Below are 222,932 nucleotides of genomic sequence, written 5' to 3'. Positions count from 1 at the left end.
TGCAACCCCAAACGATCACAATACAATTTTCAGCAATAATAAAAGATATATATATATATATATATATATATATAAATATGTAGCTAATATAGTTTTATGCCAATGATATAATTTACACAAACTGAAATTGACTTCTCTTGGAGCCTTACTAATAAAATCAATGAGTTTCACAATAAACATACAATGCACGTCAAAATCACATGTTACCGACAAAGTCAAAACATTCTTGTATTGATGACTAGGTTGAATAGAACACATGATTGAGCTGTGGTAATTTTCAATTTTCATTGCCACCCACCCAATAAATGAGTATAAAAATGGATGATAAAAAGAGAGAAAAAAAAATATAAGAATTATTTTCTAAAACATAACATGTAGCAACGTTGTCCTTTTTTTGTCTCGCACTGCAATTTACGCCTAGCCGGTTTGGCCGGTGGTGATGGGGCCCTTTCTGTTTGCTCCAAAAATAATTTCCGATTCTCGACTACAAATGCAAATAAAATCACCATCTCACAAATTAGGAAGATCGATGCAAAATAATGATTACTTTATCAAAAAGATCCAGAGGTGACATGAAAAAGAGTGCCATAAACCCTACGATTGAGTCCCAAAAATTATTCTCACATAAATCTTTAAACCTAGAAAATTCAAAATTGTTGTTTTTGCAGCTGATTTTGTTCCATGTTTGAAACTAAATTTGTCAAATTCTAGGCTTGACCACATTAAGCGTTGTGTTAATGGAAGGTTGGGATTTTCCCTTCACTCACATATGTAGAAAGTTAAATATGTGTTCGGAACATATAGTAAACATAAGTCTTAAGCCTTAGTTTAGGATGAAGATTTGGCTTAACCATTCTTACATGAGCACAGCATCTATAATAAAACAAATAAAAAATAATAATATTAAAACAAATTGAGTACAAATTTGTGATTTAACACATATTAAGCTTTTGATTAATTAAACTTATAGGCACTCTCCTAGCTTGCATAATAAAAGTTGTAAAGTAGGTTAACTTTGTCATGCCCTAACAAAATATATGACCCTATATAACCTGCCAATCTAATTAAATAATAATTAATAAAATAATATAACAAATATGATTTACAAAATGAAAAATGAATGAGATGAGAGGTTAAAATGCAAGTGAAAGTAAAAATTAAAACAATTTACCTGCTCTGCCATAACTTGAAGGTTAATTACATGAAACAACTTATTATGGAAGTTGGGGGATCAAGTATTATTTAATCTACCAAAAATAAGTTAAATAATTAATTTAACATAATAAATTAAAAGCTTTTTATCATCTCTAAATTTATATTAATCTTACAAAACAAAATTGTCTTGTGGATTTGTTTAAAGTTGCATCACTGAAAAATATTAAAAGTATTAAATTTAAAAAACAATATATTAAGATTAAAAATTTATAAAAATATAACGATTAAACATATATTTACATTTAAAAATTATAACAAGATTTGTTTTTTTTTCCAAAAGTAGAAATTCAACAATTTCAAAATAAAATGTCTCTGTTATAAACTATTTTTCTTAGAGGTTTAAATTGGCACATATCAGTCCGCCACGTGGTCTTTTTGTGTGTGTGACATGAGATGATGAAAGGTCCAACTTTCCTGCATAGTTAACTGTTAACTTTCTTTTAGAAAATAAAATGTACCTAAAAATATTGCCAACTTACAGAAACTAGCTTCTCTTTTTCTCACTACTTTTCCCTTTCTGCTTTTGCTCCCTCGCACATGCAATGCAAATGATTGCCCCTCCTTTGTTTGTCATTCAACTCAATACGATTTATGTTAGCAATCTGTTTTCACGATGAAAATGTAAAAAATGTCAAAATTAAATACCACAATGAAACAATAAGTAGAGACCGTAGAGTGTGTACTGCTATTTCAACTAGCAGAAAAAGACTATTTTGTTTTTCTGAGCATTTAATATAGTATATTCTTTGTGACGAAAAGATTAGTTTAATTAATTAAGGGACATTCTAGTGGTGAAAAAGTATTTATTTAAAGTGTAATAGTAATCTGAGCTATTAGTTGAAGTGCTGTTTGTGGTCATATATTAAGGGACATGTCCAGCTAAGGAATGTTGTGATAACAGTATAATATAACTATTTTAGCCTTATGCATATGCCTTGAAGGAAATAGTTTTTGGTTGTCAGTGAGAAATACCTTTGGTACTCACACATGCACAAAAACAAAGTTCATTTTTTAAATGAGGCATAATTTTTACAAGAATATTTTGTTTATATATAACACATAGCACTTCAATATATTTTTTGTTTTTATATATGCCAGGAAATTCTATTTTAGCTCTCCTCTCACCATTTTAGCACCCAAATGGCCACATTTTTAACCCCTAGTGCAAATTCATCCTTTAATACATCATTAATGCACCACCAGTCTTAATTCACCACAGGCTGAGTGAGAAAGGTAGATTAACCTTTGTGTAATCTCTCAAGGGGATTAGGACAAGTTTATTCTCTTTCCCTTAATGTTTCACTGTGGCCACTTGATACATCAAGAGCAAATATATGGATTCACTGATCAATAATTTTTTTAAAGTTCTATAAATAACATAAATTTTTATTTTATAAAACAAGAACCATTTTACTATATTCTTATATAGTTTACTTGTATAATTGATTGATTTTAAAAAGCATAATTAAAAAACGATAATAATTTAATTTTTCATAAATTTGATGATTATAACAATAACCCTTGTTAGTACTATCACCTCCGTGAAGTGAATCCAATCTGTCACATACGACTATCACGACTAAGAACGTGGCATGTATGACCCACTTTTGTCAATTTCGGTCTGTTTGTCCATTCAAGCTAATCTACTATTGTTGGATCAAACGTGACTCATAGCTGGTCACGTTTTGTTTATGCTGTGACAAATGATACTACACATTGGTGTTCTGCGACGTAGTGTAACATGAACTTTACATCACCAAAGAGTTTGTTATATAAACTTAGATAATATAAGAAACAAGAATTTAGTGTAATAGAAGATATTAAATGCTAAAGAGTTTGCACTAGGGATTTTCCAATATATGGGGGGAAAAGTTAATAAAATAAAATAATCAAGTGTAATATGAGCTAGTTTTATTTGATATGATCATGTGATTATAAATTATAGCATAGCGCCCCAATTGATGAATCCAAATCCCTATTCTCCACGTGATGGCCTACTCAGTACAGCTGTAATTGCTGCTTCTCCAGTATTGTGTTGACCAATCACAGTGTCAGCCTGTAAACTAGCATGCTGCTGCCCCATCCACCCAATGCCACGTTCTATTCCTCTTTCTTATATTTCACATTTTCACCCAATTTTTACATTTCTCAAATAATTCTTTTAAAATATACCAATCATAATTATTTAATCTTAGCAACTAATGAATGACTTGGGCAATAATATAGAATAATACTACATTATGTGGCAGTGGAATTCATAGCAGCCGCAGTGTTAGGTATTCAGAGTATTTTCTATTGTCACTCTTTCTTTTCATATAAATCATTTTTATTTTAAATATTTTTTAAAAAATTAAAATAATAATATACACTGATTTGAGTTTAAAATGAGAAAAAGTTTGGTGAGTGATATGAATGGTTTTATGGTGCTTTTTGGACGGTTTTACTATGACCCGAGACAAAGACAATGCTACACTACCTCTCCGTTCAACGCACAGCAAAGGTGTCACGTTGTGGTGGTCCTTTCCACATTCCCACTAAGTTCCTTCTTTAATTTCATGTGATGCCCGGAGCCTCATTCTTAATTCATATTTAGTCACTGTCGTTGTATATCATTTTCTGTTTTATTATGCTAATTGCGAGTATTAGTTTATTGACTCATATATATTATACACAAATTGCTGCTTTTGTAAGCGATAAATCAATCTCAGCCTCACATTTTCTCTTGCACACACCTAATCATTGATAAACTACGCTATGCGCCTCTGACAAAATCAGAGAATATGATGTTGGTTTTGTTTCAGCTATAATAGGACCTAAGTAAAATCTAAAACTTGCTCTTTTGTTTTTGTCTACACCATGCACGATCATGAATTATTATATATGTGAAGTTGGCACTTTGGAGCCCATGGGTGGGCCATTTTCTCAATTTGCTTTCGTCCTATGGACACACACACTTCGCAACAAAAATGAACAGAGAATTGAAGGTGGCATATGCTATAGGATATCCTTAATTTTGTATCGTCAAACTCAGTTTGATCTCACCCCCTTGAAAGCTCTAATCCATCCAAGTTTTCATTCAATAAGATTTTTTTCGTGTTTTATGTATTGTTTCATGATAAGGATCGTCTCAAGTAAAAAAGAAAAAAAACACAATTATTGTTTTGAATGTGTGATATATAAATACTTTTACCACCGAAAGATATTGATATTAGAACATTTTTTTTTCTTTTATTACTTGCGTCACGCAAATCATGCAACCAAAAAGTCTCAAAGTTAGGAAGAAAAGAACAGTATTTTGTAGCTAGCAAATTATGATGTACTAATGGGGCTATAGACAATAAAGATCGAGTTTGAACTATCAAATTAATATACCCTTCTCCAGGCCTAATCAACTATGAAGAGCTTGAACAGGTCCAACGGATTCATTAGCAAATCATAATGCATAACCTCACTAGCAATGCTTTGTTCGAAATTGACCACCCATGTCTGGGTTTTGGATATTCCACTAATTGTTTATAATTTCGAGTTTCAACCACTAAAAATGACTGCATGATTAGGTGGAGATATAATTAAAAATTTGAAAAACGGTGCCGGCCCTTAGTATAAATATGAATATAATCAATATAAAAGCACTATTCATATGGATTTTTTTTCTAATAAGTGAGAGACTAATCTTTAAATGTATAGCTGGATTCTAAAAATGAGAATTGTTTTCAAAGATATCTTTTCGTGATATATATAAATTTTGAAATTGAACATAAAATTATTGTACGTGCTTACGGAATCAAAACATTTATATATTTTTTAACTTATTCATGATTTACCTAGTTTTTCACATCCACTAATCAATAATTAATATATTTATGCGTATATATGTGTGTGCATTTTATTTAATGAAGAAAACTAATGTTAAATTTTAAGAATGAGCTCAATTCAAATCTATGCCGCCGAAAGGGTGATTGATTCTTTTAATATAAAATTTGAATTTTAGGTTGTAACTTTATCCAAAATGTCCAAGACATTTGGATTACTTGAAATTATATTTTAAATTTGAATTTCAAAGGTTACGAGTTTTATCTTTAAATTATTAAATAGTCGTGAATTTTTTTTTTCTAATAAATCACGAGGTTGTATTATGAGCTCTAATATTATGTTCAACTTTATAAACGAGCCTTATACAAGTACGTAATATAAGGAGAGAGTCACTCCATTTTAAAGAAAATTGTTTAAAATAATTAAGATAATTATACTTGTATATTCATATATATATATATATATATATATATATATATATATTACTTTCAACCAATATACAACCTTTTAATTTTACTTAGTGACTAAAAACTCATGGACATTATTAATGAGTTGGAAAACATCATGTGTGTATCATGTTCAATATTTATTGAGGTATGTGTATAAAGTATGATTTAAAAACCAGTGAAGTAAATTAGAAGATATTTTGTATAATTTATCTAAACCTGCTATTTATCATTTTCAGCTCTTTCCTTTCTGCTGTTCAGCTTTGAATTCATTTTTTACGGTATAACTTATAACGTTTATGTTTCTAATATTAAAACCTAATCCCTGACCACCTCTCCGTAGGCTTTAAAGCTTTATTCATGATAAATAAATAAATAATTGAAATGGGTGGAGTATAGTGAAATTTTATTTCTCGATTTTTTAGTCTAACATGATCTTTAAAGATTTGTTTAGACTACAAATATAAACAATAAAATTATTTTTTAAATATTTAATGAAATTATATATATATATATATATTAAATTCAAAACTACTATTTCAATTAAAATAATCATGTATTAATCGATCCATACGCTTAATAGTGGCGTCAAAGATTTTAATATACTAATTCAATGAACTTATTTATGAATAATGTTGTATTCTCTGGTTTTTTTTTATTAATCTTCTTAATATTGTATAAAAATATTAAATACAAATAAAATATTTAATATTTTATTCATTTAAAACTTATAATAAAGATCTTATTTATTTTTGTCTAATAAATTGGATGCCAAAAGAGAATTGACTTAATTTTAAACTTTTTAACAATTAGCGGTTGATTTAATTTATTTCAAAATATAATTATTTAATTTATTTTATAAAATTTTAATTTTTTTAAAAAAAATATCTCCGAACTACACACCAAGACTAAGATCATAAATGAGAAAATAAAAAAGAGTAACGTTTGGATTGGTATATAAAATATTTCGATGATAAGGCACCCAGTGATGATGACTAAGTTGGCAAATCATGTACATAATAGATAATCCAAAGTCGTCTGTACATTTTCTTTCCAAACGGGAAAGTCATTAATTGTTTTTAACAAGATTTGAGCCCCAATTAAACTCACACGTAGCTCTTAATTTACCTCTCTAATATATATGTATATATACTTTGTGATGGTTTAATTCATTTATTAACGATAAAAGATATATTACTTTAACGTAAATAAAGAATTAAAAATTAAAAAAGAAGAAGAAAGAAATAGTATATTTGGAAAGACTTTATACAGGATTGGGTGGAGACAGAATATAGTATACCTGTTTGCTTATAATTGAGGGGACCAGCTAAGCTAATCGAAACGAGGATGATGGAGCGAAATCAATTTTAATTCTCTTAATTAAGATCCTTTTCTTATAAAGGTAAACTTTATGCAAAATCTTATATTTTTCTCTTTGAAAAATGAACTTGGTGTGACATTCATGTTAATAGTAAACAAATCCAGTTAACCAACGTGTCAGTCAAAGTCTGCTAATAATACCTGCTTTTTCCGGTGGGTCACTGACAGAGTCATCACAGTGCTTATCCTCTTATCCCATTCATTAAAGTATGATTAGAAATACAGATTAAGTACTACTTTGCTGCATTTTGCGCTTATAATAATTCATAATTCTTTCCATTAATTTTTGCGCACAGGATATGATTTACAAATCTACAGCCATCGTCATTCCCATATTGAAGCTAAATAAAATATCAAGCTGCAATTTCTCTGGAACAATCCAGACACATAAAAAACCAGACAATTTCGACTTATCAGCAGCGTACGTGGGCCTTATCCATCTCGGACACGTGTCAGTCCTCGGACGGATAACTAAGAAATGCTTCGCTGTATAAGGGGAACGACTAGTGGTGGGGATATACACTCAAAAAATAAAATAATTTGAAATGAAGAACATGTCACACAGGCTGTCACAATTGGGATTCTTTCCATTCGGGCTTGGTATTTTTCAAAAACTCGATTACTATCATTGTTGGAAGTATAGTAAATTTAAATCCAAATTTGCAAAAATAAATACCGGTAACTGGGTGTAGCCGGTGGAATCCGAGGCAGGTTGTTCTTCACTCTGCATATAAGAACAAACCAAGCGAAAAGCAGTAGCAACGAAACAGAGAGTGGTTTCAGAGAGTGATCGGTCTTTGCACCATCCTTCAACAGTTGCTATCATCGAAACTCGAACATGCCGATCAGAAACATCGCCGTGGGAAGGCCCGAAGAGGCCACTCACCCAGACACCTTGAAGGCTGCGTTGGCTGAGTTCATCTCAACCCTCATCTTCGTCTTCGCCGGCTCCGGGTCCAGCATCGCCTACAATAAGCTCACCAACGACGGCCCCTCCTCCCCCGCCGGCCTCATCGCCGCCTCCATCGCCCACGCATTCGCCCTCTTCGTCGCCGTCTCGGTCGGCGCCAACATCTCCGGCGGCCACGTCAACCCCGCCGTCACCTTCGGCATCTTCGTCGGCGGCAACATCACCTTCCTCCGCGGCATCGTTTACATCATCGCTCAGCTCCTCGGCTCCATCGTGGCTTCCTTGCTCCTCCTCTTCGTTACCGGACTCGTAAGACCGTTAAAACCATTAGCTTGTTAGTTTAGCGTTACGTGTGTTTGTTTGAATTGTGTTAATGAGGTTTTGTTACGGTGCTTGGCAGCCTGTTCCAGCATTCGGGCTCTCCGCTGGAGTTGGAGTGGGGAACGCGTTGGTGTTGGAGATCGTGATGACTTTCGGGTTAGTGTACACGGTGTACGCTACCGCCGTGGATCCGAAGAAGGGTAATTTGGGAATTATTGCACCCATCGCCATTGGTTTCATTGTTGGCGCGAACATTTTGTTGGGCGGGGCTTTCGATGGAGCATCCATGAACCCGGCCGTGTCATTCGGACCTTCTGTTGTGAGCTGGAGCTGGGACAACCACTGGATCTACTGGGTTGGGCCTCTCATCGGTGGTGGGCTTGCTGGGCTCATCTATGAGGTTGTTTTCATTAGCCACACCCACGAGCAGCTTCCCACCACTGAGTACTAGAGGGAGAGTGAAAATAATTCTGTATTATTGAATTTCTCTGTGTATGTTTTTCCTTTGTGTTTTCTTTATTTTTCACTTTCGAGGGTTGTTCCTTTCGTGTTGAATCGGTGGCCGTTGATCTTTGGTTGGATGGTTCATGATCATCAAGTTCTCTTTTCGTTAAATTATTATCATTGCTTGCTCTGCCACGCACCTCGTCCACAATTCAATGTATGATTGATTATCCTTCCACTTTCTTTTCTTTCTTCCTCTCTGAATTAAATCAAAATTGTTATCTTTCTTTTCCTGTTTTTATGGAGTATTTTAATCCTGAATGGTTGGATCATAATGGAAATGAACTCTCCAGAGAAGAGAAGAAAAGAAAAGAAAAGAAAAAACAAACAGTTAATCATGGTACGAGACAAAGTGTTTAATGAGAGAGTCGCAGGAGCACATGCCACGTGTGGGTCCACCAGGGTGGATCGTAATTAACTTTCCAAATTAAAGAGGTAAAAGCCCGAGCGAGTGTCCTCGAAAAATAAATGCGAAGAAGAATGAATGTAGAACGTTGATAGAGAAGGGACTAGAACCACGTTGAAGCACAATCATTTATCTATAAATGCACCTCTTATTGGTTCTATTTCTCTGCTAATTAATTACAAACAACTGCTTGTGACAAACTAGTATGCGTGTACTCAAGTTACGGGATGCATTTTAACGAGTTTCGGTGTGAAAATTTGATAAAGTCAGAACTATCCTGTTTTATATTCCATTATACTGTTACCGAACGAACATGTAGTAATAACTTTGCTACCTTTTTATTAAAACTACCATCCACAAGGTGACTTGATATGATAGGATGAGGGATGTGAAAACTAGTAGCTCGATAATACTAGATGATATTTTAGATATTTATTTTCTATGGATGCTCGGGATCAAATAGAATTGAAGGAAATGGCAGCAAGTTGTGATAGAAATGGTTTTGGTGGGTGTCATAACTATAGGTATGGATAAATAGATATTGATGGAGGTCATTCATGGCATGGGCTGTTATGCATATACCACACCAATGATGAGATGGCCAGGGCAGCAAGCACGTGAAAGAAAGCGTTGTGGACTAGTATCCAAATTCACTTTATGTATTGGACAGTGCCAAATTGTCCTGTGCCAGCCACTCTTTTTCGTTAGTGAAATGGAGCAGTGGTCCACACCTTACACTGTTAATCAACCAATTTAGAAACCTCAATCCCTTATTTATTAGGTCTTATGGTAACAAGAAATAACATTAACACTGCCAAGTCATCCTCTGTTTCTTTTCATCATGTCTATTTTTTGTATTTATTTCAGCACATGATTTGCAAACTCTCTGAATTGTGAACAAGGACTCAACTAGTTTTGCCAAAATGAAAATGATTGTCAGGGTGAATATCTGTATTAGAATAAATTGGCATTTACATTCATCAGTGATTCTCATTACTTTAAATATTTGTTTAACATTTTCTAGGATTTGTGACTTAAATACAGAAAATATGCATGTATAGAAACATATGCAATATAAAATGTGGACAAAGCGCTAGTAGTGAGTACATTAGCAATACGAAACGTACGTGAACTATTGCAAGTTATACGCAGCGCACCCATCTCAATTGTTGAGATATTCTTCCTCTTCTTTTCCCATTAGATTGATGTTTCGTTACATATGAAGTCGTTTTTAATGTAATTATTTGTTAACGCAATGCTCACACCCCAACACAATCGACTAACAGCGGCACCCCCTGTTTTACAATCACAAAGTACAAATCATCACAAATCAATATCATGTGTGAAGGGTTGTTCAAGAATAAGATTTTGCATGTGCCTCACCACATTAATTAATAATAATCATGCGGCGATTTTGTGTAATTCTGTCTTTTGCTCTGTTACAGTGAGTAAGACAGAGGCCGTAGATCACTAGATTGTAGGGCCCCTTATTCTTGGTTTCACATGCATGGTTAATTGACAAGTACAAAAAGTAAATACACATACCAATGCCAATAATTGATGGTGTTCGTGATTTCCGGTTGCTTTATTATATATGTTATGTTATGAAGCCTCTTCTCTATTCTGTGTCTTTCTTCCATGCCCCCAAGTCCCTAACTTTGAAAAGTTGAATTCTAACAACAAAATGTTTATAATATTTTCGTAAGCCTAATCTCAAATTTTATGTATACCTTTTGTTTTACACTTTCTGTTATGATTTATTTTTTTTTTAAGTAATTTGGCGTCACAAAAGATAAAACTTGACCAATTAAATATTTTTAGAGTAGAATTTCATTGTTTGTTTACAAAAATAGATGTAATCGTATTAGCACTAATACACTGCATCCCATTAAAAATTGAATTTAACTACGTAGATGATGATGTGCTTAGCGAAGTGGCGATAATGACTTGAGTTTAATTTGCAGAATGGCTTTTGAATGGGCTCAATCTAGTTGTAGGGGTCTTCTGATGAGAAATATTTAAAACTAAGTGGGGCTTGCAATGATTAGGGTGCGTTCTGAATGAGCTAATAATAAAATTATATTTGTCAGAAACGTGTTCTTCAGCTTCATCTAATCATCTCGTACTTTATTTATTTCCATTTCTTTGCACATCTCTCTTTCCAAAATTTAATATGATATGTACTCAGCTACTCCTTATATGAATACTTCCTTCTGTCATAGATTCCTCGAGAGTTGGTAATATATTACATGAGTAAATTGCACCAAATATATATATTTTTTTAAAAAGGTGTACTCTTGCTATGTTTATTATGATTAGGGTGCTAGTATTTTATAATACCTTTTTTTTTTCCTACTTGATTATATTTTTATTTACAGTGATCAAATTCTTCTATCAGTTGGCTTAAAAAAACGTTGTCAGTTTTTTTTATTAAAAACTTTAAATTCTTATTATTTAAAAAATGATTTGGGATTTTTAGAGATACTTGAGAAATGATTTTAGAGGTTTTAAATGTAGAAATTTAGTAAAATTAATAATTTTGAAATTTTTATAAAAAGAGATTTTTTCAGAATAGATAGAAAGTGAAATTAAGATTTTGAAGAAGGAAAAATTTTGAGAATTTATATTTATGAATGAACTTCAGTTGTTTGAAAATACTATTTTTAATTTTTTTTATATTTTCTCTCAGATTATTAGTAAATAACTATTTATTTTTGTAAAATAACTTTTTCGTTTAAACCCTAACTTAGGTTGAAATAATCGTATCTTAGGTAATTTACGTGTTTAGTGTCTAAAATAAATTAAAATAAATACATACTTCATAAATTATGAGTAAAATGAATTTTAAATGACTTTATGCATGTATATATTTGAGAATTATTTTAAGTGAAATAATAATTTTTTTCTTTTAAATATATTTTTTAAAATTTTTTTTTAAACATCAACATTTTACTAAAAACAAATTTAAAGTATAAAGATATTTCAACTCGTTACAACTCTAAAAGAAATCAATAATACATGTTAAAAAAATATTAATTTGATTCACAATTACAATTAGACTCTTGATTTTTTTAAAAAGTTAACAAAAATAAATAATTATTTTTGAAAATAAACTAAATTTCATACACATCTAGTTGGATTAGTTGGAGTTCTAAGTAAAAATAAGATATATTTGATGTTTTAGATAAGAAAATTGATTAAAAAAATAATTAAAAGCATGCTTGTTTCTTTTTTTAAAATAAATAACTGTTTTTAAAAAGAAAAACAAATATCTTCTAAATATTTATATTTTTTTAAAAATATATTACTCACATGACAGTGGCTAAAAATAGAATTAACCCTACAAAATTTAATGGATAAAATTTGAAAAAAATTATTTAAAGTCTTTTACATTAAATGCATTATATTTAAAATTCTATTTGTAAAAAAGATAACAATTTAAAAGTTAAATATTATTTTACCTATATTTAAATAATTTTAAATTATCACAAATAGACCTATACAAATCGTATTTATTTAAGTTGTGTAAACTAAACCGGTCAATAGTTAACACATTATCATTTCAAAGGTACGATATAATAGATAAAAGAAACATGTAATATATGTTAATTTTTAGCAATTCAAATAATAAAATTGATAAAAAAAATTTTTTTCCTTATCGGTTTAATTACAGAATGTGTGTCGACAGAATTCATCAAAAGAAAATTTGTCGTTATGTAAAGGAGAAAGAATATTTTAGTGAAATATTATTGTGAATTGAAAAAAAAGGAACATGACAAAAGGTCATATTTTTTATTCTGTCAAAAGGAGAGTTAATTGGAATTGATGGTCCCAACGACCTTCAATCGGCTTTGGTGGAGAGGTAGAATAAACTCATTTGGAACCAATTCACAATGCATGAGTTCCAATTATGCTTAAAATAATGCATGTAAAACACCACAATAACTTCCATTCAAGACACTGAACAAACTTAGAAACTGCAATTTTTAGTCACAATAATCTGGACCCTGCCACCGATGATGATTATAAAGGGCCAAAAAGAAAGAAGGGATTTAAATGAAAAACAATAACCCAGAAACTTTTATTGCCTGTTAACATGCTTTGTATCTCTAATTGCTATAAGAACAGACTCTTTGGAAAACTGAGAGAATGCTTTTCCTACTAATCGCAAAGAAATCACATCAAGTATGATCAAGACCAAACTGTTATAATACACCCATTTTATTGCCACATTTAAGACTAGGCATTTTTATCCTTAATAATGCTCTCATAGTGCCAAAACCATAATGAGTATCAAGCCGCAACTTTCTTTGATGTGACTGAATTCACAATGGTAGCAAACTCAGGACCCTGCACGTCATCAAGATCAACTTGTACTTATAAATAATAATCTGAGTTCTTTAATCAACTCATGCTAGGCTCACTTTGTTCAAAGTAATTTTGAAGAAACTGTACCTTTAATGAAGCACCTCCAACAAGAAATCCATCAATATCTTCTTGCTTTGCAAGCTCAGCACTGTTGCCCCCATTTACAGATCCTAAAAACATTAATTTAATGTTAGTATCCACATGGTGCTGTGCTGGAAAAATTTAAATTCAAATGAGAACTATTTTCTCAAGTCATCCAATAAACCGAATGTAAACTAAATAACATTTTGAAAACGGTAAGGTCAGGAGCAATCCTATTGTCAATGAGACAAATGTGCATGCAAAAGTTTATAGCTGTCAAGTATATCAGCTACGACAAATGGCAAGCATTTCATTGATTGTAAGAATACATTTTCCTTTGTTTAATCTATAAGGCTCTAAAATTCTATTAAATTAATCTATCATGAATGAGCAAAATATCCCCCTTTATACCAGTATGAAAAATGAATTCCCTTGGTAGTTGGTACTTATAGAATGCATCTTAAGAAAAGTCACACGTATAAAATAATGAGGGAATTGGCAAAGGTTGTTGACTTGGCTCAAGAATACATGACATTGAATAAAACATGCAATCTTATTCAATGGGATCCTAAATTTCCATAACATTCAAGTTCACGATGCAACGAAAGGTGCAATAAACAATTTACCTCCATAAATAATTCGCGTTTTAGATGCAACTTCAGCTGAGACATTCTTTTCTAGCCAACCCCGAACAGCTATATGTACTTCCTGAGCTTGCTGGGGTGTGGCCACTTTGCCAGTTCCAATGGCCCAGACAGGTTCATATGCAATAACAATATAATCCCAACTAGGAACTGCATCTGCAAATAATGGACATAATGGATATTATGCAAGCATTCAGCATAACTAACTCCCCACTCTCCCCTGCGCTTATGTTTTAACCAAATAAAAAGGATTTTAGGTGATTATATAAGAAACATAGCTTTCACCTGCAAAAGCCTTCAATTGCTGAAAACAAACATCAAAAGTTTTCCCAGCCTCCCTTTCTTCTAACAATTCTCCAATGCATGCAATCACTCCAAGACCCTGGCTCAAAGCATAGGCAGCTTTCTTTCCTATAAACTGGAGTTGACAATATTAGGTTAATATATTATTTTGCATCACTTACAAAAGGTACTGATCATGCTCTCTAGCAAAGCTATAGTAGGAATAATCTCTGAATATGTTATACCTCATCATTTTCTCCAATAATATGTCTTCGCTCAGAATGTCCAAGAATAACCCACTTGCATCCAAGGTCTTTCAGTTGTTCCACACTACAAGAGTCAGATTTTAATAACTGACCGAGTTAACTAATTAAGTTGCAGCATAGTTGAGGACCACCACGAAATAAACTGACTGGGTTAACTTGATAAATAGAAGCAAAGTTGGGGATGACCAGAAAATAATAATACAATTGGTTTAAACATCAGAATCACATCAAGAACAGCAAAAAGTAGAATGTGAACATATAAAAAAAGGTATCTACAATCATCCAACAGGCCTAACAGTATGCATTAAAAAGAACTGCCTAGATCAATTAACACTTGACAGGGAAGAGCAAGCTAACCTGATTTCTCCAGTGAAGGCACCACCTTTTCCCACCCAAGAATTCTGGGCAGAGATTTCAATCCGATCAGTAATTGAGTTTTTTACCTGATCGATGTACAAAAAGGGAGGTGCAACAACAACATCTGTACTTCTCACAAAATGGAAAAGTTTATGATGATCAAATATTTAAAACATATCAACAAGGTTATTAAGAAATAGTCTCAGACATTCACAACATTCTCAATGACTTTTTTCTTTTCCCTTTTTTTTTTGGGGGGGGGGGGGTGTTTGGGGGAGACAAAAAGAAGGAACCAACTTAGAATCATGTCCTAAAAAACCTCTTTTCCTTTGGAAATCACCAACAAAACTTCAGTTAAACAAACAATGAATAATAGCTCATATTGACCGTAACATACATGTGCAGAAAAACCCCTATAAGGAGTCATTCTGTACAGTCAGTAAGTCCAATAGTTGTGTTAATGAGTTTCAAAGCACAAGGGAGTTCTACGCAAATGACCCATAGTTGGAGTGAGATTCCTTGCATTTTGCCCAAATTTTGGTAATGAGAATGGCCATAGAAACCTATGTCCAATTCCTTTTGACACATGATTTGAGCATTTATAACCACCTACGAGGTATTAGACCATTTGGAATAGGAATGCATTGTATGATTTCATCAGCATTTTTGCTAACCCAAACATATCACTATATCAACATACGGGAAAAAAATCACTTTCAATCTCAGCAACTTATTTTAAGTTTTAGGAATTGGGAAGAAGCATAAGCAGCATTACGTAAATTTTGTAGTCTTATGCTTTCTACTGGAAACAAATAAATGAAAGGTTAAACATGTCTCACCAACATCAGGCTCCAATGTGGCACTGTTCAAGTCAGAGACAAGCTTACTGATGGAGTCTTTTGTTCCATTCTAGAGATAACAGCAGAGGTAATAAAAATCAAACAGAGTTTTGAAAAATACAAATATAGCACGATGATATTCCCAACTGAACTAGTAATTGATAGAACCATGAGAATCAAATGCTTCATCTAACTAATAAGTGGTTGAGCACATAAAACAAAAGAACAAAAACTACTGAACTAAGCATTACAAAAAGGAAGTGCCTGTTTCAACTAAAACCTGGTAAGAAAGAGACAAAAAAAAATTGTTATTCAACACAAACAAACTGATAGGCAGACAGGACAATCAAAGAACTGTGAAGGAAATTTATCTTACAGCCAGATATATTGTGATACAAAGCTTTGTTTCTAAAAAATATTTAGACAGTGAAAAAGAATGATGTTTATCATCCAAATTTTCTCTGCTCTACATAGTGACCGCGGGGGGGGGGGGGGGGGAAGAGTTCCTTTTATTCTTTAGTGTGAGAAGTTTCTCAATATAAACAAGACATGGCAGACGGAAAAAAGGTGTGTAATTTACATTCCCATACCGTGAAATGAAAACAAATAGAAGTCTTAGACAAAACATTGAAGCAAGCTCTATGCTGCTATTGCTATAGAATGTTCGAGAATGAGGCAAGTTACAGGCAATAAAGTGAGGTGGATTTAACAACATGAAAAAAAAAAAAAACTTACTTATTAGTAAACGTGATTAGAAATGCCATTTGTTCTAAACTAAGTGTAAGATTCTTAATGCTTGGTGTGTAATTTACATTCCCATAGCGTGGTGCTACAAGTGTAACATTCTCAAGTTTCCAAAAAAAAAAAAAAAAAAACTCAGGGACTCAATCATCTAAAGGAAACATTGCATTTTAATAATTAATAAAAATCTGGCAAATAGTGAAATTTTTTTTTGAGAGAAAGATACTTACACACTTCCAGTTGCCACCAACGAAAAACTGGAACCACAAAGAAAGGAAGAAAAGATCAATATAGCAAATGGCAAAACGGATAACCAATAAAAGATGAAGAAGAAATATATAACCAAAAGATTAAAAAAAAACCTAGTTCATTGGGTGGAAAACATGTTGATGTCACAATTAAGCAATAAATCGTTGCAGAGAAAATTAAGTTGCACACAACGGAAGAAAACTTTGGTGTAATTAGACAAAGGCAAAACAACCCGTTAAGAAAAATTACATTCCCCGCTGAAATCACATTGACCCATTTCATTTAACGATCAAAGGTACAAACTTTGTAATGGGAATAACAATAAAGTTTAAATTTTTTTCCAAAATAAAAAAGTAGAAGGAAGAGAACCTTGCCAGAACCAGCCATGGCGACGACGGCACGGGAGGGTTTGGCATGAGAAAGGGATATACGAAGATTGGAATGAAGGGTGTGGAAGAAAGATTGATTGGCAGAGAGTGGTTGAGAATTGAAAGAAGGACGGCGAAGGCCAATGGAGAGTTGAGAAGCGAGTGATGTTGAGGTTACTGCCATGGAAGAAGAAAACTAAGACAGTGATGATTCGATGAATGATGGTGGAGGCGTGTAGGTACCAAGTAAATTTTTATGGTTTGGAAATTGGATTGGCTTTGGTTTTGATGTTTGGTGCTTCGTGTTGTTGGTGAGAGTGTGACTTTTTACTGTTTTGTTATTATATATTACCAATTACCAACTCTTTTTTCTGCTTCTCAATTGCTGCACATCATCACCAATCATCAACCATATCCACTAACTTATTCCACTTTGCTTTCAATTCACGTATTTTTACAATAAATTTTATATTATGTCACCACCATAAATTAAAAATTTAAAAATAGTTATCACGTTAAAATATATAAATTATTTAGTATTTATACTTTAAGTGATTATAAATATTTAATATAATGAATTAATATGTATATGTATATATATATATATATATATATTATTTTACCTTTTTACTTTAAAAAGAATATTTCATTTTATTTATCTGTTTATTTTATATATTTAATATTTTAATTAATTTTTTTACTTAATTTTTAAAGCTTTTATATGCTTATAATAAATAATAATAATAAAGGTTGTATAAGGAAGTTAATAATAACTTTAATGTAAATAAAAATATTAATTATACTTTTTAATCCGAATGGTATTATTTAAAGAAATATTAAAGTTTTTCATAAATATTAACTTTAACTTAGAGCCTTTTTTTTATTTTAGAGTGGAACATCATTTTCTCCTAAAATATTTTTATACAAAAATTAAATTACATCTTTAATTTATCCAAATATATATGATTTTTTATTAATCTATTAATTTTTTAAATTAAATTTAGTATTTATATTTTTTTAAAATTTCTTATTTTTCCCTTCTATTAATTTTTCATTAATTTTGACCATTATATGTTTATTTCTCATATATTTTTGTCTCTCTAAATATCATATATTATTTATTCATTCTGTCATTTTTTGGCATTATTAAACACTCAATAAACAACCAAACGTAAGTCTGACAGTGAGAATAACGAATACAATTATTATAAACCAAATAATGACTTTTTAAAATCAGAAATTAAATTAAAAAAAATGATATGCTGAGAGATTAAAATAAATATAACCAAAAAGATTATATAAACTTATCTAATCTAAGAAAGTGAAATTATATTATGGGTATTGCAACATTGACCAATGGATATTGAATATGTAGATTTGTTGGTGACACGTACTACAAAAGCTCAAGAATCTAAATGAACGATCCAAGTTGACTCAAACTCAGTGAGTGGCTTCTGCGTTTATAGGTGGTCGTCGACTTCGCTTCTGTTAGCAACTGCCGTTTACTTGTTCTCTTGGTCGTTTCCATCACGAGTTCCTAAAGTTTATTACTTTATTATCTATATTTATATACCTGTCCATCTCTTTGATGCCAAGTGGCTTAATTTAAATGTAGCACTATCTATATTCAAGATAAATGTTCGCATGGAATAAACTCGGATTATCAATTTATAAATTGTATTTTTATCATCTAGTTTTATTAACCTAAAGCTAATTCAACCCAACTTAGATTTTCATCATAAAATTCAAATTCAATTAAACTTAATTTTTTAAAGCAAATACGCAATACTTACCATAAATATTTAAACAAATAATGAAAACAGAGAAAAAGGGACAAAACCGGTGGCGTGTCGCCGCGTGATAGGGGGTGGACAAGAACACTGCTGGCAGAATTGGTATTTGATCAGCCTTCTGATATTTCGCAGTCATCTTAGAAGTTCTTCTTCGACTGCGATGTTAGTTGACACTCCACACAACAAGGTAAGCTTCCGCTAACTCCTTCTACTGCTATCACATTTCACATTTAAAATTGAGTTTGCTTTGTGAATCTCAGACTAGTTTTCAAGTATTCACTTTAATGGAACCCCAGATGTCAACTAATGAACTTTCTCGTCAACACCACCTCGTCGATCAGTCTCCATCCCAATTCGGATATGGGAATTATGGGTATATTTACTCACTTTCTTCTCTCATCTTAATGATTTTTTTATTATATATATATAAATATATTGATGATAATGAAAATTATAATAGTAAGAGTAGAAAAAAAAAAACTGATTCGAGAAATTATATGTTGTAAATTTTAGGTGCTCACACTAAGGAGGAGATGCAAGATCATAGCGTCCTGTTGCGGTGACATCTTCGATTGCAGACATTGCCATAACGAATCTAAGGTTGCTACTTGGGAATTGGGATTGTTTTGTATCCTTTCTTATTATTCTTTGCTCTTATGTTATATGACCATTTGTTATTTAGTTGGATTTGAAAAATATGTACAATTAATTTCAACGGTTTTGTAACAGAATTCGATTGAAGTCGATCCTGTTGACCGCCATGACATTCCTCGCCATGATGTGAAGAGGGTACGTAGCAACTATTAACTTACTGCATTTCTAAATTTTTTCTGTAATCATTTAGTGCGTGCATTAATATTTGCAGTTGGGCTTCCGAAAATATATGCTTCTATTTTTAATTTGTTTTGGGTTCACGTTGAATACATAATTTTCTTTCCATTTCTGCATTATCTCTATTTTGTGGTATTTAAGAATTTTTGCTTATTGAAGTATCTTGGTATAGGCAAAATGGACAAGGTATTCATTTTGGATCAATTCCATTGTTTGATTCTCTTCAATTGGCATAATTAAAACTAGGGAATGTAATTTGTTAAGAAAAAAGGTGAATAATGTATATAAACAGCTATGTCAGCTTGATTTTGCTTTTCCTTTTGTTTTCTTTCAGCTGCTATGTTGAATGGAAAATCCTGCATCCATTCATCATGCAACCAGAAACAAGAAGCAGTACTGATGTATTGTTTCTGCTGTGTTATTTTCAGGTAATCTGTTCCTTGTGTAGCACAGAGCAAGATGTAAGAGTCATACATTACTGCCTGGTTAAAAATTACAGTAGAGGCAGGGAATAAATATGGGTTAATCCCCTTTTCCCCTTACATTTTAATTTGCAGGTTCACCAGATGTGCATTCACTGTGGTGTTTGCATGGGTAGATACTTCTGTTCCAAATGCAAGTTTTTCGATTATGATGTTAGCCTTTTGTCTCATTTTATTCCTAAAATCTTAATCCTTCTCTTTAAGTTTTACATAAAAGTTACTTGTATCTCCAGGTATCAAAAAATCAATACCATTGTAATGAATGTGGTATCTGCAGGTCCAAACTTTTGTCATTCTTTTAATTCATTTCATTAACTGTTTAATTTCTGGTGATCATATCTACAATGTGTTTAATAATTACAGAATTGGAGGTGAAGAGAACTTTTTTCACTGTAACAAATGCGGTAAGCTTGTGATTCAACTCAACATTGCTTCCGTTGAGAAATTAACCCTTTTATGGGTGCCAATTCAGTGTTCAAACTGAGTGTTCCTTTGATTAAATGCCCTGTCATGTTCTCTTTCTGTCCTCAGGATGTTGTTATTCATCGTTATTGAAGGATTCACACCGCTGCATTGAAAAAGCAATGCATCACAATTGCCCAGTTTGCTTTGAGGTACTGTTGATAGGGCAGGAGCCATGATACATTTAGGTTGATTTTCCTAAGACTGTACAAGTCAATTGATCCACTCTTTTAATCTGTGCAGTTTCTTTTTGATACAACGAAAGACATTACCGTGTTGCCATGTGGTCACACCATACATTTGGGATGTGTGAGACAAATGGAACAGCATTTGCAGTTAGTTAAACAACTAAATGCTACTATATGTTCTTCAGTTACTGTGCACATGTTGATGAATTGCTTCTTGATCTCGATTTAAATATTTACACTTTGCAGGTATTCATGCCCTGTTTGCTCAAAATCTTTTTGTGATATGTCGCGTGTGTGGGAGAATCTGGATGAGGAGGTAAACGTGTGTCAAAATCTTGTCTCATGATTTAAAATTATTTTATTCCTAGTAATTATTTAATTTTCTATCAGAAGAGCATAATCCGCAGTAACTTCTCTCTATTTGCTCAACAAATTTTCAGGTTGCATCAACGCCTATGCCTGAAATGTATCAAAATAAAATGGTAAATAAATGTTTGCTAATAATCTTTTGTCTATAGCTGCAACATTGTTAGCTTCCAAATCCTCAATCTGTCTGTTATATGTGACAAGGTTTGGATTCTTTGCAACGACTGTGGGGAAATTTCTGAAGTAAGTTTTCATATTGTGGCGCACAAGTGCCTTAAATGCAAGTCCTATAACACGAGAAAGACAGCATCTGCTTCTTGCTCATCCAGGATGGAAGAGATGATTAGATAATTGACTCTTTAACATCAAGTTGAAACGCTTCTTGAACATCAATTTTATTATCTTCACGTGGGATTAATTAAAGCCATGGCGCCTAATTACTTCGTTATTATCTCTTTTCCCTCAAAAATTCTCCTAATTTATTAAAAAAGCACTTCTACCAAATAACATTATTGTTTCTATATCGGTTTAGTTTATATATACTTGTACAAATATAATGCAGATAAATGAATGCGATTATTTGTTTACTACACAACGTACATTAACGGGTTTTTAATAAATTGTCATCATAGTTTCATAGTTTGCAAGCAAATCATATTACCAGCAAAACTGCTAAAAAAGCATAAGCCAACACGGAGGAGATTTGGCCTCGTAAGCGATATTTTGTAAAGATACGACCAAGCGACTGATAGATTTCATTATATGCGAACATGAACTTGTACACATAAATTAACCATATGATTATGGATAAGAGAAATCAACTTTGATTAAACTAACTTTGATTAGTGGACAACTGAACCTGATATTTAATAGGAGTTATGATAAGTAAATATTTTAGTAAGGTTCAAAATATTTTCGTCAATTAACTTTTTTTCTTCTCATATTCATCCTTAAATTTAATTTTTTTCCTCACGTTATTTGCCTCGAGCCTTCTTCAATTTATGATACTTCCCATGTGGGTCATATGGCAATAACATACTCTTTTGGTTTTTTTTTGTTACGTACTCTATTTTCAATACAATTTCATACATCTTAGTATCAGATGACATAGTAACCAGAAAACAAAACAGTGTATAAAGTTGGAGCCCCCTTATTCAAACGCATGGGTCGCCCACTCGATTCGCCCTCTTTGTCGTAAAATGTTAACAAAGGAAAAATCGATTTCAAAACAACCTTATCATATGGCGAGTATCAGACACCCAATCATTCTTCACAGGCGGGGCCCATGCAAGACATTATCATAAACTCAAGTAATATAATTTTTTAATAACAATTAAATTATTAGTTAAGATTTTAAAGGTCTATTGATAATATATTAATGTTTGTATATTGATAATATATAGTAATACTACATACGAATAAAATTATTTGTTAATATGCGATATTATATTGTTTAGTATAAATTTAAAGTGTTTAAATTAATAATTTAATTTTTGTTTTAAAAAATTATATTAATGAAAGTTAATTTACTGTTAATCAGAAGTAAATAGCAATTTTTTATAGGGCTATTATTTGTCTTGTGGGCATTCACTTAATATTATATAATTATATTTAACAAGTCAATAATGAGAACGAGCTCTTCTCCAAATTTAAGCACGACTTATAAACACAAGAAGAAGAAAAAGTGGTGTAACATGCAGATATAATATTGATATGCATATATCTCGATCGCCGGCTATACATTAATTGCTCGATCGACAGTAATAAGAATGTAATCTCTACAATTAATCAAGCCAAAATCTCTCAAACTAGTGTCCAATGGCACTATGGAATTATAGATTTCCTTTCATGTGGTTTATTAGACGCATGAGAATTTTTCTCATTACTAACTAAGGTTAAGGAAGGTGGATAATTTCCACCCAAGTTGGTGATGTTACAACAAATGTTTGATTAGAAGAGTCGTGAATGCTTGTCGTTCTATTTTGTCCTATTCTAATTGCAAATAGCATATGTAAGCTCGTTTCCATATATATAATGTTGACAAAGGTTATTTTACATCTCTTCGCCATACTAATTAAAATAAGTTTACCCGTTAAACAATCTGACACCTTCAATATATGAGTGTGTGTTGAATCACCTGGCAACAATATGTTCAATAAATTAATATATGTAGGCTCGTTCTAAAGTTGTCAAATGGACAAGTCTACAACCACACTAATTTAAAATATATTTACCTGTTAAAAATCCGATACCTTCAAACATCTTTGTATATAGTCACCTACTGCAGCTATTTGTTCATTCATTTTATCCTTTCATTACATACCGCTTTTTAGTTGTTTTGTAGTGCTCATTTTGTATGCAATGATAATCGAAGTCAAAATTTCTAGCCTGCACTATTGAGATATTTGATTATGACCATGTCCTTTCCTATAGAAAGATCAAAACGTTCCCATTTTGTATTTTTTATTATATTTTTAACAGTTCTTCTCTGTCAATATTTCCACAAGTTTAAACATTAAACTAGGTCCAAACAGCAAATGGAACTGGGTCAACTCTTTTTTATCTTGTAACATAAAATAGTCAATATATTATTTCTGCCTAACAAAAAAATTCATTTTGTTTCTATTCAAAACGTGCAATTTACAAGCATGGAAAGAGTGAGAAGAAAATTTGAAAAAGGAAAAAACATTAATTAAAGAAAAAAATGTTGGTGGCCTTCTTAGAAAGAGAAGTTCAAAGAATGTTTCCCCGTTAATTAGTTTCCTCCTGACCAAATCCACAAACATTTCTGTCCTTGGAAATCATGTATAAAAACCTTAGCACATGCACGAAATCGTATTCAGGAATTAATCTGTGGCACCTAACATTCTATACTTACAAGGACCAATCTTTTGATCTGAAACATGAAGCGTCAAAGCCATATTTCGACAATTTTGCTAATATCCATCCTATTTTGTTCCACATTAACCAGAGCTCTTGATGAACCTGGTATGGCAACAGTCCTATCTCTGGCTCCATTTTTCGATATTTTTGGTTGCATAAATGTACTTTCGTTCAACAATTTTATTTAGAAGTAAATTCTTATGGTAACTCTTGATAGTGTATGTGTTGATATTTTAATCTCGACCACAATTTTTATTTTAGTCTCTAATAATAGAAAACTTCATTAACATTAATGGAAGTTTTCAAAATTAAAATAAATTTTCAATAAAATTAATGATTAAATGATCGCTTCTTATACGCTATTGGAACTTTTAATCTTAGACTATAAGCTCAGAAAGTACCTTTTAAAAGATAATATTAAACTCTGATAAAATTTTGCATATGAATTTTTCTTGGCAAGTTATATGTAAATGCCATATATACAATGTGCATGCTCGTAATTGGTAATATTTGAGTTTTATAAAAATAGAATAACGGTTAATTTATATGGGAAATGTAATAGGCCAAAAGTGAATCCATTATTTTTGGCTTATTATAGCTTGATAAACTGCTAAATGAATTGTTTTGGTAAGTTTTATCATAAGAGGGTTTGCCATGCATGGTTAGATATCTCTGTATACTTGTTTAGTTTTCTCTATTCTTATTTTTTTTTTTTAAATTACATCACGACTAATTCAATATTAGAAAGACATATAGTGCTCCATATATATATTAGGATTTTCTTACAATAGTATAAGTCTAAAAAAATAATTTTACTATTTTCTTAAACACAGCATGAGGAAAAAATGTTGCACGATTAGGTGTTAAAAAAATACAAAGGCATACACTGATCTGAGTATATATGTGCAGAATATGGGTACAATGAAAAGAGTAGAGATGGACCCGAACACTGGGGCGATCTCAAAGAAGAATGGGAGGTGTGTAAAAAAGGGGAAATGCAATCTCCAATTGATTTGAGCAATCACAGAGTAAAAGTGATCCCCAAGTTAGGGGAGATAAGGAGGAGCTATAAGCCCCAACATGCTAATGTATTGAATAGGGGTCATGATGTTGCGGTAGGTACAGATTAATGTTAACACACACACACACTTAATTCTAGAAATTCGTGCACAATTGTCAAAGCATGGTTATTGCCTTTGATGAATCCCAGTGTGTGTATAATATATAAATGTAATGGTTACAGGTGAACTGGGAAGGGGATGCTGGCTCAATAGACATCAATGGAACACATTTCTTGCTCCAACAATGCCACTGGCACTGGCCTTCCGAACACACCATTAACGGCCGCAGGTTAATTTGCTTTCATTAGAACCATATTTTTCTTTCTTATTCTCAATCATAAGCAGTCAAAAACTTCATCTTTTATTGATCTTTTAGAAACAATTATATGACGGAGAAATCGACTTTTATGATGAAGGAATGATCATATTTTAGCCAAAAGTATAATTAACTACCTCAAATAATAATTAACAACAAACTAGAGTGTTGTAGTTGATATATGTTGTTTCACGGTCTGCATGCAAGTTCTAAAATTTGGACTTTGATATATATAATTAGGTATGACTTGGAATTGCATATGGTTCATGTTAGTCCACAGCCTGATGGAACAAACAAGACTGCTGTTGTTGGTCTTCTGTACAAATATGGTTCGCCCGATCCATTTCTCTCTAAGGTACGTACAATAATGTATATTCACGAATAATGTTGAACAATATAGAAGAAATTGATATAGCCACGTAACCTTATAACAATATTTGAACATTTCAGTTGGGAAAATACATAATGGATATTCCTGAAGATGAAGAAGAGAAAAGCATTGGGGTGATTGATCCCAGAGAAATCAAAATGGGCGGCAAGATGTACTACAGGTACATGGGATCGCTCACTGCACCTCCTTGCACCGAAGGCGTTCTTTGGACCATTAACAAAAAGGTATATAGTATGTAATATTCTTTTATATATATAATCCTTCTCATTAATCATGATTACCTTCGAATAATATGTGCTTTTAACTTATTTTTTGTCAGATAAAAACTGTTTCAAGGAGACAAGTAAAGTTACTCAAAGATTCTGTACTTAAATATGTAAGTATAGTGATCTTGTTTCTTTTATCCAAAGGATTCGTTAAGTGAACTTTTGAAGTTGCAAAAAATGGTGTTGAGATGTTATGTGGAAAAGTATATTTATTAACTACTTTACTTTTAACATTTACTGTTTATAAATATATAATTAAAGTAAACTAGTTGATAACATTCTACTTAGTTGATTCAAATAATAAAATAACAATGGAGTAAAATTAACAATATTTTTATACTTGTTAGCTTAATCTAAAACTTTCATTCAAATTTTAATTTAGAATTTAATCTTTAATTTAAAGTAAAAATATTATTTTTTACTAACTTGTTTATAATTTTATTATATCTTAAAATATATAAATACAAATAATTTTTAATTTTGGAAAATTATTAATGAAAATTAGAGATACTACGATAAAAAATTTACAAATATATAAGAATGAAGAACATATTTAAATTTATAATTTATTTTAGATATACATTTATTTAATTATAATCTTATTTTTTAAAAATTTATAATCATAACCTTTCGTTTAATTCTTTAAAATAAAATTTTTGCTTTATTAAATCAAATCCATTTTCTTTTGGGAAAAACTTAACTTAGCGGATAAAAAGAAAGAAAGCATTTATTTCTTGAACATTGTTTTGAAACTTGATCTTCAATTAATCTTTTGTTGTTGTATACTTTTGGCACAGTATGCAAAAAGGAATGCAAGGCCACTGCAGCCCCTAAATGAGCGTGAGATAGAAGTCTACGACCCCAAGGCAAAGAATAAACCTCATTATTAATTTGCACACAACTTATTTTTAACGTTGAATGTATTCAATTCGTTTCATATTTGTTTTCAGTCCATTCATTTGTTGTGTAATAAGTGTTTTCTGGTGGAAGCACATAAAAGACAAATAAATATATATAATCTTTCTTCCACCCTTTGTTATTGATTACCTCTAGAGGAGTCTGAATTGTTGTATATCTCGTAATTATACTTAAACACAATCGAAGGCGGAAAAAGGAAAAAACAAAATCAAGTTTTGCTCTTTTAGAGTTCTCTTCTAGAAGCTGGTCGTACTTGTAAGAATTTGAAATAAGAAATGAGTTTTGGATTTGATACCAAAAAGCTGACACAAGTGACGTTTGGACTTTATGTTATATGTTCTCCGAAAAATGTGTATTATATGAAGTTAATTAAATTAGGTTGTTAAATGCATATAATTAGAGATTAGGTTGTTAAATGTTCTAAAATTCCTAAAACAAGATACAACGTTATTTGATATTCAGACAGCGTCAGAACTTTTAACAGGTAACATAGTATTATTCTAAAAAGAAAAGGAAAACTTTGTACATCTTTAGTGAAAACAAAAAGAAATACAGATTAATATGATAATGTATTAAACCATATATTAGCAAATTAATTTGTTGTCTCACTCTTTTTATTTGAACTTATTTACTTTTTTTAATATTATTATTTTTTATCTTTAACTCTTAACATGCTAATTCTTCTTAAATTATTTTTGTTTTGTTTTGTTTTAATTTTATCCATACTGCCCTTTTAAATCAGCAAACTATGTTGTATTTAATACTTGTATATTTGAATTATTATTATTTTTATTTGGTTCGCTAGCTATACTTTACAAAAACAAACAAGTTAAAGTCAGGTTACTTGACCATTCTTTAGTTACCAAAATAAAATTATAATTTATGAAAATATGATGTATTGTCACATTATGAAACCGCTATATAATCAAAATTATTTATCCAAAATCTACATAAATTATTTAATGGTAAATGGTTTTTATAACCCCGTTATATGAAAGGGAAGAGCTTTCAACCAGTATTACGTGAATGACCTTATAAACATCACAAGCCACTCCAAACAAAAATTTACTTATAATTCTAGCAAATAATTGAGTGTTAAAATTAAGTTAATATCTATAATTATTGTAGTTATTATATTCCATATAATTATTTAATACCAGTTCATAAACAAAAGTCAAGCATTTGCTGAATCATCTCTCAACGTAAAGACGAGATCATGGTAAATTTAGGAATCACTTAAGATCAGGAACACCTCCAACCCACTTTGAAAGAATGCAAAAACACCTTTAGAAGGCCAAAGCTTTTAGACCTAATTAATGTCTGCCAAACAGCCGCGGCCAGAAGAAAAACACATACGATAATTATTATTATTTCTCATTAACTGCTCGTAAAGGGTATATATATTATATACACACAAATACAATACTATATTACTATATAGACACACGCAAATATTTATAGGACTACTTACTGTGAAGTGTTATCATTCAGGGAATTCTTCAGATTGATAAATGCGTACACCTTACACTTAATTCCTCTATATTGTAAAATTAGGCATGAAGACCACTTAATGGCTACCTGTGAAGTAATAGCAAAACAACCATCTCCTACATTTAGTCTCTTCCTTTACATATTATATTTGATAATTAATATTTTCATCCAACAATTGCTGCCTGCATGTCACCAACTTATTGTCTAGGTGGTTATTCACTTAATATAATTATACTTATTAAGCCAATAATGAGGTTTTCCATAAACAAAAGTGAAAAATGAGAACGAGCTCTTCTCCAAATTTAAGCAGCCTTATAAACTAACGAGAAAAGAAAAAAACACAGCTGCAATATGATGCAGATATGATATAAATATATTAATTTCAATGCATATCTCGCCGGCCATATTTCTCGACTTAGGTATATAATTTGACCTTTTCATTATCATTACAAAAAGAAAAAAGTGTAGAACTAAAAGGTGACGTAATTTCAGCAATAAATCAAGCTAAGCTCTCAAATAGTTTGATGGAGATGTAATCATAGATTTCCCTTTCATGCTTGCTCATTACCGTCATGAGAATTTTTCTTATTACTATAAGTGGTTGAATTTCCAGAAGGTGGATAGCTTCTACCCCAGTTGGTGATGTCCCAGCAAACGCTTTTGTCTAGTAGAACCAGCAATTTGTTCATATAATTAGTTTACATAAAATATCAACATCAGTTCTTAAAATTGATTTTAAATATTTAAAAGTAGTATAATTTTATTAAAAATATATTTATTACATTAAAAATATACAAATATATAAAATAATTTTTTGTAAAAAATTATTATTTTAAGGTATTTATAATTAGTTTTAGAGATTAATGTTAGCAAAACCATTAATATATATTGACTTGTTCTAAAGTTATCTAATATATGGACAATAGCATCTCTTCACCAATACCAATTTAATATAATTTTGCCCGTATTAAACTATTTGATGATACCTTCATCTTGTATATCACCTTCCGCAGTTATTTGTTCATTAACTTAATTAATTTTATCCATACATTACATCACCTGTGTTTCCTAATTTTATTTTTTCTTACTCATTTTGTATGCAATGAATCGAATTCAAAATTGCTAACCTGCCTCTTGAGACAGTAATGACCATGTCCACGCAGGGAACTAATAAAGACACGCATAATAAAATCCTTTGAAAGACCAAAACATTCCCAATTTCTATTTTAATTTTTTCACACTTCCTCTCTGTCAATCTTTCCACAAGTTTAAACATTAAACTGGGCAAACTAAAAAGAAAATAGAACTGTATGAACACTTTTTTATCCGTCTGGGAACATAATCAATATATTATATCTGCCAATAAAAAGATTAAAAAAAATCATTTTGTTTCTATTCAAAACGTGCAATTTACAACCACAGAAAGACAGAGAAGATAATTTGAAAAAGGAAAGGAAAAATACTATTTGAAGATAGAAAAATGTTATGAATCCTTAAGACCAATTTTAAGCAATTAATTAAAATAAGAAATTTTATTAAAAATATTATTATATAAAAAGAACAAAAATATAGTAAATAACTTTTTAATATTTTTTTTAAATTTTTATATACCTACACTTAACCTTAAAAATTGATATTAATAAAACCATTCAGAGATAAAATGGTGGTGACGTGACAATCATAGAAAGAACAGTTCAAAGAAAGTTTCCCCTTAATTAAATTCCTCCTGACCAAATCCACGAGCACTTACATAATTGGAAATGATGTATAAAAACCTTAGAACTTGCAAGGAATCTCTCCACCATCGTATTCAAGGACTAATAATCTCTGCGGCTCCTGACATTCTGCCTACAAAGACCAATCTTTTGATCTGAAACATGCAGAGTCAGAGCCATGTTTCAACAATTTTGCTAATATTCATCCTATTTTTTTCCACATTAACCAGAGCTCTTGATGATCTCGGTATTGTAGTCTTCTCTCTGCCTCAATTTTTCTCATGTTAGTTTTAGACTTTTAGTCCGCATAAATGTACGTTCGTTCAAAAATTTTAAAGACTAAACTCTTTCATTAACTCCTGTTATGGCTTGTGTTTATAATTTTGATTCTGACTTTACTGAAATTTTGTTTACTTTAATTCTTAACATTAATATTAAAAAAACGAAAATGAACTACTGTAAATGAAACTATCGCTCTTAAAAAATATTATTCAAAACATGCTAATGGTCCCTTACTTAAGGAAATCACTGATATATGTGAAATCTTTTTCTTTTTTTTTCCATACTAATATTATTATAATATCGTTTTGACTTTAATATATTATCATATTGAATCGGAACAGCTTCTTCTGCCAGTAAAATTTTTTTTTTCCTAATAAAATGAAATATCAATGATAAAACTAATAATGCCTTGTGACATTCTTTTAACACAGTAAAAAACAAAGTATATTAACAATGAGAATCAAAGTACCAAAAATGCTCTTAAATACAATTTAAGGAATACCTAAAATTTTATTACTAAAAAATATGGGAAAGATACTAGTTAAAAAGTTAAACAAAAACACTATTTGTTACGAAAATAATTCGTGTATTTGATACGAAAGAGCAGTTTCTTATTAATGTATTGTTTTTTCTAATCTTTTTATGTCAACCATAATTTCTGTTTTTATCCTATTTAATGTTGTCATGTTTATTTCGTGCGATTTTCGGGATAGAGTTTCGTACTGAACAGAATATCTCATAATTAAATATTTTTTATTTCTTAAAACAGATATTGAATGAGTTCAATCTTGTTATATGATAAATATTTTTCATTTCAATTAGTACGTTTTACTTCTTTCCTAATCACAGCATTTTCCAAAAGACTATTTTGCGTGTTAAGATGTTCAAAGAAACACAAAGGCGTACATTGATCTAAGTATATTTGTGCAGGGTATGGGTACAATGAAAAGAGTAAATATGGACCCGAACACTGGGGTGATCTCAAAGAGGAATGGGAAGTATGTGAAAAAGGGGAAATGCAATCTCCAATTGATTTGTGCAATCACAGAGTAAAAGTGATCCCCAAGTTAGGGGAGCTAAAGAGAAGCTATAAGCCCCAACATGTTAATGTATTGAATAGGGGTCGTGATATTGCGGTAGGTACAAATTAATGTGCTCTATCACACTCCCATTTAATTCTTGTAATTCATGCACAATTGTCAAGCATGGTTATTGCCTTTGATGAATCCCAGTGTGTGTGTATAATATATAAATGTAATGGTTACAGGTGAACTGGGAAGGGGATGCTGGCTCAATAGACATCAATGGAACACATTTCTCCCTCCAACAATGCCACTGGCACTGGCCTTCCGAACACACCATTAACGGCCGCAGGTTAATTTGCTTTCATTAGAACCATATTTTTCTTTCTTATTCTCAATCATAAGCAGTCAAAAACTTCATCTTTTATTGATCTTTTAGAAACAATTATATGACGGAGAAATCGACTTTTATGATGAAGGAATGATCATATTTTAGCCAAAAGTATAATTAACTACCTCAAATAATAATGTAACAACAAACTAGAGTGTTGTAGTTGATATATGTTGTTTCACGGTCTGCATGCAAGTTCTAAAATTTGGACTTTGATATATATAATTAGGTATGACTTGGAATTGCATATGGTTCATGTTAGTCCACAGCCTGATGGAACAAACGAGACTACTGTTGTTGGTCTTCTGTACAAATATGGTTCGGCTGATCCATTTCTCTCTAAGGTACGTACAATAATGTATATTTACGAGTAAGTAATAAAGAAGAATAAAGAAGAATAAAGAAGAAATATAGCTACTAATCTGATAAGAATATTTAAACATTTCAGTTGGGAAAATACATAATGGACATTCCTGAAGAGAATGAAGAGAAAAACATTGGGGTGATTGATCCCTCAGAAATTAAGATGGGGGGCAAGATGTACTACAGGTACATGGGATCACTCACTACACCTCCTTGCACTGAAGGTGTCGTTTGGACCATTAATAAGAAGGTATATGTATATATAATATGTTATGTACTTTTTCAGTTTTTATATACATATAGGGAGGGAGGGGGAGAGAGAGAGAGAGAGAGGGAATCCTTAACTGATTTTTCATTAGATTATGATTACCTCTGAATTAATATGTATCTTTCATTGATTTTTCATTAGATAAGCACTGTTTCAAGGAAACAAGTGAAGTTGCTTAAGGAATCCGTACTTAAATATGTAAGCACTGTTTCATTAGATAATTCTTGTATAGTCTATAAAATCCAGAGAATAAAACGAGGAATTATATTTAGAAAAAAATTAATTGTTAATATTTAAACAATTACATATTTTATTATAACTGAATATTATTTAATTATAATTTTTAATTTTTATTAATAATTATAAATTTTATTAATTAAAATAAATTTCTCGCTTTATAAAATTTAAATCAATTTTCTTTTGGAAGAAAAACTTAACCTAGCATTTTAAAAAGATAAAAGCCAAATATTTATCGAAATTTTTGTTGAACTTTATCTTCAATTAATTGACTTGTATTATGTACTTTGGCACAGTATGCAAAAAGGAATGCAAGGCCACTGCAGCCCCTAAATCAGCGCGAGATACAACTCTACAATCCAAAGGCAAAGATTAAACCTTTGTATTAATTTGCATCCTATCTATCTTTAATGTATATTTGTTAGTTTTAACTTCTAAAAATAAAATAATTTTTTATATTTTGTGTAAGTCATAATATTATTTTTAAATAAAATATATGTTTTTTAACTTATATTTATGAATGTAACTTATGTAAAATTATTAATTTTTACATTCTATTCTGTATGGTGATGTATTTAAAAATGATGAAATTGCTCAATTTAAATTTTGATAATAAAAATATTAAAGTATACCTTATATGCTTGTATGTAATTAACATATTAATAAATTTAGAACATAAATAAAAAAAATCATATAATCTAGTTAAAATAATGAAATATTATATAATACATATGTAAAGTTAACTGAAGTGAACTTCTTTAATTGAGAATTATTAATATTTAATTACATCACATAATTTTTTTAATATTTTTTAATTCAATCTAAATTTACTCTTTAATTTTAATTTTTATATTGTCATTCATGACTAAAAAATCTTTATAATTTCTTTATATTTAATATATCAAATATTAATTATTATAATATTTTTAAAAATATTAAAATTAAAAAATTTATTCAATATAATTTTATTTTTATTTAAAAAATATATTTTAGTTTAATGATATATGGATAAAATACAAAAAAAAAAACGTTAATATAAAGTCTAGGTAGGTTATAAATTATGAATTCTAAAAATTGTAAGAAAAATAGATTTTATATGAATTCTTTATACATAAATATTCTTCATATTATATCATCAATTAAAAATGATTTTATTTATATTTATAATCTTTGACGATATAACATCAATTACTTATATATCACACGGATAAATATTATTAGTTTTTAACACAACGAATCAAAATTAAGCAAAACCTGACAGATATAATTGACTTGTTTAGCATTTCAAGGATAAACTGTTTTTCTTTTTTGGTTGAAAAATATACTACAAAAACAAAAGGGCGAAGCCACCAACACCAAATTAAAGGACATGTGGATTTGTCACCATGCATGTCATTATAATAGGATTGAATGAACGTACATTTCATTTTTAAGTATAGAAGGTAAAAAAAAAAAAAAGAAAGATGAAAATATAGAAATGAGATAAAAAAATTTAGGTCAATTTTAAAGTTGAATTTAAATAATTAAAAATAATGTTTACTAAAAAATATTATATTAAGAATATATAATATAATAAATTTTTTCAAAAAAATAAGATGTAAGAGATACGATAATCATTATTCATTAGGTTGTTTGTGGATGACAATGTTGGGTGACCCTACCTGGCTGAAATTAGGGATACAGTCCATGGAGTCCACTTCATAAGAACAGTCCAAAAGGTGCACATAATAGTGGCAGTGTAGCAGTGCTTTGCATGTTCATCTCACCTCATTTGCAATTATGTTATTTACAGCCAAATTTTGTATACCATTTTTACATCATGGATTAGCGTATTAAGAACCAAGGTCCTGCATCCCCTCACTGTGTATGCAATGAATCAAAAGATGATTGAGAACTGGTTTAAGAAGAAAAAAAATGAACAAAAGTGATAACTATTTAAAGCCTGTTTGAAAATGTATGCAAAATTACGTTTATGTGCTTCCAATGCACGTTCTACGCTAATATTTTTCAATTGAGTACAAATAGACTCTTACTATTTCTCTTGTATTGGATTATATAATTTTATATCCCAATTTTTTAATGTAGGCAGAAGGAAGATAGAAATAAATAATATAAATTATTTATTAACTTTGTTGTCTAAAAGGTAATTTTAATTTATAAATTTTCAATTAATTTTAATTACTATTTCTACGTTTACTGTTTACCCTAACGTACGTTCAAAAAAGGATTTACAATTCCAGCGGAGCCATGCTCAATTATATAACAATCAGACACCATCCTTAAATATTGAAATGACATACATGCACTAAATCATTGAGCGAGCGTTACATGTTTATTATCTACGCATCACGACAATATAAATTGGAATACAAAAGCCTTTGTTATATAATAATTAGACAAATCTTTTATAACCAAAAGGGTAGATAGGCATATCCAAAATGAAATAAGAGTACCGCTTTAAATAAAAAGGAGTTAAGTGTAGAGTGCTTGATTAAGAAGTTCACTCTTATCCGATTCTATGATTCTATACATGTAGCGACCAAATTGTCAACACCATGACACATCAATTTTTGGTCATGGAAGAAAATGGTTCCACTTTGAAATTTAGTAAGTGGGGTAGGCCCACATTTCAGGTAAGGCAAAGACTAAAGAGGGTAGCATATATGTTGGTGTTTTTCTACTTTACATGTTAGAGACGAAAAGAATATATATATATATATATGAACGGAATATGCAGCAGATATTGATGATTTTACTCAACTTTGTATCTTAGGGGGTCCTTTCCTAACATGCAAACTACCGAAACCCACACAAATGCGGGGTTCAAGTGATGATCATCTAATAGACGATGAATAAATATTATCTACAAGGACAATGCCTTAAAAGCAACTGTATCGTTACTGTTTAGTTCATTTATAGATTTTTATATCATAGTTACTACTTACAATTTCCTTTTCTGATCCCTTGTGACCTTTTTCTTTTAGTGTTGGGGCCACAATGTTCATGAAAAGAAAATATTGAATAGATAGTGTGTGCTATCAAACGTTTGACGTAGGACATGAATTAATGTGCCTCCGTGTTATCCTCGATTGATTTGGGGGTTCCATTTTCTGTACCATTATTTTAAACACATAATATTGTACTTTTATATTCTATCATACGTATTTATACATATTTTTCCTATATACATAACGTTTACGTTATATATATAAAACAGAGCCATGGGACCGGGTTTCGAAAGGAACCACGCTCCAAGCCTGAGTTTCCTTTTCTAAAAAATTTCATTTTTTTTTGTGATTTTTAAAGAAACTTGATAAAAATTGATGTTAAAATATCCCACATTATTAATCGATCTGTCACTTTTCTTCTAATTATTTTAATCGATTTTTGGGTAAAAATCAGTGTTTGAAACATGTCAAACGGTGGTTTCGTTCCATTTCTCACAGACATGGTATAGTATTAGCAATTCTTGCTTAATTACTTTAGAACGTTTTCGTATGTTGTAAATTGAAAAAACAAAATAAAAATGGCCGAGGGCGAAAATTTTCAGAAACGAAATATTCTAAACGTGTGTCAGAATAATGGAAACAATGTTTTTCAAGGTATTTTTAAGACTTTTGTTCAATCGATTTAAGCTATTGGCATTTTTAAATGAAAAAGGATAAACAAAAGGACGTTGATATTTGGTGCGCCAATCATAACAACGGGTTGATTCGGAAAGCTTAACGTGAAAATTAAAGGGCCAAAGTTTTCTCTTAGTTTCATGCGTCTTGGCTTAATTATGATATCATGTAGTATAAAACTCCGTAAATTACGTTATCGATATGCTTCAAGTTAAACAATGACAGAGTATTTCACAAGGTTAATTACATCTAGACCATAGCCTATATATAGCAACATGCTAATGGCAAAAAAATTGCAAAAACAACAATTTTTTAATTTGCATGAAGCTGCTGTCTATAGCATAGAAAGGGGAGAGAATATTTGGGAGCAGCTTTTATTTAAGAAATTTTTTTTTCTCTTCTAAAATTCTTTTACAAAGCTGAAAAAAGTTGTTTCTCTAAAATAGCCAAAACTAAACATTAAAAACTAGGTGACAAGAGATCCTTGCACCTTAAATTTCGTAGTTACAAGAGACTTAATTAGTTGAATACGAACTAGATAATACATACTATACCATTAATTTATTATGATTAGGACTCAAGATACCAAGTGCTTTTCAATACTACATGGAGAACCACCACAATCGATCAAATTTTTGCCATTTTGCCAGTGCTGCTCTCAATATTACTACTAATCCATGAAAGTTAACACACTGAACTAGCTCCCCACCATGCATTAAATTTCATCACGTTTGACAAATTCTATTATCACACCATGAATTAACTTCTGGCTCTTCAGTAGTGTTTATTATTTTTTCAACTGCATGACATCTTATGACCATATATTTCGGTAGCTAATAATTTGATTGTACATTTATATGACCTTCCTTCAGCTCATGCTAGTGATAGAATGAGTTCCATCCTCTCACCCTTAGACTATAGTGGCCACGAATAAGCAGCATGAACTGCTGAGAAATTAATCATTAGATTAGATGGCATGTGTGATATATGCGTGTGCAAGTATCTGTAGTATTATAGCATCGATTTTAATACTCAAATATATAATCAAAATAACTCGTTTTAAAAAAATTTCTTGACATTATAGCGTCATTATAATTAAAATATTTCAAGACATAACATTCTATTATTCAATCGATTAAAATAGTTTATTTAAGACAAAACACTAACGTTTGATAATTAATTTTCAGCTTTGTTGTCTGCATTCGGAATCGGCGCATTGTTACAGGCTTTAGATTTTAAGGAACGATGAGAAAATGTCGTGATTGGTGCTGATATGTATGCTTAGGTCCAAAAGTCAAAAGCCTACTTCATCCTCTGCAAGAACGTTCCTTACCCTACCTACCCTTTTGCCTTTTCCTTCTTCTCTGCATTCATTATTTCACGCTTCACTAATTTTTTTCACAGATTATAATTTCAAAATAAGTTACAAGTGATCCCTTTTCATGCAAATTATATTTTGAGGCCTCGAAAATGTAAAATCAAACTCACAATAGTGTGCTTTTACTAATAACATATCTACTTCTTAAAAAATTCCACTATAATTGGTTATCAATACTAATAAGCACAGTCTCTAAAATAAACTAATTTAGTGCATGTTGGATCGAGAATAATTTTATTTTAATACAAATTTAATTAATTCAATGCAAAAGTGATCTTTATATTATTTCACTATAAGATTAAGAAAAATATTTAAAAAATACATTTTTTTATTTTTACAAACACATTCTTAATAATTAGTTAAAAAATAATGAGTTCTACTCTTTCTCACTCTTAAATTAATGTTTCTCTCTTGTATATTTGTAATTTTTAATAAAATTTAATAAATAATTAAAATTATAATAAAAGGATTATATTATTAACATTCCTCTAAAATTAGACATACACTTAATTTCTAATCATATATTATATAGGAAAAAAAATTAAACACACTAACAATTCTTCGGCTTAGGAAGATTAATTATGAACTGAGTAATATCTCAAAAATTATTTCATATATGTAGATCTTGTAGTTTAGAAAGAGAGATAGAAATTGAGTTATACTTTTTTGGGTATTAAATATAAACAAAAATAACTAAATTATTTCATATAATGTTCTTAATAATTTTATAAAAATAAACTTGATTTCTTAATATGCTCTTCATGATATTTATTGTAAAAAAAATCACTTAAAGATAATTGAATTTTTTATGAATATTTAATGACATTAGTTAATGATTTAAGTTCATATGGTAAATCTCTAAAACATAATTTATAGAAAGAAACTTGAATTTTGAAAATTCGTTAAATTTTCTCTTTTTTATTTTAGAAGTTATATAACGTTGTTAATATTATATCTCAAAAATAACAAAATTTATTGAAAAATAAATAAAATAAAATAATTTTTTTGAAAATAATTATATTAAATAGTATAAAATTAATTAAAATTTTAAATTTCGACAGAGAGTATGATGGTAAATATTGAATGATAGGGCCTGCGTAACCTTATTTGCAACAGTGACAGTGTCTGTCTGTCCCGCAAACAAAATTAAGAGACCATTTCCTCGAGAGCAGGAGGATTCCTTGACAATCTCCTTCTCTCCCTTTTTTTTTTTTTTGTTTTTCCTTTTTCAATCATTAAATTATTCAAAAGAATTTCTCAACAATCATTATTATTCAGCACCCCCCAACATGGTAGTAAAATACCAGTGACCCTGTATAATATATGTACACAGGGATTGTTCTCTGTTTCTTCTGTTCACACCCAACCTCGTTCGTTATCATTGTAAGCTTTCACTTTCTATGCTTATTAATTCACCTAACCCCACACTAGCTAACACTTCTGCACAACCTGCCATGCCATGCCACAGTAATTAAGTGAGTGAAACTGTGAGCATTCAGCAACCAAAAAAGTACCGCTAACTCAGCACTCACCGTTCTTCACTTCATCAACCATGCTCCAAGCAACCTGCATTTTGCTAATCTCAGTTCTCAGTTCATTTTCACCACTTGCAACAGCAATGCTCAACCTAACTCTTCCAGGAACACACCCAGACCCCGAAGCAGTTGCCCATGAAGTTCACAGGTACGTGATATACTCTACTCTCTTCATTCTCTCATACATACTTCTCAATGTAGTTTAGTTAAGGACAAAACTTAAGTGAAGTTTCTAGGTTGCTGTTGGTACTCTTTCTCAATCAAAATTTGAGTTTTATGTGGAGAACCTACAGATAAGTTTTGTTGATTAGCTAAATTACCTACATTACATGAATTTAGAGGGAAAAGGGTAGATCTATGTTGGATCCGGTACTAGTTTTAAGTTGGAATTGGAATGACCCGTTCTGTTGTGTAGGAAGGTTAATGCTTCAATTGCAAGAAGGGAAATGCTAGGAGTGTCAGAGGAAGATGAATCTTCGTGCCTAACGGGGAACCCAATTGATGATTGTTGGAAATGTGACCCAGATTGGCCTAATAACAGACAGAGATTAGCTGATTGTGCCATTGGGTTTGGTCAATATGCGAAGGGAGGGAAAGGTGGTGAATTTTACGTTGTTACAGATTCTTCGGATGATGATGTAGTTAACCCCAAACCTGGGACGCTAAGATATGCTGTGATACAGGACGAGCCACTGTGGATCGTGTTTCCCAGTAACATGATGATTAAGCTGTCTCAGGAGTTGATTTTTAACAGCTATAAGACCATTGATGGGCGTGGTGCCGATGTGCACATTGTGGGTGGAGGTTGCATTACTTTGCAGTATATAAGCAATGTCATCATACATAATATTCACATCCACCATTGTCATCCCTCAGGTTAGTTCTTTTCTATGTTGTCAATGAGGATAGTGACTGACAGCCACATTGCAAGGTTGCCACTGTTTTTGTTTTCCTGTGAATAGTGAAAAAGTAGTGCTTGTTTTGTGGAGTTTTTGTAGAGTTTAAACAGTGTTTTTGAGATTGATTTTTCTAATCTTTAAAATAACTTTTAAAAAAGTAAATTATCTTAAATAATTAAATCAAAACCCTTTTTTTTTTTCAGAGGTAGGATACTGATTTGTGATAAAAAAAAAATATGCTATTCTCGCTTAAAATTTTCGAGATAATGAAATGGAACGAGATAAAGAGGAAAAAAGACGTAAGGTAAAACTTTTAAGTAAAAATTAGTATATTTTTTCAAAAATATGTTACACACTCCTTTAAACATACTCTTCAAACGTAATTGGTCTAGTTTTATTTTTTTAATCTAAATAGTTGCCATGTAAATTAATCAATTTGTTAAAGTTGCTTTAACTTTTTAAAAGACTATGCAATTGAAAAATTTGTTTTAAAAACAAGTAAAGTGTGTCTATTACTCCACCTGTATATATATTATCACTTTTTTAGTTAATTTTTGTTTAAAATAAATTTTTTTCTCTTATAACTATATAATAATAAAAAATTTACATAAATTTGTGTAACAATAAATGAGTGTAGAAATAGAAAAAGTATTGTTATAATTGCTTATCTTTCTTACAATAATACTATTGACTATTGAGTGCCAAAACAGGGTAACTTCCTAGCCTATTTTTTACCTCAAGTTCGTGGGTTTTGCTATTAAATTTAAATTTAAAGGCTACGCCTTTTAAGTTAAAAGTTTATGAAAGGATGTTTTCGAAAAAAAGAAAAAAATTGTATAAAATTAAATTAATATAAAATGATAGTGAGTCGTTTTGGAAATGAGAATATGGTGGTTGCACGTACAGGGAACACAAACGTTCGATCGAGCCCAGAGCACTACGGGTACAGAACAGAGTCAGACGGTGACGGAATATCCATATTCGGATCCAAAGACTTATGGATCGACCACTGCACCCTATCACGCTGCAAAGACGGACTCATAGACGCCGTAATGGGGTCCACCGGAATAACCATATCAAACAACTTCTTCTCCCACCACAACGAAGTCATGCTCCTCGGCCACAGCGACGACTACCTCCCTGACTCCGGCATGCAAGTCACCATCGCCTTCAACCACTTCGGCCAAAAACTCGTCCAGAGAATGCCCCGCTGCCGGAGAGGTTACATCCACGTCGTCAACAACGACTTCACGCAGTGGGAAATGTACGCCATCGGCGGCAGCGGCGAACCCACCATCAACAGCCAGGGAAACCGCTACACCGCACCCACCAATCCCTTCGCCAAAGAGGTAACGAAGAGAGTGGAGACGGAACAGTCGAAGTGGAAGGGATGGAACTGGAGGTCAGAGGGTGACGTCATGGTCAACGGTGCTTTCTTCGTGGCTTCGGGAGAGGGTCTTGAAGTTAAGTACGAGAAGGCATATAGCGTGGAACCCAAATCCGCCGATCGCATCGCTCTTCTCACCATGTCCGCCGGCGTTCTGGGTGTTGCCCGAGACAACAACTTGGGAATGTGGAGTAGAGGACCCGGTGATGACGTGGCAGAATCCGGACCGGAATACACCGACGACATGTCCGACAGTGAGAGACTCGATGTGTCTTCTTCTTTTCTTCTGTTGTTGTGCTTCTTCTTCTCTTGTTATGCGATACCCTTGACGGTTATTCTATAACCATGCGTCTGCAATGTAACGTTAGACGCTGTTTCGTTTCTTCCCTTAATTGGAATCAAAAGTCTATTCAAGGATCTGCCACCCTTAAGACTGTATATATTTTTCTTCTTATTAACTGTCGTGATTTTATTTGACTTCCTTAGTAGTCTTTTTAAAGTAATGCAATCTGCGCCATAGCATTTGGGACAAGAAATAAAAAAGGGATTTTCGATGATAATATAGTTTTCTTTATTTGGTATAAATGGAAGGAAAGGGAGGAGAGGAAGAAAATTGTGAATATACAAAACGAAGCTATCTCATATTCATACATCGCATTGTATTCTCTAGATACAAAATGAACTAATGTTACAGAGGCTCGGCTTGGCTTCTCATCCTCCCTTCAAAATTCAGCTTTTCGCAATGGCTATGATATCAACGCTCTATGAATGATTTGTTCATAAGTTCAACTGCGTCATCCATGAACTGCATGCAGAAAAACAACTGCTTTATTAATTATGACAGCTCATTGCATATTTAGAATTGCATGTTTCACGTCAACATATCACCTTTAATATTCATACATACGTGTAAATATCCAGGGCAAATTTTAATTATTAAATACGAGTATCCAGAAAGATAAATGAATCTGAGCATAAGCAACTGAGACGGTCAAGGTAACTTGTATGTATCTTCGGTTCGACTGGTTCATTAGAAGCACTAACAAAGTGCTTAAACCAATTCTAAGCATTTCCAGGAAAAAAGACAAAAATTGCAACGTAAGTATGGGTTTATGAGCAAAACATTAGGCAATGTTCTCACAATACAACAGTTAACAGACATGTGAAACTGACTTTTCACATTATCATGCTTATACTATATAGCAACATTGTAATTTAGAATTCAACCCACTGCAACAATATTGATCTTTCTGACATGAAGGCAGTATTTATAAAACACACTGCAGTTATGTTCGAGCAGATATTTAAAAATGATTAATGTAGTTATCACATGGTGCAATTAATACAAATCACTCATCTCAATTTTCAGAAGGGTACATATATATGGCTATTAATAACATTTTCCGGATTCTCCTTGCAAATTAATGCACATATATATTGGATTAAATGTAGTACATCATAACAAATATGCAAGTAACTCAGTATCAAACGCAAAGAACTCATCAAGATCAACTTCAAAATGTGCCAATTTTTTCACTTGCATAAATGAAAATTATAAAATGGCCGTTACCTTTCCAAGCAACTTAAGTTCTCGCCCAACGGGTTCCAAAAACTTCAGGTCAACACTGATGGGCCAGACCTGTCCAAACAAGAAGATGAGAAGAAAATTGTAAAATGATATTTCTTGGCCATAACATAATCTTTCTAAATAGTATTATAGCAAAAGAGAAAGCATACATATTAGAGAATTTGTAAACACAATTTAATAGAAGGAAAGCTCGGCATTGATGAACCCAGCACATTTAAATTATAAAATGGGGCAAAGATCCTTCCTTTGCCTCTCTCCCATTTAGTGCGTAAGAAAATGTTTGATAAATGCACATTACACAAGACTTAATCGCATGAATGTGAGCCTGCACACACTATCTAAAGCCAATAACAGTTAAATCAAAAAATATTAAATTCAGTCCAAATTCAGGTCACAATAATATTTTGAATAATATAAAATGCAGGAAATAGAATTTTGGCATGCACATACAAAGACGGATTAATAATTTTAGACTAGGTTACTACTCCATAACACATTATGTCTTTCACTGATGTTTGTTAAAATCGGTTACTTTGGAAAGAAATGGAAGAGAAGCATTCTGGTTTCATAGAAAGATTTCAAGCAAGAGCCTACTTTTCCTGTTCTTCATGTTATTACTGGGAGAGCTTTTGATAAACAAGTTAAAATGGAGAGCAGTGGGAATTAGTATATTAAAGAGATGAATTGTCATGCAAGGATATGTTTTCAAAGACAAAGGTAGTTGTAAATTAGGATTTGGAAAAATATTCAAACATTCTAACCCTAAATAACAGATAAATATGTTCATTTCAAAATACTGAAATTGGTATCAATATCATAAAAAAATTGAAGACGTGAAAAAAAAACAAAAAACTAAGATTGATACAAACAGATGTAGAAGAATATGCCACAAGTGGAGCAAACGCCATACAGCATTTGAGAGGATATATGGCAAGAATTTGTGCAGGGAGTTCCAAATTTCTGAGGTGTATGCGTTGATGTTATTAATATTGTGATTGTAGCTCATGAGGTGAGGGCCATCGCCCATTCTTGTTGCTCAGTTGTTTGGGGGAACTCAGTTTAAAACAGAGCGTCAAAAGAACAACATGTACGCAAAAATAAACACCCAACAGTTAAACTCTCTCCTACTCCTATTAACCAAATCAGTAATGACTTCAAGAACTCATAGAAGAGCATTAAGCGCGTGGCTATTTTGAGTAAAAAAATATTTCCAATGGATTGCATTTTGGAGCTTAAAACTTCTTAGACGTGTCTCCAAATGTTAATACATTGTTAGTAAAAATCAGTCGAGTTTTGAGGCAAGGTTCAATCATGTGAGTGTGCATCATTCAGTCTTTCTCATTGGTTTTCAGAGGTCTGTTTCATAAACTACTGAAACTGACTTTTGCCTGCAGCGATGTTTTTCACTATCATTGACATCATCACAAAGGGATTCACATCTCATTTACTATTAATAATTGATATTGCTTTGGAAATTATGCACGTTCGTTCAACATTAATAGAGACATGCTAAAATCAGTTTTAAATGTAAAAAGCCAGAACTTCCAATTCACAATCAAGATATTCTCACTTGGCAGCCGTGAAGCTTGCTCAATCGTTTTCTAGCATTACCCATCAATCAATCAGAGCTTCCATTCAATAAGCACCCTCGAAAACAAAAAAAAAAAACACAATGCACAGTTTCACTGAAACATTGTTATTTGAATTTGTTTTGAAGTCCTTTTTAAAAGGATTGATGCAAAATCCTCCTAAAAGGTTAGAATGTGGTTCCTAAAGACTCTAACAGTTAGTGATAAAATAAAAAGGGAAGAATGAATGCGATAAGAGGCCAAAAAGCAGTTAATTGATTAAAAATGAAGAGAGAAAGAAGAGAACCTGAAGGCCAAGTAGTTTGAGGGGCATAATTTGGCCAGGTACGATGCAGTCAGGACCAGCTGCTTCCACTATGGCCTCATCACCCAATCCACTCCCTATAGGGTCCGGATGCTGAGAAACCCCAATCAATAATTCCACCCCAAAAATAAAATAAAAAGGTTAATGAAACACTGCAGAATGAAACGATGAAAAGCGAAAAGCAAACAGCAAGAGAGAGAGAGAGAGAGAGAGAGACCCTCATGACGGAGATGGCGTAATCGGAAAAGGGTGTGTGGGAAATGCGGAGGAGAGGAGAGTGATGAATTTTGGGGACTGGCTTTGCTGAAGAAGACGATGCTCTCCATGGCACATCCTTTGGAAACGAAGCGCCTCCTCCTTTTTTCGACATCTTCGTATCTATGCTATGCGTATTGTTACTCTGCTGCTGCTGCTGCTGCTGCTGCTGCTGCTGCACTCTTAGCAATAACAGACACGATACGATAAATGAAGCTCTCACGAACACAGATATTGGATTTTTGTCCTTACTTATTATTTTTCATTTTGGTCAAGTCCTTAAATTCTTTTTCATTTTATCTGTTTATGAAAACAAAAACAAAAGCTTGCCTCAACCCAATAAACGGCTTGTCGTTTCACCAACCAAAGAGTTACCACCACAATTTTCTACTCGTGCCATAACTGAATCTGAAAGGGATCACAATTACCAAATAAAATTTATAATAGTAATGATATGTACGTAAATAAAATCCATCGCATATCTTTATGCAACATCTATTACAACTATTTACTTTTTTATTTTTACCTTTTCCCTTTCCATCAATTTTTTTTTTTTTAATTCCCGTAACATTTCTTTAAATCTAGAAACGATGATTGATCAAAAGTAGTAACGATGGTTTATGGTATGACCACGCTCCTAAAAGTAAAAAACGTGTCATCTTGGTCTTTCATATTTTAATAAAAGAAAGACAAAGCCAAGTAAACAGGACACCGAATAACTAAATCACCAGCCCTTTTACACCATAAAATTGTCTATAATTCAAGCAAAACATGTATATTGAAAAAAGAGAACGAACCATAAGAAAATAATTTGAGGCACAATAGCAATCATAGAAGATAATAAACATTCCACGACAATGGAGATTTCCCCTGTGGACAAACTTTTTTTGTTTTTATTAACTAGTATCTTAAAAAGACTGGTTCATAGTATTACTTACACTCAACTAAATCATAAAGTATAAGCACAACTAATTCACATTTATGTGGTGCAATTTGGAAAAGAAAAGGAAAGGAAAAACAAGACTACATTTTCCGTATTTCTTGCACCACAAACACAAGGTACTAGAGTGTGTTTCCAAGAGGAAAAGAAATTTTCCGTATTTCTCTCTGTAGGGGGCAAAAAATACAAGAAAGTGTTTCACAAAACATTCTTAATCTGCAGACATTGCTAACAACGTCCAATACATTTTTAAGTTACATTAATCGCTGATTATCCAAATGAGAAAATAGAGAGGAAAAAGAAATTAAGCGGGAAAGAAAGAAACCAATAAACAATGGCACCAAAATGGCGAGGAGCACGTACAATCCTTCACCTATCCAATTCACATTCCCAGTTAGGGCAGTAAAGTAATTTGGCTAAGCCGTCACCATATCTGCCCCATTCTGTGCAGCCGCATCTGCCAGTCTCTTCCAATTCAATTCCCGCTGCTCTTCTATTTCTTTTGCTTTAGCCTCTCTTTCTGCATACTGCCTCTGGCACTCTTCAAACAATTCAGCGTCCATTTCTATAAACATTTTCCGAACGTTCACAGTTAGCCCATGAACAGCCTGGTTCCAATGACTCTGGATATTCTTCTCCATTGCTTCAAATATTATCGGCAATACTACAGTCCTGTTTTGGGCGATTAAGCTGACAATGTGCTCATTATTCCATAAAAAGAGTGCTCGTTCTGCAACCTGCACGCAAAGTGTGCCTAAGCATAGACTTCTGAAGGATGATTTAAAACTAATTACATCAATATAACAAGAACTATAATGCAATATATTTAAAACATAAATAAAAGACCATTCCAAGCGATCAGGATTCTCAGTCCACAGTATTTTGATTATGAAATGTGAAAGATAAGATTTGCAAAGGATAATCACAGAATCAGTTCAAAGTAAAAAACTGTAGAAGATCTTGAATCCAGTAATAACTTAGAACTACAATGACAGCAGACCATAAAAAATAAATAGAAAACACCTTAATGAAAGAATTATATGAGAATCAACTTAAATATCCTTAAGCAGAGAAACACCTATCACGACACATATACACTATTTTCATTTCCACAACCACTAGATGTTCGTGGGGTCAAGACCATGTAAACCTTCAAGTTTTCCCCATCTGACAAGCTTAAGCTCAAATAATCATTAATGACCAAGACCACATTTGGTAAAGCTGGAAATAGGAAGGAATCGAGTAATACTGAGCTTTGGAATCTTTAAAGGGGAAAATCAATTCAACTCCTCCCTCCCGGTCTTCATTTTTACAAAGAACCACCTAACTCTTGTGTCCAAAAATGAAATAAGAGCATTGAAGGGAACTAAAAAGAAGTTTCTAATAGTTAACACATCATGGTTTTCTGCTAACTTGCTTGTATTTTGATTATTGCCAAGCAGTAGTACCAATAAATGCTATCCAATAAATTCTTCCCCATTGAGCATCATGTGGACATCAAACAATCTAACAAAAAGTACCAATTCACTTTAATGAAAAATGAAATTTGACACGTGCAATGAAAATGTTTCGTCTATGCAGAATTTGACACAAAGACTACTCCTTGGTAAAGTACATGTAATTTCCATTTCCACACAAATTTCCAAACAAGTACATATATCATCATTACACTTTATTTCTTGTTTTCAAAGATTTTGTATAGAAAACAACAAAAAGAATTTTACTACCCCCTATATAAATCTTTGAAAAAACCAAAATCAAAACAGATGGCATTTTGGTAATTAAAAATGAAACAAAAAACGAAAACAGAACATTTTTTCAAAGTAAAGAGGCTCATAGGTTTCTCCCTTCATTTAATTTTCTAATATATTCTGTATTTTATAAAATAAGAACAATTTAATGTCTTAAACGAACAAATGTTCAGCCCTGATGCAAACTTAAATTGCACAAACCTTATTACTAACCATGTCAGTAAAAAAATTATACACAAACTTCTAGAATCTAATTTATTTTTAAAGAGACAATTCTACATCAATTACTATTGAACTGCAAGAAAGGATGCAACGATATAAAAATACTTATCTGCGCATAAGCACATATAAGCTGATACTGAAGCCTAATGAACTCAATGAAAAAGAGAAGAGCGCCAAGAGGTTAAATTGAAATACAATGTAAGAGTTTTGAACAGACACACACTAAAGTTTTAAATTCAAAAGCATAATAATATAAATCAGGGGCAGTAATTTTTGCAATTAACCAACTTAAACTTCCATTCACTAAAAAATTGAAGGAAATAAAGAAAGGAAAGAAGGTCAATTGAGGTAGGGTATGAAGGAGTTTAATTAAGTGTACCCCTAGGTAAAAATTTTCTCAATTTTGTGATTCAAAGGTTTGGATAATTGAATTCAAGTTACGATTTGAAACTAAGTGGAATTATTGGGAGTTACCAAAATTCAAGGATGTTTTCAAAATGTTGAGAATTTTAAGTTGGCTGTGAAGGGCAAAGTTAAAGTAGAAGTTGTTTTCATTTAAGCAAAAAATAATACTGCCAACCAAGAGTTTATAAGAAACCAAGAGATAATAGTTTTAAAATTCAGTACAAGTTATTAGAATGAAAACCATGGTTGATAAATAAAAGATTACAACTATCAGTACCTTGTTGAGAACAAATGGAGGAAAAGATGAATTGAAAGGGTTAACTTGACTGGAGATACGGAGTCATGAATGAGCTTCCAAATAACTCTACTTTTGTTTAACCAGGCATAAATGATAAAAACGACACATTGAAATTGTTATCAAGGGGTACGTAATTATTCTGTTTAAGCAATATTCAACAACACACATAATTAATTATAGATTAAAACCATCTCTTAGACAAACTCTTTGTCAACCCCAGCAAAGATACGCAAAGAAAACCACACATAGCACATGGTAATGAAGAAAATGAGTGCTCATAACCACCTAGTAATAAAAAACAAACTGGGTGAAGTGATAGCATATTAACTTCCAATGATTTGTGCCAAACCGGCAACCATTATATCCAGATATATTGAAAGCTCAGCCACATCATATATCAGACTTTCTAAAATCGAAAGGTATATATAGGTATTTTATGGGTGAGCTTGTAGAGACTAGAAAGGAAGATGTTAGGTGATGCTAGCAGCTTATTCATACAGATTATGCTCTATTGAAATATTTTCCATTTCTTCCTGGAGGAAGAAATAGAGGTCGTAGACAACAATGCAATGGAGAAGCCAATGATAACTTCCCAGAAAACAAGTTCATTAAGAGTTTTTCCCCCATCCGATTGGTCATATGACTTGTATGTGAGTCCCACTTCATCAATGTTAACCCCTGATTTGGACATTAGCTATCACACTGCAAATGATCATGTTCAATTATAGGGGAATGTGTTCAATTTCAAAGATCACAACAGACATTGCATGTGACCCAATAAATTGGGTGGGAAAATGTGAACCCTAAAAATATGAACAGTTCTGCTGAACGTAAAATTCAATTTCGCTGCCATTTTTGAAAATATCATAGCATGCACCTCAACAGAGAAAAAAAAAAAAAAAAAAACAATGCTGGTAAGGTTAAGAAAGAAACAAATCTATAACTAAAGATTTCTTAAATATGGCACAACTCAAACCACAAACTTCACTATTACAGTTATTGAACAGAAATTTTACTGGAATTGCAACGTAAGCCATTAACCACTACTATGAGATTTTTTCAATGTTTAAAAGATATAACATACACTTACAAATTTCATAAAGTAAGAAGTTAATTAATGGTCATCAATTGAACTTCAATTCAGTTAACCTTTCCAGTTCAACACTAAGCTTTCAAGAAGAACAAAAATCCATTTATAACCCCTGTATGAGAGAAAAATATATGCATGTGAATCGTTATTTTGCATTTCTGCATGTTAGAGTAGAAGCCAATTAAGTCAGATAGATAGCTTTATAGATTTTTTTATTTTTTATTTTACTTTTCCCCATCAACAAACACATCACTAAGATGAAAATTGCAAAACTACAACTGAACTATCCACAATACTAGAGGAAAACATAGATTCAATACAATCACAGTAGAGTTTGGGACCTAAAGGATGAACCAGTTAAACTTTACTAACTAGTAACTACTAACTAGGCAGCTGAACCTTATATTACCCGTAGTTTATTATATCATATCCGGGCCTAGTTTAGATGTATCTTCATAAAGAACGAAACAATTCAACAAGAAGAATTGCAAAACTATAAACTAATTACCCAAAGGAGAGGATATATGAGGGAAAAAAAAAAAACTTGCATAAACTCTACAAAACATCATGTAAAACATTTTTCCACGAACCTGGAAGTGAGAACTATTGAGGCAGCGGGCAACCTGTCTAAAAAGAGGGACCATACAGCGTTGGAATTCTGCAGCTTGCGTGGCCTCGAGCACCTCCTCCAATTCTCCAAGGAAGAGAACCTCCTTCTGGCAATTGGTGACAGGCCAATACTTCAACAAACCCCTAATAACAGTATCCGCAAGCTTGTAATCCTTCTCAACAAACTGAGCAATACAATATGATAACTGCTGATGGTAGACAGCAATGGACTTCGGTTTATGCAGAGGCAAAAGCGCCCTCACAAGAAACAACTTATGCTCCTCCTTCATTGGCAATGCAAACCCATTAATAATGCTGCCAAGAATCTCCAGAAGCTCCCCAATACCACTATGCCTCTCCGTCTCATATATAAACCGATAAAAGATATTGTTAATGGCTTTCCTAATAAACGGGCGATGAACCATGAATTTTCCATACACACGATGCAATATGGTTTTCAAATACTCACGCTCTCGGGGGTCCTCAGAATCAAACAAATCAAGCAATTTCAGCACAAAAGAGTGATCGATATACCGTTTAGCAACCTTGGTATCAGTATCTGAAGAAACCACGTATCTGAGAAGAAGCTCATACACGAGCTGCAAGTGTGGCCACGAGGGGTCCAAGCATGTTTCTTCCTCCTCCGGATCGGTGGGTTCTTGGCCGGTGTTCTCGTGCGACGCCGGCGGCAAGCACCGGAAAATGTTCACCGACACCATTTTGATCATCTCTTCCTGGCAAGTCTCCGTTATCTTCCCCGAACCCGATTGAATGAAATCCACCAACTCCATCAGCGTTTGCCTCTTGATTTCCTTCTCCCGAACCGATTTCAGCGTGTCGGAGAAATCCAACACGTGGCAGCATACCTGAAGCTTCCGGAGGAAGAGGTTCTGGCGCTCGGAAACGGCCACGTCGCGGAAGAGAGGGAGCAGTTCTATGGTCCCCGAAGGCGGAGGCACAGTCACCGCCGTAGTGACGGGGGCGTTGTTGGCCGGTGGACCGTAGCCGAAGGCGGAGGCATCTGTTTCGGACTTGGAGGGCTTCTTTTGCCCTCCCTTCATGATTCTCTTAAACATGTTTGGAGAACGATTTTGCAAACCCTAACCCTAAGCTAACGAATTCGGAAGTAGGATCTTCCTATTCCATGGACGCTTCTCCTCCTCCCCCGATTTTCGCATCACAACTAGAACGAAGACGGATCTGAGAATACAAAGGCGTAGTATCGAGTTCCGTAAGGATCAGAGTGGTGAATCACCGGAATGGCGACGGTTAATTGGTCGGAGATGCGTTCCAGCGATCAAGGGAATGGCAGAGAGAGAGAGTGTGTGTTTGTGTTTGCGAGAGAGAGAGTGTGTATGTGTGTGGGTGTGTAGTTAGTTGTTTGCGGAGATTAGAGAGGTGCAAATGGGAGTAATGGCAATGAAAGAAAATGATTATTCATCATAGACTACAACAATCCGTTTTAGAAACAGTGATTCTTTTCTTTGAGTTTGAGGAGCATTTCCTCCTTTTCTTTATCTGCTTAATTGCCAATTGAAATATTGAATTCAAGTTCAGCTTTTTCCCTTCTTTTTTTATGCATCAAACACACACAAACCGCTTTTTAGTTTTACCTTGTTTTCTTTGTTTTTAACTTTCTTTTTTTGGTAAACCTTTGTTTTTAAACTTTATTTTGTGAGACACTGCCTATGCTTTGTAATTTATACATTGGATTAAGTTTAAAAATACGTTATGTTAGCTTAGTTTGTGTTAATGAAAGCCTGAGTATAATGTCGCGTTGGCCTCTCTGGCTTGTGAGGGAAGAACGAGGAGTTTGAAGTAGCCACGTATCATCATCATCAAGTATCAAAATTTTTATATTCAAGTTGTTTCTGTTCTATTCATTTTACTTTAAAAACTCAGTGACGTTTTAATTAAAAAAATTTACCGTTACCAGCAAAAATATTTGTTTACTAAATAAAGTATTTTTTTATTATAAAAATTTAAATATCAATTAGTTTGAAATAGAAAGAATAATAATAAACGCAAAAGATAAACTACTAAACACTAAAATTTTATAAATATTTGCATTTATTATAAAACATTCTTATTTAGATACAGTGAAATAATAAACGTGAACATTAAATACTACCTCTAGAAGAAAATAAATATTTAACTTCTTAAAATTAGTGAAAAATAACTATTATATACCTTGAATTATATTTTGTCCAAAAATATTCATAATATTAAATTAGTTTCTTATATATTAAATATATATATATAATTAATTCTATAATGAATTATAATTATAATATAAAAAATATTTCTTTAATAGCTCACGTAACACATAATATTTCATTTAAAATAAATAATTATTTACTAATTAAAGAATAAAATTTTATAAATATAAAATATCTGAATCTATTACCAAAAATTAAAATATATAAATCTATGATATATATCTTGAAAAAAAGTATAATTTATATCATATTATATTATATGAGAAGAATCACAAATATTTTAATATTAAAAAATTATTATAATTAAATAAAAAATTTGATAGAGATTATATGATAAACAATGTATATTTTGAGAACAATGTAATTTTTAATGAAGAAAGTATTTTATTTTATTTTTTTCATAAAACTAAAAAATATAATTATTGAAATTTTGATTGAAAGTATTGTAAATTATACATTAAATATTACAAATTTTATAAATATAAATAATTTTTAAAAAATTAAATTTATATAAAATAATAAGAAAATTTTCATAAATGTAAACATTAATATTTAAAAGAAATTTTAAATTTTATGACAGGTATAAAATGTTTATAAATGTAAAAAAAATTATTTATGAAAATTTTAAAAGTTTATATAAAGTAATAAAGATCATTTTTATCTCCAATATTTAAAATGATATTAATAAAAATGTTGGTAAAAAATAAAACAATCGTAATAATAAAAAGTATAATTCAGTATTATTTTCAATAGATTTTATTCCTAAGATGTATACACAATAAATTATGAAAGAAAATTAGATTTTCTAAACTGTAAACTCTCGTTTACAATATAGAAATTAATTTAAAAATAAGTCATTATTTTATATAATTGGAAAAAATAATGATTATTTTTTAAAATTATACCAAAAGTAGTATATTAGTAATTTTTAATAATAAAAAAGTCTTTAAATTATATTGTTATCATGTATATTAAATTTTTGCTTTTACATTACAAATCTGAATTTTGATTATTAAATAATTTATTTTCATAATTATTTTTATTATCATTAAAAGTGCTAGGTGGTAACTTTTATGTTGATTTTAATGTTAGAAATAAAAAATTAAAAGATAAATGTTGAATTAAAAAATATGATAAATATTTATACAATTTTATTAACATCAATCTTTACATTTAAAATTTTAAACATTCAAAAGTAATTATTTATTATAAAAATATATGTATCATATGAAAAATATAAATATATAATAAACATTTTTTAATAAAATATTCTTATTATTTGCTTAAATTTAATTTTAAAAACATGACATTTTTAAAAAAAAATATTAGTAGTGTAATCTTTCACAGGAAATCATTATCATCAAGACTCAATTAAACAGTAAACGTAAACACGAAATGCATGTTTGGTTCAGCACCTTTATGCTTTGAATGTGCATCTTTATTTTCGAAGCAACTATGTGTAGCCAAAACATATGTATATATAATTTTGACTCATATCCAAACCCACCCTAAATATATAACACGGACTCCAAATCATATCACCATCACATACATTTATTTAAGTAACAAGTAATATTTTTTTACCACGCAAAAAATAACCATTCGTTTCTGTATATGTATGCAAAAACGACTTTCGATACTTTTGATTTTACAAAAATATTTTTATTTAAACACAAGTTAAAGTAAAGTATGTTATATTTCAAATTTTATTTTAAAAATAAACTTACAATAAATTTTAAATTTAAATACAATTTTAATCTTGTAAATATAACACATTTTTAAATAAGTTTTTATAAAGTTTTTTTTACGACTTAGTCTCTAAAATATTAAAATTTAGTAGTTGTTATCAGTTTTTTTATTAAGTGCTCTATAATTAACTTTGTATTTTCATATTAATACTATGTTATTTAATTTTTAAAATATATTAAACTTAATAATATCTTTAGCCTCTATAAATATAACAATGATTTATAATAAATTTTTATAAAATTTTTGTTTAAATTTAGTTATGAATATAGTATTTAGTGTTGCTAATTGTTGAATTGGCTTACATAAAGTTAATTCATCACAGTCATATATTGTTATATTATTTAATTTTTATTATTTAAAATTAATATTTATAAATAAGTTTTTGAATATATTTTAAATATTTATATATATAAATTCTTTAAAATTATTTATTTCTAATATCTTCTTTTTTGTTTTTTAGATTTAAAAAATTCAATGAGCATCTTGGCAGCAAGTCAAAAAACTTACATTTTATTGAGAATTTAGATATAAATATATACAAGTTTGAAAGCAGAACGCATTGTGAATAAAAACTAAATTTTAACAAAAAAAAATTAAAAATTTATCATAAAATATGTTATATTTATAGAAACAAAATTTATATTTAAACTTAAATTTTATTATAAAATTATTAACTTAATACAAATTTTATAATATTTTGTTAATTGTCTAACATGCTTTTTAAGAGTAAAAGTAAATTTAGTTGAAAATAATATTTTATTTTTTTCAAATCACACTTGATATCACTAAACTTAAGTTATGAGATGTTGATATTACTAAATGAATATCAGCATAAAAATTTATTTATTTAATTAAAAATATATATTTATATACTTTATCATTTTTATTTAATTTATATTAGTTCAAAACTTTTAATCATTAAGCGGATTAATTAGCCAACGCACCTAAAAGTATTGACTTCAGCTTATTTAAGATTTAAACAAGTTAAAGTTATTGGGGAAGCGGGATTGGTCAAAATGAAACAACTTGTTTCGTCGTTTATCTACAAATATATATATCCAACGAAAAATATAATCAATTCATGAAATAAGAAATATTCAATTATTGACAATTCATGAACAATTTTAATATTAAATCCTATTAGAATTTAAGGGAAGTTTTATTATTAAAGAATGTTATAAATGAATTGAGAACAATTTATTAAAAAAAACAACTTTAATTAATGTGAGATATTTAAATTTTGTTAGTAGTAGAAAATATAAAAAAAGAAAAGAATATAAGTAGGATTTTGAATCGCATACTCAAGTTACAAAAAGATGTCCTAATGAGAGACGATAGGCTTAGTATGGATAGTGGCATGCATTTTAATTCTTAATATATTTGTATTTGACACAACTTAAACTCCTAATTCATATCACTATCTGTGGCTCATGAGTTACAGTGATGACCTGAATTCTTATCTCCATCACCACCAAAATCGTTGTGCTTTTCAAGATGTCCAAAGACACATGACACTTGTCGCAACATTTCTATATTATTTAATATTTCTGTGCTAAAAATAAATAGAATAATAAATTTCATACATATTTTTATAATTTATTTTTTAACATGCACTCAAAAACACATGTTCAAAAATATTAAACATAGTACCTATCAAATATTTAAAATTATTATAAAAAGTAAGCATTGAATATATTTTTATAATTTTTAGATAATAAATTAATTTTTGTCTATACCACAAGTATAATGTTTGTTATCAAATATATGTTTATTATCAAATATTAAACATAGTACCTATCAACTATTAAAGTTTAATGTTTCACAATTGTCTCTATCATGACAAGATTTCAGCACATTTATGCTCTATTCGAATAAGAAAAAAAATTGTATACACACATATTTTTTAACAAAACAAAACCTGCAAATTCTTTTCAGCATTAAGTTTCACCATGAGTTCCTTGTTATCAATCTTCACCCGACCCTCTCCTCCTATCTAGATTTAAGCAACAACCCTACAAGTGTAAGACATTTTGCAATCTCAATGGTTGCTTCAATCCAATTAGAACTTGTCAAATTCCATATTTTATGTTCATCCCAAAGAACTTTATTATTAGTTAATCTAGAATAAAATTATTTATTTCATGAACTAACTTAAACAAACCATATTTTAATTGGTTGTATTAACACTTGTTGCAAATACCTCAACATATGCTATTGACATGTCATTTTCTCAAGTGCTTCCTTGAAGATCAAGAGGTTGAAGAAGACATTAGTAGAGGAGTAAAAGAGTGTGATCGATGTGTTTCGCAAAATCTCACCCTCATCTTAATTGACCTCATTACCCAATTTATTTCCTTGTTAAATATTATCCACAAAATCATCAATTTTTTCTCTACACCATGGGCACAGTGTCTTCCAAATACGACCACATCTTCTCAATTTTTGAATATGGTTTGTTGACACGGTCTTCACCTTGCCATGGGCATGGTCTTGGTCGTTGATTCAATTTAAAAAATAATAGGTTTAATAAAACATTAAGAGGATACGAAAATTCAAACACCCAATTAGTAGTTGCAACACATAATGGATATTAATAATGTCACATTTTCAATTATCATTCTATCCAAACCCACTTGTATCTAACTGTGAAATGTTGAAAAGTATTCAGACTCACATCCTTTAATCTTATTTGCTATGTGCTTAAAAGTAATTTCGTCAACACCTTCAGTCTCACCTTTACTTATTATTTCAGTAGCTTTCTAAATATTAAGCTCCTACTTTAGTTTTTATTCAATTATTTGTATCATTCAATGATCAAATGTAATTACACTTTTCTGACATAGTTTAGCCACAGATCTTTAAATCGATCGTCACCAATTGATTCATTCTCCATATTCGTAGCTAAAACGTATAACGTGTTTAATGAGAAATAAATTATAAGTTTTATTGGTGGACATAATTGTGAAAATTTTAGTAACCAAGAGTAAAAACAAAGTGTTGCATAAAATTTTTTATCTCAATTTTCTATACAAACAAAAACAAGTGAAGTAACGGATTAACAAGTAATCGTTCTGTAAATACAAACAGGCCTAACATTTTTTTCATTATTATTTTAACAATTGAAAGTAGTAAAAAAGAATAAAAGAGCGGTTTTACATAAAAATAACTTTGTGCCTGTTTATATGTCTGAAAATAAAATAGAGTTCTTAAATTTTAATCAATGGATATCATGTTATTAGTAGCAGTTACGAGCACTACCAATGATTTTGATTCTTTTTTCGATTCTCAAATAATCGATCATGAAAACTACAAATGTTTATCCAATTATACCGGTAATTTATGAGGACGAAATTAAAAATTAATAAATGTTAATAAAAACAAATAAATTATATTAATATAAAAAGCACCAATTATTACACTATAAATAATTTATATAAAATATAAAATTTAATCTAATAGTTAAATTATAATTATATATTATAGTAATTATCATGTAACATTTTATTACAATTGAATAATAATAAAAATATAGTAAATTTTTTATATATTTTTAAAAATATATAAATTATATTAATTTTATCATATAGAAATAAATTTTATAAAAATAATTTAATTATTTATTAAAAATATTAAATAATATAAAAATTAATACAATTTATACTGATATAATTTAATCTCTTTTGATGTGTATAAATTAACTGCTGCTTTATAGTCAAGTTGATTTGACAGAAAGATGAATAAATTACTCGCCGTGATAATAAATAAGTGGTGTGGGTTGGTTCAAATGGAAAATATTTTTTTAATTAAAGTAAAATAATAGTTATTATCTTTTAATTTCAAGTTTAATATTTTAAAATATAATATAATGCCACTTATTTAATATATAAATAAACGATCTCGTTAATTTAAATTATTTCTTATAAATAATATTAAATTATTATTTTTATTATTAAGCACGTAAATTAATCATAAAGTTGTTGAAATTTAACTTATAGTGTTAAGTTTACGCTTGTAATTCAAATAAAAAAATATTAAATTATTCTTAATGGAGTTCAATAAAGATTTATTTTACTTAGATTTTTTTTTAAAATTTATCATATGTGGTACGTACATATATACATAATTGTTTTATTTTTTATTACATTTTATTATACTTCGAAAGCAACCGCAATTTCATTTACGGCGTTAGAGTTGAAAAATAAATCAAACTTATAATAAAATAAATTAATTTTGATATACTGATACGCATTTTTAATACCATTCTTTACTTTATTCATTTATTCTTCTTTTCATCCCTTTCTATTTCTTTATTAATCAACAAAGTGTGAACAACTTAATAAATGTAAAAAAATTATTTTCAAAATAAATTATAAAACATAAAATACTATAGTAATAGTAATAATTTGAAAACCGATCGGTTATATAATTTAACATCTAAAATATCGTTATGTTTGTGAAAGATTAATATTTAATTGACAACAATTTTTATTTATACTTCTGTATGCTGTCAAATTACTCGAAAAAAGAGAGAGAAAATAATACTATTTTTGAACGAGTGTAACAAAAAATAACTTGAAAAAAAGGAACAGTATTCTCTAAACTTTCAATTACTCTTATGTGTGTTAAAGAATAATACTTAGTTGAATTAATTCGTCTTATTTTACTTTACTCTTATAAAATACCAGACCAATGATAACATTAAAAATTGATGCTTTTTAATGCTTGTAAAACAAAGTATAATGAAAAACAGCCTAAAAACAGCACTCTCTCAAATACTGAAATTCCAAAATTGAATCAAACACCTAAACGCATGCAGCATTTTCATTTCAAAAAAGAAATATTTTCGCCGAGTGACACAAGCAACTACTATCTATATATATATCAATAATTCTACAGTATCGAACTTAATTAATGTCCAAGAAAAATCCAGGCATTAATTAATTGTAGCTAAACCTTAATTAAACAAACTTCACTTTGCAGTGTTTCTAGCATGATCCTCTGAGCCGCTCGTGGTAGCGTGTCCTTCAGTTTCAAACAGAACATTACCACTTTTGGTAATCACCGTCTCATTCTCTGCTGTTTCAAGTTCAGCCCTGAACTTGCTATAGATATCACTTTGGTAAAATTTTCTTGTCCTTAGCACCAAAATGAACGAAACAAAACAACCAATCAGCGTTGAAGCCGTGATTATGATAAAAGCCATTCTATAACATTGCACTCCCACACAAGTCAAGTCCTTCCCAGCTTGTCTTGTGAGCCCTTTGACCTTCAATTGTTTCAAAGCCTCTTTATCATACAAAGAACCAGTTACTTTCACGTTTAGAATGTAAGACCCAACGGGACTTGCCGCCGCTCCCAAATTGTACAACGTGGAGTAGTATTTGAGCCCAAAGATTTCTGATATGATTGCAAATACTAATGGCCATTGAGCTCCAAAACAAAACCCAATAATCACTGAAGCGAAATAGAGAGAGTTTGGAACACCAAGGGCAATTAGAATATGGCCAACGCAAGAGAGAAGCATGACTAGAGTGAGCATGTAGGGACGAGGGAATTTGTATTTGGTTAAGAAAATTTCGGAGACATAGCCAGACACTACTCGTCCCAAGTAGTTCCATATGCTCACTAAGGAAACAAAGGTTGTAGTGCTCTTACTTGGGTATCCCAAGGAGTGTCCAATTTGTCCTAGGTTGTCTATGGCCGTTAATGTTCCACCAACACCAAAAGTTGTTGCAATGAAAAGAATTAGCATGTCAATACTAAACAAGGCTTGCAAAATGGTGTAGTCTTCTCCTCTATTTGGGGGTTTGAGTATGCTCCCCAAACAAGAATTTTTCTCGTGTGAGCTTGTGGTAGAGGTTGATGCCACGTTTGGAGGTGGAACTTGAGTGACTACTTTCAATTGGGGTACTGAATCGGTCACTTTTCCTTGCTTCCAACGGTTGAATTCCTCTCTAAAAACCACAACAAGTGGGAGAAGAAGAAAGAAAAGAACCACAAGGCCATCGGCTATGTACTCAATCCTTGAAAAACTGAGCTTGTTTTGAATAACAATCAAAACCATGAGAAACCCAGCAAGGCCAAGTGAAATATATAGAAGGTTGTAGAAAACTTTGTTCTCCTTAGGTTGTTGTAAAGTGTTCAATATCCGAATTGTTGGAAGGAAAAGGAAGGAAACCGCTGCGGGGAGCCAAGCAATGAGCAAAATAAGAGCTTGGGGATTTTGATCACCATAGAAGGCATGGTAGAGTTGTGTGATGATGGCACCACTTAGACCAACATAACCTTTTAATAGGCCTAGAATACTACCCCGGCTTCCTGGGAAGTTCTTGACACACGTGACTAAAGCACCTGTGTTGGCAAAAGTTTGAGAATTTGCACCTATGCAAATGTAGAGACACATTTGCCAAACTTGGGGTTTGGCAATGCGGCCAGTGACAGCAAGATATATCATGAAGTAGCCAAAGAAGTTCATGATGACCCCAATTGAGAGAACCACCCAAGGTGGAGTTATTTCGTTGATCAACCCCGATATGACACCAACGTTGGCACCGAGGTCTTTGAAGAAGCTTAGCAAGTTGAGTGTGGACTGGTCATAGCCCAAAGAGGTTTTCACCTCGTTGGAGTATATGCCAAACATGTAGGTTGCTCCAGCAACGGCCATGACTAGTAAGGATGCAAATAGCATGAACCAACGACCGGTGAGAACATGGTAGCTGAAGGATGTCTTCATTGCTCTCAAACCAACACTAGTGAACTCGCCCACCACCATTTCCCCTGTTGTTGTTGTGGATAACGGTGCTGAGGTAATGAGGTAATTGAGGGAAGGGAGGAGCAAGTATATATTATGGGGTGGGTCTATATGGATAAAGCATGAAGATTATTTCCCTACATGTGAGGATAAAAAAAAGTTGCACACGGAATAAATGATTATGGTCTGACTCAGGGTTGAGGAAATTAAGGTACCACAGGGAAAGAATTTTCTAAAAAATGAGAGATGATAATTTTTATAAAAAAAATACAGTAATTATTCTTTTTTTAAAAATGATTTTGTAACAATTCTTACAAAAGCACAAAGAATAAACAATTTACTTTATTAATTTAAAAAATACATTAAAAGTTATGAATTATTTTGTTCATTTTTACACTTTAGTATATATATTGTAAAAATATTTTGTGAGAATGTAAAAAATAAGTGTCATAATATATAATAGTGTGCCAAGTACAATTATATGAACTGAGAAAGTGACAAGCACTTCACGCGGTGCTGGGTTTTCAACCAGCCACTAGTGGAGAAGAGACGGGATACAGTGGGAAACTGGGGATGGCCATAACTTTAACTTATCAGAGAAATGATCAGAAATCCAATGACTCAGATTTGGCCAACAATGAGCGTCAGTGAGAGTTACAACGAAAATGAAGGAACTCCAATTTCATCATCTTTAGCTTCAATCCCTCGTGTGTTTCTTTTTCAATCCCATTTCTTTATGCTCATCTTTTTTCTTTTTCTCTTTCTATCATTTTTAAATCACATCGTATACAGGTTGCTTTTTGTGATTAATGATCATTATCTATATTTTCCTTTCTTTTCTATGCATTAATTCCATCATATACGTGAAATAAGTGATTAGCTATGGGTTCTACATGGGATCCACTTATTTCATATGTCATGTGCTTTTTCTCATTACATAGACGGACAGCTAGTGGAAGAGAATCCAAGTTCAAAGAGAAATGCGTTTTTAACATTTGGAGGAGATGAACTTTATAGGTGTGTCTTTTTGTATGTTTTTAGTGTATTTTTAAAATGTGTGTATGTAAAAAAATTAGAGATAAAGTAAATATTTATATATAAATTTATTAAAAATTGTATAATAATATTACATATGTTAATTTTTAATTGTTTAAATAACATAATTAAATTCCAAATTTTTACCCCCAGATGTGATTTCCTACTAGATTCAAAGGAGTCTAGTTGACCAAAACAAAAGGGTCTAAAATCACACTTTTAAACACTGTTTCAACAATGGAAAGCAAAGCGATATATAAGAGGAAAATAAAGAGGAAAAAATGACTAGACATTATTTTTCGATCTTGACGAGAAATAGACGTTTGCTTTCTATCGTGATTTTAATCCACTTCAAGCAAGGTTAACGATTGTGAAAATTTTCTTTTATTGCTAATTATAATAAATGCAAGTTTAGTAATTACGTAAAATAATACTTTAATGCAATTTATATCTCTTATAGCTTTAAAATAAATGTTTACACCCGTTAATAATAAATGATAAATAAAAATTAAAATGTTATTACATCATTCAATCATAAAAATATCATTTAAGTATGAATTAAAAAATGAAAAGGGAAGAGCATGATAAAGAAAAAGCTCACTTGGAAAGAAAGGCCTCTTTAAAAATGGAAAATTTTACTATTTGGAAAACTTGCACAAGACATAATAGAATATATCCTAACAATTTGGTAGTAAAATATAGCTGAGTTACTCATAGCAAAATGCATCATATATAGTAACAAGCCATAATAATTTGTCCATTGCACGCTAGTTGATATTAAGGTAATGTGGAAAATGTACAAATGTTGCAGATGAGTACAAGCATCTGAGGAGTAGAGAGAAGCATATCTAATCTTTCTTTGCTCTATTACAAAAGTAATCATTATGAAAGCCAAAAGGCTTGGGACATTATCGTGCGAATATATTGCATCACCACCATTGTTCAAACACAGGTAGGCATGTTTTTTTACTAGACAGTAGCTTCTAAGTTGCAGGACATTTTATTATTAATTTTATATTCATAATTAATAATTTATTTTAAAAAATATAAATATTCTTTAATTTTTAAAATATTAAAAAAATCACAATTATCAATTTAAATATAAGATACGATGTTTTAGCAATTTCGAACTAAGGTACCCCGAACAAAACATGCCTTCAGAAATAGTCTTCTCTGCAATTCTTCTTCCATGCTTACAGCTGTTATTGGGTCAACACATTTCATTGGACATCTGCGAATAGGAAAACATTAAAACTACATAGAAGTTACCTTATAAGAAAATAATTGTTCAAATATCACGTATGTTGAACAATTTAACACACATCCTAAAAAGTTAGCAAAACCTTTTCTTTTTTCTTTTACTATTCTTTCTTTCTTTCTTTCTACCATTTTTTTTACTTCAACTATTTACTGGAATACTTTAAAAATCTTGCATATGAATGACTAACAAAAACCAAGAAATGTCGTCAGATGCTACGTCAGTTAAAAGGAAGGTCGTTTTAGGTATGATGGTGAGAAAGATGCTTTTGTTGGGTGTGGAAGAAGTGAGAAAGACATCTGACAGGTCAATTAGATTAAATCTTTTAATAAACTAATAACTATATAATATTAAAATATCATTATATTATAGTTATTTTTATCATCTTTGATAGAGATTTAAATAAGCTTGACCGTGTGATAGGATTTACGGCCTAATTTATTTAAATTTTAGTCTAATCTAATTTATTTAATTAATAATTTTAATTTAGTCTTTTTTTAAAAATTAATTAATTAAATAGATTAAATTTGAGTTTAAAAAAAGTCAATTACACTTATTAAAATGATGTATTTAAATTTTATAATAATATATTAAATAATTTTATATAAAAATTATAATATAATAATATATTAAATTAATTAAATTTTAGAATAATAAAATCTCAAAATAAAAACTCTAATTTTTTTTGTTAGAGTTAAAAAATATCTCTGTTACATATTTTCTAAGAAAAAAAACTTTAATTATTGGAGTTTTTTATTGCATATCTTATGCGCATAATATTAATTTACATTATGTTATCTCAATTATATTTATCACTAGTTCGTCTCATTTCATTCATATCTTTTTATAATCTTTCGCACTTGTTTATATTATATCTTTTTTTACTAGTTTATTTATATATAAGTCTTATCACTTTTAAAAAATATACTTATTTAGATAGTTTAATAATATATTTATTTTTAAGCTTAATAACATATTAAATATCTAAATATAAGCTATTAAAAAGGTTAATAAACTAAATTAGGACAAAAGTCAGACTTTGTTCGATTATATGATTTATTTCTATTTCTTATTTTTTTATTATTTATTTAAATATTACTTTTTTATATTTAAAATATTCGAATAAAAATAGTGAAAAGTATTTGAAGTTTTTTGTCATTTAATTTACAATTTTTAAAAATCAAGAGATAAAATATAAGTAGTTGTTTATATTAATTGAAAAAAAAAATCAAACTAAATAAAAAGCTATTGAACGATATTGAAACGAGCTTTTAGTGGATTTATGGTTGGGACAGAATCTTTTAGGCTGTTGAATGTGTAATTTGCTTTCAATTTTATTTTTTCCAACTCTCAGTTGCTTACATTCTTAAATTATAGTTAAATTTTTTTTCAAGCCTAGTTAAATTTTATATATATTTAGAGATATGGGTTTTTTTTAGTGGAAATTTGAATTCTTATAAATTAGTCATACACATCTGTATAACACTTTTAGATTTTTTTTTTCATTTTAATATATTTTTTTAATTCTACATAAATTAATGGTGTATATATTTTTCTCAAAACTTTAAATGATTTTTTATTTACATTTTTATCATTACCATTTTTAATTTAAAAGTACCTACCACTATAAAAGTTGGTAGTTACAATAAAGTTCATTCCTTCTGAGGTTCCTTTTCAAGTCCCACTCTCTGCCTTAGTCTCAGGCCTTCCCTATATTGCAGGCCCACGTCAACTTTCACTTTAAAATGTAGGACCTAACAGCAATTGGGCTTGCCACACCACCCAATTTGTACAAACAAAGAAATATCAATTGTGAACAACTAAACATGAATAATTAAAGTTAGAGACACTAAAATTATAAGAGAACTAAAATCAGATATCAAGAAAATCACTAAGAGCATGTAATGGTAATTGGCTAATTTCTTGTGAAACAAAATATTGTGTTGTAAATATTTGCAGTAAGACATTATTATTTTTGCTGAAAAAGGTAACTAAACGAACTGTTACAACCTTGTTCATTTTTTGTTTCAAGTTTGTAGCTTTATTTATTTATGTGGTTCTTAGTGAAATAAATATTGTGAAGCACTAAGCTATTGATCGTCCTCACCACTTGTTGCCACACTTCATTTTGTTCCTTTGATCACTGATCACATGTTGAAGAGAAGGGAACGCCTTTTGTTTTGGTATTCCATCACTGCCACCAACGTTTCTGGAAAATGAGTTGGTTTCAACATTTTCATCTTCCCTTGAATAAAATAGCAACGCATGTGAGAATCGCATACAATTTGGGTGCTCCACCTTTTCCAACCTACGTTCAATTCCAGTTTTCAAATTTAAAATTATGATATATGGGAATTGGAGACCAATCCATGTTCTTCACACTCCACACAATTCATAGCAAAAGTTATTATATTTGAATTTTGGGTACCCACTACTATTTCTAGAATCGTTCCCTTACGAAACTTTTGTAGAAGGTTAGGGAACAATGGAATGAGAAAGTCTATTGTAGACGCAAGTTTTCTGTAATACAGAAAAAGGGTGGAGGGGGCATTTGGTCTATTCAAAATTATGAAAATTTAGTCAAAGCAATAAGATGAAGAGGAATCTTTGGCATACAGACAGACAAAACAGTTCTACGTAGTCAAAGTTCATAGCAATGAGGGACCAAGCAGAAGAAACAAAATTGGGCTGGACTAATCAGCACGCACCAGCTTGTGTTAATACTAATTTAACAAATGATAATGAGAAATACAAACAACATATTCTTTATAATATATCTCTTATTATTAATTATAATTTAACAAATGCTAACAATTTTCAACGATAATTTAAACCTCTAAAGTCCTTCATCTGTCTTTTACATATGTAGCGTAGCAACTATATGTTACTAGTATTATTTATATATATAATATGAGTACTACATAATATATTTCCCACTCTACATTGACTTGATGACAAGGCCAACACAGCCGGCCTAATACTGCATTTTGGAACTCTCTGTCCATTCTTTAATTCCATCTCTAACATACTCTTATTTTTATACCACCCAATAGAAAGAGAGAAGGAAAGGTTTGAACTTTGTTGAATATTCAGCACTCAGCGATGGATGAAGAGTCCAAGAGAATGGAAGAAGGGCTCAATCCAGCGTTGAAAGGTGAAGGTAAGGGAGAAATGATTAAGAGCAATAACAATAACAATAACGGAGGTTGTATCATTGGGGATGAGAAAGACACAATGGCTAAGGGTGTGGATGAAATAGCAGAACAGGAGCAACCAGCGGTTAAGCAAAAGAGGAAGAGGGTTGCAACTCTTGATGCATTTAGGGGTCTCACAATAGTGGTTTGTGTACTCCAAACCCTTTTTCTTTTCTCAAACATTATTTTGTGCATAGTTAATCCAGCGACATGCAGGGGAGAGGAATAGGATTTGGTTAATTATATACTCACAAACAAGTAGCTATCCAAGGTCTAATTTACGCATACTCACAGTTAATCTCTTTTAAAAGTTTTTTTTTTTTTTTTTATGGTGTGTTTAACTGCACATGATAATGATTTTTTTGGTTAAAGATAATAATATATTATATAATTCAATATATTAATAATATTGAATGTTATCACTTTTAGTAAAATAAGAAATTATTTCTTAATACATACGCTTGAGCACACGATAAAAAAGATAAAATTTAGGTGCAAGTGTTGTTCTCCGATTAAAGTTAAAGTTTTTTATTAAAATAAAATTCTAATTATGATTAAAGATGACTAAAAGAATTGTTCTTTTGATTTTATTATTTGAACTATTAAAAATATATATTTTATGTAATATCATATATTACTATTTTTTTTATCTTTTTCTTACTTTTTATCTTTCTTGTATACATCTATCTTTAAATCTACACCTAAAACAAAGAGGATGTCTAAAGGTGTCTATCCCAAAATGTACAATTTTTTTCAAAAATAGAGTGTTAAGAATATAACACTCTTTTTAACGCACTTTGTCATTAAATAAATTTTTTTGACTTTATAAAAATAAAATTTATAAAAAATTACAAAAGTATAGATAGATATTATTGGATAAATTAGTAAGAAAAATATAGAATTTTTAATAAATTTTAACTAATTATAAAAAATGTATTGATAAAAAAATTTAATAGGTTAAAATTTACCAAGTTTGATAGGTTTATCAAATTTAACATTTTTTAAGGTATGATCTAAATTTTTTAAAAATTTAACTAGACTTAAAATTTTATTGTATAATAAGTTCTTTTACAAAGACTGCTAAACTTAATAAGTTAAAAGGCCTGACCCTTTAAATAAATTAGGCATGTAATCTTAAAATACCAAAGTAAAATTTTAATACTATAAAAATAACAATAATAATTATAATATCATCATTCGTATCTATGTAAATAAGCCAACTTATAAGGTTAGATTTAAATATTTTTAAATAATCTATTTTTCTTAATAAAATATGTCTTTGAAAAATCTTTAATCTTATTTATTTAGTTAATAAATATGATTTAAATTTAAATTTAATGTGAGTTAGGATATAGGTCTCGATGATTTGTTGATATTTCCTTTTTGTAACTTGTGTGTGTAGTTGATGATATTGGTGGACGATGGTGGTGAAGCTTATCCCCGCATTGATCACTCCCCATGGAATGGATGTACTCTTGCCGATTTCGTTATGCCTTTCTTTCTTTTCATTGTTGGGGTTGCCATAGCTCTTGCTCTAAAGGTATGCATGCATAATACTACACAGTCACAATCTTCTCTAAAACTGTTAATTATCACTGCCTTATTTTATCATAAATCAACTATTTCTTGATATAAGACAAGTATATCTTAATTTGCTTTAGTTTATACTGCGAGTAGAAGCGACGAATCCCAACATTCCAATTTTCTTAAGGATAAAATTAAAACGCTGATTCAGTTGTCAAATTCAATAATGTTATTCATATTTCTGTGAATAAAGTAGAGATTACTATGACTGGAAATAACAAATCATGATCATTGAATTTTGAAATAAAATAAAATAAACAATACTCAAATAACTTAGTAATTTAATTGTGATCATTTATGCAAGATTCAATTGTCAAGATGCTCTTCTTTATCTTCTAATGAACCAGTTTTCCCAATGTCGTTCATTCGTATACGTATTGATTAAAACTCATGGATTATCCGAATTATTTAATACGCAAGTTATGCTTCTTCCTTTTTTGTTGTAGACTTATTCAGCATCATCATGTGATGATGTAAATTTTAGTTCATGGATGAAACTTGATTGTAATAATGCAGAGAGTCCCCAAGAAAAAGGATGCCGTAAAGAAGATAATCCTTAGGACATTAAAGCTTCTCTTCTGGGGTATACTTTTACAAGGTAAACGAAGCTCAAACTCGAGATTGGCAACGTTTGTCCTATTCTAGAATAGAAGATTAAATTCGAAATTGGCAACGTGGACTGTTTGCTTGCAGTATACTGCAATATTCTCGATAATTGAAACTTCGAAGCATTTCTGTTTGCGAGATGTTTTTCATATAAATTAATTTACATGGTGAATATACATATTAAACCCACATTGCTGCTTAAATACACAGGTAAATAAATCTTGATGTACTAATAAATTTGATTACATAATATACTACAGGTGGTTACTCTCATGCCCCTGATGATCTTGACTATGGAGTTGACATGAAACATATCCGATGGTGTGGCATTCTCCAGGTGTTGCTCGAATTAAATTAAATTAAATTTATGCTGGCCCATTACAAAATAATCTCATTGCAAAGCAATTCTTGAGTAACCACGTTTATGAATTTGTGTGTGCAGAGAATAGCCCTTGTATATTGTGTCGTAGCTCTAATAGAAACATTTACAACCAAGCTTAGACCCACTACCTTGGGTCCTGGACACCTATCCATTTTCACTGCCTATAAATGGCAATGGTGAGAAAATGCAACACAATTTAACCTGAAACTTCAAATATTATATGCTGATTACAAGAGGGATGGAAAAAAATTGAAGGGAAAAAAGTAAATTCAGCTGAAATTGATTAATGGAAAATGTGAACTTGCTTTGATTATTAGTATGTATGTTACATATATGTGGCTTAGGTTTGGGGGCTTCGTGGCATTTCTCATTTATATGATCACAACCTTCACCCTCTACGTTCCAGATTGGAGTTTTGTAGATCATCTAGAGGGTGACGAACTAAAGAGATACACGGTACATACTCCCTCTGTAATCACTATGTCGTGTATACCTTGGTCTATTCTCAGAATATTGTAACTTGGCAATTGACAATATATATAAGTATTATATATAAGTTTTTTTTTTTTTTTTTTTGGTGTTTTGGTTTTTCTCTCCATTTATTAGGTGATATGTGGGATGAGAGGACACCTAGGGCCTGCATGTAACGCTGTTGGGCATGTGGATAGACAAGTTTGGGGTGTTAACCATCTTTATTCTCAACCTGTTTGGAGACGCTTGAAGGTGATCATTAGCAAGTTAGAAAGTCTATAATTTGTGTCACGCGATTGGCTACCTAATTTGTTCAAATACTTCTTCATTTTTAATTTTGAACTAATATTTCGTATTATATTCTAGACATATTGATTCTGCTATTTTTTTGCTATAACGTTTATAGGCGTGTACATTCAGTTCTCCAGGCGAAGGTCCTTTTCGTGAAGATGCTCCAAGTTGGTGTCGTGCTCCTTTCGAACCCGAAGGCTTGTTGAGGTTTAGCCCCTATTTTTCATCATATTTTCTTCTATCTATATAAACTTAGGTTACTTTATAAATAAAAAAATCCTTATTTATCTCTCCATGTATCTATGAATATCAATATTTAACGAATAATATTTTTTAAAAACTATAGTTCTATATCAGCTATCATCTCCGGCACTGTCGGCATCCATTATGGGCACGTCTTGATTCACTTCAAGGTTACAAAACTTCACCCTTTTTATATACAAACTAAACATGTATTATACAAATGCAAATTAATTATAAATGTACAAACTTTGACAGGATCATTCGGAGAGGCTAAAACAATGGGTCTCAATGGGGTTTGTGTTACTCATACTAGCCATCATTCTTCACTTTACAGATGGTAATTAAGCTAGTGAGATAAGCACGTCTCAAGTTCAATCTAGGAAATATAGATACCATTTACATGCAAGCTAAATCTTAACGAAATTTTCGTGCAATCATACAGCTATCCCACTTAACAAGCAACTCTACAGCTTCAGCTATGTTTGTTTCACAGCTGGGGCAGCTGGAATAGTGTTCTCTGCGTTCTACATACTGGTAGGTAAAATGTTTTATTCCAGTAGAAAAATTCCTTTGGAATTGCTAATTCTAATTTGTTTTTTGTTAACAAATTTTGTTAAACTCAATCTATAGAGTTATGTTTAAGCGTGTAGTAATAATTTTTTATCATAAAATAACTTGTTTATTATATTAAAGTTTATAATAAAGTACTTTATTGATAAAATTTCATTATTATTAGTTGCTTAAACTTGAGATTAATATTTTTTTATTAATAAGTATTTTCCTGTGATTTGGTTTAATCTCACTTTCTGATACTCTTGATAATTAAACAGATCGATGTTTGGGGGCTTCGTACTCCATTCTTGTTCTTGGAGTGGATAGGAATGAACGCTATGCTAGTGTTTGTGATGGCAGCCGAGGGGATCTTCGCAGCATTTGTAAATGGATGGTATTATGAAAATCCACACAACTCACTAGTAAGAACCAATCCCTTGGATTTCTATTCTACATGATTTGTTTCTTACTTAAAGTGCTTTTTTTTTATACTTATTTTTAATTAAAATTAAATTTTTTTCATCGATTAGCAATTAATATTCAATATCATCACAAGTTATTAAAATCAAATTTAAAATTTAATAAAAAATAATATAAAAAACACATTTAAATTTTGCCTTATTTTTACCTGCTGTCCTATGTTAGATGGCGTTCCTTAATTATCATAATTTTACCAAAAATAAAATAAAATCTCCCCTCTCCAAATCCCCTTAATATATACTTTTTCTTACATTCTGTTTACAATTAATTTTTTATCTTAGGTCTATCTCACAATGAAGGATTATAATAATATGGTTGCTATTATTGAACTTAAGTAGGAGTGGGAGCTAACCATTTTTGCACGTGAAACAAAAAAACAGGTACATTGGATCAAGAAGCATATATTTGTGAACGTTTGGCACTCAGAGAGGGTGGGAACCCTCTTATATGTCATCTTCGCAGAAATCACGTTCTGGGGAGTGGTTGCTGGCGTTTTGCACAAATTAGGAATATATTGGAAATTGTAATGTAATCAGCCGCAAAATTATCAAACTGCAATTGTTATTCCTCTGTTTTTTGCTTTTTGCCATTTGGTTCATTGCACTATTCATTCTATTTGTCCTAATCACTTTCTATTCCTTTTTTTGGGTCAAAAGTAATCACTTTCCATTCGACTAGCTAAAATGATTAGCACTCCAAAATTTCCGCATGGTGGTCTAAAGGGGAATTAAAACGAAAGGACATGACGATACTCAGTGCAATGCCACTCAGTAACCCCACGAGGGCAGACAAATTATATGATTGACATTACCAAAGAGTATGTGCCAAATTCTCATTGGCAATGGAATTTTACCCAAAACATATTCTTCTTAGAGAAATTATTATAATATAATATCTTATATAAAACTATTTTCACCTCTCAACCATTCCTTAGCTGTCGTACGTGACCAAGTGATTAATTAGTCAGTGATTAAACAGCAATTATCACTGATGATAAATGGCAAAACATTGCTTTGTTTAATTTAGGTGATTGCAGATGAAACCAGATTCGTAAATTGTTATCTGTTTGAGCAAAGTAAAATATACTCACTCTAATTTTCGCAGTAATGTTTGAAAAATTGAATAATGATACATACATTAAGAACTATAATTAATATTTTATTTACATTGTTTTTTAGTTTAATATATCCCTTTCAGTCAAATGTCTTTTTATTTATCAATTATAATTGTGAAAAAATAAATTTATTTTTTCTTATATATTTTTTAAAAAACAGGCAATTAAAAAAATAACTTAAATTCGACGGCAAAAGAAGTCTAATCAATAAAAAAATAGACCCATTTGTCATTGACAGAACAGTTGAACTGCTCCACTAAAATCATTTAAAAGAAAGAGTAAACAATGACCCAGAAAAGAAAATGTGAACCCAAAAATATCTGAGACGCGCTACTTCTTGTGCAGTGCATTACTGTTTTTATGCCCTCACCATTTCACAACGATAACGAGAAGGACAATTGAGAGGTAACAACATTCTATTAGAAGAGAAAAAAAAAGCATACCAAATGTATCATCTACTGGAAGTAGCAATAGATAAAAATATCATAAAGCACACCGTGAATCTTGTTTCTCACGGATCCTATTTACGATGCTGACAAGATTGGAATAACAACAAAAAAAACCTTAAAATATCAGTTTGTGACACATGGAAAGAACTTTTACGGCATATCAACAAATGGGGTCTTTTCTTGATGTTAACATGTTTGGAAAATAATTTAAAAAATTATAGATATTCTATCTAGCAACATAAAGCTCCCAAAAGAAGAGACAACCAATAACACTTGTGCTAGCATTTCTTTATCTACAATGTTCATGGAATCCCCACAATTTTACAAATTTCCGATGCCAATGAATTATCAAGCTATGACTAGCCAACGACTCAAACGTGTTATCAGATAAATGCATCGCCAAACATTGACCAAAGACCGTTGAACATGTGGCTACACACTAGTGAATCATAGACAGAAACAAGGTCTGTCATCTGTGGATGTGACACGGTTCTCCGATCGGAAATCCATGTAGAATATTACCTGTTTAAGTCTAAATCAAACTAACCTATTGATTAGAATTAGAATATAAGATAAAACATCACATTGGAGGCAACTTGCTCGTTTAAGTTATCTTAGGTAAATGATATAATACAAAATGAGCAATAAAAGTACAACAATGAGGAAACCCAATTAACCATTTCATTGTAGCAGACAATTCTTGTTCGCTTAATTTAAAGTTGAACAGAATTAATTTTAAGTCATTAAATATGATTAAAACGCATGCATTAATTAATATGAACCACACACTTTTATTGGAACATATTTTTTCTTTAAAAAAGAATATAAATTAATTTTATAAATTTAAAACAAACAAGACCGAAATTTATATGCTAAAGACGGAAGCAAAGTATAACTTGGGCATAGAGCCTACCAAAAAAGATCCATATACATATACACATTATAAAATAACTAAATATAACTTTATAACATTTCATTTTCATTTATAAAATACTCTAAACAATACGCCTTCCTTTCTCTGTTTTTTAAATACTTGCTAGTTGCTACTGCCCTTCTTTCTACACACTAAGTTAAAATTACAAAAAGCTCTAAAAAAGATATAGCGTGACATAGATCACTATTTGCACAATATACATTTCATAATTACAACAAGTTACATTTATACGATAGCCATGTTATCTATCTGTACACAGTTTCATACAGAAGGAACAGTGCCACCAAGGCACCAACCATGGATCACTCCCAACCCATCAACACTTTCCAAACTCCTTTCTCAATCTTGTTCCTTGGGACACATGAACCCTCCCCTTCATCAAGCAAGATTCTATAAACTTCCCATTCGCGATCTCCAATCACATGCCTTCCAACTTCGGCCTGTTGAAACAATCAGTCAGAAAATTGACATGATGTAAACCATCATTCTCAGTCTACTTTTATGCTTCCTTCTGTTCCATTTAATTTTGTTAACATACTTCTATAAATCGGTAAGTGGGAACAGTAGTGAAAATTCATATTGAGCTAGTTTCCTAGGCGAGGGAATATTATTGGGTGTTCGAGGACCACGTGGTTCTAGCCACTCATATTGCATCATGTGTATAAATTTTATAATTTAGAAAAAAAAACTGAATATGTATCGCAGTTTGTGTGGCTGTGACCACATGGTCCGGACCACAGAAAAAGGGAGACTATGACTTCGCTAAGAAATTAGAGTGTGCAGTGAAAATTTTAAACTATGCAGTAGGAAATAGCAGAGAGCAATCAGATCAGTAAGTACCGAAAAGATGCAAGGGCCAAGAATTTTGAGAGCAAGAGTAATATCATGAAAAACAAGAGGCCGTCCTTTGCCAGATAACTCCACAGGGTTAGCAACTAGCAGCTCTGTATCAGGACCCCTGCTTACAACAGCTACTCTGAGAGGACGAAGTAGTTCCATCCTAAGGCGTGACGACAAAGACTTTTGCTTGCTTGGGTCAACTATCTTTTTCCCATCTGCTTGCATGATGAACAAGTCAATCTCACATTTTCCTCTAGGTTTTGCTGAGAATCGTCCATAAGAAATCTGTTTAAATGACAAATTAGGTTATGTTTTAGGCTACTAGATAAGATGAATGAGAAAGTAAAGGCATTCCATTATTTCAAGTTACTTGGAACAACAAAGAGAAACACCGCATTTGGACGAAACTTCATGATGCAGTATTCACATACAAAACCCATCACATTTAATACTTAGAAGTGTATAGGCTTATCAATTCTTTCTGCCGTCTACCTTCCACACACTATTCAATTCATAGCAGCCTAAAACCATGATTCAAATATAGTGTTATTCAGATCATAAATTGCTGCTGTACCTGGATATTGTACTCCTTCAGAGTTCTCATGATGTCATAAAGAAGACCTTTGTGATCTTGGCATATAATTTGGACAAGCGTGTGAGCAGGACTCAGCAAGTTGTCCATCACAATAGAAACAGAATCTGATAAGAAAGTCCCACCTGGAACTGAATCAGGCAATTCCATATCAAAGACATCTTCTGTAATTTCACTTGGAAGGAATGAAGATGCTTGAGAACAAGCAGCGATGTCTGGTTCAACCATTTCAATTTCAATGGTAATTAAGTGATCCCCCAAAACAGCTGTTAAATGTTTGATTGTGTCATCCCTTCCCTTCTTCGTATGTAGAAGTTCCCTGATTACAAATACAAAATTTAGCAGCAGATTATTTAGCTGGTAAAAATGAGAAGGAATTGTCATCAAATGCAGATGAGGTAAATCAGCACATTAATCTTCATTCTCAGAAAGTGCATTTCAACTTTTATGAAAGACTCGCTACAGAAAAACCTTGGGGACATTAGTAGCTCATTAAAATGCATATGGATCCATGTTTATTTCAACGCTACTACTTATAGTTTCTGCATTTGATCCACTTTAATAGCTCCTTATTAGTCCCATTCAAGTGCCGTTAGTAATTATCATTAGAGTACAGCAATCCAAACACCAAATTCACAGCCTTATAAATAATTGAAATGAACTAGCAATTAGAGAGTATTAAATAACAACACAAGCTTGTTCTAAAAATTATATGTATAGAAATGAATAACCTGGTATCCGTGATGAAAAACAGATTCAACACTTTGCCATCAGGTGTAGTAGATACCTTCACTTTGTTTATGGTGAGCTCTAGCTCACAAAGAACCTCTGTAACATCTGTTCCAATAATAAAGACATTCAAATCAATATATCTAGAAAACAAGGCAAAATTCAAGCAGGAAGAGACTCCAGGGTAATAAACAATGACCTTTTAAAAAATTGGAAGTTGTTTTAGATTGCCAATTCAAAAACTAAAATAAAATAATCATTTAAAGTGGTAACACAAGAAAACTAGGACTAAAAAAATACCATGTAAAAGGCCTTTACGATCATGGCAACAAAATTTCAAAAGGAAAACATCGGGAGGCTTAGGAGGGAGCAAGTCAGAGCGGTAATAAGAAATTCCAGAAGCTGAGGAACAAGAAGGGCATGCCCCAATTAACCTATTCTTTAACAAACTCCACCTCGTATTGTGCTTCCCAACCACCCAGAAAACTATGTAGCACCATTTCCCGTCGGTGGACACATCTTCATTGCAAGAAAACAATGAAACAAACGAATCAGGCTGAACCACCCACATCTCAAGTTCACAGAAATAACAAAAATTAAAAAAAAAAAAAAAGATAAAAATTAGAATCAAAATTCCAAGGTAACCCCTTAACTCAACCCAAGTCGGGTGTCAGTGTGTGAGGAAAGAGAAAAGAGTTGGGTTATGGTCACCTCCTCGGAGAATGCTAAGACCAAAGAAGAGTATGATGCGACACAAATCAGAACCAAGACCGGTCTTGTCAGGGCAATTAACAGTTATGACGGTTGTTTCAGTTTCTTTCTCTGCCTCTCTGATAATCACTACGTCGTCCTGTAGTATGCCCATAATCTTCTTCTTCTTCTTCTTCTTGTTGAGGGGCAGTGCAACTTTCTTCAGTGTCGGTTTTAGCGAGAAGATGGGTATTTGCTAGAGCTGAGAGGTAGTGAGGAAGTGAATTATGACCAATCAAAGTTACACTCATCACCTTCCCACAGCGTTTATATTACACTCGCTAGCTAACAGCTATTTCCCTCCCCCAAGTCTCGCACTCAACTCCATTCGTTAATAAATTACACCAAATCTAGATAGTATCTAAACAATTTGTCGTTTTATCTTTCATTCAAATTATCCAAGTAAACAAACATGTTATTGATTCTTCAGACACTCATTTTAATCTACTTCTGTTTATTAAATATAAATCTTTATTTTTAAATAAAAATATTTTCAGAAATTATATTTTATTTCGTCATATCTTAAATTTATTTTATATTAAAATATTCATTTTAAAAATTATAGAATATTTTTTAACTTTTATTTTAATTTAATGATATATGTATACATATGATGATAATGTTTTAATTTAAAAATAATGGGCTTGTTATTTAACTATTTTTCTAAAAAAAATAATTTAATCAATATATAAAACAGGTAATTTATGTTTTAAAAACTTGAGCTTAATTTTAATTTATTGTTAATATTAAAAATATATTATCAAATAATTAAAATATCTAATAAATATAATTTTTAAATAATTGATAATTTTTGTTGATATTATAATTATAAAAGTATTTTTTGAATGCATATTCAAAAGTACACAGTAAAAAATATTTAAAAAAATATTAAAAATTATAATATTCAATATTATCAAGGTATTATAGTACGTTGTTGAATAAATGTTAAAAAATATTTCAAACATAATTATATTTTAAGTTTTTTGTTGATTAAAAATAATTCACAAATTAACCATAACTTTTTTACTTTAATTGTTTCCAGAAATTTGAAACATTTTATAAACGTAGCATTGAAAAAAAGGATTGGAAAGTAACATTGACAGAGACTTGATGGCTAATATATAGTATGACGTTGAATATAAACTAAGAATAGTAACTTGGTAACAGTAAACGCCGACTAACCAATAACAAACCACGTTTTTGCACGCAACCATTCCATTAACCAATTAATTTGAATTTTAATATAATATTCAAAATTTAATCTGAATCTAATTTATAAAGAAAAATTTATTTTATATATCACAATATTAAGTATGTATATTCATATATATAAATTCAAGTAAAATGTGGCTTCCTCGAAGTTTCTTAAGTTGAAAGGAGCCATCTCGTACACGCGCTGAGAGCATGCTAATATAAAATTATTAAAAAAAAGTTTAAACAATATTTAAGAGAATAATAATATTAATTAAATATTTGTAAATTAAAGGATTCTTCGAAGTGGATGAGTGAGGGAACGAAGACGACAAAGCATGATGTTTCGTACGAGTTTCCTCCCCAAACTGAAAGTGGATCCATGCTATGCTTATTTATATATAATCTTATCCACAATACATACAATGGAATCTACCTTTTCTTTTTCATATAAGCAAATGGAATCTACTCTTAATAATTACTTAATTAATTGCATACTTTTTCCCCTTACGATAATATATATTTTATTGTTTCTATTAAGATATTGGCTGTTTACAAACACACATGTGAAGAATAGCTCTAGATAAGTGGACTTCGATTGAACACTCACAAGACATAATAATTTTGACCCATAATTTAAAGACAGGTGTTAATAATTGTAGAAAGGGTGTTAATTAATAATTTTTAATATATTTTTTATTATAATGTTTAACACATTTTGAACATGATTTTTAATGAAAAAAAATCATATTTGCTGTTGTGTCTCTGTTGCCCTTTTACTTTTAATCAAATATGTTATATATTTTTAAACCTTCATGTTTTCGCTTAATAATTAAATTTTATTGAGATATATTTTAAGTAGGAAATGTTGCAAATTGAATTAAAAAAAACATGTTATATTTCTATCACTAGCTATATAAAAAACTTACATGTGGTGATATTTAAATACATAATTAACTAAATCAATTTCACGCATATAAAAGTAAATGAGCGTTATATTATTGCACCAACTATTTAAATTGTTTGCATTTGAATGTAAAGAAAATCTAAAAGCAAAAATTTAAGGAAAAAGAATCGTCTTCATCATTTGTCGTAGTCACAAAGGTGTTGTAATCAAATTTACAGTAAACCCATTTCCTTATAAAGATAATTTTTATATTATTATAAAAACATTTTTTTATATAATTTACTTTTTTATTTTATTTTATCTCCTCCCTTGTTTTGTTTCTATTCACTTCTTACTTAAAATAGTTGCTTTAGCTTGTTGTTATCTGAAACGTTATCCTTTGTCCACCCTAATTTGTTCAAAACAATATATTCTTATTTCAATTATTTTTTCATCATCTTAACAAAACTTAAATTATATGAACTTTTTTTAAAGTGAAAGAATATATAAAGTAAAATCTTATTTACTTTTAATTCAAAAAAAATATTTTATAAATATAACTAACTTGATATTAATAATAAATAAAATGTGGCTATGAACAAAACCATCCAAGTCATATATTGAATCTAACTGTTCACTCCTATTCTTGATCATATTCATGCCAATGTACTCTCCCAAATCCAGTCCCTTTCTTTAAGTAACTTATTGGTTATGGTGTTACAAAGTAGTGGCTACTTGCCAACACCAAGTCCATATTCAGTGTAATCAATCTCAAACCTTCCTTACCGATACACTGTTCTTATCTCTTACATACATTTTTTCCAAATCCCAAAGTTCAAATTTATTTTTCAATATTCTTTTTATCACGTATCTTATTTTCTCTCTTGTATCTCCCCTTTCTTTCACCCATGTCACACCCAAAAGTGAATATTAAAATATATTTTCCAAGATATTTTATTATAATATTCACTGTATAGCAATAAATTATGCATAGGTATAATATAAGGTAGATAAGGTCTTGTTTAAAAGTTTGAAATGTTTTTTTATTCAAAATATGCTAAAATATATATTTTTCAAATATGCATTAATTAGATTTTTAACAAAACAATTATTCTTTATTTAATAACTCAAGCACATGTAGTGTGCATGATTATTTCAATTGTTTTGATTTGACTTTCAATGCCAAATTCAATCTATAAATCTTGAAGTGGAGGAGTAATGCATAATTTAAATAAATAATTAAATATGTTTTTAAGAAAATAAGAGCTGGTGGAGATGGAGATAGGATGTCCAATGCAGAATGAATAATTATACATATTATTGTACAAATATTGAAGTATGCCTTGGCAGCCAAGTAAAGCAACCATGCCTAAAGATATAAATTAATCTAAACTAATTAGTCATGGACTCATAGTAGTTGGGTTGAGCATTGTAATAAGATATTAGAAAACTCAATCCAATGGAATTTGGAACTATGTTTCAGTCAAAGAAAAGTAGTAGTAGTATTTGAATCTAACATGTCAACAGAGTGGTGAAGAAGCTGGACTTGTTTCACTTTGTCTAAAGTTCATAAAAAATAAAGTGAAATTTAGTTTATTTCATTTTAAAATGTGGATAAACATACTAGTCCAAGCTATTCAACCCAACCATTGCAATTCTAACCACTCAAAATTCGTATTATATGAATTACTGTTTATTATTATTATTATATCTTTTTTTAACGAACAATTCTATATGGTATGAAAAAAATAATACCAATTTTAACGAAAGAAAGGATAATTACCAATCATATAAGCATAGTTGAATTTAATTATCAGAAAGAGAAATATTTTGACCAATTAAAATACTACGTTTTTATTCGTTATATTTCCTGTTCAAGTTTTTCGTACTAAAAAGTATTTTCCTTTTTGTATACAAAAATTCTAAAAGTATTTTTTTACCTATATAAAATTGTACATAATACAAAATTAATAAATAACAATTTTTTTATTAAAAATTAGAGTACTTAATACTATCAATTTTAGATATCCTACTTTGGGTTTGAAAAATATTTTCCAATCTTAAAATTCAAACTGAGATTTTCGAAATACAAGTGTATTTTACATAATAGTGTATACAAAAGTATAAAAGTAAATTCTTATAAAATAATAAGATATAAACACAAAGCATGGCTATTGACTTAATTGGCTCGTCATAAATTGCACCTATTATATTTATTTCACAAAAAGAGTTGTTTATGTTTTAGGAAGTATAGATTGTACCAAAGCGCTGATTCGAACCTGCGACTCTTTACACGAGAGAATTAAAAGAATAAGAAAAAATATAAAATATTTTGGCCCATGCAGGTCTCGAACCTGCGACCTTCGCGTTATTAGCACGACGCTCTAACCAACTGAGCTAATAGGCCAATTTATGATATTACTACAAAATATAATATATTATAAAATAATAATATTTGGTGATTTTGTATACTCTGATAGACTATCACTATCTTTCACTTTTGAATTTATTTACTTAAAATAATTTCCCCCTCAATATTATTCAATCAATATTCTAAGAATTGACACATTTATACCACTAAATTACCAATTTGAAAACATAATTGGCTTTCTGTTGTATTTAAGATGAATTTATGGTTTTTTATTTTTTGCAGTAACCTCACCTAATTTAATGTCCCAAAAAATTTTTAAACCTGAATATTCTACAACCGGTAATAAACAATATAACTTGTTGACTTTTTAATTTTACACAGTATGACAATATATTTATATTCATATGATTTGTTCCATAATATGTTATGTTGCCATTTGGTTGACATAATTTTAATCAAACTAGTTTAACAGTCCTTGCAAAGTACATTATTATATTTTAGAATAAATATATATGATTTAATAATTAAAGAACAACAATTTATATTTTTAAATAATTATATACCTAATAAAATTATTCTAAACAAAAATTTTAAAAAAATATTTTTGATTACACAACGGTAGATATAAGTTTTGATATATGATAATAGGATTGAGTCTTGGAATCTATTACGTAGCTGCTTTTTTTTTTTTTTTGTGTTGTCATTATATAGCTTGTTTAGGTAGCCTGAGTTTTCATTGTGTATTAGCATTAGAAACCCAAAGGAACACAAGCATCTGAGAAGCGCCCCCAAAATAGCACGAGATAAAGGAACATTAAGGGTTCTGAAGGCCGAAGACAAAGTAGTTAGGTATTATATGTACTTATGTAGCTTTGAAGATGTCCCTTTCAAGAAGCATGTCAAAGAGTAACAATGTTACACCTTGACGCCACAACCTTGAGATTCGTTGATATGGCTGTTGAGCGCATCCGTTTTCATTTTAGCAACCTCGTGAGAGACATAATTTTATCAGTTTCACAGAAATGCAAGCCTGCAAAATGCTTGTCTTCCCTAGAACTAGCTTGGGATACTTGTCAAAGCAGAACCCCTCAATCATACTGATCAAATTATGTTATGTAATACAGTAGGGAAGTTGAGAAAGAAAAAGAGTATCTTTGTTATTCTTGGCACTCTCCATTGAAGGATTTCTTACATAGTTAAGTGATGGACAAAACAGAAACAATGGTATTCATTATTCAGTTTACCCGTGATATATGTGGGGCTTTACATATGATATAATGATGTAATCATAGCCAACACTCTACTGTTTTTGTTTATAAATGAGTGCAAATATCACAAGACAATGCGCTCCACGCTCTCACTCTCCTTTGCAAGGAACATTAGTGCAGCGGCAAACAGGTCTACCAGAAGCTTCCCACCCGTTGAAGCCACGTTCCAAGACCATAATGTTCTTTATCCCGGTATCTTCCTTACGCTCCTCGAGATAATTGAAAAACTTCCTAGCACACGTTGGGCCACGAACCTACAAAATAGTTTATTCCACTTTCAGTTTAGAGAGATATGTTCTGGTTCATACAAAATGGGTGGTATAGGAAGACCTACGTTTCCCATTACAAAGAATTTCCCACGTCAAGTTGATTTTTATTAAGATACAACTACAAAGTTATAGATAAATGAGTTATGTCAAGCATATCCATTATATCTTGGAACCAACTCAAATGCAGAATATGAATGTAACATAAATTGAATTACAACCGTGTCAGGCATAGACATCACCAAGCACATTCTGAAAGGACACTAGCAACTGGAAGAAAAAAATAATCCAAGTAAATAAACATATGCACATAAGAAGCTGGTCAATCAATCATGTAGAACTTGATCTTCTACAACGACAAGATCATCCTAGGAACATGAATCAGACACAGATTATTAAATGTTGTACTTTGCCTAAGCAATGGAAGACAGTGAAAATGATTTTAAAAAAACAATATCAGCAAATTTGATTCGTTATTTTTCTTTCTTAAGTAAGTTCTTATCCTCACAAACAGCTGCAGGCAAAGCCTCAGGATTCCCTTTTAGTTTTCTTTTGGCCAACTTCCTCTCCTATTTTAAAACTCTTCTTTTGCATCAAGTTACTTTCTTTAGTTATGATTGCAAAGCCAACTAAAATAAAAGTTAACCTTTAAGGACAGACAGCTAAGACCTGCTAAAGAAAATTCCAAAGTGAAGAACAGGACCTTTTACCAAAAGGAGATGATCACGTATTCCTGACCAGAGAACTAGTGAAAATTTGGGTAAAACAGTGTCATATGATAAGGAGAGCTATATTTTGCCCCCTCCTATTTTCCATGGACAAAAAGTTTTTGCTCATATCACGACTGTCCAAGCATCTTGGTTTATAGGATAACTTGGGCCTATTTGAAAGAACTTATAAACAGCTTATGTCTCTCAGAAACTGCTTTTTTCAACTTATTTCAATAAATTTCTTAGCATAGCCTATCAAAATAAGTTGTTGTCAACTTATCTCAAAAAGGTTCATCATTAAATCTAAGTTACTGTCTTAAAAACAGCTTGTAAATAAGCAGCTATGCAAATGCAGCTCTAGTAGATTTGTGATTAATCTATGTCAAAAGTAAACTTTTAGCCTATGATACATGCAATAAAATGTGACAGAAGTTAAAGCTGTTAGAGAGAGGGACACGAATTTTCTTACATTTCTACCACACCCCTCTCTAAGGAACGAACCCTTTGGGCATGAAACATTGAAAATGCAAAGCCCTACTCTTCCCACGCTAAAATCGAATCTTACTAAGAATAATTGGCGTGGCAAGTACCAAATTGTTATCTAAGAAACAATATCGGGAATGAGTGGCTTAGAACTGGAAGAAGGGGAAGAACCTGACTTAGAGCGCAGTGGAAGACAAGGGTGTCTTTGCCTTGAACTGCCTGAAGAAGATTTGAGATGTTATCGGAGAAAGTGCCGCTCGCGTAATGAAGAGACCCCGAAATGTGTCCGTCGTAACTCCTCTCCTCGTCTCTTCAATAACAAAGTCAATTGTTGAAAGAAAAAATAGAAAATTGGCTGAATAGAAAAGCACTGTTACCTGACATCAACGATTGCGATGCTTGGATGGCGTCTCAGAGAGAGAAGCTGCGACCCTGTAATGTACGATATACTGCGAGCCATCTCTTTTCTACTCTTCTCTGCCCTTTCCCTTTTAGCGACAATTGGGGGAAGGCAGGAACAAGACAAGTGTGTCACTGACTCAAAAACATTTGGGGATGTTTATTTAGAGTTTAATTAATTTAAACTTTTTAAAAATATTTTTTAAAATTTAATCGTAGACATTTTTTTATTTTAAAAATGTATATTTATAAAAAAAATTAAAAAAACTATTGGTCAAATAAAATTATTTTTAACTTTTTAATCGATATATTTTTAACTTTTTTTATTAAATATTAATATTTTATTAAAGATAAACTATAAGTACATTTGATCATTTAATTAGTTACATATCTAAAGAAATTAACAATTCAAACAAGGGTTTAGGGTTTAGGAAAAGATATTATTAATCTAATTCACATTGAGCCTTCAAAGATCATGCTGTAAGCTACTTTAAAAAATAATACTTAATATAATTAAATATTTAATTAACATTTAATACATTATTATGGAGATAATATTATTCATCTAAAGTCAAATTATCATGCAAACCAAATCATTATAGCTCCCTTCCATTTTTTAAAAGTTGAATTTCACGCATACTCAATAACGTTTCATATAAATTTTTAGGTAAACATATACTAACACCAAAGTATTCAAATACCGTGCACCACATTCTTATAGAAGTATCACAATGTAAAAAAAAATGCAGCAACTCCTCATCTTTGTATCACAAAACTCACAAGTTTATGAAGAAATTGTCAATTCACTTTGGTTAAATTCCTTTTGTACTGTAATTACATTAAGTAATAGATGCCACACGAATACTTATTGCTTTTGGTTCATTGACCTTCCAAATTTTACATAATACTTGTCCTAGACACAACTCCAAACTACTACATGCAATAAATTAATTATGAATATAGCGATAAACAGATTGAACATTGTAATATTTGTTACCATCATACTTTCACATCAACATATTATTCAAAATTTCTCTCGTTCTCGTATTTTTCATAGTCTTACACAACAATTACTGTTATAAATATTTTTTCCATATAAATAATTAACTTCTCTAAAGAATTTTTAATATTCATTAATAAAAAAATATTAAATCTTGATGATATTTTAAAATTTGTTTAATAAAATTAACTGAAATTTTATAATTCATGAGTTATAACTAATAAAATAGTTATAACTGAAAAGTTATAGTTTTAAAAGTAGTTTCATAAATTAAAATTATTTGATAAAATTAACTTTATATTAAAGAGTTAAGAATGACATGTAATGCTGTATTATAAAATATTAAAATTAAATAACTTATGATAATAAAATTAAAATTAAAATTATATAATATTCACCATAGAAACAGTTGTATATTAAAATATTAATGGTAATAATTTGTATAAATACACATTTGTCATTTTTAAAGTAAGAAACTTTAATATTGAATTAATTCACGTATTTTTAAAAATATTTAATTTGTTGTTATTTCTATTTTAACGTCATTTTACAAAATCAATTAAATTTTAATATTATTTGAACTTTAAATCTGAATACATTATATCAAAACTTTTAATAAAATAATATACTATGATCTAATTTGGATAAACATTTTAAAAAATTATTAAAAAAAATAATTTAAAAAATAAATATTTTTTTTATAAATTGAAAATAACATATTTAATTTTCATTTAATTTTTAAAAAGTTTAAATAAATAAATTATTTTCCAATTATGCACTCTTCTTTCAAGCTACTATTGTCCTCTCAGCTTCTCTTTTCTCCACACCGCTCACTCTGTGTGGCTCCTTCTGATTTTTTCATTGACGGTTATATATATCTAATAATTGCCTTCTGATCGAGTGATTTCGATTTGCAATTGACCAGTGCTCAATTCTATACAAAACACGCATAAAGTTATTGAAATATTTTTAAGTAACATTTAGTTTGGGTCAAATGCATATTACCATTCTAAAACATTTATTAATATTATTATTTATTAATCTAATCAACTAATAAAAAGGAACATTTTATATAAATCATTCAAACAAGTATAATAAATATATTAAAATATGAATAAATTCTTCCATAATCTTTCCGCATAATTTCTAAAAATCACTCTTTGTTAATTAATTTTAGTTTATTCAGTTTGTGTGTATACCATACATTACTACGCAACAAAGTTGGGAAATTTGTATGTTGTTACATAAAGTTTGAGAATGTGACTTTTCAATATATTCAAAAGAAGTAAATACTAGCTAGTGTTTTTAATAAAATAATTAAAAATATTATTTAATAGATTATAAATATATATTTTTAACATAATTTTAATATTAAAGTATAATATTTTATTTATTTATTGATTACTTAACCAAAAGGAAAAGAATTAATAAGACAATCTAAAAAAGGCTTTTATAGAAAATCATTTTCTTCAAAACTGATTTCCTTACACAACGTTAAAAAAGTGCATTAAATAGTTGTTTTTTCAAAAAATAACATTTCAATGTGTTCACATTTGAGCGTATTTAAAGAAATAATATTAAAAAGTGTCAAATTGAGAAATAAAACAATCTAACAAAAAAAACTCGAAAGAGTTTTGTTTTCAAATGAAAAAACCCCAACTAATATTTTAAGAAACTAATTGAAAAATCTTTCAAAATAATTAACATAATTTTATCATAATTTTTAATTTTTCAACTTGAAATTCTAACATCACTCAACCAGAAAACACCAATTAAATCACTGGAAAATCCAATAAGAAAAAGCACCCGGTCGGCGCGCCTTTGTCTTTCGTTTCCCTGGCGACCCTTAAACGGTCGCTCTTTGCGTGTCGTTTAAGACCAATGAACTCACTTGGCCTCTTTCCTCCATTTACTCGCTGTGATGGAGAATCCGTCTGAATTGCACCACCACGACGAAAACGATATTGCAGCTGCAGAATATGGAGTCGCCGATGAGGAAGAAAATGACGATGAAGAAGACGAGGATGAAGACGATGAAGAATACGTCCCCGCTGCGTGGTCTTCTAGGGTTTCTCACTACGCTTCTCATAGCCCTATCACAAACGAAGTAATTGTCATCGCCGATGAATCGCAGAATAGCGTGGAAGAGGAGAGAAACAAACGGCGCAGAACCGAAGGAGGCGAGGCTTCTTGTTCTTTCGCAAGTGGTAGCAGCGACGGTAGCCAAGGGAATGAGTGGAACCGCACCGACATTGATGGCCTCATTTGCCCTATTTGCATGGACGTTTGGACCAATGACGGCGAACATCACATCTGGTTCTACTTCAAACCCCTTACCCTAAATTACAGTGTGTATGTTTGATTGGATATGCTTATAATGAAATTGTTGTTGTTGAGTGTATGTGAACAATGTGGTGATTAAATTTATTTGGATTTTTTGGGATGAATGAGTTCAGTTGTCTTCCTTGTGGACACATATATGGCATGTCATGTATCAACAAATGGCTTCAACAGAGAAGAAACTCGGGGAAGGTAAATTCTACACTGTGGCTGGTTGAAAGATACTTTCAGGAATTGGTGTGCAGAGAAATGGCCTTTGACATTCTTCATTCCTTTTTTTTCTTTTCCCGTTCTAGTGTCCTCAATGTAATAGGAAATGTTCGTTGAACGATGTGAGGAAACTCTATGCTTCCCGAGTAGTTGCCGTTGATGAAGAATCTCAGAAGGTTGGGTCCAGTTTATGTGCATTTGCAATGTCAGAAGAAACTTTTAAGGAAGAGTTTTGCTTGATTGCTATGTTTCTGTTTGCAGAGAATTCGTGGCCTCGAGGCCAAATGTGTTGCCCTTGAAAGTGAGGTAGGAAGGATGCTATTGAAGAATTTTTTTTGCTTGATGCATATATTTTTACTTTGGTTCAATTTTCCTGGAAAATGAGGCTATATTTCTATTATTCTTGGTTAAGAACATTTTCTCAATTATTTTCTCAGGGCAGTGATTGGCACAAGAAAGAAGCCAGATGGCAGAAAACAGAAGCTGCATTGCGTGCCCAAGTTCAAAAGCTTACAGAGGTATCCCGTATGCATTAATGTTTACAAAGTTACAAACCATTTAACATTTTCAATTGTGTGTTACTCAGTAACCATGTTGCCTAAATAATTGAGATATTTGCTTGAGGAGCATAGTGGACAGAAGTTTAAGCAGTACAAATCTGTACAAAGATTTGGCAAATCATATAAATCATATAAGCCTTTTTGATGTATGGTTTTAAATTTGTAATAAATTGGTCTTGTAGAGAAACACTTATTTGGAGCAGCTGCTACTAGATATGCAGAGCAGGCAATCTGATTTGATAAATGGCAATGGAAACTCTCAATGGAGATGTGAATCTGGTAATCATCCTTTCAGCTCTCAAATGAGATGACAGATCTCTGCCTCGTAATATTTATCTCCTGCACCTCCAATTCCCAGCCCACCTTCTTTCTACAGCAATGACAAAGCATTTTTCAACAATACAAAAATTGAAGTTAATTTCATTGTTTGTTTATTTATTTTTTCCTTTTCTTACTAATTTGTATGTTTGAGCACATTTTCTTTTGCTGAATGTAACTTGTAGAACACAACTTTGGCCCAAATCACCATGGAGGGGGATCCTTTCGCAATTTTGAATTGCAGGTATGTCATTCTCTCACTCTCCCTCCTCTTCTTTTACAGCTCCATGTATTGTATCAACAGAAGGATAGTGTTTTTGAGTTACACTTTGATCTCTTGGTAGTTTCGTACTTTCCCAGTTTACCTCCTAAATCTTTTTTGTATCACTAAACCTATAAAGTTTCTGTTAATGTGAAAAATGCTATTACCATGGTTAAAACTGCGGCTAATAAGCCTAAAACCATTGCTAAATTCGGCAAAGTTTACAGTTTTCACTTTAAACCAAATTTCAGGTTCTAAAAATGTTTATGAGAGTAAGTTGGGAATATGTGAAACTATTAGAGGGTAACATGTGATATGCTGTAATTTTTTTTCCTTTTTATCCTATGACCTCTCTTATTTTGATAACTTGAATTTTATTTACTTAGTTGTTTATCCTTTTTAGAAAGTGTTTCATCTGGACGGTGCACGTGTATTTGATATGGACATTTCTAATCAAATTTTGTTAGTTGCACAAAAGCCAAAGGCGATCGGTGGAATACATTTGCTAACTAAAGTAAGATTCATCAATTTGAAATATTTGTGTATACATATGTGGATTTAGTTTCTCTTTATACAAAGAAGGATTTCCAATTAACCTTAATGTAAACCTGGCTTTTTAGATGAGCTTGATATCTCCGTTTGAGATGCAAGATATCTTACTGCCCTCCGGTACAAATGGTGTTAAAGACCTACATATTTCTCCTTCTAATAGTGGCTTGGCCCTCTATGCTTCATTTGGGAAGAAATTATCAGTGGTCAGGTATAGTTGCATTAGAAATACTACTTGTTTTGTCTGAAATTGTAAAACCTGGTCATTAATGTATTTCCTTGTGTTGCAGCTTGGACAGTAGCAACCCTGTTATCAATTATGATCTACAGGTAGAAGTTTGATTAATTATTTTGATTTAGGAAATTAGTATTAATAAAGCTGTGGCCAATAGTTTATAGTCTCTGTTTTGTGATTTTCTAGAGTAGTATTGCTCGTATATTTAACTTTTGTTATTGTTAAAGAAAGGAAGAAAGGAGAGAAATCACGTACAAAAAAAAAATGCTCCAAACTTGTTATAGAAATAGATACTCAGTAATTTTTCCCATGTCTTTTTTCCTCTGTTGCACTAATTTTATTGCTTAAAGCTTGCATTCTGTCACAAGATAGAGTATACCAGTCCCTGTTTGGTATTTGTAACCTTGCTAGAATTGTATTCCAGGATCCAGCATGGTCTTGTTCGTGGGATCTCAACAGTTCACATTACATATATGCTGGACTACAGGTCAGCAACTTGGCTTTGTATTTATTGGATGTCAGAACTTCAAATGCTAATCTTCACATAACATTCTTGCAGAATGGTTCTGTCTTGGTGTTTGATATGCGCCAAACTGCAGGGCCCATGAAATGTTTAGTTGGGTTGACTAACAACCCTGTTCATACTGTACAATCTCTTGCACAAACTTCGGGTTTTCCTTCTGGTGTTAAAACCATCCTTTCTGCATCTGCCATTGGCATTTGTCAGTGGAATGTTGATTCTGAAGAACGGTAGGTTGTTTACAATTTATGAATCTAGACACACACATGCATAATTTCACTGTCATTGCCTTGTAAATATTATATAAAACTTTTACTGGCCGACACTATCCAGTTAAAATTGTAATCGTTGAATTTTGATGGACAATTATATTTTTTATTCCCATTTTCCTTCTACAGTTTGTCTGGGGCTACATTTGTGTATAATTAGAACCGTTTTCCAAAATATGCTGACATGGAATAAATAATTGCACATTTTTTGACATTTGGTCATCTTTGTACCTTTCCTCTGTTTTACTTTGTTCCTGCTATTTTTTCAGTTTGTACGATAATGTAGAATGTATCCTGATTTTGTAACTTATATTCTCAAAATCTTTTGATTGTTTCGTGGGTTAATGTCTCATTTCTTTTGCCTTTTGGAAAGTCACTATTACATAATGATAAATTAAATTATTTGTTAAATTTGGACGAACTGCTGAATATTTCACCGCATTTTATACGATAGTATAGGATGGATTGTTCCTATTTTCTTCTGCATAATTTAAATTTGATTAGGAGCGATTCTCAAAACAATCATGTGGAAAATGTTTAATTTGCTCCCCTAATGCTTTATTTTCTTAAACATGAAGGCCACTTATGGTTCCTGAAACTGATAATCAAGGAGTTTGTATATCCCTTGCCTATTGTCCCAGCAGCGATGACATTGTTGGTTCTTACCGTCCAAAATTTGACATGTCCATGGATGTGCCTCTATCTCAACCATCGCCCACTCCATATACTACTGGACAAGTGGTGCAGGGCTCTCATGTCTTGTTCAATGGAATGGGAAGTCATCGTTTCCAAAAGGTGGGTTCCTCATATGCCAATGTAAATAAAATTCGACTACCAAAATGTGTAATTATAGACATAGAGAATCAGAGTAGATTTTTTGCATCTGGGGATGAAGTTACATGTGATTTGGTCTTGCATGAGTTGCCTTCTTTTAGAGTTCTTCAGCAATTCAAGATGCCAGCTCAGGCCCGTGATCTTAGGTACTCACCTAGCCGTGGAATACTTGGTTGTTTAAGTGAGAATACATTGCAGCTCTTCAAAGCCAAACTCTCGTGAGGAAGGTAATTCTATATTTACTTATTGCATCACTGTAACATATCTTTCAAGAAAAAAGGGGGTTCATTGAAGTTGAGTTTTTTTGTTCTAAATTATTTTACTTAGAATTTCATCTGTTCCTACATCAGTTGAGATATTATTTCTCTGCCCCAAAGCCTATGAATGCTTTGTTTTTCTTTAATTATTTTGCGGGGGAATTTCATTTCGTAATTTGTTATATTTTCCTAGAGCAGTGATATTGATATGGATATTCTGTGACAATAGTGAGACATACATTCTCATTCTCATTAAGGACAAAGTATGAATACATGAATGTTACTCAAGTTAGATGCAATAAAAAACTACTAATTCATTTAAGATTTGATTTTGATTTAAAAGTAAAAATGTGTATGGTCATCTAATTATATTAACATGCTTTTAGAAGTCAGTGTAATAATTTTTAAAAAGGATAGGATCTATTGATTATTTGAGAAGTGGAAATTGAAAATAAACTTGTACAAAATTTTCGTGTTAAAACAAATTTTCTTATAGCAGTGGCTAAGGAAATAAAAACAGAAAATATTTATTATTTTGAAAGAACTATTTAATGCTGTTATTAAAATCATTTGTTTATATATTAAATATTTATAAGGATACTAGTTAAAGAAACAAAATAAATAATTTTTTTAAAATGAAAGTATTTATTTAAAACGTTACTTGATGTTTTTGAATGTAATTAAAAGTAACGGAGTTTCTTTTGTTTATTCTAAATCATACGTATTGTCTAGAGAAGACAGTTCCGCACGAGGTTAGGTTGTACCGTAAGCGATAAAGTTTTTTCTATGCTCTTCCTTTGCTATTTAGTATTTTCTTTTTATTTTTTATCCAATGCTTTTAGAGAACTGATTAGCATATTGCTAAATACAAAGTAGCCCCAGGAAATCGTAATTAATAATGTATTTCATGTGGGTAGTTTTTTGCATTGAAGAAATAATCAAGTCTTTGTTAATATCTCGGTTTTTCATCAAATTTCGCTTAAATACGATCTAAGTGTTGGTAAAACAAATTTCTTAAGAAAGAAAAATGACAATTGCAATTATTTTCCTCAAATGGGGAATAACAGCTTTATTTGTTGTATTCAATTAGCCAAAGGCGGATATGATGCAGTTGCGTTCCCGAAGACGCCTAGAAAAAAGTGGTTTGTGTTGTCCTTTATAATCCTTATCTAATTATATGTTCTACTTAACCGTTGATTTACATGGGATAAAGGATTCTTTAGGAAAATGCTGTCCTTGGTGCATTATGATACGTTGGGACCAATATTATATTCGTAACTATTCAATTAAAACATCTCACACCGAGCAACTAATCCTTAAAAACAAATGCCAAATGCAGAAAAAGGAGTAGAGGTTTATGATTCAACAATGCCTAAAAGTCTCGTTTGGAAAAACATTCCATCATTGTCAGTCTCTTGAGGGTTTAAAAGCTCTACACCAACGACCTCCTTTGTTTGATCTCGGCATTATGGCCCTCCACTTTATGCATCGTTATTGTCTTTTCGTGCATCTTCAACAAGCAATCATACTTGATTATTTGGAGGAAGAGTAATATTTTCCAAATTTTTAGAATGCCAGTAGATTCTAAATTTTTTTTCTCGACAGTAGATTGCGATTTCAACGTTTGCTTTGTTTCAATCTTGATGCCTTCGTTTATGACCTGGACTGCTTGGACACAACACCCACGTATGATTGGAATAATTTCAGTACTCGCTTTACTAGTTTACAAGAAGTTAAGAAAAGTACATATTTTATTCAATACAATAGAGAAAAATTACATTTGTACAGAATACCTTTTAAATACTTTCTTTAATATATTTATGAATTCTATTGTCTTGCAACTTCAAATGAAAATATTTAAGATTATAAATATTTTAACAAAGAAAACTTGTAAAAAGTAATTTTTATGGAAAAAAAATCCTTGAAAAAAGGAGCTTTTAAAATCATAAAAGCATTAAATAATTTTAAATTTAATTTTCTTACTTTAATTTTAAATTTGAAGCAATTTTTATATGCTATAAAAATTTGGATAGAAATTGCTTAAAGATATATTCGGATGTATGGAAATTAAGGGGTAAGGGAGAAAGTGCAAGAAATTTAATAATTTTCTTAGTTTGGATGAGAGCAAGGAGGGAGATTTTTTTTTTTTTTCTTATATGTCCCACCACAAAAAAATACCCCCAAATCCTAAATAAACGCGACTTGAGGGAGGGGAGGACCAAAGGACAGAGATTTTTTTATTTTTATTAAAAAATTAAAAAAATATAAAATGGTTATATTAACTTAACAATGGTAATGATATTATTTATACATAAAATGTTTTTTTTATATGATTTACATAGTCTCATTATTTTTCTCTTCTTTTTAAGTTTCTTTCCGCCCACAATGGTCCACAACTTTTACATAATTATTATGAGATCTATTTACATGCAACCAACTTATCCCTGGTGGTAATAAACAAGTAAGTCTTGGAGCATAACACATTTACCCCTCTCCCCAAAACACACACAGGTTCTCGTTTTCATCATTAAAATGACAACAACAATATTAAATGAAGAGTATGATTAAAATATTCGCACTCAATGGTGCCACATTCACCGACCCATACAAATTGGCCACTTTGCTTTTCATAGGACATTGATATTATTCCCTTCTCTCGCTCCTCCATTATCTTTGTTTTTCTTTGTCTACACCAAAAGGAATATAAATAACCCAAAAAAGAAAAAGAAAAAGAAAAAAACCACACAATCTTCCAAATTTTCTCGTGTCTTGAGAGCCTTGGATGGCAACCCCGTACACTTTGCATAATGTAACTGCCAACGGAGGGGCCCAATCTCAAGTGACCCCCATAATGTAAATGAAACTTTGTGAAAGGAAAAAACAAAACAAATCACAAGAGAACAGTGTTTTTTAGACCAAAAAGCTATTTCCCCAATTGGCCAATTTTTTTAACCCCAACACTCAGGTGTTACTCTGTGATCTCTTTTTGGGTCTTGACAATAGTTATAAACCATGTGGTATCTTTGCACCCATCTCATGGCCCTATGTTGTTGTCTAGTCAACCCACCAGACTTGTATGGTGAGGCTGAGACTGGGTGGCACCAACGAGGGGCATAGGCTGAACAACCACTGGCTTTGAATTTGCTATACTTTGCTACAAAAGGTTGATACTTGTAATCAGCTTTGTACTTTCCATCTTCAGTAGCCCATGATGATGCATCCCATATTGAACCATATACCCACATTGGCCTCTGAGGAAATGTTGCACCACTCTTCCTCGGGTACCTCCTTATGGGCACATCATCTACGAGGAATCTGGCACATTATTCAATGTCAGTATTAAAAAAACAATTTTTTAAAATTATAATATTTAATATTGTTAATACATATAATTCTGTAATATTACATAATATTTAGTAACTTTTTTATTATGTGTTTTTAGACCCGCGTTAAAAAATAATAATTTTATAATTACAGGTATCCAAGTGGCCATGAAAATAACTAGTCGGTCAATAAACTAATGTTACTTTTAACTTTTCATTAGTGTTGGGTGCTATGAGATTTTGTTTACCCCACACTTCAATGCTTATGTTTTTTGTGCCATTCATGTGACCTTGATTCTATATTTCTACATGATTTATTAATCCTGACAAATCCCTATCTGCTTTCTTCATTAATTTCAGGGAAAACAAATTTCTTTTCCTTTCTTCTTCTAAAATCTCAATCTATAGTTATATTATTTTTACACATATTTTCATTTATATTTCTTATCACATCAGTCGTCTTATCTTACACTGTTTGTCACTTCTTATCTCTTTTCTACTTATTGAAATAATTATAGAAAAAGTTATAAGAATAAAATTTCTTTATCAATCAGTGTGCCTAAACTGTGATTGCAGTTAATTAGAACCAATCAAAACAGTGCCACATACACCGAATCCAAGCTTACACTGTAGATTCTCTATTTCTCTTTATCTCTCCTACTACTTCAGCAGAAAAGGAAGTAGTGCCTACCTTGTCTACCATTCTCTTTTGGACTAGTACTGAAAATCTAAGCATTCAATTTCACACACAAACTCAAAAATACATTTATAATGTTTAGTGACTTACATTATTTCCTTAGGACTCCACAGTATAGCATAGTGATGAAAATCTTTGGTAGGATCAAACCATAGATGGAACTTCATCTCTCTACCTATAATTTTGCCATCTCCACTCCCTCTTATATAAATATTAGTCTGCAAAGTATAAGGCTTTCCAAATGTAGTCCCAAGAAACTCAATATCCACTTCATCATGGAAACCAGGATGTGCTTCATTGTTTGAAAGCTGCCATTAATCAAATCATTATAATTACTAATATAAATTCATAAGCTTAATACTATGTGTAAGCTTCTAACCAACCAAACTCATTCTTTTATCATATGATTGTGTGGCCATATCTTACATAGAAAGCAGTTATAACTCCAGCAGTATAGCCCGGTTGGACCTTAATGGAAGCACCAAAGTACCCGGATCGAAATGGTCGTAGTGACTTGAAGCCACTTCCTGTTTTACCATAAACAAAGCAGTGGAAAGTGCATTGAACTTCTATGATATGCACCAGAAAGAGAGATAATTCAAAATGTAGTGAAAGTGATTAGATTCATACCTGAGGTTCTATCAAGCCATATTGTTAATGCATTTTGATCTAGTCTTTGGTGCTGAGGTCCCCAAAGGTTTCTAAATCCCTTGTAAAAACTCATGGACTTGAATTTGGAACTAGGCCAGTAGCCAGGTGAAGGTGGCCAGTAGGCATTGCTTGAAGGGGCCATCAAGATTAAAATAGCAAAGAGAAAGAGAGCCATGAAGAAAAGTGAGTTAAAGTTTTAGCAGAAAGGAGAATGATTCTGTTGTGTATAAATGCAAAGTGTGAGAGAGAGAAACTGTGGGAAAGTGTTCAGTGTAAGGGCATATGGAAGAAGAGTATGGTAGTCAGTCTGATATAAATAAGAAAATTAGCGGGTCCCCAATATAGAATTAATGGTGGAATTATGAAGGGATTGGATTAATTAAACTATAGTTGAAAACTTATGTAATGTTGTTTAGGTTTGATTATTAATTAAAATTAAAATTTTATTTTAATAAAATATTTGTATTTCAAATATTCTAGTTATAAATAAAATTTTAATTTTGATTTATAAACAGTATATCAGTACTTGAAAAATTACACATAAGTTTTGTTTTAATTATTTACAAATGATTACAGGCGAATGGGAGATATTTAATTGTTGGATACATTCAATTACCCAATGCATGCATTTGAATAGGCACTAAGGTTATTGTCATTTTCTTTTTTCCCATTATTACAACCACTTACTTTTTTCCCTTCACCTCTTTATGACTACACAGAACATGTTAGCTTGGTTGGAAAGCTTAAAACATATGATGGGATGCAGAAGGGGGGGGGGGGGGGGTAGATGGATGAGCCTTAAATGTGCCTCTTTATGTTGTGTCGCATGGCTTTCTGATTCCAACTAGAACCTAGGCTTGTGTCTGTAAGTTTTTCATCTTCATTGAAGGCTACAGGTATTTTGGTCTGAGCACTGAAAGCAATAGCTGTATTAACCACATTGTTTGGTGCTTTTCACCATACCATTTTCCCTTTCCATTGTGTCAGTTACCACTCAGTCAAGCATAACATGCTGGTAAAGGCCAAAATAAGCCAATGAATGAAATGATAAAACAAATAAAAAGTTAAAACAAAAGGAAATGTGGGACAGATTCTAATATGGTCAATTCTCATGAATCAAAGTGAGTACGGTGTGTTTGAGCCTGTGAACTTCATCAATGGAGTGGTGGGTCAAGAACTATCCATTAATGGAGCCCAAAGCTTGATTTGATTAGTAGAGGGGGCACACGCATGATTGATTGACACGTAGATTAATCCTTCCTAGTGATGGAAGAATGAATGGCTTGTAATCTTGATACGTTTGATCAATCAAGAAAATGAGTGCACAAAGATTGCAACCCAACCACATTTTTGGTATAAAAAACCTTTCAGAATAAAACGTTTAATGTTCATCGTTTGGAGATGCTACGAGATTAATTGCTCTTTTTCTTTTTACTAAAAAACAAAACGTAACGCAGGTATATATACTCACTATTTTGCTAGTAATAACCTGTGAAACTTGTTCAACTATAAATGCGTAACCCCAAAAATGCAAATAACTAGATTAAGAGGAAGATTATGATTTATGAGCCAATTTGAATATTCAAAATAAAATGATCATATTAAAACAAGCTCACGAAGTTAAGGCATATTATATTAAAAAATATTACAAAATTTCATCATTCTATCTAAGATGAAATTAATTATTTTATAGGATAACTTAGACAATATTTTTGTTGAGCTGCGTTTTTTTCATTTTTTGTCTGCTTATGGAAGTAGAAGGTTCGAACCCTCTTTCCAAATTGATCTTATGGATCAGTGCCCCATGAATATAACAATACGTAGAGTATTTAAGTCTGAGGTGTCAAAGTACATGAAGTTAAGGCATGGTTCCCCGGAAGCAAACCACAAAATCACTAGACACGGGAAGCATTATTATTGAGCTCTAGCCACATACATACACACACCGCTTGAGCAACTCGTAGAAATAATACCCCACTAATAGAGTCGCAAGTAACATAATGTTCAGCATCAAATGAAGCAAATAATTAATGTGCTAAGAAAAATATGCTTAATAGGAACTTGTGCACCCTGAATTTTCAATTACAACTTGCAAGAGCTTCTTTTCTTGACCTATATGTGTAGACAAATTTAGACGATTGGGGTATGCACTATTGTGTCGGTCACACACATATGGAGGAGGGTTGGGAGCATGGTGGGGATATTGGTAGGACCACCTTAGCCGACAAATTAAAAAACTCACAAAAGGGTTGAATTGAATTGGTTGTTCTTCTGCTATGGACTTTTGATGCATTGTTTCGCTGACAATTGAGGCCTTGTGCATAGTATCACCACTCATAAGTTACTTGTGCATGATCTTGTATTAGACATGTTATAGGGGATGAATCATTTGTGTTACAATCAATGATCAGAAGTTTTCTTATGAAATTGGTAGTCCCAGTGTGGATGCTTTCGCCTTTGTTTCCACTTCGCGTACATAGGCTTTCTTATAGTCACACAACCCTATTACCACTGGGTTTCTAAATTAAATATGTACAAAGGTGCAGCCATTTGCTTTTGCCCTGAATATATATAAACTTTATGTTCGTATGTATGCTCGCATGAATAGCATAATCAATTGAGTTTTTAGTTAATACTATAAATAAAAAAAATATAACGCTATTTACGTTACATTAGTCTCCATATAAAGTTTTTGTCCAGTTTAAATATATACTTTCTTTCTGGGAAATTTAACGTATCATCTTTAGGATTTTACATTTTATATCGTTAATTAGAAAAAATATATAAACTAAAAATTTAAAAGATTAAAATACAAAGTATTTCCCGATGCTATATTCTCTATACTTTAGGATATAACGTCTTTCATTGTAATTTTTCAATAATTTATGCACGTAGCACACAGTTCTTACAGTACAGTATATTTTATAAGATTAATTTAACTTTGAAATGGTAAATTCTAGTTGATCTAGGTGAGAAAATGATCGCTTGCAGCACTACCGAATCTTCAAATAAAGATATGGAACATGTCTTTTTCAGTTTTTTTTATGCTTGTCTTTTTCAAATTTATTGAAGTAATTTATATTATTTTAAATTGTTGCACTAACGTACAGGTAACAGCTACTAGAAAACATCCAATTTTACAAGCTTACACAGACGATTATAGACATATATTCATAATCTTTATGTACAAGTATGTTTAAGTAAAGAGGAGTTGAATTAAATCACAACTAAGCTTTATTACTCATAAAAAAATAGTAAATTACTTTCGCATTTCTACATATTGTGTTTATCACATAAACTTCCGTATATACAGCAAAAAAACTTCCCCTTTATTATGAAATTTTATACAAATGTGATTTGATGCATTCACTTTAATTATTATTTTTAATGCTTAACCATTTATAGGTTAAAACTTTTTCATACTTATATTTTTGTGAGATTTATGAATTTTACTAAGCGGTACAATCCTTAACACATGCTAAGAAATCAACATTTATTGTCTTCAAGTAAATAATTATCTAACTTAAAAAATAAAGTATCAAATATTTCCCATTTTTAAAATAATAAAGTTTTTATTTTTACTTTTTCAGGTTAATAATTTATTTTAATTCCCTTAATTAACAAAATATTCTTTCTATTTCTAGGTGAACTGGACTGGAGTAAAAGTCTAAAACCTTTAAAAGTCAACTGCAGTTGCGTAACTTATTGAAGATAATAGTGGCCAATTTCCTAGACAGGGTCACAGGAGGTGATAAGAATAGTGCAATCTTGTTGCACTGATTTAGCACTTATGAATACGTAGCGTTTCAAACGATTGCAAAACTCAAATTTGGTCTTATTCTAATTACCACTTACCACACACATTAACAGATATAGAATGGACACGGTAGATTCGTAGTCACCTTGGCTTGGAGAACCATGACAGCATGCTTCGCCTATAGTGTTTTCAAATCGTATTTATAAAAAATATTTTATTAAAAAAGATCAATTTTATGTTAATAATCTTTCAATTATCAATTAAAAGATATTCTTAATATATTTAAAATATGAAGAAGTAATTAGTATTAACATCCATCGAGTATCTAAACTCTAAAGAAGATGTTGTCTAATAGAAAAAAAAAATGTTGTCTACGATTCAAAATCATTCGTATTAATAAATAAAAAAATATTAAAAATTCATACCAATAATTAGTAATAATATATATATATAAACTTGTATAGCACGAAATTTGTTTGTTGCCGTCTGAAAAAGTAGAATTTCACTCCAATTAACGTAGTCCACAATTCCAAGGTCCTCTACTAACTTAAATCTTCAAAAAATTGATAAAAGTTAACATATTATAAATTAGTATTAAAATAATTTTAAATATAAAAAAAATATGTATACTATAACATTTAGGCTTTTTACTGTAATATTGTAATTACTTTTAATTTTACCCACTTGCAATTTTAATTTTCAAAATGTTCTATACTAATAAATCGGTTTATTTTTAAAAAATAGGAATGAGTATTAGTAATTTTCAAACCAACATCCCATGTACTTAATTGATTTTCAACCATTTTCAATACCGACTTTAGTTTATTATTTTGTTTTATTATTAGTTTAAAACTAAATATATAATATTTAATTTAATAATATTATATATTAAATGAATAAACATATAATTATATGAATTATTTATAGTAACATATTAATGATAAATAATATTTATGTATTGTTAAAATATTTTACAAATATTCAAATTGTGTAAATTAATTTATTTCAACATGTTTATGTAATTTGTTAATTTTTTTGTAATGTTAATGGATATTAATATTCTTTATATATTATTAAAATACTTTAATTAATCTACTTGTTAAAATATCAATGATAAAAAAATAAAATTAAAGTAATAAAGTTTAAAATATCACATTGCCTAAAAATAAAGTTGTTTTTTAAATAATAATATTTATTCATGAAGCTCCATAACATATATACATAGCAGTTTTAAATTGTATGTAAATATTTGTTATTATAATTGATTCACTAATTTATCGTTAAGTTTTTTTAGTGAGTCCTCATTGTCATAAAACCAATATATAAAAATGGATTAATACAAAAAAATTAAAATAATAGATACTTTTAAGTAGTCTGTGCGTGGACTAATACATTTCTATATTTTGTTTTATTTTATTTTAGAAAATACTGAACACACAAAATAATTTATATATTTTATTTTATTTTATCTTAATTCATTTATCAAATGATATCCAATAATTTGCTAAATACCGACAATAGACTAATAGTGATGTATTAGAAAAAAAAAAAAACAATTTCATCACAATTCTATGGTGAAGTATTTATTCTTTTAAAAAAATTGTGCAAGTGACTTTTTCATTATCAAATCTGCTTTATTAAAATTAATTAATACTAAAATTTGGTCACATTTACATTTATTATTATTTTGCCTTCGACATGTCACCTAACTATTATAACACCCACATGTTGTGGTGGTACTTAGTCATGTAACAAACGTAGAAGACAAAAACCAGATCTTTTATCTTACTATAAATGGGTCTTGCGTACAATAATTGGTTAGTGTCAAATGATGCTTATACACTTGTGACCAAACTCATTTATAAATTAGCCAGACACAAAAGAGGGGCACACAATGTTTGAGTTTTGTGCCACTTTAAATATCATGTGTTTCTGAAATGCATGTTTTTTTTTATGAGTACTGTTGTTGCCCTCATGCATATCTATCTTCCTCTAACAGGAAAGCTAATCGGATGCAAATTTATTAAGTTTTTATAAAAAAGTTATCTATCAAATATGTTTAAGTATGATTAACTAATTAACTACATTATTATTAAGTTATAATTTTATTTATAATATCTTATAAGTATGAATTCAATATCTTTGAACAATTATTAATTAAGCTATATACTATATTTTTAACCAGTACTCTTTTTTTTTTGTTAAATTTCATATATAATTAATGGTAGTATAAAAATAATAATAATTCAAATGAACATAAGATCGTCTGTTTTCTGCACTTGTAATGCATAGTTATATCAAGAGTTTCATATATTTGAAGGGTTTTTCGAGGGCCAAGGCTAAGATAATTGATACAATGCTATTGCTATATCACTGTAAAGGTGTTTTCAATACTCCTAAAGGATGAGTAAAATTCTAAATTTAGTCCTTTAAAAAATTTATTAATATGTGCCGTAGTAGACTTATATCTATTTTTAATATAAAATAATAATAAAAACGAGTGATTTTTGTAAAATTAAAAATTATTAAAAAATATTTATTAACCTTAACTTTTAGAGATGGAGATAAACAACTAATAATAATAAAATTTTATTAAAAAAAGTATTTATTATATTTTTATAAATTTAATATAATAATTGTGTATTTTTTTTATAAAAAAATTTATTTTTAAATATTTAAACTCAATTTTAAAGACTGAAATTAACAAAAATCTTAAAAAAATATATGTTTTACTTTTATAATATGAAAATTTATTTAGGTTAAAATTCAACATATCAAACAACTCTGGCTATTAAGACAAAAATATTAATTATGTTCAAAAAAATTTTATATTAAATAAAATAAAAATATTTAAATTAATAGCTTATTAAAATTAAACTCAAAACAATATGCCAAGGTCCAGTATTCGCCGAGCCTGCCCTAAAATTTAAAACTCAGTAAGTCAAATACCGTGACTAAGGAACAACAGTGGCTGTACCATGGTGAAATGGGCCTTGGACTTTGTCTTTAAATTTTTTTGGTTTGTTATCAACTGAAATAATGGCCCATAAAGGATTTTTACTTTCTCTACCTCAATTTTTTAAAAAAGCTACCATATATATATATATATATATATATATATATAATATTATATATATATATATATAATATTAAAAATAAAATTATGAAAAGTAATGATCACTTGCGGAAAGTATTGATTTTTGTATGGGTAGGGCAACTCAATTGAGAGATAAGTTGCTTAGATGGCAAAATATTTTCATTATTTCCCAGTATTAATTGTATATTATTTATCTATTCATGCTGATTTATTGAATTTCCATGAAATGCGAGAGATATCAAAAGATATTATCATCAAATTAAATGAAAAAAGAAAATGCAATCTCTAATTTTTCAAATAATTATTATTATTACTAAATAAATTCACTGTGTAACTAATTATTCTTATTAAATCAAAATGAAAGATGTTATAAATTATATTTTAATTAATATTTTATATGCAAATAAAAATGAATTCAAAATATTTAAATTATATTTTTATTAGTTTTTAAATGTAATATTTAATAATTATAAATTAAACCTTTAAACTTATTTTAAATCTTAAATACTGATAAATTATAACAAATTAAAAATATTGTTTTAAACAAACCCAATTTTGATTTTTTTAATGTCCGAATTAGAATATTAAGATTAGTGCGATTAGTCAAAATCATTTTAATTAAATTTTAATACACTAAATCAATTGATTCAAATAATTTTTTTACAGTTTTTTTTTTTAATCAAGAGTTATGACTTTTAGCTTTCAAGAAGACACAAAAACGACTCTTTAAAGATGTTTGTTTCTTACCATTGGTATAATTATTATAATTTTTAGAAATATTTTTAATTGAAAAACTTTCCATTCAAGCAAAGAAATCCTATAATATTTTTATTTATCAAAGTATACCATAATATAAAAACAGCAATATTTTTAACATTGATATTAATAAACTTCGTACAACTAATAACATAAAACAAAATACTGTAAATTTATAAGTCTGTACGTTTACGAATTCTAGTTGAAAAACTAGTCCCTCAATAGAGTAAATACTTAAGAAAAATGCTACCAAGTGTTTTACCTATTTTAAAAAAAATAAAAGTATATATTTCTATCAAAAAACTAAAACACCACATTCAATTTTGTAATTTTAAATAAAATTTTCATTTATTATTATTATTTTTATTCAATTTCCTAAAAATACTATTCAGCAAGATTTAATATTTAAATATATCTCTAAAATTGTTCTTGGAAGACATTAACTTTTAAAAATATAAACATCTTATTTTAACTAATTAAAAATCATAAATCGGTTTTATTACTTTTTTAGCAATTAAAGTACCGTATATTTAAATATTAATATGATTGATATTTATAATTTTAAAAAGAAATGAACATTTTTATATTATTAAAAACCAACGAGTCTTATGTTAAATTTTCAAGTATCAATTTAATTTTCAATTTAGTGATTCTTTTAACACACGTCTATATATATAACAAGGACTTGAATATACCTTAAGCTTTTACCAAAAATAAATAATATAAAATATTTTAATTTTTATAGAAAATAATATTTTATGATTTTTTAAACACGTGTTAAAAAATTCCTTTAATTTTTTAAAAAATTAGCTTTGATTGTTAAAGCTGTGTATAAACAAATATGAATAATAAAACTTTATATAAAAACATATTTATTATTTTTATATTTTTGACGTAATAAATATTTTGTTTTTTAATAATTTTTTCTATTTTAGACAAATTCCTTAGTTCTGAAGAATATATTTTTCTTGGAGCTTTAAATACTGTGACAGCGAAATTTAAAAGAATCTTTCTTTCTTTGTAAGCTAAACCCCAAACGAGACGGTGCTTTTTCTCCTTCGCTTCTGCGCAGTGCACTTCACTTCACTGGTCACTGCACTCTCCTTATTCCAAAGGTTTTTCCTCTTATTTACATTTTACCTTCGATTTTCTTTTTCTTTTTATCTTTCAGTAAACAGCACTATCATTTTCTTGTGCACTGTAAATCTTTAATTCCTTTGGTAATCAGTTCTTTTCGTGATGCTTTTTTTGCAGATTAATTTGGTTGGTAATTTGTAGTTAAACTTTTTTTTTTTTGGCTTTATTATAATATATATTACTCACTGTTACTGTTTTATTGGAATGTTGGTGGCTGCGTAGAAACTTAATTCGATCCGCTTGTAGTAAAGAATTAAAGATTCTTTGACCAGCGAAGCCTAAGTGTTTTTGTGTGTGTGTGTGTGTGATTAATCAATGTTGCTATGTGGTTTGATTTTGTTGGCTAGGTTTTGTGGTGTATGTGAGTTGGTGCCGTTGACTGTTATATAAGAGTCAAATGAAGGATGGAAAGCATGGGGTAAAATAAGCGAAGGGAAAGAGTTTATTGACGTGTTTATTACATCATTCTGTTTTAGTGTGTTTGGTTTGAGGTGTTGTTGCGTCGTGCTTGTGAATTGGTGAAGTTTACACGTGGTAAGTGGTAACTGAAAAGGAGCTGCTTCATCGGCACTGTGTGGCTTCCAAAAATTTGAATTTCATAATGGCATATAAACTGGAGGAAAAAATTTCAGCCTCAATTTTTTTTAGTTTTGATTTGATTCATGCCCATCATTTTGTCCTGAAAGGGGAGGGGTGCTTTTCATGAAGCCTGAACAGTTGGTAAATGTACTAAAGTTACCTAGTTTGTGGACTGATCCAATGTTTCTAATGTAAGTAAACAAGAGAAATACTAGTAACACATTCTTTTAAAAACAATTCCGGTGATTGGTTTGTTTTTATAAAAAGTCAAAATATTTGCTTCATAAATTGATCATTTTTTAAAATAACTTTGACTTTTTAAAAAACTAACTAATCACAAGAGGTGTGTTGCTAGCATTCTTCATGTAAGTAATTGATGCTTTCTCATTGATTATGGTGATATATATATATATATATATACTAGAATTATCTATTTTTAATAAGTTTGGTACAGAAAAATAGATTTCAAATGTGAAAAAGTTTTATTTCATTTGGCCTCCAATTAGGACATATTTTAGTTCATTAAGGTCTAAATCTACATGTTTAATTGCTTAACTAGAAGCTCTTGTGCATGGTTATGGTACCAAACCTCATTAAAGCTCAAGCTATTAGGTGGTGGCCTAGGAATGGTTTTATATTCCAAATTTCCTTCATGGATGAAAAGGCTTTTCTTTTAATAGAGTCTTCTGTCCATATCTGTATGCAGATTATAGTTTAGAAGGCAATGCTATACGGCACTGATCCAAAGAAGATGGAACTAATCGGTAGTAGTTCAAATGCCCATCAGAATCACTCTTCAGAGAGCTCACACGATGCCAGCAAAGAGAATTTGACAGAGAAAGAAGTCTATGCAAACCATGGTATGTCCTTTTCTGACATCTTTAGTTATTCTTTAGGGAAAAAAAAATAGCTTGCATTTGTTAACAAATAAAAGCTTTTTCACAGTTTGAAAATTTCAAGTATCTTATATGCAAATGGCAATGTGGGTGGGCCGAGTAATACTCGTGTAGAGTCTGTGACTGTAGTATTTGGATTTAACTTCATATTAATAGGTTTGGTTCAGTGGCAAGACTGATGCATTCATGTTTAAATTTATAAATAATATTGCTTTCCTCCTCATGTAGAATGCATTGAATTTCTTAGCAGATATGTTAGAATCCTTTATTTTTTGTTTCTTTGTTTCCTAGGTCAGTTTTGAGGCAACTTGATTATAGTGAATACCCTGTGGTTTCCAAGAAGGAAAAAGTAGAAAATATGAAAATTTATTGGGGTACAAAGTTTGTCATATGATTGTTTTAGTCATTATGACACAAACACAATTGCAAACTTACAAATATATGCATGTAAGTATTTATTACATTAATTTAGCCAGATGTAAACGAAGATTTTACAGAAATATCTTACGCTAATTTTCAATTCCCTGAACACCATCAGAAAATATAAAATATCTTAATATAATTTTTATCCTTTAATATTGACTGCTGTGAGACTCTTTTCAGTGATTAACTTCTGCACTATCAAATGCTGTCCACTTATATGCCGTTTTTTAGAATAATCTAAAGTGTATTCATGTTCTCATGCAGCTGAGTTAGCCTGGTGTCAAATGAGGACAGAATGGGTTGGTGATCAATCAAAAAAATTACAGAGACCACCTAAAGATTCAACTATAAGGTATATGCATACTTCTGATTTTCACCCATTCTCACTATGAACAAAAAAAAGTAGGGGGCCTGCTGTCCTGTTCAGGCAATGGTGTAATAATACTGTTACATTTAGTAAAGAAGAGATCCAATCAGGTTAGACTACAAATTTCCTAGTGTATATAGCTTCATTACAAAGAATGATTGAATCGTGTAAGCTGTTTATGTAACTAACAGAAATATAGCCACCAAATAAATATAACAGCAATCAGATTTCTGTGGACAAATTTATCGACTACTTTGTGAATTTATTCCACATTTTAGATAAGGAAAGGCAAATCTTTTACCTTGTCTCCAACCAAGCATCATACATGTATGATGTATATTTTGCTTTTAACATACTGGCTTGCCAATGCTAGAGTGGAAATTTTTATTTCAGTAAACCTATAAATGTAGCCTAACTCATCGGTCTTGTGTGCTAGTGGCTCCAACTCTTGCTTAATATAAATGGAAGGTCCAAGTCCAAGATCACCTCTATAGTTTTTTGCTTGTAATCCATCCTCTAGGTTTTTTGAGACCCGTTTCTATATCACGTTGCCAAAAGTAACTTGGACATCTCTTGCAGCCAGACAACTTCTTATGAGGATGTACTTTTATCTAAAGACCCTTTTCAACAACTAATACCATTAGCTGTAAGTTCTTTAAGAACACTCCTTTCCTTTCAAATTTGGGAATACATTATGTAAAAACAATGATGGTATGCTGGATACTGCAGGAGATGGTAAATTTTTTAGTTAAAACTTGGCTTGAGGAAGGTCTCTATGATTAGATTACAGGTAATTCTACTGTAAATTTCAGCAAGAATCTTGCACAGTTTTATTTGTCCTCGGATGCCGTGGAAGCATATTGCTGATATAAACTCTTTTAGCATGAGATTGATTGAAATCATTGAACGATAGTGTAATTGGTTCTCTTTGCTGCCCAAGAAGCTTCACAGAAGTTTATGTCTGTGGCGCCTTGGATTTTCTAGTCATAATGTGGCTGCTGCAGTTCATTGGTCCAAATCTAAGTATATTTTTGAATATATAATGCATTATCCATAATGATAAATAGGCAATCTCACTCAATATTTTAATGAAATTTGAAACACGAGTTGAATTTGCCTTTACATTGTTAAGTATTTTTCTATTGCAATTATATTCGAATTTGACAAATCATAATTTTAATGACACAATGACACACTTAAGTCACTTAAAATTGGTGTGGCCTAAGGCTTTTGGAGGAGAATCCTATTTGTGTAGTACATTTAATAGCTCATACTTCTTTTGTTATTCAATTTTGTACAGTATCGTGTTCTAGTTGAATTGGTATATATGGCCACAAGTAGCGAATTCCATAGTTCTACGGTCCTCAGCAATTGTCTGATCAATTGTTGGTTTGGACTTTGGGTCGACCAAAATTTTTCTAATCTAAAAGCTGTTTTTTCGGGCATGGTTTAAGCATTTTTCTTTGGCGTTATGCAATATCAACCAAACTATTACCTTTGTTTTCCCTCGACGAGCGTGGGAGAAGCTACAAAAAATTATGTAATTTTGTTCACTCAACGCATTAGATACAGCCGTGCCCATTGCCAAGAACATTAAAAAGTCAGAAAATTAGTTGAATTTTGTGCAGTTCTTTGATATTTTGGTTGAGGTTGAGGCCTCGAGGCTATCTTTAGATGAACGAAAAGGGATCAAATAAAATGAAATGGAATAATTAACGATATTACGTTTTGTCATTTAGATTTGTTTAAAATAAAGGTTTAATATCACTTCATCGAATGTTTTTCTATTCATTCCTCTTTAATTTAGGAGTATGACATGAATTCAGTTTTTTTCCTCCTTTCCCATCTATCACACAATATTAAATAATATTTTGTTTCATTTACCATTATTCACAAATATTCTAGTTTGGACCTTGGAAATTTCGTGGGAGCTTTCGCAATTTAAAGTAGCAATGTAATTCGTCAAACCATAATCTCAAGTATCTTGTTGCTTTCCGTAGAATCGAAGTCTGCTTCTCCCGTTTCCTTGTGCACTTTAGGACTTTGGATGACATTGAAATGTGATTCCTTATAATCTTCTTCTGTTTACTAAGTTGAAATTTTGTGCTTGAGAAAATTATCGTTTGTGGAAGAGACTGAAGTTATTGGTAAAAAAACATGGGAGTATGTTGCACGCAAATCTTGGTTATCTCGTAACCTTAGGGAGGGTGTGATAAATAATTAATAGGTGATGACCAGTTTAAACTTTCAAATGCTCGCGTTGCAATCCGTAAACACTAAACCTTGAACTAAATCCTCAAGCTCTTTTTGTTAAATGCTTAATCAAAATTATTTATTTTATTAAAAAATAATTTAACTTTTATTTTAGGTTCGTTATACAACTAGAATTAAACTTTATAAACAAAAATATCGAAACTTTATGAGTAAATAGTCAGTGCGTGAAGATTCTTTTGCTCATTATTGTTCTTATTTTTATTTAATATATTTGTCTAAAAATATTTATTAAATATTCAACTAATAAACTACACACAAACGAATTAAGATCAATTGCTCAATAAAATCGTACTTTTAATGCTTTTTTTTTTAAAAACAAATTTTATTAATTGAACCGTTCAATTTAAATTTTTTATAAACTATATTATTTTTATAAAATTTTGTATAATTTAAATAATAATCAATACTTCATTGTCCTGTCATATTTTTATCGATAATATATTATTTAAGATATAACTAAATACTTATTATTATATTATATAATTATTAATATTTAAATTGTGTAATACACATATTTTTAACAACATTATTGTATGAATTAATGATTGAATTAATAACTTTTTTTTAAAATTATTAGAAGTATTATTTTATTAAAATTATATCCATACAGTATATATATACGTGCTAAAAAAGGAAATATAATATATTATAAGGGAAATATAGATTTCCATTTTTTTCTCGATCTGAAAAGATTTCTTTATTTCAAAATATCTTTTTACTCCAGAGGAAAGAAAGATTTTTGTAAGCCCTCGCAAGATGGTTTCCGTTATCTGAATTTTCATTTTTTTCTTCTTCTAAATAAATAAAACTTTTTGTTTTCTCACATGTATTTTTCTTTTCTTTTTTTTTACAGAAAACAATTATATTTGAAATATTATGGGGGCACTTAACGTGCATACAACTATATGTTAAAAATTGTACCGTTATTTGTCTTTAACGTAATACAAAAAATTAACCTCTTCTATACACTTTCGTGGAAAATTATTGTAAATAGGAAACGATGTTTCTATAACATTAAAAAAAGTATTTATAATTTTTACTATATATCAACTAAATTTCTAAGGAAAAAGTCATTTTAATTTCTTATCCAGTCTGGTAGATCAGTGCCTTAAAGAGTAAATAATAAAATAAAGCATTTAGGTGAGTGTGAAAATAAGAAGAAAATAACATTTATTTTCTTTGAAATTTGAATAACCGAAAATGAAACCATTCCAAAGCAAAACACTTGAGTGGGGGCATAATTCTCGAATATCTTTGCCATTAAATTGGAAATGAGTGTGACCCAGTGGCTGGATCGGGTGTTGGAGCAGCCACTTCATCTTCGTCTACTGAATCAACAAAACGTACATAAAATAGATAGATAGATTATAGATAGGACCAACCTCGTTTGTTCTGTTTCTTGAGTTATTTCATTCTCACATATCCAACCATATTTTGCATGTCCAATTCTTGTTCCAAAATATCTATCTCATCTCTTACTCCAATCCCTTTTCACAACGCCACAATCATTCATTCACTCCACACCCTCCTATTCCTCAACTCCCTTCACTCACCCCTTTTCTAATTCGCCCAAAGGTATCTTTTTGACGATAACCCAAGTTCGCTTTTCCCTAAACAACGTTAAATTTGCAATCTTTATATACCCCTTTGCGCTGATTCTGTGTTTTTTGTTGTTTTGTTTTGCTCAGATTTTGTGCTCTACGGTCAACATGGAGATCGATAAAGCAATTAGAGAGTGTGATGATCGAAGACTTCAGACCAAGTACAACAACGCCACCTATGTTATTCAGAGAGCTTTAGCTTTGTATTCGTAAGTTGTTCTTAATCTCCTATGACTATGACTGTGAGCTGGAACATGTAATTGTGGGGTTGTTATCTTAACCTTTTTCATGTGTTGTGTTTGAATTTTACGTATGGGGAATTGGATTCATTTGCCCCTTTTCTGTTGGTTTGTATAAATCAGAAGAGAAAAATTTTATGTTCTGTTGACTTGATTGTTGTGGTTGTTTCTGCCGGAAAGATAAATAGGTGCTCAATGAGGATGGATGCTTGATTTATGTTGGATCCATTTGAAGAGATTAACGGGTGATGTCAAATTTCTTCCCTTGATTGTTGTTGTCTCAGGGGCAAGCATTTTAAAAAATGTTTCAGTCTGTTGACTTGAAAAAGTCAATGGAAATTTTGTTGTGACAGAGATGTAATGAATGAGGTCTGCTTCCCGCTTTGTCAAAGTTACCGCAAAATACTTACAATGGTGTTATCTGAAAAATGGAAATTTCCCTGTGTTGGTTCTGTTATTTCAATACAATCTCAGTTCCTATCAACTTTTATTTTGATATTTGTATGTTAGATTACGAAGAAAGGACGATATGTGCTCCATTTGCCAATTTTTAACAGGATATCTATTCTAAACTTAATAACTCTTACAGCTTCATAGGAACATTATTTGTATTGGGTGCCGGCCAAATGGAGGATTTAAAATTTGATTGTTTTAGGGATAGGTGCATAGATCCTAGAGTGATGCCCCTTACTTTTGGTGTCTTTTTCCTACAAGTAATACCTGTTTTAAATCATGAATGGAAAAAAAAAATTATGATCTTTGATGGCTGTCTCTTCTCAATGCTGATTTCCCTTGTTGATGTAAGTTGTCTGATGTCTGCATGTATTTACGTATTTCTTCCTGCAGTATTGAAGAGGTTGCCTTCAGCTTCAATGGAGGAAAGGATTCAACAGTAAGTTTTAATCTGTGTAATCTTTTATCACCCATCAGAATCTTAGAGCTCATTGATGACAACATTGAGCTTTGCCATGTAGGTTTTGTTGCACCTACTCAGGGCTGGCTATTTCTTGCATAAAAGAGGGAAAAATAGTGCCAATGGGGATTTAAAAAATTTTCCAATTCGGACAATATATTTTGAGACTCCTAGTGCTTTCCCAGAAATCAACTCATTTACCTATGATACAGCTTCTACGTGAGTGAAATTTCTTCCTTTTCACTTTTGGAATTTATTTTTATTTGTCATTGCAGTGTAGATAATATGGAAAAGTGATATATTTCTCCTTTTATTGTTGTTATACTTTTCAAACTTGGAGGCTTGTCCTCCTCTAAAAGTGGGAGTAAACTAATGATTTTAGCTTGGGCAGCTATGGTTTGCAAATTGACACCATTCGCTTAGATTTCAAGTCTGGTTTGGAGGCTTTGTTAAAGGATAAACCTATTCGAGCTATTTTCCTTGGAGTTCGAATTGGAGACCCTACTGCGGTATTCTTATTTCTTAACCATGGGATATTATTTTTGTTATATTCTCTGACCTGCCATTTGTCCAAAACTGAATATTGTTTTATACAAGCTCATTGAAAACAAATTTTACTTGGAAGTGCTCAAGGATCAAAATTTTAAAGCAAGATGCATTAGTGAAGATCTCATGTGCTATATATGAAAATTTTTCCAAAAACTGTACATACATATAACTATTCATAGATATATTCTATAAGGAGAAAGCTAAGCTACATACTCATTTCTCAATAAGTTGCAATCTAGTAAAGTGGTACATGTCAATATAAATTCTAAATGTTCCTAGAATATGCCAGCATTGTCATTAATCTCATATATAATTATGAATAAGTTATTATGTGCTAATACTGCAATTACATTACAATTTTAGTATGCATTAAATATGTCAATTCTCGAATCTCAACTGTCAAATTATCAACTATATTTTCAATTTTTGTAAAACCTTGCTATTAGTTTGAAGATCACCAGAATAATAGTTAATATTAATCAGAACATAGGTGAAATGATTACTCTATGCTGTTGAGGAGAGGATAATAATTAGGGCTCATGAGCAGAATCATCTCTCGGAATAGCATCAAATACTTGTGAAATTTGAAATTGATCAAGAAATTCAACAGTATACATTGTTTTAAAAGTTTCCTTTATTATTAATTTTTTAAATATATCTTTTGACATGTTGGGCCAAACCTGAAGATGTTTTCAAAAGCCTAACACTGGCAAACACCTGAAAAAATTTTAGCTCAAATTTCAACTCAATTCAATATGAAAATATGCATCAAATTATTGATCAGAATCTTTATTTTACAACTTTTATTTCCTTAAGGCTAGTTTTTATATTCAAAAGCAATTTTGAGAAATATATCAAGCATATGGCCCAAGTAAAAGCTTAAAATTGTATGCTTTTATGCTTCAAACAAAGGTTTGATTACCATGGTTTTTTGAAAGCTGGAATATTGCCAACTCTCCTATTCATACAAGTGTGCTCCAACCTTGCAGGTTGGTCAAGAGCAATTCTCCCCTAGCTCACCCGGGTGGCCACCTTTCATGAGAGTGAATCCCATTTTAGATTGGTCATACAGGTTTGGTCCTTTGTTCTATGAAGTTTCTTAAATGTTTTTTATTTAATAAAATTAGTACCAGTGCTTATATTTGGTGCTGCTGTTTCTTTTAAACTCTTGATCTCTTATCTGGATGAGTCAACAAAATAAAGATCTGAAAAAAATAGAATTCTCTCTGAACCTCATTTGTGGTTGGTGCTTACACAAATCCTATCATTTGATTTACAAGGTATTTCATCAGTTATTTGTTGCTGTTGGATCCACCTCATATGTAGTTCCAAATTTATTTATTGTTTAGCACCTTTATTTTACCCACTTCTTCTATATTTGAAATATCCTTTTTGAAGACTGCCATACAATTATTTATGGTTAATTCTTAATTCTTGTCCTTGGTATAAGTTGTCTAATATTTATAACCTTTTGGCATTACACTGACTTTCATATTTGGGTCACCTTGTAAATGAGTAGTTAGAGAAAATTAGAAAGCCTCAGGTAAAAGCTGAAGGGTAGCTTGTCAAAATGAACAAAAAAAAAAAAAAACAGATCTTACACCAATGGATTTATTGAAAACTGATTTTTCTTTTTCTTTTTGGATTTAGCCCAATGGCATTGTTTGATCCCTAAAGTCAATCCCATCAAATATGACAAGGATTGGTTGGTATATATTTTTAACTTCAATTTTTGTTCTGCTAATGATATGACAACTATTCATCGCTCATCTTAGAAAGTAGCTGAATAAATCAGGGAAAGTATTAGGTTTCCTTTTCTTAATTTACATGTTAGTTTAATTTTGAAAGCACTATTATTTGGAAGATATATTCTTTTCTGTGATTATTTATGCTGATGCTTTTTGAAGGTGATAATGTTGATTGTTTAATCTAGTTATGGTGGTTATGTTTTTATGCAGAGATGTATGGGCCTTCCTTTTAACATGCAAGGTGAACTATTGCAGCCTTTACGATCAAGGGTAATACTCAATAAATTATAAATATATTGGACCTTATAATTGTATTTTAATATATCTGCGTGCCATATCTTTCCTTTTTGTTTAACTTTTTTTCTCAGAATAGGGGAATGTGGGAGGATAATTAGATGAAGGGCTTGTAGATTTCTTTTTCATCTTTTTTGAACTATTTAAAACGAATTGACTAAATAACCTAACTGGAACCTTCTATATTGTATAATAATTGGTCCATCGTTGTTGATATTAAGTTCTAATTGTTAGTTTTTATTCAGGGAATTTTGGTGTATGATTATTTCTTTATTATTTATGCAGTTATACATCAATTGGGAGCATATATGACACAGTTCCCAACTCTTTATTAAGCATTAGCAACGCTTCCAATAAATTCAAACCAGCATATCTACTTGCTGATGGAAGATTAGAGAGGGCAGGGAGGGCTAAAAGATCATCTACTGGTGGACAACTACGTGCTGACAGCAATGGCTTGACTACCCCAGATTTGCATAAAAACAGCATGCTCACAGCATCAATCATTGCAGTAGGAGATGAGATTCTGTAAGTACCTTGATGCCACTTGGATAGCTGGATTTTGTGGAATATATTGGAAACACTATCTTGTATGAACTTGTATCAGCTGCTTTAAAATATTCGAAGATTTCACTATTTTATCAGAATATTTACCTTGTTTCAAGTTTCGGGTATCAATATGCGCTAAACAATCTATTGTTGAATCTCTTGACTGTATAGTGGATGACTTTGCTGTTTTGACAAACTTTCTATTATATCTTGACATAGCAGGTCTGCTATTAATCTTGAATAAACAATATCCTTCTTTTTAATGTGAAGTAAGTAAGCAACATGGATATTAATTTCAAATTTTCAATAATCATTTGATGAAAGTAAATATTAATGGAAAATGTAAATTTTTAATATCCATCGAGTGCAGTGAACTGATTATTTTTTATGAACCTTTAACTGTTTTAATGATGTTCTCTTTTTCTTTACTCTGTTCCATAGCTCAGGTTTGGCATTGTTGAGGATCAATTGGGACCTTATTTGTGTGGGAAGCTGAATTCCGTTGGTTGGTCTGTGTTTCAACTTTCTGTTGTACACAACAGTGTGAGTTCATTTCTGCAGAAATCCTACGTGTTTATATGAACTCTTGTAGCAACACTTAAAGGTGTTACTATGAGTCTGTGGATAATGAACTATGTGCAAACTCTAATATAGCCAAATATAGGCATTGTTCACCTATTATTTTAATTTCATGGTTTATGACATGTGTATTTGTACCAGATAGATTCTGTGGCCGAAGAAGTTGAGAGACAAAAATCTACAAGTGATATGGTAAGATACAAATGTTTAGAAAGCTAGATGCATGAAATTTCTTGATTATTGAATGATGGTTCAGGTTATTTATCTGGCCTGCTTCTTGTAGGTATTTATATATGGAGGTGTAGGTCCACTGCATTCAGATGTTACCTTATCAGGCATTGCAAAAGCTTTTGGTGTTCGTTTGGTGCGTTGCTTCCTTGAATTTCTGTTTTTTTAAATTTGGGGCTACTATAATCATTCCCCAAATCTAGTAGAGTAGTTAGTCTCCCACATGTGTTGTCAATACTTCAGTTGTTGGAACTTGGAAGTGGTTGAACTTGAAACTGTCCAACAGAATGCTGCTGACAGCATTCAGTAATGGGTTCTGCTGGTTCTGTTGCCGAGGGAGAGCTCTAACACTAAATATATTGTAACTTTCCTCAGTTCATTATATCAGAAAATATGAACACAATATCAGTTCAGATTGTAGATCAAACATTCTGTCATTTCAGCCCTCTTTCACTTGCTCTCATTTTTCCACAAATCTTCATCTCTATCATTATTAATTGGTATTTTCTTTTAATGTAGGCTCCTGATGAAGAATTTGAGGAGTATCTCAGGCATATTATTGGTGATCAGTGTACTGGTGACCGCAATGAGGTAATTTACTTGGAAAATATTGTTTATTTTTGTGTTCTTTGATGTTTCCCCGACAGCTTTTTGGTTTGACACTAATCCTCATTTGGGATACCGAAGCTGTCCCTCCCCACAAGTGATTTTCTAGTGACTCAAATGCAACATTGCACAGGTCCCTCAACCATTAGTTATTCATTACTTAGTAATACTTACCTAAAAAACAGCTAGTTATCTTCCTTCCTTATGTTTATATTTTTAATCATAAATTTAATCATGGTATTGTGATTGAAGAAAACACCTGTTTGATTTCAGTTGTCAAGCAAGTGGCAGGAGAGGGTGAGAAATATAACATTTTATTTTTAATATGGTCATAGGACGACTTAGGAATGTACTAAAAATTTGTTTCATTGGTAGGAACATTTGAGAATGTGACCTATGGTTCATACTCATGCTCACAAGTGGCAAGATCATATAACTTATTAAGCAATAAGGTCCAATTCTTAACAACACGGCCTAGAGCAAGTGTATCAAGGCTGTTTATTGTTGCTTTATACGGTTTATATTAAGATGTATGATCATACATCTTTGTGAGAAGCTTGACCTGTTGTTTATTAGAACAGTCATATAAACTGATAATATCTCAAAGTATCTTCGTAATTTGACTCCAATATTTCTTCCTTTTGTGTCAGCAACAAGGCATCAATCTGCACGCACAGATTTTACTTGCATTACACAATGTGCTGTGCGATGACATTTTGTAGTATGACATTGATTAATATTGATCCTCTCTTTCACTTTTCAGATGGCTCAATTGCCTGAGGGCATAACTGAATTATTGCATCATGAGGAGTTGTCTGTGCCCTTGGTATGTCTTCAAAAGTTCATTAATGAAAATTGTTTCCTTAAATGTCATTCTCCAGAAATTCAATTTCACATCAAGGAGAACCTGGAAAAAATTATTTATTTGTTGTGACCAACTCCTATATTGTACGTGATGAAAATAATGAAAGAATACTGGTTTTTACTGTTTTAGATCAATTGTGTTTTTTTGCAGATCAAGTGCCAAAATGTAATAATTCTAAGTGCAACAAATGTTTTGGAGCTGGAAAGGCAGTGGGACTGTTTGATTGAATTAACAAAATCAAGTGACCTACTAGCGTTGCTGGAACCATATGTATCAAAGCATGTGACAACTAATCTCTCAGATGTATGTGTTAACTTCCATATATCATGATACATCTGTGGCTTCAAGATTATTTGAAATTTTGTTTGCGTTTAATATTTGTGGACACAATTCCTGCCTTTATCTGTAATGTGTGTTCTTTTTGAGTTTTATCCACGGGAAACTTTGACTTGGTGAGACTACCCATTATGCCTATCCCCCACACCCCCAAGGTTTACTTTTCCTCTGTATTTTGCCTTTTCTGTAGACAATTTTTTTGGATGAAAATATTTGATAGTAGCAGTTGGATACACTTTATTCTTGTGAGAGTATGCAACATCTATATGCTGTGTTTGCCTTGTTTCTCTTCAATTTTCTTCTTCCTGGGCTCTTCTGATCTCATATTTGCACATCTAAACTGCAGGTTGAAATTGCTCAACCTTTGTCAAAGCTTTGCCTTGAATTTCCGGACCTTTATATTGGTATGAAGTTCATGAATTGTTGTGATATTTACCAGTATACGCCTCATTATCTATCTATATTCTTAGTTGTGTTTCTTCTTTGTAACATCAAGGGTGTTATCGCAAAGCCAGATATGGATCCCTTATAGTAAGCTTCAAAGGAAAGGTACGACGAAACTACCCTATTCTAGTCTTTGTTTTAAGGAAAATAAGTTTGTCTGTAATAACAGTTCTAATTTTCTAACAGGACCAAACACGCCTTGAATCAGCTATAAAAGCATTGCACAAGAAGTTTCAACCTGGTGCTTTCGTTGAGATGAACTAGCGTGATATTCTCAATGATATGGTCCATTTCTATTGGATGCGAACAGAATGGAAATCTTTTATACACAGGGAACATGCCAATCTCATATTATCTACAAATATAAGATGCATGGGATAAAGATGGACTGAGGAATAAATCAAGGATGCTACTCTGTCGGAAGAAGAAAGAACAATGGTACAACAGAGGTTGCTGAAGCTTCAATTCAATTGCGATACACGGCATTTTAACTGCTTCATGGGGCTCGGACAACAAATTGACTATTATTGAATTATTATGAAATTATCTCAACTTACAGAACCAGTTTACAAATACAGGTTTTTGCATTGAAAATCCACCAATTAAATCTTTAAATTAGCAGTGCAAATTGCACCATCAGCTTTGGTTGCTATTTACCTGATTTTTATGTTGATTTAAGTATACTTGCTATACAGTTGGCAAGCAGGTCATCTGGTGTATGAACCATTTAGCCCATTTTTTTAACCATTCTATGCTGAGGCATAGTTTGCCCAGTGGAATAACGTATTTATTGGTAAAGTCACCGTACAGGAAAAGATTTCCCCCCTCAATAAGTAATGATTAGGGCACGACCCTTTTTTCTTTACTTCTATGTTCGTGGGATACCCCTCACATTAACTTTCTATGTTCAGGGGAATCAATTCTTCTTGTGCTGATCAAAGGTTAAATTCCAAACTATTGACGCACTTCCTAAACCGATTGACCTCTTGTCTGAATTTGATAAAGATCAGCAAAATATGTTGATTATGGCAATGCTGTTTAATTGCACAACATAGATAGGTCAATTAACCAATGATACAATAGTCAATTTCTTAGGGTGTGAGAACTGAGAAAACAATTGTGTAAATTAAGTTATACCAGCCAGAGATAAAAAAATAAAATAAAATGTGAATTGTTATTCTGAAATCTGAATGCAACCACATAATAACTATTACATCCTTGCGATCATATCACCATGCATGCAGAGGATGGTGTGTATCATCTGTGGCTGTCTCTGTTTGCTGTGATGTTTCTTGACTTGCTCGTGCATGAATACATTATTTTTATGTATATAGACAGTCAATTTTGCTACTTTCAATTCCAAATATGTAAAAAAGGTCGGTGGAATTTTTATTTTATTTTTTTGTCTTTTCGGAAACAAAGAGGGGCAATAAATTGAGAAAGAAAGTCAACAATGTCCTGCACCAGAAACCACAATCAAAGAAACATTTAACATAAACTTAGAAGTGTGAGAAAGCAGGTTAATGGAATGAAGAAGCTGGAAACTAGGAGAGTTTAGAGGTAATCATTACAAATTAAGTACATTGCTACATCAAAATCACTCTCAAGTCTCAATCCTTAGCTTTGACAATTCTTTATCCCAAGCTACATGTAGCACAAATCTTCCTTGCAAAATTTAACATAAACATATATTACGTTTGATATCTTTATTTTCTTCTACAGTGGGAATTAGGACAGTCTGATCACAACTTAGTCGAGGCAAATCCTTAGTGGCCCAAAACACTTCGTTTTATTACAGACTAAAGTTCTTTGACTTTTTATATGCATAATTAATAATAAATTTATTAAAATTATAGTATTTAATTACAGATTTTTATTATATATCTTTAATAATGTTAAAAATCGTTTTAAAAAAAAATAACTATCTACTAATTAATTTACTTTTTTTTATCTCTTTAAAAACTGGGTTTGGTTAATTTTATTATTTGAGTATGAGAACCGAGATTATAATATAAATATAATATTGAGATTAAGAATAAATGGAATATGACATACACTGATTCACGAATAAACTTTTGATTAAAATTATAATAAATTATTTAAATAACATTTTTATAATTCTTATTATTTTAAAATCTTTAATAAGTGACTCAATAGTCTTTTTTTTTTTTAATCCAACGTTCTTCTTAAAAGTAATTTAAATAAAAATGGTCGATTTATTGTATTCCCCAAAACTCTGAATGGCTCTCACAGAATAGTATTTGTGTGTGGGTGTTTTTCCTCTTACCCCAACCCTTAACATCGATCCCCATTGCAGCTCTGGGTCTTGGAAGAGCAAGGAAGCATAGCCATGGGGGTGAGTGGCAACGAACAAGAGAAAGGGTTTGAAGGGACTGCCTTAGATTTACCCTTCAATCGCCGTTCCAACTTGAAAAGCGCTACCAACGATGACCACTTCACCAACCTTCTCGCCCACATCAAATCCTCCAAAACCCCTGTAAGCCTGAGAATCCATAATTTCTTATATCAATTTTTTATATATTTTGTTGTCTAATTTGTCACGAAATTGTTTGCAGGCCGTTATCAATTATGGTGCTTCCTGGTACGTTACTCTTCCAATTATGTTTCCATGAACCATGCTTGAAAATTCGTTTTGTTTGGATTTGGATGCATGAAATTCCATTTAAAGGTGTTGAAACGTGTCAATTATAGGGTTGTAACGTGTGAATTACAGCAATCCATTCAAGTCCTTTAATTTTTCATTCTTTCAGGTGTCGCGTTTGTAGCCAAATTCTGCCTGCATTCTGTAAACTGAGCAATAATTTCCCGAAGCTTACCTTTATATACGCAGATATTGATGAATGCCCTGAAACAACTCAACACATTCGATACACCCCAACCTTCCAATTTTACCGAGATGGTGAAAGGGTAGATGAGATGTATGGTACTGGTGAAGAGAGATTGCACGATCGCCTTTGGTTGCACTCTTAACCTCGTGTAAGAGATAAACATAATCGTGTTTACTATTTCTCCATCTATGTTACATTGTCAATCATTATCTATGAAACATCAGTACTCCATTTTCATCTTGTATCGGTATTGGATGCGTATCCGATACTATACGTTTTGATACTCTTTCTATACGTATCCTATTAGTATTGAAACCGTTTATAAAAAAAGAGAAAAAGAAGTAAATTTTGATAACTTTTTTGACACTCTTTGATAATTGACCGTTGAAGTTCTAATAATTGGTCCATTATTGTTGATATTTAGTTCTAGTTGTTAGTGTTTATTCAGGGAATTTTGGTGTGTGATTATTTCTTTACTATTTGTGCAGTTATACATCAATTGGGAGCATATATGACACTGTTCCCAACTTATTATTAAGCATTAGCAATTCTTCGAATAGAATCAAACCATCATATTTACTTGCTGATGGAAGATAGAGAAGGATGGGAGGGCTAAAAGGTCATCTTCTACTGGTGGACAACTTCGTGCTGATAGCAATGGCTTGACTAGCCTGGATTTGCATAAAAACAGCATGCTCACAGCATTAATCATTGCAGTAGGAGATGAGATTCTCTAAGTACCTTGATGTCACATGGATAACTGGATTTTGTGGAATAAATTGGAAACACTATCTTGTATGAACTCGTATGCCCTGCTTTAAAATATTCCATTGGAAGATTTCACTATTTTATCCGAGTATTTACCAAGTTTCAAGTTTCGGGTATCAATATGCTATAAACAATCTATTGTTGAATCTCGTAGATTGTATAGTGGATGGCTTCACTGTTTAGGCGAACTTCCTATTTTATCTTGACATAGCAGGTCTTCTGTTAATCTTGAATAAACAATATCCTTTTTTTTTTTTAACGTGAAGTAAGTAAGCACCATGGAAATTAATTTCAAATTTTCAATAATCATTTGATGAGAACAACTGTTTGATTTCAGTTGTCTAGCAAGAGGCAGGAGAGGGTGAGAAATATAGCATTTTATTTTTAAAATGGTCGTAGTACAACATAGGAGTGTACTGAAAAATTGTTTCATTGGTAGGAACATTTGAGAAAGCGACCTATGGTTCATGCTCACACGTGGCAAGATAATATAACTTATTAAGAAATAAGAAGGTCCAGTTCTTAACACCACGGCCTAGAGCAAGTGTATTAGGGCTGTTTATATTGGCAGGAAATTTTCTTAGAAGTACTGCCTTATTGTTGCTTTATACTATATTAAGATGTATGAAAATCATACATCTTTGTTAGAAGCTTGACCTGTAGTTTTTCAGAACAGTCATATAAACTGATAAGATCTAAAGGTATCTTCATATTTTGATTGCAATATTTCTTCCTTTTGTGTCTGTAATAAGGCATCAATCTGCATACTCAGACTTTGCTTGCTTTACACAATGTACTGTGTGATGACATTTTGTAGTATGAGATTGATTGATATTGATCCTGGCTTTCACTTTTCAGATGGCTCAATTGCCTGAGGGCATAACTGAATTATTGCATCATGAGTAGTTGTAGCTCTATATACACCCCTAAAACAGAGGAGATCGCAACACTTTGGCTGCTCCCACCCAATGACCAACACTGCCCAGCCATTAGCCACGTTGTATCTCTGAGTTCACTTCAACAAGATACTAGTGTTTTAAGAAATAAGTTCTTAATATATATTTTATGATTTTTTTTTATGTATATTTATATACATATCTTAAACGCATCGCATCATATCGTTTTTAAGAAAAGACGTATTATCGTATCGGGTATGAATCGAACATGATACACGCATCGTATCTACGTATAATAGATCATTATAGATTCTGTGAATGAATTCTAGAATAAATTACATCTATTCATAAGAATTTGTCTTTTACGATGTAAACAATTTCATAATTGTCCCCCGGAAAACATGAAATCAATAATCATCCTAAGTTTACATCAACCGCTCAAGATTAGTTGCAAAACTATCCGGAGAAGATAACTGGTAACAGCAAATAAATTTAAGTGGTAAAAGCAAAAACAGAAAAAGGTAGCTAATTCTGCATGCTCTCCTATTGAGCTAACGCATCCACTAGAGAGACATATATCTGTGCTTGCTTTTCTGATCCAAACTGTGAAACGTATCTTTAATAAGAGATGTACGCACTGAAGCTTCTTTATTTTTCCTTTTGCCCAAAATCTGAAAGATGGCTACGATGATAACCACCCGTGGCAATGCCATGGTTGGCTAACTCAAGCCTTAGGCTTGAGACTCTTCACGGTTTCCCAAGTAAAATCAGGATCATCACGTCCAAAATGTCCATAAGCAGCAGTTTTCTGGTACCTGAAGTTGCCTCCTCTCATGAGGTCAAGGTTGATGGCAATCATTCCTGGCCTGAAGTCAAAATTCTCCTTAATGAGAGCCAAGATGTCCTTGTCAGGAATCTTTCCTGTTTGGTATGTGTCTACAAACACTGACAATGGCTCTGGGACTCCAATTGCATAAGACACCTGCACAATGCAACGCCGTGCGAGCCCTGAAGCTACCACACTCTTGGCTGCTTGCCTAACAATGTATGCACCACTCCTGTCCACCTTGGTTGGGTCCTTGCCAGAGAAGGCACCTCCACCATGAGCACCCCAACCACCATAGGTATCAATAATGATCTTCCTCCCAGTGAGTCCTGCATCTCCATGGGGTCCCCCAATGACAAACCTTCCAGAGGGGTTGAGGTGGAAAATAGTTTTGTCATCAAGGTATTTAGCTGGGATCACAGGTTTGACCACATGCTCTTTCAATTGTTCTGCAATCTGTTCATTTGTGACGGATTCGTCGTGCTGAGTTGAGATGAGAACCGTGTGCACACGGATAGGGACCATGGCTCCATTATCGTTCTTGTACTCAACGGTCACTTGGGTTTTACCATCTGGCCTCAGCCATGGGCATGTTTTGTTCTTTCTCACTTCAGTGAGCCTGGCACCAAGTTTGGTTGCAAGCACATGAGTTAGTGGCATTAGCTCAGGTGTTTCATCTGTGGCATAGCCAAACATGTGGCCTTGGTCACCTGCCCCAATTTCCTCGGGTTTTTTGGTCATGTGACCATGAACTCCTTGAGCAATATCAGGGCTCTGTTGCTCAATGTTGACTAGAACTTTGCAGTTGTCAGCATCAAGACCAACATCCGCTGACACGAACCCAATGCCTCTGCAAGTGTCTCGAACTATTTTTTCGTAGTTCACATTGGCCTTGGTTGTGATCTCACCAAAGACCATAACCATGTTAGTTTTTGTACAGGTCTCACAGGCAACCTTGCTCTCTGGGTCTTGCTCCAAACATGCATCGAGGATGGCATCTGAAACCTGGTCACACAGCTTGTCGGGGTGGCCTTCGTTTACTGATTCCGAGGTGAAGAGGAAACTATCCATCACTGGTCTTAAAAAATAAACAAAATGGAAGGGGGGAAATATGTTAAATTGTGTTGTGTAAAGAAGCTATGCAAGCAATTAACATGGGAGGAGTAAGGTACTTATTCTATTGCATGAACCTGACAATCTTTATTTTATCAAACCACACAGATTTAATTTTCGTTGCACCTATCATATAAGACGTGTTTATTTTATATTTCTCTTATGAGAGAAAAAAAATAATCTATTTTATTCTTTTCGGACAAATTTTAAGGGTAAAAAAAATGGAATACAAGAGTTACATGTAGATCTGTGGGAACAATTGATCTAATTGTTCAGAGTCCATAGTTAAATCTTTTAGAAGGTGAATCTAATGATGAAAAAAGGAAGCGTTAGTGGTAACGTCTTAACAAAAGGTGTGGAAGCATTTGCTAAAACTACATACACTGCATCTCATAACCAACGTTTCACTTTCAATGATCTTTCCAATAGTATTGACATTTTCTTTCTTTTATTACTTAACCGTCCAAACGTAAACAAAAAAGGAAGCACAAACTCAACAAACCGAAAACAAATAAGCCAATATAGATTTGTGAGTGGTGCACAAGACGCAGAACAGATCCAAGTCGACGGTGGTAATAATTTTGCATACATTGAATATAAATATTTTTGAGAAAACTAACAAAAATACAAGAATAAGAATAACACATTAAATTATCAAAACAGTTAATATTAAGAGCTAGATCTAAACAAGGATGCTAAAGAAACAATTCTATGAAGCAAGCATTGATCCAGGATCTAACAACTACAAATGCTGCAAACTGAATTTTGATGAGGTATACGTATTGAATTGGAAGACGTGAGACAAGATACATACCAATGGTGCTGCTTTGAGCTTAGAGGAAGAAGAACAAGAGAAATGACAAACCGGAAATGTGAAGAAAACAAAGAGGAAGGCAAAAGAAAGCTAGTGTGACCTATATATATAGCCATACACACGCTTATTATACATTCAAGAAAATAGACGAATGACTCGCTCCCATTTTTCTCATGCTTTTTGTGGTTCTGCAATTTTAACTTTGATAAGAGTTTTTTCTCAAATCATTTATGAAATTATTCTCTTGTTCGTCACGTTATATGTATAATTTAGATTTAAAATTAATTAAAAATAAAATGTAAATTACACTCTCTTTGATTATAATAATTTTACTTTTCTATATCGTTCTAAATTTTAAAAATTAAATTTTTTATTTCATATAAATTTTAAATTTTTTTTATGAATACCGATTTTACATTTACAAAAATTATTTTTATTTTTAATATATAGAATTTACTTTGAAGAGACTTTTTTAAATTTATGTTTATTATTATCTATTAATTATTGACATATAATTAAAATATTCATTTAATTATATGATAAAAGTGTTACTTTAAAATAAATATATTTTAAAATTATTTAATTTAATTAAATATTTATATTTTAATACATGATATTCGTAGTTATAGAATTAAATCTGAATAATTTTTAACAACTAGATTAATAAAATGCATCATTTATAGAAGTTAATAAAGACAACTTTTGAGATTATTTCACTTAAATCCAAGATTTCTCTCGTTCTATATTGGCTACATCGGTAACAATTAACTAGTAATTGGTTACTAAAGCAAAGTGGAAACTCTTACCGCCAATTTTGTCGTAACAAATATGTGTAGCAAAGGACACATTAGAACAATAATGAATAGGGATGATGGCGCATGTGATATGCCTCACAATTTGTATCATAAATACATAAAACTACAACACGCGGTGAGCTGGCCACAATTAGCTTTGCTCATTATTATGTTTGGCTACATAACAAGTTGCATCAAATAATAATTAGATAATGCTATTAGAATCTTAATAACCACTAATCGTCTAACCCTACAAATATTGTACTTGATTGATACCCATGTCCTGAGATAAAAAAAAGTGAAATAATGTGTATATTAACATTTAGAAGAATTAAGCAATCCTCTAATCCAACTTTTAGAATTGAGTAATGTTTTAAATTGCAGTTTACTAGTTTGCCACCACAGCTGCGATCGTATTAGTCTCAATTATTCAAATTTTTCCACAATATCAAGGATTATGTTATAATCACAACTTGATTCATTTATAAAATTCAACCCAAGAAGGCATGCACGTAACAGCATGAGGATTGCAAGGAAAAGTGTAAAATTCAGCAATCTGAGTTGAGATGGCATAAGCTGAGTTGAACTTTCTTTTCTCTTTTTGGGTCGGAGTGAAAATCAGCACCAGACAACAGAAAATGGATGCAAAGCCTAACTGTTAAATAAAATAAGGCTTAGCCCATTAATTGATAAGATTGGAACCAAAGACTTGGGCTCCCACCAATCATCGGCATCTAACTAGACATTGTGATCCCAATTCCGCAAAACCTCATCATGGAATTGCCGAATTGGGAATTCCAGTTTGAGTTGGATGGGCCTCTTCATTAGCTTATCATTTGCAGAACCTATTTACCAAATACACTATTTGTTTCAGTCGCGACCAAAACAATAAAAGTCTATTTGTTTAAGGTAAACAATATTGCCTGGATAAAGTACAATTTGATTTAATGAAAAAATGTTGGCTAGATCCTACCGTGCTTTCTAGATCCCTTATGCGTTTATGCTCTTTCCCTTGGATCCTGTTATCTTTTTTTTAAGATCCCTTATGCCTCCAAGAAGTGTACTTATAAAAACACTCATATTTAAGTGAAAAAAACAACCTCACATATTAAGAACAATTAGTAATCTTACTTGGGACTTATTTTCCCCTTTATACGATTATTACATATGTTTTAAAAAGGAAGGTAATATCGTAATTAAATTAAGCAACTATCAAAAAAGTGGGAATATTACTTAACCGTGCCAGTGATAGATTCAGGACCCAGTATTCTCATGAATCTCAATTCAGTTAGACTGCTTTAAATAATAGTCTAGAATAAAATAATATTTTAAAAATGAATTTAAAACACTTGATTTATCAACCTAATAAAATGGAATTATATATAAACTATAAACATAATTCATTTTTTAAAATTTAATATGTTAGATATCAAAAATAAATTCTATGTACTGTAAAATTAAGCCTTTTTCCAAATAAAATAATGAACAATATATAATATTAATTGTACAGCAAAACATGGAAGCCCCGTTCATTGTTACTCGTGCATCGTGCTGATCTTCATCCATCACAAGTTTCCCTATCGTTGTCCCTGCTATTTTTAAGGTACCTTTATCCTTATTCTATTTCTAGCTTGTTGCTATTGTCTTCTTTTCCGCCTTTGGAATACGATGATGATGATTGTGGATTGTAAGATCATATGAATAAATGGCGTTAAAATTGCGCACAAGTATTACACACGTAATAATGTTTTGAAACAAATTATTATCTTCCGTTCATAATCAACATTTTTCCTAATTTTTATACGTTATTCATAAATATGTGACTTTTGTGGAATAACAAACTTAGTTGTATTATTAAATATCAAATAAGTAATATCATTCATAACTATTGTTTATTTACATTTTATACATATTATGAATAATGATTACTTTTGTTCCATGTCAATTATTCAAAATAACATTTCTTACAAGTTTACGTGGACATTTATAAATTTTAATTTACTTTTTTATCGATGTTAAATGTATGTATTCTTATTTGTGTGGCAAAAATATTATATATTATGTATTTTTTTTTATTTTAGTCCTTAAAATTATTAGCGTAAGAAAATTCTTAATTCCTAAAATTTTAGCCATGTATGTTTAAAAATTTTCATTCATTCATCCTTCTTTTTTATTCATTATTAACATTATCACTAAAAATTATTATAACACTCTTCCTTTCTTTTTCAAATATTCTCAAATTTCTTCACCTTTATCACTAGATTTATCTTCACAATTTGCTTTGGGTAATTACACTGGCTTTAGCTTTACAAGAACATGAGAATAATTCAGAACTCCCAATGTTATTGTATTTTTGGCAATGCCAACAAAGTAGAGCCTTTCAACGACATTGGGGTTCAACACTGAAGAACAAGGAAAGATAGTATCTTATTGGTGAGGGAGTTAAGGTTGAGAGAGATAAGACTCAAATAGAAGTCATGGAGGAGAATATCTTCAGTGAAAAGATCATAGGAGGAGAGAAAAAATTTGTATATCAATAAACCCAAAATGTGGAAAGATGGAAAAAAAAATAAAAGAAAATTTGTATATTAACAAATGTAGACGATGGAAAGACAAAAAAAAAAAGAAAAAAAAAAGAAAAAAAAAAGAGAAAAGATATGTATATTATTTGTATATGCAAATGGTAGAAAAGTAAGAGAAAAAAGAAATATTTAAATATTAATAATAAAGATGGTAGTTTTCAGTGATAGTGATTTTTGGTAATGATATTACATTAAAGAAGAAAAAAATTTAAAAATATGTAACACTAATCATTTTACAGACTAAATTAAGGATTTATTTAATAAAAAATAGATATAATAATGAGTAAAGTCTTAATAAGATATTACAATACTTATTCCTATACTTCATGGATAATAACTTTGATTTTCATATTCATACATGCAGGTATCCAGATCATCTTACCTATACTTCTTATCTGTACTTTGTTAATTAAAATATATTTTTAAAATATTTTAAATAAAATATAAATAACAAATAAAATTGTTAATCTAAAGTCAAATAAAATATTAAATTATGATATAATATATGTAAAAATTATAACAACATTATTTATCTAAAATTTTTATTTAGTTTTTGAGTTTTATAGTGCTGGTATGTACCATATTTTATGAATAATTACTTTTATTTAAACTCAAATTCATTAAGAGAATATTTATTCTATCCATTTCTTTTTCTAGTACTTGATATAAGATTCATTGTTATTTTTAGTAAAAATGTCTCTAATATACAAATGTGAACACATCATCTAGCGAATTATTCTTAAACAGAGTTGGTGAATAGAATATATTGATCGAACTATTGACATTTATGTTTCAGCTTAAAAAGTAAACTCGTGACTAAATACGAAAAGATGATTAGTTTAATATCGACCTCAATTATATCACACTTTGTTTACATATCGATAAGATGATAAAGGTTAATTAGATTCTTTGTAAGTGAGCGATATCAAATCTTGTATATCTTCATTATACACAGGTTTCCGAGCTTTTGCACTTTGTCTGCAAGTTAGTGATACAGATGCTCTATACATAAAAAGTGTTCTAGTGATGCAAATAAACTCTGTGTGATAGATGTTTAGAAGTGTTAAATTATATAAGTAATGGGTGAAATAAATAACAAACTATCATTAAAATTAAGTTTTTTTTTTATATACTTCAACAAAATGATTGAAGAAATTAAGATATGTTTAAAAATATAACTTAATTGAATATTTATTTAATAACTGTTTTATATGAGAGTCTATTATAAAAATTTGATTATAAAATTTATTAAAATAAGTTAAAAAACTACTTAAATAAGGTGTATTGATAAATTTATTGAAATAAGATTAAAAAATTTAAAATTATTTTCATAAACTCTTCACAGATTATTTCGAACGCCTATTAAATAATACAAACAAATTTAGACAAAAGTTAATTAAAAGAAAATGAAATACATGAAATGTAATTATGTATAATTTATAAGAAAAAACCTAGAGTAAAATATAATAGAAGAACTAATCCCAACTAACGTCCCTTGATGGTATTATTAGATACAACCAATATTTGAACCTCATTTTTTTTATTCCAATATAGAGGCACAAGACTTTTTAATACTTGCTTTGAAGATTACAATTAAGAACATGGATTGGTAGGAAATAGGATGAACAACTATAACGGTAATCAAATTGGTAATGAATTTCAACGTAGTTCCATCACATCATTCACTACCAGAAAGCAGAAAGCGCTTCTTAATTATTATATTTGCTACGAAGACTTCATTTGGTTGCCTAACATACCTACCACTGCTTGCAAAGACATCAAACCCCCAAGACAAGGGTCAAGTCAAGGCAATGGACAGGGGGAAAGGGATGCAATGCCTGTTTAGTTTTTCTTCTTAAATTTTAGTTAGTGTGTTTTTATTATATTATATATAAACGAGGCTTTACACTTATTGTTAAGGAATTTTGTTATGTGTGATTGGTTTAAAATATGATTAATTAAAAAAGACAGTTAATTGTATCATTTTTGAATGCTTAAATCTGTCTATTGAATAAAAACTTAACATAAAAGAAGTTATTCTATGTGGCGTTTAAGATTTTAAAAAATAATAATCGTGTATGTAAGAAATGCCAAATAGAATAAAATAAATTAAGAAGGGATAGTCACTATGCTGTTGAGTGCTTCAAAGTCTCATGACATTTATTATAGTCTAAGAAGTAACATCCACAAATGCAGAATGTAGAGATTTTAATCTGAACTCACCTTAGATAATTGATGAGCGAAACAATCAAAAGCTAAGAAATAGCAAATTATTTTATACCAATACCTCACTGGTTTTATGTTATAGCGTGGCTTTTTCTTCCCCTCTGTGCATAAGCGCAGGACCCCAGCAATAATATTTCTAGAACATAGAACATTACAAATAACTTTTGATTTTGTCGCTTCTTGGTGGATTATTTTAAATTACGAATCAATCAAAAATGAGAAAAACACCCAGACTTTGTTCCATGATTGAACCTAACTCGTCTACCTTTCATCACAGACTTGTGAACCAACTTTTTGTTTGCCGTCAAGTGATTTGTTGTTCTCGATTACTATATAGTATTTATACCCCTCCCTCCAAATACAATATGCTTTTTCAGTGGTTCTATCACCTAGGTATATCTGTAATGCATTATTAGTTCTTTATAGATATTTATATACACATATATTCAAAGAACTGTTTAATTATCCTCTATAACAATACGACCAATCACCTTTCCAATTAATATAGCTCTAGTCTTCTCCTCCCCCTTTGAAATTCAGGACCTTTTCAGTCACAGAGGCTTTGCTCCAAAAGTTGAAATTCAGAGGAAAAAGCCAAGTTTAAGTTTGAAATTATAACGTCGCCTGCGTTTATTTGGTGACGCATGAATTTAAGTATTATTGTTACCAAATAAATTTAGCTATGCTTGTTATTGAATATTCTTACATACCAATGATAATTAGTTAGATTATTTTTATATATTCTCATATTAGTTGGATCGTCCTAACTTTATCTAAAAAAACATCAAGCCATACCTCAATACATTTTCTTTTGTATACACAATTATGGTGTGCTTCAATTACACCAAGGATCACACATACACACAACCATTAATTATTAGAAACTTGTAATTTAAGAGTCGCATGTTGGTAGCTTATATCATGAAATGTATATTGCCATAAAATATATGTAATGCTTTCAATACATTAATTTTATTATTTAATAATAAATATGTCTAAATAGTCATTTAAATTTAAGTATTGACATAAAATAATGTGTTTGAAGGATATATTAATTTGACGTTGAAATTAGTCTAAATGTATTAATTTTGAATAAATAAAATATCTTATGAGACTCTTCAGCTAACAAGATCACCAAGAATCTTTCACTGAACTCGTTTTTGGCTTTTATCTCAACCTTTTCATTTTCTTAGTTGGTTAACTTTACAGCTTGACTAACTACGAGGGAAAAAAATTTGAAGACAATTTATAACAATAATTTATAATTATTATAAGTTTTTTAATTTATTTTAATATATTTTTAGTATAGTTTATTAAAATAAAGATTATTAAATGAGCACTTAATAAAATTGTGTATCCAAATCCTATATTCATGTTATATAAATATTTATGATTTCTTCAGGAATGTATATTAACTGTATAATCACTATCTTTCCTTTACCAACACTTTTTATATTCATGGGAAAAAAAAGTTTGAAAATTTTGTATCTGAATTGAACTAGAAGAATTGAAAAGGAACCTTGAAAAAAGAGTAGAAATAAATTTTGGACTATTGGGACAGTGAAAAGTAGCCTCCTATAGCTACTGCAAGTGTAGTGGGGTTGCATAAAGCCACAGCACATTACAGTCGCGACATAGGTTGGATTAAGTTGGATTGATAAATTTTAAATTTGATTAATTTTATATTACTGAATGTAAGCATATGTTGATTCTAACTTAATTAGTAATTTTTAATTTAAGTTAATTTTAAAGAATAATTACCCTAAAATTGATGAGTTTTTTCTTTATCGCCTTTTGCAAGTAATCTTGTCTAACACAGGTCGGAATAGAGTCTTAGTTAAAACCGAAATAAAAAAATTGGCTTGTTAAACTTAATTACTTTTTATTTACCTAATATATATGACATAACTAAATAATAAAATAAGCAAGTTTAGTCTAATCTAAGCCTAGGAAGCTCGATGAACTATTGAACTTATATTCACTCTATACTCACTATGTGTAGATATTGAAAAGAATTGGTGGGTCAATTTAGTTAATTTTTTCATAAGCTCCGGCAGAGAGACGATAATTTTGTTGCTATGTGTGGGACCTTTACGAAAGTTAATTATAACATTATAATTGTAAAGCCTATCTCCTTTTTTCTTGCTTTTCTCAATCAGAAAGCTAAGTCGTGTGTATAGGTTGACAATGGTGCAATGTACCATCCCTCCATTATTTCTTCAAGCGATAATCTACTTTAAGTTCGCTTTGAACAAGCCTAAAGTATCCTATTATAATCATTTTTCTTGAGCTAGCTTTATTTTTTTATTGTTTTTTCAAAGTTAAGTCTAATTCGTTTTTAATTTTAATAAATACGATAAGCGTATAGCAATTCTGAAAATTATATTACTTATAAATATTCAGTTGTGATTTTTATTTTTAAAATGTTCAATTTCAAGTCTAAGTATATTGTTAGAGCACACCAAAAAGGAGTAATCTATGTTCTTTATTTCTGAGAGTACAATCACATAAAAATAAAATTATATATATATATATATATATATATATAACTTCAAGGCAAATTTATTATAATATTATAAATTAAAAAATAATTTATTATTTTATAGCAAATCTGAAACAATTTCTTAATCTGGGGTTTTTTTGCCACGTGGATCAATTTTTCGCCATAACGGCTGACGAAAGTAATTAATTTTTGAATTTTTTAATATCTATTTCGCCACAAAAAGTACGAAATATGACTTCTTAGAGCGGTTATTTTAAAACCGCTCTCATAACTTTATTTTAGAGAGCGGTATATGAACCGCTCTCAGAAGTACATATTAGAGAGCGGTCCTGCTGAAACCGCTCTTAGATTTAAAATGGACGCCTGGGAAGATTTTGATACACGTGACAACATCTGAGATGATTCGCGCTGCTACTAGCGAAAGTTTATTTCGTCCTGCAGTTAGCGAAACTGTTTAGGCATTGACACGTGGCCAAATGTTCAGTAACTTTGACCGACGTCCTTCTTCCTCCTCCGTGACGGTCCTCCTCCATTTTGCTTTTCTCCGTCTCTGCTCCTCCATCATCGTCCTCCAGGCAGAAGTTTCAAAATTTGTTTTGATTTGCTGTGAAGGATCAAATATTGTTACGAATTTAAGAGGTATGGAACTATAATATGCATTTATATATTATTTTTATTTTGATTTTGTTAATTGAAAAATCTGATAATAATATTGTAATTTTTTTAAACTCTACATATGCAGGTGATTTGGTAATTAAGTGAGAGTGAGTGAAGAATTTGCTGAAACTACTACTGAGACCGGTTCATAAGGAATCGCTCTCTAAAATAGAGTTATGAGAGCGGTTTTAAAGTAACCGCTCTAAGAAGTCATATTTCGTACTTTTTGTGGCGAAATAGATATTAAAAAATTCAAAAATTAATTACTTTCGCCGGCCGTTATAACGAAAAATTGATCCACGTGGCAAAAAAATCTCAGATTGAGAAATTGTTTCAGATTTGCTATAAAATAATAAATTATTTTTTAATTTACAATATTATAATAAATTTGCCTAACTTCAACGTGATTCGATATCTATTATTTAGGTTTACAAACTATACATAACTTCAACGTGATTCAATATTTATTATTTTATACTATTTGACCAAAAAAAATTATAAACTATCTTATTAATAATTTTAAATTAATAAAATTGTCTTTACAATTTTAAAATATCATATTTATAATATCTTTTATTTAATTTTTATTTTTATATGTGAGTAATTTACTTTATCCTAACATATATAGAAACAAAGTTTGCATAATATATTTGAAATATTTGTGTCCCGCTAAGTTGGCCTTTTTAATTTCTTTCGGTAGAATAAATTATGCTTAATTCTTTTGAAAGATGTTAAAGTCATATTATCTTTTTTTTTATTTTTAAAATTACATTTTTTCTTAAAAACTAATGTTATAATTCAGTATAAATTTAATTAATGTAAATTAATATCTCATAATTAATCATTTTAATATTTCTACGATTTTTAGTATTATTGAAAATTAATGTTACATTTTTACAATGAATTATTAGTCTTAGAAGATTAATTGAATATTTTAAGTAACCTTTCAAAGTCAATAATTTAAGTGTTTTATCTAATATAGTATGAAAATCGATATACAATATTCCAATTTAGTTATTGGTGAAGAGTAAAAAAAAGTTCATGTATAGTTAGTTATTCATCACTATTAATAGATTTTTTTATATTAAAATGGATGAAAAGTGCTGCTTAGTATATGAATAATTTGTACACAAAACGTATATGAAGGTGTGGCCATAACCTCGCTCCCTCTTTAGTATTTCAATTTATTATTTTCATCCATTGAAAGTGTAAATATCATCTTTTATCGTACCCAACAGTGTTACTCAAAATAAGTGAAAATAAAATTTGAGATAAATACATCATCCACTTTGTTATATCACACCATTCTTATACTCCAACTTTCTCTCCCTTAAAATTCATTGTGCATATGTGTGTTGTGCTTACTTATTCCAGCTATTAATATATAAAGCTAAAGGTAAAAATTATTATTATTACGTATCCAATTAAAAAAGGCATGTAAATTATATATGTAAGTTCACAAGTTTTTATTGCCTATAAAATATGAGATAAAATAAACGCATGATACAGTTTCTAAGTTCTATAGTAACCCAGTCAAAGTGAAGTTAATGCGTAGGTTGAAAATGCAGAAAATTTTGCTTTTTCAAAATTAAAAACTTCAAGTTGTGAAAGAGACTTCTGCAACAGCCCAAGCTCAGGCATTAATAGCACGATGTCGACGGTGAGTATTGACAAGCTAATCGTTTTTGATTGGTCCACACTGAAATTTCTCCGTCATGGCAATGCCATGGTCAAGAGACTTAATCGCTAACTAAGATATTGAAAGGATCAACTTTTGCAACATTCTGAGTTATTAAATATTGATATTTAGTTTATAAAAAAAATGTTAATTTTAACTTTTAAAGTTGTACTTAAAATTTTATTTTAAAAAATATATTTATTGTATTTTATAATTTTAATGTAAATAAATGTTTTTTTAATATTTATTTTAAATGTTTAAACACCGAATAGTCCTAAGAATTGAAATTAACAATTTTTTTTAAATTTTTTTCAACTAAATGTAGGGATCAATTATACTTGCATACTAACGTTTGAGTCACCGTTCCTTAGATAAAAATAAAAAAAATTCAATGTGGTTAAATATAATATTTATGTTTTTTATATTTGTTTAATAGTTCTATGCTATTTATCAAAATCATTTTCCTTCACCAAATTGATTTAAGTGATTAGTTTTATTGAAATATCGTGTTAAAAATCTTATAAATAAAAGTAGTAAGTTTTAGAGGAGTCTTGGTACTGTAAATTTACCTAATTTAATTCGACTTAAAGCGTATTTAAAATGATTTTCGATTAGCAAAGGTTGAAGACAAAAAAATAAATAAATTCTCTTCTTTAACTTATAAATCTGACAGTTCATATTGGGAAAAGAAAAAAAAAGAAGAAGAAGCATACGTTTAAATTAAAAGTACATATAACTAATTATTTCATTTCATTTTTCCAACACAAAACTAGATAAGTATATATCAATGACAATTAACCTCGAAATGGATATAAAATAACAATTTAATTAACAAATAAAACATGTTCAATTTTTAAAAAACAAAAATTACGTTATAGAATTTTTCAGATTATGTGGATCTTATGAAATATTAAGATAAGTTAGTCCCCTCTTAATTTGAAGAACAAAAACACGACAAGGAGTAGGATGTTTTCATATGAAAAATAAAATAAAAATAAAAATATAGTATTTTAGAAAAAAAATTACAAAAATATGATATTTTTAAAAAAAATTTCAGTGACAAAAAATCTTATTTTTATTAATTTTTTAAAAATTGTGATTGGCAAATTTTTAGTTCAAAAATTTTATTATTATTTTTTAAATTGCCACCAATAATTTTTAAATTTTTATAATTTTTTTTAATATTTAAAAAATTCATCAGTGTCGATTTTTAAAATTTTATAAAATTTTATTGTTTCATCACTTACACCAAAAATTGCTATTTACAATTTGAATCTTATATTTCTATACTTTTTTTTAAAAATATCTTAAATATGTATAATTTTTAAATTTCATATACAAAGCAATAATCTAAGAAGAATAACCATGTTTATTTAGTATTTGGATTAATAGAGAAAAGTTTCTTGTAGTTTTGATAGTGTTTAAATAAATTTTGAGTAGTTTAGAAATTTTAACTTCACGTAATTTTGATTAATTGTAAATTAAATAAAGTGTTTAAATTTATATATTAAAGGAAAAGACAAAATTATCTTTATTATGTTTGAAGGCTTTTATATTTATTTATTCTTACACTTAAACGGTTACTTTTTTGAAATAAAGAGAGGATAATAAAGAAAAACACCCGGATAAGACCCTAAGTTGTAAAAGAAAATAAAATTTTATAAATTTCCATCAAGTAAAAGAGAGAAAAGAAAATATTGCTTACTAAAAAAAATAAAATCTTTAAAATTGAGAATTCATTATTAGTTTTTAAAATACAATTTATGATGGTCTGATCAAGTCCTTGATAATATGAAATTAAGCAATTTATGTATTATATTGAGGGATAGGATTTTTGCAGTGATATCATTTATCTTATAAATATAATATATTTTTATTTTAAAAATGAGATTTAAAATAATAAAGGGTAAAATTTTGTGATTGAACCATTTTCACTTTCTTTTTCCCAATAGAGAGACTGTTCCCATTATATTAAACATCATGGTTTTAATAGTTATATAGTTTTTAACATGACCATACGTTTTTTAATCACATACACGGTCTTAATTTAACTATAAGGGTAAGATAATCCAACAACATAAGGCTGTTTGATTTTTTGACTTGAAAACGTTGATCTTAACAAATTGCTTGAGTTGCAATTTAGTCAAAATCACATAAAAATTTAAAAGTTTACTTCCTTTTGAAAAGGTTAAAGATCTTGTCTAGTCATTTCTTCTTATCACCCCTTTTTTATTTTTTTTAATTGTTAAAAAATAATATATAAAAAAAACCTTTAAAGTTAACAATAAGAGTGGTTCTTCCTTTTATTTGAAATTATTTTTAAAATATTTTTTATTTTATTTACAATCTAGTCAAAATACATAAAAGATTAATTTGAACACAGGGTAAATCACAGTTTTTTAAAGACATTTAACCCTTAATATTTTATAACGCGGTGATGGTCGCTTTGCCTTGTATATAAGATTATATTTTATTACAATTCAGCTTTCATCCGTAATATTTGGATACAGCGATACAATTATTTTTCTAAAGCTACTTTTAGAAAAATGTTTATTTATCAATCGTAAACATGAATACAATATAATTCTTAGACGGGAAATGATATTTTTTTCATTGTAATTTTAAATTTATAGGTCGCATTAGATGATCATATAATAAGTATTAAATTTCCAAAAGAAATTGAAAGTATAGCGATAGTAGTAATATCATACTATAATTCCCATATTTAAGAGTTTATATAATTTATTCCACCTTGTAATTAATAAATAGATAAATGACCCCAAATTACATTAATGAAGAAGCATTATAAAATAAGATTAAATCCAAAGAACAATGAGCAGTGCAAGAAGCAGCATATAATTGAACCTCCAAGTTGATAATAGTTTATTCATGACTTGGCCCATTGCTTGAAAATGTGTATCACTAGACCATCGTTTTCAAGGAAAAAAATTATACACGTTATAACTTAGAGCAGACTTTGGACACTTTAAATTGTGACCAAGTTAAACTCCTTCTTGCTCAAGGGCCCCTAATATATATGGTGATGGAAACTTCTATAAGCTAATCAATGGTATGGTTTTGGAAACTGATATGACAATTGAAGTTACAGAGGCTGTTCCCTTTGACTTGTGCTATATCTTCCCTGAATAAAGTTCAAGTGATGCCCCCCTAGTCTCCACGTTCCATTCTTCAATACCCTTTGTACCTTTCCTAAGACTCTCACTGCAGAAACCAAGGAGTGTGTGTGAGTTAGAGACTAAGACCGAAGAGATGGGTAGAGCTCCTTGCTGTGACAAGGCCAATGTAAAGAAAGGACCATGGTCACCTGAAGAAGATGCAAAGCTGAAGGATTACATAGAGCAACATGGCACTGGCGGGAACTGGATTGCTCTACCACAAAAAGTTGGTGAGTACATACATACATAGAGATATATATTATGAGTCATATTAAACTTTTCATAGTAATGATATGATACCAATATGCAAGGATCTTAATTCTTACCACTTTTTCCTTTGTCTTTGTTCCTGATTGAATTTGTTTTCATCAGGTTTGAAAAGATGTGGCAAGAGCTGTAGACTAAGATGGCTTAATTATCTAAGACCGAACATTAAGCATGGCCAGTTTTCTGATGCTGAAGATAAAATAATCTGCAACCTCTTTGCTAGCATTGGAAGCAGGTAACAGAGTTCATTTCACTTGATTTCCCATATCATTTTTCTTTTTTTATCGCTCATGAACATGGATGTAACTTGTCAGAAGGTTCCATAAATGATGAAAATAATGTAAATAATTTCCAATTTTAGAAACAATCAAAGGGATACATTAGTGGCTATTTAAGGTTTCTTTCTTTTTTCACTTTTAGGAAATGGAATATGTAAGGTAAGTACAGATATGGCATGTACTTTGTTTTTACGTCCTCTGCATCACTTCATGCTTTTAAAATTTAGATCTACTATGAATGTTAGCGTTACATTATTAGTAAGTTTCTTATAGTGAACTCATTTTCACCGAGTGCAGGTGGTCCATAATAGCATCACAGTTACCAGGCAGAACTGACAATGATATCAAGAACTATTGGAATACCAAGCTTAAGAAGAAAATGATGGCAATGAATCCTTCACCACAGAGGAAACCTGAACAAGTTAGCCTTTTATCTATCCTTCAAAGTTCGACATCGTCTTTACCATTATCGTTCAGAGATAGCAACAACTCATACTACAACCCTCATGGATCTTTCACAGGATCAGGGTCCTTTTCCTATTCATCAAGTCTTTTGAGTGGAAATTCTTATGCTTCTGCTGGTTCCATTTTTCAAGCACAAGAAAGTTTCATGGACACCACTCAAAAGTGCCGATATAAAGATAGCAATAGCATATATGTGTTTGGGGGTGAGGCTACCAGTTGTAGCTCTTCAGATGGTAGCTGCAACAACCAGATAAGTCATGTCATGGAACCAGAGTTTGGATATGGAGAAGGGAGTGGTGATGCAACTTTTGTTGGGGTTAATAATAGCTTCTATAGTGGGGTGGAAGATATTCAGAAGTTGATGTTCTCCAATGTTGGTAGTGTTAGTGGGTACACAGAAAAACAAAATGGATTGTGGGGTGAGAATCAATTGGATTATGGTCTTGAGGAAATTAAACAGTTAATTAGTACTAATAACAGTGGCAGCAACTTTTTGTTTGATGAGAAGAAGACAGAGGAAAGGGTAATGTACTACTGATGCTGACTGTGGTTAAGATTAAAGGGTGAAGGGTAAAAAAGGGATAGGTAGAAGATTTCAGAGTTGGACTTGGTTGGTGTTTTGTGGGATGGGCTTTTAGTCTTTGTATAGAGCCACTTTCTTTGTTTGAAAGTACATTGTAAAAGTTTCCTTTTGCATTTACTTGGCCAAAGAACCTTACCCATTCAAACCATTCACATGTTCTAAACAAATGAAGAAAAATGAAAATGAGGAAATAGGGGGTCTTCATACTAAACTAGAGTACCCTCCCTATCTGTAACCCCTTTTTCTTCCAAACATCGTAGATCCTTGCAGCAGCAGTCCACTTATATTTATTTTCCGTGTATCCCATGCATCATCTAATAATATATTTAACTATTAATTTTTTTTATAAAGTCAATCATGGACCTTAAAGCATAAAGATCAAAGTGTATAATCTTATCATTTGCGTACTATACCAACATTAATTATTCTCTTCTAATAAATTAAAAAAAAAAAAACCACCTTGTTCTAATAATTAAATCTTAAATTAAAATATACACCGCTCAATTATTGAAGTATTTTTTCAATTATTAGTAAATTTAAATCTGTTATAGTTATCCTGTATTTGATTAGATTAAAGAACGTCGTTCTAAAGGAATTATGTTTAATTTAGGTAAATTTTTAGAAAAACCTTTTAAAAAAATATAAAAAGCAAATAAAATATCTTTTAAAAGTTAAAATAACTTATTTTTTCAAATTTTATAAAGTTTAAACAAGAAAACACTTTTAAAAATAAAAAAATATAAGTAATTTGTTATACTACTAATTTTTTCTTTGTAAATATTTTTCTAGAAATTTATCTAAATTGAATTTATAAATATACCAATGAAATATGAAAAGTACTTAAAATGATTATCTCCGAGTTTAATTGTGACACGTATTGTACATTGAGGAACAATAATTGTGCTAGGCTGGACACATCACTAATCAAGCCAAACTATATGATCAGGGGAAAATCGATTCACTGGGGTTATTATAAGCATGTGATACTTGCTTCTACAGCAAATAAAGGGCCATGGCCAATCATGAGGGGGCAATTGTATTACCATTGTTTTTTGGTACAGCAATTATGCCATCATTGCCATGACTATGAGAAGAAAGGGTTATATACTCGTGGAAACTATAAAGTTGGGGTATGTTGGATTTCTATTTTAAGAACAGTTTTTCGTTTTTAAAAATATAATATAATATAAATTTATATTTATTTTATTTTTAAAAATAAAAAAATTATTTTTAAAAAGTGAAACAAACACTCTCTTAGTCTGCGAGTATCCACCATGTTATCTTGCAAGTTTCTTTATTTTTTTCAATGGTTTAATCATCAATATAAGAAAACACAACACATCACCTCCATCGTATAATTTTTTAAAGCATAGGACTAGGACTTGCAACCTATACGGGCTACCAATTTTGGTCTGAAAGTGAGTTATCCATAAACAAATCCAACTAGGGAAACAGAGATTTTAAACATGGTATTTAATTAAATCAAGCATACATGATTCAAATAATTAAAAAATGCCAATGGGAGATGAGTCCATAGAGCTCTAAAAATGAATGATATTAAGATAACGATGCCTTGAATATGGCATTGTTTGGTAAATTGTTTAAAAGAGAAAATAGAGTAATTTAACATTCCAATGGAAATAACAGATATAAAACTAGAAGATGAATACGAATTGACCTCTTCCACCATTTTGTTTGCTTCCCTATGTGAGATTAGTATAGATTAAAATATCAGATAATTGTCTTAAAGCAATGTGAGGACTAGGTTTTTCCAGGATTGCATTTTCTAGTGGTGTGTGTAAATGTCAAACAAGCCACTCTTTGCATTATAAAATTTCCACTATGACTGGTATATTCTTGCCTTCATGTGAATTTGTTTTTCCAAATGCTTTAAAGTTTTCGTGTTTCCCTATACACAAGGAGAAAGAAGTTTTCAACGAGTTGGACTTTCAGATGTTTGTCTTTAAAAGAGAGATAGCCAATCAACAAAAGGTGAAATTTCTTTCACACCCGCCAAAAAATGTGTAAATGTCAGCTATTGGTAGCTCATAATTATGAAGAATGCATTATCTCAGGTCAACTATTGCATTCTTCATTATTAATTTACTAATGAATTTTTCGCATAAGCATGGAAGAAAATTAAATTTATTTGAAGATAAATTATATTGACCTTCAGCAGGTGTATCGCATAAGTATCTGTACAAGCAAAAGTCAAGAGATAATGCAAAAACACTTTAATTTTTGTAACTAAAGCAAACCATTTCCTGTTCTGTTGAAACACAAAACTAAAGTGAATCAGGAATAATAAAAGAAAGAAAGAAAAAACAGTATCAGGATGGGATGCTTGTGAACATGAGATATGACATGGTGATGTTGTCACGGCTAGCTCACAACTATGTAATCCAATCTTATTTAAGTGGTTGGCATTTAAGACTTTACTATATATATATATATATACTACTGAAACCAACTCTTATTAATAAAGAATAAGTTTATATACCATAAATTAAGAATCAATAAAATTGACGCGATTCAAATTTATGCTAAATACTCTTAAAATAAACATTTTTGGAGTGGTCTAAAATATTATAATGTTAGTTTGCAAGTATTTATTTTTGAGTAATATTACTTATATAACATATATTTTATAATATCTTTTACACCAAAAAGAATAAAAAATTAAATTAGATAAAATAAATAAAGTGATCAAGAAACTATTTATCTATCTATCTATTTAAACTCTTTTTTGTTGAGTGAAAAAAGAAAGAAAAGTAATTACATAACAGGAAAAAATTATGACTTCTATAAAAAAATTTTAAAATTTTATTACATTATATTTTATGATTGTCATGAAATAATATTTATTCTTGTTTTCTTATTTATCCATGATAAATAGATTTTGTAAGAATTTAAATTAAACTTAATAAAGATAAATATTGTTAGTAAAATTAGATTTAATAATATTAAATGACCAAAAATTATCATGTTCAAATGTTTTCAAAAAATTAAAAAATTTAACTCAAGTCTTGAATATCCTTAATGTGTAGCTAAGAAAGTTGCAAAGACCAATTCATTTTTTAGTATTAACTATGGTGATAGTGATGTGGCCCTAAAAGGTAAAAACTAACCTCAGCAAAGCATATTCACATTCACACCACTCCCTCTTACAAAAAGTAATGAAATCTGACTTTACAAGAATGATCAATTAATGAACAGTTTAAAGGTTGATTCTTATACATTTTCATTCATTTGTTCTTCAAATCCAAAGGACATTTTGCTTAAAGAAGTGTATAATATGTGACTCATTCTTTGATATCGCAAACCGTTTTTGTGGCATTAAGTAATAGTATTCAATAACTAATATTTTTTGCACATTTTTTGTTACTATATTATGAATATAAAAATATAATAGATATTTTTTAATGAAAATTTCTACTTTTAGTTTCTTTTAAGAATTAAAATTCATATTTTTAAATTAAAAATTAAAATAAAATGATAAATTTAAAGTTAAGAACTACTAATTCTTCACATATAAATGCTGATAACTTATATATACTAAAATAAATAATAAATTAGTACTGAATTTATACATGTTTTGATTTAAAAGCTCTTACATTTAATTTTAATTTTTTATTTAACTTATATTTAACAGTCAGTAAAATAGTAATATATATATATATATATATATATATATATATATATATATATATATATATATATATATATTCTTACTTACCAAATAGAATGATACATAGAGCAAAACTAAAATTAATCTAACCAATCTACCCTAACAATTGTAGCCCTTTTAAGTTTATATGATTAACCAGCTCAATCGTGCACTCATCTTTTTAGGTTTTATTTGATGAAGTTCTGCTTTTGAAATTGCCATACCATGATTTTATTAAATAATTAGGTGCCTATATAGCACAGCTTGATACATCTTTTTTTTTTTTTTTTCCAATTCTGAAAATTGAAATTGCGTGTAATATCTTATATTTTTATTTTGTTATTTATATATATACTTATCTTTCAAATATATTTAAAATATAAAGTAAATATGTTTAGGTGTCATAAAACAGTTCACATTTATTCGTCATGTGACTATGTGTACTAAAGATTGTTTAATTTTGTCCTTTCGAGAATATGGTCTTCTATGCAGGTGATAGATTCTGATGAAAATACAAAGAAAGGATTTGCATTTCAGGTCCAACTGTTATGGTAGCCCAGGAAGATATAAAGGAGAGTGACAAAGGTTAAGGTTCTGCCTATGCAGTGAGGAAAATATTGTGCAAGGTTCCTGTGAAATGCAAATGTTAAACGTTGTTTTTCAAATCTTGATTCCATTTCATGTTCTCAAGCTTGTTCCAAGTCAAAAGTTGACAACTAGCTAAAACAACACGCCTCTGTTTTGAGTTAACCTTTTTTATTACATGTTAATTTTTAATTAGGAAGACATGCTTGGAGACAGAAAATGAAGACAAAGGACTTGAACTTATTAAACAAACTATAGTTTAATACTTGCGTAACATGGAACAGCACCAAACAACGATGGGTTTTTGGATTGGGCCGATATAGAAGTTTGGTATTAACTGAAAGCAGACATTTGGTGACAAAAAGAGAGGAATCGGATCCATTTTGTCTTTCTGAACTCTTTGTATCCACTTTCTTTTTGGTCCAACTTTGTTTCAGGATCTTATTTAGAAACCCGACCCCTTTTTTTGTTTTCTCTTGTTTGTCGAACCATGAATATTTGAGGAAGGGCATTTAAGCGATACATATTTTCAACATCTTTTGAACATGAAAATTTGAAAATGATTTATATATAATATTAGAAATAAAAAGATCTATAGACCGCAAAGCATTATGTATAAAAATTAAAATATTTTTTCTTTTGATCTGAAAAAAATTAATTAATATAATTCTGATAAGGTTTTTGCTAATATTGTTTGAAGATTTAAAAGAAGAGCGTTGACGTTGACATCGACATCGACCTTAGTCCTTGGGGCATCCGACAAAAGGTAAAAGAGCAGAAATTATTTGGATTATATTGGGAGTGCTAAGCGTAGTGTCTTCATGGCTGGTTTCATGATCTTTAAGGAAATAATATTCCTTCACACAACAAAGATTTATAGGCTAAAAAGAAGAAGGGTGCAGTGAAGAGAATAATTTCCACCAAAGCAAAAAGGCTTTTGTAATGTGGGGAGAATCACATTGTCATATAAGAGTGATAGAGAAGGCACTTTCCCGAATTTCAAATATGCCTTCTTTAGCATCCACGCCATCATACTCTGACAACTTGGGATAACCTTATTCAGAGACTCGCCATTATGAAACATTTTCCCTGTCGTGTCCACGCGTACATGGAAGAATAAGAACATCGCAGACAATAAATAGATAATGATATTTTGTCTTCCAACATTTTTTAGCTGTGTATTTTTACTTCTTTTCTTTTTTCTCTCCAGTGCCTGAGACATGTTCAGAAGCTGATTCTAAAGAATGGAAAACGAATAATGCCTATTTACTTACAATATTTGTCTGATTTTGTGTTTTTATGTACACCCATTTTAAATCCATATCATTGGACTAGAAACTTTATTCATAAAACAATACTTTTTTCTCGCTAATCTTGATTCAAATTTTGGGTTGTCAGAAAATGGGCCTAAACAGAACTACGCATCTTTGTTCCAGCCCAGATACTAAAGGTGGGCTGCCATAGTTGTTAGTGAGGCAGTGACATAAATTCAAAACAAGGGGAAAAAACTTGCTTTGGGTGGGGATCATTTAAATACCTTACATTAGACCCAAAAAACATCTTAAATATATGATTGTTGCAATTTAAATTGATACCTACGTTGACTACAAACAAGTATTTTCATTATCCCACCAAGCCCTCTTTTTTTCCCCCCAAAGTTAAAAGTTGATTTCTAAGGGTAGCTCAGTGGCATTTTGCCTGTAACTTATACGGTTCAATAATTCAGTTTAGCACATGGCAGATGGCACCTTCTATTTCTTTTCTTTTCTTTCAGTGAGTTGATTGAAAAACTTAGTCCACGCCATGACCCCAAACTTTTCAGCTTTTCAAATGCTGGCCCCGCCAAATTCATTGTCAATCCCATCCAACTTTATAACTAACTTGTTCTGTGTTCCGTCCAATTCGACTTCTGATTGATTTGTTTGCCTCCCAATCCACTGTTTTCTTTCCAAAAACACCAAAATTTATAAACCCCATCACAGTTTTCGTTGATAAATACGTTTTATGTTTTTCTGTTTTTATTAACAATTTTAAATATATCTTATTATTTTCATTTTTCCCGTTTTAGAGAGTTTATAGAGAAAATAGTAAAAAGATCAAAATTTTTTTTTTACCATTTCCTTTACAAATATTTGATTGAAAGCAACAAAGACTAAAATGTATTACTTATGTAATTATTGATGAACAAAGAAATAAAAGCAAAAGTCACTTTCATCTTTCTCCATCCAAATGAGATAATTTTATGCTGCAGTAACTCTTTAACTACTTCAGCTGAAAAATGCCTAACTTCTTTTCGTCTCTGACTAACCAAACATGATATATTTTATAATAAAAAGAATAGTAAAGAAAAGAAAAGCTACTAAGGATTGGCCCAATCTGAGAAACCTAACATGAATTTTACCAGTCTTGTACGTAAGCAATGCATTTGGTAAGGAAGCCCTTTTCAGTCAAAGCTAGCTTTGGTGTAACACCGTTTTCAATTTTAACCAATACGAAAATCCAAACTACACCCTTAACATAACTTTTCCTCCATGGTGAATTGATATGGTTATTCGTGTGGTTAATTTTAGTTGCTATCAGAAAGTGACAGAGAAAACCCAAATGTGTAGATAAGCCTTTCTCCATTATAAGGATCATGCTAGGCTGCAACCTTATCAAAATTTTCTGGTGCTAATAAACACAAAGTACTAGACTTGTCCATTTCTGCCGTCAATTATGTTTTTGTGTTCTTCAACATCATTTTCATATCAACACCTTGTTCCCATAGGCCATAATCAAATATCTCCCACATCTACTCATCAGTGCCCAATTTCTTCTTTATCCTTGCTGTGTGATATGAATCTTAACCAAATCATGGGTTGTTGTTGTAGGTCGCACATGTCTTCCCTATTGAAGGGCCACCCTTGTTTTTCTTATTGAATGATTTTGATGGCTAGGTAGTAATGTTACATCTTCCTACCTTTATGTGACCAAGTAGACTCTTGCTTAATAGCAAGAAAGGTGATGGCAAAAGGAAATGAAATTATCAATGTGATCGTCATTTTCAAGCTACTGGCATTCTTTATTATGATGTAAAGTTATTGAAGTATGATGGTGATATGACTTACAAAAAAATATGGGCTATAAATTATATAGATAACTCGTTCAAAAGGAAAGAAAATATGAAAGAAATGGCTCCCCTTTCAGAGTGAGATAATCTCAAGGGACATTTTTCCTGCCTTTATTTGATGTATCCCTTTTAAAATTTATTAGCTTAACACATGCATCTCAAGTTTATGGCGCCTGTGGGACGCAATCTCTAGATTTTAAAAAAATAGTAAATATCCCATAATTGGCATCTGTTAATATTAGAATGTATAAAAAACTATAGTATCTTGATTATATTTAAAAATGTCATTTTTTTTACATAAATTTATCCAATTTATTCACTGGCCACTGTTACTCGTGGAAGTTTAACATTGTTTTTAAAGAAGAGAATAGAGTAAGTTTAAAGTAGTAATGCCACAAATGAAGTAATAAGCGTAAAATGTATGAATTTTTGGTCTTGCTCTCCTCGTCGATACATTTTAATGAATTTAGAGTAAATATATTGTAATGTTCAAATGACATAGTATACTTAAATGTATAGAACGATGAAAATTATTATATTTGATACTTTATTGTCACTCAAGTAGAGAGAAAAATCTTTTCAAGAGTAAACATAAACGATTAATGGATAATAAATTCATGATATTTATAAGAAAATATGGTCAATATTAAGTTAACCTTTTGAAATTAATTATGTATTACAATAACTGTACTCTTTTAGGGAATGCTAGGTAGAAATTCCTTTATTCTATTCATTACGTCCTTCTAAACCATTGTCCATATCCATACAAATTTTGCATCACATTATCATAAATAAAAAAATTAAGAAAAAAGAGTAAATTTTTGAAAAATCATGATCATAAACCCAACCTAGTTTTTCTTGAGTGCGTAAACTTTCTTCATTTTGCAAATTTTGGATTACCTATTATTATGACACTATGACAAGATGAAGCCAAGACACAGCTTTCCACCAGTCACTGCCAAGTAAGTGAGAGGGCTTCAAATTAGCTTCTTTTCACATGAATTATGAAGACTTGAACCTCACACAGAGTTCAGTAGAACAATAAGTCACGTTAGAGAATCAAATATGTTAGTACCTGTTTGATTTTGCATTGAATCCGGAAGTTAGACTAAACTTATTTTTACTTGGTAATTAATATTGTGGTTCCAAACACGCGGTTAGAGAAAGAGCTTGAAAAGTGAAATATAAGGATCTTGCTAATCATTATTATTTGGATATTAGTTTTAAAAAAATAATATAAAATATTTTAATTAAAAATTATTTAAATTGCATAAAAATTGTGAAGATGGATGTTTTTTTTTTAATGTTTTTATTAAAAAATTTAACGAGTGTCAACATATTTATTTAAGTAATTACATTATTAGAAAGGGTTAAAGAAAGATTTTTCAAAAAAATAGAGTTGAGAAAAGTTGAAAAGACAACAAAGTAACAATTTAAAAATTTGAGATTAAGGAGCTGATAAACAATTTGGTAATTGTGTTTCTACTTTTTCATATTTATATACATAGATAAATAAAAATCAATAGATCATTTGATTTAGAAATGTAGTATGCTTAAAACCATGGTAACAAGTAACAACTAGACTAGTATTCCCTTTTCTCGTGGGTAACAACTAAATTCGATAATTAGTTAGCTTATTTATTAGGTTAAAAAGATATAAATATAAAAAATATACGTAATATATATATTGTAATAGATAAAGAAAAATAAAAGATACTTTAACATCAAAAAAATTATTACAATTAACTTAAAAATGTGAGAGAGTAATTGAAAACAATACAAATTTTAAGAAAAAATAAACAAAAATAACTCTGTAATTTTAAAAAATATATATATTTTTTCTACATGAAATTAAATATATGTAATTATTGATAATTTTAACTAAAAATACTGTAAATAATATATTAAATGTTATAAATTTATAAACATTATCACGAATATTTATGAGAAATTTAAAGTTTATTTAAGGTAAGAAATATAATTTTATAAATGCAAATATAAATATTTATAAAAATTTTGAAAATTTCTATATGCATTTAAAAATAAGTATTCATGCAAAATCTAAAAGTTTATATAAAGTAATAAAGAAAATTTAAGTAAAAACTTCAATTTTTAAATTTAGAATAAAATTAATAACAAAGTAAATAAGAATAAAATCATTACAACAAAAGAGAATCATTATCAAATAATTTTAATATTAAAATATACACACAATAAATTGTAAAGACAAAAAAGATAACCCCACTTAATATTTAACTTTTCAAACAAAATCATAGAAAGTGTGCATAATAAATGATCTAAATTCTGTTTAGTTGCATGTATAAACAGGTCTAATATCATATCGCGAAGAGATTCTCTTGGTCTACTTGATCTTGTTGACACGAAAACTTTTAATATGGTGAATATATGGAATAAGTAAAATGTAAAATGATGTATTTTTAATAGTTGAAGAAAAGAGGATTTTGGCAAAGATCAGCAGAAGATTTGTAGCAAAAGTAAATATTTTTATTTATGAATGGAGAGCAAATAAGCAAAAGGGGGCTAAAATAAAAGCATGTGGGTTGATCAGAAGCACACAAATGTGTTTCTTTGTGATTCCCAGCAGAGCAACATGGCCCACTCCTACACACTAAGAGGGCTCCACCTTGTTGCCGTACAATCAAAATTATATTCCAGCTTCATGCTTGAGCATGAACAAATGCTAGTATGTATAGCACAAAATCACATTAAACTAAATTTAAACTTATATAAAGAAATATAACAACTAGTGAAAGAGAAAGGGAAATTGAGAGGAATAGTGAAAGGGACGAAAGGGGATGGGCCCTAAAGCATGGGATGGAAGATGGAAAGTGATGATAGAGGGTTCACACATGCATAGGATGACTACTACTACCCCTACCACATGGAAACCAAAACAAGTTCCACTATGAAACAAATAATAATTAATGATTAAAATGCACACAACACTAGCAAGTAGCACCCACCCTTTTTGTCATTCAAGTTACTACAGGTCAACTTGCATCACTACCCATTTTCCATGGGTTTTCCTTACCTTTTCTCATGTTCAAATTATTTTGTCCCTCTCCTCTCACCTCACCCACCAATGCCACTCTTTTTATAAAACCTTTTTTTCACCCTAGCTAGGTTTTACCCCTATCTTGTTCACTTTTCCTCTGTAATTTACTTTTTCAAACCTTCACCTCAAGAAAATAGCAACTAAAGGTCCCTCGCTTTAGTTTGAACTCATTTTATACTGTAAAAAAATGTTTTTTTTTAACAATTTTGAGAAACAATTTGAGAAATAATTTTGTATTTATTTTGATTATATATAATCAAAATAAAAGTATGTATAATATCTTGAACAATATTAATTTTCAATTATTTAAATAACTGAATTGTTTTATACTGCATTCAAAAGGCATCGAGGAATACCAAAATCTAATCATATGTAGATCATCATTATACGTATTGATCCCACTCCCGTGAACATCTTAATTTATGGGGTACATACTAGAATTAGAATATGTTTCAATTAGTGGGATTAAACATCAACTCAATTTGGATACAATTTTTTTTAGTGGTCCTTCTTTGATTGAAAGCTTTAAAATGAGAGAAGATTTTCTTCACTAAATTTTTTTCATATTAGAAATAAAGTAAGGAATTTGAAACTAACTTTTTAAAATTTCAATGCTTACAATCAATCACTTAATCTAAGTTTTATTAGAGTCGAAATCTTAAACATGAAAAAACCTTTTATTCTGAGTTTCAGCTATTAAAGTTAATCAATCGGCAAAATAGAACTTGTAATTTAATCATCGCTATTAAGAAAAGAAAATGAAGATAAATGTCCATATTAATCATCATAACTGAGCTTTCTATCATAGCGGAATAACTACTGACGTGACTTTATATTAGAACAGACATGTGCAACAACAAAGCAATTTAAATTTTAAACATTAGCGTAAAATGAAACAACTGTACTTACAACGATTAAATAAGAAACCTGATGAGCCATGTGGCTTCAACAATTTTTTATGTCCCAAATGGCCAAACCCACCTTACGCAAAAACACACATAAATTAATGGGAAGAAAATTGTGGAGACGCCACTTTAGGCGAGTAAAAATCTTATCTAGGATTTTTCTAAAAAGAAACTCAGTTTCGTTAATCGTTATGTAGTTTTCAGCTGTTCCAGATACCTGGTACAGAATAAAGGAGACATTTCTTTAGTTCATCACAATTGGAATCCCTTAAAGCTTTCTTGGAGTATTTGGAAAGCAAATTAAAAGCCTAATGACAAGGGAGTGTGCATTTTTTTTTTCTTTTTCTTGGAAGCAAATGATAGAGTACACACTACAAAACAACGTTGTGTACGATTTTCATTTGTATATGAACCTATCATAATAACCAAGCTGGAAAAATATGTTGTCACACCCACTAAAGGGAAGAGCTGAGCTACTTTAACACGAAGCATTTGCATGTCCTGACAAATGGAGGGAATGAGTTGGTAATAATGTGTTATCTTTTTTGTAAATGAAATTTCTTTAATCATTATATCTGCTTTAACGTGTTTGGCAGCTATAACGAATACAGAGCATGGAAGCTTCAATATCTTGGTGTGATCAAGATCTTTGTATCCTTGTTTAAACTTTAAAGCACTCCTCACCCATGATTAGCGCATTGATTGATGGGTTACCTCCTCATTGATAGGGATGTTTATTGAATTAGATAAACTCGATAAACTCAATAAATGGTTAAATTAGTTCAGATTTGTTTTTTCACAAAAAGTTAAAAAAATTTTATAAATAAATTATATATTATTAGAGAGAGTTTAAGAGAAATTTAAAACTCATATACATAAAAAAAAATTAACACTTATACAGAAAAATAAAAAAAATAAAAAAATATTTATGCTAAGTTAAGACAAATGTAATTATGTGAGTTCAGATATAAATTAGCTAACAAAAATAACTTTTTATTACTAACATGACATAGCACTTCGAAGACTTTAGGATTTAAGATTTTTTTCTCTTTAAAACATTATAAGAAAATATCGTATTATTTTTATATAATCATAAATATTACATTATATTTATCTAAATAATTAATAAACATATTTATTTTTTTTATTATAATAAAAAATTGAATTTAACCCCAACCAAACTAAATAAACCTGGTATATATCGTTGAAAAGAGTGCTCAAATCCTAATCCAACGATTTTGATTATTTATATTTTTTTCTCCTCTAAAATAAATCTGAATTGTCCCGTGTACATCGTTATGCATCAATAGTTAAGCTAGCTACTATTATAAAAAAAAAAAATTTAATAGCATAATTGATTTAACTTAAATTTAGAAAAAATCATTTATTTTAGAAATAAAATAAATACTTTTAAAATAAACTGAAAAAAATATACACTAAGTTATTCAATTGGATTTTTTTTTTAATTCTCACAATCTACTCTTAGGAAGCATTTGATGTATGGAATTTTATCAGTTCTCAAAAATTATATTTTGTGACAATGTCAAAAATATTTTTGGTATATATTAAATATTTTTAGAAATATGATACAATTTTTTTTTAAATGTTTTGATATCGTGCTTAGTTTAATTATAATTTCTTTAGAATATTGGTACTTTTTTTAGAAAAAGTATTTCTTTACTCTTTATGATATTTGATAATTTTATTTACACTGTTAACTATGTTTATGTTTATTTGATTTTTTTAAAATAAATTAAAATTTAAAACATAAAATATAAAATTAACTTTATTAATATATATATGTATAAACTAAGTTGATATTAAAGAATATTAACAGATGTAATTGTATTTTTGTAATATATATATAAAAAAAATTGTCTTTATAAATTTTATATTCTTAATTAACCTCTCAGAATAATGTTTTAAAACAAATTAATTGAAAATTTTATAAAATATTTTTTAAATATTTATACTAAAATATGAATTTAACAATTTTAACTTAAAATTCTTAAAGTATTTTTAAAAATATATCTTATTAAGACATCTTTTTACTATTTTTTTTTTTCGTGAGTAATTTTCATCGAAGAATATAGTAGTAATGATAGGTTGTTTATTCCGATACTATCTGTGAATAGGATGCTTCATATCTCGGAAAGACGAGAGCAAATATTTGAAGATTTTTCTTCTTTGTCTTTTAAAATGACTACTCAACTACTATCTCAGTACCAAGGAATTTTTCGAGATAATCAAGAACTACTAGTTGAAGGGTGGATTCAAATCCATGCACATAAGAAGTGAAGATCTTACATGGATATTTTCAGCTAGTTAAACAAACAAACGTTGCAGAAGAACTTGGTATTTTTTTAGAAAGGGAATCAAACACGGACAATTTATGTGAAAACGATGGTTAGAAACTTAAAAACTATTGTGCACGTCACTCTGTTCATGACAAGAAGGAACATATATTGTTAAATGTTAGTTGTCACCTGGCTTTCGCCCTATTCAATACAGACTTTCCTAGGTCCTAGCTCTCCACAACTAGGGAATATTTGTAGCCAAAATTTTTATTTATTTTACCAGAACTTAGATAATCATATATATTCAACTTACCAGTTACCAATTGTACGATAAAAAAAAAAAAAGTAGCTATTATACTTAGAGTTGCACAGATAACACATTTGTTTTTAACATATTCTGGTTAAAACTTTTAAAAATTTATACAAATATGAAGAAGAACTATTAAATTAAAAATAATATTTTCACAATTTATATAATTTTAATAAATTTTAATCAATAATAAAGAGTGAGTTTAAAAATATATGTTAAATAATGTGTTATTAGTGTTTTTTAATATTTTATGTTATTTTTATTTTATCTCTTTTTTTTATCACATTATTTGTTATATCTTTTACTTTTTTTCTTTTCTTTTTTTACTACTCATTTTCATCCGTTTAATGAATATTAAAGCATTATTTTTCATTAAAAAAAATAATAATACTAATGATATATATCATCACCTTGTCACTAGGTTTGTCCATGCCTGTCTGTTGGTAGAAATTTGCCTACAAAATCCAAGTCTTGATGACAAGATTTGCCACTCATAACTGCTAGGATTTTGATATTATTTGCCATTATTAAGTAGCGCTTAAATCAAAGAAAAGGTTTAGAACGAATTATTAAAGCCAAAAGTTGCCTCTGATATGAGGGAATGTATAAATTAGTCACTAAGTTACCAAAACGAGAGGTTTAGAAAGTCATGCTTGGTTGTTGAGAATTTGGACAATACTCTAATGCAATGGCCAGGTTGGGAACTAGGGATTTTCAAACATCTATCTCTATTTGTCAACTCTTGAGAAACTGTTGGATGTGAACTCGTTGGCAACTTGCTATTGTACAACAACATGAGCAGGACAGGCAAAAAAAAAATATCACACCAGAAACGAGGTTCGTGTCTGGTCTCATTTGAAAATAATAAAGAAACAATTTAAATTGTCTATTGTGGGAAACTTTCATATTAAACAAAAATTATCAATCAAGTGTGTATAACTAAATTCGCATTCTCATGCAGAGAAAAAAAGAGACAGATTAGTTCCTTTTTTTTTTCTTTAATCAAATAGAAAAACAAAGCCAAATATGTATGTATCAAATTTGTCACTGGTTGAGTCTTAATTCATGATTTAAGTGGTATTATTTTTAATCTTTTATCTACCACGGAAGGCTGTTGTTAATTCGTTATTCCTCCATACCATTTCTCTATCTTCAATTGAATCCTAATAAGAGTCTTCCTAATTTTTGGTAAGAATATTTACATGGAATTTTCTATACTAAAGTATTTTCAAACTTATTTATATATCAGTCTTTTCCCCTTATAGATGTTTTTACAATTTGGCAATTTACTAATCCCTAAGGTGAAGCCGACCCTACATATAATTGCAAACTTATTTTATGCCCGAATACATTTTCTTAGTTAATTTGATCAGCAATGAGTCTCAACTCTGATTTGCACTGCTCAAGAAATGGAAAAGGTATGCTAAAGTTGGCTTGACCTGTACTCCTCTCGCTTCTCAACTTGGACCTCATTGATAGTATCCATCAAATAAATAATGTATATATAACCTCTACAATCATGAGTCCTACAATGTACAAATCTTATATAAGAATCTTTGTTAATCAAGTTTGTTTTTTATTTGCTAAAAATAACTCTTTTTTAGGCGAATATTCCAAATACATAGATACGCAAGACTAGACTATGTTGAAAATTGCAAGAAATAAAAGGTGCTGAAAAAGGGTACGAAATTGCAAGAAATAATTCAAGGGTGGGTCCGCGAGCAATATTATCACAAGTTCAGTAGTTAGGACGCGAATGGAACCATCTTGCCGTAGAAGTTGTGTATGCAACGCATGGAATCAACATAACTTAATAATTAAGATCACATGATCTCTTTTGGTGTTTAATATATAATTTTCTTGCACAGCTAATTACAAGAAAGACAACGGAATGGCATAATTGGTGTCACAAAGCACCACTTCTTAGAGAAGTATTTGAGTGGGTACTTGAGTATTTGTTGTATTTGGGTTAACCTTAATCGTCTAACCAATGGGCACAAGTATGCAAAACCCATTATGGACATCACCCTTAGGTCTTACAGCCATGATTATTTATCTCTTGAAGAGAGAGAGAGAGAGAGAGAGAGAGAGAGAGAGAGGCAACACCTATTTTTTGACTTCAATTCAATGCCATTCTCTCTCCCCAAATTTGGCCGATTATAAGAGATAAAATATCGTTGTGCTGTGAAATTACTTGTTTTTGGTTTCTTTATGGAAGTTTGATCACCGACCCCTTTTTCTTTTCACCTAATCTTTAACAAACAAAATGGAAGTTTATTTGACTTTTCCTCTTTATTTTATCTCATTCTCAAGACCTTATTTTATCTCTTTAGTTATGTAACGCTCAAGACAAGGAATTGATTGATATAATAAAATTGTTCTCAAGGTGGAATTCGTCGTCTTAGTATTATATTATGTTTTCCCTCTCTTTTTCCGTGTCCTGCAAATCCTAGCTCTCTAGGATTTATCCTATCTGTTAGTGGGCAAATCACATTATCCTCAATTTATAGCTGTGGAACGTTATGATACATCGCATTTTCTGTTTTCCTATTAACCTGTGATTTAGGGCAATCAAATCAAAGATATTATACGAGGCCTATGCTATTTAGATATTAAATTATAAGTGAGATTCACGTAAATATATTTTTTTAATAGATATTAACATTTTATAAAATATATAATGAACACGAGTGAAGCCTATGCTATTTAGGACGATCATCAAGGTCATCTTCACAGAACAAGTTAAATGTCAAATTGTTGATAGTGAATCGCTAATGGACATGAGTTAAATTATAAGTAATAAAGAATGGGTGAATATCGTTCTTATAAAGATTACGTCATTTATCATCTTATAAAATTACCGCTATTTGTTTTACTCTTAAAACAACAATTTTAATTATTGCAAGAGATGTAAATAAGATTTAAAAATAGAACAAAACAAGCTTAATCATAAACACTTCTATTTGGATGACCAGAGAAATAAAAGGGATAACATAGAAATAATATATTATGCAGATGTACAGAAAAATTTTATAAAAAAAATACTTTTTTAAGTGAATAAAAGTATGAGTAAAATAAAACAAATAAATTAAATAAAAAAGATGCTTTTATCCTCATAAAAAATCATTTTATTAAACCAAACAATATGATTAAAAAATATGCTAATTGATTGAGCATAAAATCCGATTAGGGGTAGTCAATTAATAAAAATAATAATCAATGATTATTCAATTTCGAATTCTACGGTCGATAGAGACCAAACCATGTGCCATCACCTAATGTTGTTAGTTAACATTGTGTCATGCTAATGTTGTTATCTGACGAGACAAACATGAACCAAAACTAGGTTTCTTATATATCTTATTTAGGGTTGAACTTTCATACTTAGTTCCTTGACAAAGATCGAGTTGAAACAAATAGACATAGACCCAATAGAAGCGGGATGTAGAAGGAAAAAAGTGGGAACATAAGAAAAATATTGAGGAAATGAGATTGCAGAATGTCAAGAAAACAAAGAAAAAGAAAAGGAGGGCTCCTCCTTGAGAGCTGAGCAAGGAAGAAGAAAACGTAAATTGGAGATAAACTCATTCACTTTTTATTCATTCTTCCTTCGTCCACAAATCTTGCGTCAATAGGCAAGGATTTTTAATTTTTTTTGGTGAGCCCCATGTTAATTTTTTTTTTTTAACCATGTGTCAAATGAGTGAATTATTATACTATATCTTATTTATTTATTTTGCATTTTTTTTTCTCATCTATTTCAATCAAAACAAACAAAGGGCAAGAAAACTAATGTTGAATCCTCCTAATCCTTACTCGAAGCAATCACATTCCTTCGCAATTAAAGTTGTAACATTCCATTAAAAATAATCTTACAAAATTAGTTAACTACAATCCCAAACACCTATCACTCCCAACACCTAGAAAGAGGGAGAAGAAAGAAATGGAGCAAAAAAACAATTTTATCATTTTCAACGTAGAATCTTTAAAATGAAAAATATGATTATGTATATATTTTTAAATCTATTTTTAAAAAGTTAGTTCTTTCGTCCCCATTTTCATAAGAGGAAAAAAAAAAAACAACTCAAAATTGTAGATGAGATATCTTGGGAGGGATTCCCAATCAACTTGTAGAATTGCCATCCTTACTCTCCTCCCTTATGACATATATCCAGCATAGCAGTAATTTTTTTGTTTTAGCTAGCATAGTAACAACTTGTTCTTAATTCCTGTTTTTAAATTCATGTTCTGAAACATTTTTTTTTATTCTTTGTTACTAAAAAATAGTTCTTAAATATTATTTGAAAAACAATATAATAATTAACAAGCTCTTGAAAATTGATTTCGATTTAAAAATTTTCATATAAAGATGGTCAAATAAAAAGAAGTAATAAAATTCAGCATGCAAAACCAGTCTTAATTCAAATGCATACAGCCATGCCCATGTGCTTAAGCGAATAATACTTTTTTTTATTAAATGTATTTAAAAGAAGTTGCTATAAGTTGTTGACTTCTGTAAAATAATATACAGAACGAGGATTTTTAAAAAATGACCATTTAGCGGATGAAAACATATCTGATTGACAAAAATATTTAATTGAATGATTTTTTTAGGTGGATGAATTGTAACCATTCACAACAAAGATATCATATACATACTAATGGTTAATCATTAGGTTTGCCTCATTTGTATTGATTTTACGTAATAGAAATAAAATTGTTTTTATAGATCGATATTATAAATATGTCAATAACACGATATATCGTATGAATAAATAATTTTACTAATATATAAAGAAACTAATATTATATGCTATAAGTAATTCATATTATTATATAATACATTATACTATTATTATGGACTCGTAATATTTAAATTATATATAAATTTTTTAAGCGATTAGATGTTATATAGATAATCATATGTTAGTGGTAAGAGTCTCAAATGTCATTGTCGAAATTAATGACCAAGAAATGTGAATACCAACTCATCGGTACTTCCATTCATCAAAGTAATTAATTTATACCACCCAACTCCATCTTATTAAAAATTATTATAGTTTTGATAAATAAAAAATAATTAATTACAATTAAAACATTAAGAAACAGCATATGAGATTTTTAATTTTTTTTAATTTCACTCAAAAAAATTATCCTGCTAACGCAATAGCGTGTTGCAGGTCGTTTATGCATGCAGTGCATGGCATTGGCAACAAGTGGATAAAAGACAAAGAAGTGTGTATCAGAAGTGACTTTTTCCATTTGCATTTTACGACTTTCCTGTTTGAGTTGCAAATTTCCATATATATCATAGTGTAGCAAATCTATGTACGTATTCCCACGTTAAGACAAGCTGGGGTTAGGTTCAGTCGCCCCATTAATACAAGTTTTCAACTCTCATCTACGACCATATCCATGTCATGCTCTTTCAGACACATTCTTCCCAAATTTCTGTGATTGAATCAAACACACCGATAATTCATTCATAAATGCGTTACAATTACTACAATGGTGGCTAAGAAAATCCTGTTTGGAAGCTCTAAGAAAAGAGGAAAGAATGAAAAGTGAAATCGATGTTTTTTCTTATAGTGTTTAACCTTCTTTTTTTTGTTTTTATCTAATTACATGACAAGATTTTCTATTTTAGTGATTTTTTTATATACAAAGTTTGATGTCAAGACTTAAGATCTCATTTAAAGATTAAGCATGCACTACTTAAATTATTCTCTCATCAATTATTTAATCCTCCATTAAAATTTAGAAAAAAAAATTAATATCATTTTTTTAAAATGAAAATAAATAAATAAAGTGACAATTTTTTATTAAAAATACTTATCATCTAGGAAATATAAAAATGTAATAAATAATATATTTTAATAAAAAATATTAATTTAAAGCGTTTAAATCAATCTTAAAAATTAAAATAAAACTATAAAAATTATAATAAAAACATCAATTAAAGAAGATAGATTCATAAATTATCTTAAAATTAAATTAGTGCACGTATAAATTCAAGTTTAAAAAAAATTAAATTTGTATTATTTTAACCTTACTCATTATAACATTCATGTAAGATTCACGTTTATAAATTTTTTAATAAAATCCTAAAAACATGCTTAATCACATGACATGTTAGATGATTACAAGTATAGCCTCTAAAAAAGTGATAAATGGAAGTAAACTATATAGTACATAACTCTAAACTGATAGAAGAAGGTTATTTTATAAAACGAAGTGGCGTACTGGCTGGGAATTCATTGATATTTGACCCAAATTTAACGATGGAGCCTCTCTTTCTGTGGTTCAACAAGTGCCCGTTGGTGGAGGGCACTGACCCCTCAGTATAAGGAACACACCCTAAAGCCAAGCCTGTACGACAAGCGTTTAAAGGGGCGAAAGAGAAACATAGAAACAAATCCAACATATCCCTTTTTTATTATTTTTTCCTTTATTTGTGCAATAATAGTAAAAGTATTATGTTCGTATATTTTTCCTATTTTTATATTTTGTTTCCTTCGGATTCACGTCAATCCTTCAACAATATTATATTCATCTCTGGAAAAACAAAAAAACAAAGGAAATTTAACAATGTCAGAATCTGGGACACGTTATTGTGTTGTTTTTAAGCTAAAAAAAGAGCTGACCTGCCATTTTTTCTGATCTTAATTAAACCCAGACTGTGATGTGAGTAAGAGGTGCTTTACAGTCTTTGATGAAATAGACGTTCATTTTAATGTTTGAACCTTAAAATATGAAAAACGGCATTGATATCTATTTTAAAATAATTTAAAATTTTAATTATATATTCATCTAACATTAAAATAAATATTAGTCACGTAAAAAGGTACTGATATTTTCTTTATCATTTTTATTAAAAATGTATATTAGATGTATTAGTTTTTTTTCATCTTTTAAGAAAAATTTCAAAAATCTTCTTCAATAAAATAATAAAAATACATACATCTATAAAAATTATCATAATATTTTTGAGTAATTAATATATTTTTATTATAATATAATATTAATAAGTTTTACTATCTTTGATCTTATTCTTATAAGATCTAAAATATTAAATTGAAGTTGAATTCTTTTATTAAGTTTACAAAAATAGTTAAGCTATATAATCATAACATTTTAAAATTATCCATTTATCAATGTTTAAAAATAATAATCCACAACATATTACTAATAAGTATACACAAATCCAATAGCTTGTGAAATAAATAATTTTATGAATGAATATTATAATTTTATGAATGAATGAATATTATATTATAATAAATAATTATATGGTATCATTAAAAAAAAAATTTGGTTACATATACAAAGTGATAGAAATGAATTTTTAACAATAACTATAATTGAATCCATTATAAGAGAAAAACATATATTTTTTATGATTCAACAAAATTTAATCCATCTAAAAGGTAAATATTAAATAAATATTGTTTCAAATTTACTGAATACTTTTATAAAAAATATATATTTTTGAAGTTATATATTTGATGCATAAGATATAAAATTATTAACAAATTTTGTCTACAACACAAGTGAAAATCACTTAAATTTTAATTATAACAAGATTTTAAAAATTATATTATAATTTTTCATGTTAAAATGTAAAGTATTCACTTCAAGATAATTAGTAATAATATTTTTTATAAGTATAAATATTTTCATAAATATGCTTTTATCTTATGTTTTATTAAGTTTTTATAATAATATATTTTTATTGAAGTTAAAAATATTATATTTTCACAAATAATAAAAAAAATGGAGGAATCCCTAGATAGGTCGAGGATTGCCTGACAAATTTGGTGATGGTACTTGGCTTTCTTAAATGTTTTAAGGTTTAACGTTGCTGGAAATATAAATGTCCACATTTTAACTGGTTGTTAACGTGTGAATTTTATATCAGTAACAGTTATCTCCCTTTTTAAATTATATAAATGCTTTCTTTTGAAAAAGAAAAGGACGTTCTTTACGTGACGTGCTTTTGTTTTTCTTTTCTTATTTTTTGTGTTCGAGCAGTAAAGAAAACTGGCTTGGGATTGGGTCAAGTAAAAATATGATGGAGAAAATTTATGTATTATTATTTAGTTATGGTATGGTTCGTGTTGTATATAAATTAAAACTTATTTTTATTTTTAAAACATTTATATTTAATGTTATCATATGTTATTAATTAAATAAACAAGATATTTTTTTTTTATTTTAGTGAATAAACTTCAAGTTGAAGCCAGATGAAGAATAGAAATCGGCGGTCACTTAATTATTCCATTAAAAAGGGTGACCTTGTTAAAAAAATAGTTTCAACATCAATTTGTGTTTTTTTTATTTTGTTATTATTGAATCTGTTTGAGTCAAAAATTGCTCTTCAAGTTTTGTGACAACAGTGTTTTTTGTCGGGTGGAAAATCAGAACTTTCTCTCTCCCAATGAATGTCTCCAAACTTTTCTCCGTCTAGGTTCTCACCATGTGTCACTTTCGGTGTTTTTCACAGAACAAGAAAACTGAACATTAACCTACAAACACTCTTCACTCTCACAAGTTAATAGCCACGAGTGAGTGAGTGAGTGATGAACATGCCAACAACACACATCACACCACTCCCTCGCAACAAGAATCAACAATAAAAAGAGTGTAATTAATAACCCTTCACTCACACACACACACCCCCCTAGATAAAAATTTTATAAAAAAATTGAACAAATAAAGAAGGTGATTGAGATTTGAGAGAAAGTAGAAAAAGTTAGTTAGCATGAGTTAGGAGTGGTGAGTGAGATAATAAAGGAGAGGAGAGAGGGGTTGGAAGTTGTGCATACATTTATATTATTATACATAAACATAATAGTAATAATAAAGCTAAGACATTTTGCAAATGTCACAAGACTCTGAGGAGATAAAGACCATTGAGCAGTGGAAATGGTCTGAAATGCAAGGCCTTGAGCTTGTCTCTGATGCTTCTGATTCATCATATAAACCAGAGGAAGATCCTCAACACCAAGTTCCAAGGGAAATGGACACTTCTGAACCCAACAAAGATGCTTCTGCTTCTGCTACTTCTGTTGCTGCAACAAGTAATGGAGAGAAGCCAGAGAGTGTTCCCTCTGTTGGGTTTGGAGAGCTTTTCAGATTTGCTGATGGGTTGGATTACATTCTCATGGCAATTGGAACTGTTGGAGCAATAGTACATGGTTGTTCTTTGCCTCTCTTTCTTCGTTTCTTTGCGGATCTTGTGAATTCTTTCGGTTCCAATGCTAATAATGTGGACAAGATGACCCAGGAAGTGGTGAAGGTAAAGTGAATGCAATAACAGTGACACCGCTAAAGCACAGTTCAAAGTTTCATACTTTTTTGTGAGTTTTCAAAGTTTGAGGTAATGTGATGTTTTTGCAGTATGCATTTTACTTCTTGGTGGTGGGTGCTGCTATATGGGCATCTTCATGGGCTGGTGAGTTTCAATGGAATTCCTTCACAAGTCACAAGCTTTGTTCTTCTTTGCTTCTGGATTTTTTTATGGTTTTGGACTGTTTTTTTCTGCAGAGATTTCGTGTTGGATGTGGACTGGGGAGCGTCAATCAACCAAGATGAGGATCAAGTACTTGGAAGCTGCGTTGAACCAGGACATTCAGTTCTTTGATACTGAGGTTCGAACATCCGATGTTGTTTTTGCTATCAACACTGATGCTGTGATGGTTCAGGATGCAATTAGTGAGAAGGTGAAGTAGCGAACAAGTGTTTTCCCTTTTTTGTATAGGAATTTTTGGTTTGCTTGTGTTATTAGATTTGGACTAGTTTTTGATGGGGTTGTTGTTGGTTGGTGCAGCTGGGGAATTTCATTCACTACATGGCCACGTTTGTTTCTGGTTTTGTTGTGGGTTTCACTGCTGTGTGGCAATTGGCTTTGGTCACACTCGCTGTTGTGCCTATGATAGCTGTGATTGGAGCCATTCACACCACCACCTTGGCCAAGCTCTCTGTTAAGAGCCAAGAAGCACTTTCTCAAGCTGGCAACATTGTGGAGCAGGTCAGAGCACGCACTGAATTTTCGAAGTCTTGTTAAGTGCATTTGATTTGATTGAATGTGAATTAGCATTATATGTTTTCTCACTGTTTGTGCATTGCAGACAATTGCGCAAATCCGAGTAGTGGCGGCCTTTGTTGGGGAGTCAAGAGCATTGCAGGCCTATTCATCAGCCTTGAAGATTGCACAGAAGATTGGATACAAAACTGGGTTTGCAAAGGGAATGGGATTGGGTGCCACTTACTTTGTTGTTTTCTGCTGTTATGCACTTCTGCTATGGTATGGAGGCTATTTGGTTAGGCACCACTTCACCAATGGAGGACTTGCCATTGCAACCATGTTTGCTGTTATGATTGGTGGACTGTGAGTACTGTGCTTTTTTCATGTGTTTTCAGCAAACCATTGTAATTGAAAAAACCGTTTAAGGATTTTGCTTTTGATACTCGCAGGGGTTTGGGGCAATCTGCACCTAGCATGGCTGCTTTTACAAAGGCTAGAGTTGCTGCAGCAAAGATTTTTCGTATAATTGATCACAAGCCTGGTATAGATCGAAATAGTGAATCTGGCATGGAACTAGAGACAGTTACTGGCCTTGTGGAACTGAAAAATGTGAACTTTTCTTACCCATCTAGGCCAGATGTTAGGATACTCAATGATTTCTCACTGAATGTGCCTGCGGGCAAGACCATTGCTTTGGTGGGTAGCAGTGGTTCTGGCAAGAGCACTGTTGTTTCCCTCATTGAGAGATTCTATGATCCAACTTCAGGTAAACTTTAAAAACTAGAGTATTTTTTTTTATAAAAAATTAGACTTTGGGTAAGCCTTTAGATAAGTATTTATAAGAAAAAAAAATTAATATAAAAAATGAATAATTTTTTCTTTAAAGTTAAAAGTAATTTATACTCCTCAAATTTTAAAGTAAGTTAAACACGAGAACTTCTGAAAAAAAATACATATCATAAGTTGATTTTAATTTATTAAATTACTTAAGTTTTTCTTCATATAAATATTTATTGATAAATTTATCTAAATTAGGCCGTAAGTTTAACTTGTTTGTTTGAATTTTGAGATTGCATGTTTTGTGGTTTTGTTATGATGCTGAACAAAAACTGTGCGCAGGACAAGTTCTACTAGATGGGCATGACATTAAAACATTGAAGCTGAGATGGCTAAGGCAGCAGATAGGACTGGTGAGCCAAGAGCCTGCTTTGTTTGCCACCACTATTCGAGAAAATATATTGTTGGGTAGGCCTGATGCAAACCAGGTTGAGATTGAAGAAGCTGCCAGGGTTGCTAATGCCCATTCCTTCATTGTTAAACTTCCCGATGGCTATGAAACCCAGGTATGTCATCTGTGTTTTATGAAAATGGCTCCTGAAAATGCATGTTGTGTGATGATGATGATTGATGATAGTCATGTCAATCCAATTACATCATTGGATTTGAATATCTAGCGTGCAACTATAAAAGTAGCATTGTATTATTTCCAAGGCTGGCAGTTACTTTTTAATATTATAAAATAAAATATACATTGCTAAATAGAAAAAAATGGATAACAAAATTGGAAACTATCTATCCCCCACAATTGTTGCTTTTTTTTTAAAGCATTTATCCCCTCAATCGTTACTAGTGGTAATAAACATTGTACAGAAACAGGTTAATGTCTCAACTATTTACTTTGTCAACAAGAAATCTCACCTATTTTAAAAAAATATTTTACTCCAAATATGACATTTGTATCTGCTTGTTCATGCATTGAATCTGAATAAGACCACAAGAGGGTAACATGCTTCAGTCAACTAGTCCATGTTCATTCGTAAATAAGGACAAGACAAACAGCCAGGCTGGAAATTCCCATAAAATTACAAAAACGAAGAGACCTAAAACAATCTGAATTAATTGTGTAGGAGTAGCTTCCATAAGAATGAATAATTTCTGCATAGGACTTTAAATAATCTAATTATGAACGACAATAAAAGGCATTGTTCGTACAATAATTAATTTGAGGATACGTTTTCTCCTTATCTGGTTTGTTACAAGACTATGTTTAGAACAATGAAAAATTGGATGAAGAAAAATGGAATGGAACAAAATAAAGTTTCCATTTAATTGTTGGGGAAGTAGATGAAATGATAAGGAAATTAACAAACAATTAGTCATAATTTGTTCAACTAATATCTGAGAGTAAAAATTTGCAATGGCAGGTAGGAGAAAGAGGGTTGCAACTTTCTGGAGGACAAAAACAGAGAATAGCAATAGCAAGGGCAATGCTGAAAAACCCTGCTATTCTTCTCTTAGATGAGGCAACAAGTGCATTGGATTCAGAGTCAGAGAAGCTGGTGCAAGAAGCCCTTGATCGGTTCATGATTGGCAGAACAACTCTTGTAATTGCTCATCGCCTTTCCACGATTCGCAAAGCTGACCTTGTAGCTGTACTTCAGCAAGGAAGTGTTTCTGAAATTGGAACTCATGATGAACTATTCTCAAAAGGTGAAAATGGAGTCTATGCCAAGCTTATAAGGATGCAAGAGATGGCTCATGAAACAGCTATTAATAATGCTAGAAAGAGTAGTGCAAGGTAGCTTTCACCAACAGTGAACATTGCCATTCTTTAGAAAAACTGTTTGAAGTTCATTTTCATTGTTCATGAAAGTTTATTCATTTTTGCCACTAAATATTCCATGCTGAGATATTTCATATATCACTACATGATATTTACATTTGCAGGCCTTCAAGTGCTAGAAACTCAGTAAGCTCACCCATAATTGCTAGGAATTCTTCATATGGCCGGTCACCATACTCCCGCAGGCTATCTGATTTCTCTACATCTGACTTTAGTCTGTCCCTTGACGCATCGCATCCAAATTACAGGCTTGAAAAGCTTGCTTTCAAAGAGCAAGCGAGTTCCTTTTGGCGACTTGCGAAAATGAACTCTCCTGAGTGGCTTTATGCTTTGATTGGCTCTATAGGGTCTGTTGTTTGTGGATCCCTTAGTGCGTTCTTTGCTTATGTTCTGAGTGCTGTCCTCAGTGTGTATTACAATCCAGACCACAGATACATGATCCGTGAAATAGAAAAGTACTGCTACTTGTTGATTGGCCTTTCATCAACTGCACTTCTCTTCAACACATTGCAACACTTCTTCTGGGACATTGTTGGGGAAAATCTTACAAAACGGGTGAGGGAGAAAATGCTGACGGCGGTGCTAAAAAACGAAATGGCATGGTTTGATCAAGAGGAAAATGAGAGTGCCAGGATTGCTGCAAGGCTGGCTCTTGATGCCAACAATGTTAGATCAGCAATTGGAGATAGAATTTCAGTGATTGTGCAGAACACTGCACTTATGCTAGTTGCTTGTACTGCAGGGTTTGTGTTGCAGTGGCGCCTTGCACTTGTCCTCATAGCTGTCTTCCCTGTTGTTGTTGCTGCCACTGTATTGCAGGTTTGTTTTTTAACGTTTTTTTGTGATATGCTTTGTGATTCAATTGTGTGTTTTCATTTTAATTGTTTTGGGTTTTGTACAGAAAATGTTCATGACTGGTTTCTCTGGTGACTTGGAAGCTGCTCATGCCAAGGCTACACAACTAGCAGGTGAAGCTATAGCCAATGTAAGAACTGTTGCAGCTTTCAATTCAGAAACAAAAATTGTTGGCCTTTTCAGCTCCAATCTCCAAGCTCCGCTTCAACGTTGCTTTTGGAAGGGACAAATTTCTGGAAGTGGATATGGGATAGCTCAGTTTGCTCTTTATGCTTCCTATGCACTTGGTCTTTGGTATGCTTCTTGGCTAGTGAAGCACGGCATTTCTGACTTCTCTAAAACAATCCGAGTTTTCATGGTACTAATGGTTTCTGCTAATGGTGCTGCTGAAACCTTAACACTGGCTCCTGATTTTATCAAAGGAGGCAGAGCCATGAGGTCAGTTTTTGATCTCCTTGACCGTAGAACTGAAATTGAGCCAGATGACCAAGATGCTACTCCTGTTCCTGATCGTCTTCGCGGCGAAGTTGAACTTAAACATGTTGATTTCTCTTATCCAACTAGGCCAGATATGCCAGTTTTTCGTGATCTCAGTCTTCGTGCCAGAGCTGGTAAAACTCTTGCACTTGTAGGGCCTAGTGGTTGTGGTAAGAGCTCAGTAATTGCACTTATACAAAGATTCTATGATCCAACATCTGGTAGAGTCATGATTGATGGCAAGGATATCAGGAAATACAACCTCAAGTCCTTAAGAAGACACATTTCTGTGGTACCTCAGGAACCATGCTTGTTTGCTACTACTATTTATGAAAATATTGCTTATGGGCATGATTCAGCTACTGAAGCTGAGATAATTGAGGCTGCAACTCTTGCCAATGCACACAAGTTCATATCTGGTTTGCCAGATGGATACAAAACATTTGTTGGAGAGAGAGGTGTTCAACTGTCTGGTGGACAAAAACAAAGAATAGCAGTTGCTCGTGCTTTCGTGAGGAAGGCAGAACTCATGCTTCTTGATGAGGCAACAAGTGCACTTGATGCTGAATCTGAGAGGTCTGTTCAGGAGGCACTAGACCGCGCCTCCTCAGGAAAAACAACTATTATTGTTGCACACAGGCTATCTACTATCAGGAATGCCAATTTGATTGCTGTGATTGATGATGGGAAAGTAGCTGAGCAAGGTTCTCATTCACAGTTGCTGAAAAATCACCCTGATGGGATTTATGCACGCATGATTCAGTTACAAAGGTTCACACACAGCCAAGTCATTGGAATGGCCTCTGGATCAAGTAGTTCAACAAGACCAAAAGATGATGAAAGAGAAGGCTAGCTTAGCCATTCAAAGGTTATTACCAGCTACAGGAATATATGCCACATACCCATTATAATTATTGGCAGTTTTGTTTTGACCATAGTATAGTTTGTGTATCATCCCTCCTCCCTTTTTCCCTTCCTATTCAAGAATGTATCTTCTTGTCTTTATGAATCTTACTAAGGAAATGACAGACAAATACAGGAACGAGATTGAAATGGATGAATAGGTGCTCATCCTCATGAATTTATTGAAAGTCTCCTTTTTGCATCTTGTTAGTCACCTTTACTCCAAAGAATCAACAATGTTCATCTCATCACATTATCTATCTTGATGGGCAACTCAATGTCTAATAGTTAGTAGTGTAAACAGTGTTCTTAAGGTTACTCCAATAGGCTATGTTTGAATATCTAAGGATGATTGAAATGGAATCGAATGAAGTGCAATGTGATAAAATTATCATTCAATTATTTGGATATTTTTGCAATAGAATGAAGAGAAAAAAAAAATTGGCTTCATCCCGTGCCTTCTAATTTGGAGTGAAAGAAAAGGAATGCTGTATGGAATGAAATGTTTTTTATCAGGTTATATTCTACTCTATTTTAAACAATCCACGCAAGAGAACTTGTCATCATTTTATTTTGTTCCCTTTTATTAATCCAAACAAAATCTTAGGCTGAACCACAAAAGGATTTAAATTATTGTTAAAAGTGCTAATTGATAAAGCACTATCATCAAATTGAATTATATATAAAATATTTGAGTGGGTCATTATATGTATTTACTTAATTCATAAGCAAATTGTTATATGTAGAATAAAGTGTGCTTAACACAAGGTTCTGTTTAGGACATGCAAAATCTATCTGCGTGAGTTTATAATCCTTCATAATAAAACCAACCAACTGGGACTTAAAAAGTGTTTTGTTAGGCAATGAATGGTCCTATTAAGACCCTATCACTTTCCAACATTGATATAGCAGTGGTGGCGGTGGCCATAACCAGAGATCTGGAGTCTAGCACTTGAGCTTCTTGACCATTTGAGACCCATCACAATCAAGTATTCAACATGATGCACGATCCTTTTCGTGGCAATTATAGATATTCTGGTCATGATCCCAATGGGATGCAGGTGAATATGACGAGGCTTGAAGGAGACAAACATTATTGACTTAAGATCACATGATTGTGGCACAAAAGTGCATGACTTTGAAGTAGACAACCACTTAAAAATCGGAGAAGGGTCTAAGAGTTTGTGGATACCATATATGAAAATGACACAAAAGAGGAGTGTGCATGGTGCTCAAGTGCATGCTATCCTTAATGGGGACCAAACCTTGGTCGCTTTATTAAACAAAAAAGTGAGGATATGAATAGCATAACATACGGGGTTTGATTGAAAGTGTCTCATTGCCTTGGTGGGGATGACATACTCCTTAGTATACCATAAAGAGCCTCAGCTCATGTTGGTGATATAGGGTTCGGTAACCATTTGCTTAACGACAAATTTTGGACATCAACATATGCTGTGACCTTAATATAGTTTAATAATATTATTATTATATGTGCATTTCAGCCAACCACATAGACAACGTGATATCACCTGATGAAAGCATTCATTATAGAATATCTCCTTTTCCGGATACTCCATTTAATCACATCCAACCTCAAAATGAAAGGAAATATCCTTTCATTGGTCATTGGGCATTTTTTTGTTGTTTTTTACTATTTTTCTTTCGAGGTCATCGGTGACATTAGGAGTGCTCAAGACTTATCACGTCTCACTGATTTAGTCCAATTCGAAATTAATTTTGATATCTTCGAATTTTAAAAATTAGATCTAACATTTTTTGGGAAACTAAGTTCAAGTCATAACACGTAACGTAATATGATAATAAATTTATATTGGTATTTAGTTTGAAATATAAATTATAAAATATATCTTAATATTATTTTAATTCGTAATTGAGATATATTATTATGTTAGTTGAAACAGTTTTATCTAATATATGATTAAATTTTAATCAAATCAGGGTTAAGTATAAATAAATGATCTTATTAAAATTTTGAATTAAGTAAATTTAACTAAACCTTTCCCAACCCATACTATAACAACAGAGCAGGTGCATTGTCCTGCTTTTGCAAACAAGCATGCAGTTAATATATTGAGATAGCGGGCTAGTGAACGGAAAAAAAAGACAGCAGGCTCATACCATCGGGTTTTGTTGATGCTTTAGAATTTAATGTTGTTTTTGTGACTTAGTGTTATGTCTTTAGATTAAATGGGCCTTTCAAGTTTTAACTTTTAGAACTTTGTCAATCGCAGATCGCAGTATTTTTCTTTTGTATTTTTCATAAATGAGATTCTAGAAATTATAATTCACTTTCAAAACTTACTTTGGAATTTAATTTTCGGAAGGTGGTGCCAAAAGCAATGGTCTAAAACTAAGTTCTTATGCAAATAAAAATATATTAAAGGCTGAATGAGATGTAAAAATATTACGATTTATGGGTAAGTTGATTTCTGGTGATGACCCATAAAAAATAATAAATAAAAAGCTTGACCCTTCTTTGGAGATATAGTTGGATAAGCGAACTAGCAGTCTAAGTGCAATTAGAAGCAAAATTGGAAAAGTCATTATAGATTAGTATTATTTCTTTTTTGTTTCTTTATTTTTCCTTGTGGTTGACGACCATTGGTCTGCCATAAATTTCGGTTAGGCACCTCATAAAGTAAAATGATACTTGGGTTGGTTGTACTAACGTGAGCCAGCCAAAAATTCAAGCCCGAACAAATGCAAAAACCCTGAACAGGTGCCTGGGGCTCAGGTTAAGGACAAAAGCCTTCCCTTCCTGTCCATATCATAGCCTACATTTGCTTGCTTGTAATCATGGTAGATATTAAGAGCATGTTAGTCTTTATATTAAACAAGTCACCGAATTGATTTGGCAGAATTAAAAAATAAATAAAAAAATTATTACCACCAATTCATTTTATAAATTATCTATAAATTATGTCATTGTTTGTTTTTATTTTTAAATCAATTTTAGTTGAAAGAATGTTCATAAATACATGTCTATAAATTTCAGAGAATATCTTATACTTTCTATTGATAGTTATAATTTTTCATATTAAAGAAAATTTATATCTTTAATATAAAATTAATAGTAATTAGTAAATATGTCCATACGTTACACGAGTTTGTTTTATTTTTATTAAATTATTTTATTTTAAAATATAAAATATATAAATATGGTAAAAAAATTTATTATATTAAATATAATTACCCTAAAGAAGATTATGAAATATTTTTTTATATAATATTTTTTATATATTTTATATATTTGTTATCTTTTTTAATAATAAATATTTTTATTTTTTTATTGACATTATTTTAGACAATGCAACGTATAATTGACTATGATTAAATATAGATTTTGACAAATATAATTCAACATAATTTAATGATTGTCCTTGATAAAAAGTCTTGTTCCATTGCACATTCTTAATGTAGGATTGATATTCCTAAGTAGCATAATTAGCATTTCTTTTTTGAGTTGTAAGCAATTGGAAGGAAATCTGATAAAATTTAAAGTATTCAAAAATTTTACGGAATACATAAGCTTTTGTTTAATGATTTAATTTTATTTATCACTTATAATTTTAAAAAAATTATTAATAAATAAGTAAGCATAATTTTAATTTATGATTTGTATGATAAAATATTAATTATAAAATTAGTTATGATAAACTCTATGTGTGTAATTGAATTATATTAATAAATAAATAAGAAAATATCATCACATTTTATAATATTAATACTAATACATGAATGAATAAATTTTTATAATTATTCTCTAATTAAAATAAAGAAGTAAATTAATTTTAAAATATGAAATAATTTTAAATAATTATTTGTTAATGTAACAATAATAGAATTAATAAAATTAAGATAATATTTATTAAGATAATAATAGATTTAATAATATTTTGCATCTTAAAAAAGATCAATAAATAAATAAATGAAATTTTAATTTAAATAAATATATATATTATACCATCATTAAAATATTTATTAGGTATGTAATTATTTTAAAAAATATAAATATAACTTGTTGTTCTACTACAAAAGCATAAATAATAGTGATAGATTTGATACAAATTAATCTGTTAAAAATAAAATTTAATATATGATATCATTTAAAAAAAAATAGCTTTATGCTTGTTCAAAAAATTAAATTAAAATATATAACTCAATTTAGTGAAACAAACTAAAAAATATCAAACTCAAAAATACATGTACTTATGTGGGTAAGTAATTATTGACAGCTAACATAATTGCAAAATGTAAAGAAAAAGGATGACAATAAAAAGAACCGTTAAAATTTTTTAAAAATTGTGTAAACATGACTTATATAAATAGAAATTAAATTATACTTGTTGATATATGAAAAGTTAAAAAATAAAAAATTAATATAATAAAAGTTGTCTTTTTATTTGTATTATAATTTACTTGCTTTTCATTGAAAATTTAATAATATATAATATAAAAAAGTAATTAACATTCAAATGTTAAATAGAAGTTAAAAACAAAGATACATTTTTATTTATAATTAAAAGAGAACTCGAAAACTTCATAAAATTTTCTCAAAAATATTTTTGTATAATTTAATTAATATTCTTTTTTCTATTTTTAACATTTAACATAAAAAATTTTAAAATTTGTTTAAATTATTTATAATAAATTTAATAATTTTTTATTAAATATTATTTACAGTAGTTTTATTATTATCATTTTTAATATTATATAATTATTAATTCTAATAAATTTTTTTAAATATAATTTAAAAATAATAAATATGAATTAATTATTATTATAATTCTTAAATTATAAAAATTATGAAAGTAATTTTAAATTATCTTATTTAATCTTAACAATATATAATATAAACTAATAATTACGTAAGTATAATTTTTTTTTATTTTAAAGAAAGTTGTAATTTTTGAAATATATATTAAACTATATATTATAATAACATAATTAATAAAATAATTTAAATTTGTAAACTTGCCTTTTTATTAGAAATTTAATTTAACAATATGTATTATAAACTAATAATTTGATAAATGTAGTATTTTTAATTCAAATTACAATTTAGTATTGTTAATAAATATTGAAAAATAGATTATATTAAAATATTTAATAAAATAATTTAAATATATAAAATTATATTTTAATTAAAAATTTAATTTAAAAATATATAATATAAACAAATAATTTTATAAATGTGTTTTTTTATTTAAATTATATTTTAATATTTAAAGTACATATTTTATGTTAAACTAATTAATAAAACAATTTAAATATACAAATTTATCTTTTATTATAAATTTAATTTAAAAACATATAATCTAAACTAATAATTTTGTAAGTTTAATTTTTTTAATTTAAAATATATTTTAGTGTTTGAAGTACATAATAAAATATAAATTATATTAAAATACAATAATAATTTTAATTCATAAATTATAAAAATATTATAATTAATTTTAATAACAGTAATTTAAGCTAATTTATAGTATAAATATTTATGTTGCCGTTTGTAACATAATATAACCGTCAATACTAGTAACCATTCTTTAAATACAATTCAAAAATAATAAGTGTGATTAAAATATAATTTTAATTCATAAGTTATACGTTTTAAATTTTAATGCACGAAGTAATAAGTGTAGTCATTGCAAATAATTTTATACATGTATAGAGTAATAAGTAGATGAAGTTACGTATATAAAAATAACTTTTTACGTTTTAAAATTTAATATACTGATAATGAGTAGGTGTAATCAATTTTACATAGATAGATAGATATATAGACATAGATATATAGATAGTTATTACATATGTAAAAGTATAAAATATTCTCTTAATTTACAAGATACCATAAAAATTATCATATAGGTAATTTTTATGTTACCTTATAAAACAAGAGAGTAATTTATAATTTTATATTAATAAATAATAGAATTAATGACTGATTTAAAAAATATGTAAATACTCTTTATTCTTTAAAATATTAAAAGAATTATAACTGTTAATTTTAATAAAATATATAATATTTTCTCAAGTTTACGAATATTATAACAAATACAGTTAAAATAAACAAATCCTAACAAGAAAATAATTTTTTTAAAAATATTTAATAACATATTAATAAAGCAAAGTAACAAGGATAAAATCTCATCTTCCATTAACACAACGCCCTCAGCCTCTTTGACACTCCTCCCCCCTTCTTTGTCTTTCCCGTAGAAGAAGGGAAAATAAAATCAGAAAGACAGTCCGTTATCAATATATAAAAAGATGAAAATATAAACCTTAAAAAACGAAAGTATTTATAATTTATTATATAAAAAGCACAAATTATTTGATACAATTTTTTATGTAACGTAAAGCATTTATTGAAGTGTATTCAGTACTTTTACACCATATGTTAATCAACGGATTGGACAGCCACAGAGTTACAGATTTAGCAGCTAAATCGATTAAAACGGGTCTCTAAGATTACACATACAGTTGGAAAAAGAGCAAAGGAAAATTAAATGATACTATTTTGGAAAAGGCGCTGGTTAGTGAATCACAGTGCCAGAACTTAGGCAGAAGACGTTGATGTAATATTTTTGGTTGAGTTATAATGTAAAATTTACACCTTAAACATACCGCTACTCTGTGTTGACGATAAACATGCATCTAGCTCTTCAATAATGCGGAACCAAACATGCAAGTAATAGTTAAGGAAGTTGAGAGCTTGTTATCAGATGATCTAGTGACAGAGATGGCTGGCGTATAGAGACATTTTACACTAGAACATATTTTTGTTCTAAGAAGTTTCCTATAAATAATATAATAAAGTAAAATGGCAAGTTCACACAAAGTTTTGCACAAGAACAAGATGGGTTTGAATTGCATTGACAGAAAGTTGCTTATATTATTCACACTAAATGACAATCTACTGTCTAAATTATTATTTGGTCATATTTTAATAAAATCTTAATCAACACTGAACTAAACAAGATTTTATCACATAAAACTTAAAGCTTATTATATACATTCCACTTTAACTCATTTTAAATTAAATTTAATAAAAAAAAGCCTAAAGAAACTTGTTGAACTTCTAAAAAAGTCTTTGATAAAAAAAATAATTATAAAAAGTAAATAATTTTTTTTATAAGTCAAAAACAACTTATCTCTTTAAATTTTAAAAAATAAAAATAAAAAACTCCTCAAACTTCTCAAAAAGAAATTATTTCTAATTTTGTAAAAAATTTATTTATTTTTTATACTGTTTTTTTCCTTCTATAAAAAACTTCTATAGAAGTATACTCACATTATACCTAAATCAACTTATAAGCTTCAATGGCTACTTAACTGCTTACGTGATTAAATAAAATACTCTTCCGAGAGTCTGCCAATAAATCAACGGCAATACTAGTTGGAGGCGAAAAGTACTTATACCGGATGAAATTCTTGGAAAGATGTATGAAATAAGTGAATGAGATAAGCATAAAGAGAACACAAACTTTGGACCTAAGCAAAATATCTTGCGGCAAGTACCACCTTTGACTATAATAAGCTTTACTTCACGACCCAGAAAAAGGTTTTACTTCCGTAGATTTCGACAATTACAATAGTCACGCCCTAGAACAGTAAACACAGCATAGCATTTGGCCGAAAAAGAAAAACCCGGCACAACCATATTTGATGAGAAATCATCGTTTCCCATTTTGTTTCTGAGTGCTGATCAACCATGTCTTGCCATAGTGCAGACCGACCAAGGTTGAATTTAGACATTTAATGAAATCCAGAACACATACTTGAATGGGATTACTATTGCATGAATTATCATATCGCTGCAATCAAATGCTAGCACTAAATAGGTTCTTGAGAATATAAAATAACATCCAAAATAAAATCAACTATTGCAGCGTGCAGTTGGCATCCTTATATGCACTGCTCCAACCGAATACTAGCTTATGGTAGATGCACGCCATTCATTTGATAATTTACTTTGCTATAATGTAAGCAGTCATACTAATGCTGGTTTTGTACTAGTCATGAGGGGGCAATGAAACGGGATATGAAATGAGGGCAGAGTGCATTGCAAAAATATAACAATTAATAATCAATTTAACAGACACCTCTACTTAGTTCAAAATGAAAATTTAACAGACACATCCTGAAAAAATAATCAATTAATTCCCTTAAAACTATAACAATTACATGCGACTAACATGACAATAAAGACTTAAGAAATAGGCAAAACTCAACTAAATCACGCATCCAAATAGAAATGGCAACAAGGTTATGACAAACAAATAAAAAAAGATTCTTCTAAGTCTAACACAATAAAAAAACAATAAACTATTAAATGGTAAACTTTTATTAGAAATTGTAGCATTTAATGTTATCAATGTATTGAATCTGTGATTTTCAATAAAAACTTACTATATTAAATTCTTTTTGTGTCCCTCAGCACCTGTTAGAAAAAGTTTTTGGAGACAATATATTGCTGACACCAGGAAAACAAACCGACTTGTACTTTTAAGAAAATAAAACCCGATCCATTATATATGACAAACAGATTCTTTACCACGCATGTAAATTGTCTCTGGAAACTGAAAACATGGTAATGCAAGCTTTAAACCAAAAGAAAAAAAAAAGACTCTTTGATTGTGTGTGCGCTCATGTAATACAAGAGGTGCAAGGCCTAGGAAGCGACATGACAAGCAATATGATCCTTTGTTTAAAGGACTCAACAGCGGATGAGACACTACAACCCCTAGGAGGATTAGATAACACGTACAGACCAACAAAAAGGTTCAGCACATAATTTGCCATCCAAATCGCAAGAGAAAAAAAGTGTCCTACATTTAATGCAGAGGACTTTGCAATTCAAGATAAACTAACAAAGAAACTTATCTACATAAAATGAGGGACAAATAATGAAAGTTAAAAAAATTATGAAATGCAGGACAATCAAAAAGGACCACTACACTTTTCTTTACCCCCAAAACACTGACCTGTTTGCTTGATGCATATAAGCAAGTGTATCCAGCCATCCAGCATAAATACCTAAATTGCTAACATATGGGAAAAAGAGTATTACTAGTCAGAGACACAGATTTAATTGACATGCAAAATCAGAACTTTTGTCCCTTCCAAAGTATGGCTATAATGATTTCATGACCCCAAAAACAAACAGTTTCACTAGTTTGTCTTCTAATAGACATCACTGTACAATGAAAACCACAATGCAATGCTCCCTGCAAGAATAAAGCAGTTAATGTGGAGCAGCAAAACAACTCAAGAAACACTGGTCCATAGTCCAGACTAGAGGAAACATAGAAAGGTAAATATGCACATCAATATTGAGTATACATATATGCCTTTTGATAATTGAAATGAAATATAAATATAGCCTTAACTGGGAAGCACTAACAGATAAAAAAAGTGGAGAAAGAGAATCAGATAGAGCAAACCAAACATGAGGACAGGCAGGACCAAATAAAGATATGAAAAAAGTTTCTGTAGCCATCAGTTTGCATGAGGTGTACCAAAATTATCAAAGATAAGCGATATACTAAGTATATGAGAATTTTTCCTCACATGCTAATGCAGTTCATGTGTCAATGGCATATGCCAAGGCTGTCCCACAGTCCTGACATAATTGACCCAAACACATGAAACAACAAATTTCCTATATTGATTATTTAATAGGTACTATTCCACATAACAATTATGAATATAACCTTATGTAACCTATCCTACAGACTCAACACTTTTAGAGACCTCAATATTTCAATTATTCCTGACTTAAAGTATTAACTGGGTTTTCATTTTTCCCCTGTTGCTATCTCTAATGGATGAAAAATATGTGGGACAGAATGAAGGCAGAAAACCATGGAAATGTACTCTCCCTTTTTCACTAGTTTATCACCCAACAAGAGTCATGATACAGTAAAATCTGCATGTAAGTACTCCTGGCAAGACATAACATAATTAAACTGGACCAGTCAGTTTAAGGCAGAATTATCTTGCCCCACTTAGGTAAAACATGGAAAGATAAGAAATGGCAATTAGACTCATCCATAGCATAATTTAATTCTTTTAATATTTAATTTACTAGTTGTCCAAAGCAAAGAAACATTTAGCTTAAATGCAAGATATGGATATGTATAATGCATTGGGTATGGATGTCGGTACTAAAGTTGCTACATGTACAAATATGAATCCAGGCACAGATTTGTCTTAATTGCGGGTATTGGCAAGAAAGCTTTATCGCATATATATATATATATATAGGGAGAGAGAGAGAGAGATTATTGCAGACACATGCACATCTATTACAACTAGTAAGAATTGAGACGTGGCTGAAGTGTGGTACACTAAACAGGTAAAAGAGCTGAATGGCACCACAAAATCAAGATATAGACAAAATAAAGTTGTCGGAAGCACATAGTTTTGTACTAGGTATAACAAACTGATAAGGACTGATCCTCAAAAGGAAAATATATCTCTTTGACCAATTACTCCTTACACCAGTAACTCCCATGCTAATGAAGTTTATAAGACAAGAACCTAAGACGAGGCTGCACAATAGTCCTGACAGTATAATTGCTCAATAATGACACCGAATAACATTCATCCTATAATTTTTTTTCCACTACTACCATTTCATACATACCACAGACATATACAAGACTTCATTCAGTTCACCAAAAATGGAAACAACCTTATGTAATCCATCTTGCATACCAAAACATTTTGGAAGTCTTGTTACTTTTGTTAATGAGCAAAACATTAACCAGATGATTCATATTTATTTCCACCTCCAATAGTAGAAAGGAAACAAGTTTAGCAAAATGAGGGCAGCAACCATGGAAATGTAAACTCCCCCTTTCCTATCATAACTTGTAATGGACAATTCATCGATTTGGAATCCGACAATAAAGCTGAAGTATTTGAAAATAGTGTCCACATTGAACTTGAGTGCACGCAAGATTAGAAGAGTACACGTTCTGATAAATCCAAATGACTACGTGTTACTCAAGAAATATATTCTCTGAGTCAGACACAAAAATGTCATTTTTTTTTGTGGTTGATTTCCCTGTGTGGTCATTACTAATCAATTCTACTAAACCAGAGAGTATAACCCAACTACTATTTCGAACTAATGCAAAGCAACATCAACTTTAAAATATCTAGAAGGGAAAGCACATCCTTTGGTTACTTTTATAGAATAGCTTCAACCTAAAAGGAAATAAAAATACTTTATAAATTATCCCAGAAAAGTCAAGGGAAACTAAATTTTAATAAAGGAGATAAAAGGAAAGAACAACATCCATCTCATATCTAATGAGGAATTTATTGCATAAAGGAAGGAAACTTTTCTTTCTTTTCTACAAATGTTTCAAAAGGACATTATATGCCATCTATTTACAGCTGTACCCTTATTAGAGATGTTACCAACACAAAACTCCTAAACTTTGACATATAATAGGCAATCGCTAATCAATGTCTTTAAGAATAAAAAGTAGAAAGCTTTTATTAAAAAGTGTTATTATTGCACTCCAAACACAATTTTCATAAAAACTTTCTATTTATTAATTCTTCAAACAATGACCTAAGGGCACTAGTTAACAAGACCCAAGATAAAAGTATAACAAGTACAACTTTCACAATAAGGGAAAACAAGATATCTTACTTGGTGAAAAAATGAAAAGAAAACCATAATGAATCATAGAACTGTTGATTTGTTTTTATGATTAATCTGTTAGGAGAAGATTTATGAAGAATTCAAAGTATTTTGCAGTGTATTATAAAGTGCTTTACAACTTTCACAATCCTTTTACAAACAAATTAATCACAAAAGCAAATAAACAAAGTTTTATAGATTGAATATTCTACTCCTCATAAATAGAAAAAAAAATCCTATTTAAAAGATAAACAGAAGAAAAGGTGAAATTAATTCAACCAAAAAACTGTATTTAAGCATTGAAGAAATACCAAAAATGCCAGCTTGGTTCTGTAAGGGTTCTAAACTAATATTCACTCTCAAATATATTAGAATCTCATAAATTTGATGAAACAAACAGTTATTGTTCTGATCAAAATCATTGACGGTAAAACTCGATCAAATTGTCGGCAAGAAAAGACATATCCAGCTATCAAGTAGCTACGTTGCAGCACCATTGCTTGCATGAACAACGTGTGTCTCTCAAAAAGAATATCTCTCCCCCTAATAGCTCACTCATCACCCTATAAACCCAAATGCATGTCCTCATCTTCCTACCTTGCATTTTCTTCCTATTTAAAGTAAGGGTTTCATCTCCAACGCCAAGTCACTAACCCATCCTACAACCCCCAAGTCCCATAGTGACATTCTCTTCACGCTCAATACTCCTTCATAGCCACTACCCCAGAAACCATGAGAAGCCTAATCTTTGAGGAGCCTGAAATCAGGGTTCCAGGACAAGCTTCAAGCAGTCTGCGCTATGCCTGGGAATCAATTCGAGCCCCAGTGATCATACCAGGCCTAAAACTAGCTGTCATACTATGCTCAATCATGTCAATCATGCTATTTGTTGAAAGGGTAGCAATGGCGACTGTAATTTTCATTGTCAAAGTGCTGAGGAAGAAAAAATACACCAAGTACAACTTGGAAGCCATGAAACAGAAGTTAGAGAGAAACAAAAAATTCCCCATGGTGTTGATCCAAATACCTATGTACAATGAGAAAGAGGTAACTTTCTTTTTAATTGATAAAGTTTTGCACAGACTGAAATGTAAGAGTTACATGATATCTATGAATATTTACCATTTAAAATATGATATTTTATCCTAAAATGCTTTATAAGTGGCCCAATCAGTTGCTAGTGTTTTATAATTCCAAACATGCCATATGAAACTCCAACCACATCCCTTTTTATCATTTATAAATATTAGAAATTAAGACTGGCTTTAAATGGGAATAAATCAACTAGATTTATCACATTCTTAATAATCAATTCCCTCATTCCTATTTTTTATTTTTATTCATTCATTCTTTTGCGGGGTTAGTTTTGCATTTATCAGATTAACCAGAAAATCTAGCATCTCTTAAAGTCCATCACTAAGGGCAGTCATTATTTTACTATATCACAACATCTGGACAATCATATTCATAATAAATCACAGCTAAATGACAAAGTAAGGGAACACACAAATTGGTTGTTTGTCCAAACTAAGAATGTGTAGTAAAATGGCTACAGCAATGTTGGTAACTAACAAAGAACAAAGATGAATTATCTCGGCCGAAAAAATTACAATTTCTGCTTTCAGGTCTACAAGCTTTCAATTGGAGCAGTATGTGGGCTGTCATGGCCAGCTGACAGATTCATAGTTCAGGTTCTTGATGACTCAACAAATCAAGTCTTAAGGGTATCTGATTAAATCCAACAAAGCTTCATTGCAGATTCCATATGCGTATGTTGTGACTCAACTCATAGTAACCACATGTTTTCAAACATGCAGGAATTGGTTGAATTGGAGTGTCACAAATGGATGGAGAAAGGTGTGAATGTCAAATATGAAACAAGGAGACACCGTAATGGCTACAAGGCAGGTGCCCTAAAAGAGGGTTTGGAGAAGGAATATGTTGAGGATTGTGAGTTTGTAGCAATATTTGATGCAGATTTCCAGCCAGATGCGGATTTTCTTTGGAATACAATTCCTTATCTTGTTGAGAACCCAAAATTGGGTTTGGTTCAAGCAAGATGGAAATTTGGTAAGTAACTGGTAATAACACCTTGTTAAATTGTTGCAGCCACTGACAGCATGACTCATCAATGAGTCTAGCAAATCAAAGTTCTTTAAATTTGTTTTCATGTATGCACAGTGAATTCCGAGGAATGTATGATGACCAGGCTTCAAGAGATGTCACTCGATTATCATTTTAGTGTTGAACAGGAAGTGGGCTCCTCAACATACTCATTCTTTGGTTTCAATGGTAAGTTAAGATACTAATTTAAATTCAGAGAAGCATCTTTGCAGATCAGCTTACTCAAATTTCCACAATCACATACAGGGACAGCAGGAGTTTGGCGAATCCAAGCAATAAAAGATGCAGGAGGATGGAAAGACCGAACTACAGTGGAAGATATGGACCTAGCAGTTAGGGCAAGTCTGCAGGGGTGGGAGTTTGTTTTTGTGGGTGATGTAAAAGTGAGTTTTCCTTACTTGTCTAATGCCTTTGATATAATATTGCATTGTAAGTCTGAATAACACAAACTGCCCCATATCCCACCTGGAAATATTGTTTCTTGCTAGGTAAAAAATGAACTTCCAAGCACATTTAAAGCTTACAGATATCAGCAGCACAGGTGGTCATGTGGTCCAGCTAATCTCTTTAAGAAAATGACCATGGAAATCCTCTATTGTGAAGTATGCAACCTCTAACTTTCTCAAAAATAGCTAAAAACAAAGTCAATCAAAATTTATAAAATTTTATATTGATTAAGCCTGTATATATCCAGAGGGTACCGCTTCTGAAGAGACTTCATCTTGTCTATGCTTTCTTCTTTGTGAGGAAAATAGTAGCACATTGGGTCACATTCTTCTTCTACTGCATAGTTATACCAGCATGTGTGATAGTTCCTGAAGTCAATCTCAAAAAGCAGATTGCCATATACATCCCGGCAACAATTACAATTCTAAATGCAGTCTCCACTCCAAGGTAATTGGTTCTGACAGCAGGGTAAAATATATTCTGTTTCCCTGTAAATGTATGTACTTATTATGCTTAATCAAATCAGTTTCCCTAATTTACCCTAATTATTCTATATGCACCTATGTATGGGACAGATCCATGCATCTACTAGTGCTCTGGATACTCTTTGAGAATGTCATGTCACTCCATCGAACTAAAGCTGCAATTATAGGACTCTTGGAAGCAAGTCGTGTTAATGAATGGGTTGTAACTGAGAAGCTTGGAAATGCCATGAAACAGAGGAGAAATGCTAGGCCATCAAGAACTTCATGGTTTCGAATTATAGAAAGGTACCAGATACTCTGCTGCTAGTCTGTCTGAATAAATCAATTCATTCAACCACAGAACAAATCTTTCTACAATACATACAGGTAACATGATTCAAACATCAAAAAATAAACTTAAACCTGTGGGAGAAAAAGGGCAGCAGAATACAATTACAATATTCTAATTACAGTTTTCTATAACGTTTTAGACTTAAGCATAATGTATTAGATAACATTAGACTGCCAGGTAAACAATGCCTTTACAATATTTGATTATTACTCCCTATTATTTCATCTAATGCATATTTATAACCCTTTACTTTAATCATCAGGATCCATCCACTGGAGATCATAGTGGGGATGTATATGCTGCACTGTGCAATCTATGATCTGCTATTCGGACACGACCATTTCTTTGTCTATCTGTTGTTGCAGGCTGGGGCTTTCTTTACAATGGGATTTGGGCAAGTGGGAACAATTGTACCCTATTAAAGCTTAAAGGCAATAAGCAAACTATCAGTATGTCAGTCTGTTTGTGTTTGCAAAACTAGTTGATTAATGGTATCAATAAGCATAGAACTTGGGGTGAGAGTAGATACAAACAGGTACCTCCTTTGTAAAAGCAATCCACATGGTATCCGGACTTAACGCATGCATTATAAGCATAATCAAACTGTATGTATATACATGTCCATAAGATGTAGATTAATTAATCTACTGTCTGCTCAACATTACAAGTATTACATTTGTGAAAAAATATACGGGGACACCTTGTGAGGCTTCTATCTCTTCTAAAGCCAGCTTAGTTCCATAATTACCAGAGGATAAAGGCATATGTCAAACACACCAAAATATTGAAAAAATTTGAAAATATCAATCAAATTATTGAACAACCAAGTTTTAATACTGCCTAAAAGAGGCATATCGCAAATTATCACTTTCTCCTATCCTTTCTCTGATTTCTCACATGGGTAAATGAAGATGAACTTTATGCATTATGAAGGGATCAAAATCAAGGTAAATGAACATTTAATCCTCTTGAGTAAAAGCAGGTTTTAAAAAAAGTACTCTGCTCATGTGATGAACTCTTTCACTGATGTTTATCCTTAAAACATACATATAAATGCATTTATAAACTGCAGAAAGGGATACAGCTTTACATATGGGCCACACTGCAACATTGTCAGCAACTTGGGAGCCTCTAAGCAAACTCTGCCAGCTCAAATATGTCAGGAATACTGCTGTAATATTTCCTGCTGAATGACTGTAACATTGTGTGGATGTAGAAAACATAACCTTGACACTACTATCCTCTTCATAGCAAAGCATGCACAGCATTTACCATATATAGCTAACAACTTCAAAAAGCTTACTAATTTTTGCCCCAATTGATTGAATATTGAAGCTCCAATCATTCACGAAACAAACTAGGAATATTATTTGCCTACAACACTTGATTCATCATATGCAAATATTTGTTAATTTGTACTGAAACAACTATACCACGTTATGCTCCATCCTGCTTCCCACAACTACTCATTTCAAAAGATAATTAAATAAAAACATAAAACTCAACAAGATCATGAGAAGCATAAAAAAATTTAAAGCAGATTCTGACCCTTGTGTTTGTGTGTGTAAATCATTGAATTTTAACTTCTCCAAACAAAACAGATCATACAGGTATGATTTAACATAGAATGTTTGTGTGTATAAATTATTAAATTTCAACTTCTGCAAATAAAACAAATCATACAGGCATGGTTTCACATAGAATGCCTTACTAAACTTTGAAAGAGATAAGATAAATTATTCAAAAATTTGTTTTTTAGGCCCAAGTTAAGAATATATTGCAAATATCACCATATGGACCACCATATTGAATGCGTCAATCTAAAGCTTAAAGATAATTGACTCCACCAACCATAAACCTCTAAGTGTAAGCATCTTTAGTATGATAGAAATAAGGAGAAAGGGTTTTAACAGTAAGGTCAATAGGCTATTATCAAACAAATCATTCAATTCAACATTTCAAGTGAAAATTCCCCATTGATCCATCAACAATATGGTCTTGTCCTTACATGCACACACGTAGAAATACGAAGACAAAGGAACAAGAGGGGCAGACAATATGAGTGAAGAACTTATTTGGATAAATAATGTGAACAGAAGCAGAAGCTTTGATATATGTATATGCACAGATTTGTACATGCACAAAGATAATTATGTGCACATACAAACAAGCACTCAAGTAGGATTACATAAAAAACAAAGGTAAATGAAATACCAATAATGAAGACAAAATACATAAACCACAAGAAATTCAAATTCTGATTTACTTTAGATCATCTAGTTTAACCTCATACTGTTCACCAGTGGAGAGAATTTTTACACCAACCATACCCTTTTGCCACTCAGAATTCCCCACTAATACAAGCCGCACAGCATTTGTTCGGGCTGCTCGTTTAAAAACCCTATGAGGAGAATAAATAATAAGATTTATGTGTGCAATATTCAAGTATGGTTAAGAAAAGGAACAAAAATAATGAAAGAATTGTATACCATTTAAGTGGTTTGCTTTCCAAAACCAAGTCAACACTCTGTCCTTTTTCTCTGAGAATGTTAGCAACCATAGCAGCACATCCTTGAAGATCTTCATCCAAAGCACAAACAATGTTATCTATTTGCAAGCTAGGCTCTGGTAGCAGACCTTTCTCTTTGAGCAACTGTCACAAAAAGATAGACATAGAGACCAGTTGACAAAGGAGGAGAAACAGGAACCTAAACAAAAGAACTGAGACTACTAATTGACAGAAGAGATCAGCAGATCAGCATTAACATAGAGAAAATTCAGCATTTGATTCAAAAGCAATAAGCCAAATATTAGAGTGTGCAGTGCCCAAATAATTATACTACACAATCGCGTACTGACTCATGGTCAAAATTGAAAACATCTTAATCATGGTAGTCAAAATCGCGTGTTGACTTGTAAAACACATGATTCTACTATCCTGAACCGCCATGCCGTGCTGGCTCGCAAGCAAGATTAGAGATTTGTAAGATTGCATGGAATCGCCATGCAAGATCAGTAGGCATGCATGATTTGTAGTGTCCATTTTAACTTGTTTTTGTATTTTGAAAGCATTCATGGTCCGAAACCTATGTTCCTAGTAGACAGGGATGTTGATCCTCCACTATATCAACTAAAAATGTGCATGAATGTCACTAAGTTACTCACCACAGGGATCACATTGATCATGCTTTCATCAAACAGTTCTTCCATACTAAAGGAGGTTAATTGAGCAAAGGTATCATTTCCAGTTTTAAAGATTCCAAACCTTGAAGGCAAGGTTAAACTTCAAGGGGGTGGTATTGCTAGGATTTAGGAGTTAGGAAAAAGGGAAGGGAAAATTAGTTGTGGACAATTACAATAAGAACAAGTGATCAATCAAATAAATAGGGGGAATAATGGGGGAAGAAGGCATTCAGAGAATTAGCAAGTTTGTAAGAAAGGGGGAACCCTTGAAAGATAATTTTTTCTCCTCCTTCCTGTTCAATTTTTTTCTCACTACCACATCACCACAAGGCATGTTGTGCAGCATAGAAATAAAACTATAAAATATTATTGCTTTCAAAGCTTTTGAAGCATATTACACTTGCATTAAAAGATAGGCTTTTTAACAAACAATTTGTATAGATAAACAATATTATCCAATAGTAAAATTTGCTTCACCATACCTAGTCCTAAACTTGAAAAGATGTCATAGACTGAGAAGGAAAGGAATTTATAAAAATGTAGAAGATGGTTTAATAAAACAGAACATGGTGACTTCCCATTTCTCTTGCTACAGAAGTATAGACTTACTTCCACTATGACAGCATCACCAAATCCAAAACCACAAGCAGCAATGTCGTCAGCACCAAAAGTTGAGAACAAATGATCATATCGGCCACCCCCACAAATTGCTCGCAACTTTCCTTCTCGATCAAAACCCTACTGAAGAATTTAATTATTTGAGGGAAAGAAAGACAAAAGCCAATTATACCATAGTTACATATTAACATAATAAGGAATCAATGAAACCAATGAAGCCATCAATTCTTAGTGAAACTCCAGTGGAAAGCACCATGAAAAATGTAACTTGGTTGCAACAAAATATAAGCTTTATATATACTCTTTCTTTTTTAGTTTTATACAAGACAATATATTAAGAGAAAAACATTCAGATTCCATGTATGCTGATAAGAACCTTGGGATTGTGGTGTGGTTCTCCCAAAGATCTTAGAATATGCATTTTATGTTATTGGAGATAATAGAATAACGTTATCATCAAAGATCTTACATGTCACAGCCACCAGCTTCATGAATTGGAAGGTGTCAAACTCTTTGCTTCCTTGTTACATGAGTATGCATGAACTTCACAGTATCTTACCAAGAACAAATTATTATACAATCTTACCATGAACTTCAAAGTATTATTATATAATTTTCAAACCTATGAAAAATTGAAGTAAACCAAAATTGTGGTTTTCATCATGCACTTCAGCCCTTATTTGCAAAATTCAACAATCACAAACATGTTCAGTGCCATTAAGCATGAAGAGTATAAATTTGAAAACACAAGCTCCAAGAAACTTCTCAAATATTCACCTTGTTCATGCTCATCATAGAATCAGATCATGATCCAATGAGAAAATGAACAAGTTATGCAACACCAGCTAGAATTCTGTCCAAGGAGGTCCTAACTCCTAAATTATCTATATTCAAGTAAACAATAACATCTAATTACTATTAACCATGAAGAAATTCAAACCTCAAACACAATGCCAGTGTAGTAAGCAAGACCACGAACAACTGACGCATCAAATTGAAGCCATTTAGAGTAACCAATTTTTTCAGCAAGTGAGAATAGCTGTTTCAGATCAGTAACTGCTTCCCCACCGCTTCCGAGTCTCTCTGAATACAACCAAATTTATATTCTAGGTAAGTTGTATGACTTACTTTCTACAAACTAATACATGGTATATGAAATTCATGGTGCCATTGACAGCCTTCATGTAGAAGCATAAAACAAGCAAGTGTCATGCCAAATATAGATATAACTAAAGTAGAGTTTATAAAGATTAAGACAATTCCCACATTATAAGTTAACTTTTGGGATTGAGTTACGTCAAACTTAAACACAAGATGGTGTCAAAATTTATCAGAGATTTAACATTGGATCATTCTAATGCAATTAACCTAACTGTGTAAATTTTATAGTGCAATTTACTTGACCTCATGACTTTTCAAGTGTAGTCTACTCAGTTTTGTATCTTTCCTAGTGCAACACAAAAAAAAAAAAAAAAAAAAAAAAATTTCTAGAATTTTTGCACTCTAAATGTTTAATTTGGGACATGAGGGAAGTGTTAAAATCTCACATTTACAGATATGGCCAAAGTGTGTAGAAATTTCACATCAACTATAGACATGGTTTAAGTAGATCATATAAAGAGTAAAGTAATTAACCTTATGCACTAGCTTTTGACAAATTCAAGACTTTCAATGTCCATAAATTATTTAATATGCTTGTCTCCATTACAGTGGATATGTTGCTTACATTAGGTAAGTGGTAAAGTCAATCACTTAAATTTATATGGCTAGCAATTTTATTTAACATAATTGAAAAGTTCTTAAACACAGCCCATGTAAAATCCCAAAAGATCCCTAAAGGACATAATGATGTCATGAAATTAGATTTCTTGCATCAGAAATTATGAACCAAGATAAAAACTTGAAATAGTTTTCTCTTCCCCTTAGCAGTGGATATACAGGCCAGCTTTCCAATCCAGACTATATATATATATTGATTAGAAAATGGAACAATGATGAAGCAAGAGAGCCCATTTTGTCCTTGGTTTTGGGGCACAAATGGAAGCAGTGCAATCTAACGATTGCACATAACTCCATAAACAAATATATACAAGTAAACAACAAAACTTTAGTAAGATGTACAAGTCAGACATAACAAATAAGTAATGAGGTTCAGGCGTTCAGCTATACTTCAAACAAAGTTTAACAATAAGTACAGTGCAGCAGAAAAACAATTATAGCTTATTTCATAGATAACAGCATTAAAAAATTATTGATAGGATACTTCATATACTGGTTAAAGCAGATAAAGGATAAAGGATTTCTGGACTTAACCCATTTGGAAAATCCAAGTCCCAAACCATTAATGGCTATGTCCCCTAAAGAACAGCTACACGAGCTACATAATCCATTTGAAAAACTGCATATAATTTCCATCATGTCATTAAAGGTGACGACCTATCAGAGCAAAACAAATCAACCACTATGTAGGCACTCATTCTACAGGTGAGTTACAGGTGCACCATAAGGCATTTGCTTCTAGTAATTACCTAATGGGCCAGTTCTCAGCAAATTCCAGCAAATCCCATTGTTACACTACTGATTCCAACACAATAATGGAGAAATGGAGAAAAGCATAGAGTGCAGGGGGAAAATTAGAAACAAAGATGACGACAAAAAACAAACTTGCAAAGAGAAAATTCAGAAACAAAGAAAACCTGGAGATTGATATTGCATGCAGTAGGGCCTTTGCAAAGAAGCCAAAGAAAACAGTTGGTTGCAGAGTACAGATGGTAGTGTTAAGAATGGTTTTGGCATGTTGGAGCATACAAAGATTAGAAAGGAGACTCATAATATTTTAGTTAAGTACCCACATGCCAGCGTTTCACCCTTTTCATTTTCAAAAACTTTCAATGAAAACATGGAAACAACCTTTTTAGTGTTTCCAGATTTAGGGTTAATTTAGGAAATGTGTCCGTTGAAAATATTTTCTAAAATATGAGCATGTTTTCAGTTTCATTGTCTGTGTTTATTGAAAATGAAAACAGAAAATGAGTAAACCAAACAAGCCCTAAGATTGTCAGGAAATTTGTAAAGGGTGAACCTTCTAACTCTGTCAATGACTTCACAGAAAGGACTTGCAATAGCTCCTGGACAGCCTCTTGTGATAGACCAACAGCTTTCAACTCTTTCTTTATCTCATCAACTGGAATTTTCGCAATCTGTACAAAATTAAAAGATATATTCTTTTTCAATTCAAAACAAGTTGGTTGAATACTATGATTGCACCTGTATCAATAGTAGACAAAAACAAACCAGAATACGAAATTTCAATCACTCCAAAGACAGAGATGAATTAAAAATGGGGTAATATCAGATGGTCCAGAGAGAACAGATTAAAGGATGAGAGCTTAGGACAAATAAAAATATGATTTAAAATCCACACATAAAGGTTCAAAATAATGTTGCATGAATGTTAGAAGATCTTGCAAATAGAAAAAAAGGTTGTATCACAGACGTTCTATGGAAAATAATTTCTTGAGAATCATACCTTAAATTTAAATGGCTAGATACATAGGAAAATAAAATGACCATGTTTGGTTGGTTAATAAAACTCCTGACAAAATATGATATGAACCTTGAATCACACCACAGAAGCTGGCAATTATAGTTAAGAGTCCAAGGCCTTATAAACTCCACAATAGAATCTCATACCTTGCAATTGAATCCCAACAAAGTATTTCAGCATATGTCATCATTTTAGAACCACCAGTTATGATTAAAATCACCTACACAAGTTAGCTGTGGCTGTATCCTGGTAAAAGTAGGGGTAGTTATGGAAACACAGATGCAACAGTGACAGATGCAGTGGCTTCATGATGGTAATTGTGGTTGCAGTGGGTGGCAACTAGCATCAATAACAATGACAATTGTGGCTATAGTGGAGGTGGTGGAAGCGATTGCAAACCCAATATTTTAATGAACAGCTTTCATAAATCAGAAACTATATTTCCTTGGGTGTCAATGGTAAATAGATTAGTTCCTCACATCTTATGATGAATTAATTCTAACGGAACATAGGTTTGCATGGAACACTATATATTTTTTTATGCAATTAATTCAAGCATAAATAGTTAATTTCCTATATCAGACTTCCTGTTACTTAGAACATACATATTTTCTATATTCCACCTTGAGCATTGCCAAATTTGTTTCTAGAGAACAAACAAGGATAAGGAATCTTAGAGCACCATCCACAGTTAGAAAAATAACTAAAAGAGCAACAATATGCATAACTCACTTTATCAATGATGACACAGACCTTGCCGAACAAATTTTCAGGGATTGAATAACACTTTAATACTTCCTGTAGAACCTGTAAAGCCAGGAGATATACAACAGAGTGAAAGGCTATCATAAAACCAAAGCAATGCATACAAGTATACAATCACATGAATAAGTTAAAATGTAAGAAGTAAAAACGCTGTTTGCAAACTCTGTTACCTACAGAGTTGAAACAAACTACATGCACCAACAAAATAATGACACTTCACAAATATCATAAATGATTTGCAACAATACATGAAGAGAAAACAAACATGTCACCAAATGGAATCCTTCATAAAAACCACAGCAAGGACTTAAATTGTAATATTGTACACAAGTAACAGGATATATATCTATTGTACTCCTCAGTACTCCTAAACCAAGCCTAGTCAATTCCACCAAGCTTTGACAACACATGATGTTAGAAATGAACCTTCACTCTTGCCCTTAACACACACCCATGAAATCTACATTTCAGAAACAAGTTAATATTATAATATTTATATTCATCAAAATTGAAGCCAGAAACACAACCCAGAAAATTAGACAGTTTTAGTTTACGAGCTGATTTGATATGTTACATGTCTTTGAGTAATATTAATTAATTAATAAAAAAAGCCGTTGAGTAAATAACTCTTGAAAACAAGGGGAAATCCATAAAACCAGGTTAATCATTCATACAGAGAAAATCAAATATCCACCTTTCGACTAGAAACCTTAAATCCAACATCTGATTCTGTAATCCCTATTCGCTTGAACAGAGTGACAATAGAAGATATAAGCTCTGCTTCGGCCTACAATTTAAAAAATAGAAGAGAGGTGACAAAATGCATAAAAAAGATTACAATCCAATGCATTCAATAATATTATGAGTACCACCATTAATTAAAATCAGGAAGAAAATGCAAACCAACCAAGAAAATTTACCCAGAAGCATGTCAAAGAAGTAACATGAATTAAAAAAGCAACATCATCAAACATGTAGCAACTTTATTGCGAGGAACATCAAGAAATTTTCAGTTCTTTCTGACTCAACAACAAAAAGAAGGAAATGCTCATCTATTGTTATATGAGAAGGGAGAATGAATAAAAAGAAAGTAACCACTTGTCAAAGCATACCTTACCATAACAGCTATACTAAAATAATTGAAAGGGCACAACTGTGAACAGATGTCACCTCAGTCCCAAGCTATCAGGATCAATCATGAAACATTTGACCAGAAAGAGGATAGTCCATTACTTCAAAAGGTGTGTATAGCAGAATACACATACCATAACCCCAGGAACGCCAATGATATCCATGTTCCACTGGTAGTGCTCACGACGACGCCCTCTTGTCATTCTCTCATACCGCCAACATTGTCCAACAGTGAACCACTTTAATGGTAATGACACAGACTTCCTAGAAAGATAAGAACAGACATGAAAATGAGAATTTAGCATTCACACACAAAAAATTAAAGTGTACCTTTAGACATAGACTTGACAAGTTAACATTAAAACTATAAATATAGGAAAAAAAAATAATCATATGAAATGAATTTCACCCTTTCTGTATCACCATCCTTGCCAAAGAAGGAGTAAGTTCAGGCCTCAATGCAACACGACGATTTCCCCGATCTTCAAAACAATAAAGCTGCAAATAGAAATGTATATATTTTAATATTGCATCAAAATACCTTAATGTACATGCATTGTCATCAATTTCAATAAAATTTCTTTTTCATTTAAAAAGAATTATTAAAATGTTGATTTATTAAGCATGCCACAAGCATGCTGTTTGTGACAAAATTGCTATCAAAATAATGGGACTGCACGAAGACTGTTGCCACCCCACACACTCAATCATCAACCATACATGCATGTCTAGATGTCACATACCTAATTATGGTTAAAAAAAAAAAGGGTAAATTTATAGCCACTATATACCTCAAGGCCACATGATGGCTCTGTTCTAGCCAGTGCTGGTTCCTAATGAAGTCAAAGAGTACAATGATGCTACCAGGATTCATTATGCATAGTATATGCCATAAGTAGTATAAAGAATAACAAAGATAAGCCTCAACCACAGAAACAGCAAAACACCAATGTCGTTCACCAAAATTTTTAATCAAACATAATCAAGCTTCCCCAAATAAATTTATGAAACACTAAATAATAAACGGTTCCCTCAATGATCTGTTGACCAACATGATTCATGAAACCTAGTTCTTCTGCTGTTCCTAACTGACATACCAAACACCTGCTCCAAGCTTATCTACAAGACTACAACTAACACAAGAAGACAAGGAAGGAGGAAGCTCGTCTATCTGAGACTCCAGGGAATATAAAATAAATGACATATTACCATCTTAAACAGAGGAGTATTCACAACACAATATATAGCATTGGTTGAACTATATTATAAGTTACAAAATTATAAGTGAAATTCAATTAGGAGTGAGACCCAAATAAATTTTGTGATTATCAATAATTCTAACCAACAATAAAGAGTGTGCATGAAAGAGTCTTAAAGAGTATATTAGTAGCATTTCTTTCTTACACATCATCATCCAAGAAAATACTAAATTAAGTACCTCATCATAGACATCTAATAACATCACTAAAGCTAAACAGAGAAACACACGGAGCTTATCATTGTTCCAAGCATATTGAAACGTAAAGTGCAGAACATTTTCAGATAATAAAAATCGATAAAACGAAAGAGTTACCTGGTCCTTAATCTCCTCCCCTGCTTTCCTAGTGAACAACGCCTCCGACTCAAGCACCGGAAAATCAACTTCCTCAAATCCGTACAACCGCGCAACCTGATCTCACAATAAACGAAGAAACAACCAACGCTACATCACCCCAAAAAAAAAACATAATCTAGCTGAAGCATGCATAGGCACAGAACAACAGCATTGAACAATTTGAGTCTAAAATCATATATACATCTTTGAAATGATTGAAGAGCCAGTTGCGCAAGCGCATGTCTTCAGGCGGGAAATCACGCGTCCCCTTGGGAGGATTCACGTCGATTTTCTGAACCTCTCCGGCGACCGCCGGACCGGGAGTTAACGCACCTGACCTTCCACCGCTCGGAGAATCGGTCTCCGCCGCTCGAGAAAGTGCGGAATGAACTCTAACGCCGGAGAACTTGCCATCGACTGAGAGCGGCGAAGACGAGAGTTGGAAGGTGAGTGAACGGAAGATAGGGTTAATGTAGGAATTGAAGCGTGGTTGCAGTGTGAGGAACGGAGACGTAAATGGAGTTGCAGGCATCGCGGTGAAGGTTATCGTTTTTTTTTTTTTTTTTTGGTCAGGTTTTCCACTGGTGAAGCTAGGCTTAGTTGGATGGAAATGCAACGAAGTTGTTTAGGAAGGTTCGGATATGATGTTAGTGGGCCTTTTATGTTGGGCTTCAAACGACGCACTCACTGATCCCAATTGGTCCCAGTTTCGAATTACGTATAGACCCATAAAGGGGGAAATTATATGACTTTTCTTATCATTTTTAGTAACAAGATTTGTCCCAAGTTTTATACTTTGTCAATTGATCACGTCTATTTCTTTATCAACTATGATTTTCATGATTCTATTGTTTACTGAAATTAATTTCCCGGAATGTAGAAACAATCCAGAAAAAGAGATAAAAAGACAAACAAAAAGTAATTTTTTTAATAATGTTTTAGTTTTTATAAAAAATAAAACAAACTTTAAAATTGGATTAATGGATGGGCTAATCATTGAATGATAAATCACTATCCATCTATTTTAATTTTTCCTCTAATGTTAAAATGTTTAAAGGAGGTAGAAAACATGTTTAAAAAATTTATACATTCTCAATAAAAAAAAAAGTCTTGTTTTACTATTATTTTTAAAAACAATAAAACAAAAGATGTGTATGATGAATATTGTTTTTGGTTTGCAGTTTTAAAAATATGTTTTAAAAGTTAAAAAGCAAAAACAATTTGGAGATGTTTTCAACTTTTTTTTAAATAACTTTTTTTATGGCAATATTGTAATAAAGATATCCTCCCCACCCATTATTTATTATGAAAAATGAACAAATCCCTTCTCCAATGCGTCATTAAGGACTTCGATTTTCCATTCTTATCACTTGCCCACGTTATCTATCTCACATTTGAAGTAATCACGTCAAGCAATTTCTCTCTTTTTTTGTTTTCTTAAGAATAGTTTTTTAAAATGAAAACACATTCCCTTTTTAATTTTTGATCTTTTTTTTTTCTTCTCCTAAGGCAGTTTTCATCTTTAAAACTTATCTGTCATAGAATTTAAATATAACAAAAATGGAGTTATTCTAAAGTAACTTAATTCAAAAAGAGAGAACAAGACATTGTTAATATATAAATACGTAATTTATTAGAAAATAAATAAATAAGATCATGAAACTTTTGAGAAAAAAAAACACTTTTTTTAAAGAAAAAGAGCTAGAGTCTATAAAGAAAAAAGTTTAGACAGCTATCACTGAGGGAGTAGAGACTCCCATTACATCACAAAAAGAAAAAGATACTGTGCTAAAACATTTAAAAAAAATAAAAGCCTACACATAAATTTTTATGATCTTATTTCATCCATGGCAAAATTATGTGTAACTCTAAGGAGTAAGTTGAGTGGAGAAAGGAGTAAGATAGGATTTTAACAAATGGATGCAAGGTTTAAATTTCTCGACAAATTTTTGGACCTTAGAATGGATTACCATCCACTGTCCCTAAAAATTGCTTATAAAAAAATTATATGTATATAAGTGCATGCTAACTTACGAGAGGAATCTGATGTCACGCGTCTATCGCACCTAAGAAATTGGCCAATGTTACCCATTTTTGCTGCAGACTAGGCAGAGAATAATCCCATAGAAAAGGGATGGCCGTGAGTTTATATTTATCACCATCACAATCAACGTTTGCGACACGGTTTCCTAGCTCCAAGTGTAATTTGGACCGTTGCCAATATAAGAATTTACATTATTGAGTCTTCACTGAGCTGGAAAGTGTTCATGCTTCATTTCTTTCTTTCGTAGACAACACAAATTATCCTGATATATATTTTCTTGACATATTCTTTTAATGCATTTTTATTATTGAATTAATTTACAGTATTTTTATTAAATAATTTGAACCTGTTTTCATTTAATAAAATTCAAAGGAGTATCTCCATCGTCTTTGATTTCGAAACACCATCACGGGAGACAGTTCCCTTCAATACAAGCTACTACTAAATATGGCCAAGTAGAATTGCAATCTATCTTAAGTTCCCTTATAAGACAATTTAAACTCTTCAAAATGGACTAATCAACGGGTACAATGGAACGTCACCAATATCTTAATTAGACCTTGTGATAAAGTCAAATCCAAGTTCTCAATCCCCATTTTTGCATGTGAACATTGCCTTTCATATAGCTACGAAGCTAATTAGTTGAGGGTTGAGTATTCTGTACTTAAAAAACAAATTAACAAACACAACGTATAGATATGTTTTCATGTCTGTGGCAGCTTTATATAATTGATCCTTACCGAGATGATCATCCTACGACATTAATTCGAAGGTTGTAATTGTCCTGATCATATTCTATAAGCACAACGTGCCAACTGCTGAAATTGACACTACGCGTTTAATTTTTGGAGCGTAGCTTCTTCAGTAATTGGTCGATCGATTCTTGATTTCAATGCCTTATGCAAAAACTCTGCAATATATATGAAGCTGACATCTAAAATTAGACAAGACTGCCCCAGGAAATGAGATGATTCCGATTGGAAACGGGTTAAGCTATAGAGTAGGTGTAGCTCGTGCATTGAAAAATAATAATAATAACAAGCAATTCATGAGTATAGATTCTCTCTGTTGTTTTTTTTTATTATTATTTTTTTCTTGTTTAGTTCAAATTTATTTTAAAATTATTAATAGTCAAAATGTGTCCATGAGAAGATCCATACTCTTGAACAGGCAAAGTTATATGGAAGAGAAAAGGGGTTACATGTTTTGTATATGTAAGCACACCTGAAGAGTCAGCAATATCATGCTGTTGGGGACCAAGGATTTGGAGATGAAGAATTTCGAATTGTTTACCAACACGTCACTTACTATACGATATTATTTATCGCTATGAAAATGTGAAATGTTTAAATGATTTCGATATATTTGAAAGCTAGCTGGAGACTAAATGACAATATACCACATTCTACGACGAATATCTTAGTCCATCTTATTTTTCCTTTAAAGTGCATTTTTACCTTCAAAAGCAAAGACTTGCATCCTCATAATTGCTTTTTTTTTTCTTAATATGTAAAGAGTTATGTTCCTAATTATGTCTCAACTTTAATTATATTAATATTCTTATATATATAGATGCACATAAATAAAAATATAAATTTTAATTATATTTATATAGTGATAAATATTAAATAGATTGTGAGTTAAAAACATTTTTTTCCTTTTTGTTAGCATATGATTTTTGTTTACTATAATTTAGAATTTTTTCTTACTTTAATATTTTTTTAAGGACAAAGTGTTTGTTAATATTAAATATTAAATTTAAAAAGTTACAGCTTAACAATTTGCTATAAAACATGAAATTGATTAATTTAATCGTTAACTTAAAATTTTTATAAATAAATTAAATTTATAAAATTTTATGTACAAATAAAAATAATAATACTTTATTATATTAATTTATTTTAATAGATATTGTATTTTTTAAATATAAATAAATATCAAAATAACAAACTCAAAAATGTTTAAATTATATGAAGTTTAATATATATATATATATATATATATATATATATATATAGTCATGAAATTATTATAAAATAAGTCAACAATTAATTTAGTCAATCTTGTATTTTATAAAATACTATTAAAAACATAAGTATTTATGCGTTAATGAATCTCAACTTATTTTCTAAAAATTAATTTTTTGTTAAATTTTAAATTTATCAGTAATAAATGTTAATAAATTTATAATTTATGATATAAATTATGATTTTAAAAAATATTAAATAAATATTCAATTAATTTATGTATTTTGTTATATAAAAAGAATTACATATCCGCATGCGATTAAGTTCAAAGGGTTAGTTTATTTATCTTGCTAAAATATATACATTGTCAAGTTTACTAATTTGAAGTCTAATTGAATTTTAAACCAACACAAACTAGAATAATATCTAGTTAGTTTGAGGTGGACCACCGTGCAGATTCAATTATTTAAAAGCAACAATTTAATTTGTTATTTTAATTAATCTTACTTATTAAATTTGTTTCTTAATTAGAATATTGGACATCGAATTTAAACATTTAACCCATTAATAACTAATCATTAATAATTTTTAAAAATGTTAATAAGTGCTTTAAACATACTAGTTAAGAAAAAAAAATAAAAAATATTAATAAATATACTTTTATAATTTTTAATGCAGTTTAATATAATTTTTAATTAAAATGTTAATCTAAAATTGATGATTTATTAATTTTTAACGTATCCTTGAATATAAATTAAAAAAATAGGATATATAATTTGGAGTTTACTTTTGAGAACAATGACATATCATAAGGGTAAACATCGTAACAAGTGAAGTAGCACTTGGAGAATTGTGGAGGCAATAAGTGGGTGAATGTTCTTTTGACAGAAAAAAAGGGACAGCACTAGCAAATTTGTGATCCTGTTATTGGGACTGCTCTTTTCAAAAACTGCGTCCCGTCGCTTACCCAACGGTTCTTTTTCCACTTTCCCGTTTTCCCCCGTTTTTACGCCTTCTCAAAAGGCACTCACATTCATTTCGCAATTACACCACAAATCCCAAGGGTAAATCTGTCAACTCAGTATTACATTATTCTCGACAGCTACAAGTCCTACCCTGCGCCAACACCGGAAATAACCTTTCAGCAAAGCATATTCCTCCACACACCAATTAATTAATTAATTAATTAATTAATTGAAGCCATATCAACATCATTATTCACATACATACATAACATGTTACCACCCCATACATGAATCATGATCCCCTAGTGTGACTCATTCTCACTCCCTTGACTCCTCTCCTTATTTATATTTCTTCCGTTGCCTCTTTTAGCAGATTCCACTCTTCAAAATTTATTCAGCAAAAACAACTCTTATTCACATGGGAGAGGTTAGTTCTAATTTTACTTTCCTTTTTTTCTTAGAACACCATAATAGTATGTATATTCGTAAAGTGTCAAGAATATTTCACGAATTCCATTCACTTCTAACTTTCTTTTTCGTACACGGCAGAAAAAAGAGCACGCGAAAAATGATCCCGATGGAGGAGCCAAGCAAGACGACCGACCCGCCCCTGTCGTTTTGAAACTCGACATGCATTGCGAGGGATGCGTTAAGAAGATCAAACGAGCCGTTCGTCATTTCGACGGTACAATTTTCACTATTCGGATCTCGATTACGATTTCATACTTCAGAACCGTTAATTCGTAGAGATAATTGGCGAAATTGAGAATGAGATTATTAGCAACTTCGAAATTGAACCCTAATCGGTGGATTTTGTTGAGGATTCAGGTGTGGAGGACGTTAAGGCCGATCTATCAGGTAACAAGCTAACTGTTGCTGGAAAAGTGGACCCCGCAATGTTGCGAGATAAACTAGCGGAGAAAACTAAGAAGAAGGTTGAACTCGTTTCCCCTCAGCCCAAAAAAGACACCGCCGCCGATAAACCGCCGGAGAAAAAGCCCGAAGAGAAGAAACCCGAAGATAAAAAGCCCGAAGAAAAATCCCCCAAAGAGGTGCGTATTGTTTGATTCATCCCAATTGCCTCGTAATTAGCCTGACTTTGCTATTGACAAATTATTGATCTTACTAACCGGTTTTCTGTTAATTTTTTACTGTCGATTCAGAGCACAGTGGTGTTGAAGATCAGATTGCACTGTGACGGTTGCATTCAAAAAATTCGGAAGATTATCCTCAAAACCAAAGGTTAGCTAGGCATGCGCGTATTTTGACCTACATTTTTAACCCTTATCCAAAGTATTTTATTTAATTCACAGATATTTTAATTAAAACAAGTTAGTGTCTAATGAGATAATACTTATACTAGAGCATATAAAAAATAGAACCATACTTTCTTTTTTAGCATATTTTTTAAAACTGCATTACTATATAATATCTTATAAATTTCAATAAAATTTTATCATATAGTGCTAACGATGTGGCATCTGACGTGTATGTGCAGGAGTTGAGTCGGTGAAGATTGAGGAAGGCAAGGATTTGGTGACAGTGAAGGGGACGATGGGGGTGAAAGAAATGGTACCGTATCTAAACGAGAAGCTGAAACGGAACGTTGAGGTGGTCCCACCCAAGAAAGAAGACGATAAGAAAGAGAAGAATGAGAAGAAGGAAAACAAGGAAGGTAGTGACAAGAAAGAGGGTGATAAAAAACAAGAGAGTGCACCCAAGGTTGAGGTTAACAAAATGGAACATTATGGGTACGGGTACCCACCTCCTCCTATGTATTGGTACGATGGATACGCACCTGGTCAAAGTACCGGTAGCAGTAGCTACGCGGTGGAGGTTCAGCCAGGGTATTCGAATCAAGGGTATATTTACGTGAACAATTATAACCAGCATGGGTATGTGAACCAAGGGTACACGATGGAACCACCCCCATTGTATTTGCATCCTCATCATCCTCCTCCACAGATGTTTAGCGATGAGAATCCCAATGCTTGTTCTGTGATGTGAGCCGTACGTGGGCCATATTTTTTTAGTATTTTTCAATTATTTTGATGTGTAAACATGCAGGCTGTAAATAACAATTTTATATGAATTCAAAAGCAGAGTTTTATGTAGAAAAAAAAAATATGTGTTGTACCACTTTGCCATCACCGCATGGGTCGGTGACGTAGAAGGCGGTACGGCCGGCTGACTGCAGATCCGGTTCAGATAATTTATAGAAAAAGATATGACTTTTTAAATTTAAAAATTAATTTAAAAACGTTCTGTGATGTAGAGGGATAAAAAAAAATACTAATATTATTTATATAAATAATGACGATTTTTATTAAAGTTATTTTATTCTTTTATAATATGATATTGGTATATTTGTAACGATTTTACTAATTATCAATGAATTTAAGAATTATCAAATAAAATATTTTGATCAAATTTATGGCGAGAATGATGCATTTACACTTTGCAATAGTTAGTAATTTTGTTTTGGTGAATTGTTCAATAAGATGATTAATTCAAACATGCAAACACTCTTGAAACATGCTTGAATAAACAATAATTAAACATTCATTCAATAACAGTTAATCACTCTACCTTATTTTAATAAAATTTACTATGAAAATAATTTAAAAACTAAAAATTAAAATAATGACATAATTTACAATTACAAGATTAATTAAAACACAAGTACTGATATGATAACATCAGTCCAAATAAACTTTACAAAGGCTAATTAAAAAATGCCCTCTAGCACTGATTAGTTCTTTCAAATGTAAAACTTTCTTTGGGTGTTAAGTCCAACTTCCTTGATACCTAAAATGAGCTTTTAAATAATTTATGCAACAATGTATCAAATACAAAGTATTTTACGTACCATAGACTTTGAGGGTTAGGTACACTGTGCCCGATCGCGTCGATGCAATTTTACTTAGGTCATTTATTTAATGTTATTGGAAAGTATGTATTTGAAATTAAAACAGTCGATGTATGTTTCTAACTGGAGGAATAGGCATGCGTTATGGTATATGTGAAAGTGCAATACATAATTGCTAATAACGACAATGTTAATGTTGATTTGTACGTAATGCCTTGGTTTATTCATTCTCAATTGGTTTATCAGCTTCATTAATGCCAAATCTGTGTTATACAAACGAAGATATTGAAATGTTATGCAAGAGATGGACGGAGATATTCCCAATAAAAATCCATAGTTGTTTGTCCGTTTCCAGTAAGATATATATATATATATATATTTTTTTTTTCTCTCTCTGTATATAACTAAATGTGCATCATCTTAATCATGTGAAATACTACGGTCTTTCATTAAATTAAACATAGTAGAAATTTTTTTAGAATAACAGTATTTTTATTTATCACAATTGTGAACTAGTCATTTAATGTACTTGTTTTATCAAATAAATAGTATAATTCTTCTAGATCTAATAAATTTCTTTATCCGGTGCAGTTGAGGCGTGAAAGGATGAGCAATACTCACTTCGCAATACCTGCTTTTATAGAAAGTCAACAATGTTCTTCAAATTAATCATCTGGGACGGGTTGTTCCGTAAACAGGTCTGAACACGACTCCTTTCTTGTTTTCTATTTAATTAATTAGATTATCAATTAGGTGACTACTTAAGTACGGAGTATATATATATATATATATTGAACCTTTTATTATTTCCACAATCTCAATTTGTGTTCCTAACTGAACCACACTTATGACTAAGTAAGGAGTTTAGTTTTTGTGATAACTCTAATTAAACATGCAAATTAAGAACATTTATCTAAAATATAGATAGCCACCGTCAAGGAAGGGTAGTTAAGCGGTTGTTTATTTTTTATATTATGGATTTATTTCTTTTACTTTTGTTGTGCATCTTATATTCTTTTTTTTTAATTTTGAATTTCATGTATAGCATTTTTTAAATAGGAAATAAAAAATAAAAGATTCTTATAAGTATCAACAGAACCAAGTATGTAACTTTGATATTCAATGGAAATAAATTCTTATTATATAAATATGTGCACATGTGTGTGTATGTGTAGGGTCAAAATTAAATAACATGTTTACTAACTTTCTATCCAAAGTAAAATTTGTTAATTATCTTTCAATTTAATTTTTTTACAAAGTATATTAAGTAAAAAAGATTACAACATTCAAATCTTAATCAATATTTTATTATTCCGCTGTGTTTTAACGAATACCATGTTAAGAGTATATTAAAAATTAAATTTATGTGCATTAATAATATTTTTGAACTGGTTTTAAATTTTTTAATTAATATTTTTAAGTTACTAGTTATCATTTTTCTTTTTAATGTAAGGTGAGGTGCGATGTTTTAATTTGTGAATTCGAGAGGTAGATTTTTTTAAAAAAATTAATGTGCTTAGTTTGTGGAGAGTTCAAAGAAAAAAAAAACAGTTTTATATTAAAAAATTGATAGAAAATTTTAATTTGATAATTAAATAAGTTGAATGACTTAGTTGTAATACTTAAAAAAAATTCAAGAATTAAATTCAAATAAAACATCTCAACACCAAAATTATGTATTAAATATAACAGAATGGTAAAATGAATTCCCCTAATAACAACTCTTCAATTAATTTGTTGTGAAAAATCTTTAATAATCCTCATTTTTCATGTACCAAAATGTGTTGGATGAGGGGAAATAATTTTTTTAAAATATATAGATGATATTGTACTTTATAATTGGGAAAAAAAAAACTAAATAAAATAATTGATACTAAGAGAATAAGTTCAAATTTCTCTCTCTCTCTTTCTCTTCAATTTAACTTTAATTTTTTTTTCTATTTTCTTTTTCTAAAACAAATATAGAATTAAATTATTCATTGAAGAACTTTGTTGTATCTTATTACAATTCTACATTTTTGAAATAATCTTCCTCCTACTTTATAAAACAATAAACAAATATTTATTTTTAAAATATAAAAAATATTATAATATCTTTTATTTAATTAATAAAAAATATATAAAATTTTAAAATAAATAAAATAAAATAACTTCAGTGAGACTGGTGTACTACGTGCAACTTTTGTTGGTTAATCACTGTATTACGTACAGGTTTTGTTTATTAATCACGACAGACAAATTACAGCGTTGGAAATAAAGCTCGTGGTGACATTTTCAAGCTTAACCCGGTAAAGTACCCACCCATGATGATCGACATTAAAAAGAATCGAACACAGTGTTGTTAAACATTATTGGAAATTTTGACATATTCCATTACTGAAGTAGATTTTTTCCACTTAGTCTACGACAGAGCAAAGCAAGGACACATTCTCACTAGCCAAGTGGTGGTTAGCATGAAAGTTCCACGAAGTTGCACGTCAATCAATCACCAGTAACACCATCGCCTAAGCCTTTCTCCCAACTCCGGTAAGTGAGCTTTCAGCTTTCACGTTTTCAACTTAGAAATTAAATTAAATGTGAATTGACAACCTTCCAATTCCACCGACGGCTTTGTTTGTGCCTCGCTGACTCATGCCAACCAATCATGCGGTTGCGTTCCGCGTCAGCTCCTGTGTCATGGATCACCCCTGAATACGTGGAGTACTGAACCCACTGTTCTTAATATAAAAATATGATCTAAGAGTGTGTGTTGATTATGTTGATGACAACAATCATGATCTAAGATAGCTCAGAGCCAGACACTGTTCGCCATGACCTACTCAATTAGGTGAATATAATTGCATAAAAACAAACATTCACGGTGGACGAACTTATGAATATGGAGTTTCGCTAGAAACCAAAATGATATCCCTTTTGTAACATTACAACTACCTCGTTTGAGTATAATTAATTACGATAAAATTAAATTTAAACAGTTAAGTATAATTTAGATATATTTATAAACTACTTTCAAACATATATTTTTATTAAAACATGTATTTTATATTAAAAATGTAAAAATTAAATTTTAACTGATTTTCAACAGCACTGGATGAATAAAGTTAATTTATGCAGGTTGCATTCATCTTCTGCGTATTATTCAAACTTTATAGCTTAAATTGTAACTTGTACTTTTTTAAAAGAATATAACATTTGTTGTCAATTACTAAATTTTTTTAATTTGATATTCTAATCAGACATGTTTTTTTAAATAATTTAAATTCGTATTTTTTATATTCTAATTATATTAATTATGCATATTTACTTTACAATTTTAAATCCATTTTTCTTTTAAATAATTTTAAATTAAATTTTTTATGTATAGGTAAGATACTTTTGAAAACATCTGAATAATTAATAAGATAATTAGTGATACTAAATTTTAGTTGATTTAATTTTATTTTGGACAGCAGTTCAAGTTTTTTTTTCCTAAATACTCTTTTGCATAAATTATTATTATTACAATTTAAATTACCATTATTTGACTTTTAAATTACAATGTTAATCACTGTATAAATTCTTATTCAACAATTTGAACTGCTACATTATTGCAACTTGCTTGCAAAAACAATCTTATATTTTACAATCTCATCTCTTCTTATTACTAAACACATTAACTTTGCTTTATCAACAACACTGTAATCATTATTGTCATTATTTTTTACAAACTCAACGTCATTACTACCATTTTGCTTAGAATTACTTCTAATTTTGTGTTATTATGCTTAACAAAACTTATAACTATTATTAACTTTTATTATGCAAAATACAAGTTATTGGGTTGTCATGACCTTTATGCTCCTAATTTTAACAGTTTTTAAATAAATTTTAAAATTTTATTTTATAAAAGTGATTGGTATATAATTACTCTCTAAATTCTATACATCTAAATATTAAAAAGTAAAGATTTAAAATCACTTAACAATAAACACAGAACCAGACATATGCTTCTTAAACTGTTACGACACCAAATAAAACAACTCGGGCCGGGAGAGTTTATTTTAATTACATAACTCTGTCACAGAGTTATGTTAGAAAAACACTCAAGAATAAATTAATCCTAGTCTACAATAAACATTTCATCTTTTTAAATCTTGTGTCAGCTCTCTCTGTCGGGGATGCACGGTGACAATTTTGAAACGCAATATATGTAACTCAAATGATATTTGAAAAAAATCTAATGGTAAAATACTGAATTCAACAGTTAAAAATTTCAGAATAACGTAAGATTAACCAACGTACGTACGAATGGCATCGCATATTTTTTTTCAACGATATTGTATTTTAATGCCCCGTCTCGTCTCTTAGTTTATAGTTTATTTTTAATCCGCAGTCTTCTGTGAATAAATTACCCTTATCACATTCTTATCTACTTCTCCACTGTGATATCAATTACAAAATTCGATATGTTTATTGTTTAGGAGTATTTTATTACCAATACATTTCTTAATTATTCATAGACCCACAACGTCTAATTACAACGAGTTTGAGTTTTGTCAATTGAATGTTCTAAACAGTTATGATCAAAACAATAATAGTTTCCATCGCCTTTCTCTTGGAAACCAACGCTCTTCGAATTTGTCTTGGTGATAGATAATCACAAACAAAACTGTACACCATGATCAATGGTGTGTCCCCTTGAACTTATATAACTTTTCTTTTTTATGTCCACAACACTCATGACTTGTTAAAAGAAAAAAGTATATGTCCATCTAGCTATTATTTGTGTAATTTATAAAAATGTTTTTATGTTAATCTTGTAACAGGTAAAAAATATGGCATGACAGATCGATATTAATTACTTGAAATATGTTCTGCTGGGTATTAAGTATGCATATTCTATGTTAGAATGAAGTTCTCATCGATATAGGATCGTCCCTCCAATGCATTGGTTTGAACTTAAGACACCGCGGGAACTATGTTTGCTACAAATTTCCCACTTATATTTTTTCTTCTTTATTTTAGAAAAGTAAATGAAACTTTTATTGTTCAAAATTTAACACCATCTATATCATTTGTGGTCAAAATAATCTATATTTTTTATATAATATTTTTAAAATAATTTTAGCAATAGTATGTTTTTTCATCTCTTTTCTATCATATTAATTATCTTATTTCTCAGTTTTTTTTTTATTTCGTTTGTGGTGCAAAAAGTTATACAATTGCGTTATATAAATGCAAAATTTCTTCTAACATAGGTAGCTAGAAAACCATTGCATGCAAATTTAATTTTGAAAAATGTCATAAAGTCATAACTTTTAAAAATATTTTGAGTGGAATTTTTTGTAATGTTGCATTAGGAATAGCCCATTTTACGTGAATCCGCTTACTAATTGTTTCCATTAAGTTGGATTCCTAACCTCTGTCGTTAATATTTAAAAAGAATAACTGTTTTTGGTACGAAGGATCGTGGATTAGGTGATCAAAACACATTATGAACATTCATTGTACAGTGATACGAGGCAAGCTTCTCCCCCAACGTTTGACACGTAGGTTTTACAGTGTGTCTGATTTTGGGGACAAACTTGTTAACAATAACTGAAGATAATGATGTTTACTACTAAGAAGATTTTGCCAACAGCATTTTTCTGAAATACAAGATACGAATTAAGACCACGTTCTGTTGTTGAAAATTGAGAATCTAGAGGAAGATGAGTCATGAACGAGGGTCCCCATTATGACTCAGCCGTGATTGTGACACCAAGGTAAATGTCGGCTTCTTCTAGATTATTTCATGGGCCATTTGTGTGTATGATGACATCATGATATATACATTAATCCATGGCCATGGCCATGGCCATAGTTTTTTCCCGATGTGGGCATTCATCATGGATAATGGATCATGAATCATGGGTATCATACTACAGTGTTAGTGCAAGATTTGAATATTAATTAATGTTTGTAATGCTTGAGTGTGAAATAGTATTGTTTTCTGTGGGCTTTGGAATGTTCTGGATGAAGAGGTCAAGAACTTCGAGAGGTGGAAGGAGAAGGTGGATTGAATATTTTTATCTATTTACTTATTTATTTTATTCATATAAATTGTGTTAAGCTTAGCCACCTTACGACAAGATTGGGATTTTCTGGGTCCCATCCAAGTCATCGACACGTGGCACCGTGTTGTTGTTTGAATTTGCACCCCAGGAGTGGGCCTTTCTTGTATAACACACCTCTAACCTAAGGTCAGTACCCTCCATCAGTTTACCTTTTTATTTTTCAGATCAAGAATTAAACTCATATGCCATGCCCTTGTTATATTTTGGCAGCAGTAGAGTGAGGAATGCATTTTTTCAAAAATATATATTAAATTATTAGTACTGATTACAAACACTAATTGAGATAATAATGATAATATGATAAATAAGTTGATTTTAAAATTATGATTATATTTGTATGTGATTGTATGACTCAAATTATATATCTATTTTATTTTCATATAAAATTGTACATTTTTAAAATAATTCCCTAGATTTATTTAAGCTTAGCTATCATTACAGACAATTCATGTTTTATTTTTTTTCTATTTATGGTAAGATTTAATAATATTACTATTTGATTTTTTCACTCTCATTAAAAACTTTTCTTTGATATATCACATATATATGGATGGTCAAAATAAAAAAAAATCACTTAATCGATTAATTTTTTTTACTTTTAAAAATTATCAAATAATTTCTATATTTTAATATTAACCATTGTAATATAATTCAATAATTAACGTTTTTTATTCTCGCCCACATAAAAACAACATGACCATCTGATATGTTCCACCCTTTTTTATGCCTCTGTAGTTATTTTGCGTGATTTCAAATTATTATATATTGTAGTAGCGAATAACTTGTTCAAGCTTAAAAAGTGGCTTGTTTGAGTTTTCTTCATCCCCATAAAACCATATTAATCAACGTGTTTTGGTGTTATATGCAAAATTAAAAAGTATGGTGAACAGTAATTTCAATTTTACGTAACCAATCTATACGTGTTTAATTTGAATTCTCATTCTTAAATAAAAAATTTTAAGATTTATCTCATAAAAAATGTTTAATAGTTGTTTTTATTTTCATTATGTCGCAACTCGGAAGACTACTCTTGTATTTAACGTTTAGTTCTTAATTTATTTTAATTGAATAATCTATTTTTTTAAGTTTATTTTATTTTAATTGAATTAAATATTTATTGATAATAAAAATATTCATACAAAATACATTTATTTAGAATTTATAATATTCATACTGTACATAAAAACTGTTAGTTAATAAATAAAATTGATATAGGTATAGTGTCTAACATGTTTTAAAGACAAGTAGCATCAATTAAGGTTTTTTTTTTACGTTATACTAGTCAATTACATCTATATTTTAAAAGTTAAGTTAAAGTGTTTAATTTGTTTAGTTTTTTTACAATTTATCATAAAACAATTCTTAGTGGCAACCAAACAAGGCGTTGCTGGTTTTCTTGGTCCAACGATGATTTATCTGTCAACGCCTTCTTTCCCCACTTCTGTTGAATATCTTCATTGTAAACCCAAAAGTCAGAGAGGGCTATTAAGAATTCTCAAGAGGCCCAAATGGATTGATCATCAAACTTGAGCCACAATTCAATCTCCATTCGTTGACCCCCCAAAAAAAAAAACCCTACAAACACTAAAATGATCTTTCTCACTCTCTCTCTTTTTTTGGTCAATGCCACTAAAATCTGAATTTATTGGCACGACTAGATTTTACTTGTCCTAAATTTTGAGGTGAGAATTGAAAAATGGACAACACATTGTTTATTTGTTGACTTTTAGAAGCGGTAAGGATAAGAATAGGAGTAAAAATACTAAATTTTCTGTGTTTACCAATTCCCAATGTCTGAATTTTCAATGATTTTGACGATGCAAGAATTGAGGTAGCCTTGTAGTAGATCAATTATGGGTACCGCTGTGAGAAAGACAATGTCATTGATGTCTCAATTACGTACAAGAATGATAGAGTGGACAAACCTTCCAAGTTATAACAACTTCAAAAAAAATTAGACGGCAAACATGTTTATATTTTTAAATAAGTAGAACTAATACAGATAGTTAAGTTCTCAATTCGAGTATAATTTAATTTTGAGATAACATGTTTAGCTGTATAACCATTTATCACTTGACATACGTGCTTCATAGTCATAAATTTATCTTTACATACTTAAATAATTTCTTTTGAATTAGTATATTAAGTATAATATATTCTATTAAGAGTAACTTAATCTCTTCAAATACTTTATCTTTAAAAGGCAGTAAGTATTGTTTTTATTTTAAATTAGTCATGTAACTTTTTACAGTCTTACACTCTTACTTCATATATTTATATTTTTTTAGTAATTTTATATGAATTATTTGTGGCTTGTGCATACTATTTTCAAATTTTAAATATTGTCTTAAATGATATATACATTCAAAAATTACTTAAATTTAAAATATATACATACTCTAAGAGACATTTATTATTTATGAAAATTTTCGATTCTTATTTCTTGAATGTATGTGAGCTTGTTTTTTTTTTCTAAATTATAAATTGAAAATATAAGGTGAATTATATATCGAAACATGAAAAAAAGATAAATGTAAAAATAAATATTTTAAAAATGAAAATAAGTTTATGAAATTTCAGGTTAGCTTATTTGTTTAGTACATTTTAACTAATTAATTTTCGTTGTAAGAAAATCTGTGATGTGACGTATGAAGTATGAAGTACGAGTACCACAGAAGGCTGGGCTTTCTATTTTTGGGCCACAAAATAGCCCTGTGAACAATTTACAAAAAAACAGTAGTGGTGAGGCCCAATTATAGGCAGTGGCCATAGCCTGGGATATATACTATAGAGAACAGTGGAGAAAGCAAAGCCCAAGTGGATGTGGAAAGAATTGTCTTGGCCACAAGGATTAGAATTTGGAACAGATGACACATTCATTTAAATAATTATAATGTTTATGATGGAGTCAAAATTTTCATTAACCCGGCAAGTAAGATAAGAATGGGACAGGGGAAGATAGAAGGTAGTTTTGTTTGTTCCATCTACTTGTGACCTTGGGAGGAATTGAATGAATTATTAGGGGAGCAATTAGATGAAGCTTAGTGTGAAGTTCAATTATGTTGGTGGTGCTTCTCGACTCTCCCATTTCCATAATCCTCACGCTTATTCTCCTCATCTTCCTCTTACGCTTTGCCCTTGTCTTTTTCTTTCTCCTTCTTCTCTTCCTCCTATGCGCCAACCTCGTTCATCTTCTCTTTGACATCCTCTCCTACTGATACTCATGTTCCTTCCCCCAAAACGGTGCGTTCCATTCCTTACTCATTTTCATTTATTATTGCGACTGAGTTTGGCATGTGCAGGAGATGCGGGCCTCACCACGCCAAACCTTCCTACTCTTTTCATCATTCTATTTTAGGAAAAACAAAACCTCTTCCTTAAACTTTTATTATATTTCTGTCGTGTCTCTAAACCCTCGCATCGCATGGTTAGTTGTAATATGATTAATTAACTTGGAAATAACTGCAATCTATATCTTGTGATTGTGATAGAGCACGTGAATTGTCCCCTATCACCATCTTCTCTCCGATTAAGTCTATAACTTTGCATGTACACAATTTCCACGTCGCAGAGGATTCTGAATTTTGGGTCTGTAAAAATTAAATTAAATTCAACCAAATTATTATGACATTAATTTTGTGTCTCCTAAAATTTTGGTCTATTGCACTAGAGCAAGTTTTGGTCATTTTTTGGAACATGTGTTATTGCACGTGGCTTCTTACAATCAGAGAGGACATATTATTTCTCCGCTAGAGGAATTTCTATTAGTTTAATTTCAAGGAAGCACTCTCTGCTTCGTATTTCACATTTCACAGTATCGATGATGGTGGACTTAAAGATGTCTTTTTTGCGCAGTATCATTATTTCCTAAAGGGTTAAAGTTATGTATTGAAATAAATTTTTAATTTGTTATTTTGTGTAAGTCTCAAATTGCCTATAAATTGTTTGTTCTGCTTCCATATAGTGTTTGTTATAAGTGAGAGCTCAGGGTAAGTTGTTCATCAGCGTTTTGCCTTGGTTGATTAAATATGGAACAAGTTGAAGGACTTTGAGTTGAGCCAAGCCAATTTACTCTCTACTTGTCATTTAGTAAAAATAAAAGATTCTTGAAAATGGGATTGATGGAGGTTTAGGTTTTCAGGTTGAGATGGAGCTAACACTGCATTTGATGTGGCTTGGAAACTCTTTGTATGTTTAAATTTACGTTACATTCTATGGATCCACGTTTGTTGGAGCGCTATTAGTTGTAATGTTTGTATTAGTGTGATTTTAAAATATGTTGAAACGTGATTCTAAACACGGCTGCTATTCAATTCATAATCTCATATCAATTCCTCTTTTTCTGTTTAATTTATTCGAAGCTTTTTTATATTGTTGCAGCGGGTTAGGTACTTAAGCATCCTGGTCCTCCAGGTAAAGACAAAAAGAGGAGTGCTTTGTGATATTTCAAGTACTACTTGTCAGTAGTGTCTCTTTGTGTTTGTAATGATGGCTTCCTCCTTCGTGACTTTTGCTGTAAATTGTCCTTGGAATACTTCTTTCCTCCATATATAGTAATATGCAGCAACTTAGTAGAGCATGCTTATTTTAAATAAAATGCTTTTTGCCCCATATGCAAGGATATCTCATATCATGAGTAGGTGGTGGAATAAGAAAATAGAGGTGCAAAAAAGAAGATGAAATTATGTGTATGTAACAATTTTTTTATTGTTTTACATTAGCATCAAATGCTATCTTGCATTGATTGGAAGGAGGTTTTTATTTCCTTCCAAGAAATCCTCAAAACGCTATCGGGAAATGTGTGAATTTCTATTTGCATTAAGCAAAATGTGAAAGAATAATGTTTATATAACAATCTCATTTTGCATATTTTTCAGTATATGTAGTTGGTGGCAAACTTAAGTTTTCCTTCCGCCTCATACTTGAAGTGAGAGCGGATCACTTGATATGTAAGAAGCTTTATCCAACGTGAAACAAGCACATTCCTTTTTTGGGTGTGCACAAAAAAATATCTTTTCTCTTTTTAAGACGAAGAGGCCCTTCGAGTGAGCACAATCTTTCTTAACAAAATACTTTTCATACGCACGGACAAATTATCATTATATTATGTTTATTTTAAAGATTATTATTTCATTTCCAAAAATATGAGATTGTAATATGATATATTTTCATGTTTATTATGAGCTTTAAAAAATTATTCTTAAGTATTGTCTATTTTCAAGAAAATAGTTTAAATTATTTCACTAACCAAAAATATAATCGCTCTCCTAACTTTATTCTAAGAACAAAACGTAAGAGCGAAAAGGGAAATGGTAAAATAGTCATTTACGGATGACTGTTAAGTGTTCACAAATAATTTAAATGACTGCAGTGTTTTTTAAGGACAACTATATGACCGCAGTGTGATCCTTCATCCGATAGTACTCTTGCCTGTCGTCGCTATCATGACCATGATAATTTACTACTTGCTACTTCCTTTATCCCCTATTGTCAAAACAGATGGGTGCCAGCAATAGTAGAGGATATTCTTGGCCAAGGGTGAAAAAACAAAAATTGTGCATATTGCAACGCAAAAGCTACATTACATTTACTCTCCTTAATATCTGCTCACAGTAGTTCAACAAGAAATAAAAAAGTGTTCTCTCGCCTGTTTGGTCAATGCTGGTTTCTAGTCTCTTTTACATATATATTTTATTTTAAGCCTATACATTGAAGTTGGAGTAGTTTTGTACGGTTAATATAATGCTTAAACATAATTAATTCCAATAGTAACTAAATGCAAATGTTAGAAATTCAATATCAACTTATTTATAATAAATATGATTATATATTTAGTCAGTAATCAACTTCTTTATGTGTTAATTAAGAAGCATTATGGAGCCCCTTTTGAATGAAGGCAAATTGAAATGAGTGGAGAAGTACTTTTTGTCTAGTTCTCCTTCGTGTATGTTTTTTTCTCTTGCATGTAGTGAGTTGAAAGATGATGCATCAAGCTAGGACGGAGCTAACTTCGTCTCCAACATGAGGGAAACAGTGACATTTACTATTAATGAAAACTCACATGCCAGTGTCCCCACGCCTACACTTATCAATTGGAATTCCATTGTCGTGTACTTTTTATCTTGTGGTGACACGAGCCACTATATATATTCCAGCATTGCATGTAGGAATTTCCTACAGAAACTTGTTCAGGTTACTGTTTGTTCCTCTAGAGCATGGGTAAAACATATAGTATTAGTTCTTGGGGATTGTGGAAGGGTGGTTTTGGAGTAGTGGTACCTGTGATGAGGAAACTACACACCACTTTCTCACGTCCAAAAGGGGTGAAGCAAGGCCACTTTGTGGTGATTGCAACTGAAGGGTGGAAACCAGAGCGATTCTTTATTGAATTGGGATATTTGGATCACCCTGATTTTGTGAAGTTGTTAAAGCAAGCTGAAGAAGAGTTTGGGTTCTCTCAGGTAGGAGCACTTGCAATTCCTTGCGAACCAGATGACTTGAAGAGAATCATCGAAAGGAAAAAGAATAGAAACAAGAGTGTTACATGTTGGGTTAAGGGGATTAGAGTTGCATGATACCGTGACCTGTGTTGTCTTAGATGTCTTCCCTTGCAAAGGTATACTTTATTCGTATGCTGTAGTGTTTAGGGTCGCCTTACACATAGTAGCAATCCATAGCGATTAGGTTAGTCATTTTGATGTGCTTTTTAAGGAATTATTTTTGTATTACTCCTTTTTGTTAGGTTTATTACTTATTTCGCATTACTTAATGTATTGAATGCTCTTTTAAAAATTTAATTCTAAAAATGGTTAATACATTTCCTGACTGAAAATTTAAAAATGTATTAAGCATTCTTTTGGAATTAAAGTTTTAAAATTAATCCATAAACGGACAGTATGCCTGATAAAAAAGAGTTATACAAAAAATATTTTTTCTATTTTTGGTGTCTGAAATTCATGTCAGTGTTGTATCTAGGGGATGGCCATGGTTATGATTTGCGAATACGAAAGGCCATTGTAATAAGTATAATTATCAATAATATGATAGAAGAATTATAATTTATAAATACATTAATAATGTTATTATTTATTTGATATTTTTCATGTTTTTGTATTTTTTTTATATCATTGATTACATCTATTATTTCTTACCTCTTTTATTAGATAAGATGTCGCTTTGATTTTGTTATGGCTTGGATACATGTAAATCAACTTTACCATAAAATGATACTTACGTATATGATCAAAGGATTTGACTACTTTACAAGAAAAGGTAAAATATCTTAATTATGGGTAATTTTAATTTTTACCGCATCAATCCTTTTAATAAATTTTATATTTACTAAATAAAAAATATTAAATAATTTTAGTATTTTTACAATATTAAAAATATTTATTACAACTCAAAAGTTGTCTAAATCACTTTAAGGCTAAATCACGAAACGCAAATATTTCACTCCTGTTTCTGATTTTGGGTGGCGTTCCACGAAATAAGTCTTCGTTTTCGTAGACTTCAGCATTTTTTAAGCTAGTAAAAGACAATTGACAAAAAAGAAAAAGCCAAATAAATAAAAGATTGAACAATGGTTTATTTGCGGTTAAAATCATTACCAAAGTGAGATTGTTGGTAGAGTGAGTGAAAGTGAATTAGTAAATTTTTATATATAGTTAAGTGAATGTTTAGAAATAATTATTTTTCAAAAAATTTAATAGAAAATAATAAAAATGATTATTTTTTAAAATAAAATAAAGAACGGTAAATTTTATCAACTTTTATATTTTTATATTAATTTTATCTTTTATTTATTTATTTTTTATCTTTTTATCACATATTTTTTTATCTTTCTTTTCTCATCTCTCTTCTTCCATCCATTTAACATCTGAAAATAGGATCGGCCTATCATATAATTTCCAAAATTTATATAATATCTATAAATATATCCTTTAAAACTTCGTTAGGCCCACGATATAATTTTAATTTTGATAAAAGGGGCATTGAAATGTCTATTTTTAATTACACTGACAGTTTGATTGGTAAAGCATCTAAAATCAAGTCCTTTAAATATACATCGTAATTCGTAACTCACCCTGATAATTTGTATCCGTTGACTTTAAAAAAAAAAAAAAAAAAACACTGTCTTGTTAGGTAAACCAGAAAACAAAGAGCACTAAAATTCCATTGTGTGCTATCTAATTATGAGACCAACAAGGATGATAAATTATATATTGCAGGTGGCTATACTCGCAGGTTATGATGTATGGAGTAGATTACGATCCTTAATGAATAAATTTGAGGTATGAAAAAAAGTGATACAAATTAAAATCTGAAATGGAAAGAAAATTTATGAATTGATTATGGATGAATATGCTCTAATGAAATATGTGTAACGCAAGTGCCAAATATACTAAGGCGACTGAAGATTCACCTGTAGGAAGAAATGAATCACATTCACATGCATTGCTTATCCAATCTAAGGTGATTAGCTTAATGCAAGCTTAATAATTGGTATAAGACAATGACACTCGAAAAATTAACAATCTTTTCATTCTATTTTGTTTTATTCATCCACCCACTGTTAGCTCATGTGAATAGGACTCGACAATCATACCACCTATATTTTTAATTTACAAACATCTCAGTTTTATTATATCTGCTACTCTTTTTTTTTATTTTTTATCTCTCGAGTTTATATACCTTTTTGTGCGTGTGGACTATTTTCTAAAATAAAACTTAAATCTTGCTATTTAATAATGTGATCTGTTGATATTCTTAGAACTTTTGATGTTGATATGTTCAAGTTCGTGTGTGTTAAGAGTGGCACGGATTGGAGTCTCTATCCCAAATGCAGATTAAAGGAAAACATGAGAACAGTTACAGATGATTTGGACATAAAGTGGCGGTTCCAATTGAAGTATGGGACAACCGACATCCTATTTTGTTATTAGTTAGCGACCCTATGCAAAGGCAGACACATGCGAGGGTGCAGTACACAAATTTGTTCCATGTCATAATTATGTTTTTTACCTCTCTTTTTCTTTTCTTCTTAGTTCTTACTCAGATTGACGGTGTAACTTAATTAATACATTGCAATTTTTATTAGCTATAATTTAGCAATCTAATATTGACCATGGAACTTGCTTCGCTTAGCTACATATCCTAGCGTGCCTACTAATTAAGAAAACAAATCTGTGCCCTTTCATTGTTCCACGCCTTCCAACTCCAACCGGTTCCCTCTTCTTCTCATCCTCTGTTGTGGCCCACAGCATTGTCTAGTTATGAATGTGTTTAGATTAATGTTAATTTTTTTAATAATATAAATTATAAATTTTATCTTAACATTGTTTTGATTTTTCTTATCTCTAATAATATTAATACATTCAATTGCATTAAATTTTATAATTTTTAATAAGATACACAACACACATTTGTGTGTACATATATATATATACAGAAGATATTTCAAATAAAGATTGAGAGATATTAATAATAATTGATAGGAAGAGAGAGAGAAAAGTAAATACTGAAGTAGTAATATCAAATTTAAGCTATTTATTTTGATTTAATGGCCATTGTTAATGTATTTTACTACTTCTCATAATAATAAACACTTTTTACTTGAAATGTCTCTCTCTTTATATATATATATATATATAATAACTCACTAATTAAATAAGTAATTTAATGTTTAATATTTTTACCAAATCAATGACTAATTTGAATTTAATAACATTTGCTCAAACTTAATCAAATTCTTTGAAGGTGTGACTTGAAAGTTTGAATTAACATATATAAACATGACTAACTAGTCCACCACATCGCTAAGTCTTTTTTTTTTTTTTTAAGTTGAATACCATTGCGTAGAAAACCTTACTTTGAATATTAGCGATTTTTTTAAAAATTATTGTGAGTATTTTTGAAGGAGGGTGATAATATATATTCTCAATAATACATGTTTTAGTTATTCAAGTAAATATTATTATGTCTAAAAATTAATTATAATAAATTCAGGAGACTAAAGATTTTACTTTAAGAAAGTTAATTAAATTCAAGTGATATTCATGCTTTTACTAAAATTTTTAATCCAATGAAAAAAATTAGAGTTCTTATTCGTAAAGAATGAAACAAGTTTAACATTTTTATCATTTCATAAAAAACATAATACAGTTGGAGCATGTCTTTTTTAAATTAAAACAGATAAAATTAAATAAATTTGATTTTTTATTTTAAAGAGGATAAATATATAAAATAAAAATAAAAATAAATCTCGTAGAAAATAAGATATAACTTAAACGATACAAGAAATGTTATGGGTGAGTATTTGCAAAATTATAATTATAATACATAAGCTTCATTTAGGGTGAAAAGAATCATTGCCGTAGTTTGGTACATTTATGGTTAATAAGAAGCAAAGAAAAAGCATTGGTGGGGCTAGCATTAAACTTTCCCACCTCTTTGGCAGTGAAATTGGTTGGACGATAGAGCGATTGTTTTTATTTGATTTATTTTAATGTTTAAATAATTTTAAGACAATACAAAAAATTAAATAAATACATATTAATAAAAAAATTTACATAAAAAGTTTCAATTTTTTATTATAAATTTTTTTTATATAATATATTTATTTTTAATAAATTATTTATTTATTTTTATTCATTTAAACAACACATTTTTTATTTTATTTTTCCTTTCTACTTTATCCTCCCTGCAAGCATACCCTTTAAGTAATTGTATATAAATGAAATATACTTTTTGCAACATATTTTTCTTTCTCTCTAAACTTTCTAAATGAGAGAAAAGAGAGAGAGAAAGAGAAATATTTTAAAAAATATTTATTATAAAAATAATAAATATAGATTATTAAATTTTATTTAAATATCAAGTCAAATATAAAATATGTATTCATATATTTTTCAAGAACACTAATAAACTATAATTATAATTTGTGTCTACCTTGTCGTTTCTTATGATTCGTAACCTTGGTGTGTTGAGTCATGATTACTGAATCTTTTGTTTATTATGATTAACAAATCATCGACTTCTCTCAATGGACCCTGAGCCCAAACAGGGGATACTATGTGGAACATTTACCTTCTAAGCGTCAACGTCAAATATCAATATTTTATTTTTTCTGTAATTTATATAAAAAATACTTTTTGTTATCTTTTTATTTTTTACAAAATATTTAAATGAATTAAATTTTAAGGACTTATTAAGGTTAGGACATATCTTAAGATTAAAAAAAATCAACTTACTGAAGTATTTATATATAGATTATCTATCAATGGAGTTTGAGATATGAGTTTAATTTTTACCGATTAAACTAATTTTTGTTAACATTTTGTGTACTATTTGATTTTGTCAATTACATCAATTCTTTTATTTTTTAAATTAAATTTTTAAAATGTGTTTTAAGTAAAAATTTAGGTTAGTTACGTCACGAGAATTTATTAGGATGAAGGCAAGTCTGAAGAGACTAAAAAAAGATATTTATAGATCGTCCACTAACTAATAAAATCCTTGCCTTAATAGTAGGGTTTAAACTCGCATTAATTCTACGTGGAATACAAAACTTTTAAAAATAAATTATAAATAAATTTTAAAATTTATTTTTTAATATATATATATATATATATATATATATATATATATATATATATATATATATATATTGTCTACCAAAGGTTCCCAAAAAAAGTGGAGTATTTTATTGGATAATTATGAATAAAATTAACATTATTAACAAAATAGACCCAATTCATTCTAAAAATTTAACTGAAAATTAAAATGAAGTTAGACTCAGCAAGCACGTGGACTTAAGTCGAACTCATCAATGTAGATTTGTTCGAGTTAATTTGGTTGAAAAATGAGTGTGACACTTCTTTGTTTTTTATTTTTTCTTCTTGTTCACAGTGTGACATTTCTTTAAATTACATTTCATATACAATCGCGTTGGAAACTTGCAAAGCTCACAACGGGACGTCTAACACAAAGAAAAGAGAGGAATAAAAGAAAAATATGAATCAAATGTGGCAAAAAAATCAAGATTTAATTTGGTTTGGGTTTTGTCTTTTAAAAAGAATAACAAATTGATCTGAATTAAATTAAGATTTTAATGGCTTTAGACTTTAATTATGTCATAACTTAATCTGACTTGTTATTCTTCTTACTTTTAGTGTGGTACTCTATCTTCGAATATAAAGTGATATCATTCACATTTGGGATATTATAAAATTTTATAATATTTGTAAACAAATTTGGACTTGGCCAATAAAATAATGTTATCAATCCAATTATGGTCAACGAGAGGGGGATATTAATTTGTTGATATATGAACACGTTGAAAATTCTTTTGCCGACATATACTGGATGTACGAACACCGTCAAGAAAACCTTGAATTGTTGTATGGCCGATGAAAATGCAAGGATGTCCATTAGCAAATCCATGACTTCCGCACTTGACATTAGTTTTATTTGACCCAACAAGGAGCAAAATTGGTTTTATGGTGTATGTTTGCTACTCAATTGTGTGTGTATACACGTATGAATATATTTATATATTTTATAGTACATGATAGTCAGAGACAGCGAATTAGGCCAGGAAAAAGTCCTTTGGCTGCATCATCTATGATTCTCAATGAGTTACCCCATTTTTTATACACCTTTTATGAAAAATCTATAATCCATTTTTTATTTCTCTCTATCATATTATTTATTTAATTCCACAATCATGTCTTTTCTTTTTTTATCTTTCTCGTAATTAAAAAATTATACAAAGTTTTAAATATAATTTTGATGTACAAACCGAGCTTCTGATTCTCAATTATATGGCAGTGTCATCCAGACAGCAAATTAGGCCAAAAACGAAGTGTACTTTGGCAAAGAACAAAGTCCCGCGTAAAGATTAGGAAAGAAACCGACGCGTCAAAA

General features: G+C 30.5%; 24 protein-coding genes and 1 non-coding gene across 35 annotated transcripts; 15 read left to right on the top strand and 10 right to left on the bottom strand.

Annotated features, from left to right (window-relative positions):
* The first annotated feature begins 7,439 nt into the window (after positions 1 to 7,439).
* Positions 7,440 to 9,972, top strand: LOC113861438 (probable aquaporin TIP-type). 2 transcript variants are annotated; one of them, XM_027494247.1, is made up of 2 exons: positions 7,440 to 8,098; positions 8,175 to 8,687. In XM_027494247.1, exons 1-2 carry the CDS (start codon positions 7,693 to 7,695, stop codon positions 8,534 to 8,536), a joined length of 768 nt encoding a protein of 255 aa, XP_027350048.1. In that variant the 5' UTR covers positions 7,440 to 7,692; the 3' UTR covers positions 8,537 to 8,687. The 2 variants fall into 2 exon arrangements, with proteins under 2 accessions (XP_027350048.1, XP_027350047.1); XM_027494246.1 differs by having other exon boundaries at positions 7,449 to 8,073; positions 8,165 to 9,972.
* A 3,080-nt stretch (positions 9,973 to 13,052) lies between these two features.
* On the bottom strand, positions 13,053 to 17,533 carry LOC113860833 (triosephosphate isomerase, chloroplastic-like). 2 transcript variants are annotated; one of them, XM_027493357.1, is made up of 9 exons: positions 17,192 to 17,533; positions 16,804 to 16,830; positions 15,833 to 15,902; positions 14,994 to 15,117; positions 14,616 to 14,700; positions 14,374 to 14,506; positions 14,071 to 14,244; positions 13,451 to 13,533; positions 13,053 to 13,345 (listed from the first exon to the last, which is right to left on the bottom strand). In XM_027493357.1, the coding sequence occupies exons 1-9, from the start codon at positions 17,372 to 17,374 to the stop codon at positions 13,289 to 13,291; spliced, it is 936 nt and encodes a 311-aa protein (XP_027349158.1). In that variant the 5' UTR covers positions 17,375 to 17,533; the 3' UTR covers positions 13,053 to 13,288. The 2 variants fall into 2 exon arrangements, with proteins under 2 accessions (XP_027349158.1, XP_027349159.1); XM_027493358.1 differs by lacking the exon at positions 16,804 to 16,830 and having other exon boundaries at positions 17,192 to 17,515.
* Positions 17,534 to 19,218: 1,685 nt separating this feature from the next.
* LOC113862659 (E3 ubiquitin-protein ligase RZFP34-like) lies at positions 19,219 to 21,797 on the top strand. The gene is made up of 12 exons (XM_027495763.1): positions 19,219 to 19,356; positions 19,497 to 19,583; positions 19,713 to 19,772; positions 20,243 to 20,275; positions 20,372 to 20,449; positions 20,530 to 20,573; positions 20,660 to 20,700; positions 20,828 to 20,910; positions 21,002 to 21,093; positions 21,193 to 21,262; positions 21,387 to 21,428; positions 21,517 to 21,797. Exons 5-12 carry the CDS (start codon positions 20,381 to 20,383, stop codon positions 21,661 to 21,663), a joined length of 588 nt encoding a protein of 195 aa, XP_027351564.1. The 5' UTR covers positions 19,219 to 19,356; positions 19,497 to 19,583; positions 19,713 to 19,772; positions 20,243 to 20,275; positions 20,372 to 20,380; the 3' UTR covers positions 21,664 to 21,797.
* Positions 21,798 to 24,215: 2,418 nt separating this feature from the next.
* On the top strand, positions 24,216 to 27,119 carry LOC113860832 (alpha carbonic anhydrase 7-like). Its single transcript, XM_027493356.1, has 7 exons — positions 24,216 to 24,300; positions 25,105 to 25,310; positions 25,439 to 25,545; positions 25,813 to 25,927; positions 26,023 to 26,187; positions 26,283 to 26,339; positions 27,027 to 27,119. The coding sequence occupies exons 1-7, from the start codon at positions 24,216 to 24,218 to the stop codon at positions 27,117 to 27,119; spliced, it is 828 nt and encodes a 275-aa protein (XP_027349157.1).
* A 3,682-nt stretch (positions 27,120 to 30,801) lies between these two features.
* LOC113860831 (alpha carbonic anhydrase 7-like) lies at positions 30,802 to 33,305 on the top strand. Its single transcript, XM_027493355.1, has 7 exons — positions 30,802 to 30,811; positions 31,566 to 31,771; positions 31,903 to 32,009; positions 32,278 to 32,392; positions 32,497 to 32,661; positions 32,821 to 32,877; positions 33,213 to 33,305. The coding sequence occupies exons 1-7, from the start codon at positions 30,802 to 30,804 to the stop codon at positions 33,303 to 33,305; spliced, it is 753 nt and encodes a 250-aa protein (XP_027349156.1).
* Positions 33,306 to 39,469: 6,164 nt separating this feature from the next.
* Positions 39,470 to 42,081, top strand: LOC113860828 (probable pectate lyase 12). Its single transcript, XM_027493349.1, has 3 exons — positions 39,470 to 39,600; positions 39,868 to 40,328; positions 41,258 to 42,081. The coding sequence occupies exons 1-3, from the start codon at positions 39,470 to 39,472 to the stop codon at positions 42,079 to 42,081; spliced, it is 1,416 nt and encodes a 471-aa protein (XP_027349150.1).
* Positions 42,082 to 42,290: 209 nt separating this feature from the next.
* LOC113862447 lies at positions 42,291 to 45,729 on the bottom strand. 3 transcript variants are annotated; one of them, XR_003504455.1, is made up of 5 exons: positions 45,437 to 45,729; positions 45,202 to 45,312; positions 43,309 to 43,377; positions 42,970 to 43,042; positions 42,300 to 42,543 (listed from the first exon to the last, which is right to left on the bottom strand). XR_003504455.1 is itself a non-coding variant. In XM_027495533.1 (4 exons), exons 1-4 carry the CDS (start codon positions 45,587 to 45,589, stop codon positions 42,493 to 42,495), a joined length of 384 nt encoding a protein of 127 aa, XP_027351334.1. In that variant the 5' UTR covers positions 45,590 to 45,729; the 3' UTR covers positions 42,291 to 42,492. The 3 variants fall into 3 exon arrangements, 2 of the variants coding, with proteins under 2 accessions (XP_027351334.1, XP_027351333.1); XM_027495533.1 differs by lacking the exon at positions 42,970 to 43,042 and having other exon boundaries at positions 42,291 to 42,543; XM_027495532.1 differs by lacking the exon at positions 42,970 to 43,042 and having other exon boundaries at positions 42,300 to 42,561.
* Positions 45,730 to 46,347: 618 nt separating this feature from the next.
* LOC113861339 (serine/threonine protein phosphatase 2A 57 kDa regulatory subunit B' beta isoform-like) lies at positions 46,348 to 52,338 on the bottom strand. Its single transcript, XM_027494098.1, has 2 exons — positions 50,771 to 52,338; positions 46,348 to 47,151 (listed from the first exon to the last, which is right to left on the bottom strand). Exons 1-2 carry the CDS (start codon positions 51,863 to 51,865, stop codon positions 46,831 to 46,833), a joined length of 1,416 nt encoding a protein of 471 aa, XP_027349899.1. The 5' UTR covers positions 51,866 to 52,338; the 3' UTR covers positions 46,348 to 46,830.
* A 7,110-nt stretch (positions 52,339 to 59,448) lies between these two features.
* LOC113862630 lies at positions 59,449 to 61,704 on the bottom strand. Its single transcript, XM_027495716.1, has one exon. The coding sequence runs from the start codon at positions 61,527 to 61,529 to the stop codon at positions 59,727 to 59,729; it is 1,803 nt and encodes a 600-aa protein (XP_027351517.1). The 5' UTR covers positions 61,530 to 61,704; the 3' UTR covers positions 59,449 to 59,726.
* A 5,199-nt stretch (positions 61,705 to 66,903) lies between these two features.
* Positions 66,904 to 72,131, top strand: LOC113860827 (heparan-alpha-glucosaminide N-acetyltransferase-like). Its single transcript, XM_027493348.1, has 13 exons — positions 66,904 to 67,140; positions 68,398 to 68,535; positions 69,096 to 69,177; positions 69,446 to 69,522; positions 69,628 to 69,737; positions 69,912 to 70,023; positions 70,174 to 70,290; positions 70,445 to 70,536; positions 70,676 to 70,742; positions 70,828 to 70,909; positions 71,015 to 71,106; positions 71,403 to 71,546; positions 71,985 to 72,131. Exons 1-13 carry the CDS (start codon positions 66,904 to 66,906, stop codon positions 72,129 to 72,131), a joined length of 1,497 nt encoding a protein of 498 aa, XP_027349149.1.
* Positions 72,132 to 74,036: 1,905 nt separating this feature from the next.
* On the bottom strand, positions 74,037 to 77,319 carry LOC113861953 (ACT domain-containing protein ACR10-like). 2 transcript variants are annotated; one of them, XM_027495078.1, is made up of 7 exons: positions 76,974 to 77,237; positions 76,563 to 76,781; positions 76,265 to 76,370; positions 75,659 to 75,852; positions 75,516 to 75,562; positions 74,942 to 75,226; positions 74,133 to 74,541 (listed from the first exon to the last, which is right to left on the bottom strand). In XM_027495078.1, exons 1-7 carry the CDS (start codon positions 77,125 to 77,127, stop codon positions 74,404 to 74,406), a joined length of 1,143 nt encoding a protein of 380 aa, XP_027350879.1. In that variant the 5' UTR covers positions 77,128 to 77,237; the 3' UTR covers positions 74,133 to 74,403. The 2 variants fall into 2 exon arrangements, with proteins under 2 accessions (XP_027350878.1, XP_027350879.1); XM_027495077.1 differs by having other exon boundaries at positions 74,037 to 74,541; positions 75,516 to 75,852; positions 76,974 to 77,319.
* A 4,103-nt stretch (positions 77,320 to 81,422) lies between these two features.
* Positions 81,423 to 81,496, bottom strand: TRNAI-AAU. Its single transcript has one exon. It is a non-coding gene; the product is annotated as a tRNA-Ile (tRNA).
* Positions 81,497 to 82,587: 1,091 nt separating this feature from the next.
* On the bottom strand, positions 82,588 to 84,697 carry LOC113863264 (dual specificity phosphatase Cdc25). The gene is made up of 3 exons (XM_027496788.1): positions 84,565 to 84,697; positions 84,359 to 84,497; positions 82,588 to 82,982 (listed from the first exon to the last, which is right to left on the bottom strand). The coding sequence occupies exons 1-3, from the start codon at positions 84,645 to 84,647 to the stop codon at positions 82,818 to 82,820; spliced, it is 387 nt and encodes a 128-aa protein (XP_027352589.1). The 5' UTR covers positions 84,648 to 84,697; the 3' UTR covers positions 82,588 to 82,817.
* Positions 84,698 to 87,375: 2,678 nt separating this feature from the next.
* Positions 87,376 to 92,236, top strand: LOC113862682 (E3 ubiquitin-protein ligase RFWD3). 2 transcript variants are annotated; one of them, XM_027495805.1, is made up of 13 exons: positions 87,376 to 87,902; positions 88,043 to 88,118; positions 88,223 to 88,312; positions 88,398 to 88,442; positions 88,574 to 88,654; positions 88,879 to 88,975; positions 89,200 to 89,258; positions 89,680 to 89,790; positions 89,897 to 90,036; positions 90,116 to 90,155; positions 90,485 to 90,547; positions 90,620 to 90,810; positions 91,428 to 92,236. In XM_027495805.1, exons 1-13 carry the CDS (start codon positions 87,508 to 87,510, stop codon positions 91,903 to 91,905), a joined length of 1,866 nt encoding a protein of 621 aa, XP_027351606.1. In that variant the 5' UTR covers positions 87,376 to 87,507; the 3' UTR covers positions 91,906 to 92,236. The 2 variants fall into 2 exon arrangements, with proteins under 2 accessions (XP_027351606.1, XP_027351605.1); XM_027495804.1 differs by having other exon boundaries at positions 87,418 to 87,938; positions 91,428 to 92,225.
* A 2,652-nt stretch (positions 92,237 to 94,888) lies between these two features.
* On the bottom strand, positions 94,889 to 96,795 carry LOC113863582 (probable xyloglucan endotransglucosylase/hydrolase protein 32). Its single transcript, XM_027497215.1, has 4 exons — positions 96,591 to 96,795; positions 96,387 to 96,487; positions 96,051 to 96,268; positions 94,889 to 95,255 (listed from the first exon to the last, which is right to left on the bottom strand). The coding sequence occupies exons 1-4, from the start codon at positions 96,784 to 96,786 to the stop codon at positions 94,889 to 94,891; spliced, it is 882 nt and encodes a 293-aa protein (XP_027353016.1). The 5' UTR covers positions 96,787 to 96,795.
* An 8,608-nt stretch (positions 96,796 to 105,403) lies between these two features.
* LOC113863856 lies at positions 105,404 to 108,476 on the top strand. Its single transcript, XM_027497609.1, has 5 exons — positions 105,404 to 105,448; positions 106,644 to 106,797; positions 107,521 to 107,608; positions 108,203 to 108,269; positions 108,353 to 108,476. Exons 2-5 carry the CDS (start codon positions 106,662 to 106,664, stop codon positions 108,404 to 108,406), a joined length of 345 nt encoding a protein of 114 aa, XP_027353410.1. The 5' UTR covers positions 105,404 to 105,448; positions 106,644 to 106,661; the 3' UTR covers positions 108,407 to 108,476.
* Positions 108,477 to 111,105: 2,629 nt separating this feature from the next.
* LOC113863969 (FAD synthase-like) lies at positions 111,106 to 119,839 on the top strand. 2 transcript variants are annotated; one of them, XM_027497779.1, is made up of 17 exons: positions 111,106 to 111,472; positions 111,586 to 111,707; positions 112,584 to 112,629; positions 112,712 to 112,869; positions 113,042 to 113,159; positions 114,189 to 114,271; positions 115,158 to 115,217; positions 115,527 to 115,769; positions 116,237 to 116,333; positions 116,511 to 116,561; positions 116,653 to 116,733; positions 117,117 to 117,188; positions 117,967 to 118,029; positions 118,219 to 118,371; positions 118,751 to 118,808; positions 118,901 to 118,953; positions 119,035 to 119,839. In XM_027497779.1, exons 2-17 carry the CDS (start codon positions 111,607 to 111,609, stop codon positions 119,110 to 119,112), a joined length of 1,515 nt encoding a protein of 504 aa, XP_027353580.1. In that variant the 5' UTR covers positions 111,106 to 111,472; positions 111,586 to 111,606; the 3' UTR covers positions 119,113 to 119,839. The 2 variants fall into 2 exon arrangements, with proteins under 2 accessions (XP_027353580.1, XP_027353579.1); XM_027497778.1 differs by having other exon boundaries at positions 111,130 to 111,240; positions 119,035 to 119,710.
* A 1,329-nt stretch (positions 119,840 to 121,168) lies between these two features.
* On the top strand, positions 121,169 to 123,444 carry LOC113863357 (thioredoxin-like 3-3). Of its 2 annotated transcripts, none has more exons than XM_027496913.1 (4): positions 121,169 to 121,345; positions 121,425 to 121,450; positions 121,620 to 121,845; positions 122,186 to 122,593. In XM_027496913.1, exons 1-3 carry the CDS (start codon positions 121,199 to 121,201, stop codon positions 121,837 to 121,839), a joined length of 393 nt encoding a protein of 130 aa, XP_027352714.1. In that variant the 5' UTR covers positions 121,169 to 121,198; the 3' UTR covers positions 121,840 to 121,845; positions 122,186 to 122,593. The 2 variants fall into 2 exon arrangements, with proteins under 2 accessions (XP_027352714.1, XP_027352713.1); XM_027496912.1 differs by lacking the exon at positions 122,186 to 122,593 and adding an exon at positions 123,324 to 123,444 and having other exon boundaries at positions 121,191 to 121,345.
* A 641-nt stretch (positions 123,445 to 124,085) lies between these two features.
* Positions 124,086 to 125,258, bottom strand: LOC113863044 (S-adenosylmethionine synthase 3). The gene has a single exon (XM_027496426.1). It carries the CDS (start codon positions 125,256 to 125,258, stop codon positions 124,086 to 124,088), a length of 1,173 nt encoding a protein of 390 aa, XP_027352227.1.
* Positions 125,259 to 139,642: 14,384 nt separating this feature from the next.
* Positions 139,643 to 141,434, top strand: LOC113863033 (transcription factor RAX2-like). Its single transcript, XM_027496409.1, has 3 exons — positions 139,643 to 139,960; positions 140,103 to 140,232; positions 140,573 to 141,434. The coding sequence occupies exons 1-3, from the start codon at positions 139,825 to 139,827 to the stop codon at positions 141,276 to 141,278; spliced, it is 972 nt and encodes a 323-aa protein (XP_027352210.1). The 5' UTR covers positions 139,643 to 139,824; the 3' UTR covers positions 141,279 to 141,434.
* Positions 141,435 to 163,995: 22,561 nt separating this feature from the next.
* LOC113862993 (ABC transporter B family member 1) lies at positions 163,996 to 170,296 on the top strand. The gene is made up of 10 exons (XM_027496347.1): positions 163,996 to 164,570; positions 164,672 to 164,726; positions 164,819 to 164,994; positions 165,102 to 165,302; positions 165,403 to 165,662; positions 165,749 to 166,065; positions 166,419 to 166,642; positions 167,504 to 167,877; positions 168,027 to 168,741; positions 168,824 to 170,296. The coding sequence occupies exons 1-10, from the start codon at positions 164,154 to 164,156 to the stop codon at positions 170,105 to 170,107; spliced, it is 4,023 nt and encodes a 1,340-aa protein (XP_027352148.1). The 5' UTR covers positions 163,996 to 164,153; the 3' UTR covers positions 170,108 to 170,296.
* A 12,276-nt stretch (positions 170,297 to 182,572) lies between these two features.
* On the top strand, positions 182,573 to 185,860 carry LOC113863209 (glucomannan 4-beta-mannosyltransferase 1). The gene is made up of 9 exons (XM_027496703.1): positions 182,573 to 182,887; positions 183,466 to 183,564; positions 183,658 to 183,910; positions 184,022 to 184,132; positions 184,211 to 184,347; positions 184,453 to 184,566; positions 184,659 to 184,858; positions 184,987 to 185,181; positions 185,490 to 185,860. Exons 1-9 carry the CDS (start codon positions 182,573 to 182,575, stop codon positions 185,647 to 185,649), a joined length of 1,584 nt encoding a protein of 527 aa, XP_027352504.1. The 3' UTR covers positions 185,650 to 185,860.
* A 1,238-nt stretch (positions 185,861 to 187,098) lies between these two features.
* On the bottom strand, positions 187,099 to 198,747 carry LOC113861868 (histidine--tRNA ligase, chloroplastic/mitochondrial-like). Of its 3 annotated transcripts, none has more exons than XM_027494947.1 (11): positions 196,268 to 198,747; positions 196,045 to 196,140; positions 194,881 to 194,969; positions 194,606 to 194,735; positions 194,035 to 194,127; positions 193,329 to 193,382; positions 192,111 to 192,228; positions 189,969 to 190,111; positions 189,020 to 189,148; positions 187,717 to 187,880; positions 187,099 to 187,628 (listed from the first exon to the last, which is right to left on the bottom strand). In XM_027494947.1, the coding sequence occupies exons 1-11, from the start codon at positions 196,595 to 196,597 to the stop codon at positions 187,490 to 187,492; spliced, it is 1,485 nt and encodes a 494-aa protein (XP_027350748.1). In that variant the 5' UTR covers positions 196,598 to 198,747; the 3' UTR covers positions 187,099 to 187,489. The 3 variants fall into 3 exon arrangements, with proteins under 3 accessions (XP_027350748.1, XP_027350747.1, XP_027350749.1); XM_027494946.1 differs by having other exon boundaries at positions 187,103 to 187,628; positions 193,308 to 193,382; XM_027494948.1 differs by lacking the exon at positions 187,099 to 187,628 and having other exon boundaries at positions 187,722 to 187,935; positions 193,308 to 193,382.
* Positions 198,748 to 201,436: 2,689 nt separating this feature from the next.
* On the top strand, positions 201,437 to 203,054 carry LOC113863298 (heavy metal-associated isoprenylated plant protein 6-like). Its single transcript, XM_027496830.1, has 5 exons — positions 201,437 to 201,468; positions 201,591 to 201,726; positions 201,870 to 202,093; positions 202,205 to 202,283; positions 202,540 to 203,054. Exons 1-5 carry the CDS (start codon positions 201,460 to 201,462, stop codon positions 203,046 to 203,048), a joined length of 957 nt encoding a protein of 318 aa, XP_027352631.1. The 5' UTR covers positions 201,437 to 201,459; the 3' UTR covers positions 203,049 to 203,054.
* A 13,166-nt stretch (positions 203,055 to 216,220) lies between these two features.
* LOC113860826 (auxin-responsive protein SAUR71-like) lies at positions 216,221 to 216,580 on the top strand. Its single transcript, XM_027493347.1, has one exon. It carries the CDS (start codon positions 216,221 to 216,223, stop codon positions 216,578 to 216,580), a length of 360 nt encoding a protein of 119 aa, XP_027349148.1.
* Positions 216,581 to 222,932: the final 6,352 nt, after the last annotated feature.

The sequence above is a fragment of the Abrus precatorius genome, unplaced genomic scaffold, assembly GCF_003935025.1.
Source record: "Abrus precatorius isolate BTA unplaced genomic scaffold, Abrus_2018 Scaffold3, whole genome shotgun sequence".
NCBI lineage: Eukaryota > Viridiplantae > Streptophyta > Magnoliopsida > Fabales > Fabaceae > Abrus > Abrus precatorius.
This window is presented reverse-complemented; position numbering and strand designations above follow the sequence as displayed.

Bases quoted from the DNA above. Each gene is read 5' to 3' on its own strand.
- LOC113861438 (XM_027494247.1), top strand. From the start codon at position 7,693: ATGCCGATCAGAAACATCGCCGTGGGAAGGCCCGAAGAGGCCACTCAC. The intron at 8,099-8,174 runs GTTAGTTTAGCG...AGCCTGTTCCAG, and splicing joins ACCGTTAAAACCATTAGCTT to CATTCGGGCTCTCCGCTGGA.
- LOC113860833 (XM_027493357.1), bottom strand. From the start codon at position 17,374: ATGGCAGTAACCTCAACATCACTCGCTTCTCAACTCTCCATTGGCCTT. The intron at 15,903-16,803 runs GTAAGTATCTTT...TGTTATCTCTAG, and splicing joins TTGGTGGCAACTGGAAGTGT to AATGGAACAAAAGACTCCAT. The intron at 13,534-14,070 runs GTAAATTGTTTA...TAATGTTTTTAG, and splicing joins AACGCGAATTATTTATGGAG to GATCTGTAAATGGGGGCAAC.
- LOC113862659 (XM_027495763.1), top strand. From the start codon at position 20,381: ATGTGCATTCACTGTGGTGTTTGCATGGGTAGATACTTCTGTTCCAAA. The intron at 20,574-20,659 runs GTCCAAACTTTT...TAATAATTACAG, and splicing joins AATGAATGTGGTATCTGCAG to AATTGGAGGTGAAGAGAACT. The intron at 20,911-21,001 runs GTACTGTTGATA...TAATCTGTGCAG, and splicing joins ATTGCCCAGTTTGCTTTGAG to TTTCTTTTTGATACAACGAA.
- LOC113860832 (XM_027493356.1), top strand. From the start codon at position 24,216: ATGAAGCGTCAAAGCCATATTTCGACAATTTTGCTAATATCCATCCTA. The intron at 24,301-25,104 runs GTATGGCAACAG...ATATATGTGCAG, and splicing joins CAGAGCTCTTGATGAACCTG to AATATGGGTACAATGAAAAG. The intron at 26,188-26,282 runs GTATATAGTATG...ATTTTTTGTCAG, and splicing joins TTTGGACCATTAACAAAAAG to ATAAAAACTGTTTCAAGGAG.
- LOC113860831 (XM_027493355.1), top strand. The intron at 32,393-32,496 runs GTACGTACAATA...TAAACATTTCAG, and splicing joins CTGATCCATTTCTCTCTAAG to TTGGGAAAATACATAATGGA. The intron at 32,878-33,212 runs GTAAGCACTGTT...ACTTTGGCACAG, and splicing joins AGGAATCCGTACTTAAATAT to TATGCAAAAAGGAATGCAAG.
- LOC113860828 (XM_027493349.1), top strand. From the start codon at position 39,470: ATGCTCCAAGCAACCTGCATTTTGCTAATCTCAGTTCTCAGTTCATTT. The intron at 39,601-39,867 runs GTACGTGATATA...TCTGTTGTGTAG, and splicing joins GTTGCCCATGAAGTTCACAG to GAAGGTTAATGCTTCAATTG. The intron at 40,329-41,257 runs GTTAGTTCTTTT...TTGCACGTACAG, and splicing joins CCACCATTGTCATCCCTCAG to GGAACACAAACGTTCGATCG.
- LOC113862447 (XM_027495532.1), bottom strand. From the start codon at position 45,589: ATGTCGAAAAAAGGAGGAGGCGCTTCGTTTCCAAAGGATGTGCCATGG. The intron at 45,313-45,436 runs GTCTCTCTCTCT...GGGGTTTCTCAG, and splicing joins ACGCCATCTCCGTCATGAGG to CATCCGGACCCTATAGGGAG. The intron at 42,562-43,308 runs GTAACGGCCATT...TTAATAAAGCAG, and splicing joins AACTTAAGTTGCTTGGAAAG to TTGTTTTTCTGCATGCAGTT.
- LOC113861339 (XM_027494098.1), bottom strand. From the start codon at position 51,865: ATGTTTAAGAGAATCATGAAGGGAGGGCAAAAGAAGCCCTCCAAGTCC. The intron at 47,152-50,770 runs GTTCGTGGAAAA...CTTTGCGTGCAG, and splicing joins TCAATAGTTCTCACTTCCAG to GTTGCAGAACGAGCACTCTT.
- LOC113862630 (XM_027495716.1), bottom strand. From the start codon at position 61,529: ATGGTGGTGGGCGAGTTCACTAGTGTTGGTTTGAGAGCAATGAAGACA.
- LOC113860827 (XM_027493348.1), top strand. From the start codon at position 66,904: ATGGATGAAGAGTCCAAGAGAATGGAAGAAGGGCTCAATCCAGCGTTG. The intron at 69,738-69,911 runs GCAATGGTGAGA...TATGTGGCTTAG, and splicing joins ATTTTCACTGCCTATAAATG to GTTTGGGGGCTTCGTGGCAT. The intron at 71,547-71,984 runs GTAAGAACCAAT...ACAAAAAAACAG, and splicing joins AAAATCCACACAACTCACTA to GTACATTGGATCAAGAAGCA.
- LOC113861953 (XM_027495077.1), bottom strand. From the start codon at position 77,127: ATGGGCATACTACAGGACGACGTAGTGATTATCAGAGAGGCAGAGAAA. The intron at 76,782-76,973 runs GTGACCATAACC...CTTGCAATGAAG, and splicing joins TCTTAGCATTCTCCGAGGAG to ATGTGTCCACCGACGGGAAA. The intron at 75,853-76,264 runs GTTATTCATTTC...ATTTGTAATCAG, and splicing joins TTTTTCATCACGGATACCAG to GGAACTTCTACATACGAAGA.
- LOC113863264 (XM_027496788.1), bottom strand. From the start codon at position 84,647: ATGGCTCGCAGTATATCGTACATTACAGGGTCGCAGCTTCTCTCTCTG. The intron at 84,498-84,564 runs GTAACAGTGCTT...TTGTTATTGAAG, and splicing joins ATCGCAATCGTTGATGTCAG to AGACGAGGAGAGGAGTTACG. The intron at 82,983-84,358 runs GTTCTTCCCCTT...ACTATTTTGTAG, and splicing joins TCCACTGCGCTCTAAGTCAG to GTTCGTGGCCCAACGTGTGC.
- LOC113862682 (XM_027495804.1), top strand. From the start codon at position 87,508: ATGGAGAATCCGTCTGAATTGCACCACCACGACGAAAACGATATTGCA. The intron at 87,939-88,042 runs GTATGTTTGATT...GAATGAGTTCAG, and splicing joins CTTACCCTAAATTACAGTGT to TTGTCTTCCTTGTGGACACA. The intron at 90,156-90,484 runs GTAGAAGTTTGA...ATTGTATTCCAG, and splicing joins TTATCAATTATGATCTACAG to GATCCAGCATGGTCTTGTTC.
- LOC113863582 (XM_027497215.1), bottom strand. From the start codon at position 96,786: ATGGCTCTCTTTCTCTTTGCTATTTTAATCTTGATGGCCCCTTCAAGC. The intron at 96,488-96,590 runs GTATGAATCTAA...ATGGTAAAACAG, and splicing joins ATGGCTTGATAGAACCTCAG to GAAGTGGCTTCAAGTCACTA. The intron at 96,269-96,386 runs GTAAGATATGGC...GATTAATGGCAG, and splicing joins GAGTTATAACTGCTTTCTAT to CTTTCAAACAATGAAGCACA.
- LOC113863856 (XM_027497609.1), top strand. From the start codon at position 106,662: ATGCTATACGGCACTGATCCAAAGAAGATGGAACTAATCGGTAGTAGT. The intron at 106,798-107,520 runs GTATGTCCTTTT...GTTCTCATGCAG, and splicing joins AGAAGTCTATGCAAACCATG to CTGAGTTAGCCTGGTGTCAA. The intron at 107,609-108,202 runs GTATATGCATAC...CATCTCTTGCAG, and splicing joins CCTAAAGATTCAACTATAAG to CCAGACAACTTCTTATGAGG.
- LOC113863969 (XM_027497778.1), top strand. From the start codon at position 111,169: ATGAGTGTGACCCAGTGGCTGGATCGGGTGTTGGAGCAGCCACTTCAT. The intron at 112,630-112,711 runs GTAAGTTTTAAT...TTTGCCATGTAG, and splicing joins ATGGAGGAAAGGATTCAACA to GTTTTGTTGCACCTACTCAG. The intron at 115,770-116,236 runs GTAAGTACCTTG...TCCATAGCTCAG, and splicing joins GCAGTAGGAGATGAGATTCT to GTTTGGCATTGTTGAGGATC.
- LOC113863357 (XM_027496912.1), top strand. From the start codon at position 121,199: ATGGGGGTGAGTGGCAACGAACAAGAGAAAGGGTTTGAAGGGACTGCC. The intron at 121,346-121,424 runs GTAAGCCTGAGA...AATTGTTTGCAG, and splicing joins TCAAATCCTCCAAAACCCCT to GCCGTTATCAATTATGGTGC. The intron at 121,451-121,619 runs GTACGTTACTCT...TCATTCTTTCAG, and splicing joins ATCAATTATGGTGCTTCCTG to GTGTCGCGTTTGTAGCCAAA.
- LOC113863044 (XM_027496426.1), bottom strand. From the start codon at position 125,258: ATGGATAGTTTCCTCTTCACCTCGGAATCAGTAAACGAAGGCCACCCC.
- LOC113863033 (XM_027496409.1), top strand. From the start codon at position 139,825: ATGGGTAGAGCTCCTTGCTGTGACAAGGCCAATGTAAAGAAAGGACCA. The intron at 139,961-140,102 runs GTGAGTACATAC...TGTTTTCATCAG, and splicing joins TGCTCTACCACAAAAAGTTG to GTTTGAAAAGATGTGGCAAG. The intron at 140,233-140,572 runs GTAACAGAGTTC...CACCGAGTGCAG, and splicing joins TTTGCTAGCATTGGAAGCAG to GTGGTCCATAATAGCATCAC.
- LOC113862993 (XM_027496347.1), top strand. From the start codon at position 164,154: ATGTCACAAGACTCTGAGGAGATAAAGACCATTGAGCAGTGGAAATGG. The intron at 164,727-164,818 runs GTGAGTTTCAAT...TTTTTTCTGCAG, and splicing joins ATGGGCATCTTCATGGGCTG to AGATTTCGTGTTGGATGTGG. The intron at 168,742-168,823 runs GTTTGTTTTTTA...GGTTTTGTACAG, and splicing joins TTGCTGCCACTGTATTGCAG to AAAATGTTCATGACTGGTTT.
- LOC113863209 (XM_027496703.1), top strand. From the start codon at position 182,573: ATGAGAAGCCTAATCTTTGAGGAGCCTGAAATCAGGGTTCCAGGACAA. The intron at 184,567-184,658 runs GTATGCAACCTC...GTATATATCCAG, and splicing joins TGGAAATCCTCTATTGTGAA to AGGGTACCGCTTCTGAAGAG. The intron at 185,182-185,489 runs GTACCAGATACT...TTTAATCATCAG, and splicing joins TGGTTTCGAATTATAGAAAG to GATCCATCCACTGGAGATCA.
- LOC113861868 (XM_027494946.1), bottom strand. From the start codon at position 196,597: ATGCCTGCAACTCCATTTACGTCTCCGTTCCTCACACTGCAACCACGC. The intron at 196,141-196,267 runs GTATATATGATT...TTGTGAGATCAG, and splicing joins TCTTCAATCATTTCAAAGAT to GTTGCGCGGTTGTACGGATT. The intron at 194,970-196,044 runs GTAACTCTTTCG...TTCTATTTGCAG, and splicing joins GGGAGGAGATTAAGGACCAG to CTTTATTGTTTTGAAGATCG.
- LOC113863298 (XM_027496830.1), top strand. The intron at 201,727-201,869 runs GTACAATTTTCA...TTGAGGATTCAG, and splicing joins AGCCGTTCGTCATTTCGACG to GTGTGGAGGACGTTAAGGCC. The intron at 202,284-202,539 runs GTTAGCTAGGCA...GTGTATGTGCAG, and splicing joins GATTATCCTCAAAACCAAAG to GAGTTGAGTCGGTGAAGATT.
- LOC113860826 (XM_027493347.1), top strand. From the start codon at position 216,221: ATGGGTAAAACATATAGTATTAGTTCTTGGGGATTGTGGAAGGGTGGT.